Consider the following 243793-nt stretch of genomic DNA (forward strand, 5'->3'; position numbering starts at 1 on the left):
TTCGCCATAATCGCGATATCTAACTCTCTCTTGAATACATCCAGTGAATTGGCCTCCACTGCCCTCTGTGGCAGAGAATTCCACAGATTCACAACTCTCTGGGTGAAAAGATATGCAGAGATATGCAGATATGGACCATCTGCAGGCAGGGGAAGATTAGTTTAGCCTGCAAACATGTTCGGTCCAGCCATTGAGGGCCGAACGACCCGCTCCTGTGTTCCTATACTATGTTTACTATGTTCCTATGTTCTTCTGAAAAGATGCCCCATGCTATATAATTTTGTTATCCTAAACCTGACCATTAATCCTAACACCTTAATCCCAATTGTGAAAACGTGACATCATTCATCATGGACCAGAGGAAGACCTGTGTAAAATCAAGACAGGTAGATGCACAGTGTCTCTTGCCCAGAGTAGGTGAATCGAGGAACAGAGGACATAGACAATAGACAATAGAGAATGGAGAGGCGGCGTTTCGGATCGCGACCCAACAGACAATAGACAATAGGTGCAGGAGGAGGCCATTCGGCCCTTCGAGCCAGCACTGCCATTCAATGTGATCATGGCTGATCATTCTCAATCAGTACCCCGTTCCTGCCTTCTCCCCATACCCCCTGACTCCGCTATCCTTAAGAGCTCTATCTAACTCTCTCTTGAATGCATTCAGAGAATTGGCCTCCACGGCCTTCTGAGGCAGAGAATTCCACAGATTCACAACTCTCTGACATAGGTTTAGGGTGAAAGGGAAAAGATTTAACAGGAATCTGAGGGGCAACATGTTCACACAAAGAGTGGTGGGTGTATGGAACAAGCTGCCAGAGGAGGTAGTTGAGGCTGGGTCTATCCCAACGTTTAAGAAACAGTTGGACAGGTACACGGATTGGACAGGTTTGGAGGGATATGGACCAAGCGCAGGCAAGTGGGACTAGGGTAGCTGGGACATTGTTGGCCGGTGTGGGCAGGTTGGGCTGAAGGGCCTGTTTCCACACTGCATCACTCTATGACTCTATGACTCTATGACAAGAAATGGGAGCACGAACAAGCCTTTGAGGATGTCAAAGGTTATGGGGAGAAGGCAGGAGAATGGGGCTGAGAGGGGAAAATAGATCAGCCGTGATGGAATGGCGGAGTAGACTTGATGGGCTGATAGGGTTGCCAACTATCTCACTCCTAAATAAGGGACAAGGTGACGTAACCGCCCCGCGCCCCACATAACCTCACCCAGCCAGCGGCCACGTGCTCCCGCTCCACCAATGGCGGGTGGCCGGGCCAGGAGGCGGGTTGCTATGCAACCTACGTTAGGCAGCGCCCGGGCCTCCGGGCCTACAGTGTCCGGGCCTACACTGTCCAGACTTACATTGTCCGGGCCTGTACTGTCCGGGCCTACAGTGTCCGGGCCTACATTGTCCGGGCCTGTACTGTCCGGGCCTACAGTGTCCGGGCCTACAGTGTCCGGGCCTACAGTGTCCGGGCCTACAGTGTCCGGGCCTACAGTGTCCGGGCCTACAGTGTCCGGGCCTACAGTGTCCGGGCCTACTGTGTCCGGGCCTACAGCGCCCCCTGGCCTAATACGGGCAAGGGCGGTCTCGTACGGGACAAACCAATTTAGCCTAAAACATGGGATGTCCCGGCTAATATGGGACAGTTGGCAACCCTATGGGCTGAATGGCCTAATTCTGCTCCTATGTTTTATGGTCTTATCTCAACCGTTCTACCTGATGTTTTTCACAGCACACACAAGAGTAAACGCCAGTAACTATGAACTGTTAGCCCTGAAGAAGGGTCTCGATCTGATACGCCACTTTTCTCCAGAGATTCTGCCGACCCACTGAGTTACTCCAGCTTTGTGTGTCTGCAACACCATTACCTCTGTTCAGCAACCCTAAACAAATTCAAACCCTGGCCAGCAACAGCTAATCTAAGATGGATACAAAGTGCTGGAGTAACTCAGTGGGACAGGTAGCATCTCTGAAGAATAAACGATGGCTGGCTCTTCTTCAGACTGAAGAAGTATTGAATATGGCAGTTGGGAGGTCATGTTGCAGTTGTACAAGACGTTGGTAAGACCGCATTTAGAGTGTCATGTTCAGTTCTGGGCACCATGTTACAGAAAAGATATTCTCAAGCTTGAAAGGGTTCAGAGAAGATTTACGAGAGTGTTGCCAGGACTAGAGGGTGTGAGCTACAGGGAGAGGTTGAACAGGCTGGGTCTCTATTCCATGGAGCGCAGGAGGATGAGGGGAGATCTTATAGAGGTGTACAAAATCATGAGAGGAATAGATCGGGTAGATGCACTGAGTCTTTTACCCAGAGTAGGGGAATCGAGGACCAGAGGACATGGGTTCAGGGTGAAGGGGAAAAGATTTAATAGGAATCTGATGGGTAACTTTTTCACACAGAGGGGGGTGGGTGTATGGAACAAGCTGCCAGAGGAGGTAGTTGAGGCTGGGACTATCCCAACATTTAAGAAACAGTTGGACAGGTACATGGATAGAACAGGTTTGGAGGGATATGGACCAAGTGCAGGCAGGTGGGACTAGGGTAGCTGGGACATTGTTGGCTGGTGTGGGCGAGTTGGGCCGAAGGGCCTGTTTCCACACTGTATCACTCTATGACTATGAAATTAGAGGGGAGGGGACTGGAGGTGGGAAAAGGCCAGAAACAAAACAGGGCCTGCAACAGATGACACAAGGAAGGGTGGAGCCCACAATGGTCCATTGTTGGCTGGGGGAAGAGATGATTAAAAAAGGGATACGAGGATGTGAACAGTGGAACTGGTAGGACGGTCAGGGTATGGGGGGGGAGGGGGGAGGAGGAGGAATTGCTGGGGTTACTTGAGATTAGAGAAATCAACGTTCATATCGCTGGGTTTGTTCCTGGTACATTGTCCACAGGCGATGATCACAGAGCAGATTGCTTGCGGTCTCACACATAGAAAATAGGTGCAGGAGGAAGCCACTCGGCCCTTCGAGCCAGCACCGCCATTCATTGTGATCATGGCTGATCATCCACAATCAGTAACCCGTGCCTGCCTTCTCCCCATACCCCCTGATCCCACTAGCCCCTAGAACTCTATCTAACTCTCTCTTAAATCCATCCAGTGAATTGGCCTCCACTGCCCTCTGTGGCAGAGAATGCCACAAATTCACAACTCTCTGGGTGAAAAAGTTTTTTTTCTCACCTCAGTTTTAAATGGCCTCCCCTTTATTCTTAGACTGCGGCCCCTGGTTCTGGACTCCCCCAACATAATGGAAGACGTCCAGTAATACTGGATCAGGAAGAAAAAATAGACACAGAGTGCTGGAGTAACTCAGCGGGTCAGGCAGCATCTCTGGAGAACGTGGATAGGTGATGTTTCACAGAGTGCTGGAGTAACTCAGAGGGTCAGGCACTATCTCTCTCTGGAGGACAAGGAGAGGTGACGTTTCACAGAGTGCTGGAGTAACTCAGCGGGTCAGGCAGCATCTCTCTCTGGAGGACAAGGACGGGTTATGGTCAACAGAGTGCTGGAGTAACTCAGCGGGTCAGGCACTATCTCTCTCTGGAGGACAAGGAGAGGTGACGTTTCACAGAGTGCTGGAGTAACTCAGTAGGTCGGGCAGCATCTGTGGAGAACATGGATAGGTGACGTTTCACAAAGTGCTGGAGTAACTCAGCGGGTCAGGCACTATCTCTCTCTGGAGGACAAGGACGGGTTATGGTCAACAGAGTGCTGGAGTAACTCAGTGGGACAGGCAGCATCTCTCTGGAGAACATGAACAGGTGATGGATTGGAGGACAGGAGTTTTGTGGACGGAGACTTATTTGAAATAGAAAGTGTGTAAGCGGATGTATGTTCGCGATCCCCAGTGACCTGGTGGGGCCACCCTGGTGGGGCAAGGTTAGAGCCCACGCCGCTACTCACCGGGGTTGGCGGGTCAGGTCTCCTGTGGTCCCTGCATCTCCAACCGCCGTGGAACCTGTTCAAAAAACAACCCAAGCCTCAGAACCATCGACGCTCAGGCGTCCACACTCTGACCCGGACTGCAACCGGTGTGGAGATAGATGCACACGTCCACACTCTGACCCGGACTGCAACCGGTGTGGAGATAGATGCACACGTTCACACTCTGACCCGGACTGCAACCGGTGTGGAGATAGATGCACACGTTCACACTCTGACCCGGACTGCAACCGGTGTGGAGATAGATGCACACAACGGGTGTGTAAATAGATGCACACATTCATATTGTAACCCGGACTACAACGGGTGTGCATACACATTCACACTCTGACCCGCTCTGTAACGTGTGTAGATAGATGCACACATCCACACCCTGACCCGGACTGTCACGGGTGTGGAGATAGATGTACACGTTCACACTCTGACCCGGACTGTCACGGGTGTATATACACACGTCCACACTCTGACCCGCAGTGTAACGGGTGTGGAGATAGATGCACACGTTCACACTCTGACCCGGACTACAACGGACTACAACGGGTGTAGATGCACAGGTCCACACTCTGACCCGGACTGTAACGGGTGTAGATACACTCATTCACACTCTGACCATCCCAGGGATTAACCTCACGAACCTACACCGCACTGCCTCAATAGCAAGGATGTCCTTCCTCAAATTCATATTCTGACCCGGACTGTAACGGGTGTAGATGCACACATTCATAGAAACATAGAAAAAAACTGCTGGAGTAACTCAGCGGGTCAGGCAGCATCTGTGGAGAACATGGATAGGTGATGCTTGAGGTCGGGACCATTCTTCAGACCTGCTATGGGATCTCCCGGTTGCTAACCGTTTTAACTCCCCTTCACATTCCCACACTGACCTTTCTGTCCTGGGTGATGTGATATTGCAAGGACTATTTTGTTATATCACAAGGACTATTTTGTTTGCCCGCGTAGCAACATGTATATATGGGAATGTCCACCAGCAGATGGGCGACCACCAGCAGATGAGTGTCCACCAGCAGATGGGTGACCACCAGCAGATGGGCGACCACCAGCAGATGAGTGGCCACCAGAGTCGAGGGAGGAGGTATAGGGACAGGTGTTGCATCTCCTGCGGTTGCAGGGGAAGGTACCTGGGGAGGGGGTGGTTTGGGTGGGAAGGGGTGAGTTAACCAGGGAGTTGCGGGGGGAGCGATCTCTCGCGGAAGGCGGAAAGGGATCACCCATTCCTTCTCTCCAGAGATGCTGCCTGTCCCACTGAGTTACTCCAGCTTTTTGTGCCTATCTTCGGTTTAAACCAGCACCTGCAGTTCCTTCTTACACACCCTGCCTGGGGCATCTGTTGACAGGTCTGATTTGTCTAAATGGCCTACCCCTTATTCTTAAACTGTGGCCCCTGGTTCTGGACTCCCCCAACATTGGGAACATGTTCCCTGCCTCTAACGTGTCCAACCCCTTAATAATCTTATACGTTTCGATAAGATCCCATCTCATCCTTCTAAATTCCGTTGTATACAAGCCTAGTTGCGAGGACAGTCAGACTCGCGTCCAGTGACCACCGATGGTGACGTTCATTGAGGTCCAAGGTTTTGGTGAATGTCCTGCTGCCCTGTAATTAGTGATAATCATTGCAGGTTCCACATTATCCAGTCATGCTCCCTTGGAATGAGTCAGACAGTTAGAGGCACTCAGCAGATCAGGCAGCATCTCGGGAGAGAAGGAATGGGCGACGTTTTGGGTCGAGACCCTCCTTCAGTCTGAAGAAGGGTCTCGACCCGAAACGTCGCCCATTCCTTCTCTCCTGAGATGCTGCCTGACCTGCTGAGTTACTCCAGCATTTTGTGAATAAATACCTTCGATTTGTACCAGCATCTGCAGTTATTTTCTCATAGACATGTGGAGGCTGCTGCTTCACAAGAATGAGAGCTGATCAGAGAGTCCTGCGGCCCTTCGGCCCAACTGGTCCATGCTGACCAAGGTGCATAACAGCATCTCATAGTTCGCTTGGGCAGCTTACAACCCCAGTGGTATGAATATTGATTTCTCTCACTTCAATTAACCCTGGCATTCCCTCTCTCTCCATCCCACCCAAGTCCCACCAGCTTCTCGTTCTCACGCAACAAACAGCTAACAATGCCTGTTTCCTGTATCATCGTAACTTTTTTGCACGTCTTCCATTCATTTGTTCCATATCTCTCCACATCATCGTCTATACCTCTCGTTTCCCTTTCCCCTGACTTTCAGTGTGGAGAAGGGTCTCGGCCCGAAACATCACCCATTCCTTCTCTCCAGGGATGCTGCCTGTCCTGCTGAGTTACTCCAGCTACCTGTGCCTCATCTAAGCTAGTCCCATTTGATGTGAGTTCATACCAAAGGACACAGAGTGCTGGAACAACTCAGCAGGTCAGGCAGCCTCTCTGGAGAACGTGGATAGGTGACGTTTCAGGTCGGGGCGCTTCCAATAACTGACGTTCATACCGTTGGGTTTTAATGCATCAAAACGGAATATGAGGAGCGATGAGACCTGGGTGTCCTTGTACACCAGTCACTGAAAGTAAGCGTGCAGGTACAGCAGACAGTGAAGAAAGCTAATGGCATTTGGCCTTCATAACGAGAGGATTTGAGTATCGGAGTAAAGAGGTCCTTCTGCAGTTGTACAGGGCCCTGGTGAGACCGCACCTGGAGTACTGTGTGCAGTTTTGGTCTCCTAATTTGAGGAAGGACGTCCTTGCTATTGAGGCAGTGCAGCGTAGGTTCACCAGGTTAATCCCCGTGAGGACTGCCATGTGAGGAAAGATTGGAAAGACTGGGCTTGTACTCACTGGAGTTTAGAAGGATGAGAGGGGATCTTATAGAAACGTATAAAATTATAAAAGGACTGGACAAGCTAGATGCAGGAAATATATTCCCAATGTTGGGGGAGTCCAGAACCTGGGGCCACAGTCTAAGAATAAAGGGGAGGCCATTTAGAAAAACTGAGGTGAGAAAAACCTTTTTTCAACCAGAGAGTTGTGAATTTGTGGAATTCTCTGCCACAGAGGGCAGTGGAGGCTGATTCACTGGATGAATTTAAAAGAGAGTTGGATAGAGCTCATGGGGCTAGCGGAATCAAGGGATATGGGGAGAAGGCAGGCACGGGTTACTGATTGTGGATGATCAGCCATGATCACAATGAAGGGACTGGCTCGAAGGGCCTCTTCCTGCATCTATTTTCTATGTTTCTAAACTGCTTTGGTTACATTAGGGACTGTGGGGTATTATTTTGTACTAATATTGTTTTATTTAATTTATTGGAGTGTTTTTGTTTGCTTATTATGTTATCTATAGTGTACAGTATTTGAAGACCTATTATGCTGGGAGTTGGAATTTCATTGTTCCATTTTGGTACCTATGACAATTAAACTCTTTTGACTCTTGATCATGGCTAGCAACCGAGAGATCCATCAGACTCACTCCACAGAGTGTTATCACGTTTGGACACAACTCCGCAATATTTACCTTACTTACTCATTCACACAATAAGGACATTGTTGGAACTGTGAGTATTAATCACCCATCCTTTATTAGAAACATAGAAAACAGGTGCAGGAGGAGGCCATTCGGCCCTTCGAGCCAGCACCGCCATTCATTGTGATCATGGCTGATCACCCACAATCAGTAACCCGTGCCTGCCTTCTCCCCATATCCCTTGATTCCGCTAGTCCCTAGAGCTCTATCTAACTCTCTCTTAAATTCATCCAGTGTATTGGCCTCCACTGCCCTCTGTGGCAGAGAATCCCACAACTTCACAACTCACTGGTGAAAAAGTTTCTTCTCGCCTCAGTTTTAAATGGCCTCCCCTTTATTCTTAGACTATGGCCCCTGGTTCTGGCATATGCCTTTTCTCTTGTCTTGAGAAGGCCGAGCATATTGAATTGGTCAAGGCATGTTCCCTAACCACATCAGTGCAATAGATGGACTTTTTTTCCCCAACAAATTACACTCACTTTTGTTGAGATTACTTTTTTTGGAAAAATTATAGATTTTTATTTAATTACTCGAATTTCGAATTTTCTTGATGCCACGGTAAGATTTTACCTCGCGTCTCTGAATAAATGGTGTGGAACACTGGCTCCCAATCCTGTAATCTCACTGTCGGTCTGCTCCTGGGCCTGGCCAAGATGGCAGTTTGCGGGTCCAGGCAGCGGGTAGTCGACGGCTGCCTAACCCTCTTCCGGGCCTACGTCCACGCTCACGTGGTCCTGGAGAGGGAACACGCGGTGTCCATGCGGACTCTGGAGGCCTTCCGTGAACCGCTGGTCACCGTGGGAGGTCGATTGATAAAGTTGGCGGAATGTTAACTGGGTATCTGTTTTTGTTTGTAAACTGCCAATTTTGGCGCCTTTGTGTTGATCGCGTTAATACGCTATATGATTGTTTTTGTTTTGGAATAAAGTATTTGTATACTTTACAAAGTCCCCAGCAGACTGGTTGAGAAGCTGCTGGAACTGGGGCTTAGCACCCCTCTGTGAGCCTGGGTCCTGGACTTTCTCACTGCCAGGCCCCAAGTGGTCAGGATGGGGGAACACACATCTAGCTCCCTCACCCTGAACATAGGATCCCCCCAGGGTTGCGTCCTTAGCCCCCTACTGTACTCCCTGTACACACATGACTGTGTGGCCAGGTTCAGCTCAAACTCCATCATCAAGTTTGCTGATGACACTGTGGTGGTGGGCCGGATCTCCAACAACGATGAGAAGGCCTACCGGGAGGAGGTGGCTGATCTGGCACTCTGGTGTCAGGACAATAGTCTCCTCTTGAATGTCACAAAAACTAAGGAGCTGATTGTGGACTTCAGAAGGGCTAAACATCCAGGGACGTACACGCCACTGGAGATAAATGGGTCTACTGTGGATAGGGTGAGTAGTTTTAAATACTTGGGAGTCCGCATCACAGAGGATCTGACATGGACAACACACATTGCTGGACTGGTGGGTAAGGCAAAGCAGCGCCTTTACCATCTTAGACAGCTGAGGAAATTCAGAGTGTCTCTGAGGATCCTTCATTGCTTCTACTCTGGGGCTGTAGAGAGCATCCTGTCCGGCAACATTACAGTTGGTTTGGGAACAGCTCTGCCCAGGACAGGATGGCCCTGCAGAGAGTAGTGCGTTTGGCAGAACGCACCATGGGAACTACACTCGTCCCCCTGCAGGACCTATACATCAGGAGGTGCAGATCCAGAGCAAGCAAGATCATGAGGGACCCCTACCACCCCAGTAACGGACTGTTCCAGATGCTACGATCAGGCAAACGCCTCCGCTGTCACACTGTGATAACAGAGAGGATGAGACGGAGTTTCTTCCCACAGGCCATCAGGACTGTTAACTTTTATAACTCCGGGGACTAAATTTTGTCTTCTCTATATTAACTTTAATTTATATGCTGTAACTGTAATTCTTTTTTGTGCACAATCCGCAGGCATTGCCACTTTCATTTCACTGCACATCGAGTATGTGTATGTGACAAGTAAACTTGAGTTGACTTGACTTGACTTGACTTGTAAAAGAAAAACGTAGTCGCGTGGTTTATCACAAAGTTGCCTCATGGCTCCTTCTGGGGTTAGTAATGAGTGAAGTTAAACACAGTGAAACGGTCATTCATTTTCCTAAAATGCTGGTTTCAATGTAAAATTGGGTGTAACTGCACTGAGCTCCACAAATGATGTATAGATTGTGAAATGCATGATTCATATGGAACAAGGTGTGGGGCACTATCTCAGGTAAAACGTGCAGTGCTTCAAGCACGTCTTGGACAGGAACCTGTGCAAAGCAACCGCTCCAAATCAGTAACTCTACTCCCCGCATTAAATCATCACACCGTCCTACAACCCTGCCCCACCCACATCAATGACATCCCCGATACATTTTCAAAAGCCTCACTTTGGGAACACTGATCATCGCGGAAACAGGCCCTTCGGCCCACCGGGTCCGCGCCGACCAGCGATCCCCGCACATTAACACTATCCTACACACACCAGGGACAATTTTTACATTTACCAAGGCAATTAACCTACAAACCTGCACGTCTTTGGAGTGTGGGAGGAAACCGAAGATCTCGGAGAAAACCCACGCAGGTCACGGGGAGAACGTGCAAACTCCGTACAGACAGCACCCGTAGTCGGGATGGAACCCGGGTCTCCGGCGCTGCATTCACTGTAAGGCAGCAACTCTACCGCTGCGCCACCGTGCCGCCCTACATTTGTGTCATCTTTGGTATAAACCAGCATCTGAAGTTCCTTTTTAATTACACATTATCTCTAAGCGCCTTCTACTTTCTACTGGTAACAGCACCAGTGTGTCTAAACCCTCTCTAGGGGTGGTGGTGGAGGTGGAGGCAGACATGATAGTGGTATTTGAGAGGCACATGCATATGAAAAACTAGAGCAATATGGAGCAGGCACAGACGTTGTGGCTAATGTTGCCAACTGCCCCGTATTAGCCGGGTCATCCCGTATATTGGGCTAAATTGGTTTGTCCCGTATAGGATCGCCATTGTCCCATATTAGGCCCGGGTGGCACTGTAGGCCCGGGTGGCACTGTAGGCCCGGACAGTGTAGGCCCGGACACTGTAGGCCCGGACACTGTAGGCCCGGACATGGTAGACCCGGACACTGTAGGCCCGGACAGTGTAGACCCGGACAGTGTAGGCCTGGACACTGTAGGCCCAGACACTGTAGGCCCGGACACTGTAGGCCCAGACATGGTAGACCCGGACAGTGTAGGCCCGGACAGTGTAAGCCCAGACACTGTAGGCCCGGGGGCCACAGTAGGTCTGGACAGTGTAGACCCGGAGGCCTGGGCGCTACCTAACGGAGGTTGCCTAGCAACCCGCCTCCCGGCCCGGGCGGCCGCCATTGGTGGAGTGGGAGCACGTGGCCGCTGGCTGGGTGAGGTAATGGGCGCGGGGCGGTGACGTCACCTTTTGGTCCCTTATTTCGGAGTGAGGAAGTTGGCAACCCCTAGATAGGGTAGACAGTCCGAACATTATTCCCAGGGTGGAAATGTCAAAGACATTGAGGGCATGGCTTTAGTGTCAGAGGGGGGATGTTTAAAAGTGATACCTGAGGCATATCGTTCACACACAGAGTGGAAACAGATGCAATAACAGTGTTGAAGAGGCTTTAAGTGGGCGGCACATTGGCACTGCTGGTTGTGCTGCTGCCTCACAGTGCCAGAGCCCTGGGTATGATCCTGACCTCTTTTTGATATAAAAGTTTTATTCCAAAGAAAAACATACAAACATACTAAGCAAAATGTGATCAAACAAAAGCCGCCTATATCGGCAGTTTACAAATTAAACAATGATCACATTAAAATCCCGCCATCTCTGTCGACAATACATTCAACCCCCCGCGGCGACCAGCGTTCCCGGAAGGCCACCAGAGTCCCCGTGGACACCGCATGTGCGTGTTCCCTCTCCAGGGACACGCGGGCACGGACGTAAGCCCGGAACAGGGGTAGGCAGCCGACCTCTGTGAGGCCGTCGACTGCCCGCTGCCTGGACCGGCGGATGGCCATCTTGGCCAGGCCCAGGAGCAGACCGACAGGGAGACAGACCCCCTCCTCCCTCCTGACCCTCCCCCCTCTGTACCGGGTGGTGCCCAAACATTAAAAGCGTAGGGCTAAAATGGAGTCAGAACTTGAGGAGCAGCCCCTTCAGATACTGGAACAGGGGCTGTAACCTCACGCACTCTGTATACAAATGGTACACGGTCTCCTCCTCACCGCAGAAGTGACAGGCGGCAGACGAGACCGTGAACCGGCTCAAGGACCTGTTACAGGCTATAGCCTTATGCAACACTCTCCACCCCAGGTCCCTGATGTAAAGCGGGAGGACCCCCTTATAGAGAGACCTCCACTGGGGACCGCTCCCGCCGTCAGGTGGTAACACGGACCGCCAGGGCGTGTCCCGACGGAAGACAAGAGCGAGGAAGTGGAGAGTGTGCAGGAGCAGTCTGTACAAGACGCGCCTCTCCGCATCACGGAACGGCACGCTGGGCATCTGGGAAAGGCGGCTCATATTGCGTGGGGCCGGCTCTCGGGAAGGGACCCGGGCCGTGGGCCCAATGAGCAATTCCGACGGAGCGGGGGTAAGCCCGGTCGGAATCGCTCCACGCACACGCCTCTCCTCGACACCCACCGTGACAGGGTGAGGACCTGCCCCCCTCACAACCACAGCACCCCCCTCCCCCTGAGGAGCAGCGCCCTGGCTGAAGGTGACCAAATTCCTGGCTCTTAGGAGATCACGGTAAAAACCAGGCAACTCCCGCCTAGCGCGCTGACTCATGCCCGCTACTGGGAGCCGTGATCCCTCCTGGAGGCAGCGCCCCCGGCAGAAAAAGTACGTGGCCAGCGAGCATCTGGGAGGGCACTCGGAGTACACGTACCTCTGCAGGGTCCTGAGTCAGAGGGCCGCCACCTGAGTGCGGACGCAGACCAGCACCTGACCGCCCTCCTCCAACGGGAGACTCAGAACCCCAGCAGAGACCCAGTGGTTCCTCTCTCCCCAGAAGAAGTTAACTAACCTCCTCTGTATCATGGCGATGAAACGAGAGGACGGGACCAGAGTGGCCAGCCGGTACCACAGCAGAGAGGCCACCAGCTGGTTTATGACCAAAGCCCTACCCCGATATGATAACACACCAAGGAGGCCTGACCAGCGCCCCACACGGGCGACCACCTTCGCCTCCAACTCCTGCCAATTCGCCTGCCAAGCCCCCTCAGTGGGACTCAGGTAGATCCCCAGATAGAGGAGGTGCGTGGTGCTCCACGCAAAAACTGCCATCTCCTCCGTCAGGGAGTCCACCTGCCACTGACCCACCAAGAGCCCAGCACACTACCCCCAGTTGATCCTGGCGGAGGATGCGGCTGAGAACACCTGCTGGCACTCACGCATCCTCCGCAGGTCAACCGGGTCGGTGAACATTAGTAACACATCGTCGGCGTAGGCCGAGAGAACCACCTCCACCCCCGGCCCCGGCAAATCCAAACCTGCCAGCCGCCTCCGTAGGAGGCACAGGAATGGCTCCACACAGAGGGAATAAAGCTGGCCGGACATAGGGCATCCCTGACGAACCCCCCTCCCAAAGTGAATGGGAGCCAACAAAGAGCCATTGACCTTGACCAGGCACTCTGCAACAGCATATAGGAGCCGGACCCGGGCCACAAAATGGGGTCCGAATCCAAACGCCCGCAGAGTCCCGAGAAGGTAGTCGTGTCCCACCCGGTCAAACGCTTTCTCCTGGTCTAGGAAAAGAAAGGCAACGGACTGACCAGCCCTCTGGCACAGATGGATCAGGTCCCGGACCAGATGGATATTGTCCTGGATGGACCGGCCCGGGACTGTGTAGGACTGGTCAGGGTGGATCACATGGGACAACACGGGCCCCAGGCGATTGGCCAATGCCCGTGCAAAGACTTTGTAACCCGTACTGAGAAGAGAGACAGGGCGCCAGTTCTTCAAGAGGACGACGACTGCCCTGCGCCATGAGAAGGGCATCTCCCCGGTCGCCAGGCTCTCCCCCAACACCTTCACATAGTCGCCCCCCAGGACATCCCAGAAGGCACGAAGAAACTCCACCGTCAGCCCATCCAGCCCCGGAGACTTGCCCCTACTGAGCTGGTGCAGGGCACCAGTCAACTCCTCCAGAGTTAGGGGATCATCGAGGCGCTCAGCCACCTCTTTGCACACTACGGGTAAGCCCTCCCACAGCACCCCTTGTGCCTCCTCACTAGATGTTCCCTCGGAGAACAGAGTGTCATAGAACGACCAAACTGAGGCACCGATCCTCTCCGGATCCGTGACGGAGGAGCCATCGTCCGCAAGCAACTCGACAAACTGCCTGCGGGCACCTCGGCACTTCTCCAGGGAGAAGAAAAAGGGGGAGGCGCGGTCCAGATCGTGCAACATCTGGACTCGCGACCTCACATACGCGCCCCGGGACCTCCTCAGCTGCAAGTCCCTCAGTGCCCCTTTCTTCTCCTGGTACTCCTCCCACTCACACGAGTCCCCCTCCGTCTGACCCAGGCGAGACTCCGAGTCGAGCAACTCTCTCTCAAGCCGTCCGATCTCGGAGTCCCGCCCCTTGGTCGACCCCCTCGTGTAGTCCTGGCAAAACAGACGGACGTAAGCCTTCCCTACATCCCACCACTGCCTTAGGGAAGGGAAACGCCCCTGCCTTTCCCTCCACTCCGCCCAGAACTACTTGAATGAGTCCCGGAACCGGCGCTCCTCCAGCAGCCGGTTGTTGAAGTGCCAGTACGCGGACCCTGCCCGTGTGCGCGTCGGGATAAAGTCCACTCGCACCAGGCAGTGGTCCGAGCACGGCTCCATCCGCATGGAGGCTGCCGAGACACAGGACACATAAGCCTTAGACATATATACACGGTCAATACAGGAACCACCCCCCTTAAACCGGTATGAGAAGGCGCCGGAGTTGGGATGGAAATTCCTCCAAGCATCTACTAGCTCAAAAGAATCCACCAACTCCCTTAATGTCTTGACCGCTGCCGGATCGCGCTGAATGCCAGAGCGATCTCTCGCCTCAAGGGTACAATTAAAATCACCCCCCAGGAAAACACACTCCCCCCGATCGATGGTGTTCAACAGCGCGGTCACTTCTTGTGTTAACCGCGTCTGCATAGCACCGCTCTTGGGGGCGTACACATTAATAAAATGTAACGGCACGCCATCCAGGCGCACGGCCAGATACAACAACCGGCCTGGTACAATGTCCTGCACCTTGCCAATCTCCGGCTGGAAAGATGGGGCCAACAGGAAGGCCACTCCACTCGAAATGGAGGTGAGATGGCTCATGTAGACCCCCCCCTTCCCACTCCAGGAGCCAGGTGGGCTCGTCACTAGCCACAGTGTGTGTTTCCTGCAGGAAGCTCACCGCGTACCTCCCGTCCCTCAGCACCGAGAGATGGTGAAACCTACGGAGAGACCCCCTGGCCCCATTAATATTCAGGCTGGCTATAGTGAGCTTCATTTTGAAAGCGCACAAGAACTTTTACCAGCCCCCCGTGACGGAGTGGAGCCTCCCCGAGCCCTCTGCCCTTTCTTTAGGGACTTAAAAAGCTCTTGGAGCTGGCGCCGCTCATTTTTCGATACACCTGCCTCGTTCTCCTCCTCCTGAAGGATGGCATAAATGGACTGCAAGGGTACCGTCAGGTCTGACCAGCGGTCGACAGCCAGATCTGCCTTATTCCTCTTCCCTCTGCTGTCCTTCAGAAACTTCCGGAGTTCCCAGATATCAACAAGCCGAGACACGGGGCTGCGGGTGGGACAGTCCATCAACTCACTGTCGCTGGACTCCACGTCCCCCTCCTCCTCCCACTCAATGTCTGAGCCCGTGTCTGGATAGTTCTGACTCCCAGCCGCCTCGCTCACCCCTCCCTGTGAGGTGGGCGGGTCGGCCACATCACCCGGTCCCTCCTCCGTCACCATCCCACCCCCAGGATCAGTGACGGGGGCAGGTACCGGTACCTCTAACTGTGGCAAGCTGCCTGGTAAATGGCCAGGCTCCTGCACACCCCCACCGCCCTCTGTAACCGGATTGGGGGCAGTGATGTTGAAGGAAGTCTCTGGGGCGGGCAGTGAGAGGGTACGTCTGGAGTCCGACCGAAGGTCCCGATCCGAAACGACCATGTCCTCCTTCGCACCCAGGGCACCCGGCCCAGCACCGTCACCCAGAGAGTCCCCGTCCCCCACCATCAGGGGAACCACCTCGCTCTGGCCCTCAGGGGGCGATGTTCCCGGAGTCTCCCCTGCTCCCTCAGCCGATGGGGCAGCACACCCCTCAATAGGACTCGTACCCTCAATGGGGAGCATGGGCTGGGGACCCACCCCCACACTCAAGTCCCCCCCATCAATCTTCCCCTGGTCACCCTCTAAGCCAGCGGACGCAATCCCTGGGGGAACAGCCCCCTGGGGTAGTGTGTCACCACTCTCAGGTGGTCCCTGCACTACAGAGGCATCCTCCTGCCCAGAGGAAGCGTGTACTGGGTACTCTGCCTCAACAGGGGAGAAACACCTCCCTTCAGGTCGCCCCTGACCTTCAGGGCCGTTCTCCGTGTCAGAGGACCCGTGCCTCCTCCTCTTATAACCACTAGCGTGCGGTGGTACAGTCAGCTCCATTGCTGAAGCCTGTTCCTCCACCCCACCATCTACCTGCTCAACCTCTCCAGCCTTCAGACCCTCAGGCTCAGAGGCGAGCTCGATAATATCTACTGCCGGGGGACCCTCATTAAGGTGACCTTCTGCCTGGCGTCCCGCTTGAACGTTCTTCTTCTTGTTTTTAGCTTTCTTACTCTTCTGTCTCTCCCAGTGCCCCTCATCCACCCCCCACCCTGCACCGGCATCCTCCACCACAGGTACGGGACATGGGGGTGGTGGGGGAATGGAGGTTGGGGGCAAGGGAACAAAGTCATCACGGGCCACCGTGGTAGAACCAGCAGCCCCAGATGGGCCAGCACTGCCTTCCTGGGCCACCTTGGTAGAGCTGGCAGCCCGGTGCTTGGGACAATTCCTGCGGAAATGCCCCACCTCTTTGCATGCATGGCAGCGTGCTTGGCCCGTGTTCCAAAACACGCGATAGCAGAATCCTTCCCATTCGACCTCAAAACTCCCCTCCATATCAATCCCCTGTGCCAGCTGTATGTACACGCGGCGATTGAACGTTAATACATGCTGCATCTCGGGATCATCCAACCTATGCAACAGTTTGGTGGGCCCAGACCGCACCTCCCCCAGCTTAGTTACATGTGGGAGCAGGAGCGGGTCCGGAACATAAGGGGGAACGTTGGACAGCATGACCGGCAGCACGGGCCGTCCCCATGGGTCCACCGCCATGTAAATCCCAGCCACCGTGATCCCTCTTTCCAGTGCGGTAGCCACCGACTGCTCAGTCTTTAGGATGACAACAGCCTTCCCACTGCCCACCGCGCCTGCGATTATGGCCTTCTTGCCAACAGTCTCCCCCAGCGCGGTTAGCACAGCCTTGAAGGTAATGTTGCCCTGCAAGGTCACTTTCACCCCATGTATACGCCCCAACGACTCATGGCCCTTAGTCACGGAGACTGCCGACTGTACGGCAGCTGCATAATTCTTAGGGGCCGCCATCTTTAGGGCGTGAAAACAAAACAAAACGTCTCAGTATTTTATGTCAAAGCAGTCTTTCTGCTATTGCTGCACCTCCACGCATTTGCAGCAGTTTAAAGTCTTGTGAAGGCTTTCCTGGCAAAGCAACAGAAGCAGTCTCCTCCTGATAAGATAGGGAAAAGTCCGTGCCAATCCTCCCGTCGTAGAAAATGGAGCTTCCGGAGGCTTCTTCCCCGGGTCTCGGTCGCCCTCCCGGCTTCAACGAAAATCCAATGCACTGTTGCCGTACTTACCCGGCACACCTGGACCGGGCAAAGTCGGTGTGGGAGGGAGCTTTCCGATGCTACAGACCACAAACACCGCTCCAGACTCAGCTCCCACCAGCTCAAGTGCAACTTGGCCTTCCGCCAGCCACTGCCGCTCCTACGATTTTCAGAAACACGAACAAATCCTCCCTAATTAGAGGACTCTTTCAACAAAGAGAGTCTCTGCTTTCCGACAGAACTCCAAAAAGCAAATTCTGACTGCTTTCGTTTGTCCTCGCCAAACCAATCCTTCGAAAATAATCAAATCCTCACAGCCAGCGCCAGACACCCACGTCCGATCCTGACCTCGGGTGCTGTCTGTGTGGAGTTTGCATGTTGTTCCCTGTGCACACGTGGGTTTCCTCCGGGTTCTCCGGTTTCCTCCCTCATCCCAAAGACGTGTGGGTTTGTAGGTTAATTGGATCTGTAAATTGTCCCCTAGTGTGCAGTGAAATAACTAGTATGAATGGCTTCTCTACATCGGCGAGACCAAACGCAGGCTCGGCGATCGTTTCGCTCAATACCTCCGCTCAGTCCGTCTCAACCAACCTGATCTCCCGGTGGCTCAGCACTTCAACTCCCCCTCCCACTCCCAGTCTGACCTTTCTGTCCTGGGCCTCCTCCATTGTCAGAGTGAGGCCCAGCACACATTGGAGGAACAGCACCTCATATTTCGCTTGGGTAGTTTACACCCCAGCGGTATGAACATTGACTTCTCTAACTTCAGATAGTCCCTGCTTTCCCTCTCTATCCCCTCCCCCTTCCCAGTTCTCCCACTAGTCTTCCTGTCTCCGACTACATCCTATTTTTGTCCCGCCCCCCTCCCCTGACATCAGTCTGAAGAAGGGTCTCGACCCGAAACGTCACCCATCCCTTCTCTCCCGAGATGCTGCCTGACCCGCTGAGTTACTCCAGCATTTTGTGTCTACCCTATCAATGGCTTTAGTGGACTCGGTGGGTCGAAGGGCATGTTTCTAGCTAAATAAAAGATAGGCGCATGGATATGCAAGGAATGGAGGGATATGAATCATGCTCAGGTAGAAACTTGGCATCATGTTTGGCACAGACATAGAGGGAAGAAGGTGTTGGAAAGAACTGCAGATGCTGGTTTAAACCGAAGGCAGATGCACAATGCTGGAGTAACTCAGCAGGTCAGGCAGCATCTCGGGAGAGAAGGAATGGGTGACGTTTCGGGTCGAGACCCTCCTTCAGCCTGATGATGTTTCGGGTCGAGACCCTTCTTCAGTCTGCCTGATGCTGCCTGCCCCGCTGAGTTACTCCAGCATTTAGTGTCTACCTTAGAGGGGACAAGGGCTTGTCGCTGTGCTGTATTTTTTCTGTGCTCCATGTAATTGCAGGCAGGTTCTCTGGACGAGCACAACCAATAATTGGTGGTTTGCCCACGTTGATCACATGCATGAATTAAACAGAAAGATCTTTACCTGTGGTTGACGATCCCATCGCGTGGAGCACAGGAGTGACTCTTACATTATTCATGGAGGGCAGAGTGGGGGTTTGGAGGCAGTGTGCCAATGATAAAAGCACTATCCTTTGACTGATGTGCTTCCTTTGTTTGGTTCAGGCGGCATTGACTGTCTGCATTGTCCCTGTGGGCATTTGGCCTGCATCCAACCAAGGGTCACGTCAGTGTCACGGTTCCACACCACACACCGATCAGCCAAAACATTATGCCCACCTGCCTAATATGCTGTTGGTCCTCCGTGTGCAGCCCCATACGCAGCAGGGTGCGATGCACTGTGTATTGTGACACATTCCTCCCGTGACCACCATTAACATTTTCTGTGACTTGTGCCACAGTCGACCTTCTGTCGGTTCGGACCAGATGGGATAGTCTTCGTTGCCCTCGCGCATCGATGAGCCTTGGGCGCCCAACACCCTGTCTGTCGCCGGTTTGTGGTTTGTCCCTCCTCGGACCACTGTCGGTAGGTACTCACCACTGCTGACCGGGAGCACCCCACAAGCCTTGCCGTTTCAGAGATGCTCTGACCCAGTCGTCTGGCCATAACAATTTGGCCCTTGTCAAAGTCGCTCAGGTCTTTACTCCTGCCCATTTCTCCTGCATCCAACACATCAACTTCAAGAACTGACTGTTCACTTGCTGCCTAATATATCCCACCCCTTAACAGGTGCCATTGTAACAAGATAACCAATGTTATTCACTTCGCCTGTCAGTGCTCATAATGTTTTCGCTGATTGGTGTATATGCTGTATATGTGTGTGTGTGTGTATCTATATAAACATAGCACAAAAAGTAAGGAAATTTGTGTTTGGTAGATTATTTCTTTGTTGTAACAATGCTTCTTGGCAATAAATCTTATACCGTTGGAAAGCCTGTTTATTTCCCTTTTAAATGGTGCCACATTTGTAAGGAACATGCATTTGTGGGATGAGCAGCAGAGCTGAGTATATGGGTTGTGCCCATGAAAATTTTGCCAAATCTCTGCCAATGCCAAACAGCTTATTCTGCTGTTGCTATTGACTCTTGTTTTGAGCTTCTGGTACCCCCAGGTGCTGACAAGAATGGGATGCCATCCCACAACAGTGTGTGACCAGGCTGGTGACCAGCATGAGGAGGAGGTGCCAGGCTGTTATGGCTGTATGGTTCTTCCACACGCTACTGTGGCTCCTGTTTATTAAATGAATAAATTGTTAAATTGCCAATATGTCTTGCTTCTTCAGATTTCAATCATCCAATCCACCAAACAACACCGAACAAGAGTCAATGGCAGAATAAGCTGTTTGGCATTGGCAGAGAAGATTTGGCAAATTTTTCATGGGCGCAACCCATATACTCAGCTCTGCTGCTCATCCCACAAATGCATGTTCCTTACAAATGTGGCACCATTTAAAAGGGAAATAAACAGGCTTTCCAACGGTATAAGATTTATTGCCAAGAAGCATTGTTACAACAATGAAATAATCTACCAAACACAAATTTCCTTACTTTTTGTGCTATGTTTATATATATATATATATATATGTAGATATGTGTATATGTATATAAATATATATGTGTGTACTTGTGGGTAAGTGCTTATACACACTGAACCTTTTTTTCTTTCTTGTTTATCATGTTGTGTACAGTGTACTATGTTTACATGGAAACATAGAAAATAAGTGCAGGAGCAGGCCATTTGGCCCTTCGAGCCAGCACCGCCATTCATTGTGATCATGGCTGATCATCCACAATCAGTAACCTGTGCCTGCCTTCTCCCCATATCCCTTGATTCCACTAGCTCCTAGAGCTCTATCTAACTCTCTTTTAAATTCATCCAGTGAATTGGCCTCCACTGCCCTTTGTGGCAGAGCATTCCACACATTCACATGTTGTGTTGAGCTGCTGCAAGTAAGAATGTCATTGTTCTATCTGGGGCACACGACAATAAAACACTCTTTTTACTCTTGACTCCATTCTTCACATTCACCATTACTCGTGTTTTGGATAGGGAACTACGAACTCCACCTGTGGTGAGAGAAACAGTTAACATTTCAGACCTGAAACTGCAATAAAAGGTCCACAATAGAGTCACAGAGTGACACAGTGTGGAAACAGGCCCTTTGGCCCAGCTCGCCCACACGGGCCAACAATGTCCCAGCTACACTAGTCCCACCTGCCTGCGCTTGGTCCATAACCCTCCAAACCTGTCCTATCCATGTACCTGTCTGACTGTTTCTCAAACATTGGGTTAGTCCCAGCCTCAACTACCTCCTCTGGCAGCTTGTTCCATACACCCACCACCCTCTGTGTGAAAATGTTACCCCTCAGATTCCTATTAAATCTTTTCCCCTTCACCTTGAACCTATGTCCTCTGGTCCTCGATTCCCCTACTCTGGGCAAGAGACTCTGTGCATCTACCCGATCTATTCCTCTCATGACTATTAAACAATAACTATTTCATTCTCCACTGGCTCTGCCTGACCCGTCGTTGAATGTTCCCAACATTTTCTGGTGTTATTTCCCGCATACTGCACATAGTTTTGTTGATTTTCATCGAGGCCCTAGTGTTGCTCCTTCCTCATACGTAGTGGTCACGCTGCTGAGGAATGTCAGGAATTTGCAAGAGGGAGAGCATTTGAAGAGTTATTGAACATTTGCCTTGGGTATGAGGGGGAAGTTGATGAGGCCCGGGCTACCTGCCTTCAACCACATCAGTGTTGTTTAGATATCATTCAATGGGGTGCAAATCAAGTGCATCGCAAAATAAATTGCAGTTAAGAGTCAAGCACGGGCGCAGTTCTGAAGTTACATGTTAACTAGTTCAAAGAACAGACAAGAGACACGTTTCACACAGAGGGTGGTGGGTGTATGGAACAAGCTGCCAGAGGAGGTAGTTGAGGCTGGGACTATCCCATCGTTTAAGAAACAGTTGGACAGTTACATGGGTAGGACAGGTTTGGAGGGATATGGACCAAGCGCAGGCAAGTTGGGACATTGATGGCCGGTGTGGGAGAGTTGGGCCGAAGGGCCTGTTTCCACACTGTATCACTCTATGACTCTATCTATATTTTATCTCTGTACCGCCCACTCCCTTGACATCAGTCGACCCGAAACGTCACCCGTTCCTTCTCTCCGGAGATGCCGCCTGAACAGTGAACAAGATACTCCTTGTAGATCTTGTCACTTACTTGCAGTTGAAGATCCCTTTCCCAAGACCGTAGGTGAGGTGGCTTTGATTTTGATGTCTCTGCCTTGTGTTTGCGGGAGAGGTAGAAACCGTCTCTCAAGCTGTTTGCCACTGGTTAGGTAGGATTTTGAAATGCAACCAAGCCAGACATAGAAAGCAAAATCCACACTGTTGAACACAAAGTGCTGGAGTACCTCAGTGGGTCAGGCAGCATCAGTGAAGGGTTACTCCAGAATTTTGTGTCTACCTTCGATTGTGTGCAGTTTTAGTCTCCAAATTTGAGGAAGGACATTCTTGCTATTGAGGGCGTGCAGCGTAGGTTCACCAGGTTAATTCCCGGGATGGCGGGACTGTCATATGTTGAAAGAATGGAGCGATTGGGCTTGTATACACTGGAGTTTAGAAGGATGAGAGGGAATCTTATTGAAACATATAAGATTATTAAGGGATTGGACACGCGAGAGGCAAGAAACATGTTCCCGATGTTGGGGGAGTCCAGAACCAGGGGCCACAGTTTAAGAATAAGGGGTCGGCCATTTAGATCGGAGATGAGGAAAAACTTTTTCACCCAGAGAGTTGTGAATCTGTCTCAGAAGGCAGTGGAGGCCAATTCTCCGGATGCTTTCAAGAGAGAGTTAGACAGCTCTTAAAGATAGAGGAGTCAGGAGGTATGGGGAGAAGGCAGGATCGGGGTACTGATTGAGAATGATCAGCCATGATCACATTGAATGGCGGTGCTGGCGCGAAGGGCCGAATGGCCTCCTCCTGCACCTATTGTCTATTGTTTATTGATTTAAACCAGCATCTGCAATTTGAGTTACCATACAGCCGTACTAAGTGAGAAGCAACAAGACACACAGCCACATAAAGTAAAATTTAACATGAACATCCACCACAGCGGATTCCACATTCCTCACTGTGATGGAAGGTAATAAAGTTCAATCAACTTCCTCTTTGTTCACCGGCGGTCGGGGCTGTTGAACCGTCCGCAGTCGCCGCTGCCGACGGTCTGATGTCCGAGGCCCTCGCATCGGGATGATGGAAACTCCCCGCGTCGGGGCGGATAGGAACTCTCTCCGCGGCATGGAGCTCCCGAGTCGGCCTCTTCTTACCAGAGACTGCGGGCTTCACGGTGTTAAAGTCCACAGGCCCCGCGGTTGGAGCTCTCCACAGTCGATCCCCAGCAAAGGATCACAGCTCCACGATGTTAAAATCCGCGCCGCGCCCGCAGCATGAAGCGCCGGGCCGGTCTCCGGGAAAGGCCACCAACTCCTCGATGTTAGGCCGCAGTGGGGACAGAGATACGATACGGAGAAAAGTCTTTTATGTGAAACCAAATCGTGCTGGAGGCAAGCTGTGATGAACACCTCTACTTTCCTGAACATGTTCATCGATTATTTTTAGTATTACGTATCGTAATTTGTCAAGTAGCATAATAACTATTGTAAAATGAAAGATATTACTTGTGCATACACATCCTGGAAAGGTTTACTGTTATAATTTTTAAAACCTCTCTTCTTGAGTTATCCTTTCGATCCAATTTCAAGTAACACCCACCTGTCCCTCTCTCCCCAGTCCACCTGCTCAACACCAGTGTACACCCAACTCTCCCACTATCTCCTCACTCCCAGTCTAGTTTAGTTTAGTTTAGTTTAGAGACACAGCGCGGAAACAGGCCCTTCGGCCCACCGGGTCCGCGCCGCCCAGCGATCCCCGCACATTAACACTATCCTACACACACTAGAGACAATTTACATTTATACCAAGCCAATTTATACCAAGCCCTGCTCCTTTCTCTGCCTTTGTGCAGTCATCTCCCATCCCTGAGTCCCACATCCTCCTTTCATTGTCCCTCTTTCCCCTTCCCTTTGTCCCCTCCCACCCCTCTGGTTTTGCATTTTATCCCTCCTCTCTCGTTATCTTTCGCCCTTTGTCTCCCTTTCACCTCTGGCCTTTGTCACTTATTCCACCCATTTGCCTGTCATCCCATCCTCACCAGTACCCATCTGTCACAAACATAAAGTGCTCGAGTAACTCAACAGGTCGGGCAGCATCTCTGGAGATAAAACAGAGGTGACGTTTTGGGTTGAGACCCTTCTTTCTCAACCCGAAACGTCACTTATCCATGTTCTCCACAGATGCTGCCTGACCCGCTGAGTTACTCCAGCACTCTGTGAAACGTCACCTATCCATGTTCTCCACAGATGCTGCCTGTCCCGCTGAGTTACTCCAGCACTCTGTGAAACGTCACCTATCCATGTTCTCCACAGATGCTGCCTGACCCACTGAGTTACTCCAGCACTCTGTGAAATGTCACCTATCCATGTTCTCCACAGATGCTGCCTGTCCCGCTGAGTTACTCCAGCACTCTGTGAAATGTCACCTATCCATGTTCTCCACAGATGCTGCCTGACCCGCTGCAGCCTTTTGTGTTTAGTTTAGTTTAGAGATAGAGCGTGGAAACAGGCCCTTCGGCCCACCAGGTCCGCGCCGACCAACTATCCCCGCATATCAAAACTATCCTACACACACTAAGGACAATTTTTACATTTACCAAGCCGATTAACCTACAGACTTATGCGTCTTTGGAGTGTGGGAGGAAACCGAAGATCTCGGAGAAAACCCACGGGGAGAACGTACAAACTCTGAACAGACAGCACCCGTAGTCGGGATGGAACCCGGGTCTCTGGTGCTGCAAGCGCTGTAAGGCAGCAACTCTACCGCTGCGCCCAGGTGTCTGCAGCTGAAATATTAACGTTGTCTTCCTCTCCTCACAGAGGCTGCCCGACGAGCTGAGTGTTTCCATCGTGATGTATCCGTGCTTTCTCTTCTCCTGTCTGGTCCTGCCACTACACCTCCACCACCATCCCTTGAGAGGTGGTGATACAATGGCGCCTCTGTTCTCTTCTGCCTTCGTCTTTGAGTTTCATTGCGTTGGTTGCTTCCAGTCCTCCCAACCAGAAAAAGCCTGATCGCAAAAAAGTCGGAAGTCGTAATCAACGAACCACTCCACCTCTTCCATCATCTGTGTTCCTGCCCCGACAAAGAGGACCGACATCTTGTGGACCTTCGGCACTTACACCGATCAGCCAAAACATTATGACCACTGACAGGCGAAGTGAATAACATTGGTTATCGTGTTACAATGGCACCTGTCAAGGGGTGGGATATATTAGGCAGCAAGTGAACAGTGAGTTCTTGAAGTTGACGTGTTGGAATGGGCAGGAGTAAAGACCTGAGCGACTTTGACAAGGGCCAAATTGTTATGGCCAGACGACTGGGTCAGAGCATCTCTGAAACGGCAAGGCTTGTGGGGTGCTCCCGGTCAGCAGTGGTGAGTACCTACCGACAGTGGTCCGAGGAGGGACAAACCACAAACCGGTGACAGACAGGGTGTTGGGCGCCCAAGGCTCATCGATGCGCGAGGGCAACGAAGGCTATCCCGTCTGGTCCGAACCGACAGAAGGTCGACTGTGGCATAAGTCACAGAAAATGTTAATGGTGGTCACGGGAGGAATGTGTCACAATACACAGCTGCAAGTACGTGACAAGGTCCACAAGGAGTATCTTGTTCACTGTTGCTTGGTCACTGAGCTACAGTTTAGCAAACAAAACACACACTAATCCACCAATCCATTCACTGCAGAAAGACACGATTGTTTCATTCCGAGGTACCATTCATATGTTGACAGGGAAAGCAGCACAAAAGAATGTAGATAATGTAAACCACGATGAACGGGAGCCAGTGGAATGAGGAAAGACTGGTTCATGTGAAAACATGCAGTCTCTCAACGTTGAAGAGGAAAAAAATAGTCAAGGCAAATGTGGGTCCCTTGAAGACAGAAGCGGAGGAATGTATTATGGGGAACGAGGAAATGGCAGATGAGTTGAACCGGTACTTTGGATCTGTCTTCACTAAGGAAGATACAAACAATCTCCCAGATGTTCTAGTGGCCAGAGATCCTAGGGTGACGGAGGAACTGAAGGAGATTCACATTAGGTAGGAAATGGTGTTGGGTAGACTGATGGGACTGAAGGCTGATAAATCCCCAGGGCCTGATGGTCTGCATCCCAGGGTACTTACGGAGGTTGTTCTAGAAATTGTGGACGCACTGGTGATCATTTTCCAATGTTCTATAGATTCAGGATCAGTTCCTGTGGATTGGAGGGTAGCTAATGTTATCCCACTTTTTAAGAAAGGAGGGAGAGAGAAAACAGGAAATTATAGACCAGTGGGGAAGATGCTGGAGTCAATTATAAAAGACGAAATTGCGGAGCATTTGGATAGCAGTAACAGGATCGTTCCGAGTCAGCATGGGTTTACGAAGGGGAAATCATGCTTGACTAATCTTCTGGAATTTTTTGAGGATGTAACTAGGAAAATTGACAGGGGAGAGCCGGTGGATGTGGTGTACCTTGACTTTCAGAAAGCCTTTGACAGGGTTCCACATAGGAGATTAGTGTGCAAAATTAGAGCACATGGTATTGGGGGTAGGGTACTGACATGGATAGAAAATTGGTTGACAGACAGAAAGCAAAGAGTGGGGATAAATGGGTCCCTTTCAGAATGGCAGGCATTAACTAGTGGGGTACCGCAAGGCTCGGTGCTGGGACCGCAGCTATTTACAATATACATCAATGACTTGGATGAAGGGATTAAAAGTACCATTAGCAAATTTGCAGATGACACAAAGCTGGGTGGTAGTGTGAACTGTGAGGAAGATGCTATGAGGTTGCAAGGTGACTTGGACAGGTTGTGTGAGTGGGCGGATGCATGGCAGATGCAGTTTAATGTGGATAAGTGTGAGGTTATCCACTTTGGTGGTAAGAATAAGAAGGCAGAGTATTATCTGAATGGTGTCAAGTTAGGAAAAGGGGACGTAGAACGAGATCTGGGTGTCCTAGTGCATCAGTCACTGAAAGGAAGCATGCAGGTACAGCAGGCAGTGAAGAAAGCCAATGGAATGTTGGCCTTCATAACAAGGGGTGTTGAGTATAGGAGCAAAGAGGTCCTTCTGCAGTTGTACAGGGCCCTAGTGAGACCGCACCTGGAGTACTGTGTGCAATTTTGGTCTCCAAATTTGAGGAAGGATATTCTTGCTATTGAGGGCGCGCAGCGTAGGTTTACTAGGTTACTTCCCGGAATGGCGGGACTGTCATATGTTGAAAGACTGGAGCAACTAGGCTTGTATACACTGGAATTTAGAAGGATGAGAGGGGATCTTATCGAAACATATAAGATTATTAAGGGGTTGGACACGTTAGAGGCAGGAAACATGTTCCCAATGTTGGGGGAGTCCAGAACAAGGGGCCACAGTTTAAGAATAAGGGGTAGGCCATTTAGAACGGAGATGAGGAAAAACTTTTCCAGTCAGAGTGTGGTGAATCTGTGGAATTCTCTGCCTCAGAAGGCAGTGGAGGCCAATTCTCTGAATTCATTCAAGAGAGAGCTAGATAGAGCTCTTAAGGATAGCGGAGTCAGGGGGTATATGGAGAAGGCAGGAACGGGGTACTGATTGAGAAGGATCAGCCATGATCACATTGAATGGTGGTGCTGGCTTGAAGGGCCGAATGGCCTCCTCCTGCACCTATTGTCTATTGTCTATCTCCAGCAGGGTGGAGATTAGATTTAACACTCATAACAAATGGACCACATGTTTCTTTCAAGTAGTAATTGCCCTGTGTACTCTGGGCAAGATGCTGTGTTAACCTGATTCTGGTTTAGTTACAATGGCCGATTGTCCGATTCACCTCTGCCCCACAGAGAGACACAGAGTGCTGGAGGAACTCAGCGGGTCAGGCAGCATCTCTAGAGAAAAAAGGATGGGTGATGTTTCGGGTCGGGACTCTTCTTCAGACTGATGCTGCCTGACCTGCTGAATTAAATCCCACACTTTGTGTCTATCTTCGGTATATACCAGCATCTGCAGTTTCTATCTACACATTTCTTCACCTCTACCCATTTGTGGACATTGGACTTTGCAGTGCATTGTTAACATGTCAGTTCTATATGGGGTTGCCAACTGTCCCGTATTAGCCAGGACATCCCATTATTTTGGGCTAAATTGTTTTGTTCCGTAAAGGACCGCCCTTGTCCCATATTAGGCCTGGACGGCGCTGTAGGCCCGGACACTGTAGGCCCGGACACTGTAGGCCCGGACACTGTAGGCCCTGACACTGTAGGCCCGGACACTGTAGGCCCGGACACTGTAGGCCGGGACACTGTAGGCTCAGACAGTGTAGGCCCGGACAGTGTAGGCCCGGGGGCCGCTGCGATCCCTGACAGTGTAGGTCCGGGCGCCGCCTAACGGAGGTTGCGTAGCAACCCGCCTCATGGCCTGGTCGGCCGCCATTGGTGTAGCGGGAGCACGTGGCCGCTGGCTGAGTGAGGTCACATGGGGCGCGGGGCGTCACCTTGTCCCGTATTTGGGAGTGAGAAAGTTGGCACCCCTAGTTCTATCGACAAAAGTGGAAAGGACGATTCGCAGACATTGGTTTACAAAAAAAAGGACACAGAGTGCTGGAGTAACTCAGCGGGTCAGGCAGCATCTCTGGAGAACATGGATAGGTGATGTTTCACAGAGTGCTGGAGTAATTCAGCGGGTCAGGCAGCATCTGTGGAGGACATGGATAGGTGACGTTTCCCTTCTCCGACACTGAACTTGAGTTGACATTGCACTTGAGTTTGACTTGACTGCATTTATGTTCGGTCTATCTGGTCTGTTTGGAAAACATACAAAACAAAGCTTTTCACTGTGCCTTTTGGTACATGTGACAACAATAAACCGAACCGAGCCTAATTTTGTTGAATGCACTGTCAAACAGAGCTTCTCTCTTTCCCTCCCCCGCTTCCCTTCTCATGCTGATGTTTTCATTGCCAACTCCGATCGTGTGTCCTCTTGCTACCATCCACCACATCACAGCGTAAGGAATGCGAGGAGGTGAGGCCACGTAGCTCGCGGCAGCCCTGCAATTCGATAGCATCGTCCTCGAGCACATCTCTAACATAGAACCAGTGTGAAAAAGCCGCAGAATGGTGCAGTAACTCAGCGGGTCAGGCGGTATTTCTAGTGTGAGCTAGTGTGAGCGGGTGGTCGATGGTCGGCCTGGACTCAGTGGGCCAAAGGGGCTGTTTCGAAGCTGTATCTTTCAATCAATCAATCAGGACCTACACTGTCCGGGCCTACAGTGTCGGGGCCTACAGTGTCCGGGCCTACAGTGTCCGGGCCTACAGTGTCCGGGCCTACAGTGTCCGGGCCTACAGTGTCCGGGCCTACAGTGTCCGGGCCTACAGTGTCCGGGCCTACAGTGTCCGGGCCTAAAGTGTCCGGGCCTACACTGTCCGGGCCTACACTGTCCGGGCCTACACTGTCCGGGCCTCCAGTGTCCGGGCCTCCAGTGTCTGGGCCTCCAGTGTCCGGGCCTCCAGTGTCCGGGCCTATACTGTCCGGGCCTACAGTGTCCGGGCCTATTCTGTCCGGGCCTATAGTGCCTGGGCCTATAGCGTCTGGGCCTACAGCGCCCCCTGGGCCTAATACGAGACAAGGGCGGTCCCGTACGGGACAAACCAATTTAGACCAAAATACAGGATGTCCCGGCTAATACAGGACAGTTGGCAACCCCATGACTGTGTGTGGAGTTTGCACATTCTCCCTGTATTTTCTCCGGCTGCTCCATTTTCCTTCCACATTCCAAGGACATGCATCTTTGTAGGTTGATTGGCTTCTGTAAATTGCCCCTAATTGTGTAGGATGCGAAAGTGGGATAATGTAGAAGTAGCGCGCAGGTGATTGGCGCGGAGTCGGTGGGCCGAAGGGCCTGTTTCCACGCTGTATCTCTAAACCACGTGGAGTTTTTCAAGATGCTCCGATTTCTCCCCATACCCCAAAGATGTACGTAGGTTAATTGGCTACTGTAAATTGCTCCTGGTGGACAGGGGAAAGGCAGAACCTAGAGGGAAATTATGAGAACGTGGATGCAATATAATAGGATCAGTGTCAATGAGTGCTTAATGGTCAGCATGGATTCACTATTTCCAAGCTGTATCTGTCTATGACACCCAACTAGGGTTGCCAACTGTCCCGTATTAGCCGGGACATCCTGTATTTTGGGCTAAATTGGTTTGTCCCGTACGGGACCACCCTTGTGCTGTGTTAGGACCGGATGGCACTGTAGGCCTGGACACTGTAGGCCCGGACACTGTAGGCCCGGACGCTGTAGGCCCGGACACTGTAGGCCCGGACAGTGTAGGCTGGGGTCCCGCTGTAGTCCCAGACAGTGTAGGCCCGGGCGCCGCCTAACGGAGGTTGCGTAGCAACCCGCCTCCCGGCCCGGGCGGCCACCATTGGTGGAGCGGGAGCACGTGGCCGCTGGCTGGGTGGGGTCACGTGGGGCGCGGGGCGCGGGGCGGTGACGTCAGCTTATCCCTTATTTGGGAGTGAGGAAGTTGGCAACCCCTACACCCAACAGCACCCCGTAGTCAGGATCGATCCCGGGTCTCTGGCACTCTACGGCAGCAACTCTACCGCTGGGCCACTGTGCCGCCCAAAGTTGATAATGCGGGGAAAATTAAAAGGATTCATGTGGCAGATGCGCAAAGTGTAGTTGACGATTGGCATGGATTCAGTGGGCTGAAGGACCTGTTTCTGTGTGGTGTTATTCTAATGATACATGCAAATGAACAATGAATTTGTTTTTCTAGTGTGAGTATCGGTTGAGCGTTTTGAGCTCATAAAATATATTGCTGGAGGGATTGTGTGGGATCAGCAGCATTCCAGTTCTTCCAGCAGCCAGTGTTTTACAACATAGGACTATTCAGCACTGAAACGAGACACATCGACCCACAATGTCTGTGCCGAACATGATGCCAAGATAAACTAATCTCCCCAGCCCGCGCGCGATCCTCAGAAGGCAGTGGAGGCCAAGTCTCTGAATGCATTCAAGAGAGAGCTAGATAGAGCTCTTAAGGATAGCAGAGTCAGGGGGTATGGGGGGAAGGCAGGAACGGGGTACTGATTGAGAATGATCAGCCATGATCACATTGAATGGTGGTGCTGGCTCGAAGGGCCGAATGGCCTCCTCCTGCACCTATTGTCTATTGTCCCTCCATTCCCTGCATATCCAGGAGTCCATCCAAAAGCTTCAAATGCTACTTTCATATACGCCTCCATCATCACCCCTGGCAGAGTGTTCCAAGCACCCACCAGTCTTTGTGTAAAACACTTGCCGCTCACATCTCGATTAAACTTTCCCTTCTGTTCTTAAAGCTGTTCACATAACAGGTTTAGGGGGGAAATGTTTTGAACTGTCCACCACGTCTCTCTCCCTGGCATCCGTCCATGTGCGGGAGATGATGGTGGGGCTTGGCGTTGTCCTGCGTGGAGAGGGGGGTTTTTCATCGGTGGTTACATTTCCTTGTGTGAGTGACTGGGCCTATCCGTGACTGGCAGACCCTTCCACAGGTGAGGTGGTCTCTGGTCGTTGTTCTGGGCAGTCCGCGGCTGCCGTCGTTGACCGTATTGCGGCGTTGGCACCTGTGCTCCAGGGGTGGTGAACCACGTGCTGTCGTGATGTTTCGTGCCCGCTTGGAGGCCCTTCCCCCACCTGCCGCGGCTTCCCAGTTGTCGGTGTGGATACTGAAGCTTGTCACATCCCTTTCAATCGTGCCCTTGTCGCGGAGCTTTGGTCCTCTCGGTCTCCGAACATTGGTAACCTCCCCATAATGCACGTCTTTGCTGATGTGCCCATTGTCCATCCCGTGTATATGTCCAAGCCTGCCTACGCCTCTCATAATTTTATATACTTCTATCAGGTCTACCTACCTCAACCTCTTAAGCTCCAGAGAAAACAACCCAAGTCTGTCCAACCTCGCCTTAATGCTGCTTGTGCCTCTCAGATTCCAGCATCTGCACTGTCCTGCTTCTCAAGTTTTGCCATGGCTTTTGGAGATTATTTAGTCATTTGACTGAAAACCCAAGGCAGATTTAAATATAATTTGTGTATGAAAATAAAGGATAGGTTCTGGAGGAATGCTAAGCTGTGTTATCATGCACAATTAGGTATCACAAAATGCTGGAGTAACTCAGCGGGTCAGGCAGCATCTCGGGAGAGAAGGAATGGGTGACGTCTCGGGTCGAGACCCTTCTTCATACCCGAAGATTCAGACCAGAGACTTCTTCAGTCTTGACCCGAAACGTCACCCATTCCTTCTCTCCTGAGATGCTGCCTGACCTGCTGAGTTACTCCAGCATTTTGTGATACCTTCGATTTATACCAGCATCTGCAGTTATTTTCCTACATGCACAATTAGGTAATGCAACCCTACCGATCCAAACAATATGCCATCGCTGTTCTAAGCATGGGGTGATGGTGGAAGGTTGCTTCTCGGACTGGAGGCCTGTGACTAGTGGTGGGCCTCAGGGTTCGGTGCTGGGCCCGTTACTGTTTGTCATCTACATCAATGATTTGGATGAGAACAGACAGGGCAAGATTTACAAGTTTACTGATGATACAAAAGTGGGTGGTTTTGCAGATACCGAAGATGGTTGTGAAACATTGCAGCAGGATCTGGATCGATTGGCCAGGTGGGCTGAGGAATGGTTGATGGAATTTAATACAGAGAAGTGTGAGGTGTTGCATTTTGGGACATCTAACATGGGCAGGACCTACACAGTTAATGGTAGGGCTCTGGGGAGTGTTGTAGAGCAGAGGGGTCTAGGAGTGCAGGTGCATGATTCCTTGAAGGTGGCTTTGCAGTAGCTAGGGTGATCAAAAAGGCTTTTGGCACATTGGCTTTCATCAGTCAGTATTGAGTATAGAAGTTTGGAGGTCATTTGCAGTTGTATAAGACATTGGTGAGGCCACATTTTGAGTCTAGTGTTCAGTTCTGGGCACCATGTTTTAGGCCCAAGGTGGTCGTGTCGTCAGCAAACTTTAGGATGCTGTTTGAGCTGTGCTTAGCAGTACAGTCGTGCGTGCACAGGGAGTGCAGGAGAGGACTGAGCACACAGCCCTGTGGTGTGCCTGTGTTGAGGATCAGTGAGGAAGAGGTGTGGCTGCCAATTCTCACCACCTGAGGCCTGCCCATCAGGAAATCGAATATCCATCCGCAGGTGGAGTCTCTGTATTATCTCTGTATGCTTCACTATTACCTTCTCCGAACTGTTCTGTTCTACATTTTCATTGATGTCTCATTTTCACACCTTACCCTTCCTTATCTCACCTGACTCTCAGTCTGAAGAAGGGTCTCGGCCCGAAACATCGCCCATTTCTTCTCTCCAGAGATGCTGCCTGAGTTATTCCTGCATTTTGTATGTTTCTTCGGGGTCTGAAGAATGTTCCCGACCCGAAACATTGCCCATCCATTTCCCTCCACAGATACTGCCTGACCTGCTGAGTTCCTCCAGCACTTTGTGTTTTGCTTAGACTCAGTTGATAGTCAGACTGACCATCACAACCAACTCGTGATTTACTGCCAGTCCACATTACACAAACATAGACAATAGACAATAGATAATAGGTGCAGGAGGAGGCCATTCAGCCCTTCGAGCCAGCACCACCATTCAATTTGATCATGGCTGATCATTCTCAATCAGTACCCCGTTCCTGCCTTCTCCCCATACCCCCTGACTCCGCTATCCTTAAGAGCTCTATCAAGCTCTCTCTCTTGAATGCATTCAGAGAATTGGCCTCCACTGCCTTCTGAGGCAGAGAATTCCACAGATTTACATCTCTGACTGAAAAAGTTTTTCCTCATCTCCGTTCTAGCATTCAAGACGTACAGGTATGTAGGTTAATTGACTGGGTAAATGTAAAAAATTGTCCCTAGTGGGTGTAGGATAGTGTTAATGTGCGGGGATCGCTGGGCGGCACGGACTTGGAGGGCCGAAAAGGCCTGTTTCCGGCTGTATATATATGATATGATAAGAGAGAGCTAGTTAGAGCTCTTAAGGATAGCGGACTCAGTGGGTATGGGGAGAAGGCAGGAACGGGGTACTGATTGAGAATGATCAGCCATGATCACATTGAATGGCGGTGCTGGCTCGAGGGGCCGAATGGCCTCCTCCTGCACCTATTGTCTATTGTCCATTGTCTATAAATGGCCTACCCCTTATTCTTAAACTGTGGCCCCTGGTTCTGGACTCCCCCAACATTGGGAACATGTTTCCTGCCTCTAACATGTCCAACCCCTTAATAATCTTATATGTTTCAATAAGATCCCCTCTCATCCTTCTAAATTCCAGTGTATACAAGCCTAGTCGCTCCAGTCCTTCAACATATGACAGTCCCGCCATTCCGGGAATTAACCTAGTAAACCTACGCTGCACGCCCTCAATAGGAAGAATATCCTTCCTCAAATTTGGAGCCTAAAACTGCACTCAGTACTCCAGGTGCGGTCTGACATAGAGTATCATGGAACACAGGAACTGTGGATGTTGGAAACGTGAGCAAAACCCAAAGTGCTGGTGGAACTCAGCATCTGTGAAGGAAATGGACAGACGATCTTTCGAGTTGAGGCTCTTCTTCAGACTGACATTAGAAGGCCGGAAAAGAATTGTGGGGCAGGACAAAGCCTGGCAGGTGATAGATGGGTACAGGTGAGGGGTGTATCCACCTCCAACTTCTGAGAAGTCATTGCTCGTTACTCGAAATGGATCAATGAAATATGTTGCATCCTGTTGTATATCACCGAGTACTGTGAAGAATTGAGATACATTCGCTCGTGTTAGGATATCTCATAGTATTCCTCAGTTACTCACCCATGAATTCTGCATGGGCACAGGAAACAGCACCGATGCATTGTTACCCCTCACATTGATGACTGCATCGGTGCTACCTCCTGCACCCATGCAGAACTCATGGACTTCATCAACTTCACCACCAATTTCCACCCTGCACTCAGATTCACTTGGACCATCTCCGACACCTCCCTCCCCTTCCTTGATCTCACCGTCTCCATCACAGGAGATAAACTATTGACTGATGTCTGTTACAAACCCACTGACTCCCACAACTATCTCGACTACATTTCTTCCCAACCATGCTTCCTGTAAAGACTCTATCCCCTACTCCCAATTCCTCCATCTACACAGCATCTGCGCCCAAGATTAGATGTTCCATACCAGAACATCCGAGATGTCCTCATTCTTTAGGGAACAGGGGTTCCCCTCTCCCATCATAGAGGAGGCCCCCACTCATGTCTCCTCGGTACCCCCCAGCTCCGCCCTTGCTCCCCCTCCCCCTAGTCACAACAGAGACAGAGTCCCCCTAGTCCTCACCTTCCACCCCATCAGCCGGCACATACAACACATAATCCTCCGACATTTCTGACACCTCCAACGGGATCCCACCACGAGCCACATCTTCCCATCTCCACCCCTTTCCGCCTTCCGCAGAGACCGTTCCCTCCACAACTCTCTGGTCCAGTCACCCCTTCCCACCCAAACCATCCCCTCCCCAGGTACCTTCCCCTGCAACCGCAGGAGATGCAACACCTGTCCCTATACCTCCTCCTCGAATCTGTCCAGGGACCCCAATAGTCCTTTCAGGTGAGGCAGAGGTTCACATGCACCTCCTCCAACCTCATCTACAGTATCCGTTGTTCAAGATGCGGACTCTTGTACATCGGCGAGACCAAACGTAGACTGGGCGATCGTTTCACGGAACACCTTCGCTCAGCCCGCCTGGACCAACCTGATCTCCCAGTTGCTGGACACTTTAATTCTCCTTCCCATTCCCACACTGACCTTTCTGTCCTCGGTCTCCTCCATTGTCAGAGTGAAGCCAAATGCAGATTGGAGGAACAGCATCTCATATTTCACTTGGGCAGTTTACAGCACAGTGGTATATATTATGATTATGATTGGTATACATTATGGGGGAGGAGAGAAGAATTTTTTTGCCTTCCATCACAGTGAGGGGGTGTCTGGAGGAGTCACTGCGATGGATGTTTGTGTTAAAATTGTGTGTCTTGTGTCTTTTACTCTGTACTGTTGTGGCTCCGTGGCAAATGATTTTCGTTCAATTAATTTTGAATGACAAAATTATTCATTCATTCATTCATTCATTCTGTAGCTTCAAGTAACCCCTGCAGTCCCTCTCTCTCCATCCGTCCCCCACCCAAGTCGTACCAGCCTTAACGTTGTCTTGTTGAGTCTCATTGGCTGTACTCATTCTCACCAACACTCAACTAACAATGGCCTTTAATTCATCATCGTTACTATTTTGCATATCTTTCATTAATTTGTTCTATATCTCTCTACATCGCCGTCTATATCTCTCATTTCCCTTTCCCCTGACTCTCAGTCTGAAGAAGGGTCTCGACCTGAAACGTCACCTATTTCTTCTCTCCAGAGATGCTGTCTGACCTGCTGAGTTATTCCAGCTTGTTGTGACTATCTGGGCAACAGAGACACCCATGGCAGACTCCTATTTATTAACTACACCAATGAGCCAAAACATTATGACCACTGACAGGCAAAGTGAATAACATTGATTATCTTGTTACAATGGCACCTGTCAAGGGGTGGGATATATTAGGCAGCAAGTGAACAGTCAGTTCTTGAAGTTGATGTGTTGGATGCAGGAGAAATGGGCAGGAGTAAAGACCTGAGCGACTTTGACAAGGGCCAAATTGTTATGGCCAGACGCCTGGGTCAGAGCATCTCTTTACTCCTATACTCAAATCCTCTCATTATGAGGGCCAACATGCCATTGGCTTTCTTCACTGCCTGCCATAACTGCATGCTTACTTTCCTCCCACATTCCAAAGTGGTGCAGGTTTTGCATCTTAATTGGCCTCTGTAAAATGCCTCTATTGTGTGGGATGCAAATGTGGGATAACATAGACTAGTGCACAGGTGGTTGGCGTGGGCTCGGTGGGCTGATGGACTTTTTTCCACACAATATCTCTAAACTCTATAGGGCCTATATACTCAGACTGTGCGGCCAAGTCTGTTCTAACTCTACGTCGACAAGTTTCCACTTGCAACGTTTGAGTTTAATGTTTGTCAATGCAAATACCGGAACTCTTTAGTTACTCGGAGATTTTCTTTAGTTTTTAGTTTTAGAGATACAGCGCGGAAACAGGCCCTTTTGGCCCACCAGGTCCGCGCCGACCAGCGATCCCCGCACATTAACACTATCCTACACACACTAGGGACAATTTACATTTATACCAAGCCAATTAACCTACAAACCTGTAAGACTTTGGAGTGTGGGATTAAACCGAAGATCTCGGAGAAAACCCACGCAGGTCACGGGGAGAACGTACAAACTCCGTACAGACAGCACCCGCAGTGGGGATGGAACCCGGGTCTCCGGCGCTGCATTAGCTGTAAGGCGGCAACTCTATCGCTGTGCCACCGTGCCATGCCGTTCTTTGGTCTCTCTGGTCCCTCCAGTCTTTGACATTTACACCCTGGAAAAAGGGTTCTGCCTACCCTATCTGTGCCTCTCATACACTTCCAGCCTGAAGAAGGGTCTCGACCCGAAACGTCACCCATTCCTTCTCTCCCGAGATGCTGCCTGACCTGCTGAGTTACTCCAGCATTTTGTGAAATAAATACCTTCGATTTGTACCAGCATCTGCAGTTATTTTCTTACACAAACGTGTGTCATCGGCAGGAGCAGGATTGAGGATTGAACTCGCTGCCCTGAAATCTAAGTGATGTGAAAGAATGTAGCTTTAGGCATAGATTAATACTGCAAGTTATTGTTGAATTAATTTATCCGACTCTTCATCTGCCTGGTTGCTTCGTACATTTGGGGCAGGTTGATACTTAGGGTAGATTGAGTTAGCACTTGGCTTGATATGAATATGAGTATTATAACATGCTATAACCTTGAAGGCATTTTTCAACATTTTTGCATTCCTTCTCAGAATCATATCTAAGTATCATTTTCAAGAACTTATATTGAAAACGTCTTTCCATTCCAACTTCAAGCAGTGGCTCAACTGATCGAACCACTGCCTCACAGCACAAAGACCTGGGTTTGATCCTGACCTGTGTGGGCTTTGCATGTTCTCCCTGCGACCATGTGGGTTTCCTCCAGGTGCTCCGGTTTTCTCCCTCATCCCACAGGCTCGCGGGTTTGCAGGTTAATTGGCCTCTGCACAGTGCCCCCAGTGCGTATGGTTAATCCCTGGGATGGAGGGACTGCCATATGAGGAAAGATTGGAAAGACTGGGCTTGTATTCACTGGAGTGCCCGCTCCCATGCTGTGGTATTCCATGACTGTGACTCCTTGGTTTCACTTGGGTGTTCTGACCTCCTCCCGCATCCCAAAGATGTATGGGTTGGTAGGTTAACTATCCTAATTTGAGGAAGGACATCCTTGCTATTGAGACTGTGCAATGAGGTTAATCCCCGGGATGGCAGCAGGACTGTCATATGGGGAAAGATTGGAAAGACTGGGCTTGTATTCACTGGAGTTTAGAAGGATCAGAGGGGTAAGAATAAAGGGGAGGCCATTTAAAACTGAGGTGAGAAAAAACTTTTTCACCCAGAGAGTTGTGAATTTGTGGAATTCTCTGCCACAGAGGGCAGTGGAGGCCAATTCACTGGATGAATTTAAAAGAGAGTTAGATAGACCTCTAGGGGCTAATGGAATCAAGGGATATGGGGAGAAGGCAGGCACGGGTTACTGATTGTGGATGATCAGCCATGGTCACAATGAATGGCGATACTGGCTCGAAGGCCAAATGGCCTCCTCCTGCACCTATTTTCTATGTTTCTATGTTTCTAACTGTTATGCTACAATCAGGAGAAACTATATTCTGCACTCTGTATCTTTCTCTTCACTCTACCTTCTGTACTTTTGTTGGCTTGGTTGTATTCATGTACAGCAGTGTCTGATTTAATTGGCCAGCATGCAAACAAAAGCCATTCACTGTACCTCATTACAAGTGACAATAATGAATCTAAACTAAGATGTGTGGGGTCAGGGAGAGGGAGGGGAGGACCATACCCTGCACTGTTTACATGTCTGCAGGAAAAAAAGCCATATGGGTTTAAGTAGGACAAGCATTTCTGGCAAATAAATTAAAACCTTTCTCACACCAGCTGAAAACTCCCACTTTTATTAAAGCAGACATCGTTTAGTTTAGAGATACAGCGCGGAAACAGGCCCTTTCGGCCCACCAGGTCCGCGCCGACCAGCGATCCCCGCACACTAACACTATCCTACACCCACTGGGGACAATTTTTACATTTACCAAGCCGATTAACCTACAAACCTGTACGTCTTTGGAGTGTGGGAGGAAACCGAAGATCTCGGAGAAAACCCACGCAGGTCACGGGGAGAGCGTACAAACTCCGTACAGGCAGCACCCGTAGTCGGGATGGAACCCGGGTCTCCGGCGCTGCATTCGCTGTAAGGCAGCAACTCTACCGCTGCGCCACCGTGACCGCACTAATATATCCCCTGCCCCGATTACTGTCCACGTGAAGCAGACATATTTTCTCCTTTATTTACCACTCTTCTGCTTCCTGGGGTATTGTAGCCAAGCATGTGACGTATATGTCTCACGTATTCACATATGTACAGTGCATTTGGAAAGAATGGACTAAGTGGACAGTTCACGCGTTCTGAGGTGAAGCAGAGAGTCAGAGTTATGCAGCACAGAAACAAGCCCTTCAGCCCAACTCATCTATGATGTCCCCCACTGCCTTCTAGTCCCAATTGCCCGGGTATTATCCATTTCCTTCTGAACTTTTCCAATCCATATACCTCTCCAAATACCTTTCAAACATTCGACCCGAAACTTCACCCACCCTTTCACTCCCGAGATGCTGCCTAACCCGCTGAGTTACTCCAGCACTTGTGGCCATCTTTGCCTTTTGAACGTTGTCATTGCAGTTCGACAGCTTCCACCAGCAGCTCATTCCATAATCCCACCACCGTCTGCACATGCTGGAAATATTAAGCGAAAACAGAAAAGTACTCAGCAAATCAGGCAGTAGCTGAGTGCAACAGCATTTGCTCGAGCCCTAAAGCAGAATCAGAAGCTAGAATGTCGAAACAAGGAACTGGGCAGCATGGTAGCACAGCAGTAGAGTTGCTGCCTTACAGCGCTAGAGACCCGGGTTCAATCCTGACTACTGGGTGCCAACTATCTCACTCCCAAATAAGGGACATGATGACGTCCCCATGTGACCTCACCTCACCCAGCTCCCGTGGGAATGAAACAATGAAATTCTTACTTGCTGTAGCTTTCGTTTGGTTTAGTTTAGTTTAATTTAGTTGAGTTTATTGTCACGTATGTCGAGGTACAGTGAAAAGCATTTTTGTTGCATGCTAACCAGTCAGCGGAAAGACATGATTACAATCGATCTGTCCACAGTGTACCGGTAAGTGATAAAGTGAATAACGTTTAGAGCAAGATTAAGTCCAATAAAGTCCAATTAAAGATAGTCTGAGGGTCGCCGATGAGGTAGATGGAAGCTCAGGACCACTCTCGAGTTGTTGATAGGACGGTTCATTTGCCTGATAACAGCTGGGAAGAAACTTTCTCTGAATGTGGAGGTTTGCATTTCCACACCACAGTATCGCCTGCCTGAGAGAAGAGGGAAGTGACCGGGGGTGTGACTGGTCCTTGATTATGCTGCACGCCTTGCCGAGGCAGCGTGAGGAGTAAATGGAGTAAATGGAAGGGAGGTTGGTTTGTGCGATGGTCTGGGCTGCTGGCCTTGCCGAGGCAGCGTGAGGTGTAGATGGAGTCAATGGAAGGGAGGTTGGTTTGTGTGATGGTCTGGGCTCTATCCACAATCCTCTGCAATTTCTTGCGGTCTTGGGTGGAGCTGTTCCCAAACACTGCTGTGATGCATCCCGATAAAATGCTTTCTACAGCACCTCTGTAGAAGTTGGCACCATATAGGCACATTAATGCAGCAAATAAATATACATTACTCAATAATATAATTATTTATCAGTCATCATCATCGGTGGTCACTGGAAGCGAGTGTGACTGTCCTCTCCATAGGGTCAGACGTCTGTGTGTGACTTTGTGTAACGTGGGGAGACTGGTGCACAGACAGCCACCACATGGTCCTTGACAGATCTGGGTCAGGATCCAGTGGCGTGGAGTCCAAGACGACCGGGGACCCTTTTCTGCTGCAGCCTTCATCCATCCGCCTTCCCAGCCGTTGTGACGCTCCACTAAAGTCAGCCATCATCCTCCGCCTGCTCCACCGTTGAGGTCTTGGTTGGATTGCCCTTTGTCAGGGACCTCCCCCTCGACCTTACCGCCATGGGTGACCCTACCAGGAGCGTAGCTCCAGACGGCATCGCTCTCAGGATCTCAGGACCACACAAGCTTCTCCACCACCACAAGGTGACAACCCACGGAGAAGTATTTATCAGTAATACCAGGTAACTTGAGTATTATAGTGCAAACTGAAGTACGTTATAAACACAAAGTAATGTCCAAGGTAGAATGTTGCTGATGTACAGTTGTGGTGAGGGTTGTGCAGCGTGGTTCAAGAGCTTGATGGTTGATGGATAAAAGGAGTTTTTGAACCTGGAGGTCATTGTTCTCAGGCTCCTCGGTACCTTCTTCTCAATGATACCAGCAAGATATGAGCAGTGTTGCAAAGTGCTAACTTTTTAGGTGCCGGAGCAGCTGCTGGAGGAGCCGGAGCGGCCCGCTGTTAAATTCCCCGCTGTTTACTTTGGCGTTTTATATTTACAGAGGTGCCGGAGTGGCGCTATGGTGAGCTCCAACAGCATTGCACCCCTAGATATGAACGTGACCCGAGCTGATCACCTGTTCACGCCAGTACTATATTATTCCACTTTCGCATCCACTCCACACATGGAAACATAGAAACATAGACAATAGGTGCAGGAGGCGGCCATTTTGGCCCTTCGAGCCTGTACGCACCGCCATTCATTGTGATCATGGCTGATCATCCACAATCAGTAACCCGTGCCTGCCTTCTCCCCATATCCCTTGATTCCACTAGCCCCTAGAGCTCCATCTAACTCTCAGTGTTAAATGGCCTCCCCTTTATTCTTAGACTGTGGCCCCTGGTTCTGAACTCCCCCAACATTGGGAACATTTTTCCTGCATCTAGCTTGTCCAGTCCTTTTATAATTTTATACGTTTCTGTAAGATCCCCTCTCATCCTTCTAAATTGCAGTGAATACAAGCCTAGTCTTTCCAATCTTTCCTCATATGACAGTCCCTGAGAAAAAAATTCTTTGTCCACATGAGATATGTTGAAGAATCGGTATTGTACCCTAGCTTATGTAAGGTCAATTCAGAAGCATAATAAGGGAAGAAGCTAAAGAAGTTCCTGAAACTGGTGTTGTGCTCTTTCAAACTTCTGTATCTTGAATCAAAAGTGTTTAATTGTCATACGCTCTGTGAGTGGAACAATAAAAGTGTTTCTGCGCTGTACAGGCATGTTAATGCAACGACACGTATATGATAATCAATGATACAATAAATTACCAGTAAATACTGGGTAATCAGACCATATTATCTCCTTCAGGGCAGGCTATACCACCTGTAGGGTTGCCAACTGTCCCGTATTAGCCGGGACATCCTGTATTTTGGGCTAAATTGGTTTGTCCCGTATTAGGCCCAGGGGGCGCTGAAGGCCTGGACGCTGTAGGACCAGACACTGTAGGTCCGGACGCTGTAGGCCCGGACACTGTAGGCCCTGACACTGTAGGCCCAGACACTGTAGGCCCGGACACTGTAGGCCCGGACAGTGTAGGCCCGGACATTGTAGGCCCGGACACTGTAGGTCCGGACAGTGTAGGTCCGGAGGCCCGGGCGCCACCTAACGGAGGTTGCGTAGCAACCCGCCTCCCGGCCCGGGCGGCCGCCATTGGCGAAGCGGGAGCTGGCTGGGTGTGGTCAGGTGGGGCGCGGGGCGGTGACGTCACCTTGTTCCGTATTTGGGAGTGAGATAGTTGGCAACCCTAACCACCAGCCACATTCCCCACCACGTCAGTTCCAAGAATGTGAGATGTTGTGGCACTCCATAAAGCCTTTATTTTGCCTTATGATACAATAATCCTTTAACAATATCAATGCACTGCCCAAAACTAGAAAGCGTTTGTGCAATGCGACCAAATTTTAGGCCAAATTTGCTTTCTGATTGCTGTAAAACCATACTCAATTGACAGCACGGCATCATTTGACAGTATTGTTTTGAGGTAGTGCAGTAGTCTTCAGAACCACTTGCCAAGTTGTAATACCTGCATGATATTGGGTGTGGTATTTAACCTATGGCTAAAATACAACAGAAATACAAACGCACAAACGTCTTTTGTTCTCAACATTTGTTTGCTAAAGTACTCGGAGATGACGGTGTTGAATCAGGTATTTAAAATATTCTGTGAACAGATGGGAAATGGATAGCAGCATGAAATGCTGGTGGTACTCCCCTAATTGCAACTTTTAGTTTAGAGATACAGAGCGGAAACAGGCCCTTTGGCCCACCGGGTCCGCGCCGCCCAGCGATCCCCGCACACTAACACTATCCTACACCCACTAGGGACAATTTTCACGTTTACCAAGCCAATTAACCTACAAACCTGCACGTCTTTGGAGTGTGGGAGGAGACCGGAGATCTCGGAGAAACCCCACGCAGGTCACGGGGAGAACGTACAAACTCCGTACAGACGGCGCCCGTAGTTGGGATGGAGCTCGGGTCTCCGGCGCTGCATTCGCTGTAAGGCAGCAACTCTACCGCTGCGCCACCGTGCTGCCCTGAAGGAGGTGGCCCCATAGCAGAAGCGTCCACGTCACGGGGCTGGAAACTGGAAGTGTCCTGAGCTCATTCTGCTCGTGAAGGCTCCCACTGATTGTCGCCGGAAGTTGGCGCCCTTACTGCGGCACGGTGGCGCAGTGGTAGAGTTGCCGCCTTACAGCGAATGCAGCACCGGAGACCCGGGTTCTATCCCAACTACGGGCGCTGTCTGTACGGAGTTTGTACGTTCTCCCCGTGACCTGCGTGGGTTTTCTCCCAGATCTTCGGTTTTCTCCCACACTCCAAAGACGTGCAGGTTTGTAGGTTAATTGGCTTGGTGAATGTAAAAATTGGCCCTAGTGGGTGTAGGATAGTGTTAGTGTGCGGGGATCGCTGGTCGGCGCGGACCCGGTGGGCCGAAGGGGCCTGTTTCCACGCTGTATCTCTAAAACTAAAACTAAAACTAAAAACTTTTCAGGACAGACGATGACAGTGATGTAACATTTGAAACATGGTTGATGGACACGAAAGAAGAAGAACTCAAGGAGGTTGAGAGGAGACCTGAGAGGCGTACGTAAAATCATGAGAGGTGTAGATAGGGTAGTCAGTCAGATTGGAAATGCCAGGTTGGAAATGTCAAATACTAGAGCGCATAGCTTCAAGGTCAGATGGAGGAGGTTTAAAGTGTGGAGCAAGGCTTTTTTTACACAGAGAATGATGGGTGCCAGATGTAATAGCCATGCTTAAAAGGCATTTAGGTAGGCAAAACACAAAGTGCTGGAGGAACTCTGCATGTCAGGCAGCACCTGTGGAGGGAATGGAGAGTGTGCAGGAAGGAACTACAGACGCTGGTTTACACTGAAGATAGGCACAAAATGCTGGCGTAACTCAGCGGGACAGGCAGCATCTCTGGGTAGAAGGGATGGGTGACGTTTTGGGTCGAGACCCTTCTTCAGACTGAGCGTCAGGGGAGAAGGAGTTACCGAGATAAAGAAGTGTAAGAGATCAAAAGAGATGCAGATCAAGGAAAATGTGCAAGAGGCCAATGTTGGTTCGGTGAAGGTGACAACAAAGCAAACAGAGATGGAATGTGATCAGAGGGACAGTCAGACTGGACAAAGAACTGGAAAGAGGAAGGGAAGAGGGAAAGCAAGGGTTACTTGAAGTTAGAGAAGTCAATGTTCATACCGCTGGGGTGTGAGCTGCCCAAGTGAAATATGAGGTGCTGTTCCTCCAATTTGCGCTGGGCCTCACTCTGACAATGGAGGAGGCCCAGGCCGAAAAGGTAAGTGTGGGAATGGGAGGGAGAGTTAAAGTGTTGAGCAACCGGGAGATCAGGTAGGTTTAGGTGAAATTGAGTGGAGGTGTTCAGTGAAACGATCGCCGAGCCTGCGCTTGGTCTAGCCGATATATAGGTGTCCACTCCTGGAACAGCGGATACAGTAGATGAGGTTGGAGGAGGTGCAAGTGAACCTCTGCCTCACCTGAAAGGACTGTCGGGGTCCCTGGACAGAGTCGAGGGAGGAGGTGCAGGGACAGGTGTTGCATCTCCTGCGGTTGTGGGGGAAGGTACCTGGGGAGGGGGTGGTTTGGGTGGGAAGGGACGAGTTGACCAGGGATAGAGCTCTTAAGGATAGCGGAGTCAGGGGGTATGGGGAGAAGGCAGGAACGGGGTACTGATTGAGAATGATCAGCCATGATCACATTGAATGGCGGTGCTGGCTCGAAGGGCCGAATGGCCTCCTCTTGCACCTATTGTCTATTGTCTATTGAGTCGCGGAGGGAACGGTCTCTGCAGAACGTGGAAAGGGGTGGGGGTTGGGAAGATGTGGCTCGTGGTGGGAGGTGGTGAAAATGTCGGAGGATTATGTGCTGCGTGCGACAGCTGATGGGGTGGAAGGTGAGGACTAGGGGGACTCTGTCCCTGTTGTGATTAGGGGGAGGGGGAGCAAGGGTGGAGCTGTGGGGTACCAACGAGGCCCTAGCGAGGCCCTCATCTATGATGGAAGAGGGGATGCCCCGTACCCTAAAGAATGAGGACATAAGTAATAGTAGAATTAGGCTATTTGGCCCCTTCGATCATGGCTGACCTATCTCTCCCTCCTAACCCCATTCTCCTGCCTTCTCCCCCTAATCTCTGACAACCATGCTAATCAAGAATCTATCTATCTCTGCCTTATATATATCCACTGACTTTGTCTCCACAGCCTTCTGCTCAAAGAATTCCACAGATTCACCACCCTCTCAGATGTCCTGGGATGGAACACCTCATCTTGGGCGCAGATGCGGCGTAAACTGAGTTATTGGGAGTTGGGAATAGAGTCTTTGCAGTAGGCGGGGTGGGAAGAAGTGTCGTCTAGATATCTGTGAGAGTCCGTGGGTTCATAATAGATGTGTAGGAAAAAAAATATGCAGATGCCGGTTTAAATCGAAAGTAGACACAAAATGCTGGAGTAACTCAGCGGGTCAGGCAGCATCTCGTGAGAGAAGGAATGGGTGACGTTTTGGGTCGAGACCCTTCTTCAGACTGTCTTTGTCCGGCCCCCTCCCCTGAGATCAGTCTGCAGAAGGGCCTCGCCCCGAAACGTCACCCATTCCTTCTCTCCTGAGATGCTGCCTGACCCGCTGAGTTACTCCAGCATTTTGTGTCTACCTTCGGTTTATAATAGATGACAGTCAATAGTCTATCTCCTGTGATGGAGACGGCGAGATCAAGAAACGCAGGATGGAAATCAGTACTGCAGTTATTGAAGTCAGTGAGTTCTGCATGGGTGCAGGTGGTAGCACCAATGCAGTCATCAATGTAGCCGAGGTAGAATTTGTGGATAGGGGCAGTGTACACCTGGAACAGGGATTGTTCGATGTTCCCATACAAAGAGGCAGGCATAGCTGGGCCTCGTGGATCTGGAGGAAGTGGGAGCAGTCGAAGGAGAAGATGTTGAGGGTGAGGACCAGCTCCGCGAGGCGGAGGAGAGTGTTAGTGGAGGGAAATTGGCTGGTTCTGCGGCCTAGGAAGAAAGGGAGGGCGTCATGCCTTCCTGGTGGGGGCTGGAGGTGTAGAGTGACTGAATGTCCTTAGTAGACACAAGGGAGTGGAGGCCTGGAAAATAGAAGTCATTGAAGAGACGAAGGGCGTGTGAGGTGTCTTGGACATAGGTAAGGAGATTTTCTTAAGATTTAGAGATACAGCGCGGAAACAGGCCCTTCGGCCCACCGGGTCCGTGCCGCCCAGCGATCCCCGCACATTAACACTATCCTACACACACTAGGGACAATTTTTACATTTACCCAGTCAATTAACCTACATACCTGTACATCTTTGGAGGGATTGGACCAGGGGGAATAGGATGGAGTCGAGGTATGTAGAAACTTAAACAGGCAATATTTCAGGTCGGGGACCTTCCTCAGACTACATAGGCAGTGAGAGGAGGGATATGGACCGTGCGCTGACAGGTTTTAGCTTTAAGTGGGCATGTTTAGTTTTGTTTATTGTCATGTGTACCGAGGTACAGTGAAAAGCTTTTTGCAGCGTGCTATCCCAATAGACAATAGACAATAGGTGCAGGAGGAGGCCATTCGGCCCTTCGAGCCAGCACCGCCATTCAATGTGATCATGGCTGATCATTCTCAATCAGTACCCCGTTCCTGCCTTCTCCCCATACCCCCTGACTCCGCTATCCTTAAGAGCTCTATCTACCTCTCTCTTGAATGCATTCAGAGAATTGGTCTCCACTGCCTTCTGAGGCAGAGGATTCCACAGATTTACAACTCTCTGACTGAAAATGTTTTTCCTCATCTCAGTTCTAAATGGCCTACCCCTTATTCTTAAACTGTGGCCCCTTGTTCTGGACTCCCCCAACATTGGGAACATGTTTCCTGCCTCTAACGTGTCCAACCCCTTAATAATCTTATACGTTTCGATAAGATCCCCTCTCATCCTTCTAAATTCCAGTGTATACAAGCCTAGTCGCTCCAGTCTTTCAACATATGACAGTCCCGCCATTCCGGGAATTAACCTAGTAAACCTACGCTGCACGCCCTCAATAGCAAGAATATCCTTCCTCAAATTTGGAGACCAAAACTCCAGGTGTGGTCCCGACAGGCTCCGCGGCTGTTGACTGGGAACGCGGAAGGCCAGAGGCCTTTGTCGAGGCCCCGTGGTCTCGATGCCTCCCGGATCGCCGCATAGAAGCCCGGGTGGGTGGAAGCCCAGGTCGGACGAAGCGGCCGATGGGGTCCGCGGGTGGCTGGGGCCCGGGTCGGCATCAGGGAGGCGTGAAGTGGGTGAGGCCTCGGCGGTGGTAGCGGTGAAGCCTCGCGATGATGGGGTGTCGGTGGCGGTGAAGCCTCGTGGCAGTGGCGATGCTGCGTGGGTCGACCTGCGGTCGCCGGTCGATGAGAGCGTGGAGGATCAACGTGAGGGGGAGGGGAAGAACAATGGCGGACCCGGCTTGGGGGAATAAAGTATTCCTATTCCTATTCCTGTCCAGTCAGCAAAAAGAGTACACATGATTACAAGGTATCACAACATGCTGGAGTAACTCAGCGGGTCAGGCAGCATCCAGGAGAGAGGGAATGGGTGACGTTTCGGGTCGAGACCCTTCTTCAGACTGATCGATTTGTACCAGCATCTGCAGTTATTATTCTACAATATATGATTACAATGAACAGGTACAGGATAAAGGGAATAACACTTAGTGCAAGATAAAGTCCAGTAAAGTCCTATTAAAGATAGTCTGAGGGTCTGTCATGAGGTCGATGGTAACTTAGGACTAGGGTTGCTAACTGTCCCATTAGCCGGGACATCCCGTATTTTGAGCTAAATTAGTTTGTTGACCGCCCTTGTCCCGTATTAGGCCCGGACGGCGCTGTAGACCCGGACACTGTAGGCCCGGACACTGTAGGCCCGGACAGTGTAGGCCCGGACACTGTAGCCCAGGGCCGCTGTAGTCCCGGACAGTGTAGCCTGGGGGCCGCTATAGTCCCAGACAGTGTAGGCCCGGACAGTGTAGGCCCGGACACTGTAGGCCCGGACACTGTAGCCTGGGGGCCGCTGTAGTCCCGGACAGTGTAGCCTGGGGGCCGCTATAGTCCCAGACAGTGTAGGCCCGGACAGTGTAGGCCCGGACACTGTAGGCCCGGACACTGTAGCCTGGGGGCCGCTGTAGTCCCGGACAGTGTAGGCCCGGACACTGTAGGCTTGGACACTGTAGCCCGAGGGCCGCTGTAGACCCGGACAGTGTAGGCCCGGGCGCTGCCTAATGGAGGTTGCGTAGCATCAACCCGTCCCCCGGCCTGCGCGGCCGCCATTGGTGGAGCGGGAGCACGTGGTCAGTGGCTGGACATGGGGCGCGGGGGGTAACCTCACCCTTTGTCCCTTATTTGGGAGTGAGGAAGTTGGCAACCCTACTCAGGACCACTCTCTAGTTGGAGGTAGGATGGTTCGGCACAGACATCTTGCGCTGAAGGACCTGTTCAGTGTTGTCCTGTTCTGCGTTTGCTGTATAGCAGCAAATTCAACACATCTGTGTCACCCTGTAAACTAGCTTTCAGCTAAGATGTGGTGTAAGCAGAAAACAGTACTTTCCACAGTCTGCCTGCACAATTTAAGGCTATGGAAAAACCACATCAATATTAAATCAGAAGCAAATTACTGCGTACTGGAAATATGAAATAAAAATAGAAAACAGAAAAGGCAGTATCTGCGAAGAGTTAATATTACATGTTAATGGCGTGTTATTCGATTCCCAATTGAAGAGTTAGCTGTTTCTCACCACAGATTCTGTTTTTATAATAAAGCTGGCTCATTGACCTTTTTAATTCTTTCTATAAACACGTGAATACTGTTTGCTTACCAACCTAAGCAAGTGTATGTTTTCCCAAATCCATTTTTTTGGTGGAAGAACAGTCGGGAAATCTTCCACTGAATCACTGTTATTTTCCCCTCATTTGGGTTAGAAACGTAAATAAGTTTGCAGCTGCATTGAATTATAGCTTGATTAAATTCAGCTGCACATTTCTTATCTATATACTAAAACTCTCGTTTGTTATCTTGTTTGTGACTGAACTTCAGCCAAAACGGTACACGATAGCGCAACAATTCTAGGCCCACCTTACTCACCATTGTCACTTTAGTGATAATGCAAGTAGTTTTATTGAAATCGGTGTTATATTTTTTAAGTTATTCACATTTTAAAGTTTAAAAGGAGGTGAGGGGGGAGGGAGGAAGGTGGGAGATGGGAGAGGGGGGGTTGAGGAGAGAGGGGAGCGGGGGAGGACAGGGTGCTGTGCACCAATGCAGGAGAGGTTTGGGTCTACTTTGTCTAGTGTACAATAAAACTTGTCAGTAAGCAACTCTACGCTGACTGCAAACATTGTATTGTTTTATTTCAAATTAAAATGAATGGTCTTATTTTTATTTATTCATCTTTAGGGATTTGAGCGTCACAAGCACGATGTTAATTGTCCATTCCTAAATGCTCTGATAAGGTAGTGGTGAACTGTATTTGTCAATCACTGCAGACCACAGGAGAAATAGCTTCCATAATGGTGTTAAACTAAGGACATTCAGGGCTTTGAATCAGCAACCATGAAGGAATCGTATAGGAAAGAACTGCAGATGCTGGTTTAAATCGAAGGTAGACACAAAATGCTGGAGTAACTCAATGGGTCAGGCAGCATCTCTGGAGAGGAGGAATGGGTGATGTTTTGGGTCGAGACCCTTCTTTAGACTGATGTCAGGGGAGGGGCGAGAAGACTAGTGGGAGAACTGGGAAGGAGGAGGGGATAGAGAGGGAAAGCAAGGGCAATCTGAAGTTAGAGAAGTCAATGTTCATACCGCTGGGGTGTAAACTACCCAAGTGAAATATGAGGGGATGTTCCCCCAATTTGCGCTGGGCCTCACTCTGACAATGGAGGAGGCCCAGGACAGAAAGGTCAGATTGGGAATGGGAGGGGGAGTTGAAGTGCTGAGCCACTGGGAGATCAAGTAGGTTAAGACGGACTGAGCGGAGGTGTTCAGCGAAATGATTGCCGAGCCTGCGCTTGGTCTAGCCGATGTAGAGAGATTGACACTTGGAACAGCGGAATCAGTAGATGAGGTTGGAGGAGGTGCAGGTGAACCTCTGCCTCACCTGGAAAGACAGTTTGGGTCCTTGGATGGAGTCGAGAGGGGGGAGGTAAAGGGACAGGTGTTGCATCTCCTGCGGTTGCTGGGGAAAGTACCTGGGGAGGGGGTGGTTTGGGTGGGAAGGGATGAGTTGACCAGGGAGTTTCGGAGGGAACGGTCTCTGTGGAAAGCAGAAAGGGGATGGAGATGGGAAGATGTGGCCAGTAGTGGGATCCCGTTGGAGGTGGCGGAAATGTTGGAGGATTATATGTTGTATGAAGGAATGGTGATAGGGTTCCTAGTCAGGATGGTGTACGACTTGCAAAGGAACTTGTAGATGGAGTTGGAGATATAAGGAACTGCAGATGCTGGTTTACAAAGAAAAAAGAAGACACAAATGCTGGAGTAATTCAGCGTTTCTGGAGAACCTGATGTTCTCAAGCATCTCTTGAGAAAAAGGAGCGGTGACGTTTCAGGTCGGGCCCCTTCTTCAGGCTAAAGCGTCATCTATGCTTTTTCTATGCAAAGATGCTGAGTTACTCCAGCACTTTATGTCTATCTTCTTATATTCAATGGCTTGGCTGATGGTGCCAAACATGCCATACTCCTGTGTCGTAAGTGTATGAGAACAGTTTGGGTGGGGGCTGGTTCTGGAGAGCAGGTCCTCATAATACAGCTGGGAGACAAGCTAAAACAGCTTTACAACAGCTTTACAACAGCACTTGTTCTGTAGTTTTCCAGGCCTTGGCGATTCGAGTAGCTGGAGACATGCTGGAGTCTTGGGCAAAACCAAGTGCTGGAGGAACTTAGGAGGTAAGGCAACATCTTGGGAGGGAATGGGCAGGTGACGTTTTGGGTCCGGACCCCTCTTCAGATTTAGAGATACAGCGCGGAAACAGGCCCTTCGGTCCACCGAGTCTGCGCCGCCCAGCGATCCCCGCACATTAACACTATCTTACACACACTAGGGACATTCTTTACATTTACCCAGTCAATTAACCTACATACCTGTATGTCTTTGGAGTGTGGGAGGAAACCGAAGATCTCGGAGAAAACCCACGCAGGTCACGGGGAGAACGTACAAACTCCGTACAGACGGCGCCCGTAGTCAGGATCGAACCTGAGTCTCCGGCGCTGCATTCGCTGTAAGGCAGCAACTCTACTGCTGCGCCACCGTGCCGCCCAAACCTTCAGAATGATTGGAGCAACTCAGTGGATCAGGCAGCATCTCAGGAGAACACAGATAGGTGAAGTTTCAAGTTGAGACCCTTCTTCAGACTATCCCGACCCGAAATGTCACCTATTGATGTTCTCCTGAGATGCTGCCTGACCCGCTGAGTTACTCCAGCACTGTCTTCTTTTGTAAACCAGCATCTGCAGTTCTTGTTTCTACATTGCTTGTCCAATATCTCCTCTTAAGGAAAATGTTTTGTAAAAATGTAAGCCTTTCCTTTTCTTAAGTGCTGTTTGAGAATGATTGAATTTACACGGCATGGCTAGATTTCATGTTATCACTACTTGTTTGGAGAAATTGATTGCTTTGTTTCAGTTCTGCAAGGACCAACCCCATCAAATCAAAAACTATGCGTGTTTCTGTGAGAAAATTGCTGAAAGACTTCTTCATCCCATTCAGTGGTTTTGGCAACTCTCCATAACATTCCAATTGCTGGAATACAAAAATAATCTTGGCTTTAAAGGGTGCGCCCTGCGATTGGAACATCATGTAGGTTTTCTCTGCAGCTTTTTCATTGGTCTTCCTTGTAGGGTTGCCAACTATCTCACTCCTAAATACGGGACAAGGTGATGTCACCGCCCCGCGCCCCACGTGACCTCACCCAGCCAGCCGCCAGGTGCTCCCGCTCCACCAATGGCGGCCGCCCGGGCCGGGAGGCGGTTTGCTACGCAACCTCCGTTGGGCGGCGCCCGGTCCTCCGGGCCTACACTGTCCGGAGTTAAAATGTCGGAAATCTTGAGTGTCGGGACCTAAACTGCCGGGACCTACAGCGTCCGGGCCTACAGTGCCCCCGGGCCTAATGCGGGACAAGGGCGGTCCCGTACGGGACAAACCAATTTAGCCCAAACTACGGGATGTCCCGACTAATACGGGACTGTTGTCAACCCTACTTCCTTGCCTCTTCCACCATTTTGTGAATCCTTCACACTTTTCATACAGTCTCCGTGATCTCACAAAGTCACAAGGGATACAGAGTTCTGCAATTATTTTTAGCAAGAGCACTGTGTATCGTCTTTTGGGTAACAGTTGATGGGTGCGATTGCTCGTTTGATGATAAAATAATCACAAGTAGAAGTGTAACTTTATAAATCCATGACCACATACATGACTGAGTTACATTAAGTGTTTTTACATGTGTTAACAGAGTGGAGATCCTCTTGTCCTGGCCAAGTTTCATTTGGTGAATCTAACATCACCAGCAAGAAGAACAGGTTAGCTAATATCTGCCCCAGGCAAGGATTTTTTCTACAGTATTTGCAAACGTTTGCCACGTTGTCAATGGAAGGCAGACATAGCAACTGTGGCTGAACTGAAAAGATTATGTAGGTGGGTCAGAACATTTTTGGTTATCAGTGATGGGGTAAAACTCACTACTGACTCGTGGAAGACCTTAGCCATTGATAGAAAGTGTTATTGTGCTGAGCACAGCAGTGAGTTTGCGTAGGAAAAAAACTGCAGATGCTGGTTAAAATCGAAGGTAGACGCAAAATGCTGGAGTAACTCAGCGGGTCAGGCAGCATCTCAGGAGAGAAGGAACGGGTGACGTTTCGGGTCGAAGAAGTTCGAATTTCAGTCTGAAGAAGGGTCTCGACCCAAAACATCACCCATTCCTTCTCTTCCGAGATGCTGCCTGACCCGCTGAGTTACTCCAGCATTTTGTATCTACAGCAGTGAGTTCACAGGTGTATTTTAAGAGTTTGGTTATCACACCTGTATTGAAAGAAATATTAAATAAATTGCCAATGCCAACTATGAAGCCAGAATGTATTGTTAAAGCAAAACACAACATTCTGTAGACATTGAGCAGATCGGGCAGCATCTGTGCAGGAATTGGTCATCAGTCCATTCCACCCTGTGTTCTGTCACCCGAAAACTCGTCAGTCAATTCCCTTCACAGATGCTGCCCATCTTACGTGCCACAGCACGTTCCTCCATCACTTTTTGTTTTACAATAGACAATAGGTGCAGGAGGAGGCCATTTGGCCCTTCGAGCCAGTACTGCCATTCAATGTGATCATGGCTGATCATTCTCAATCAGTACCCCGTTCCTGCCTTCTCCCCATACCCCCTGACTTCGCTATCCTTAAAAGCTCTATCTAGCTCTCTCTTGAATGCATTCAGAGAATTGGCCTCCACTGCCTTCTGAGGCAGAGAATTCCACAGATTCACAACTCTCTGACTGAAAAAGTTTTTCCTCATCTCCGTTCTAAATGCCCTACCCCTTATTCTTAAACCGTGGCCCCTTGTTCTGGACTCCCCCAACATTGGGAACATGTTTCCATATAACCATATTGTAGGGACATACGGATTGGCCAGGGGGTCTCGAACCCTCGGATTGGCTAGCGGGTCACGAGGTGCGGCAGCGCGGGGAATTCGTCAGTCTGGCGCCAAACTCTAGAGATTAGGTAGTTAGTTAGTGTGTGTCCTGAACTAAAGTGTGTTGCGGTTTGTCACGGGTTTTGAACTGCACAATAAACTCCGTTGGCAACATCACCCGGTTTGGACTCACTACAATATAACCATATAACAATTACAGCACGGAAACAGGCCCGTTCGGCCCTACCAGTCCATGCCGACCACTTTCTCTGACCAGGTCTCATCTACCTGCTCTCAGACCATAACCCTCCAATCCCCTCCCATCCATATACCTATCCAATTTACTTTTAAATAATAAAATCGAGCCTGCCGGAAGCTCATTCCATACAGCCACCACCCTCTGAGTAAAGAAGTTACCCCTCATGTTACCCCTAAACTTTTGTTCCTTAATTCTGAAGTTATGTCCCCTTGTTTGAATCTTCCCCACTCTCAAAGGGAAAAGCTTACCCACGTCAACTCTGTCCGTCCCTCTTAAAATTTTAAAAACCCCTATCAAGTCTCCCCTTAACCTTCTATGCTCCAAAGAATAAAGACCCAACCTGTTCAACCTCTCTCTGTAGCTTAAGTGCTGAAACCCAGGCAACATTCTAGTAAATCTCCTCTGTACCCTCTCTATTTTGTTGACATCCTTCCTATAATTTGGCGACCAGAACTGCACACCATACTCCAGATTCGGCCTCACCAATGCCCTGTACAATTTCAACATTACGCCCCAACTTCTATATTTGATGCTCTGATTTATAAAGGCAAGCATACCAAACGCCTTCTTCACCACCCTATCCACATGAGATTCCACCTTCAGGGAACAATGCACAGTTATTCCCAGATCCCTCTGTTCCACTGCATTCCTCAATTCCCTACCATTTACCCTGTACGTCCTATTTTGATTTGTCCTACCAAAATGCAGCACCTCACACTTATCAGCATTAAACTCCATCTGCCATCTTTCAGCCCACCCTTCCCAAAGGCCCAAGTCTCTCTGTAGACTTTGAAAATCTACTTCATTATTAACTACACCACCTATCTTAGTATCATCTGCATACTTACTAATCCAATTTGCCACACCATCATCCAGATCATTAATGTAAATGACAAACAACAGTGGACCCAACACAGATCCTTGGGGTACTCCACTAGACACTGGCCTCCAACCTGACATACAGTTGTCAACCATTACCCTCTGGTATCTCCCATTCAGCCATTGTTGAATCCATCTTGCAACCTCACTATTAATACCCAACGATTTAACCTTCCTCTAACGTGTCCAACCCCTTAATAATCTTATGCGTTTCGATAAGATCTCCTCTCATCCTTCTAAATTCCAGTGTATACAAGCCTAGTCGCTCCAGTCTTTCAACATATGACAGTCCTGCCATTCCGAGAATTAACCTAGTAAACCTAGGTTTTGCTCAAGATTCCAGTATCTGCAGTTTATTTGTGTCTTCCCAAAAACTCTAAAAATCAAATTCCCCTAAAGCAAAGAAATCGTGGGAAATTAGCTCTACTGTGTGACCCGAAATCAATGCGATGGGTTAACTGAACCACACAATGTCATCACATCCTCCTATCCCCGCTCCTTTCACCTTCCGCAGAGACCACTCCCTCCACAACTCCTTGGTTCACTCGTCGCTTTACACCCAAACTACCCATCCCTGCAACCGCAAGAGATGTAACGCCTGCACCCTGTACCTCCTCCCTCACCTCCTTCCAGAGACACCAGCAGTCTCTCCAGGTGAGACAGAGATTCACGAGCACTTCCTCTAACCTCATCTACTGCATCCTCTTTAAAAGAGTAAGATGTTAATCACAATCCTTCACTGTTCCCTAAGGTCCCATGGAAACTGTGGCGCTCCTGATGTGGACCAGGCATACACCCGGCGACTGTTTTTGCCGAATATTTGCACTGGGTCCTCCAAGGCCTATGGGATCTTCTGGTTACTAACCATTTCAACGCCTCTTCCCATTCCCACACTGACCTTTCTGTCCTGGGCTTCCTCCATTGTTAGAGTGAGGCCACACACAAACTGGAGGAACAACACCTCAAATTCCGCTTGGGTAGCCTACAGGCCAATGGTATAAACATTGAATTCTCCAATTTTAGGTAACTGCAAAATCCTACCCCTCTCCCTCCCCCCCCCCCCCCCTCGTGACCCACCTGGACTTACACCTACTTCTCCCCACCCCTTCCACCTACATTCCTTCCTGTAGCGTCATAATTCGCAACCCTTCAATCTTTTTGATCACCTTCTGTCTGGCCTTTGCCCACCATCTATCAACCCCTCCACCCCCCTCTTTATCAATCTATCACCTGACAGGCTTTGTTCCCCGTTAGGGGTTGCCAACTTTCTCACTCCCAAATACGGGACAAGGTGACGCCACCGCCCCGCGCTCCACCCGACCTCAACCAGCCAGCGGCCACGTGCTCCCGTTCCACCAATGGCGGCCGCCCGGGCCGGGAGGCAGGTTGCTACGCAACCTCCATTAGGCGAACACACTTGGCCCCGCTCCCCAAACACACTCCGTTAGCCTATACTGTCCGGGCCTACAATGTCCGGCCCACACTATCCGGGCCTACAGTGTCCGGGCCTACAGTGTCCGGGCCTACAGTGTCTGGGCCTACACTGTCCGGGCCTACACTGTCCGGGCCTACAGTGCCCGGGCCTACAGTGCCGGGCCTACAGTGCCGGGCCTACACTGTCCGGGCCTACTGTGTCCGGGCCTACACTGTCCGGGCCTACTGTGTCCGGGGCCTACAGTGTCTAGGCCTACACCCCCCCCCCCACCCGGGCCTATTAAGGGACGGGACAAACAAACTTAGCCCAAAATACGGGATGTCCTGGCTAATATGGGACAGTTGGCAACCCTACTCCCCATCCCCAACAATCAGTCTGTAAAAGGGTTCTGACTCGGAACATCACCTATCCATGTTCTCCAGGGATGCTGCCTGACCTGCTGAGTTACTCCAGCACTTTGTGTCTTTCACAGAATGTAACGGTGTAGATGGTTATTGGACAATGGTGCCCATAACAGCCTCTTTAAAAGAGTAAGATGTTAATCACACTCCTTCACTCTGTTCCCTGCGGTTCCATGAAAATTGTGGTGAAATTTTCCAGTTTTCTTTTCAAAGTTATCTGCTTCTTTTCAATTTCAATCCCAATTGGAAAGGTGTAGGAAAGAACTGGTTTACACCAAACATTCTACAAGACAAAACACCTTTCTAATTGGATCTAGACACAAAAAGCTGGAGTAACTCAGCAGGTCAGCCAGCACCACTGGAGAAAAGGAATAATAGGTGACGTTTTGGGTCTGGGCCTGAAACGTCACCTATTCCTTTTTTCCAGAGAGGCTGCCTGACCCGCTGAGTTACTCCAGCATTTTGTGTCTATCTCCAATTAGAAAGGTGTTTTGTCTTGTAGAATGTTTTCAGCTTGACAAATGGACTCTGATCATAAAAAAGCCAAAGGTTGGTATGCATGATCAGATAAGATATTTTCATGTAATTAATATGGGCTGATCATATATTTGCACCCAGAACCTAATACAAAACTGACGGCACCACCCAGCTCCTGAGGCAATAGATGTAATTTGGCGTAAATACCTAATGCTTGCTCAAGATGAGGTGAGCCTGAGCGATTTGTTTTCTAACAAAGCAGTAAGGAGAAAATACTTGTGTAGGAAAACAACTGCAGATGCTGGTTTAAATCGAAGGTAGACACAAAATGCAGGAGTAACTCAGCGGGTCAGGCAGCATGTCGGGAGAGAAGGAATGGGTGACGTTTCGGGTCGAGACCCTTCAGTCTGAAAAAGGGTCTCGACCCGAAACGTCGCCTATTCCTTCTCTCCCGAGATGCTGTCTGACCCGCTGAGTTACTCCAGCACTTTGTGTCTACCAAGGTGAAAATACTGATAATCAGCTTTTTATTTAATTAAGGAAAAGGTGTGTAATATCGCGTAATGCAATGAGTGTTTGGTTGGTTTAGGCAGGGCCTGTCAACCACATTTGGTGTGCATATTTGAAGTTTGAGTCATGCCGCAACTAACAATGCAGCTTGAGTTCGAAGGCTCGTTTGTAAGTGGGTTTACCTTTACTCATCATGCCTCACATTCTTTCCCGTACCTTTCCCATCTTGTCTCTGCCCACAATCTGTTCAGCTATTCTCTTCTTCAGATACAACTTCAGATACAGGGGCGGCACTGAGGCACAGCGGTCGAGTTGCTGCCTTGCAGCGCCACAGTTTGATCCTGACCACAGTCTCTGCGCTGTCTGTACGGAGTTTATACATTCTCCCTGTGACCGCGTGGGTTTCCTCCCACACTCCAAAGACAGATGCAGGTTAGTAGGTTAATTGGCTTCTGCAAATTGTCCCTAGTGTGTCGGATAGAACGAGTGTACAAGTGATCGTTGGAGGGCCGAAGAGCCTGTTTCCACATTGTGCCTCTGAACTAAACTAAATTGTGTCTCTGAATTAAACTAAAGAGATAGTCCCTCTGTCCCTCTTCCCCTCCCCCTTCCCAGATCTCCCCCTATCTTCCTGTCTCCACCTATATCCTTCCTTTGTCCCGCCCCCCCCTGACATCAGTCTGAAGAAGGGTCTCGACCCGAAGCGTCACCCATTCCTTCTCTCCTGAGATGCTGCCTGACCTGCTGAGTTACTCCAGCATTTTGTGAATAAATACCTTCGATTTGTACCAGCATCTACAGTTATTTTCTTAAACTAAAGCCAGAAACGTTCAAACCGTTGACATCATTCTACCATTTTATTATCCGTGATAATGTTACACCTTATCTATTTTTCTTGATTCTTCATACAAAGAACAGACCAACACAGAAATAGGCCTTTCGGCCCACAATGTCCGTGTCGAACATAACGCCAAGTTAAATTAACCCTCTTTACCTGTACGTAATCCATATCCCTCCATTCCTTGCATATCCATGGGCCTATCTAAAAGCATCACAATTGTTTTTGCCTCCACCACCACCCATGGCAGCACAATCTAGGCACCCACCACCCTCTGAATATAACATTTGCCCTGAGCATCTCCTTGAAACTTTGCCCTTGTCACCATACAGCTATGCCTTCCAGTCTTTTACATTTTTTCCTGGAATAAAGGTTCTGACTATCTATGCTATCTGGGCCTCTCATAATCTATATACTACAACTCTCGTTTGTTTGTTTGTTTGTTTGTTCCTGAACTACAGCCAAAACAGTACTCGATAGCGCGACAATTTTAGGCCCACCTTACTCACCGTCGTCCCTTTGATGCTAATGGAAGACGTTTAATTGAAATCAGTGTTATATTTTTTAAGTTATTCGCATTTTAAAGTTTAAATCTATCTCCTAGGGAGAGAGGGGGAGGGGGTGGAGGGAAGGAGGGGGAGGATAAGGGGAATGGAGTGGGGGGGAGGGGAAGGGGAAAGGGGGAGGGAGGGAGGATAAGGGGGGAGGGAGTGGGGGGAGGGGAAGGGGGGAAGGGGAAGTGGGGAGGGGGAGGAGGGAGGGAGGGGGAGGGGGAGGGAGGGGGGAGAGGGGTGGAGGGGAGGAGGGGGAGGTAGGAGATAGTGCTGCACCAATGCCCAATGGGTCCACTTAGTCTAGTTTTATATACTTCTATAGTTCCCCTCCACTCGATAGTGCTCCAGAGAAAACAATCCAAGTCTGTCCAACCTCTCCTTGTAGCTGTTGCCTGCTAATCCTGTTTATTCTACCTTAATAAACTTGTCGAAAATAAACAGTTATTAATTTCAATTCTGAAGTTCTCATTTGACTCCTGGCCTCGGCAATTTTGGAGAGCACAGTTCCATATTTTGTGCAAAGAATTACTTGCTAACACATCCACCTTGGATGATCTTGCAAGAATTTTAGAGGCATTCCAACATGCTCTGTGTTCACTCTTCAGAGGAATTCGTCTCTAACCACCTTATTAAATCCTTTAATTATCATATTATCCCAATTAAATCACCCTTTAATTTTCCATGGTCATGAGAACAGAGACCTATTCTACACAATCGGTCATCATTGACGGACTCTTTCAACCCGGGTATCATTTTAGTGAAGCTGTGCTCCACCCTTTGCAAGGGTAATGTATCTGAGATGTCGTGCCTAGAGCTGAACCTGGTGCTCTACACGGGGCTTTATACAGAACTTGTTCATTGTAACTATTTCCTCCTTTTGTGTGGCTATATGCCATCTAATAAGATCAGTGTAGCCTACTCAATCAGTTAAAATAAAGTCCATTGTGGGATTCACCTTTCATTGATTAGCGTTGCTTTTTGCATATCTTCCATTCATTTGTCCCATATCTGTCATTTCCCGTTCCCCTGACTCTCAGTCTACATGACCACCCTTTGCTACCTCAGCATTTGAAATCACGCAGACGTTTCCTCTCTTCCGTCCATCCCCTGGATTGCAGTGCATCGTCCAGAAGGCTCAAACTCTGGGAAGAGAGACTGGAGAAATCTCCGGAAGACACTCACATGGCAATCGATCCCTCTGAGAAACCGAACATGCTGAAGTGGGGATACACTGAAGATGCGGCAGACTGTGAGTGTGGACGGGGCCTCCAGACTATGGAACATCTCCTGAGCTGTGACATGCTGTAAAGGATCTTGCAGAGGCCAACCACGTGGCACTAGAATTTGCTCGCGATTGGCAAACAAAATATGCGTCCGAATTAAATAAAAATATCATTTTCCAGCAGCGAACCGCATGCTGATTAAGGCGGTACAAAAATCGTGGCGCTACGGTTCACCGTTTTGCCGGAATTGCCGTATTCAGCCGACATCAGTGGAATATATATATATAGATACAACATCTGAGTTTTAATAGTCTATATACTATATATATATACATATATCACTTCTACATTTTTCCATGGTCCAACCGTCTTTCTTACTCTTTATATATCTGAAGAAACTCTTGCTATCCTCGTTTATATTATTGGCTAGCTTACCTTCGTGTTTCACCTTTTCTCCCTGTATTGCCTTGTTAGTTACCTTCTGTTGTTCTTTAAAAGCTTCCCAATCCTCTAGCTTCCCACTAGTCTTTGCGATGTTGTATGCCTTCTCTTTTAGCTTTATACTGTCCTTGACTTCCCTCAACAGCCACGGTCACCTCATTCGCCCACTAGAATCTTTCTTCCTCTTTGGAATGAAAAGATCCCGCGTCTTCCGAATTATTCCCCAAAATTCCTGTCATTGCTGTTCCACTGTCATTCCACTGTCCCTTTCCAGTCACCTTTGGCCAGCGTCTCCCTCGTGCCTCTTTAGTCTCCTTTGCTCAGCTGCAAAACCGACACATCCAATTTCATCTTCTCCCTCTCAAATTGCAGATTGAATCTTATCATATTGTGGTCGCTACCCACCAGTGGTTCCTATACCTTGAGATCTCTTATCAAATCCGGTTCATAACGCAACACTATATCCAGAATTGCCTTTTCCCCGGTAGGGGGCATTACAAGCAGCTCCAAGAAACCATCTCGGAGGCACTTTGCAAATTCCCTTTCTTGGGGTCCAGTACCAACCTGATTTTCCTAGTCTACCTGCATGTTGAAATCTCCCATGACCATCAGAGCATTGCCTTTCTTATATGCCAATTGTATCTCCTGATGCAACTTGTACCGTATATCCTGGCGACTGTTTGGGGGCATGTAAATAACTCTCGTTACGGTCATTTTATCCTTGCAGCTTCTCAGTTCCACCCACAATGACTCTACATCTTCTGATCCTATGTCAGCCCTTGCTAAGGACCGTGTTTCATTCCTTACCAGCAGAGCTACCCCACCCCCTCTGCCCACCTGTCTATCTTTCTGATAGGACATGCATGTAACCTTAAATATTCAGCTGCCAGCTTCGATCTTCTTACAGCCATGTCTCTGTAATGTCCACAATGTCGTACCAACCAGTTTCTAACTGTACTACAAGCTCATCCACTTTGTTCCTTATACTAAGTGCATTCAAATATAACACCTTTAATTCGCTGTTCACCACCCCTCTTCTCACACCGGTCCTGATTTTACCCGACCTTACTCTCTTATCCCTTCTTAAACTTTCTGTCCTCTTACCTCTGGAGATTTCTGTAACCTTTCCTGCACTCTCTTTCCCTTTAACTCCCCTTAAACACCCACTTTCTTGATCCCACCCCTCCCCACTATTTAGTTTCAAGCTCCATCTACTGCCCTGGTTTTACGGTTTGCGAGGAGTCTGGTCCCAGTCAGGTTCAAGTGGAGCCCGTCCCGTCGGAACAGCTCCCTCCTTCCACAATACTGGTGCCAATGTCCCACAAATTCAAACCCAGTTCTTCCACGCCAGTCCTTGAGCCACGCGCTCAAACATTGGGCAGAATAGTTCCAAAAGCTTGATAGCTTTTTCCACCAGATTTAGGAACAGCTTTTTTCCCGCTGTTGTCAGAATACTGAACCACGATGTAAGCTTTTGATTTCAGAACATAGACATGTACAGCAGAAAAACAGCCCCTTCAGCCACACAAAATCCAGGCCAAACATAGTGCCAAGACCCCCTCTCATTTATGTGTAGGAAACAAACTGCAGATAGATGCTCGTTAAGAAGGGTCTCAACACGAAACGTCACCCATTCCTTCTCCCCGAGATGCTACATGACCCGCTGAGTTACTCCAGCATTGTGTATCCACCTCTTATCTACCTGTGTGTAACACATATCCCTGCATATCCATATGCCCATCCAAAGGTCTCTTAAATGCCACCATCATATCTGCCTGAACCACCACCCCTGGCACCCCGCTCCAGGTACTCACCACCCTCAGTAAAAGAGTTGTCCCGCAACTCTCCTATAAACTCTGTGCCTCTCAACTTACAGCAATGCCATCTAGTATTTGACTTTTCCCATCCTGGGAATAAGGTTCTGACCGTCTACCCTATCTAAGGTTTAGACAAAATGCTGGAGTAACTCAGTGGGTCAGGCAGCATCTCAGGAGAGAAGGAATGGGTGACATAGAAAATAGGTGCAGGAGGAGGCCATTCGGCCCTACGAGCCAGCACCGCCATTCATTGTGATCATGGCTGATCATCCACAATCAGTAACCCGCGCCCAACTTCTCCCCATATCCCTTGATTCCACTAGCCCCTAGAGCTCTATCTAAGCTCCATCTGACGTTTCAGGTTGAGACCCTTCTTCAGACTGAGTTACTCCAGTATTTTGTGAATACCTTCGATTTGAACCAGCATCTGCAGTTATTTTCCTACATAGTCTACCCTGTCTATGCCACTCATAATTTAATATACTTCTATCAGGTCTCCTCTCTACTTCTGGCATTCCAGAGAAAACAAGCCAAATATGTCCAACTTCTCCCTGTAGCTGGCAACATTCTGGTAAACTTCCTCTGCATCCTTTCCAAAGCCTCAACATCCTTCCTGGACTGGGGAGACCAGAAATGCATGCAATATTCCACATGTGGGCGAACCAAAGCCCTATAAAAGCTGCATCATGACATCTTGACTTTTATGCTCTATGCAGAGATTTATTAGCATGTTGCTAGGACTCGATGGCCTGAGCTACAGGGAGACATTAAGCAGGCTTGGACTGTATTCCTAGGGTGCAGGAGTAATCTTGTAGAGGTGAATAAGACCATGAGAGGAAATAAATAGGGTAAATGCAGGTTTTCTTTGCCCAGAGTGGGGGAATCAAGAACCAGAGGACATTGGTGTGTGGTGAAGGGGGAAAGATTTAATAGGAACCTGAGGGGCAACTTTTTTTACACAAAGACATATGGTAGATATATGGAACAAGCTGCCAGAGAAGGCCGTTGAGGTAAACAAAGAAACATAGAAAATAGGTGCAGGAGGAGGCCATTTGGCCCTTCGAGCCAGCACCGCCAATCATTGTGATCATGGCTAATCATCCACAATCAGTTCCTTGGGAAAAAGGTAGTCACAATGTTTATGAAGCATTTGGACAGGTACCTGGTTAGGAGGAATATGGGCCAAACTCAGGCACATGGGACCGGCATGGGTCAATTGGGCTGCAGGGCGTGTTACCCTGCTGTATGGCTTTAAGAAGGGCATGTCTCCACGCTGTATTACTGACTGTGTGACGTACACCACATCTGGGGCCACAAGGAACTGCAGATGGTGGGATCTTGAGTGAAACACAAAGTGCTGGAGGAAAGTCAGCATGTCAGGCAGCATCTGTGGAAGGAAATGAAGACATTTCTTCAGATGTGGGGCAGTGGCTCTGCAGATGGTGTTGTCCAACTGCCCTGAACATTGCTTGCCCGTTGTAGGAAGAAACTGCAGATGCTGGTTTAAACCAGAGAAGATAGACAAAATGCTGGGGTAACTGTCCAGTTATGGTTGCCTCGCTGAGTTACTCAAGGGCCCGTGTGTGACCAAAAATATGAAAAATTGTGGAATACATCTCTTCTAATTCTGAAAGCATTACAGGTTTGTTTTGTACTGTATATATGACTTATATATGTCAAAGTTATCAAGTGAACATTTTTATATGTTATACTGACAATGTTTGTTTAGGGTAAGAGGTCAAATAGGAATGGTCACGTGTGTGACCTCACACGGACACACACGTGACCAGTCATATTTGACCTCTGACACTAAACATTGTCTTTTCTGCTTTCGACTGCACAACCGCCAACAGCTGGGCTATCTCGTGCAGGTTTCACTCGCGTGGGTACTGGTTGCAAAAGGGTTATTTAGATTTTTATCTGGGCAAGTTTGGTGAGATGATCCATGTCCAAGCTATCGAGCTGTGACTTGAAGAGTGACAAGGTGGGTGCACATCTGGTGGTGTCTGGAAGGATGTTCCACTCTGGGATAGTGACTGTTTGCTCTATATTTTTGTTTGCTCTAATTCTAGCATAAATGAAGTGACCCGAGGTCTGTCTTGTAAATTTCTGGATATTGGATTGAATGAAGCGAGATATGTTACTGGGGATGATGCCACGAGTCTCTTGTAGACTGTACATAAGCGGGCTTTGGTGCGTCTTGACTCCAGCGACTCCCAGCCAAGGCGATTTAACATATTGGAGACGCTTGACTGTCACAAACAAACCGTGCTGCACGTCTCTGAACCTTGTCTGGTGAGGGTCCCATACTGTCTGGCAATATTCCAACAGTGGGCGGACAAGTGTTTTGTACGCTACCTCCTTTGTTGGTTTGTCACAACCGAATAAATTTCTCTGGAGAAGGCCCAAAGTTCTGTTTGCCTGTGAGCATAACATATGAAAATTTTTACTTGATAAAGTTCGACATATACACTGATGAGCCAAGACATGATGTCATCATGGGCACTCTGACTGGTCTGCGACTACGCAGCCCCATACGCAGCAGGGTGCGATGCACTGTGTATTGTGACACATTCCTCCCGTGACCACCATTAACATTTTCTGTGACTTGTGCCACAGTCGACCTTCCGTCGGTTCGGACCAGACGGGATAGCCTTCGTTGCCCACGTGCATCGATGAGCCTTGGGCGCCCAACACCCTGTCTGTCGCCGGTTTGTGGTTTGTCCCTCCTCGGACCACTGTCGGTAGGTACTCACCACTGCTGACCGGGAGCACCCCACAAGCTTTGGCGTTTCAGAGATGCTCTGACCCAGTCGTCTGGCCATAACAATTTGGCCCTTGTCAAAGTCGCTCAAGTCTTTACTCCTGCCCATTTCTCCTGCATCCAACACATCAACGTCAAGAACTGACTGTTCACTTGCTGCCTAATATATCCCACCCCTTGACAGGTGCCATTGTAACAAGATAATCAATGTTATTCACTTCACCTGTCAGTGGTCATAATGTTTTGGCTGATCGCTGTAGACAGTACAAAACAATATACCTGCAATGCTTTTAGAATTAGAAGAGGTGTATTGCACAATTTTTCATATTTTTGGTCACACACGCGAGTAAGAATGGCCCAAAAGCAATTTGTGACTGAACATTGCCAGTTCAGGGTTCAGCATGAAGAGATTCAACTTTTATCATTGTTCAACTTCTCTCAAGGAGAAATTATACTTCACTCTTGTTAGACATCATCTGGACTACGCAGTTGCAGCCTGGGATCCATACACAAATAGAAACATTTCTTCCATCGAACGTGTCCAACGACAGGCAGCTCGATTTGTACAAATACCTATGAGAGAGAAGCGAGTGTTACCAAACCTCTAAATTCATTGGGGTGGAACCCTCTCCAAGACAGATGTAAAGCCCACCGTTTGACCTGTTTTTACAAAATGTTAAATGGTGAGCTCGACATAGATTACCAAATCTACACCAAACCCAAACCTATCAGGAGAAGACGAGGGCACTCGATTCAATTCGAGATAGCAGCTACCATGACAGATATGTGTAGCAATTCATTCTTCCCTCGCACAATTAAAGCATGGAATAGTCTTCACCAGACGCAACTACATTTAAGGTAGCTCTTCTTCTCCAAGGTAGCTCTTCTTCTTGCTTAAGACCATACTCCGCCACCTCCAGTTTAAATTCCATTTGGAATATTTTGGAGGACCAAGTACCAAGAAACCAATAACCAAGAACTAAGAATCGAACCAAACAGCAAGAACCAAGCACCAAGAAATCAAGCACCAAGCACCAAGAAATCAGGCACCAAGAACCAAGAAACCAAGCACCAAGAAATCAAGCACCAAGCACCAAGAAACCAAGCACCAAGAAACCAAGCACGAAGCACCAAGAAACCAAGAACCAAGAAACCAATAACCAAGAAACTAAGCACCAAGAAACCAAGCACCAAGCACAAGAACCAAGCACCAAGAACCAAGCACCAAGAAACCAAGCACCAAGAACTGAGCACCAAGAAACCAAGTACCAAGAAACCAAGCACCAAGAACTGAGCACCAAGAAACCAAGCACCAAGAAACCAAGCACCAAGAATTGAGCACCAAGAAACCAAGCACCAAGCATCAAGAAACCAAGCACCAAGAAACCAAGCACCAAGAAACCAAGCACCAAGAATCACGAAACAAGCACCAAGCACCAAGTACCAAGCACCAAGAACCAAGCACCAAGAACCAAGCACCAAGAAACCAAGCACCAAGAACCAAGCACCAAGCACCAAGAAACCAAGCACCAAGAAACCAAGTACCAAGCACCAAGAACCAAGCACCAAGAAACCAAGCACCAAGAACCAAGCACCAAGCACCAAGAAACCAAGCACCAAGAAACCAAGCACCGAGCACCAAGAAACCAAGCAACCAAGAACCAAGCACCAAGCACCAGGAACCAAGCACCAAGATCCAAGCACCAAGCACCAAGAAACCAAGAAACCAAGCTCCAAGAACCAAGCACCAAGAACCAAGCACCAAGAAACCAAGCACCAAGAACCAAGCAACCAAGCACCAAGCACCAAGAACCAAGCACCAAGAAACCAAGAAACCAAGCACCAAGAAACCAAGCACCAAGAACCAAGCAACCAAGCACCAAGAAACCAAGCACCAAGAAACCAAACACCAAGAAACCAAGCACCAAGAAACCAAGTACCAAGAAACCAAGCACCAAGAAACCAAGCACCAAGAAACCAAGCACCAAGAATAAAGCACCAAGAACCAAGAATAAAGCACCAAGAACTAAGAATAAAGCACCAAGAACCAAGCACCAAGAAGTATAAGAAGATAACTGCAGATGCTGGTACAAATCAAAGGTTTTTATTCACAAAATGCTGGAGTAACTCAGCAGGTCAGGCAGCATCTCGGGAGAGAAGGAATGGGTGACGTTTCGGGTCGAGACCCTTCTTCAGACTGATGTCAGGGGGGCGGGACAAAGGAAGGATATAGGTGGAGACAGGAAGATAGAGGGAGATCTGGGAAGGAGGAGGGGACCAAGCACCAAGAACCAAGCACCAACCAAGCACCAAGCACCGAGAACCAACCAAGAACCAAGAACCAAGTACCAAACACCGAGCACCAAGAAACCAAGCACCAAGAAACCAAGCGCCAAGAAACCAAGCACCAAACACCAAGAAACCAAGCACCAAGAAACCAAGCACCAAGAAACCAAGCGCCAAGAAACCAAGCACCAAGAAACCAAGCACCAAACACCAAGAAACCAAGCACCAAGAAACCAAGCACCAAGAAACCAAGCACCAAGAAACCAAGCACCAAGAAACCAAGCACCAAGAAACCAAGCACCAAGAAACCAAGCACCAAGAAACCAAGCACCAAGAAACCAAGCACCGAGCACCAAGAAACCAAGTGCCAAGAAACCAAGTGCCAAGAAACCAAGCACCAAACACCAAGAAACCAAGCACCAAGAAACCAAGCACCAAGAAACCAAGCACCAAGAAACCAAGCACCAAGAAACCAAGCACCAAGAAACCAAGAAACCAAGCACCAAGAAACCAAGCACCAAGAAACCAAGCACCGAGAAACCAAGCACCAAGAAACCAAGCACCAAGAAACCAAGAAACCAAGCACCAAGAAACCAAGAAACCAAGCACCAAGAAACCAAGCACCAAGAAACCAAGCACCAAGAAACCAAGCACCAAGAAACCAAGAAACCAAGCACCAAGAAACCAAGCACCAAGAAACCAAGCACCAAGAAACCAAGAAACCAAGCACCAAGAAACCAAGCACCGAGAAACCAAGCACCAAGAAACCAAGCACCAAGAAACCAAGAAACCAAGCACCAAGAAACCAAGCACCGAGAAACCAAGCACCGAGAAACCAAGCACCGAGAAACCAAGCACCGAGAAACCAAGCACCGAGAAACCAAGCACCGAGAAACCAAGCACCGAGAAACCAAGCACCGAGAAACCAAGCACCGAGAAACCAAGCACCGAGAAACCAAGCACCGAGAAACCAAGCACCGAGAAACCAAGCACCAAGAAACCAAGCACCAAGAAACCAAGAAACCAAGCACCAAGAAACCAAGAAACCAAGCACCAAGAAACCAAGCACCAAGAAACCAAGCACCAAGAAACCAAGCACCAAGAAACCAAGCACCAAGCACCAAGCACCAAGCACCAAGAAACCAAGCACCAAGAAACCAAGCACCAAGCACCAAGCACCAAGCACCAAGAAACCAAGAAACCAAGCACCAAGAAACCAAGCACCAAGAAACCAAGCACCAAGAAACCAAGAAACCAAGCACCGAGAAACCAAGCACCGAGAAACCAAGCACCGAGAAACCAAGCACCGAGAAACCAAGCACCGAGAAACCAAGCACCGAGAAACCAAGCACCGAGAAACCAAGCACCGAGAAACCAAGCACCGAGAAACCAAGCACCGAGAAACCAAGCACCGAGAAACCAAGCACCGAGAAACCAAGAAACCAAGCACCAAGAAACCAAGAAACCAAGCACCAAGAAACCAAGCACCAAGAAACCAAGCACCAAGAAACCAAGCACCAAGAAACCAAGCACCAAGAAACCAAGCACCAAGCACCAAGAAACCAAGCACCAAGCACCAAGAAACCAAGCACCAAGCACCAAGCACCAAGCACCAAGAAACCAAGCACCAAGCACCAAGAAACCAAGCACCAAGCACCAAGCACCAAGCACCAAGAAACCAAGCACCAAGCACCAAGCACCAAGAAACCAAGCACCAAGCACCAAGCACCAAGAAACCAAGCACCAAGCACCAAGAAACCAAGCACCAAGCACCAAGCACCAAGAAACCAAGCACCAAGCACCAAGAAACCAAGCACCAAGCACCAAGAAACCAAGCACCAAGCACCAAGAAACCAAGCACCAAGCACCAAGCACCAAGAAACCAAGCACCAAGCACCAAGCACCAAGAAACCAAGCACCAAGCACCAAGAAACCAAGAAACCAAGAAACCAAGCACCAAGAAACCAAGCACCAAGAAACCAAGCACCAAGAACTGAAAAAAAGATCAAAGATACAAGAAACGGGTCGCCACAAACATTAACCACGCCCGCAGTCATCGCTGCACGAAACCTCATGAATAACCTCAAAGATAACAAGTCAGGGTTGTTAAGGCGGCATCTCGAAGGGTGAAGGGCAAGAGGCTCACCGTGGATGGAAGGCCTATCCTCCCCCTCCTTTCCCAAGATGGCGACTCGGCCCGCGGTTGCCATGGGGACGAGGCAAGATGGCGGCTCGTCTTGCCCGTCCTCCGCTGCGCGATCGGCCCCGCGGTTGCCACGGGGACGGTTACCCGGAGCAACAACCGTGGCGCCGCACTCTCCGTTCCGCGATTGGCCCCGCGGTTGCCACGGGGACCGTTGCCCCGGGCAACAGCCATCAACGAAGTCAGCTGGAGGCGCGGTGCTCCCGTCCTCCGCTCCGCGATTGGCCAGCGGTTGCCACGGGGACCGTTGCCCCCGGCGATCGCCGTCAACGAGGCAAGATGGCGGCGTGGCGCCCCACCTTCCGCTCCGCGATTGGCCCGCTGTTGCCTCGGGGACCGTTGCCCCCGGCGACCGCTGTCCAAACAGACAAGATGGCGGCGCTGAGCTCCCCTCGGCCTCGGGCTGGCTGACTGAGAGCCAGGCTGACAGGGAGGGACTCCAGCCCCCCTAACAGACCCCACAGGGCAGACATCTCTCACTCAGGTGAGTGGCCACTCTGTACTCAGTGTACCACTGGGCTGCCACACACAAAATGCTGGGGTAACTCAGCGGGGACGGGCAGCATCTCCGCAGGCAGAGAAGGTGGGACTGGTGTAGCCGGGGCATGTTGGGCAGAAGGGCCTGTTTCCATGATCGGTGACTCGACGGTAGAGAGGGTACAGAAAGGTATTTGGGTAACGTAATCAAAGGATATGTGGAGAAGGCAGGAACGGGGTACTGATTGAGAATGATCAGCCATGATCACATTGAATGGCGGTGCTGGCTCGAAGGGCCGAATGGACTACTCCTGCACCTATTGTCTATGTTTCTAAGACACAGAGTGCTGGAGTAGCTCAGCGTGTCAGGCAACATATCACGAGAACATGGATAGGAGATGTTTTCAGGTAGGATCCTTCTTCAGACTGATTGCGGGGGGGGGGGGGGGGGGGGGGGGAGGGACGCTGGATAAGATAGGCCAAGACAGAGCCTTGCTGGTAATAAGCTGACATAGGTGAGTGTTATATGATAGGTTGGACAACGTCCAGAGATGAAAAGACAGAAGGTGTGAGACAAAAGGATTGATGAGTTGCGAATGGTGAAGATAGAAGAAGGAATATTTGTGGTAAGGGATGCAGAAGGGGTGAAATAGGTGTGAGTCCAGATGGGGCATGGGGGGGGGGGGGGAGAATGGGGGGGGGAATACATAGGGGGGGGGGAAGAAGTGGGGATGGGGGGTTTTGTCTTTACCTAAAATTGGAGAATTTAATGTTCGTACCATTGGAGAATTTAATGTTCGTAGCAAATTAAATTTCCCCGGTGTGGACAAATAAAGGAATATATTATTAATATATTATTGGGTCGTACGCAACTCAAATGAAATATGAGGTGTTGTTCCTCTAGTTTGCACGTGGTCTTATTCTGGCAGCAGAGGAGGCCCAGGACCAAAAGGTTAATTGGGAATGGGAAAGGCAGTTAAAATGGTTAGCAAACCTGGAGATCCTGCAGGAAAGATTCACAGGGATGTTTCCTGTACTGGGGACATTGAGTTGGAAGGAGAAGTTGGATAGACTGGAGCAAAGGGGCTGAGGGGTGGCCATGAAGTTTAATGAAAATATAAGGGCCTTCGATAGGTGAGATAGTCACAGTCTTAGGTTTAGGATGCGGGGGAATTGATTTAAAAGGAATCTGAGGTGCAAGTTTCTTTTTCCATTGAGAAGATAATAGCTCTATGGAATGAACTGCCAGAGGAAGTGGTAGAGATGGGTAGACTTACAACGTTTAAAAGACAATATTTAAAAGACCAAAGCTCCGCTACAAGGACACAATTGAAAGGGATGTGACAAGCTTCAGTATCCACACTGACAACTGGGAAGCCGCTGCTGTGGACCGCGGCAGGTGGGGGAAGGGCCTCCAGGCGGGCACAAAACATCACAACAGCACGTGGTTCACCACCCCTGGAGCACGGGGGGCGTCAACGCCGCAATACGGTCAAAGACGGCAGCCGCGGACTCCCCAGAACAACGACCAGAGACCACCTCACCTGTGGAAGGATCTGCCAGTCACGGATAGGCCCCATCACTCACACAAGGAAATGTAACCACAGTTGAAAAATCTCCCTCTCCACGCAGGATAACGCCAAGCCCCACCATCATCTCCCGCACATGGACGGATGCCAGGGAGGAAGGAGGGCAACTATATTGCCCAAGAAGACTAACAGTTTCTACCCTAAGGCCATCACCACACTGAACTCTGCACTGAAAGCACACTCCCCATAGACAATATTTATACTGTACAATACCTACCTTTGTGCAATACCGATATATTCATTTATAATATTTATTTTTTATAATATTACTAGACCAAGTGGACCGGTTGAGCCCAAACCTCTCCTGCATTGGTGCAGCACCCTCTCTAAATAAATAAATATATATATAATATATATATTTTATATATATTATATAAAATTTTGGGAGGTATGGACCAAATGCTTGCAAATGGGATTGATTTAGATAGGCATCTTGGTTGGGCATGTACAAGTTGGGCAGAAGGGCCTTGCTTCCATTGTGTACAACTATGAATCTAGTTAAATACCTCTTCTGTTTGAACAGGGTCCTGAGATAATCTTTGTGAAATGAACAAAGAAGAGGTAGTGGAGAAGACCAAATCCCCTTCTTCGGGAAGAAGCAGTGCCTTAACATCGACCAGCAAGAGTAAAAAGCTAGCTGCAAAAATATCACAGGTAAAAAGCCCACATGCAGCCAATGAAGTTGATGCCATAACAAAAGCTTTATTCTGGGTGGCACAGTTGGGCAACTGGTATAGCGGCTACTTTGGCAACCTGTCTGTGTGGAGTTTGCATGTTCTCTGTGCGACCTCTCCGTGAACTTGTCCAACTTGGCTGTGCAACGAGGTTAATCCCCGGGATGGCGGGACTGTCATATGAGGAAAGATTGGAAAGACTGGGCTTGTATTCACTGGAGTTTAGAAATGATGAGAGGGGATCTTATAGAGACATATAAAATTTTAAAAGGACTGGACAAGCTTGATGCAGGAAAAATGTTGCCAATGTTGGGGGAGTCCAGAACCAGGGGTCGCAGTCTAAGAATAAAGGGGAGGCCATTTAAAACTGAGGTGAGAAGAAACATTTTCACCCGGAGAGTTGTGAATTTGTGGAATTCTCGGCCACAGAAGGCAGTGGAGGCCAATGGATGAATTTAAAAGTGAGTTAGATAGAGCTCTAGGGGCTAGTGGAATCAAGGGATATGGGGAGAAGGCAGGCACGGGTTACTGGTTGTGGATGATCAGCCATGATCACAATGAATGGCGGTGCTGGCTCGAAGGGCCAAATGGCCTCCTCCTGCAACTATTTTCTATGTTTCTATGTTTGATCCACTGTGAATCATCCCTGGTGTGTCGGTGAGTGGTAGAATATGGGAGGAGGTGTGGGGGTGGGGGGGGGGGGGGGGGGGGGAAGGAAGAGAGTGTGTGGGGAATAAAACAGGGTTGGCATAACATCAGTGCGAATGGGTGCTTCATGGGCCAAAAACGACTCCCCTTCTGAACTAACGGTTTAGCCTGTGTTTCAGTAACATTTTTCAGAACCTGAAGTACTTCCCACAACAATTTCTAGTCACTGTTTGGAAGCGTTTCATCTTTGTGAAGAAGGGTCTCGACCCGAAACATCACCCACTCCATTACTTAATGATCAAAGACATTTCTTTTCCTGCCAGTTAGTCTACTTTGTTTTCTGTCAGGATGTCTGCGTTCAATACAAAGATGACCCCGACTGGATTAGCTCTTCTGAGCCATTTATGTACAGACACCGACCAACATCAGAAAGAACACAGGTAAAGGACATCAACTCAGTCCAGTCAACCAAGCTCTTTATCATTTGTTAAGCGTGTAAAATTTGGCTGGGTCATCTACCATAAAGATTAAGCGCTGAAAGTAAACATTCAGATACAGCAGGCAGTGAAGAAAGCTAATGGCATGTTGGCCTTCATAACGAGAGGATTTGAGTATAGGAGTAAGGAGGTCCTACTGCAGTTGTACAAGGCCCTGGTGAGAACACATCTGGAGTATCGTGTGCAGTTTTGGTCTCCTAATTTGAGGAAGGACATCCTTGCTATTGAGGCAGTGCAGCGTAGGTTCACGAGGTTAATCCCCGGGATGGCGGGACTGTCATATGAGGAAAGATTGGTAAGACTGGGTTTGTATTCAATGGAATTTAGAAGGATGAGAGGGGATCTTATTGAAATGGATAAAATTATAAAAAGACTGGACAAGCTAGATGCAGGAAAAATGTTCCCAATTTTGGGGGAGTTCAGAACCAGGGGCTACAGTCTAAGAATAAAAGGGAGGCCATTTAAAACTGAGGTGAGAAAAAACGTTTTTGCCCAGAGAATTGTGAATTTGTGGAATTCTCTGCCGCAGAAGGCAGTGGAGGCCAATTCACTGGATGAATTTAAAAGAAAGTTAGATAGAGCTCTAGGGGCTAGCGGAATCAAGGGATATGGGGAGAAGGCAGGCACGGGTTACTGATTGTGGATGATCAGCCATGATCAGCTTGAAGTGCCTAATGGCCTCCTCCTGCACCTATTTTCTATGTTTCTATGTTTCTAAGGGTAATATTTGCTCAGACAGTTGTTTCACCTCAGGAACCAGACCAGCAGCAACTCATTATTTTCCTATTCCCATTTGTGCACAGCTACTCACGATAGCTCAGCCATTCTGAGCATCAGAAATAGTCAATGTCACACCATTTTGCCAACTCTCACCAACTTCTGCAAGAACACCATAGAGAGCATTTTATCGGGATGCATCACAGCTTGGTTTGGGACAGCTCCATCCAAGACCGCTAGAAATTGTAGCGAATTGTGGATGCAGCCCAGACCATCACACAAACCAACCTCCCTTTCAGTGACACCTCACGCTGCCTCGGCAACGCCAGCAACATAATCATGGATGAGTCGCACCCTGGCCACTCCCTCTTCTCCCCTCTCCCATCAGGCAAAAGGTACAGAAGTGTGAAAACGCACACCTCCAGATTCAGAGACCGTTTCTTCCCGGCTGTTATCAGGCAACTGAACCATCCTACCTCAACCAGAGCAGTCCTGAACTACTATCTCCCTTATTTGTGACCCTCGGACTATCTTTGTTCGAACTTTACTGGCTTTATCTTGCATGAAACGTTATTAGCTTATCATGTATCTGTACACTGTGAATAGCTCGATTGTAATCATGTGTTGTCTTTCCGCTGACTCGATAGCACGCAACAAAAGCTTTTCACTGTACCTCGGTACACGTGACAATAAACTAAACTGAACTGAACTGAACTTTATTTTATGGTTAGTCATTTGAGCTATTGATTGATCAAAATTTGTGGATGTCCCAATAATTGGCTCTGGTATCATTTTCCTTATTGTCCTGAGTTTAGTTTAGAGATACAGCGCGGAAACAGGCCCTTCGGCACCGACCAGCGATCCCCGCACACTAACACTATCCTACACCCACTAGGGACAATTTTTACATTTACCAAGCCAATAAACCTACAAATCCGTACGTCTTTGGAGTGTGGGAGGAAACCGAAGATCTCGGAGAAAACCCATGCAGGTCACGGGGAGAACGTACAAACTCTGTACATAGTCGGGATGGAACCCGGGTCTCTGGCGCTGCATTCGCTGTAAGGCAGCAACTCTACCGCTGCGCCACCGTGACCCCCCACTTACTCCTTCATTGTTCATGGTTAATCTGGAATACATCAGATAAAAGATTGCATGAATTGGATTCAAGAAGGAAATCTAATTGTCAAAAAAAAGAAATTAGATTAAGGCCGCACAGTGGCGCAGTGGTAAAGTTGCTGCCTTACAGACATGCAGGTTTTTTTAGGTTAATTGGCTTTGATAACATTGTAAATTGTTCGTCGTGTGTGTGGGATAGCGCTAGTGTGCGGGGATCGCTGGTCAGCACGGACTTGGTGGGCCGAAGGGCCTGTGTCCACGCTGTATCTCTGATGTCTAAAGATATATGCATGAAAAATAAATAATTTCGAGGCTGTGGGGTCTGCCAATGTACATCATTAAACTTATTATTACCTTTTAGGATATATCTCACTTATTGGCAGAGATTTTCAAGGAAGTATATACCGGAGATGTGATTGGAGAGGATGTAATGAATAATCTTGTCAAATCACAAGGTGGAGACAATGAATACCATGAGAAATTTGTGCAACAGCTCCAAGAGGTATGGACTCCTTTTCTACTCTTTCCTATCGTTGATTTGTAGAGTCAACAGATGTCAAAGACATAGATTGGACCAAAGGCGGACACAAAATGCTGGAGTAACTCAGCGGGTCAGGCGGCATCTCGGGAGAGAAGGAATGGGTGACGTTTCGGGTCGAGACCCTTCGTCAGACTGATTGTCCTAAAGGTTAATTAATGCCCGTCAGCTTCTCCTCCCTTTTGCCTCTCCTAAGAGTGAGGGTATGAGACTTGTTAGTCATGTTTTCCTCTGCGCCAGCCAATGTGTGACATTTGTATCGTAGGATTTGTCCAAATGGCCCTCCCTTGAACATGAAACCATGAGTTTCAGTAAGAGAAACAGCCTTTGTTCCAACCAAAAACATCCTTGCTTGTGTCCATCCACGACATGCACCTGCCACGTTTTGTCCTGCCTCTCCTCGCTCCCAGCTTTCTTCCCCGCCCCCCCCCCCCTCCCTCCCTCCCACAATCAGTCTGAAGGAGGGTCCCGACTTAAACTTCACCTGTTATTTGAGATGCTGCCCGACCCACGGAGTTACTCCAACACTTTGTGTCCTTTCAAGTAACGATCGACAATGCACCTGGACTATTGATTCATAGAGTTATGGAGCACAGGAACAGGCCCTGTAGCCAACCCGTCCATGTCAACCAAGCCAAGATGCCTTGCTAAAATAATCCCATTTGCCTGGCTCATATCCCTCTAAAACCTTCCCAACCACATATCTGTCCAAATATCTTTTATACCTTGTAATTATACTCGCCCCTACCACCTCTTCAGGCAGCTGGTTCCATATAAAATCATTGTCTGTGTAAAACCTGCACCTCAGCTTCCCTTTAAATCATTCCCCTCTCACCTTAAACCTATGCCTTCTAGTAATAGGCTACTTTATCCCGAGAAAAAAAGCTCATCATCCAATCCATGCCCCTCATGATTTTATAAAGTTTTATGAGGTCACCCCCCCCCAATCTTCTTCACTCCAGTATAAACCGTCCCAGCCTTATCAATCTCATTCCTATCTGCTTCATTTTGTTCGAGTGATCCATCGAGATTTAGGCAATCTGTGTGAAGAAAGGTCCCAACCCGAAACATTATCTTTCCATTCCCTCTACAGGCTTAGTTTGGTTTAGTTTAGTTTAGTTTAGAGATACAGCACAGAAAAAGGCCCTTTCGGCCCACTGGGTCCGCGCCGACCAGCGATCCCCGCACATTAACACTATCCTACACCCACTCGGGACAAATTTTACATTTACCAAGCCAATTAACCTACAAACTTGCACGTCTTTGGAGTGTGGGAGGAAACCGAAGATCTCGGGGAAAATCCACGCAGGTCACGGGGAGAACGTACAAATTCCATACAGACAGCACCCGTAGTCGGGATGGAACCCGGGTCTCTGGCGCTGCATTTGCTGCAAGGCAGCAACTCTACCGCTGCACCACCGTGACACCCAGGTACTGCCTGACCCGTTGAGTTCCTCCAATACTTTGTACTATGCTCAAAATTCTAGCACCTGCCGTTCCTTGTGTCTCTGAAAGATTGTCTTTGCAAGTTGAAAGTTAGAAATTATGTTCTTCCTTTTATTTTTTTGAAGCCTTCCTTTTGGTCTCCGTTGCACATCTGTTGAAACTGTAAGGGATTCAATTCCATGTTGCACCTTGAACTCAATGGATATTAAGCCGGTAGATTGCCTGCAGTAACAAGGAACTGCAGATAGACACAAAGTGCTTGAGTAACTCGGCGGGTCAGGTAGCATCTCTGGAGAAAAGGAATAGGTGATGTTTCAGATTGAGACCCCTCTTCAGATTCTGAAAAAGGGTCTTGACCTGAAATGTCATCTATTCCTTTTCTCCAGAGATACTGCCTGACCCACTGAGTTGCTCCAGCATTTTGTGTTTATCTTTGGTGTAAACCAGCATTTGCAATTCCTTCCTACACAATGAGCAGCTGATGATTTCAAATTCCATAATGTTAGCTGGGAAATTTAAATTTTGTTGATTAAACAAATGGAAGCAGATACGAAAGTGGCGTTTTAGTCGGGTTACCAACTTCCTCACTCCTAAATAAGGGAGAAAGGGTGACGTCACCACCCAACGCCCCACGTGACCTCACCCAGCCAGCGGCCATGTGCTCCCGCTCCAACCCTGGGCCGGGAGGCGGGTTGCTATGCAACCTCCATTAGGCGGCGCCCGGGCCTACACTGTCCGGGACTACAGCGGCTCCCAGGCTACAGTGCCCGGGCGTACAGCGTCCGGGCCTACAGTGTCCGGGCCTACAGTGTCCGGGCCTACAGTGTCCGGGCCTACAGTGTCCGGGCCTACAGTGTCCGGGCCTACAGTATCCGGGCCTACAGTGTCCGGGCCTACAGTGACCCGGCCTACAGTGACCCGGCCTACAGCGTCCGTGCCTACAGCGTCTGTGACTACAGCGCCTTCTGGACGACCTAATACGGGATAAGGGCAGTCCTGTATGGGATAAACCAATTTAACCTAATATAAGGGATGTCCCGGCGAATAAGGGACAGTTGGCAACCATAATCCCTACTTAAAACATTACCTGTCCATTCCCTCCACAGGTGCTGCCCGACCCACTAAACTCCTCCAGCACTTGGTGCTTTGCTCAAGATTACAGCATCTGCAGTATCTTGTGTTTCTGTCAGGGGTTAGCTCAATTTGGCATCAGGTTCGGCCCAGACATCATGGGTCGAAGGGCCTGCTCCTGCGCTGTACTGTTCTATGTTTAATTACACTAGACGCCATAACGGTGACTACAAAACCACTGGATTATCATTAAAATACAATTGTTTCACTATTGTCCTTCAGGGAAAGAAATCTGCAACTTTTATCTGATCTGGCCTTCAGAGCCACAGAAATGTGGTTGACTCATAATTTCCCACGAAACCACACAGTTCAAAAGCATTTAATCAGGTGCAATCCCTTGCCAGTGATATCTTTATCCAGTAGGGTTGCCAACTGTCCCGTATTAGCTGGGATATCCCGTATTTTGGGCTAAATTTGTTTGTTCTGTACGGGACCACCCTTGTCCCGTATTAGGCCCGGGGGGCACTGTAGGTCCGGATAGTGTAGGCCCGGACACTGTAGGTCCGGGGCTGCTGTAGGCCCGGACAGTGTAGGGTAACGGAGTGTGTTCGGGGAGCGGGGCCGAGTGTGTTCGCCTAATGGAGGTTATGTAGCAACCCGCCTCCTGGCCCGGGCGGCCGTCATTGGTGGAGCGGGAGCACGTGGCCGCTGACTGGGTGAAGTCACGTGGGGCAGTGACATCACCTTTTGTCCCTTATTTGGGAGGTCGAAAGTTGGCAACCCTAGTGTCCTGTGAAAGTAAACTAAAGGTTACCCACGTTAACTGAGTATTGATTCTGGTGGTCATTGAGGTGTTCAAAATCATGAGAGGAACAGATCGGGTAGACGCACAGACTCTCTTGCCCCAGAGTAGGGGAACCAGAGGACATAGGTTTAAGGTGAGGGGGGAAAGAAGGGAACCAGAGGGGTAACTTTTTCACATGAAGGGTGATGGGTGTATGGAATGAGCTGCAGGAGGAAGTCGTTGAAGCAGGTACTATCGCAACGTTAAGAAACAATTAGACAGATTAAAAAAACATTTTCACCCAGAGAGTTGTGAATCTGTGGAATTCTCTGCCACAGAGGGTAGTGGAGGCCAATTCACTGGATGAATTTAAAAGAGAGTTCGATAGAGCTCCAGGAGCTAGTGGAATCAAGGGACATGGGGAGAAGGCAGGCACGGGTTACTGATTGTGGATGATCAGCCATGATTGCAATGCATGGCGGTGCTGGCTCGAAGGGTCAAATGGCCTCCTCCTGCACCTATTTTCTATGTTTCTATGACAGGTTTAGAGGGATGTGGGCCAAGCACAGACAGGTGGGACTAGTGTAGCTGATGTGTGTAGGAAAGGAAACTGCAGATGCTGGTCTAAATCGAAGGCAGACACAAAATGCTGGAGTAACTCAGTGGGTCAGGCAGCATCTCTGGAGAGAAGGAATGGGTGACGTTCCGGGCCGAGACCCTTCTGACCCAAAAGTCACCCATTCCTTCTCTCTAGAGATGCTGCCTGACCCGCTGAGTTACTCCAGCATTTTGTAGCTGGGGTATGTTGATTGGTGTGGGCAAGTTGGGCTGAAGGGCCTGTTTCCGCACTGTATCACTATGACTCTATGACTAGATTCATGAAGAGTATGACAGGCGAGTCGCGGAGGCGGACACAATTGAAAAGCACATCATCCAGGCCCGAGCACGCGCTGCAGCAGCAGAGGAGAAGGCTCTGAATAAATCAAGGGAGACGAGCGGAGGTGGCCTTGACACCCTGGGACTGCCATCAGGTAACGCCTCTCTGGTCGCACAATGTCAACAGTGAGTGGAAATAAATAGCACGCAGTACAACAGGGGCGGCACAGTGGAGCAGCTGGTAGAGCCGCTGCCCTCACACCGCCAGGGATCCGGGTTCCATCCTCACCTCAGGTGCTGTCTATGTGGAGTTTGCACGTTCTCCCTGTGACTCTGTGTGGGTATTCTCCGGGTGCTCCGGTTTCCTCCCATGACCCAAAGACGCAGGTTGTAGGAACAAGGAACTGCAGATGCTGGTTTTCAAAAAAAGGACACAAAGTATTGGAGTAACCCAGCGGGATCAGGCAACATCTCTGGAGAAGGTGGATAGATGGCGTTTCGGGTCAGGACTCTTCCTCAGGCCGATCCGCAGCCTCTAGCGAAACTGAGAACCGTGATAGTGGTGAAGCAACAGATATCTATGGGCATGGAATTGATTAATTGATTGATTGAATGATTGATTGGTTGATTGAATGGCTGATTGATCGATCGATTGATTGACCGATTGACCGATTGATTGATTGATTGATTGATTGATTGATTGGTTGGTTGGTTGGTTGATTGATTGATTGATTGCTTGATTGATTGCTTGATTGATTGATTGATTGATTGATTGATTGATTGATTGATTGATTGATTGATTGATTGATTGATCGATTGGTTGATTGGATGGTTGATTGATTGATGATTGGATGATTGATTGATTGATTGATTAGTCAGTTGATTGATTGATTGATCGATTGATTGATTAATCACGGAAACAGGCCCTTCAGCACACTGCATCGGTTACCTGTTCACACGGGTTCTATGTTATCACACTTTCACATCCACTCAATTAGTATGGATCCATGTTAATTTGCGTGCAAATTCTACTACTACTAATTCCTATCCTGCACTCAAATTCACTTGGACCATCTCCAACATCTCCCTACCGTTTCTTGATCTCACTGTCTCCATCACATGAGACAATCAACTGATATCTTTTATAAACCCACTGACTCCCATAGCTATCTAGACTACACTTCTACCCACCCTGCCTCCTGCACAGACTCTATCCCCTACTCCCAATTCCTCCGTCTACGCCGCATCTGCACCCAAGATGAGGTGTTCCATGCCAGGTCATTGGAGATGTCCTCATTCTTTAGGGTCAGGGGTTCCCCTCTTCCATTATAGATGAGGGCCTCACTAGGGTCTCCTCAATATCCCGCAGCTCCGCTCTTGTTCCCCCTCCCCCATTCGTAATAGAGACAGAGTCCCCCTAGCCCTCACCTTCCACCCCATCAGCCGTCGCATACAACACATAATCCTTTGATATTTTTGCCACCTCCAACGGGATCCCACCACTAGCCACATCTTCCCATCTCCACCCTTTTCTGCTTTCCACAGAGATCGTTCCCTCTGCAACTCCCTGGTCAACTCATACCTTTCCACCCAAACCACCCCTTCCCCAGGTATTTTCCCCTGCAACCGCAGGAGATGCAACACCTACCCCTATACCTCCCCTCTCCACTATGACCAAGGACCCTGACAGTCTTTTCAGGTGAGGCAGAGGTTCACTTGCACCTCCTCCAACCTCATCTACTGTATCCACTATTCCAGGTGTGGGCTCCTGTATATTGGCGAGACCAAGCGCAGGCTCGATGATCGTTTTGCTGAACACCTCTGCTCAGTCTGCCTAAACCTACCTGATCTCCCGGTTGCTAAACATTTTAACACCCCCTCCCATTCCCACACTCTCCTTTCTGTCCTGGGCCTCCTCCATTGTCAGAGTGAGGCCCAGCACAAATTGGAGGTACAGCACCTCATATTTTGCTTGGGTAGTTTACACCCCAGCGGTATGAACATTGACTTCTCTAACTTCAAGTAACCCTTGCTTTCCCTCTCTCTCCATCCCCTCCCCCTTCCCAGTTCTCCCACCAGTCTTACTGTCTCCGACTACATTTTATCTCTGTTTGCTTTATTGTTACCTTCTCTAAACTAACAATGATCTATTCTACATTTTCCTTGATCTCCATGCCCTCTGTCCTGCTTTCACACCTGACATTTCCTCATCTATACACTTCCTTCGAACTTCACTGTACCTTAATTGGTACATGTGACAATAAACTGACCATGAAACCTTCCTTATCTTTGTACCTCCCACTGCTCTGTCATCAGTCTGAAGAAGGGTCTCGGCCTTCTCTCCAGAGATGCTGCCTATCCCGCTAAATTTACAAAGGCCACTTAACATACAAACCTGCACATCTCCAGGATGTGGGAGGAAACCGGAGCAGCCGGAGTCACAGGGAGAAAGTACAAACTCCGTGCAGACAGCACAGCGGGTCAGGATCGAGCCCGCCTCTCTGGTGCTGTAAGACAGCAGCCACCAGCTGTGTTACTAATGTATTGTATTATAATCAGTGGGAAGTGGGCGGTACGGCATTCGTGTCAACCATGATGCCAACTTAAAGTGCACATGTGCCTGCACATGAACCATATTCATCCATTCCCTGCCTGTTCAGGGATCAGTCTAAATGCCTCTTAAACATTGTTGTCATATCTGTTTCTTCCACCTTCCCCGGCAGTTAGTTCCGGGCACCCACCACTCTCTGTATCTATCTATATACTAAATCTCTCGTTTGTTTGTTTGTTTGTTCCTGAACTACAGCCAAAACGGTACACGATAGCACGACAAGTTTAGGCCCACCTCACTCACCATCTGATTGGTGCCAATGGAAGAAGTTTCATTGAAATCGGTGTTATATTTTTAAAGTTATTCACATTTTTCAAAGTTTAAATCCATCTCCTAGGGAGGGAGGGGGGAAGGGAGGGAGGGAGGGGGAGGGGGGGGGAGGGGGGGGGAGAGGGGAGGAGAGGGTGCTGCGCCAATGCAGGAGAGGTTTGGGCCCAACGGGTCCACTTGGTCTACACTCATCTTGTATATATATATATATATGTATATATATATATATATATATATATATATATATATATATATATATCATATCATATCATATCATATACACACAGCCGGAAACAGGCCTTTTCGGCCCTCCAAGTCCGTGCCGCCCAGTGATCCCCACACATTAACACTATCCTACACCCACTAGGGACAATTTTTTTACATTTACCCAGCCAATTAACCTACATACCTGTACGTCTTTGGAGTGTGGGAGGAAACCGAAGATCTCGGAGTAAACCCACGCAGGTCACGGGGAGAACGTACAAACTCCTTACAGTGCAGCACCCGTAGTCAGGATCGAACCTGAGTCTCCGGCGCTGCATTCGCTGTAAAGCAGCAACTCTACCGCTGCGCTACCGTGTCGCCCTATATATATATGTTCACGAAATACAAAACGGTACACAATTTTAGGCCCACCTTACTCATCATTCACCTGCGGTGTGCAGTATCAAGTTTTGTTCAAATTGTTGTGCTATCGTGTGCCGTTTTGGCTGTATTTCGGACACATATAACAAAAAATAAACATCACCATTTTGATCTAATACTTCCGTGTTCAACGTTGTCATTAAACGCGTGCTTCATTGCACGATGACTCCTGAGGTAAATGCTGAGATTTTCTTCAAGTTAACGTTTGACCGCCCAATAATATTAAAACTGTGTGTCTTTTTTTCCATCAACCGCTGCCACAATGGGAACCCAACGGGTCCGGGGGTCGTCTAGCAGAAAATAAAATTCCCTTGTAAACCTCCTTTAAACTTTCCCCCTCGCACCTTAAAGTTATGCCCCTCTAATATTTGAGATTTCCACGCTGGGATAAAGGCTCTGACTGTCTCGCTCTATCCTATCCACGCCTCTCATAATTTTATATATCTCCATCAGGTCACACATCCCTCAGCCTCTGAAGCTTCAGAGAAAACAATCCAAGTTTGTTCACCCGACCTTTTAATTCCCAAAAATCTATGTAATAAAACTCTCGTTTGTTGGTTTGTTTGTTCCTGAACTACACGATCGCGTGACAATTTTAGACCCACCTTACTCGCCGTCATCCCTTTGGTGCAAATGGAAGAAGTTTCATTGAAATCGGTGTTATATTTTTAAAGTTATTCACATTTTAAAGTTTAAATCTCTCTCCTACGTAGGGGGGAGGGAGAGAGGGGGGTGGAGGGAGGATAAGAGGGGTTGAGGGGGATGGAGTGGGGGGAGGGGAAAGGGGAGGGGAAGGGGTAGGGGGGTGGAAGGAGGGGGAGGGGGAGAGGGAGGGAGGGGGAGGAGGGAGGGAGGGGGAGGAGGGAGGGAGGGGGAGGAGGGAGGGAGAGGGAGGGAGAGGGAGGGGAGGGGGAAGGGAGGGGAGGGGGAAAGGAGGGGAGGAGGAGGGGAGGAGAGGAAGGAGGGGGAGGGAGGGGGAGAGGGAGGGAGGGGAGGGGGGAGGGGGGGAGGGGGGGAGGGGAGGGGGGGAGAGGGGAGGGGGAGGGGGGAGGAGAGGTTGCTGCACCAATGCAGGAGAGGTTTGGGCCCAACGGGTCCACTTGGTCTAGTTAATAATAAAAATCAACTAATATGCTACCTGCCAGTGTTTTAACAGAATGCACTGCTTTATAATTGAGTCTTGTTTTACTGAGCTGTGTTCTCATTGAGAAGTGGTTACATTGGCATGTTATCAAAGTCAACAACTGAATTGCTGCTGGCAGGAGTCCAGCTGGTTATTGATCTTCAATTGCAAGGGAAACCACAACTGTTTGATATGGATCACAGAAGCTTAAATCTTTCGACTGTCAATAAAAAAGACGGCATGGAGTATACTACAACCAACAGTAAATTTTGGTTGGCACGGTGGCGCAGCGGTAGAGTTGCTGCCTTACTACACCAGAGACCTGGGTTCCATCCTGACTGCATGGTGCTGGCTGCATGGAGTTCGTATGAGCCCCCTGTGTCCCGCGTGGGTTTTCTCCAGGAGCTCCAGTTTCCTCCCACTCTCCAAAGATGTCCAGTGTTGCAGGCTAATTGGCTTGGTATAATTGTAAAATTGTCCCAAGTGTGTGCAGGTTTAGTTTAGTTTAGTTTAGTTTAGAGACACAGTGCAGAAACATAACCTACACACCTGCACGCCTTTGGAGTGTGGGGGGAAACCGACGATCTCGGAGAAAACCCACGCAGGTCACGGGGAGAACGTACAAACTCCGTACAGACAGCACCCGTAGTCGGGATTGAACCCTGGGTCTTTGATGCGCCACCGTGCTGTGGTAGAGTTTGTGTTAACGTGTTAATGTTGGTCGGCGCATACTCGGTGGGCTGAAGGGATGTTTCCGCGCTGTATCTCTAAACTAAACTAAATAGAGACCAGTTGCTTCATGGTTTAGATAGTTACAGTGTGGATACAGTAGTGGTCCTTCAGCCCACCGAGTCCATGGTGACCCATTTACACTACTTCTCTGTCATCCATTCACTAAATATTAGGGGCAATTTACAGAGGTCAATTAACCTACAAACCGGCACGTTTTGGGGATGTGGGTGGAAACCGGAGAAAACTCACGCAATCGCCTGTTTGGTTTGTTGTGACTTCCTGTGGACAAGGAACTTCTGAATGCCATTTTCTTTTTGCTGCTAACTTGCACAAGTGACGGGAGATGTTATGAGAGAAAACTCACAAATTCCTCTCTGACCCCACACTGCACAATATCACGGTAAATTAGCAGAACAGCTAGAATATGTCCTTTGTGTTCAATTAAGTTTGTTACTGTGATTAATTTCTAGTTTGGCAAGCAAGAGGAAAGAGTCAGAGGGTGCCAATTACTGCTGAAATTATACAAAGTGCCAGAGAAACCCAGCGGGTCAGGCAGCATCTCTGGAGAAGATGGATAGGTGATGTTTCAATTTTCTTCAGACTGAACGGGTGATGTTTTGGGTCGAGACTCTTCTTCAGAAGACCATTCCTTCTCTCCAGAGATGCTGCCTGACCCGCTGAGTTACTCCAGCACTCTGTGAAACGTCTCCTATCCATGTTCTCCAGAGATGCTGCCTGACCCGCTGAGTTACTCCAGCACTCTGTGAAACGTCACCTATCCATGTTCTCCAGAGATGCTGCCTGAGTTGAGTATAGGAGCAAAGAGGTCCTTCTACAGTTGTACCGGGCCCTGGTGAGACCGCACCTGGAGTACTGTGTGCAGTTTTGGTCTCCAAATTCGGAGGAAGGATATTCTTGCTATTGAGGGCATGCAGCGTAGGTTCACTAGGTTAATTCCCGGAATGGCGGGACTGTCGTATGTTGAAAGGCTGGAGCAATTAGGCTTGTATACACTGGAATTTAGAAGGATGAGGGGGGATCTTATTGAAACATATAAGATAATTAGGGGATTGGACACATTAGAGGCAGGAAACATGTTCCCAATGTTGGGGGAGTCCAGAACAAGGGGCCACAGTTTAAGAATAAGGGGTAGGCCATTTAGAACGGAGATGAGGAAGAACTTTTTCAGTCAGAGAGTGGTGAAGGTGTGGAATTCTCTGCCTCAGAAGGCAGTGGAGGCCAGTTCGTTGGATGCTTTCAAGAGAGAGCTGGATAGAGCTCTTAAGGATAGCGGAGTGAGGGGGTATGGGGAGAAGGCAGGAACGGGGTACTGATTGAGAGTGATCAGCTATGATCGCATTGAATGGCGGTGCTGGCTCGAAGGGCTGAGTGGCCTACTCCTGCACCTATTGTCTATTGTCTATTGTCTATTGACCCGCTGAGTTACTCCAGCACTTTATATCCTTTTGTGCATCTGCAGTTCCTTGTTACTGTTGACTGCTTTAGACCAGGCATGATATATATTGATAATCTTTCTTATCTTTCTGCTTCCTTGCAGTGAAATCCGTATTCATGTGTTGTATAGACAATGAGCTACTTAAGAAGCACAATTTAATCGTCCCTGAGGATTATCTGACAGAGAAGCCTCCAATCACAAAAGCATCGGAACCTGCAGGTAAAGTCCAAGAACAAAGTAGTTTGTTCTGCTCAAAGTAGTTTCAAAGATGCCTCCCAATATCATGTGTATCAAGAAGGGTTGTCAACTTCCTCAGTCCCAAATACGGGACAAGGTGACGCCACCTAGTGTCACCTCCCGCTCCACCGGGTGGCTGCCATTGGTGGAGAGGGAGCACGTGGCCGCTGGCTGGGTGAGGTCACGTGGGGCGCGGGGTGATGACGTCACCCTTTGTCCCTTATTTGGGAGTGAGGAAGTTGGCAACCCTACTAATACGGGACAAGGGCGGTCCCGTGCGGGACAAACTAATTTAGCCCAAAATACGGGATGTCCCGGCTAATACAGGACAGTTGGCGACACTACTGTCAAGGTTCGATGAAAAGCTTTGTATTGCATGCTGTCCAATCAAATGCATATCAAGCCAAACTTAAGTGTCATAGGTAGAGCAAAGAGAAAGATAAAAAATTGCAGAATATTCTCAGCATCATTGTGCAGCTCCAGAGACAAAATCCAATGTCCGCAATGAGGTAGAGGTGAATTGGACAATGGTGTAGCTGATGGACTCTACCACCCTGTCCCACCTCACAGATTCCTTATGTTTGGGTGTGGTTTGTCTTAGTTTTAGCCACAGCCCTGGATAATATGTGTCTTCTTACAACAGACAATAGACAATAGACAATAGGAGGAGGGCATTCGGCCCTTCGAGCCAGCACCGCCATTCACCGTGATCATGGCTGATCACCCACAATCAGTACCCCATTCCTGCCCTCTCCCCATACCCCCTGATTCCGCTATCATTAAGAGCTCTATCTAATACCCTCTTGAAAGCATCCAGAGAATTGGCCTCCACTGCCTTTTGGGGCAGAGTTCCACAGCTTCACAACTCTCTGGGTGAAAAAGTTCATCCTCATCTCCGTTCTAAATGGCTTACCCCTTATTCTTAAACTGTGGCCCCTTGTTCTGGACTCCCCCAACATCGGGAACATGTTTCCTGCCTCTAACGTGTCCAACCCCTTAATAATCTTATATGTTTCAATAAGATCCCCTCTCATCCTTCTAAATTCCAGTGTGTAGAAGCCTAGCCGCTCCAGTCTTTCAACATACGACAGTCCCGCCATTCTGGGAATTAACCTGGTGAACCTACGCTGCACGCCCTCAATAGCAAGAATATCCTTCGTAGCAGGACGCCAAAAAAACGGCGACTGGACCCCCCCCCACCTACGACAATGTCTACGACAAGCTACAACAACCTACCACCTAGTCGACATCAAGCTACGGCAAGCTACCGACAACCGGCGACCCAATCGTCGCGAGTAGGACGTCCACCTACGACCGCACCTACGACCACACAGGCGACAACCTACGACAACCGAAGTCAGCCTACGTCCACCCGCGACAAGCTACCACAAGCTACGACCCTGAAGACTGAAGACAACTGAAGACAATTCACGTTTCACCCACTTTCCCTATAAAAGGGGATGTATGGTAGGGTTTCCAATCATTCTGCACCATGACTATTTGAAAGTGATGCCATGAGAAACTACTCTGAAACTTCATACATCAATTTTCCGTAAAAATTTCATGAATTTCCTTTATTGATATTGAAACATACAAAAAAAATTTAAAGGTTGATAAGAACGTACAACAGTGCATACAAAATTATTGTAATAAACTTCAATACATTTTAATAAACTTCAAACTCCAAACTTTAAAATTCAAACTTTAAGCAGAATACAAGTGCAAAAACATACAAAACCGAACATCATTTATGGACACATTACACTGATGGGTGATCGGATCAAGCCCACACTTGGAATTCACCGAAGTCAGCGCCGGCGACAACCTATGTCACCTGGCGACAACCTATGACAGCGCCCACGTCAGGAGACGTCAAGCTACTACGCTCATCGGCGTCAATCCCACTGTCGCCGAAAATGTTCAACATCCTGAAAATCCAGCGGCGGCCAGAAAGACGCTGCGACTCTTTGGAGACGACTCACGACCATACAGGCAACACCCCGGCAACCGTGTGGTGACAGCCTAGTCGCCTGTAGTCACCTAAACAATCGCCTACGTGGGACAGGGGCTTTGAGACAAACCACACCCAAACATAAGGAATCTGTGAGGTGGGACAGGGTGGTAGAGTCCATCAGCTACACCATTGTCCAATTCACCCCTACCTCATTGCGGACTTTGGAATTTGTCTCTCAGCAATGATGCTGAGAACTTTATTCTGCACGTTTTATCTTTCTCTTTGCTCTACCCATGGTATTTCAGTTTGGCTTGATATGCATTTGAGTGGATAGCATGCAAAATAAAGCTTTTCATTGCACCTCGATACACATGACAATGATAAACCTACAGTAAACTTAGGGTCTCAACCCGAAACGTCACCCATTTCTTCTCTCCCGAGATGCTGCCTGACCCGCTGAGTTACTCCAACATTTTGTGTCTACCTTTGATTTATACCAGCATCTGCAGTTTTTTACCAACAGTAGCCTATATGCCAAGTGGAGGAATGAGTTGGCATTGGTATTGGAGTATTATTGTCATGTGTACCGAAATACAGTGAGAATCTTTGCGTGCTCTCTAGTCAAATCATACCACACATAAGTACAATCAAACCATTTACAAGTAGCACAAAGTAAAACATACCAGAGTGTAGAATCTAGTATGACAGCATTATCGTCTTACAGTTGCAGGAAATGTCTGGAATAAGGTAGGGTTGGGAAATGTTATACCGTAGTAAATGGGGGAACTGACCAGTAGTGTGATAACAGCAGGGGAGAAGCTGTTCTTGAATCTGAGGATAGGCACGAAATGTTGGAGTAACTAGATGCAGGAAAAATGTTCCCAATGTTGGGAGAGTCCACAACCAGGGGCCACAGTCTAAGAATAAAGGGGAGGCCATTTAAAACTGAGGTGAGAAAAAAGAAATTCACCCAGAGAGTTGTGAATTTGTGGAATTCTCTGCCACAGAGGGCAGTGGAGGCCAATTTACTGGATGAATTTGAAAGAGAGTTAGAAAGAGCTCCAGGGGCTAGTGGAATCAAGGGATATGGGGAGTAGGCAGGCACAGGTTACTGATTGTGGATGATCAACCATGATCACAATGAATGGTGGTGCTGGCTCAAAGGGCCCAATGGGCTCCTCTATGTAATTCAGCGGGTCAGGCAGCATCTCTGGAATGAAGGAATGGGCGACACTTCGGGTCGAGCTCTTCAGACTGAGAGTCAGGGGACGGGGAGATACAGAGATAAGGAAGTGTAAAGTGTGAGAACGAGACATCAAAGGGGGTGAAAATCAAGGGAAATGTAGAATAGATCATTGTTAGCTAGGAGGAGGTAACAACAAAGCAAGCAGAGATAAGATGTAATCGGGCCAATCTGACTGGTAGGAGAACTGGAGGGGTGGAGAGAGAGGGAAAGCAAGGGTTACCTGAAGTTAGAGAAGTCAATGTTCATACCGCTGGGGTGTAAACTACCCAAGCGAAATATGAGGTGCTGTTTCACCAATTTGCGCTGGGCCTCACTCTGACAATGGAGGAGGCCCAGGACAGAAAGGTCAGATTGGGAATGGGAGGGGTTGAAGTGCTGAGCCACCGGGAGATCAGGTTGGTTAAGGCGGACTGAGCGGAGGTGTTCAGCGAAACGATCATCGAGCCTGCGCTTGGTCTCGCCGATATATAAGAGTCCACACCTGGAACAGCAGATACAATAGATGAGGTTGGAGGAGGTGCAAATTAACCTCTGCCTCACCTGGAAAGACTGTCAGGGGTTCCTTGAACGGAGTTGGGGGAGGAGGTACAGGGACAGGTGTAAGGGAAAGTACCTGGGGAGGGGGTGGTTTGGGTGGGAAGGGATGAGTTGACCAGGGAGTTGAGGAGGGAATGGTCTCTGCGAAAAACGTAAAGGGGTGGAGATGGGAAGATGTGGCTAGTGGTGGGATCCTGTTGGAGGGGGCGAAAATGTCAGAGGATTTTCTGCTGTATGCGACGGCTGATGGGGTGGTAGGTGAGGACGGGGGGACTCTGACACGACTGGGGGGAGGGGGAGCAAGAGCGGAGCTGCGGGATATCGAGGAGACCCTCGTGAGGGACTCATCTGTGATGGAAGAGGGGAATCTGATGATACATGGAATCTGAGGTACATGGTTTCAAGTTTTTATGTGCTCTGTCTGAGGCTTTTATGTGCTCTGTCTGTCCTCCATTAGGGGGAGGAAGGAAAGGGGATGACTGAAGTGAAAACCTTCCTTGATTATGTTGGCTGCTTTCGTGAGGCAACGCCTTGCAAGTGGGGTGGAAGGGAAGGGAAGGGAAGGGAGGCTGGGTTTTTTTGACGGGCTGGGCTACATCCACAATTCGCAGCAATTTCTTAGATGTGTCCCCTAGTTCCTTTAAGACTTCCTTAATTGCACCAAAATTATGCAGATAGCAGATCCTAATGTAACTCCGTTACTTAAGAAAAAGGGGGAGAGAAATCAGGGATTGAAGGATTAGCGTGATACAGTAACAGGATAAATACTGGAATTGATTATTTACAACATGAGATGGTAATGGAGTGTTTGGTTAATGTATCGAATGTGGGATAGTGCAGCACAGGAACAGGTCTGAAGATGGGTCTCGATCCAAACATCACCTATCCGTGATAGTTTTGGATTTAGTTTTAGAGATATAGTGTGGGAACAAGCCCTTTGGCCTGCCGTGTCCACGCCGACCATCAGCACCCGTACTAGGGTTGCCAACTTTCTCACTCCCAAAAAGGGGACAAGTTGTGACGTCATCGCCCCGCACCCCACGTGACCTCACCCAGCCAGCGGCCACGTGCTCCCGCTCCACCAATGGCGGCCGCCCGGGCCGGGAGGCGGGTTGCTACGCAACCTCTGACAGGCGACCTCCGGGCCTATAGTGTCCGGGGCTACATTGTCCGGGCCTACAGTGGCCCCCGGGCCTACAGTGTCCGGGCCTACAATGTTCGGGCCTACAGCAGCCCCCGGGCCTACAGTGCCTGGGCCTGCAGTGTCCGGGCCTACAGTGTTCGGGCATACAGCAGCCCCCGGGCCTACAGTGGCCTCTGGGCCTACAGTGTCCGGACCTACAGTGTCTGGGCCTACAGTGTCTGGGCCTACAGTATCCAGGCCTACAGTGTCCCGGCCCACAGCGCCCCCTGGGCCTAATACGGGACAAGGGCGATCCCGTACGGGACAAACCAATTTAGCCCAATATATGGGATGTCCCGGCTAATACGGGACAGTTGGCAACCCTAACCCATACACAACTCCTACCCAACACACTTGGACAATTTACAGAGGCCTTTTAAGCTACAAACCTGCACGTCTTCGGAATGTAGGAGGAAACCGGTGCACCCGGAGACAACCCACGAGGTCTCAGGGAGAATAACAATGCAAACTCCGTACAGTCAGCACCATAGTCATGTTGAAATCCTGGGCCCTGCTTCTGTAAGGCAGCAACTCTACCGCTGCGCCACTGTGCCGCCCAAACAGTTCTCCAGAACATCCATGTCTTGCTTGACCTGCTGAGTTACTCCAGCACTTTGTGTCTTTTTGTGTGTATTAACCAGCAAATGCGGTTCCTTGTTTCTACACAGAACAGGTCCTATGGCCCACAATGTTTGTGCCGACCATGATGCCAATTAAAACTGCATATCAGCCTGCGTTCCCCGCATTCCCCACATTCCCCACATTGCCCACATTCCCTGCATGTTCACGTGACTGTCTAAATGCCTCTTAAATGTTGCTGGGTGCTTTGACCACCTCCCCTGGAAACGCGTACCAGGCACCTCTGTGCAAAAACAACTTGCCTCAGAGATCTCCTTTAAACTTTCCCCCCTCTCACCTTAAGGCTAGTATTTGACACCCTGAGGAAGACATTTTCTGACTTTCCATGTCTGGTAATTTTATATACTTGTGTCAGGTTACCCCTTAGCCTCTGACCCACCAAAGTACAAGTAAGTATATGAGGTGATCGCCGGTCGGCGCGGACCCGGTGGGCCAAGGGGCCTGTTTCCGTGCTGTATCTCTAAAGTCTAAACTCAGCTGCTGCCTTGCCTTCTTCATGATTGTACCTATGTGGCAAGCCCAGGCGATCCCCAGGAATTTGAAGGTGATATCTCTCCTCACCACTGAGGTATGAGGCATCTGATGAGTCTTCCACTTGGTATGATGGTGGCATGAGGACACGATCACGATTCACCCACGGGCGCCTGATCGAAACTTGTGTTCCGTTTTTGTATCACGATCACAATCGACAATAGACAATAGGTGCAGGAGGAGGCCATTCGGCCCTTCGAGCCAGCACCGCCATTCAATGTGATCATGGCTGATCATTCTCAATCAGTAGCCCGTTCCTGCCTTCTCCCCATACCCCCGGACTCCGCTATCCTTAAGAGCTCTATCTAGCTCTCTCTTGAATGCATTCAGAAAATTGGCCTCCACTACCTTCTGAGGCAGAGAATTCCACAGATTTACAACTCTCTGACTGAAAACATTTTTCCTCATCTCCGTTCTAAATGGCCTACCCCTTATTCTTAAACTGTGGCCCCTTGTTCTGGACTCCCCCAACATTGGGAACATGTTTCCTGCCTCTAACGTGTCCAACCCCTTAATAATCTTATATGTTTCGATAAGATCTCCTCTTATCCTTCTAAATTCCAAATTCCAGTTCTTTCCAAGTTAAAGGAATGTATCCAATGTCACATGTACTTAGTTAGGTACAGTGAAATTCTTTGGATTGCGTTTGGATATACAGCGCGGATATAGTTTGGAGATACAGCGCGGAAACAGGCCCTTCGGCCCACCGGGTCTGCACCGCCCAGCGATCCCCGCACATTAACACTAGGGACAATTTTTACATTTATACCAAGCCAATTAACCTACAAACTTGCATGTCTTTGGAATGTGGGAGGAAACCGAAGATGTCGGAGAAAACGCACGCAGGTCACGGGGAGAACGTACAAACTCCGTACAGACAGCACCCACGGTCGGGATGGAACCCGGGTCTCCGGCACTTGCTGTAGCTTGATGTCGACTAGGTGGTAGGTTGTTGTAGCTTGTCGTAGACATTGTCGTCGGGGGGGGTCCAGTCGCCGGTTTTTCGGCGACCTGCTACGACTATGACAGTCACCGGCAGGAGCCTAAAAAAAAGCCTAAGTGGGACAGGCCCTTAAGTTGGACTTGTTGTCAAGCTGGAAACGACACAGAGAAGATGTACAAGGATGTTGCCAGGACTATAGGGTGTGAGCTATAGGGAGAGGTTGAGTAGGCTGGGACTCTATTCCTTGGAGCACAGGAGGATGAGGGGAGATCTTATGTTTAGTTTAGTTTAGTTTAGAAATACAGCGTGGAAACAGGCCCTTTCGGCCCACCAGGTCCGCGCCGACCAGCAATCCCCACACATTCAAACTATCCTACACCCACTAGGGACAATTTTTTAAAAACATTTTCCAAGCCAATTAACCTACAAACCTGTATGTCTTTGGAGTGTGGGAGGAAACCGAAGATCTCAGAGAAAACCCACGCAGGTCACGGGGAGAACGTACAAACTCCGCACAGACAGCACCCGGGATGGAACCCGGGTCTCCGGCGCTGCATTCGCTGTAAGTCAGCAACTCTACCGCTGCGCCACCGTTAATAAATAAGAACAATTCTGGAGGTGCACAGCAGGTCAGGCAGCATCAAGGGAGAGAGAAACGGATTTTTATTGTTAGTTAAACTTTCATCAGAACTAGACAGTTTTAATAAGAGTATCATGCTTCTTAGAAAAGAAACAAGGAACTGTAGATGAGAGTTTACCAAAAAAGACACAAAGTGCTGGAGTAACTCAGCAGGTCAGGCAGCATCTCTGGAGAACATTGATAGGTGATATTCAAGGTCTTTAGACTTGAAACTTTACTTTAGAGACACAGCATGGAAACAACTCTACCACTGCGCCACTCTGCCGCCCATAGAATCAGTCTGAAGAAAGGTCCTGACCCGAAACGTCATCTATCCATGGATCTCAAAGAATGCTGCCTGACCCACTGAGTTGCTCCAGCACCTTGCCTTTCTCTATCATGCCTCTTAGGAATTCCTCCCATTCTTCCATCTCCCTCCACATCTGAAACAAACCCGTGTTCCCTTGTCCTCACTTTCCAGCCCACCAGCCTCCACATTCAATGGATCAAAGAGCCATAGAATTATAAAGCACAAAAAACGCCTCTTCGGCCCAACTAATCCATGCTGACCACATTGCTTACATGAGCTAGTCCCATTTGCCTGTCTTTGGCTCGGATCACCATAAATCGTTTCTATCCACCAGTCCAAATATTTTTAAATCACTGTAATTGTGCCGACTTCTACCACTTCTTCTGGTAGCTCTTTCCACATTAGGGTCACCAACTGTCCCATATTGGCCGGGACATCCCGTATTTTGGGCTAAATGGATTTGTACCGTATGGGACAGCCCTTGTCCCGTATTAGGCCCGGGCGGCACTGTAGGCCCGGACGCTGTAGGCCCGGACACTGTAGGCCCGGACACTGTAGGCCCGGACACTGTAGGCACGGACACTGTAGGCCCGGACACTGTAGGCCCGGACACTACAGGCCTGGACACTGTAGGCCCGGACACTGTAGGTCCAGACACTGTAGGCCCGGACACTGTAGACCCGGACACTGTAGGTCCCGACACTCTAGGTATTCAACATTTTAGCTCCTGGAGGCCTGGGCGCCGCCTAATGGAGGTTACTTAGCAACCCGCCTCCCCGCCTGGGCGGCCGCCATTGGTGGAGCGGGAGCAGGTGGCCGCTGGCTGGGTGAGGTCACGTGGGGCGCGGGGCGGTGACGTCACCTTGTCCCGTATTTGGGAGTGAGATAGCTGGCACCACTATTCCACATACATTCCTTCTCCTATTTGGACAAATTTGGGGGATAGTGTACAGTAGTTCTCTCTCCGTCAATCACACTCTCTGCAAAAGTAGACCAAAACTAGTATCACAAGCAAAAATGCTGAAAGCGTATTAGTTATGGTACATTGAAAGGAAAAGGATTAAAATAATCATTTTATCATTTCCAGTCTGAAACATCACCTATCCATGTTCTGAGGAGTTACATAGAAACATAGAAAATAGGTGTGGGAGGAGGCCATTTGGCCCTTTGAGCCATTCAATGTGATCATGGCCGATCATCCACAATCAGTACCCTGTTCCTGCCTTCTCCCCATATCCCTAGATTCAGCTAGCCCTAAGAGCTCTATCTCACTCGCTTTTGAAAGCATCCAATGAATCGGCCTCCACTGCCTTCTGAGGCAGAGAATTCCACAGATTCACAACTCTTTGGGTTGCTGCCTGACCTGCTGAGTTACTCCAGCATTTTGTGTCTTTCTTTGGTGTAAACCAGGATATGCAGTTCCTTCCTTCCACAACAGAGAGCAATTCATTTTTTTTACCTTTTATAGTTTGAAAGTTGCTCTGCTTTGAAGCTCCTGTGTTTTCTAAACAACGCACTTCCAGGGCTGTTGGCTTTCAAACACTAATTGGTGTGTAGGGTGACACGGTGGTGCAGCGGTAGAGTTGGTGCCTTATAGTGCCAAAGACGCTGGGCGCTGTCTGGGTGGAGTATGTATGTTCTCCCTGTGACCCGCGTGCGTTTTGTCTGGGTGCTTCGGTTTCCTCCCACACTCCAAAGACGTGCAGGTTTGCACATTAATTGGCTTCAGCAAAAAAAAATTGTAAATTGCCCCTCGTGTGTAGGAAAGTGTGAATGTACGAGGTGATCGCTGGTCAGTGCGGACTCGGTGAGCCGAGGTGCCTGTTTGAAACATCCTCATAAATCTTTGTGCGAGTGTGCGGGGATCGCTGGTCGGCGCGAGCTCGGTGGGCCAAAGGACCTGTTTCCCCGCTGTATCTCGAAAGTAAAGTATAGTCTAAAGTCTAAAAACGTTGAACGTCGTTTCTAAAGTGTAACGTTATCCAGGTGCAACATCATAACGTACAGTATTGTCTTCATAATCTGCACCATTTTCCATTTCTTCAGCAAAACCGATGACCCATTGTCCCGAACCCACCATGAGCTATAAACAACGCATTTCGCGCAACCCAGTGGATGATGGTTATTCTGACGAGAGTCCATCCAAAGGTCATTTGACAGAAGACCGATCATCTTTCATTTCACAGTCAACTTCTGGTGACTTAACAAGTTTGAAAAAATCCAGCCCTCAGGTGCGTCTATCAGCCGAGTAGATTTTAGATTTAGATTTAGAGATACAGCGCGGAAACAGGCCCTTCGGCCCACCGAGTCCGCGCCGCCCAGCGATCCCCGCACATTAACACTATCCTACACACACTGGGGAAAATGTTTACATTTACCCAGTCAATTAACCTACATACCTGCACCTCTTTGGAGTGCATGGATGATGACAATAGACAATAGACAATAGGTGCAGGAGTAGGCCATTCGGCCCTTCCAGCCAGCACCACCATTCAATGTGATCATGGCTGATCATCCACAATCAGTACCCCGTTCCTGCCTTCAGGACAACGGTTGAACCATTGAAGCTTTGAGGCATTGAACTACGATCCTCCCCCTGGAATCAACGGATGATTTTGAATATAAACAGGATCACAGATGGCTCATTTGACTCAATGTCAATAAGCTGGAATGAGTGCAGAGAAGACCTATGAGGATATTACCAGAACCTGAGGATCTGACCTACAGGGAAAGATTGGGCATGCTGGGGTTATTTTTTTTCCATGGAGTACAGGAGGATGAGGGGTGATCTTATAGAGATGTATAAAATCATGAGGGGAATTAGTAGGGTGAATGCCCAGAGTCTTACTCCAGCGTTTTGTATCTATAGAACAGTGCAGCACAGGAAGAGGCCATTCCACCCACAATGTCTGTGCTGAATTTGATGCCAAAGTAAACTAATGTCCTCTTTCTGCAAATCATCCATATCCCTCCATTCCCCCCATGTGCGAATCTAAAAGCCTCATATGCCATTATCAAATCTGCCTCCACCACCACTTCGGTCAGCATGTTCTGTGCACTCATCACTCCCTGTATAAAGACTTCATGTTCATAAGTCATATGAGCATGAACAACGAGTCTACTCTGCCATTCATTCACAAAATGCTGGAGTAACTCAGCAGGTCAGGCAGCATCTCGGGAGAGAAAGAATTGGTGACGTTTCGCCTGAAGAAGGGTCTCGACCCGAAACGTCACCCATTCCTTCTCTCCCGAGATGCTGCCTGACCTGCTGAGTTACTCCAGCATTTTGTGAATAAATACCTTCGATTTGTACCAGCATCTGCAATTATTTTCTTATACTACTCTGCCATTCAATCATGGCTGATCTATCTTTCCCTCTCAACCCCATTCTCCTGCCTTCTCCCTCTAAATCTTGACACCCTTACTCATCAAGAACTTTCTAAATAGATACATAGACAATAGGTGCCTTCTGAGGCAGAGAATTCCACAGATTCACAACTCTCTGTGTGAAAAAGTTTTCCCTCATCTCCGTTCTAAATGGCCTCCCCCTTATTCTTAGACTGTCAACCCTGGTTCCCCCAACATTGGGAACATGTTTCCTGCATCTAGCGTGTCCAATCCCTTAAAAATGTTATATGTAAATTTTATATTTCTCAATCATGGCTTTAAAAATATCCAATGTCTTGACCTCCACTGCCATTTGTAGCAATGGATTCCGTAGATTAACTACCCTCTGACCAAAGAAATTCCTCCTCATCTCCATTCTAAAGGTACATCCTTTTATCCTGAGGATGTGTCCTCTGGTTCCCGTCAGTCTCCACTTTAAAAATGCCCAATGACTTGTCCTTCACTGGCATCTGTGGCAATGAGTTCCACTTGCCCCAACCATCTCCTTTAAACTTTGCCCCCCACACATTATTATCCCCTCTCACTTTAAAGGCATAATCTGTACAAAGTGAGATGATACAGTAGCAATAATGTCAGTTTCTAAATCTTCAGTTTCAGTTTTGTTTCAGTTTAGTTTATTGTCACGTGTACCAAGGTACAGTGAAAAGCTTTTGTTGCGTGCTAACCAGTCAGCGGAAACACAAAACATGCATTTACGGTGTATAGATACATGATAAGGGAATAACGTAAAGCCAGCAAAGTCCGATCAAGGATAGTCCGAGGGTCAACAATGAGGTAGATAGTCGTTCAGCACTGCTCTGTAGCTGTGGTAGGATGGTTCAGTTGCCTGATAACAGCTGAGAAGAAACTAGGGTTTCCAACTGTCCCGTATTAGCCGGGACATCCTGTATATTGGGCTAAATTGTTTGCCCCGTACGGGACCACCCTTGTCCCGTATTAGGCCCGGGGGGCGCTGTAGGCCCGGACAGTGTAGGCCCGGACAGTGTAGGCCCGGACAGTGTAGGCCCGGACAGTGTAGGCCCGGACACTGTAGGCCCGGACAGTGTAGGCCCGGACAGTGTAGGCCCGGACGGTGTAGGTCCGGACACAGTAGGCCCGGACACTGTAGGCCTGGGGGCCTCTGTAGGTTCGGTCAGTGTAGGCACGGACACTGTCGGCCCAGACAGTGTAGGTCTGGAGGCCCGGACGCCGCCTAACGCAGGTTGCGTAGCAACCCGCCTCCCGGCCCGGGCGGCTGCCATTGGTGGATGGGGAGCACGTGGCCGCTGGCTGGGTGAGGTCACGTGGGGCGCGGGGCAGTGACATCATCTTGTCCCTTATTTGGGAGTGAGGAAGTTGGCAACCCTAGAAGAAACTGTCCCTGAATCTGGAGGTGTGCGTTTTCACACTTCTATACCTTTTGCCCAAGAGTGAGTGGCCAGGGTGAGACTGGTCCTTGATTACGCTGCTGGCCGGAGATCCCACACAGGTCAGCGGGAGAATTGACAAACTCCGTACAGACAGCAAGCGTAGACAGGCTCAAACCCGGGGCTCTAGAATGGTCGTCATTCTACCACAACTACAGAGCAGTCCTGAAGGAGTCAATGGAAGGCAGGTTGGTTCGTGTGATGGTCTGGGCTGCGTCCACAATTCGCTGCAATTGCCTGCGGCCTTGGATGGAGCTGTTCCCCAACCAAGCTGTGATGCATCCCGGTTACTCTGGCACATCTGGGGAAGGTGATGGGAGTTGTTGGGGAATCTTCACCCACGTGTGTGTGTGTGTGTATTCCTTTTTTCTTTGCAGAAAGAAAGGAGCAAGAGGCCTCTCTGGAAGGATGAGCTGTCGGTGGCCAAACGCATCCAGGCTCGGGAAGACATGGCAAGGTTCGAGAGGTGCCACAACTTCCTGAAGAACCCACGCTTTCTGCCTCCTCAACAGGGAGGCAAATCACTCATCATCCCCAAGAAGAAAGTGCAGAAGATGGTTGGCAATAGAAAGATCTTTGTTGAGGAAAGGTACTGAGCCCATCATTCATCACTGGATGTTCACATCCAGGGGTAATAGCAGGAATGTTTATGCACACTGGTCTGAAGAAGGGCCTCGACCCGAAACGTCGCCCATTCCTTCTCTCCACAGATGCTGCCTGACCCGCTGAGTTACTCCAGCTTTTTGTGTCCATCTTCTTGCACTTTATACACTTTGGGTGGCATGGTGGCACAGCGGGAGAGCTGCTTCCTTAGAGCGCCTGCTTCCCTCAGGACTGCTCTGTCGTTGTGGTAGAATGACGACCATTCTAGAGACCCGGGTTGGATGCTGACTACGCGTGCTGTCTGTACGCAGTTTGTGAATTCTCCCGCTGACTTGTGTGGGCTCTCTGGTTCCCTCCCACACTCCAAAGACGTCCAGGTTTGTAGGCTAATTGACTTGATATAATTGTGAATTGTCCCGAGTGTGTGTGTAGGATAGAGTAAGTGTGCAGGGGAATCGCTGGTTGGCGTGTACTCAGTGGGCTGAAGGGCCTGTTTCCGCGCTGTATCCCTAAACTAAAGTAAACTAAATGAACTGAACTAAACGATAGTAAACAACTTGGGTTTAACCACATTTAGAATACAATGTGCAGTTCAGATAGGGTTGCCAACTTCCTCACTCCAAAATAAGGGACAGGGTGATGTTACCGCCCCGCGCCCCACGTGACCTCACCCAGCCAGCGGCCACGTGCTCCCGCTCCACCAATGGCGGCCGCCCGGGCTGGGACGCGGGTTGCTACGCGACCTCCGTTAGGCGGCGCCCGGGCCTCCGGACCTACCCTGTCCGGTCCTACACTGTCTGGGACTACAACGACCCCCGGGCTACAGTGTCCGGGCCTACAGTGTTTGGGCTTACAGTGTCGAGGCATACAGTGTCCGGGTCTACAGTGTCCGGGTCTACAGTGTCGAGGCCTACAGTGTCCGAGCCTACAGTGTCCGGACCTATAGTGTCCGGGCCTACAGTGTCCGGGCCTACAGTGCCATCCGGGCCTAAAAGACGGGATGTCCCAGCTAATATGGAACAGTTGGCAACACTTCGGATCGCAATCTTAAGATGAAAAAAAATCACTGCAAAGAGGGAGAAGAGATTTTATCAAGATGGCACAGAAAGATTAGGTTGGGGCTTCCTTCTGGAAAAAGTTATGTTAGGGTTTAAGTTATATGTATGTTGAAAGGCTGGAGCGATTGGGCTTGTATACACTGGAATTTAGAAGGATGAGGGGGGATCTTATTGAAACATATAAGATAATTAGGGGATTGGACACATTAGAGGCAGATAACATGTTCCCAATGTTGGGGGAGTCCAGAACAAGGGGCCACAGTTTGAGAATAAGGGGTAGGCCATTTAGAACGGAGATGAGGAAGAACTTTTTCAGTCAGAGGGTGGTGAAGGTGTGGAATTCTCTGCCTCAGAAGGCAGTGGAGGCCAGTTCGTTGGATGCTTTCAAGAGAGAGCTGGATAGAGCTCTTAAGGATAGCGGAGTAAGGGGGTATGGGGAGAAGGCAGGAACGGGGTACTGATTGAGAGTGATCAGCCATGATCGCATTGAATGGCGGTGCTGGCTCGAAGGGCTGAATGGCCTACTCCTGCACCTATTGTCTATTGTCTATTGTCTATTGTCTATAAAGTTAGAGGGAGATAGAGCATCCAAACAGACCCTTCAGCCCATCAAGTCCACACTGACCGTGAAGCACCCATTTTACACTCATCCTTACATGAATCCCATTTTTATTCCTGTGGATCCACGTCCTGCAGAAGTGCTGCCTGACCCCCTGAGTTACTCCAGCACTTTGTGCTTTCTTTGTCAAGCAGCATCTGCGGTTCCTTGTGTCACCTGTGTATCAGGTGAGTTGAGTTTTGGAGTGAATGCAGCTCCACAGATCCACCTGGTGGGCAGTAAATGACATTACACTTGGCTGAAGAATGGTCTGAAGAAGGATTCCGACCCAAAACCTCACCTATCCATGTTCACCATAGATGCTAACTCACTGAGTGGGAAAAAAACTGCAGGTGCTGGTTAAAATCGAAGGCAGACTCGAAGTGCTGGAATAACTCAGCAGGTCAGGCAGGATCTTGGGAGAGAAGGAATGGGTGACGTTTCTGAAGAAGGGTCTCAACCCGAAACGTCACCCATTCCTTCTCTCCCGAGATGCTGCCTGACCCGCTAACTCACTGAGTTACTCCAGCACTTTGTGTCTTTGTTTTATTACTTGGCACACTAGGTAATTATTCACCTTAGAGTGCAACGGTATGAACATTGACTTCTCCAACTTTAGATAGTTTCTCTGTCTCTCTCTTTCCCCCTTCCCAGTTCTCCCACTGTCTTCCTGTCTCCACCTATATCCTTTCTTTAAACGTGACAATAACTCGGCACACTTGACAATAACCTAAACTGAACTGAACTGAAGTTGAGAATGACTGCTGTGTGATTTTGCTCCTTTTTGTTGTACAGTGACCCTGGTGAACCCATTCCTGTTTTTCTGGCAAATCCACCGATTATCCTCTTCACGGACTACAAAGTCGGTCAGGTGTACGAGGTGAGATCGGGTGTCGGCAGTAAATTCAGGAATGAGCAAATTGACTTAAATTTGAAAAGATATCATCAGAGATTAGTGGGCAAAATTAGAGCACATGGTATTGGGGGGAGGGTATTGACAGGGATAGAAAATAGGTTGGCAGGCAGGAAGCAAAGAGTAGGAGTAAACGGGTCCCTGTCGGAATGGCAGGCAGTGGCGAGTGGAGTGCCGCAAGACTCGGTGTTGGGGCCGCAACTGTCTACAATATATATTAATGATTTGGATGATGGAATTAAAAGTAACACTAGCAAATTTGCAGATGACACAAAGCTGGGTGGCAGTGTGAACTGCAAAGAGGATGTTGGGAAGTTGCAGGGTGACTTGGACAGGTTGAGTGAGTGGGCAGATGCATGGCAGATGCAGTATAATGTAGACAAAAACAAGGAGGCAGATTATTATCTCAATGGTGTCAGGTTAGGTAAGGGGGAAGTGCAGCAGTCACTGAAAGTTGGCGTGCAGGTACAGCAGGCAGTGAAGAAAGCTAATGGCATGTTGGCCTTCATAACAAGAGGATTTCAGTATAGGAGTAAAGAGGTTCTGCAGTTGTATTGGGCCCTGATAAGACCACATCTGGAGTATTGTGTACAGTTTTGGTCTCCTAATTTGAGGAAGGACATCCTTGTAATTGAGGCAGTGCATTGTAGGTTCATGAGATTGATCCCTGGGATGGCGGGACTGTCATATGAGGAAAGAATGAAAAGTCTAGGCTTGTATTCACTGGAGTTTAGAAGGATGAGAGGGGATCTTATAGAGACATCTAAAATTATTAAAGGACTGGACAAGCTAGATGCAGGAAAAATGTTCCCAATGTTGGGCGAGTCCAGAACCAGGGGCCACAGTCTTAGAATAAAGGGGAGGCCATTTAAAACTGAGGTGAGAAGCAACTTTTGCACCCAGAGAGTTGTGAATTTGTGGAATTCTCTGCCACAGAGGGCAGTGGAGGCCAATTCACTGGATGGATTTAAGAGAGTTAGATAGAGCTCTGGGGGCTAGTGGAATCAAGGGATATGGGGAGAAGGCAGGCACGGGTTATTAATTGTGGATGATCAGCCATGATCACAATGAATGGCGGTGCTGGCTCGAAGGGCCAAATGGCCTCCTCCTGCACCTGTTTTCTATGTTTCTATGTTTCTATGTATTACGTTCAGTGCAACTAGACCAATGCAAATTTGATGCTGCGTATAAATCCCTTTGATTTTCAAACCATTTTATCACGCGTGTTATCTTTCCCCAGACCAACATTGAGCTGCGGAACATGACATCCAGCAGCCGTCACCTCCGTATCATCCCACCGAGCACCACTTTCTTTTCTGTTGGACTGGGTAAGCAGACCCTTGCTTCTCCGACTGTTATCTATAGAAACAAGATTCAAGATTCAATTTAATTGTCACATGTGCAGTGAACCTTGAGTTACCCCACAGCTGTACTAAGTAAAAAGCAACAAGACACACAGCCACATAAAGTAACATCTAAAGGCCCTGTCCCACTGAGGTGATTTTAAGGCGACTGCCAGTGACTAGGCTGTCACCGAACGTTGGCCGGGGTGTGGCGGGCATGATCGTGAGGAGTCTTCAATGAATCCTAGCGGATCTCGGCGCGTCACGGAAACATTTTCCAGACAGAAATTTCTCGGCGACAGCTGGCTTGTTGCCAGGTATCGTTGCTTATTGCGGGCGTTGTCTGTTGCATGCTGTCCCCAGGTTTGCTAGGTTGTCGCAGATGCATTTAGAAGCACGTAATATTAAATTAAGAAAAGGCATTTGAAGATACCAGAAGATGGTTTTGTTTAACCAATTTATTTACCGTCAGGACATTTGACAGGTAGATTGGAGGTGACAGTTTGACGGTCAGGTAAGCGTGGGAATTTTGCGATGTTTCCGAAGACGGTGTAATCTCTTCGCCAGGTGCTAGTTTCACAAAAACAGTAACTTGTATCGACCTGACTCGGCATTGTCATGGTCATTGTCGTAGGGGAAATTTTGCCGATCTGCTACAACTTTGACAGTCGCCGGCAGTCGCCTTAAAAATCACGTAACCGGGACAGGCCCTTAACATAAACATCCACCACAGCGGATTCCACATTACTCACTGTGATGGAAGGTAATAAAGTTCGATCATCTTCCTCACGGACTGACTTCAGAACATCCTCGAGAGGGAAGGTGAACAGCCAGAGGTAGTTGGGCACGTGGGCACGAACGACGTCGGGAGGAAGAGGAAGGAGGTTCTGCATCGCGAGTCTAAGGAGTTAGGAAGATGACTGAAAAGCAGGACTTTAAGGGTGGTTGTCTCTGGACTGCTTCCTATACCTCGTGCTGGTGAGGGCAGGAACAGGGAGATAGGGGATATGAAGGTATGGCTGAGGGGCTGGTGCAGGGAGCAGAGATTTAGATTTATAGACCACTGGGATCTCTTCTGGGGTAGGGGTAAACTGTACAAAAGGGACGGGTTACACCTTAACTGTAGGGGGACCAACATTCTGGCAGGCAGGTTTGCTAGTGCTACATGTGTGGGTTTAAACTAAATAGTGGGGGGGGAGGGGTTGACAAATTGGGAATATGAAGATGGAGTTAAAGGGGCAGTGAATACAGGAAAGGTTCCAAAAGACTCCCGAATTAATGGGAAGGAAAGTTCTAGATGAGATAAGAGAGTACGGTCAGGGCCAATAGTGTGAGAGGGGAGGTGAATACTAAAGTTAAAGTGTTGTATTTGAAGATTCAAGATTCAAGATTCAAGATAGCTTTATTGTCATCCAAATTGGACGAAATTCAGTCACCCACAGTCCAACAACAAAAGCATCAAAATAGGCATTAAAATTACACAACCCCCAAAACACACAAAAGAAACATCCATCAAGAAAACATCCATCACAGTGAGTCTCCTCCTCCAGTCCTCTCCTCACTGTGATGGAAGGCCACAATGTCTTTTCCCTTCTCCTGCTGTCCTCTCCCGCGGTCAGGTTGTTGTGGTTGCAGGCCGCGCCGGATGCGCGAAGTATAAAAAATAAAGTGGATGAGCTTGAGGCTCAGTTAGACATTGGCAAGTATGATGTTGTGGGGATTACAGAGACATGGCTACAAGAGGACCAGGGCTGGGAAGAGAATATTCAGGGGTACACGACTTATGAAAAAGACAGACAGGTGGGCAGAGGGGATGGGGTGGCTCTGTTGGTAAGGAATGATATTCAGTCCCTTGCAAGGGGTGACATTGAATCAGGAGATGTAGAGTCAGTATGGATAGAACTGAGGAATTGTAAGGGTAAAAAGACCGTAATGGGAGTTATCTACAGGCCCCCAAACAGTAGCCTGGATATAGGGTGCAAGTTGAATCAAGAGTAAAAATTGCCATGTCGCAAAGGTAATGCTACAGTGGTTATGGGAGATTTCAACATGCAGGTAGACTGGGAAAATCAGCTTGATAATGGACCCCAGGAAAGGGAGTTTGTGGAGTGTCTCCGAGATGGATTCTTAGAACAGCTTGTACTGGAGCCTACTAGGGAGAAGGCAATTCTGGATTTAGTGTTGTGTAATGAACCGGATTTGATAAGGGAACTCAAAGTAAAAGAGCCATTAGGAGGTAGTGATCATAATATGATCAGTGTAGGAAAATAACTGCAGATGCTGGTACAAATCGAAGGTATTTATTCACAAAATGCTGGAGTAACTCAGCAGGTCAGGCAGCATCTCAGGAGAGAAGGAATGGGTGACGTTTCGGGTCGAGACCCTTCTTCAGACTGATGTCAGGGGGGCGGGGCAAAGGAAGGATATAGATGGAGACAGGAAGATAGAGGGAGAACTGGGAAGGGGGAGGGGAAGAGAGGGACAGAGGAACTATCTAAAGTTGGAGAAGTTGATGTTCATACCGCGAGTCGGGAGCCTCGATCGCCTCGGCAGAAGTCGAACTATCTGTCCGTGGGAGAAGCACGGGGAAGAGAGAAGACATTTTCTTGTCTTCCATCACAGTGAAGGGGTGTCTGGAGGAATCACTGCGATGGATGTTTGTGTTAAAATTGTGTGTCTTGTGTCTTTTACTCTGTACTGTTGTGGCTCCTTGGCAAATGATTTTCGTTCAATTCATTTTGAATGACAATAAAGGCAATTCAATTCAATACTGACACTTCCGATTTTCCCTTCTCTCTCTCAAATTGTAGATGAAAACTGATCATATTATCTTCTGATCGTCCCATCCCCTCCCCTTTCTGCGTCCGCAGAGACCATTCCCTCCGTAACTCCCTGGTCCACTCGTCCCTTCCTACCCAAACCACCCCATCCCCGGACACTTTCCCCTGCAACCGCACGAGATGCAACACCTGTCCTTTTACCTCCCTCCTCAACTCCATCCAAGGACCCAAACAGTATTTCCAGGTGAGGCAGAGGTTCAACTGCACCTCCTCCAACCTCATCTATTGCATCCGCTGCTCTAGATATCAACTTCTTTACATCAGCGAAACCAAATGCAGGATCATTTCGCTCAACACCTTCGCTCAATCCGCCTTAACCAACCTGATCTCCCGGTGGCTGAGCACTTCAACTCCCCCTCCCACTCCCAGTCTGACCTTTCTGTCATGGGCCTCCTCCAGTGCCATAGTGAGGCCCACCGGAAATTGGAGGAACAGCACATCATATTTCGCTTGGGCAGCTTGCAGCCCAGCGATATGAACATTGACTTTTCCAACTTTAGATAGTTCCTCTGACCCTCTCTCCCCCTCCCCTTCCCAGTTCTCCCTCTATCTTCCTGTCTCCACCTATATCCTTCCTTTGTCCCGCCCTCCCTGACGTCTGTCTGAAGAAGGGTCTCGACCCGAAACGTCACCCATTCCTTCTCTCCAAGATGCTGCCTGACCCGCTGAGTTACTCCAGCATTTTGTGATACCTTAAACCTTAGTTCTTGATTCCCGTAGACTGGGAACTCTGTGCATTCACCCTATCTAGTTTAGAGTTTAGAGAGATACAGCGAGGAAACAGGCCCTTTCGGCCCACTGCACGTTAACACTATCCTACACCGACCAGCAATCTCCGCACATTAACACTGTCCTACACACACTAGGCACAATTTTACATTTATACCAAGCCAATTAACCTACAAACCTGCACGTCTTTGGAGTGTGGGAGGAAACCGACGATCTCGGAGAAAACCCACACAGGTCACGGGGAGAACGTACAAACTCCGTACAGACAGCGCCCGTAGTCGGGATGGAACCCGGGTCTCCGGCGCTGCATTCGCTGTAAGGCAGCAACTCTACCGCTGCACCACCTCTGTCGTGTGGTTCTTGATTCCCCTAGACTGATTCGCCCTATCTATTCCCCTCCTGATTTTATACACCTCTATCAGACCACCCCTCCACTCCAAGGAATAAAGTCCTGTGCTGCCCACCCTCCCCTGTAACTCAGGCAGTCCTCGGAAACCTTCCCTGCGGTTTTTCCAGTTTATCGGACGATAAGGTTTGGGCAGTTCCCCTCGGTTTATACAGAGAGCTCCACCTAACCAACCTGCACTTGGTTTGGGCAGGGCATGAACAGAGCCTCCATTCATTTCACAGCAGCATAACATCTGTGGGAGTTTAAGGTGTTAGCTAACTTGCATACCTTTTGAATTACCTTTGTTTGCTTAGATATTTTCAAATGTAATCTGGTGTTTTCTTTTTTAAATTTCTCTTAAATTTTGGAGCTCGATTAAAATTTGTTGTAAACACCTCTGTATCATATCATATATATATATATATATCATATATCATCATATCATATCATATCATATATATATACAGCGCGGAAACAGGCCTTTTCGGCCCACCAAGTCCGCGCCGCCCAGCGATCCCCGCACACTAACACTATTAACACTATCCTACACACACTAGGGACAATTTTATTTTTTTTAAACATTTACCCAGCCAATTAACCTACATACCTGTACGTCTTTGGAGTTTAACGTCAGCTTTAACCGTCTGCTAAACCAGGGTCTGTGGCCTAGCCAGCTGCCCCGAGTTTTGAAACATATTTCACGACCATAATGACTTTTCTGTCCTGGGACCTCCTCCATTGCCTGAGTGAGGCCGCACCCAAACTGGAGGAACAGCTCTTCATGTTCTGGCTTGGCTAGGTTACAACCCAGCGGTGTGGACATTTTCCAGTGTCCCTGCCCCCTTCCCCCCACTCCAGTAATTACACCTGAGTGAAGAAGTTTAATAATTACAGAGTTTATTTATTTATTTAGAGATACAACGCGGAAACAGGCCCTTCGGCCCACCGGGTCCGCGCCGACCAGCGATCCACGCACATTAAATTATCCCACACACACTAGGGACAATTTTTACATTTACCCAGTCAATTAACCTACATACCTGCACGTCTTTGGAGTGTGTGAGGAAGCCGAAGATCTCGGAGAAAACCCACACAGGTCACGGGGAGAACGTACAAACTCCGTACAGACAGCGCCCGTAGTCGGGATGGAACCCGGGTCTCCGGCGCTGCATTCACTGTAAGGCAGCATCTCTACCGCTGCGCCACCGTGCCGCCCTAATTAAGGGCCTGTTCCACGTAGGCGATTTTTCATGCGACTACAGATGATTAGGCTGTCGCCACATGCTCGCCTGTACGGTCGTGAGTCGTCTCCAAAGAGTCGTAGCATCTTTCTGGTCGCCGCTGGATTTTGAGATGTTTAAAACTTTTCAGCGACTGTTGGTTTGAAGCCAATGAGCGTAGCTTGACGTCTCCTGACGTGGGTGCTGTCGTAGGTTGTCGCCAGGTGACGTAGGTTGTCGCCGGTGCTGACGTAGGTGAATTCCATTGGCGACTACCTCCGTCAACCTACGTCAACCGGAGGCCAAAATGACGTGTATTGTCTTCACTTGTCTTCAGTTGTCACTGACAGGGTCGTAGCTTGTCGCGGGTGGACGTAGTTTGACTTCAGTTGTCGCCTGTGTCGCCTGTAGGTTGTCGTAGGTGCGGTCGTAGGTGGACGTCCTAGGTCGCGACAATTGGGTTGCTGGTTGCCATGGCTTGATGTCGACTAGGTGGTAGGTTGTTGTAGCTTGTCGTAGGCATTGTCATGGGGGGGTCCAGTCGCCGGTTTTTCGGCGACTTGCTACGACTATGACAGTCGCCTAAAAAATCGCCTAAGTGGGACAGGCTCTGTTGGAGGACTTGTTGTCAAGCTGAAAACGGTACAGAGAAGATTTACAAGGATGTTGCCAGGATTAGAGGGTGAGAGCTATAGGGAGAGGTTAGTTTAGTTTAGAGATAGAGCGCGGAAACAGGCCTTTTCGACCCACCAGGTTTGCGCGCATTCACACTATCCTACACACACGAGGGACAATTTTCTAAAACATTTATCAAGCCGATTAACATACAAACCTGTACGTCTTTGGAGTGTGGGAGGAAACCGAAGATATCGGTGAAAACCCACGCAGGTCACGGGGAGAACGTACAGACAGCACCCGTAGTCGGGATGGAACCCGGGTCTCCGGCGCTGCATTCGCTGTAAGGCAGCAACTCTACTGCTGCGCCACCATTAGAGGTGTATAAAATCATGAGGGGAATAGATCGGGTCGATGCACAGAGTCTCTTGCCCAGAGTAGATGAATCGAGGACCAGAGGACATAGGTTTAATGTGAAGGGGAAAAGATTTAATAGAAGTCTGAGAGGTAACTTTTTCACACAGAGGGTGGTGGGTGTGTGGAACAAGCTGCCAGAGGAGGCAGTTGAGGCTGGGACTATCCCAACATTTAAGAAACAGTTGGACAGGTACATGGATAGGACAGGTTTGGAGGGTTATGGACCAAACGTGGGCAGGTGGGACAAGTGTGGCCGGGACATGTTGGCAAGTTGGACCGAAAGACCTGTTTCCATGCTGCAACACTCTATGACTATATGACTTCACTGTCTTCGTACAGCAATTGCAACAATGCTGATAATTTTGTCAACACAACAGCAAATTTGCAAATTTGCAGATGATACAAAGCTGGGTGGTAGTGTGAACTGTGAGGAAGATGCTTTGAGGTTGCAGGGTGACTTGGACAGGTTGTGTGAGTGGGCGGATGCATGGCAGATGCCGTTTAATGTGGATAAGTGTGAGGTTATCCACTTTGGTGGTAAGAATAGGAAGGCAGATTATTATCTGAATGGTGTCAAGTTAGGAAAAGGGGACGTACAACGAGATCTGGGTGTCCTAGTGCATCAGTCACTGAAAGGAAGCATGCAGGTACAGCAGGCAGTGAAGAAAGCCAATGGAATGTTGGCCTTCATAACAAGAGGAGTTGAGTATAGGAGCAAAGAGGCCCTTCTGCAGTTGTACAGGGCCCTAGTGAGACTGCACCTGGAATACTGTGTGCAGTTTTGGTCTCCAAATTTGAGGAGGGATATTCTTGCTATTGTGGGTGTTACTAGGTTAATTCCCGGAATGGCGGGACTGTCATATGTTGAAAGACTGGAGCGACTAGGCTTGTATACACTGGAATTTAGGATGAGAGGAGATCTTATCGAAACATATAAGATTATTAAGGGGTTGGACACGTTAGAGGCAGGAAACATGTTCCCAATGTTGGGGGAGTCCAGAACAAGGGGCCACAGTTTAAGAATAAGGGGTAGGCCATTTAGAACTGAGATGAGGAAAAACCTTTTCAGTCAGAGAGTTGTGAATCTGTGGAATTCTCTGCCTCAGAAAGCAGTGGAGGTCAATTCTCTGAATGCATTCAAGAGAGAGCTAGATAGAGCTCTTAAGGATAGCGGAGTCAGGGGGTATGGGGAGAAGGCAGGAACGGGGTACTGATTGAGAATGATCAGCCATGATCACATTGAATGGTGGTGGTTGCTTGAAGGGCCGAATGGCCTCCTCCTGCACCTACTGTCTATTGTCTATTGTCTATAAAATCTGGACCCAGAACACAGAAAAGTACAGCACAAGAACAGGCCTTTTGGCCCAGAATGTCTATGCTAAACTAATTGCCTCGGCTGCACATGATCCAGAGCCCTCCATTCCCTGCATGTCCATGTTCTTATCTAAAATCACCACTATTGTACCTGCCTTCTGCACCACCCCTAGCAGTACGTTCCATACACTCACCACTGTCTGTGCAAAAAACTTTCAACCTTGCCCCTCTCACCTTAGAGCTGTGCCCTCTAGTCTTTGATATTTCCATTTAGATTGTACTGGGTTTCTGACGCTATTGAGGGCGTGCAGCATAGGTTTACTCGGTTAATTCCCGGAATGGCGGGACTGTCATATGATGAAAGACTGGAGCGACTAGGCTTGTATACACTGGAATTTAGAAGGATGAGAGGAGATCTTATTGAAACGTATACGATTATTAAGGGATTGGACACGTTATTAGAGGCAGGAAACATGTTCCCAATGTTGGGGCTGTCCAGAACCAGGGGCCACAGTTTAAGAATAAGGGGTAGGCCATTTAGAACGGAGATGAGGAAAAACCTTTTCAGTCAGAGAGTTGTGAATCTGTGGAATTCTCTGCCTCAGAAGGCAGTGGAGGCCAATTCTCTGAATGCATTCAAGAGAGAGAGCTAGATAGAGCTCTTAAGGATAGCGGAGTCAGGGGGTATGGGGAGAAGGCAGGAACAGGGTACTGATTGAGAATGATCAGCCATGATCACATTGAACGGCGGTGCTGCCTCGAAGGGCTGAATGGCCTCCTCCTGCACCTATTGTCTATTGTCTATTAATATAAGAAAATAACTGCAGATGCTGGTACAAATCGATTTATTCACAAAATGCTGGAGTAACTCAGCAGGTCAGGCAGCATCTCGGGAGAGAAGGAATGGGTGATGTTTCGGGTCGAGACCCTTCTTCAGACTGATGTCAGGGGGGGCGGGACAAAGGAAGGATATAGGTGGAGACAGGAAGACAGAGGGAGATCTGGGAAGGAGGAGGGGAAGAGAGGGACAGAGGAACTATCTAAAGTTGGAGAAGTCGATGTTCATACCACTGGGCTGCAAGCTGTCCAGGCGAAATATGAGGTGCTGTTCCTCCAATTTCCGGTGGGCCTCACTATGGCACTGGATGAGGCTCATGACAGAAAGGTCAGACTGGGAATGGGAGGGGGAGTTGAAGTGCTCAGCCACCGGGAAATCAGTTTGGTCAATGCGGACCGAGCGCAGGTGTTGAGCGAAGCGATCCAGTCACTATTCTCTTCCACTGGATTACTGCCTCCGATGCTGATTTGCTAGATTGTTATGAGCATCTAGGGGTTATTTTGCAGAATTAGCTAAATGATTCACTTGATGAATTGGTCAGATTTGCAATATGTTTGCATGTTAACATGAAAGCAATAATGATCCTCTCTCAATTTATTCACAAAATGCTGGAGTAACTCAGCAGGTCAGGCAGCATCTCGGGAGAGAAGGAATGGGTGACGTTTCGGGTCGAGACCCTTCTTCAGACTGATGTCGGGGGTGGGACAAAGGAAGGATATAGGTGGAGACAGGAAGATAGAGGGAGATCTGGGAAGGAGGAGGGGAAGGGAGGGACAGAGGAGCTATCTGAAGTTGGAGAAGTCGACGTTCATACCACCGGGCTGCAAACTGCCCAGGCGAAATATGAGGTGCTGCTCCTCCAATTTCCGGCGGGCCTCACTATGGCACTGGAGGAGGCCCATGACAGAGAGGTCAGACTGGGAATGGGAGGGGGAGTTAAAGTGCTGGGCCACCGGGAGATCAGTTGCGTTAATGCGGACCGAGCGCAGGTGTTCAGCGAAGCGATCGCCGAGCCTGCGCTTGGTTTCGCCGATATAAATAAGTTGACATCTAGAGCAGCGGATGCAATAGATGAGGTTGGAGGAGGTGCAGGTGAACCTCTGTCTCACCTGGAAAGACTGTTTGGGTCCTTTGATGGAGTTGCTACTGTCCCACTGTCTTCCTGTCTCCACCTATATCCTTCCTTTGTCCCACCCCCCTGACATCAGTCTGAAGAAGGGTCTCGACCCGAAACGTCACCCATTCCTTCTCTCCCGAGATGCTGCCTGACCTGCTGAGTTACTCCAGCATTTTGTGAATAAGTCTATTGTCTATTGATAGATGGAGGACATATCCTGCACATAACACCACAATATTTAGGTTATTTATTATAGCATCGCATTCTTGATTGATTGAGACTAAAGAAGTAATTTTATGTTCCCGAGACATTGACAAAGTATAACAGTGAAACATGACAGCAAATAAGTCTGAGTCAGAGAAGAACCATTCTCTGTGTAGCATGCATTAAATTCCATCAGCCATTCCTTCGACTAGTTCCCCAGTCCATCGAGATCAGGAGTTCCCAACCTTTTTCATCCCGTTTGCCCCTTTGCAACTTTTTGAAAGTAAATTTACCCCCACCCTGTTTTGTTCAGTAATTTGAGTTTACACTTCTACCACAGCAAAGCAACTGACAAAGGGGAAATTTTAAAATACTGTTTTTAACATTGTTATTTTAAGTTCAAACTAGACCGAGTGGACCCGTTAGGCCCAAACCTCTTCTGCATTGGTGCAGCACCCTCTCCTCCCCCCCTTTCCCCATCCCCTCCCCCCCTCCCCCCTTACCCCCTCCCCCCTTACCCCCTCCCCTTCCCCCCACTACCCACTCCATCCCCCTCAATCTCCCCTTATCCCCACTACCCCCTCCTCCCCCTCCCTCCCTAGGAGAGAGATTTAAACTTTAAAATGTGAATAACTTTAAAAATCTAACACCGATTTCAATGAAACTTCTTCCATTAGCACCAAAGAGACGACGGTGAGTAAGGTGGGCCTGAAATTGTCACGCTGTCGTGTACCGTTTTGGCTGTAGTTCAGGAACAAACAAACAAACAAACGAGAGTTTTAGTATATAGATAACAATAATAATAGCACATAACAATGTTATTTCACTTATTTATGAACAACTAATGATGAACAGATACCAGAACCAAACACAGTCATTCAATAGTGTAGGAAAATAACTGCAGATGCTGGTACAAATCGAAGGTATCACAAAATGCTGGAGTAACTCAGCAGGTCAGGCAGCATCTCAGGAGAGAAGGAATGGGTGACGTTTCAGGTCGAGACCCTTCTTCAGATTGATGTCAGGGGTGGGGGACAAAGGAAGGATATAGGTGGAGACAGGAAGATAGAGGGAGAAACGTCACCCATTCCTTCTCTCCCGAGATGCTGCTTGACCCGCTGAGTTACTCCAGCATTTTGTGATACAGTCAGTCAATATGTACAAATCCAGAATCAACAACTGTACCCCCTGGGTAGGCGAAATCTACCCCCTGGCGGTAAATGTACCCCAGTTTGGGAACCTTCGATCTATATCTTGTTTAATCAAAGATAAGCATGAGACCATAAGACATAGGAGCAGAATTAGACCATTCAGCCCATTGAGTCTACTCCACCATTAGATCACGGCTGATCTATGTTTCCCGCTCAATCCCATTTTCCTGTCTTATCCTGTAACCTTTGACACCCTTACTACGTGTCAATTTCCGCCTTGAAAATAGCCAATGGCATCCACAGCCGTCTGTGGCATTGAATTATATAGTTTCATTACCGTCTGACGAAAGAAATTCTTCATCTCCATTCGACAAATTAAACACATCAAGCTCGTAAACACTATAACCTCCAAATAGGCTCTGAACTTTGTAGACTACTGGACATTATTTTTGACTTTGTACTACTATTGTCCATTTATTTGTCTTGTTTTTTTCATATACTTTATTTTGTTGTTTATTATGGGTTTTGCAGTGTTTTACAGTGTTGACATATCTGTTGTGCTACTGCAAATAAGAATGTCACTTCCGTTTCTGGACATATGGTGGGACTGCCATATGAGGAAAGATTGGAAAGACTGGGCTTGTATTCACTGGAGTTTAAGAAGGATGAGAGAGGATCTTATAGAGACATATAAAATTATAAAAGGACTGGACAAGCTAGGTACAGGAAAAATGTTCCCAATGTTGGGGAAGTCCAGAACCAGGGGCCGCAGTCCAAGGGAAAAAGGGGAGGCCATTTAAAACTGAGGTGAGAAGGAACTTTTTCACCCAGGGAGTTCTGAATTTGTGGAATTCTCTGCCGTAGAAGGCAGTGGAGACCAATTCACTGGATGAGTTAGATAGAGCTCCAGGGGCTAGCGGAATCAAGGGATATGGGGAGAAGGCAGGCACGGGTTACTGATTGTGGATGATCAGCCATGATCACAATGAATGGTAGTGCTGGCTCGAAGGGCCAAATGGCCTCCTCCTGCACCTATTTTCTATGTTTCTATAAAACAGTCTTGACTTAACTCTTCTAAAGGTACGTCCTTTTATTCTAAGGCTGTGCCCTCCGATTCCAGACTTTCCCACCAGTGGAAACATCCTTTGCATCTCCACTCTCTCTTGGCCTTTCTACACTGGTGTCTGTGAATTCTTAGCTTGAGACCATTTGCTTACCAGTTTGATAATTTAACAGAAGGTAGACACAAAATGCTGGAGTAACTCAGCGGGTCAGGCAGCATCTCAGGAGAGAAGGAATGGGTGACGTTTCGGGTCGAGACCCTTCTTCAGACTGATGTCAGGGGAGGGGGCGGGATAAAGATAGGATGTAGTCAGAGACAGGAAGACTAGTGGGAGAACTGGGAAGTGGGAGGGGATAGAGAGGGAAAGCAGGGACTATCTGAAGTTAGAGAGGTCAATGTTGATACCGCTGGGGTGTAAACTACCCAAGCGAAATATGAGGTGCTGTTCCTCCAATTAGCGCTGGGCCTCACTCTGGCAATGGAGGTGGCCCAGGACAGAAAGGTCAGTGTGGGAGGGGAGTTGAACTGCTGAGCCACCGGGAGATCAGGTTGGTTTAGACGGACTTAGCGGAGGTGTTCAGCGAAACGATCGCCAAGCCTGCGCTTGGTCTCACCGATGTAGAGAAGTTGACACCTGGAACAGCGGATACAGTAGATGAGGTTGGAGGAGGTGCAGGTGAACCTCTGCCTCACCTGGAAAAAATGTAACAGTTTTGCTAACTCTGTTTCATCAAACAGGTAAATTTCCAGGAGAAGGTGGGATGGTCGCACCGGGAATGAGCTGCCAATACACAATTCGGTTTGCTCCCGATTCTCCAGCCGAATTTGAGGACTTTCTAATAGTGGAGACACAAACACCCTATCCACTTGTGATCCCCATCGAAGCCAGAAGACCTCCTCCTATACTAACATGTAAGCAAGTCACTTCTTCTGAAGGGACGGGTGGCAAATATACACCGATCAGCCAAAACATTATGACCACTGACAGGCGAAGTGAATAACATTGGTTATCTTGTTACAATGGCACCTGTCAAGGGGTGGGATATATTAGGCAGCAAGTGAACAGTCAATTCTTGAAGTTGATGTGTTGGATGCAGGAGAAATGGGCAGGAGTAAAGACCTGAGCGACTTTGACAAGGGCCAAATTGTTATGGCCAGACGACTGGGTCAGAGCATCTCTGAAATGGCAAGGCTTGTGGGGTGCTCCCGGTCAGCCATGGTGAGTACCTACCGACAGTGGTCCGAGGAGGGACAGACCACAAACCGGCGACAGACAGGGTGTTGGGCGCCCAAGGCTCATCGATGCGCGAGGGCAACGAAGGCTATCCCGTCTGGTCCGAACCGACAGAAGGTCGACTGTGGCACAAGTCACAGAAAATGTTAATGGTGGTCACGGGAGGAATGTGTCATAATACACAGTGCATCGCACCCTGCTGCGTATGGGGCTGCACACGGAGGACCAACAGCATATTAGGCAGGTGGTCATAATGTTTTGGCTCATCAGGTCATAATGTTTTGCCTGATCGGTTTGTGGGGATTTCACCAACAACAAACACATTTTGGGGGACCAGGAGGTTGTGGATAGAGTCTTAGAGTCTTAGAGCGTGGAAACAGGCCCTTCGGCCCAACTCGCCCACATCGACCAACATGTCCCACCTACACTAGTCCCACCTGCCCACTTTTGGCCCACATCCCTCTAAACCTGTCCTATCCATATACCTGCCTAATAGTTTCATAAACGTTGTGATAGTCCCAGCCTCAACTACCTCCTCTGGCAGCTTGTTCCATACACCCACCACCCTTTGTGTGAAAAAGTAGCCCCTCAGATTCCTATTAAATCTTTCACCCCTCACCTTCAACCTATGTCCTCTGGTTCTCAATTCCCCTACTCTGAGCAAGAGACTCTGTGCATCTAGCCAATTTATTCCTCATGATTTTATACACCTCTATAAGATCTCCCCTCATCCTCCTGCGCTCCATGGAAGGATGAGAGATCTTATCGAAACGTATAAGATTATTAAGGGGTTGGACACGTTAGAGGCAGGAAACATGTTCCCAATGTTGGGGGAGTCCAGAACAAGGGGCCACAGTTTAAGAATAAGGGGTAGGCCATTTAGAATGGAGATGAGGAAAAACTTTTTCAATCAGAGAGTTGTGAATCTGTGGAATTCTCTGCCTCAGAAGGCAGTGGAGGCCAATTCTCTGAATGCATTCAAGAGAGAGCTGGATAGAGCTCTTAAGGATAGCGGAGTCAGGGGTATGGGGAGAAGGGAGGAACGGGGTACTGATTGAGAATGATCAGCCATGATCGCATTGATCGAAGGGCCAAATGGCCTCCTCCTGCACCTATTCATATCATATCATATCATCATATATATACAGCCGGAAACAGGCCTTTTCGGCCCACCAAGTCCGTGCCGCCCAGCGATCCCCGTATTGTCTATTGTCTATTGAAAAGAAACCCAGCCTACTCAATGTCTCCCTATAGCTCACACCCTCCAGTCCTGGAACATCCTTGTAAATCTTCTCTTTACCCTTTCCAACTTGACAACACGCTGGATTCTGGAGTAAAACACAAATTGCTGGAGGAACATGGCAGGTCAGGCAGCATCTGTGGAGGGAATGGACTGGCGACGTTTCGGGTCGGACCTTTCTTCATCAGATTGTTTGGAGTAGGGGGAGAAAGCTGGAAAAGGGCGGTGGGGGCTGGACAAAGCCTGGCAAGTAACACTGCAGATGGGTACAGGTGAGGGGGGATATGGATGGCAAATTGGTGGAGTAAGTGACAAAGGCAAGGGGGAAAAGGAGACTAAAGAGTGTCAGATGAGGAGGGGAGAGGAAGAGTGAACTGAGGGTCGAGGGGGGCGGGGAATGAATGAATGAATGAATGAATGAATGAATGAATGAATGAATGAATGAATGAATGAATGAATGAATGAATACGTTTATTGGCCTAGAATGTGCATATAGAAGGAATGTGCCTTGGTGCTCCGCTCACAAATGACCACACAAACACACAGTTAACAATTAAGAATAAAGCATAACCACATCAAAACAATAAGGATACGACATTACGGTCTGAACATGTGGGTGAAAATAAACCAGAGCAAAAAAGGAAGGGAAGCATTGAAGCACGTAATGCCCTTTGAGATTCTGTTATGGAGCCAGAGCTTGATACAGCATGGAAATAGGCCCTTCGACCCCCTAACCCTAACCCTCATGCCCCATCCAAGCTAGTCCCATTTGTTCCTGTTTGGCCCGCATCCATCTCAACCATTTCTATCCATTAACTGGGCTAAGTGTCTTGTCATCATCGGTGGTGACTGGAAGCGAGTATGACTGTCCTCTCCATAGGGTCGGACGCCTGTGCGTGACTTTGTGTAACGTGGGGAGACTGGTGCACAGACAGCCACCACACGGTCCTTGACAGATCTGGGTCAGGATCCAGTGGCGTGGAGTCCAAGACGACCGGGGACCCTTTTCTGCTGCAGCCTTCATCCATCCGCCTTCCCAGCCGTTGTGACGCTCCACTAAAGCCAGCCATCATCCTCCCTCCGCCTGTTCCACCGTTGAGGTCTTGGTTGGATTGCTCTTTGTCAGGGACCTCCTCCTCGACCTTACCGCCATGGGTGACCCTACCAGGAGCGTAGCTCCAGACGGCATCGCTCTCAGGATCTCAGGATCTCAGGACCACACAAGCTTCACCACCACAAGGTGACAATCCACGGAGAAGTCAGTGTCTTGTATAGTAACTGCCTCAGCAGATCGTTCCATGTACCCACCACCTTCTGAGTGAAACAGAAAATGCAGACTAAATTTCTGTTATTTCCCTTTCATGCCCAGTACCTGCTACGTTAGACTGTGGATTCTGCTTGATGGGAGGAGTGAAGTTTACAGAGTTCCTGTGCAGAAACGAAGGGTACAATGCTGGCTGCTTCTGCATCATGCCCAAGAGAATGTGGCCAACAACCAACTTCAGGGTGAGAACTCTCTACTATCAGAGTGAACAGAGCTGGGAGCGCACAGGTTAAGAGCAGAAAGGTTGGGAAATTCCTGCTTTGTAAGTTCATTGGCCTCTGCAAAATAATTGGATTAGAAAGTAGGATAACACAGAAGCAGTTGGCATAGACTTGGGGCGGCACGGTGGCCTAGTGGTAGAGCTACTGCCTTACAAAGCCAGAGACCCGGGTTCCATCCCGACTACGGGCGCTGTCTGGACGGAGTTTGCACGTTCTCCCCGTGACCTGCGTGGGTTTTCTCCGAGATCCTTCGGTTTCCTCCCACACTCCAAAGACTTACAGGTTTGTAGGTTAATTGGCATGGTGTAAATGTAAAATTGTCCCTAGTGGGTGTAGGGTGGTGTTAATGTGCGGGGATCGCTGGTCGGCGCGGACCCGGTGGGCCGAAGGGCCTGTTTCCGCACTGTATCTCTAAACTAAATTAAACTAAACTAAACTAAACTAAACTACGTGTAGGGAAGAAAACTGAAGACTAAACTAAACTAAACTTGGTGGACTGAAAGCCCCTTTAAACTAAATTAAACTAATCAGTGCTGTACCTATACATTAACTTTCATTGATTGAAATTATTGATACACATTGATCGATGAACTGTTTGAAACTTTTGTCAGCGCCAGAAAAGTGTATGATTTTCCCAGATTGTATGCAAAAACAAGGAATTTCACTGTACCCAGGTAGATATGACAATAAAGAATCATTGAAAAGATCCTTTTAAAACACTTGTGTCTATCAATCGTTCACCATCTACAAATACTTTGCTCTTCTATTTCTTTCCACTGGATTGGATCACCTCACACTTTTCCACAATGTATTCCATCTAACATGTTGTTGCCCATTCACTTAGCCTGCCTATGTGTCCCAAAGCCCACCTGTATCTCTCAGTTCACACGGCCACACAGCTTTGTGTCAGCTGACCATCAAGCACTTAATTAGGCTTCAGGGTGGCGCAGCGGTTGAGTTGTTGCCTCACAGCGGCAGAGACCCAGGTTCGATCCTGACCTCGGTATGGAGATTGCACATTCTCCCTGTGACCGGATGGGCTTTTCCCGGGTGCTCCAGTTTCCTCTCACACTCCAAAGACATGTGGGTTTGTAGGTTGATTGGCTTTGGTAAAATTGTAAACTGTCCCTGGTGTGTAGGATAGCGATAGTCTACGGGATGATCGCTGGTCTACGCGGACTCGGTGGGCAAGGGTCTGCTTCTGCACTGTACCTCTAAAGAAAAGCAGTGCCAGGGACCCGGACGTCACAGCGCCAGGTAGCCGGGTCCGATCCTGACCTCGGATGCTGTCTGTGTGGAGTTTGCACGTTCTCCCTGTGATCGATCGCACTCAGGGCCTGACCTGTCTTTGCCTCTTTCACTCCACAGAGCGTGGCGGTGGCTGGGTTTCTGAACGTAACTCCGTTTGCCATCAGGCCGGCCGTGTTTGAGCTGCAGCCGGGCCAGGCATTGATCATGGAGGTGAGTGAGTGAACTACCTCCCACATTCAATGAGGCTCGATGTGGTGAAGCTGATCAGCTGCTGCCATTTGGGTAGAGTTGCTGCCTGACAGCGAATGCAGCGCCGGAGACCCGGGTTCCATCCCCACTACGGGTGCTGTCTGTATGGAGTTTGCATGTTCTCCCCGTGACCTGCGTGGGTTTTCTCCCAGATCTTCGGTTTTCTCCCACACTCCAAAGAGGTGCAGGTTTGTAGGTTAATTGGCTTGGTATAAATGTAAAATTGTGCCTAGTGTGTGTAGGACAGTGTTAATGTGCGGAGATCGCTGGTCGGTGCGGACCCGGTGGGCCGAAGGGCCTGTTTCTGCGCTGCATCTCTAAACTAAACTAAACAGTGACCCGGTTGAATGCTGACTGTTTTAAAAAAAAAAAAAGAATTTTATATAAAAGTTTTATTCCAAAGAAAAACATACAAACATACTAAGCAAAATGTGATCAAACAAAAGCCGCCTGTATCGGCAGTTTACAAAATAAACAATGATCACATTAAAATCCCGCCATCTCTGTCAACAATACATTCAACCCGCCGCGGCGACCAGCGTTCCCGGAAGGCCTCCAGAGTCCCCATGGACACCGCGTGTTCCCTCTCCAGGGACACGCGCGCACGGACGTAAGCCCGGAACAGGGGTAGGCAGCCGACCTCTGTGAGGCCGTCGACTGCCCGCTGCCTGGACCCGCGGATTGCCATCTTGGCCAGGCCCAGGAGCAGACCGACAGGGAGACCCCCTCCTCCCTCCTGACCCTCCCCCCTCTGTACCGGGTGGTGCCCAAACATTAAAAGCGTAGGGCTAAAATGGAGCCAGAACTTGAGGAGCAGTCCCTTCAGATACTGGAACAGGTGCTGCAACCTCACGCACTCTGTAGCTAAATGGTACACGGTCTCCTCCTCGCTGAATGCTGACTGTGGGTGCTGTCTGTACGGAGTTTGCCCGTTCTCCGGTGGGTTTCTCTTGGTGTTCTGGTTTCCTCCCACACTCCAAAGGTGAAAATTGTAAATTGTCCCGGGTATGTAGGATCATGCTAGTGTATGAAGATTGCAGGTCAACACGGGCTCGGTGGGCCAAAGGGCCTGTTTCCATGCTAAACTAAGGTATATTATATGTTTAAGCCGGGAGGTGTTTGGTTCAAATATGAGAGGGTTTGGGTGGGAGCAAGGTAATGGCACTGAAGGGAGAGCTGCAATATGTCTAGCTGCATATTACCAGAATGATGCCTGGATTAGGGGGGATTCGCCACAGGGAGAGGTTGAACAGACTTTGATTGTTTTCCCTGGAACCACAGTTAAATTATGAGAGGTATAGACAGGGTAGACAGTCATTGGAGGAACAGCACCTCAGATTTCGCTTAGGCAGTTTACACACCAGCACAATGAATATTGACTTCTCTGACTTCAAGTAACCCTTGCTTTCCCCTCTCTCCATCACTCCCCCTTCCCGGTTCTCCAACCAGTCTGACTGTCCCTGATTACATTTTATCTCTGTTTACATCTTCCTTGATCCATATCCCCTTTGATGTCTCGTTCTCACACCTTAAACCTCTTTACCTCTGTGTCTCCCTCTCCCCTGACTTTCAGTCTGGAGAAGGGTCTCGAACCGAAACGTCACCCATTCCTTTTCTCCAGAGATGCTGCCTGTCCCGCCAGAATTTGGTGTCTTATCTTTGGTGTAAACCAGCATCTGCAGTTCCTTCCCATAGACAGCCAGAACCTTTTTTTCCCAGGGTGAAACAATCAAATACTGTACCAGAGCTCTATCTAACTCTCTTTTAAATCCATCCAGTGAATTGGCCTCCACTGCCTTCTGTGGCAGAGAATTCCACAGATTCACAACTCTCTGGGTGAAAAGGGTTTTCTCTGTTAGTGCCATTTAAAAGACTTTTAGTTAGATAATATAAGAAAATAACTGCAGATGCTGGTACAAATCGATTTATTCACAAAATGCTGGAGTAACTCAGCAGGTCAGGCAGCATCTCGGGAGAGAAGGAATGGATATATGGATATTCATGGAATGGAGGGATATGGGTTATGTGCACGTGGATATGTTATAATCTTATCATGTTCAACATGAACACTATGGGCCTATGGGCGTGTTATTGTGCTGTACTGTTAGTTTAGTTTAGTTTTTCAGATACAGCGTGAAAACAGGCCTTTCGGGCCACTGGGTCCGCGCCGACCAGCGATCCCCGCACATTAACACTATCCTACACCCACTAGGGACAATTTGTACATTTACCTAGCCAATTAATCTACAAACCTGCACGTCTTTGGAGCGTGGGAGGAAACCGAAGATATCGGAGAAAACCCACGCAGGTCACGGGGAGAACGTGTAAACTCCGTACAGACAGCACCCGTAGTCGGGATGAAACCCGGGTCTCCGGCGCTGCATTCGCTGTAAGGCAGCAACTCTACCGCTGCGCCACCGTGTGCTGTTCTATGTTCTATGTTCTAAATGTTGTCATTGTACCTGCCTCAACTACTTCCTCCGGCAGCTCATTCCATATAACAGCACACTCAGTGTGAATAAAGTTGTTCCTCAGGATTCTATTCAATCTTCCCCCCCCTCCCCCTCACCTTCAACCTGTGACCTCTGGTTCATGATTCCCCTACTCTGGGTAAAAGGTTCCGTGCATTCACCATTGTCTGTACCGTTCATGGATTTATACACCTCTACCGGATCACACCTCAACCTCCTGCGCTCCAAGGAATAAGGTTCCAGCCTGCTCAACTTCTCCCTACAGCTCAGGCCCTTAAGCCCCGGCAACATTATCCTAAATCTTCTCTGCGCTCTTTCCAGTTTAACAACATCTTCCCTATAGCAGGCTGTAACATATCACCCCAACTTCAAAACCCTGATCGAAGAAGATAGTTTCGATTGAATACAGTCTGAAGAAGGGCCTCGACCCGAAACGTCACCCATTCCTTCTCTCCTGAGATGCAGCCTGACCCGCTGAGTTACTCCAGCATTTTGTGTCTGCCATTAATTTTCTGGACCATTGTTGAAAAGATGGATGTTTTAATTTCCGTGGAATGTTGGAAAACGATGATTTATCTACATTTCCCACTTGTAGGTTGTTTTCCTTCCACCTACTCCAGAAACCTTCTCTCAAACTGTTACAATGGTTTGTGACAACTGCCACGTGAAAGACTTTGTACTAACAGGTAACAAAATTAAGACCTATTTTTCCAAGGTAGGTGTACTGGCATTTAATCTTAATTTTGGTGTACTGGCATTTAAATCTTAATAGGGTCATTTAGCACCTCCTTTAACTTAATACTTGCAAGATCTGTGAAATACTTGGCTAAGATTACATTAAGTTTGTTGCGAGAATTAGTTAAAATGTGTGCAGTTTTTGGAAGGAGTAAGTTGCTTCCTGCTACCAGCTTCTCAATCATGGATGACAAGAAAAACTCATTTAGTTCAGTTTAGTTTAGAGATGCAGTGGGGAAACAGGCCCTTCGGCCCACCGGGTCCGCGCCGACTAACGATCCCCGCACATTAACACTATCCTACACACACTAAGGACAATTTTTTCATTTACCGAGCCAATTAACCTACAAACCTGTACGTCGTTGGAGTGAGGGAGGATACCGAAGATCTCGGTATCCACGCAGGTCACAGGGAGAACGTACAGACTTCGTACAGACAGCACCCGTAGTCGGGATGGAACCCGGGTCTCCGGCGCTGCATTCGCTGTAAGGCAGCAACTCTACCGCTGTGCCACCACGCCGCACAATGTTGGTAATAGTGCTAGCATCCTGAGAAGAAATAGAAATAAACTCTTTGCAATCTATAGAAAAGTAGACTAGGCGATATATGTGAGTCAGGAAGTCATGTTGCAGCTTTACAAAACTTTGGTCAGGCCTCATGTGGAGTATTGTGTGCAGTTGTGGTCGCCCCATTACAGGGAGGATGTGGGGGCTTTGGAGAGGGGGTAGAGGAGGTTCACCAGAACGATGCCTGGATCAGAGGGTGTCACATACAGGGAGAGGTTGGACAGACTTGGATTGTTTTCTCTGGAGCGTCGGTGGCTGAGGGGAGACATGATAGACGTACATGAGAGGCATAGATGGGGTAGACAGTCAGAGCCTTTTTCCCAGGCTCACTGCACTGACTGTTATCATTACCGTATGCGGAGTGTCCGACACTGGAGGGCATAGCTGCAAGGTGAAAGGAGGAAGGTTCAATGGAGATATGGGGGGCATTTTTGTACACAGGAATAGTGTGGCCTGGGAACACAGTGCCAGGCAGATTCAGATGGAAGTGTAGGGAATAGAGGGATATGGATCATGTACTGACAGGTGAGATCAGTTTATTACAAACACTGTGTGCTGAAGGGTCTGTTTCTGTGATGTTTTATGTACTGTATATGCCCCATGTGGAGGAGCAGGTGAGATTCTATGATGTATGGATGAATTAGATTAGGGTCGATGGAAGAATGGAATGAGCTAAAGATAGACACAAAAAGCTGGAGTAACTCTGGAGAAAAGATGCTGTCTGACCCGCTGAGTTATTCCAGCTTTTCCCAGTCTATCTTTGGGTTAAATCAATGGGATGGGCTAAATGTGGTCAACTAAAGGTTGTATTAGATTCCACTACAGGTTGTGTTAGGTTGGACATATGCAATAATTTATTGAAGAATCAATTAAATTATGAAGAGTCAGTGGCAGAATGGTGTGGGTCGTTTATGGTTCACAAATGGATGTGTTGGATTGGGCATGGTTTATAGCAGAATGGGTTAAGTTATAGATGATTATTCAAAAGAGTTGCTTACTTTTCTTTGTGCAAAAAGTATTCAATGCTTAGATCTTCACAATCACAATCACAATAATACTTTAGTCCTCTTTGGATCGTTACCTTGTTGTGGTGAAGAGGCGTGCGTGCCCCCATGATTCTGAGAGGGATGCCGTGGGAAGCACTAGCTTCTGGTGGGGCCACCCATGGCGGTAAGGGTCGAGGATGAGGGTCCAGATTAAGAATGATCCAACGTACAAGACATCAACGTCGGACCAGGCGGACAAAGTTATCTTGAAGTCACCGGCCGTGAAGGCGGATGAAGGCTGCAACAGATCCATCAGCTCCAATCGTCTTGGTTCCCTTGCCATTGGAAGTAGTGGATTGATTTGTGAAGGACCGTGTGCTTCTTGGAGTGCAACATCAAGTACATGTTAAACAAACACATGCACAGGCGTCTTCGTTCTGACATCGGAACGTAGACCATCATCCTCGACCTCGAGGGATCGCCACGACGAATACTTTACCAGCCAAGTATGTTTTGCAACATACGAGGAACTTCATTTGCCATACAGTCATAACAATAAAAAGCAACAGGGCACACAAAGTACATTTTAACATGAACATCCACCACAGTGACTCCTCCACATTCCTCACTGTGATGGAAAGTGAACAAAAGATCAATCTCTCCCTTCTTTGTCCTCCAGCGGTCGAGGGTATCGAGCCTTCCATTGACGGGACGATCTTGGCTCCCGTAGCCGGCGGTCAAGCCTTCCTCGTCGTACCGCTGGGGTGTAAGCTGCTGTCACAGATACTAGGCTGGGTTGTGCTGGGTTGTATAGAAGAAATTCCATGGAGATTGCTAACTATATCGTTGAGGGCCCTTGGGAAGATTAAAGAAGCAAGAAAAAACTAAAGGAGGTAATCAGGTAGGGGGTGCCAACTTTCTCACTCCCAAATAAGAGACAAAAGGTGACGTCACCGCCCCGCGCCCCATGTGACCTCACCCAGCCAGCGGCCACGTGCTCCCTCTCCGCCAATGGCTGCTGCCCGGGCTTCTGTAAAGTGTCTACGATAGAACTACTGTGCAGGTGATCGCTGGTCGGCATGAACACAGTGGGCTGAAGGGCCTGTTTCCACGCTACATCTCTAAACGAAACTTGCTAAACTAAATTATTTGCCAATGACATTTTATGGCCCCTTTTATCTCTCCTGAGCCCTTGGTTGCATTCCTTCTTGCTTTTATATTTCTCAAAGGCCCTTGAAACGGGTGCCAACGCAACGGGTGGAATTGATTGTAGACTTTAGGAGAGCTCCCCCTCCCCTCTCCCCACTCACCATCAACAACACCACAGTCACATCTGTGGAGTCATTTAAGTTCCTTGGAACCCATCATCTCCAGGGACCTTAAATGGGGGGCCACCATCGACTCCACAGTCAAAGAGGCCCAACAGAGGATGTACTTCCTGCGGCAACTGAGGAAACACAATCTGCCACAGGCAATGATGGTCCAATTCTATACTGCTATCATTGAGTCCGTCCTCACCTTATCCATCATGGTCTGGTTTGGCTCAGCCACCAAGCACGACATCCGGAGGCTGCAACGGATCGTTCGATCAGCTGAGAAGGTTGTTGGCTGCAACCTTCCCCCCATTGACGAACTGTACACTGCAAGGGCCAGGAAGCGAGTGGGCAAGATCATCTCTGACCCCTCTCACCCTGGCCACAAACTCTTTGAAGCACTTCCCACTTATCCACTTTGGTAGCAAAAACAAGGAGGCAGATTGTTATCTCAATGGTGTCAGATTAGGAAAAAGGGAAGTGCAATGAGACCTGGGTGTCCTTGTACACCAGTCACTGAAAGTAAACATGCAGGACAGCAGGCAGTGAAGAAAGCTAATGGCATGTTGGCCTTCATAACGAGAGGATTTCAGTATAGGAGTAACGAGGCCCTTCTGCAGTTGTATAGGGCCCTGATACGACCACATCTGGAGTATCGGGTGCAGTTTTGGTCTCCTAATTTGAGGAAGGACATCCTTGCTATAGGTTCACGAGGCTAATCCCCGAGATGGCGGGACTGTCATATGAGGAAAGATTGGAAAGACTAGGCTTGTATTCACTGGAGTTTAGAAGGATGAGAGGGGATCTTATAGAAACATATAAAATTATAAAAGTACTGGACAAGCTAGATGCAGGAAAAAAATTCCCAATGTTGGGGGAGACCAGAACCAGGGGCCACAGTCTAAGAATAAATGGGAGGCCATTTAAAACTGAGATGAGAAAAAAACTTTTTCACCCAGAGAGTTGTGAATTTGTGGAATTCTCTGCCACAGAAGGCAGTGGAGGCCAATTCACTGGATGAATTTAAAAGAGAGTTAGATAGAGCTCTAGGGGCTAGTGGAATCAAGGGATATGGGGAGAAGGCAGGCACGGGTTACTGATTGTAGATGATCAGCCATGATCACAATGAATGGCGGTGCTGGCTCGAAGGGCCAAATGGCCTCCTCCTGCACCTATTTTCTATGTTTCTATTATGGACAACCCGTACATACGGGCTAGCATGTGGGAGATGGGCGGAATGGTTGGGGGTGGATTTATGGACAACCAATCCATAAGGCCTGGATGGAGTGGATGTGGAGAGGATGTTTCCACCAGTGGGAGAGACGAGGACCAGTGGCAATAACCTCAGAATAAAAGGACGTACCTTTAGGAAGGAGACGAGGAGGATTTTTTTCAGTCAAAGAGTGAAAATCATTGCCATGGATGGCAGTGGAGGCCAAGTCAATGAATATTTTTAAGGTGGAGATTGACATGTTCTTGATTTTGTACGGGTGTCAGGGGTTATGGGGAGAAGGCAGGAGAATGGGGTTGTGAGGGAATTATGGATTAGCCACGATTGAATGGGGGAATGGACTTGAAGAGCCGAATGGCCTAATTCTGCTCCCTGAACATATGAGCTTATGATTTGCGGGCTGGTGGCGGGGCTGAGGGCATCTTCTGCCGGGTGGGTGGGTGGGTGGCATTTCTAGCTGTCTTCACTGCTTCATTTCCTTTGCCACCACAGGGTCTGGCCAGCAGGTTGCTTTGCATTTCGTGTCGGTCAGCGGTGGAGAGAGTGCGGCCGACCTAGGCGAGTGCAGGGACGTGACAGCAGAGCACTTTGTCCGCTTTGAGTCAACAAACCCCCACGTGTACTCCCAAAAGGTGCTCACCCTCCGCAACGCTACGTGAGTAAAACGGTTCTCCTCAATACCACGTGGGCAGTTAACGCCCACTGCTCCGTGTACCTCTGGGGACTTTGTGGCTGAGGCGACAAGGGAGGAATTGAGGCACAAGAGGCTGTAGATGCTGGGGACAATAGAACACAAAATATACTAGTGGGTCAGGTATAGGGTTGCCAACTGTCCCGTATTAGCCGGTACATCCCGTATATTGGGCTAAATTGGTTGTTCCCGTACGGGACCGCCCTTGTCCCGTATTAGGCCCGGGGGGCGCTGTAGGCCCGGACAGCATAGGCCCTGATGCTGTAAGTCCGGACAGTGTAGGCCTGGACACTGTATGCCTGGACACTGTAGGCCCAGACAATGTAGGTCCGGACACTGTGGGCCCGGGGGCGCTGTAGGCCCGGACACTGTAGGCCCGGACACTGTAGGACCGGACACTAGGCCCGGACAGTGTAGGCCCAGACGTTGTAGGCCCGGACAGTGTAGGTCCGGACATTGTAGGCCCGGAGGACCGGGCGCCACCTAACAGAGGTTGCATAGCAACCCGCCTCCAGGCCCGCCAATGGTGGAGCGGGAGCACGTGGCCGCTGGCTGGGTGAGGTCACGTGGGGCGCGGGGCGGTGACGTCACCTTTTGTCCCTTATTTGGGAGAGAGATAGTTGGCACCCCCTAGATGACTATGTCTCCGTGAATAGCCTCCTGTACTGTAAAAAACGGCCCACTGATCTACTCGAACCTTAGAGAGAAGCTTGACAATATTGGCGCCTGAAAACAGATATCGTTTGAATGGATAGGAGTACTTTGAAGTTTGCTTATCTTGCTCGGTATGGGTGGGTTTCCAAAGATCATTGCCCCAGGATTGGTTAATAATCGGGTGATCTGGTATTACTAAATCATCTGACAGCAATAATAGGAGTTCTTGAGAAACAAGGAAGAGCAGTTGCTGGAATCTTGAGCAAAACATAAATGGTGGCGGGGTAGTAGAGTAGCTGACTTACAGTGCCAGAGACCCGGGTTCCATCCTGACTACGGGCGCTGTCAGTATGGAGTTTGTACGTTCTCCCCATGACCTGCGTGGGTTTTCTCCGGGAGCTCCGGTTTTCTCCCACACTCCAAAGAAGTACAGGTTTGTAGGTTAATTGGATTGGTAAAATTGTAAATTGTCCCCAGTGTGTGTAGGATAATGCTGGTGTACGGAGATCGCTGGTCGGTGTGGACTCAGTGGGCCGAATGATCTGTCTCCGACATGTATCTCTGACACTAAAAGTAAAAACGAAATAAAGTTTCGTTTAGAGGTACAGCGCGGAAACAGGCCCTTTCGGCCCACCGGGTCCGCGCCGACCAGCGATCCCCGCACATTAACACTATCCTACACACACCAGGGACAATTTATACATTTACCAAGCCAATTAACCTACAAACCTCCACGTCTTTGGAGTGTGGGAGGAAACCGAAGATCTCGGAGAAAACCCACGTAGGTCACGGGGAGAACGTACAAACTCCGTACAGACAGCACCCGTAGTCGGGATGGAACCCGGGTCTCCGGCATTGCATTCGCTGTAAGGCAGCAACTCTACCGCTGTGCCACCGTGACCGCCCTTTTTGTAAACTAGTTGTGCCTGCTTACATGAAGAGTTTGTAGACACAATAACTTATCCTTTACTTGCAGGCACATAGATCTTCCCTTTTGTTGGCAAGCACTTAAGCCTAATCTGGTGTGCGCTATTCCTGGAGAGTCCATTGAACGCACGAACCTGGACTTCGATCAAGACTTGAAAACGGCGTTCCACGTCTGCCCAGAGGACGGTGTGATGGAACCGCACCAGGATCAGGAGTTCATTCTCACTTATTTCCCGCAAGAGGTGAGAAGCGTTTGCATTTAATTCCAACATTTCCAAAAATTCGCCATGTGGACATTTCCGATAGTGGTAACTGCCTTAGAACACTGAACATGGTAAAAAAAACAGACACAAAGAGCTGGAATAACTCAGCAGGTCAGGTAGCATTCCTAAAGTACATAGATAGAGGTGACGTTTCACAGAGTCATAGTCATACATAGATGCAGTGTGGAAATAGACAATAGACAATAGGCGCAGGAGTAGGCCATTCGGCCCTTCGAGCCAGCACCGCCATTCGATGTGATCATGGCTGATCATTCTCAATCAGTACCCCGTTCCTGCCATCTCCCCATACCCCCTGACTCCGCTATCCTTAAGAGCTCTATCTAGCTCTCTCTTGAATGCATTCAGAGAATTGGCTTCTACTGCCTTCTGAGGCAGAGAATTCCACAGATTCACAACTCTCTGACTGAAAAAGTTTTTCCTCATCTCCGTTCTAAATGGCCTACCCTTACTATGGCCCCTGGTTCTGGACTCCCCCAACATTGGGAACATGTTTCCTGCCTCTAACGTGTCCAACCCCTTAATAATCTTATACGTTTCGATAAGATCCCCTCTTCTCATCATTCTAAATTCCAGTGTATACAAGCCTAGCCGCTCCAGTCTTTCAACATAAGACAGTCCCGCCATTCCGGGAATTAACCTAGTAAACCTAAGCTGCACGCCCTCAATAGCAAACAGGCCCTTTGGCCCAACTCGCCCACACCGGCCAACAATGTCCCAGCTACCCTCGTCCCACTTGCCTGCGCTTGGTCCATAACCCTCCAAACCTGTCCGATCCATGTGCCTGTCCAGCTGTTTCTTGAACGATGGGATAGTCCCAGCCGCAACTACCTCGGGCCGGGTCGGGACCCTTCTTCAGTCTGATTGCAGAAGGGGATGGGGGTGGGGGGAAGAAAGCTAGAAGACGGGCAGGACAAAGTGTGACAGGTGAACACAGCCCCTTCATCCCACAAAGCCCCCTCACCTGTTGCTCATACCTGCCAAGCTTTGTCCTGCCCCCCTCCCCCTCTCTCCCAGCTTTCGTCCCACCCTCCACAATCAGTCTGAGGAAGTGTCCTGAATTGAAATGTCACTTGTCCATTTTCTCCAGGGATACTGCCTGACCTGCTGAGTTACTCCAGCATGTTGTGTTTTTTTTTTAAACCAGCATCCACAGTTCCTTGTTTCTAAATAGAAAACTACAGCACAGGAACAGGTCCTCCGACCCAACTCGGTCTGTGCCAAACATGATGCCAAGATGAATGAATCTCCTCTGTCTGTACATGACCCATATCCCTCCAAACCCTTCATATCCATGTGCCTGTCCAAAAGCCTATTAAACACCACTCCAGTACATTCCAGGCATCCATTTGACTGCCTGGCCAACATAGAACATTTTCTCTTGAGTTTCGCAGGCCTGACAGAAGTATATAACGTCATGAGAGGCAGAAATAGGGTAGACAGTCAGAACCTTTTTCCCAGGGTAGTAATGTCAAGGATTAGAGGGTGGAACGGTGCGGTCACGGTGGTGCAGCGGTAGAGTTGCTGCCTCACAGCGCCGGAGACCCGGGTTCCATCCCGACTACGGGCGCTGTCTGTACGGAGTTTGTACGTTCTCCCCGTGACCTGCGTGGGTTTCCTCCGAGATCTTCGGTTTCCTCCCACACTACAAAGACTTGCAGGTTTGTAGGTTAATTGGCCGGGCAAATGTAAAAATTGTCCCTAGTGGATAGTGTTAATGTGCGGGGATCGCTGGTCGGCGCAGACCCGGTGGGCCGAAGGGCCTGTTTCCGCGCTGTATCTCAAAACAAAGAACTTTAAGGCAAGAGGGAGAAAGTTTAAAAGGAGATGTTCGGGGCAAAGGTTTTTAACACAGAGAGGTGTGTGGGCCTGTGAGGGGTGGTGGTGGAGGCAGCTACATTAGTGGCATTTTGAGGCTTTTGAATAAACACATGGATATGCAGGGAATGGAGAGATATGCATCATGTGCAGGCAGAAGAGATTAGTTCGACGTGACATCAGGTTTGGCACAGGTATTATGGGCCTAAGGGCCTGTTCCTGTGTTGTACTGCCTTATGCACAGTCCAAGAACAGGCCCTTCAGCCCATCATGTCTGTGCCGACCATGAGTCCAATATATGTTACACACCTGCCTGCAGGCAATCTATATCCCTCCATTCCCTGCTTGTTTATGTGTCAGTCCAAATGCTTCTTAAATGTTGAAATGCACCTGCTTCCACTACCTCCCCTGGCAGCGCATTCTAGGCACCCACCATCCTCCCTGTAGATAAATCTTGCCTCAAAATTTGCGGCATTAAAGCGGTGGAGTTACTGCCTTGCAGCGCCAGAGACACTGACTATGGTTAGGGTTGCCAACTTCCTCACTCCCAAATAAGGGACAAAAGGTGACGTCACCGCCCCACGTGACCTCGCCCAGCCAGCGGCCACCTGCTCCCGCTCCACCAATGGCGGCCGCCGGGGCTGGGAGGCGGGTTGCTACGCAACCACCGTTAGGTGGCGCCCGGGCCTCTGGGCCTACACTGACCGGACCTACAGTATCCGGGCCTACACTGTCCGGACCTACACTGTCCAGGCCTACAGTATCCGGGCCTACAGCGCCCTCCGGCCCTAATACGGGACAAACCAATTTACCCCAAAATACGGGACAGTTGGCAACCCTAACTATGGTTCAATCTTGACTATGGGTGTTGGCCTGTAAGGAGTTTGTACGTTCTCCCTGTGACCTGGGTGGGTTTTCTCCGGAATCTCTGGTTTCCTGCCACACTCCAAAGACGTACAGGATTGTAGGCAAATTGTAAATTGCCCCTCGTGTGTGTGTGTGTGTGTACGATAGTGTGTGTGCACGGAATCGCTGCTCGACACGGACTCGTGGCCGAGGGGCCTGGTTCAGCAATGTATCTCGAAACTAAACCAATCGAAACTAAATCTCCTTTGAACCTTTCCTCTCTCAAGTTAAAGCTATGCCCTCTAGTTTTGAGAAGAGCTTCGAAAGCAGCCAGATTGAACTGTCCCAAGGCGTGGTTTTGAAAGAAACCTCCTTAGTTTAGGTATTTTATTCAACCTTTATGTTGACTGATATAATTTCCTTTCACAGCTGAAGGAATACCACAGTGTGCTTTACCTCATCCTGCGCAATATTCCTGAACCTTCAAATGCCAACGAATGCAACGGTGGCAGTAGGTAAGTTATTCCCAAGGTACCATCCCAGCACACCTGTTGTTCCCACCATACTCATTCCTTATCTGTGCACTGTGGACAGTTGTTTCTATTCATGTTTAGTCTCTTCATTGACTGGATAGCATGTAAACAAAAGCTTGTCACGTGTGACAATAATAACAGACAACAGACAATAGACAATAGGTGCAGGAGGAGGCCACTCGGCCCTGCGAGCCAGCACCGCCATTCAATGTGATCATGGCTGATCATCCACAATCAGTACCCCGTTCCTGCCTTCTCCCCATATCCCCTGACTCCGCTATCTTTAAGAGCTCTATCTAACTCTCTCTTGAACGTGTCCAGAGAATTGGCCTCCTCTGCCTTCTGTGGCAGAGAATTCCACAGATTCACAACTCTCTGGGTGAAAAGGTTTTTCCTCATCTCTGATCGAAATGGCCGACCCCCTTATTCTTAAACTGTGGCCCCTGGGTCTGGACGTCCACCAACATTGGGAACATGTTTCCTGTCTCTAGCGTGTCCAACCCCTTAATAATCTTATATGTTTCAATAAGATCCCCACTCATCCTTCTAAACTCCAGTGTATACAACCCGGTCGCTCCATTCTTTCAACATATGACAGTCCTGCCATAATATTGATTAATAATAAACTAAACACTGGAAACAGACTGCCTGGCGAGATAAGTCGCCACCTATTGCAGGTACTTTCCACCGATCAGCCAAAACATTATGACCTGATGAGTCAAAACATTATGACCACCTGCCTAATATGCTGTTGGTCCTCCGTGTGCAGCCCCATACGCAGCAGGGTGCGATGCACTGTGTATTGTGACACATTCCTCCCGTGACCACCATTAACATTTTCTGTGACTTGTGCCACAGTCGACCTTCTGTCGGTTCGGACCAGACGGGATAGCCTTCGTTGCCCTCGCGCATCGATGAGCCTTGGGCGCCCAACACCCTGTCTGTCGCCGGTTTGTGGTTTGACCCTCCTCGGACCACTGTCGGTAGGTACTCACCACTGCTGACCGGGAGCACCCCACAAGCCTTGCCGTTTCAGAGATGATCTGACCCAGTCGTCTGGCCATAACAATTTGGCCCTTGTCAAAGTCGCTCAGGTCTTTACTCCTGCCCATTTCTCCTGCATCAAACACATCAACTTCAAGAACTGACTGTTCACTTGCTGCCTAATATATCCCACCCCTTGACAGGCGCCATTGTAACACGATAATCAATGTTATTCACTTCGCATGTCAGTGGTCGTAATGTTTTGGCTGATATATAGCACAGTGTATAGTGTGCAGGTACTATCCTAACTTTCAAAAGACAATTAGACAGATACATGAATAACAAAGGCTTAGAGGGATATGGGTTAAATGGCGGCAAATGCCACTAGCTTAGACGGGCATCTTGGTTGGCAGGGACAGGTTTGGTATATTTCCATGCTGTATGACTCTATGACTACGTAAAAGTCTCACGGAAAATACCTTTAATCCAAACCTTTAGTTTCGTTTAGTTTAGTTTAGAGATACAACGCAGAAACAGGGCCTTTCGGCCCACTGGGTCCGCGCTGCCCAGCGATCCCCGCACATTAACACTATCCTACACCTACTAGGGACAATTTTCACATTTACCAAGCCAATTAACCTACAAACCTGCACGTCTTTGGAGTGTGGGAGGAAACCGAAGATTTCGGAGAAAACCCACGCAGGTCACGGGGAGAACGTACAAACTCCATACAGACAGCGCCCGTAGTCGGGATGGAACCCGGGTCTCCAGCGCTGCATTCACTGTGAGGCAGCAACTCTACCGCTGTGCCACCGTGACCGCTCACAAATTTCTTTTCAAATTTCAGGAAAAATAGCATGGAGAGATCCATAAAAGCAGTTGCAGCATCTGTGGGTAACATCATAGCGCTGGAGATGGAGGTGAAAGGGTCCACTGAACCGTTTCAGGTGCTGCTGAAACCTTACGCCTTTCTCATCCCGGGCGACAACTACATGAACACCACTTTGAAAAGGTATTTTCAGGTATGGAACTGAATTTAATCCATTGACAATGCCAATCCAAGTGCTAGAGCTAATATCCCGTGGGATGTAACTAGGGTTGCCAACTTTCTCATTCCCAAATAAGGGACAAAAGGTGACGCCCCACGTGACCTCACCCAGCCAGTGGCCACGTGCTCCCTCTCCACCAATGGCGGCCGCCCGGGCCGGGAAGCGGGTTGCTACGCAACCTTCGTTAGGCGGAGACCTACACTGTTCGGACCTGCAGCGGTGCCCGGGCCTACACTGTCCGGCCTATAGTGTCTGGGCCTACAATGTCCTGGCCTAAGCGCCACCCGGGCATACAGCGCCCCCGGGCCTAATACGGGACAAGGGTGGTCTCGTACGGGACAAACTAATTTAGCCCAATATACGGGATGTCCCAGCTAATATGGGACAGCTGGCAACCCTAGATGTAACTGAAGAATAATTGAACAAAACTTGCATCAAACCTTAGCAAAACCACGTTTTGAAGACGTGTGGATTTGTAAGTTAATAGGCCTCCACAAATTGCCCTTGGTGTGTAGGGAGCAGATGTGAAAGTGCGATAATGTAAAACTAGTGTGAACGGGTGATCAATGGGGTCAGTGTGGACTCGGCGGGCCAAAGGGCCTGTTTCCATTTAGTATTTTTCAGTCAAATGTCCAAAGATTCTTGAAAGTAACACATGTAGAAAGGTGGTGAAGGTAGAATATAAGAATTAGGAGGCTACTTTGCAAATTTACAAAACACTGATAGGACCGCACTTGTGTGCAGTTCTGGTCACCACTAGAGAAGGATGTGATCGCTTCTGGACTAGAGTGCAGATAGACATGCGCTGCCTCGCACCTGTTTAGCACCAACGTATGTTTGTGGAGAACCTGGTGCTGAAATGACTTGGATGAAGGGATTAAATGTAACGTTAGCAAATTTGCAGATGATACAAAGCTGGGTGGCAGTGTGAACTGTGAGGAGGATGCTATGAGGATGCAGGGTGACTTGGACAGGTTGTGTGAGTGGGCGGATGCACGGCAGATGCAGTTTAATGTGGATAAGTGTGAGGTTATCCACTTTGGTGGTAAGAACAGGAAGGCAGATTATTATCTGAATGGTGTCAAGTTAGGAAAAGGGGACGTACAACGAGATCTGGGTGTCCTAGTGCACCAGTCACTGAAAGGAAGCATGCAGGTACAGCAGGCAGTGAAGAAAGCCAATGGAATGTTCGCCTTCAGAACAAGAGGAGTTGAGTATAGGAGCAAAGAGGTCCTTCTGCAGTTGTACAGGGCCCTAGTGAGACCGCACCTGGAGTACTGTGTGCAGTTTTTGTCTCCAAATTTGAGGAAGGACATTCTTACTATAGAGGGTGTGCAGCGTAGGTTTACGAGGTTAATTCCCGGGATGGCGGGACTATCGTATGTTGAAAGAATGGAGCGACTGGGCTTGTATACACTGGAATTTAGAAGGATGAGAGGGGATCTTATTGAAACATATAGGATTATTAAGGGATTGGACACGCTAGAGGCAGGAAACATGTTCCCAATGTTGGTGGAGTGCAGAACCAAGGGCCACAGTTTAAGAATAAAGGGTAGGCCATTTAGAACGGAGATGAGGAAAAACCTTTTCACTCAGAGAGTTGTGAATCTGTGGAATTCTCTGCCTCAGAAGGCATTGGAGGCCAATTCTCTGGATGCTTTCATGAGAGAATTAGATAGAGCTCTTAAGGATAGCGGAGTCAGGGGGTATGGGGAGAAGGCAGGAACGGGGTACTGATTGTGGATGATCAGCCACGAACACAGTGAATGGCGGTGCTGGCTCAAAGGGCAGAATGGCCTCCTCCTGCACCTATTGTCTATTGAAATATTTGTAGATGACCTGATTCTGTCTCAGGGTTTAGTAAGAGGCGAAGCAGCAATAGACTTTCAAAGATCTATTGAACGTCATCCCTCGAGCCAAACTTTTGTAAGGCAGCACGGTGACTCAGCGGTAGAGTTGCTGCCTTACAGCGCCAGAGACCCGGGTTCCATCCCGACTACGGGCGCTGTCTGTACAGAGTTTGTACATTCTCCCCGTGACCTGCGTGGGTTTTTTCCGGGAGCTTCGGTTTCCTCCCACACTCCAAAGACGTACAGGTTTGTAGGTTAATTGAATTGATAAAATTGGAAATTGTCCCTAGTGTGTGCAGGATAGTGTTCGTGTGCAGGGATTGCTGGTCGGCGCGGTCTCGGAGGGCCGATGGGGCTCTTTCAGCTCTGTATCTCTAAAAGGAAAAAAAGGGGTAACAAAAACAAGAGGGCATAAGTGTCAGTTGGGATAAAGGAGTTTTAAAGGGGATTCGAGGGGAAGCTTATTACAGAGAGAGTGTTTGATATCTGGAACTCACTGCCAGAAGAGGTGATGGAGTCAGACACAATCGCAATGTGTAAGAGACATTTAGATGGCCAAGGCATAGAATGATACAGACCTAATGTGGGCACAAGGAATTAGTAGATGGGCAATGAAGTAGGCATGGACATGGAGGCCTGAAAGGCCCATTTGGAGTCATACAGCATGGAAACAGGCCCACACAGACCAACATGTCCCATCTACACTCGTCCCACCTTCCTGCATTTGGCTCATCTATATACTAAAACTCTCATTTGTTTGTTTCTGAACTACAGCCAAAAATGGTACATGATAGCGTGACAATTCTAGGCCCACCTTACTCACTGTTGTCCCTTTGGTGCTAATGGATGGTTTCATTGAATTCCGTGTTATATTTTTATTCCCATTTTTAAGTTTAAATCTATCTCCTAGGGAAGGGGGGGTGGTAGGGAAGGAGGGGGTGGAGGGAGGGAGGGGGGTTATAAGGGGGGTTGAGGGGGAAGGAATGGGGGAGGGAAGGGGGAGGGGGGAAGGGGGGGGACAGGGGAGGGGGAGGGGGGAGGAGAGGGTGCTGCACCAATGCAGGTTTAGGCCCAACGGGTCCACCTGGTCTAGTATCCCTCTAAACCTGCCCTATTCATGTACCTGTCTAACTGTTTCTTAAACATTGCGATAGTCCCAGCCTCAACTACCGTCTCTGGCAACTCGTTCCGTACACCAACCACCCTTCATGTGCTAAAGTTACCCCTCGAATCCCTATTCAAACTTCCCCCCTGCAATGTAAACCTATGTCCTCTGGTCCTCGATTCCCCTACTCTGGCCAAGAGACTCCGTGCATCTACCCGATCTATATCTCTATGACCTCCAGATTTCTGGATTGTACAACACTATGACTGAGTCTGGAGCACAGGATGTGGACAATTAAAGTCAACCACCCCATATTTTTAACCAGATAGTAGGTAAAAGCCTTGAATGAATGAATGAATGAATGAATGAATGAATGAATGAATGAATGAATGAATGAATGAATGGAGGAATGAATGAATGAATGGATGAATGAATGGAGGAATGAATGAATGAATGAATGAATGAATGGAGGAATGAATGAATGAATGAATGAATGGAGGAATGAATGAATGAATGAATGAAGGAATGAATGAATGAACGATACGTTATAGAATAATACCTTGTTACAACCTAGCATACAACCTAGCTAGGACAGATGCTCCCCGGCTTACGACGCTTCGACTTGTGATAGTTCGACTTTGCGATGGTGCAAACGGCAGCGACCCAGCCACGAGATCGCGCGTATTACAACACACTTTCGCTTACAATACTTTTGGTTTCCGTTGGGTTTCTCTGAACTGAACCCCATCAGAAGCTGAGGAGCGCCGGTACACGTGTTTGTGCCGACAAAGTTACAAAAGTACCGACCAGTCACATCTACTGCCTGCCTCCTCCCCAACCCCCCGCGCCCTCCCCCCGCCCAGTTCGTTCTCGGTGCCCCTCCACTGTGTTCCCCTTTGTCCCTTTGACAAGTACCAATTGTGTCAGTATGAAACTCATAAAGCTCAGAAACGCATTCAGCTACCCTGTGTGCTGTGTTATTCCCAGATTTGGAACAACAGCAGTTCGTCCATCTATTTCGAGTGGGAGAGCCTGCATGATTCTCACATCTTGGAGGTGCTACCTCCTTGCGGCACAATAGGTAATGTCATATCTCACCTTACCTATGTCAAAGACGAACCGTGCAAATGGGCGGTCACGGTGGCGCAGCGGTGGAGTCGCTGCCTTACAGCAAATGCAGCGCCGGAGACCCGGGTTCCATCCCGATTACGGGCGCTGTCTGTACGGAGTTTGTACGTTCTCCCCGTGACCTGCGTGGGTTTTCTCCGAGATCTTCAATTTCCTCCCACACTCCAAAGACGTACAGGTTTGTAGGTTAATTGGCTTGGTAAATGTAAAAATCGTCCCTAGTGGGTGTAGGATAGTGTTAATGTGCGGGGATCGCTGGTCGGCGCGGACCCGGTGGGCTGAAGGGCCTGTTTCCGCGCTGTATCTCTAAACTAAACTAAAATGTTTGCCCAAACATTGGGAGAAATGTGGTTCTTGTTTTCGAATATGATTATGCATTCTTAAAAGATGAAAAAAGGGGGTAGTCTAAAAAGGTAGGCTGATCCAGGAGATTAAAATGCACAAGATTGATAGTGACTTGGTCATTTGGATTCTGACCTGGCTTACAGATAGATGACAAAAGTGCAGGGCGACTTCTTTTGACACAGAGGGTGGTGGGTGCCAGGAACACGCTGCTATGGTTGGCGTTGAGGCAGAGAGATGATGGTTGTGTTTAAGAGGCTTTTAGATAGGCACATGGGTAAGCAGGGAATGGAGGGATATGGATTATGCAGACAGAGGTAGTTAAGATACGGTCTTGTCCTCATGTTCGGCACAGACATTGTGGGCCGAAGGGCCTGTTCTTGTCTCGGAAGGAACTGCAGATGCTGGTTTATACCGAAGGTGGACACAAAGTGCTGGAGTAACTCAGCGGGACATGCAGCATCTCTGGAGAGAAGGAATGGGTGATGTTTCACAAAGTGCTGGAGTAACTCAGCGGGTCAGGCAGCATCTCTGGGTGACATTTCACAAAGTGCTGGAGTAACTCAGCGGGTCAGGCAGCATCTCTGGGTGACATTTCACAAAGTGCTGGAGTAACTCAGCGGGACAGGCAGCATCGCTGGAGAGAAGGAATGGGTGTTGTTTTGGGTCGAGACCCTTCTTCAGAGTCGGGGGGGATAGGGAAATGAGAGACGTAGACGGTGATGTAGAGACATATTGAACAAATGAATGAAAGATATGCAAAAAAGTAACGATGATAACGGAAACAGGCCACTGTTAGCTGTTTGCCAGGTGAGAACGAGAAGCTGGTGCGTCTTGGGTGGGGGAGGGATGAAGAGAGAGGGAATGCAGGGGTTACTTGAAGTTCGAGAAATCATAACTAATACCACTGGGCTGTAAGCTGCCCAAGTGAAATATGAGATGCTGTTCCTCCAATTTGCATTTAGCCTCACTCTGACAATGGAGGAGGCCTAGGACAGAAAGGTCAGTGTGGGAATGGGATGGGGAATTAAAGCGTTTGGCACCAGCTTCTCATTCTCACCTAGCAAACAGCCAACAATGGCCTGCTTCCTTTATCATCGTTACTTTTTTGCCTATCGTTCATTCATTTGTTCTACATCACCGTCTATATCTCTCGTTTCCCTTTCCCCCAACTCTCAGTCTGAAGAAGGGTCTCGACCCGAAACGTCGCCCATTCCTTCTCTCCAGAGATGCTGCCTGACCCACTGAGTTACTCCAGCACTTTGTGTCTGCCTTTGGCCTGTTCTTGTGCTGTGCAGTTCCATGTTCTATGTCTTTGCAAGTTCATTGTTTGTGAATCTTGTCGGTTGTTCATTTGTCTTTAACTGTCTATTGAACTAATTCTGACTGGAGTCTTCTGCATCTTTTGAAGAGGGCGATGATTACTGTGAACTGGAACTGTTGCTTACCGGGGGCAAGCCCGAGAAAATGGCCCAGCGTCTGCAGTGTCACGTCAGGCATCATGTGGAGCCAGTCATCCTTTACGTGGAGGCAACCTTCCTGGTTAGTATTCTGCCAGGTTACAACGTACAAGTATGAGCTTCCCATATTATCTCGCTGGCCAAATCCCCCATCTTTCCCAGGACCATTTGTGAAAGGTTTTGACACCTTACATTATTTATTCTGACCCGGTCAGTCCTTCTCCTCCCTGCGTATGTTGTTTATTGATACAGAAGCTTGAAAGCGCGCACCACCGGACACAGGAACAGCTTCTTCCCCTCTGTTAGCAGGCTTCTGAACGGTCCTTCCGTAAGCTAGGGTGCTGTCCGATTAGGGTTACCAACTTTCTAACTCCCAAATAAGGGACAAAAGGTGACTTCACCGCCCCGCGCCCCATGTGACCTCACCCAGCCAGCGGTCACGAGCTCCCGCTCCACCAATAGCAGCCGCCCGGGCCGGGAGGCGGGTTGCTACTCAACCTCCGTTAGGCGAACACACTCGGCCCCACTCCCCGAACACACTCCGTTAGCCTACACTGTTCGGGCCTATGCTGTCCGGGCCTACAGCGGCCCCCGGGCCTACAGTGTTCGGGCCTACGGTGTCCGGGCCTACAGTATCCGGGCCTACAGTGTCCGGGCCTACAGTGTCCGGGCCTACAGTGTCCGGGCCTACAGCGCCCCCTGGGCTAATACGGGACAAGGGTACGGGACAAACAAATTTAGCCCAATATACGGGATGTCCCGGCTAATATGGAACAGTTGGTAACCCATGTCCGATTCACCAACATTTCCCAGCGACTGCATGCATTTTCTCCGGGTGCTCCGGTTTTCTCCCACATCCCAAAGTCATGCGGGTTTGTAGATAACAGAGCTTTATTTGTCGTTCGGTACCGAAGTACCGAACGAAACTACATAGCAGTCATAGAAAAAAAAAAAACACAAGACACATAACCCCAACACAAACGTCCATCACAGTGACTCCAAACACCCCCTCACTGTGATGGAGGCAACAAAACTTCCACTCTCTTCCCCACGCCCACGGACAGACAGCTCGTCCCCGACCGACCCGCACAGTCCCCGCACCGGGCGCTGAAACGTCCCGCGGCCGAACCGGGCGATGAAAGGCCCGCGACCAAGCCTTGCGCAGCTAAGTCCCGTGGTGGAGCCGCACCGGGCGATGTCAAGTCCGCAGTCGAGCCGCACCAGCGATGAAAAGCCCCGCAGTCGAGCTGCACCGGGCGATGTTAAGCCCCGCAGCCGAGCTGCACCGGGCACTGTTAAGTCCAGCGGCCAAGCCGCACCGGGATGTAAAGTCCAGCGGCCAAGCCGCACCGGGATGTAAAGTCCAGCGGCCAAGCCGCACTGGGATGTAAAGTCCAGCGGCCGAGCCGCACCAGGATGTAAAGTCCAGCGGCCGAGCCGCAGGGGGCGATGTTAGGCCCCGCAGCCGAGCCGCACCCCGCGCCGTGAGGAAGAGAAAAGTTCCCCCCCCCCCCCCCCCCACCTCACCACACCCACCCCCACCCACCCACACCACCACCCCCTCCCACCCATACACAACCAAAAAAATATATATAAAAACCATCCCAACACCGACACACAACAAAAAAAAGACGGACAGACTGCTAGTCAGCCGCTGCCGTTAGGCGCCGCCACTGCATTGGCCTTTGTAAATTGCCCGTCATGTGTAGGAAGTGAGAAAACATCAAACTAATGTGAACGGGTGATTGAAGGTCAGCATGGATTCGGTGGGCCGATAAGCCTGTTTCCATGCTGTATCTTTCCATCAACGTCTCTTTGCCCACAAGTTGCCTATAGCTCTTGAGAAATTACAACAGTGATCACTTAAAAAAAAACATGTGACTAACATTTCTGGAAATTTGAGGTTGTGGGGGATGAATTATGAATGCAAAACATTGTACAGGCCCCTGGTGAGACCACACCTGGAGTATTGTGTGCATTTTTGGTCTCCTAATTTGAGGAAGGATATCCTTGCTATTGAGGGAGGGCAGCGTAGGTTCACGAGGTTAATCCCTGGGATGGCGGAACTGTCATATGAGGAAAGAATGGAGAGACTGGGATTGTACACACTGGAATTTAGAAGGATGAGAGGGGATCTTATAGAAACATATAACATTATTCAGGGATTGGACACGCTAGAGGCAGGAAACATGTTCCCGATGTTGGGGGAGTCCCGAACCAGGGGCCACAGTTTAAGTATAAGGGGGAGGCCATTTAGAACAGAGATGAGGAAAAACATTTTCACCCAGAGAGTTGTGAATCTGTGGAATTCTCTGCCTCAGAAGGCAGTGGAGGCCAATTCTCTGGATGCTTTTGAGAGAGAGTTAGTTAGAGCTCTTAAAGATAGCGGAATCAAGGGATATGGGGAGAAGGCAGGATCGGGGTACTGATTGTGGATGATCAGCCATGACCACAGTGAATGGCGGTGCATACAGGCTCGAAGGGCCGAATGGCTTCCTCCTGCACCTATTGTCTATTCTCTATATCGTCTATTAAAATGAAGTGCCGTTATTGGTGGTGTTCATCAGTCTGTTCATGCCTGCTGCCATCCACCTTCTAAGCACGTTAGACCACAAGGGAGGTTCTGGGTGAAATATCAGAGATCTGCAGACATGCCCAGACCCATATCCAAAAACCTGCCATTAGGATTAAAGTATTTAGCCATCTGGGGGAAACTCAATGCACTGTGGGCAACTCAATGAGTTTAGATTTGTTTTTAGATTTAGAGATACAGCGCGGAAACAGGCCCTTCGGCCCACCGTGTCCGCGCCGCCCAGCGATCCCCGCACATTAACACTATCCTACACCCACTAGGGACAATTTTTACATTTACCCAGTCAATTAACCTACATACCTGTATGTCTTTGGAGTGTGGGAGGAAACCGAAGATCTCGGTGAAAACCCACGCAGGTCACGGGGAGAACGTACAAACTCCGTACAGGCAGCACCCGTAGTTGGGATGGAACCCGGGTCTCCGGCGCTGCATTCGCTGTAAGGTGGCAACTCTACTGCTGCGCCATCGTATATAGTTGGTGCTATATACTGTATAATACCGCCTTAACTCCCACTTATTTATCACCATTACATGGATTCCTGGTACCTCAAGAGAAAACAAATTCAAACAGGTTGAAATCCTTCTGATGTCCGTGTCTCCTTCGCCTCCAGCCCTGAATGTGTTATGAGCCTCCCCAACATGCCATTGTACATTACCCAACCAGATTTACTCTTAGAAAGTTTGAATAATTACAAGGTTCTATCTGATGGATGAAAACTTTCAAAAGGAACTTGCAATCCAGCTTTTTTCCCCCACTCTCCTTGCTACAATCAGTCTGAAGAAGGGTTCCGACCCGAAACATCACCTATCCATGCTCTCCAGAAATGCTGCCGAACCCTCCAAGTTACTCCAGCACTTTGTGTCTATCTTTGGTATGAACCAGCATCTGCAATTCCTTTTTATTATGTTTGTTTCTATATCAAAATAGATGAATTTTCCATCTTAAAACCTAACTCAATGTGCAATCTCTGATCATTTTTCATTGAGTCGTATAGTCATCCAGCGTGGAAGCAGTCTCTTCGGCCCACTACGTCCATTCCGACCATTTACACTACTCCTACACAAACTAATTTTATTCTCCCCACATTCTCGCCAACATCCTCTATCTCTCCCCCCCCCCATATTCTACCATTCATCTATATATTCGGGATGATTAATAATGGCCAATCAGCCCACCAACCTACACAATTTTCTTTCTCAACTTTCTCACAACCCTGTTGCAAATGTTGTTGTTGCTTTTTCAGGGTCCGCGGGTTTGCATAGACCTCCCGTCTCTGGATTTCTGCCTGGTGAAGCTCGGAACCAGAGCTGCTTGCAGCCTGCATCTCAAGAACAAATGCCAGCTGGCTGCTTCGTGGTTTTTGCAAGAAAGTGCTGCATGCCTGATGGAGAGAGAGGAAGAGGTAGGGACAGTTCTGGGACCCAAGAGGTTTGTTATCGGAGATTTGCTTTCCTTCCTCACTTTGTTTAGTTTAGTTTTACGTTTGTTTAGAGTTCCGGCGGGGAAACAGGTCCTTCGGTCCAGCAAGTCCACGCCGACCAGCGATCCCCGCACGCTAACTCTATCCCACGCACTAGGGACAATTTACAATTTCACCAAAGCCAGTTAACCTACAAACCTATACGCATTTGGAATGTGGGAGGAAACCAGTGCACCTGGAGAAAACCCACGTGGTTATGGGGAGAACGTGCAAACTCCACACAGACAGCACCCGTAGTCGGGATGGAACCCAGCCCCCTGGCGCAGTAAAGTAGCAACTCTACCGCTGCGTCACTGTGTCGCCCATAAATTCACGAAAATTATAAAACAAAACTACAGTGTAATTAATCTCAAAACTAGCAATGCAGCCAAACACAAATGTAAGAACTTTGTTGCTGTTAGTCCCCTCTCTTCCATTTAAGAAGATGGTGGTGGAGGGTTTTCAAGTTGAAATCTATCTCCTAGGGAGGGAAGGGGAGGGAGGGAGGGGGGAGGAGGGAGGAGTGAGGAGGGAGGATAAGGTGGGTTGAGGGGGATGGAGTGGGGGGGTGGAGGGGAAGGGGGAGGAGAAGGGGGAGGGGGGGAGAGGGAGGTGGGGAGGGGAAGTGGAGGGAGAGGGAGGGGGGAAAGGGGACGGGGGAGGAGAGGTTGCTGCACCAATGCAGGAGAGGTTTGGGCCCAACAGGTCCACTTGGTCTAGTTTCCTCTAACTACACATCACTATCTAATTGCAGGTGTCACAATTTACCTTTGAACCACCCAGTGGCGATCTGCCACCACTGTCTGAATACACTGTGAACGTACTGTTCACACCCACCAAGTGTCAAAGCCTGAAGACTGTTCTCGAACTGAATGTAGAAAATGGAAATGCAAGGTAAACGAGGCAAACACAACATTCTTATCCCACTCATCCATCCGGACGCAACATCCTGGTCCCTTGCAAAGGTTCACGCTCCGCATGTTCTCTGCGGTGCAGTCATATTGCATTTTCAGGTCTCCTATCGGGATCAGAGACCTCTGGTGTACCTGTGCAGCTCTGTTCTCTTTAGGCCCCATATTCTTTACCGCCTTCTTTGTCTTCTGTTGTTGTGTTAGCAACTCTCACTGGGGTTGCTAACTATCTCGCTCCCAAATAAGGGACAAGGTGACATCACCGCCCGTGCCCCATGTGACCCCACCCAGCCAGCGGCCACGTGCTCCCACTCCACTAATGGCGGCCTCCGTTAGGCGGCACCTGGGACTCCGGGCCTACGCTGACCGGACCTACAGCGGCTTCCGGACCTACACTGTCCGGATCTACAGCATCCGGGCCTACAGCGCCCCCCGGCCCTAATATGGGACAAGGGCGTTTCCCTTTGGGGACAAACCAATTTAGCCCAAAATATGGGATGTCCCAGCTAATACGGGACAGTTGGCAACCCTAGCTGTCACCCACGTGAAATCCTCCACGGATGGTTGAGGTGACTTCACTGGGAATATGAATCAGACAGTTCAGAAGGACAGCATCAGCCCACACTGCCTCTGGAACCAGCTCTCAGACAGACCTATCCATGATTCCCACTTCCCCACTCTTTCTCCACGGCCCACAACTTCTCCTTTTCAAGCACTTAGACAATAGACAATAGACAATAGACAATAGACAATAGGTGCAGGAGTAGGCCATTTGGCCCTTCGAGCCAGCACCGCCATTCAATGTGATCATGTCTGATCATTCTCAATTAGTACCCCGTTCCTGCTTTCTCCCCATACCCCCTGACTCCGCTATCCCTAAGAGCTCTATCTAGCTCTCTCTTGAATGTATTCAGAGAATTGGCCTCCACTGCCCTCTGAGGCAGAGAATTCCACAGATTCACAACTCTCTGATTAAAAAAGTTTTTCCTCATCTCTGTTCTAAATGGCCTACCCCTTATTCTTAAACTGTGGCCCCTGGTTCTGGACTCCCCCAACATTGGGAACATGTTTCCTGCCTCTAACATGTCCAACCCCTTAATAATCTTATACGTTTTGATAAGATCCCCTCTCATCCTTCTAAATTCCAGTGTATACAAACCTAGTCGCTCCAGTCTTTCAATATATGACAGTCCCGCCATTCCGGGAATTAACCTAGTAAACCTACGCTGCACGCCCTCAATAGCAAGAATATCTTTCCTCAAATTTGGAGACCAAAACTGCACACAGTACTCCAGGTGCAGTCTCACTAGGGTCCTGTACAACTGCAGAAGGACCTCTTTGCTCCTATACTCAACTCCTCTTGTTATGAAGGCCAACACACGGGCGGCACGGTAGCGCAGCGGTAGAGTTGCTGCTTTACAGCGAATGCAGCGCCGGAGACTCAGGTTCGATCCTGACTACGGGTGCTGCACTGTAAGGAGTTTGTACGTTCTCCCCGTGACCTGCGTGGGTTTACTCCGAGATCTTCGGTTTCCTCCCACACTCCAAAGACGTACAGGTATGTAGGTTAATTGGCTGGGTAAAATGTAAAAAAAAATTGTCCCTAGTGGGTGTAGGATAGTGTTAATGTACGGGGATCACTGGGCGGCACGGACTTGGAGGGCCGAAAAGGCCTGTTTCCGGCTGTATATATATGATATGATATGATGATATTCCATTGGCTTTCTTCACTGCCTGCTGTACCTGCATGCTTCCTTTCAGTGACTGATGCACTAAGACACCCAGATCACATTGTACGTCCCCTTTTCCTAACTTGACACCATTCAAATAATAATCTGCCTTCCTATTCTTACCACCAAAGTGGATAACCTCACACTTATCCACATTAAACTGCATCTGCCATGCATCCGCCCACTCACACAACCTGTCCAAGTCACCCTGCAACCTCATAGCATCTTCCTCACAGTTCACACTGCCACCTAGCTTTGTATCATCGGCAAATTTGCTAATGGTACTTTTAATCCCTTCATCCAAGTCATTGATGTATATTGTAAATAGCTGCGGTCCCAACACCGAGCCTTGCGGTACCCCACTAGTCACTGCCTGCCATTCTGAAAGGGACCCATTTATCCCCACTCTTTGCTTTCTGTCTGTCAACCAACTTTCTATCCATGTCAGTACCCTACCTCCAATACCATGTGCTCTAATTTTGCCCACCAATCTCCTATGTGGGATCTTGTCGAAGGCTTTCTGAAAGTCGAGGTACACCACATCCACCGGCTCTCCCCTGTCAATTTTCCTAGTTACATCCTCAAAAAATTCCAGTAGATTAGTCAAGAACGATTTCCCCTTCGTAAATCCATGCTGACTTGGAACGATCCTGTTACTGCGATCCAAATGCTCCGCAATTTCGTCTTTTATAATTGACTCCAGCATCTTCCCCACCACTGATGTCAGACTAACTGGTCTATAATTTCCCGTTTTCTCTCTCCCTCCTTTCTTGAAAAGTGGGATAACATTAGCTACCCTCCAATCCACAGGAACTGACCCGGAATCTATAGAACATTGGAAAATAATCACTAATGCGTCCACAATGTCTAGAGCCATCTCCTTAAGCACCCTGGGATGCAGACTATCAGGCCCTGGGGATTTATCAGCCTTGAGTCCCATTAGTCTACCCAAAACTTTTTCCTGCCTAATGTGGATTTCCTCCAGTTCCTCCGTCACCCTAGGATCTCTGGCCACTAGAACATCTGGGAGATTGTTTGTATCCTCCTCAGTGAAGACAGATCCGAAGTACCGGTTCAACTCGTCTGCCATTTCCTTGTTCTCCATAATAAATTCCCTTGCTTCTGTCTTCAAGGGACCCACATTTGCCTTGACTATTTTTTTCCTCTTCACATACCTAAAAAAGCTTTTACTATCCTCCTTTATATTATTGGCTAGTTTACCCTCGTACCTCATCTTTTCTCCCCGTATTGCCTTTTTAGTTATCTTCTGTTGCTCTTTAAAAGAGTCCCAATCCTCTGGCTTCCCACTCTTCTTTGCTATGTTATACTTCTTCCCTTTTATTTTTATGCTGTCCTTGACTTCCCTTGTCAGCCACGGGTGCCTCTTACTCCCCTTAGAATCTTTCCTCCTCTTTGGGATAAATTGATCCTGCAACTTCTGCATTATTCCCAGGAATACCTGCTATTGCTGTTCCACAGCTGTTCCCTGCTATGGCCTCCTTCCAGTCAATTTTGGCCAACTCCTGCCTCATGCCTCTGTAATCCCCTTTGCTATACTGTAATACTGACACCTCCGATTTTCCCTTCTCCCTCTCAATTTGTAGAGTAAAACTTATCATATTGTGGTCACTGCGTCCTAATGGCTCATTTACCTCGAGTCCCCTTATCAGGTCAGGTTCATTACATAACACTAAATCCAGAATTGCCTTCTCCCTGGTAGGCTCCAGTACAAGCTGTTCTAAGAATCCATCTCGGAGGCACTCCACAAACTCTCTTTCCTGGGGTCCATTACCAACCAGATTTTCCCAGTCTACCTGCATGTTAAATCTCCCATGACCACCGTAGCATTACATTTGTGACATGCCAATTTTAGCTCCTGATTCAACTTGCACCCTATGTCGAGGCTACTGTTTGGGGGCCTGTAGATGACTCCCATTAGGATCTTTTTACAATTCCTTATCTCTATCCATACTGATTCTACATCTCCTGATTCTATGTCACTCCTTGCAAGGGAGTGAATATCATTCCTTACCAACAGAGCTACCCCGCTCCCTCTCCCCACCTGCCTGTTTTTTCTGTACGTTGTGTACCCCTGAATATTCAGCTCCCAGCCCTGGTCCTCTTGTAGCCATGTCTCAGTGATTCACACTGATTTGTCCCATTCTCTTCAGAAGGCCACCATTAAATCTTCAGGTGGTGAATTCCGGGTCGTACAACGCCTCACATTAATCTACTCTTCCCCCTCTTGGAATCCCATGTAGTTGTGCTGTATTGCATAGTTCCCAAATGCTAATCAGTTATAACACAAATTATGAATTACGAAATATTGTCTTACACGGGCTCAATTCATCTTAACGCGATTTCAATTGGGAAGCGGGACAAATTGGTTATAATGCGATTCCAATCTGGAACTAGAGAACTACTTAAAAGGTACTTTGAAAACTAACAAGCAGAGAAAATGTTGTATTGGGGAAAACATAGAAAAAAAAACTGTTTCCATGTAACTACCCCACAGTAATCAGACACCATTATCTCTTAAGAACACAGCTAGGTTCTCCACATCATATGCTATTAAATAATGTAACAGACAGTTTAGTTTGGTTTAGTTTAGAGATACAACGCGGAAACAGGCCCTTTCGGCCCACCGGGTCCGCGCCGACCAGCGATCCCCGCACATTAGCACTATCCTACACCCACTAGGGACAATTTTTACATTTACCAAGCCAATTAACCCTCAAACCTGCACGTCTTTGGAGTGTGGGAGGAAAACTGAAGATCTCGGTGAAAACCCACGCAGGTCACGGGAAGAATGTACAAACTCCGTACAGACAGCACCCGTAGTCAGGATGGAACCCGGGTCTCCGGCGCTGCATTCGCTGTAAGGCGGCAACTCTACCGCTGCGCCACCGTGCTTTTAGTATTTTTAGCTGGTGGTACCAAATATAAACTTACAACTATTACATTTTAAAAATTTCTACAAATCCTTCAGTCGACCCTTTTGTACACCCCCTCAATTATAAATCTCTTAAACCTGCTCCGCCACAGTCCAAGTCACGTCAAGTCTATTTGTCACATACACATACACGATGTGCAGTGAAATGAAAGTGGCAACGCCTGCGGATTGTGCACAAAAAGAATTACAGTTACAGCATATAAATTAAAGTTAATACAGAAAAGAAAAATGTAGTCCCTGGAGTTATAAAAGTTAACAGTCCTGATGGCCTGTGGGAAGAAACTCCGTCTCATCCTCTCCGTTTTCACAGCTCCCTTTTCACAGTGCAGTTGTCAGTGGGGAGATTGTCCAGTGAGTTGTTTGCTCTCTCTAGTCACGTCGCAGTGCAGGCTGAGGTCCAGGAGGTGAGGGTCTGCCTGCTGAGTTGCACAGTGGTGTTCAAAGATATCTACATCGGCATCCCAGCCCAGGAGAAGGCATGGCTGTTCAACCAGACGCTGCTGCCTGCAACATGCGCCTGGGGGCAGGTAAGTTTGAAGAACTCATGTAGGCCGAATATTACAGTCAACATCTCATTCCTAAACCTGAGTAGAAACCAACCTATCATACCCGCTGGTAGACACAACATGCTGGAGTAACTCAGCGGGTCAGGCAGCATCTTGGGAGAGAAGGAATGGGTGACGTTTCATGTCGAGGCTCTTCTTTAGACTGATGAAGGGTCTCGACCCGAAATGTCACCCATTCCTTCTCTCCAGAGATGCTGCCTGACCCGCTGAGTTACTCCAGCACTCTGTGAAACGTCACCTATCCACGTTCTCCAGAGATGCTGCCTCACTCGCTGAGTTACTCCAGCACTCTGTGAAACGTCACCTATCCATGTTCTCCAGAGATGCTGCCTGACCCGCTGAGTTACTCCAGCACTCTGTGAAACGTCACCTATCCATGTTCTCCAGAGATGCTGCCTGACCCGCTGAGTTACTCCAGCACTCTGTGAAACGTCACCTATCCATGTTCTCCAGAGATGCTGCCTGACCCGCTGAGTTACTCCAGCACTCTGTGAAACGTCACCTATCCATGTTCTCCAGAGATGCTGCCTGACCCGCTGAGTTACTCCAGCATGTTGTGTCTACCATCGATTTAAACCAGCATCTGCAGTTCTTTTCTACCTATCATACCTGCCTGATTCTAACTGCCTCATTCATCTCTAACCACATTTTGCAAACAGCTAACTCCTCTTGCTTGTCAAGTCCCAACTTAAATTAAATTCTACGTCAAGTTAAAACAATGATCCACATGAGGCAGCTCTGTCACCCTCTGTGCTTCAGGTTTCTCTATGGTAACTTTGCCAGTTATATAATATTTCATAGGTAGACACAAAATGCTGGAGTAACTCAGCGGGTCGGGCAGCATCTCTGGAGAGAAGGAATGGGTGACCTTTCGGGTCGAAACTCTTCAACAGTCTGAAGAAGGGTCTCGACCCGAAACGTCACCCATTCCTTCTCTCCAGAGATGCTGCCTGCCCCGCTGAGTTACTCCAGCATTTTGTGTCTACCTTCAATTTAAACCAGCATCTGCAGTTTTTATCCTTCATTACACATGTAGCCCAATCACCTCATTGAGAGAAGGGATTGCAGATGCAAAGCCCTTGAGTAACTCAGTGAGTCAGGCAGCAGCTCCGGACGACATGGACAGGTGACGTTTCAGGTTGGGGACTCTCCCACAGACGTAACACAAGGAGCTGCAGGTGCTGCAATCTTGCACAAAACACTAAGTGCTGGATTGACTCAGCAGGTCAGCCAGCATCTCTGGAGGGCATAGATAGATAATGTTTCGGGGACCGGAGCCTTCTTCAAACCGATGTACTCCAGAGTCGCTGCCTGACCTGTTGAGTTACTGCAGCACTTTATCTCCTGTGCTTCATTGAGAATTGGTTGCAAAAGCCCCTTCCCTGCCATACAGTCCGTCAGTCTGAAGAAGGGCCCCAAACCTAAACGTCACCTATCTTTTTTTCTCCGGAGATGTTGCCTGACCCACTGAGTTACTCCAGCACGTTAAGCTAGTGCAGAACCTGTAGCATATGTTATTAAGCAGCTTTAAATGACAAAAATACACGTAAAATATTAAAACATAAATTATTTACTTGCATTTAAAAACAAATAGTTTATCTAAATAAGCATGTGAACTTCAGGAAATAAAAAGGTAAGCGTCGTGTTTTCAGGCGCCGAGCTCATGTAACACACAGAATATATTAAAATAAACTTTATTTGTACAAGAACTAATAATACAACAACCTAGAAGAAATAAAGTAGTAACAACACCTAAGCAAGCAAGAAGAACGAATCGATAATCACAAATAAGTGAACACTGAATTTAGGTATAAAAACATACAAGACCATACGATTTATTGAACATCATAAAAAAATACGATAATTAAAATTTTAGATCATTTTGCACCGGCCACAACAGTATGATATGGCAAGTGGCAAGGCAAGACCATACACCGATCAGCCAAAACATTATGACCACCTGCCTAATATGCTGTTGGTCCCCCGTGTGCAGCCCCATACGCAGCAGGGTGCGATGCACTGTGTATTGTGACACATTCCTCCCGTGACCACCATTAACATTTTCTGTGACTTGTGCCACAGTCGACCTTCTGTCGGTTCGGACCAGACGGGATAGCCTTCGTTGCCCTCGCGCATCGATGAGCCTTGGGCGCCCAACACCCTGTCTGTCGCCGGTTTGTGGTTTGTCCCTCCTCGGACCACTGTCGGTAGGTACTCACCACTGCTGACCGGGAGCACCCCACAAGCCTTGCCGTTTCAGAGATGCTCTGACCCAGTCGTCTGGCCATAACAATTTGGCCCTTGTCAAAGTCGCTCAGGTCTTTACTCCTGCCCATTTCTCCTGCATCCAACACATCAACTTCAAGAACTGACTGTTCACTTGCTGCCTAATATATCCCACCCCTTGACAGGTGCCATTGTAACAAGATAAACAATGTTATTCACTTCGCCTGTCAGTGGTCATAATGTTTTGGCTGATCGGTGTACATCTTAGGTTTGTTTATGAAAGGGTTCAGATGATTTACCCGGATGTCTCCAGGATTCAAGGGACTGAGCTATAGGGAGAGGCTGAGCAGGCTCGGCCTTAATTCCTTGGAGTGCAGGAGGATGAGGGGTGATCTTATAGAGATGTACAAAATCACGAGGGGAATGGATCGGGTAAACGCACAGTCTTTTGTCCAGAGTAAGGAATCGAGCACCAGATGATATCAGTTCAAGGTGAGAGGGGCAAAGAGTTAATGGGAAACTGAGGGGTAACTTTTTCACACAAAGGGTGGTGGATGTATGGAACGAGCTGCCGGTGTAAGTGGATGAGGCAGGGACTATCGCAACGCTTAAGAAACATTTAGACAGGTACATGGATGGAACAGGTTTAGAGGGATATGGGCCTCTACATATAAAATTATAAAAGGATTGGACAAGCTAGATGCAGGAAAAATGTTCCCAATGTTGGGGGAGTCCAGAACCAGGGGCCACAGTCTAAGAATAAAGGGGAGGCCATTTAAAACTGAGGTGAGAAAAAACTTTTTCACCCAGAGTTGTGAATTTGTGGAATTCTCTGCCACAGAGGGCAGTGGAGGCCAATTCACTGGATGAATTTAAAAGAGTTAGATAGAGCTCTAGGGGCTGACGGAAACAAGGAATATGGGGAAAAGGCAGGCACGGGTTACTGATTGTGGATGATCAGCCATGATCACAATGAATGGCGGTGCTGGCTTGAAGGGTCAAATGGCCTCCTCCTGCACCTATTTTCTATGTTTGTATGGGCCAAACGCAGGCAGGTTGGACTAGTGTAGATGGGGCATGTTGGTCGGTGTGTGCAAGTTGGACTGAAGAGCCTGTTTGTACATTCTATGACTCTATAGTATCATTATACTGTATGTGAGAGTAGCTGTGGTAAGGATCCCCATGTGATTATGTGCTTCTCTCTTTGTCAATAAGGTGCATCAAAGCCATGCACATCAATGTCGAGTCAAAATCACTCCAGCAAGCTTCACCTTGGGACCAAATGAAAAGGCGGGGATGTGCATCGAATTGACAGTTTTCAGCGCAGTGAGTGTTTCCTTCAACGTTTGCTGTCAACTTAAATCGTTTTATTACATGAATCATAAGGACTGAATATAATTGTTTATCACAAGCGGAGATCGTTCAGCCCATCGGGCCTGAGCTGGTTTTCCAATTGTTCGCACTCCCCCTAAGCCTTTCTCCAACGATGCACAGATTTTCCTCATTATAAGTTCATCAGATAAAGGAGAAGAATTAGCCCATTCAGCCCATCAAGTTCGGTAGGGCAGTCACGGTGGCGCAGCGGTAGAGTCGCTGCCTTACAGCGAATGCAGCGCCGGAGACCCGGGTTCCATCCCGACTACGGGTGCTGTCTGTATGGAGTTTGTACGTTCTTCCCGTGACCTGCATGGGTTTTCTCCGAGATCTTCAGTTTCCTCCCACACTCCAAAATCGTACAGGTTTGTAGATTAATTGGCTTGGTAAATGTAAAAATTGTCCCTAGTGGGTGTAGGATAGTGTTAATGTGCGGGGATCGCTGGTCGGCGCGGACCCAGTGGGCCGAAAGGGCCTGTTTCTGTGCTGTATCTCTAAACTAAACTAAAAAAGTCTACTCTGCCATTCAATCATGGCTGATCTATATTTCTCTCTCAACCCCATTCTCCTGCCTCCCAATAATACCTAATACCCACACTAATTAAGAATTTGTCAATCTCCGCCTTATAAATATCCATTCATTATTAAACGAAGATTTAGCAATCATTTCGCTAGATGCTGAAAAAGCATTTGATCAAGTAGAATGGCCCTATCTTTTCTCAGTGATGGAAAATTTTCAATTAGGTGAAAATTTTTGTTCATGGGTGAAACTTTTATATACATCCCCAACAGCTAGAATATTAACTAATCAAATGCTGTCATCCAAATTTCATTTATTTAGGGGTTGTAGACAAGGATGCCCACTATCTCTGCTTCTATTTGCCCTCGTTATAGAACCACTTGCTGAGAGTATTAGATCAAATCCAGACATTCACGGTTATAACACTAAACATACAACCAATAAAATTTCTTTATACGCGGATGATGTATTAATAATATACATTACAAATCCTGAAATTAGCATTCCGAATTTATTAAATCTCATAACTCAATTTGGTTCATTTTCAGGTTATAGAATTAACTGGTGCAAAAGTGAAATTATGCCAATAATGGAGCACAATCCGGCCATACTTCAACAATTTCCTTTTAAAATTGCCTATGAAAAGTTTAAATATCTTGGAATTTACGTGACTAGGAAATATACTTCTTTATTTAAATTAAATTTTCCTCCTTTACTTACTAAATTACACAGAAATATCCAATTTTGGAAAACACTTCCTATATCATTAGTTGGTCGTAGTAATGCTATAAAGATGATCTTTCTTCCACAGCTACTATACTTATTTCAAGCAATTCCGATCTATCTTCCAAAAAAGTTTTTTTTTTAAATCGATTCAATTATTACTAATTTTATTTGGGACTACAAGACTCATAGAATAAATAAAAGACATCTATGTAAGTCTAAAACTAATGGAGGAATTGCCTTACCTAACTTCTTATTTTATTATTGGGCTGTTATTATTAAAAATATAACCTTCTGGTTGGATGACACTGATCAACAACCGGATTGGTTAAAGATGGAGAAAGAGGATTGTTTACCATTTGATATTGGTGCGATCCTCTTAGCTCCAATAAATTTAAATAAAAAAACATATGGAGGTAATCCCATTATACACAGTGTTATCCGTACCTGGAAACAATTAAAACGTACTTTAAAATTGAGTAAATTATCCTCTTTCCTCCCTATAACCCTATAAACCGTCTGTCTTAGATAGAGGATTTGCCCAATGGAAAAGTTATGGAATTAAAACGGTGGGAGATCTTTATCATGAGGGAACTTTTCTTTCTTTTCAGGATGTATTAATAATATACATTACAAATCCTGAAATTAGCATTCCGAATTTATTAAATCTCATAACTCAATTTGGTTCATTTTCAGGTTATAGAATTAACTGGTGCAAAAGTGAAATTATGCCAATAATGGAGCACAATCCGGCCATACTTCAACAATTTCCTTTTAAAATTGCCTATGAAAAGTTTAAATATCTTGGAATTTACGTGACTAGGAAATATACTTCTTTATTTAAATTAAATTTTCCTCCTTTACTTACTAAATTACACAGAAATATCCAATTTTGGAAAACACTTCCTATATCATTAGTTGGTCGTAGTAATGCTATAAAGATGATCTTTCTTCCACAGCTACTATACTTATTTCAAGCAATTCCGATCTATCTTCCAAAAAAGTTTTTTTTTTAAATCGATTCAATTATTACTAATTTTATTTGGGACTACAAGACTCATAGAATAAATAAAAGACATCTATGTAAGTCTAAAACTAATGGAGGAATTGCCTTACCTAACTTCTTATTTTATTATTGGGCTGTTATTATTAAAAATATAACCTTCTGGTTGGATGACACTGATCAACAACCGGATTGGTTAAAGATGGAGAAAGAGGATTGTTTACCATTTGATATTGGTGCGATCCTCTTAGCTCCAATAAATTTAAATAAAAAAACATATGGAGGTAATCCCATTATACACAGTGTTATCCGTACCTGGAAACAATTAAAACGTACTTTAAAATTGAGTAAATTATCCTCTTTCCTCCCTATAACCCTATAAACCGTCTGTCTTAGATAGAGGATTTGCCCAATGGAAAAGTTATGGAATTAAAACGGTGGGAGATCTTTATCATGAGGGAACTTTTCTTTCTTTTCAGGATTTACAACAGCAGTACGGATTACATGCTAATAATTATTTTAGATATTTACAACTTAGAGATTATGTAAAACTACACATGCAAGAATATAAATCTAGAGGTCCAGAAACTCTTGATGTATGCCTGAATCGACATTATAATTCAAATAAATTAATATCCTTTATTTATAATACTTTCCTAGATACTGACATTCCGTCATCAGAATCATATAGACGAGCATGGGAGGACGAATTGAACCAACTCATAATGCAAGATATATGGGATGAAAGTTTACAACATATACACCAATGTTCATTAAATACTAGACATTCCTTAATACAATTTAAAATAATACATAGACTACATTATTCGAAGACTAAATTAAATAGGATTTTTCCTAGTATCTCTCCAATTTGTGATAAATGTCAATTTCAAGAAGCTAATTTAACTCATATTTTTGTAACTTGCATAAAAACGCAAAATTTCTGGTTGGATATTTTTTAAATAGTTTCTAAAGTTATCGATAAGCAATTGGATATGGATCCAAAATTAATAATATTAGGATTATCAGAACATATTACAAACTTTACAACAAGTCAGGTACATTTTCTTGATTACAGTTTAATAACTGCGAAAAAATTAATACTTAAATTTTGGAAAAAACCAATAACCCCCACAATTAAAATGTGGATTACGGAAATGACAGAGACCTTGCATTTAGAAAAAATAAGATTTGCCTTAATTGACAAACCTGATTTTTTTTTTTTAAATATGGTCTCCATTTATTGAATTTTTAGCAAAGTAAATGGGTTTGACACAGGACTAAAATAAAAAATTTAAATTAAAAGTTGAAACTTGAGTTTAGGGTTGGATGTACAACTGTGGTTATTGTCTCCCGGATCTACCCCCTTTAATTTCTATAGTTATAACTTTTTTTTAAATTCTCTCTTCCCAATAGTTTATAGTTTTTTTTTCTTTCTTCTTTATTTTTATTTTCTTTCTTTAAAAATTTAAAAATTGAAGCTATGTAAGAACTTTGTAACAAATTTGTCTTTTATTTCTATCTGTACATATGCTTTTCAAAAAATAAAAAATAAAATAAAAAATAAAAAATAAAAAATAAATATCCATTCATTTGGCCTGCATAGCAGTCTATGCCAATGAATTCCACAGATTCACCACCCTCTGACTAAAGATAATCCTCCGCATCTCCTTTCGAGAGTACATTACGTCCTTTTATTCTGAGGCTGTGGCCTCTGGTCCTGGACTATCCCACTAGTGGAAACATCCTCTCCACATCCACTCTATCCAGGCCTTTCACTGTTCGTTAAGTTTAAATGAGGTCCCACCTCATCCTTCCAAACTTCAGCAAGTGCAGGCCCAGAGCCAACAAAGGCTGATTAAACGTTAACCCACTCATTCCTGGGATCATTCGTGTAAACCTCCTCTAGACCCACTCCGACACCAGCACATCCTTCCTCAGATATGGTGCCAAAAGCTCCATACTTCACAATACTCCAAATGCGGTCTGACCAGTGCCTTATAAAGCCTCAGCATTACATCCCTGTATCACCGTTACACTTCCCCATTCCCTTTGGAAAGTTATCATTCATTTTATTTTAGTCACTCACGCTTTCATTTCTTTTCGTAAACTGTTTATAGAACCCTTTACAAGTTCTTGGTTGTCCTGGTTTCAGGTTCTTTGAGTTCACAACAACTTCACAGAGTTGAACCATGCAGGGATCCTTCCCAAGGTTGAGAGGAGGAAAAGATCGAGTCTGGGTCAAAATGTGGTCGAAGAATAGGAGGGTAGGAGAAATCACAGAAGGGGAGCATGAGAGAGAGCGAGAGAGCATGTTGCTAAACTCTCGTCGAAGAGAGGAGGAAAAGATCGAGTCTGGGTCAAAATAGAACATCCTTCCCAAGGTTGTTCTTCTGAACGATTTTAGATTTAGATTTAGATTTTTTTTAGATTTTGAGATACAGCATGGAAACAGGCCCTTCGGCCCACCGGGTCCACGCCGCCCAGCGATCCCCGCACATTAACACTACCCGACACACACTAGGGACAATTTTTCACATTTGCCCAGCCAATTAACCTACAAACTTGCACGTCTTTGGAGTGTGGGAGGAAACCGAAGATCTGGGAGAAAACCCACGCAGGTCACGGGGAGAACGTACAAACTCCGTACAGACAGCACCTGTAGTCGGGATGGAACCCGGGTCTCCGGCGCTGCATTCGCTGTAAGGCGGCAACTCTACCGCTGCGCCACCGTGCACCCGATGTGGTGCATCTTGCTGTATCTGGTTACATGACCTGTCCTGGAACCTCTGTCTGTTGTTTGCGACACCGTACATTTATAGGAACATAGAAAATATAGAAACATAGAAAATAGGTGCAGGAGGAGGCCATTTGGCCCTTCGAGCCGGCACCGCCATTCATTGTGATCATGGCTGATCATCCACAATCAGTAACCCGTGCCTACCTTCTCCCCATATCCTTTGATTCCACTAGCCCCCAGAGCTCCATATAACTATCTTTGAAATTCATCCAGTGAATTGGCCTCCACTGCCCTCTGTGGCAGAGAATTCCACAAATTCACAACTCTCTGGGTGAAAAAGTTTTTTCTCACCCCAGTTTTAAATGGCCTCCCCTTTATTCTTAGACTGTGGCCCCTGGTTCTGGACTCCCCCAACATTGGGAACATTTTTCCTGCCTCTAACGTGTCCAACCCCTTAATGATCTTATACGTTTCGATAAGACCCCCTCTCATCCTTCTAAATTCCAGTGAATCCAAGCCTAGTCTTTCCAATCTTTCCTCATGTGACAGTCCCGCCATCCCGGGGATTAACCTTGTGAACCAATGCTGCACTGCCTCAATAGCAAGGACGTCCTTCCTGAAATTAGGAGACCAAAAGTGCACACAATACTCCAGATGTGGTCTCACCAGGAAATGTACATTTGACGTATACATCTTGTATGTAAGGATGACTGGGGGCGGCACAGTGGCGCAGCGGTAGAGTTTGTTGCCTCACAACGCCCGGCACCCAGCTTCGATCCTGACTACGGGTGCTGTCTGTACGGAGCTTGTACGTTCTCCCTGTGACCATGCTGGTTTTCACCTGGTTCTCCAGTTCCCTCCCACACTCCAAAGACATACAGGTTTGTAAGTTAATTGGCTTTTGCGAGTTGTAAATTGTCCCCAGTGTGTCGTATAACGGCAATGTACGGGCGGGATTGCCGGTCGGTGCCAGCTCGGAGGGCCGAAGGGCCTGTTTCCGCGCTGTATCTCTCAAGTCTAAATTTATAAATTTACTGCTGGATTTTTGGGTGGAGTGTCAGCTTAAAGCTATTTGCCTTTGTTTTTGACCATTGTGATACTGCCTGTCAGGAGGATCTGAACGGCGCTATGGTGTCGTGCACAGTGGAGGACATGAAGGAACCACTGCTGCTGGAATTGTCCGCAAAACCAAAGGGCTTGAACGTCACATACAGCACCCCTGATCAGGACTATGAGAAGTAAGTATGGATGAAGATACAAGGACCCGAAACCTCACCCGTCCCTTCTCTCCCGAGATGCTGCCTGTCCCGCTGAGTTACCCCAGCATTTTGTGTCGACCTTGGACATACAAGGAACTGGGCAGGACAGTTGCCCAGCGGTAGAGTTGCTGCCTTACAGCGCCAGAAACCCGGGTTCCATCCCGACTATGGGTGCCGACTGTACGGAGTTTGCACGTTCTTCCTGTGGTTTCCTCCGGGTGGTCCGGTTTCCCCCCACATTGCAAAGACCCACAGGGTTGTAGGTTAATTGGCGTTGGTACATTGTAACTTGTCCCCAGTGTGTAGCATAACACTGGTGTATGGGGATTGTGGGTCGGAACAGGCACAGTGGGCCGAAGAGCCTGTTTACGCCCAGCATCTCTATAGTCCAACAAAATGTAAACTGCAGATGCTGGTTTACAGATGGTAAACAATATTTGTCGGTCTTTAACGAGCTAGGATAGGCCAGTGGGCTGAATGGCCTGGGTCACTGCTGTGCAACGTGATTCGGTGGGCTAACATACAAGCAGACTTTTGAATTTACTCCACCGCTTCCTCTCACCTCTTTCTACCAGCTACTGTTCCTCTACTCCATGCGTCTGAAGAAGGGCCCCAACCCGAAATGTCCTCTGTCACTTTCCCTCCACAGACTGATAGAGTGGAGGGGGTGGTGGGGGAGAAACCTGGAAGAGAGTGGTGGGGGTGGGGTAAAGTCCAGCAAGTGAGAGGCGGATACAGGTGAGAGGGCTGGTTGGCAAATGGGCGGAAATAGTGACAAGGGCTTGAAGTAGGGTTGCCAACTGTCCCGTATTAGCCGGGACATCCCGTATTTTGGGCTAAATTGGTTTGTCCCGTACGGGACGGCCCTTCTCCGTATTAGGCCCAGGGAGCGCTGTAGGCCCGGACAGTTAGGCCCGGACACTATAGGCCCATTCACTGTAGGCCCGGACACTGTAGGCCCGGACACTGTAGGCCCGGACAGTGTAGGCCCGGGGGCCGCTGTAGGGCTGGATAGTGTAGGCCCGGGCGGCTGCCAATGGTGGAGCGGGAGCACGTGGCCGCTGGCTGGGTGAAGTCACATGGGGCGCAGGGCGTCACCCTTTGTCCCTTATTTAGGAGTGAGAAAATATATATATATATACAATTTTTACATTCACCAAGCCAATTAACCTACAAACCTGCACGTCTTTGGAGTGTGGGAGGAAACCGAAGTTCTCGTAGAAAACCCACGCAGGTCACGGGGAGAACGTGCAAACTCCGTACAGACAGCACCCGTAGTCAGGATGGAACCAGGGTCGACGGCGCTGCATTCGCTGTAAGGCAGCAACTCTACCGCTGCGCCACCGTGACCGCCCTGACCGAAAGGTCAGAATGGGACGGGGAGTTAAAATGGTTAGCCAATGTCTTTCCAGCAATTAACTGGATGTTGAACTTTATTGACTGGAGGATGTGGAAAGATCTTGGAGCGTTGCCAATCATGTGGGCTGCTGCCCATTGTTTGCATGTTTGGTAAACAGCAGTTATGCCAGCAGGCGGCACAGTGGTGCAGCGGTAGAGTTGCTGCCTCACAGCACCAGAGACCCATGACTTCTCGTAACATTTCTTGTCAATGTACCCATCCATGCCAGAGACCCAGGTTTGATCCTGACTACGGGTGCTGTGTGTACAGAGTTTGCAGGTTCTCCCTTCAACCGCGTGGGTTTTCTCTGGGTGCTCAGTTTCCTCCCACACTCCAAAGACATGCAGGTTTGAAGGTTAGTTGGCTTCTGTCAATCGTCCCTAGTGTGTCGGACGTGAAACTGGAATAGCATAGAATTAGTGTACGATGAGTCAGTACGGACCCGGTGGGCCGAAGGGCCTGTTTCCAGGCTGTATCTATTAAAAAAAAAGTGTCCTTGCACGTATACTTTTACACAGTGTGATTTTAACTCTGGGTCAGCAGAAGGATCCCTACCCAAGAGGTCACCTATTCACGTTCTCCAGAGATGCTGCCTGACCCATTCAGTCACGGTGGCGCAGCGGTAGAGTTGCTATCTTACAGGGAATGCAGCGCCGGAGTCCTGGGTTCCATCCCGACTACACGGGTGCTGTCTGTGCGGAGTTTGTACATTCTCCCCATAGGTTTTCTCCGAGATCTTCGGTTTCCTCCCACAATCCAAAGACGTGCAGGTTTGTAGGTTAATTGGCTTGGTAAATGTAAAAATTGTCCCTCATGGGTGTAGGATGGTGTTAATGTGCGGGGATCGCTGGTCGGCGCGGACCCGATTGGCCGAAAAGGCCTGTTTCCGCGCTGTATCTCTAAACCAAACTAAACTAAAAGTTACTCCTGTGCTTTGTGTCTTTTTATGGTGAAGTGAACTCCGTCCTTCTTTGTGCTGTGACTCGCTGGTGCTGGACTTCAATGAGATGGTGGCGCAAGGCACAGCGAGGAGAACGCTGCTCATCACCAACAACTCAGCCATCACCGGCCACTTCAACCTGGAAATGGAATACTTCAGCAGCTGCCCTCCCCTGCCCCCGGCGGTCAGCATGCTGCCTCTTGGCCACTCACCCAGCCGGTACGTCGCACAGTCCAGGCTCTCAGGAGTGGACTCCCTACATCGGCAAGACCAAGCGCGCACTGGGCCACCGTTTCACCGTTTCAGTCCGCCTTGGCCTACGCGATCTCCCGGTCGCCAAACACTTTAACTCCCCATCCCATTCCCTCACTGACCTTTCTGTCCTGGGCCTCCTCCATTGTCAGAGGGAGGCCCAGCGCAAATTGTAGGAACCGCACCTGATATTTCACTTGGGCAGCTTACACCCCAGCTGTATATAATTTATATTGATTTCTCCAACTTCAAGTAACCCTTGTATCCCCTCACTCGCAATCGCTCCACCACCTGAGTCGCTGTACTAGTTTCACTGTCGTCCTGCTGAGTTTTTCTGTCTGTATAACACATTATACAGACAGAAAACCTACCCTACAGCCAACAATGGACCCTTGTGGGCTCCACCTTTTCTTGACCTTTGTTGCTTTTTGCATAGCTTCCATTCATTTGTTCCACAGTATGTACCATCTATATCTCTTGTCTCTCTTTCCCCTGACTCTCAGTCTGAAGAAGGGTCTCGACCCAAAACGGCACCTATTTCTTTTCTCCAGAGACACTGTTGGATGGCGCGCAAAAACAAAGCTTTCTCCTGTAACAAAAATAACGTGACAATGATATACCTAACCCTAAAATGCACATGGGAACAAAATGCTCCCATATTTGCAAGATTCTCAATTGCGTGTTCTGTTTACTGAGGAAGAATAACTCAATCCTGTGCTAATATTAAAGCTCAAGACCACCTCTCCTGAAGAGAACAGTGAATCTGACCGAAGGCCCAAGCAAGTCACAGGACCAACTGCAGCGTGGTAAGAATATAAGGCACTAGATTCGTGTTCATTGCTTTGTTTTATGTGGCGGGTGGGGGGGGGGGGGGGGGGAGTTTTGTGAAACCTTTTTTCAATCTCTGACCTCGACGGAGATGTGACTTTTCTTCCTATCGTATCTCCGTCTCCACTGCGGCCTAACATTGAGGAGTTGGCGGCCTTTCCCGGAGACCGGCCCGGCGCTTCATGCCGCGGGCGTGGCGTGGACTTTAACATCGTGGAGCTTGCGATCCTTTGCCGGGGATCGACTGTGGAGAGCTCCAACCGCGGGGCCTGTGGACTTTAACACCGTGAAGCCCGCGGTCTCTGGTGAGAAGAGGCCGACTCGGGAGCTCCATGCCGCGGAGAGAGTCCCAATCCGTCACGACGCGGGGAGTTTCCATCATCCCGATGCGAGGGCCTCAGACAGTCGGCAGCGGCGACTGCGGACAGTTCAACAGCCCCGAGGAAGATGATTGAACTTTATTACCTTCCATCACAGTGAGGAATGTGGAATCCGCTGTGGTGGATGTTCATGTTAAATTTTACTTTATGTGGCTGTGTGTCTTGTTGCTTCTCACTTAGTACGGCTGTATGGTAACTCAAATCTCACTGAACCTTAATTGGTACATGTGACAATAAAATGATCTTGATCTTGATCTTAAAATCTAGATAGAACGTAGAACAGCTTGGGAACAGGCCCTTTGGCCCACAATGACACTGCCAAATATGGTGGCAAGTTAAACTAATCTCCTCAGCCTCCATTCCCCGCACACCCATGTGCCACTGGAACACGTCTTCACTGCAAGTATGACAGTTAAGTTGTATTGGTAGTTTAGAGAAGAGTGATGAGTACCACTGCTGCCTACGCAGACTCCTTCACATCAGGTGGCAGAACAAAATTCCCGGCACAGAGGTCTTGGAACGTGCCGGAATCCCCAGTGTCCACACCCTCCTACAGAAAGCCCAAGCCAGATGGGCAGGCCATGTCGTCAGAATGCCCGAGAGTCGACTGCCAAAACAGCTTCTGTATGGAGAACTGTGTTAGGGCAAGCGCTCAGTAGGAGGACAGAAGAAACGGTTTAAGGACTGCCTCAAAGTGTCCCTCAAAGACTTGGACATCATCTTGCTCTGGACCGTCCAACCTGGCGTAGTAAGCTCACCACAGGAGCCCGTGCAGCAAAGAACAGACGCACTGCAGAGGCCCAGAGGAAACGCACCGCGCGCAAGGCCCGGGCTACCTCCACTTCCACTGCAGCACCCATCCACTTGTGTCCTACGTGTGGGCCTGCCTTCCGGGCCCGGATTGGCCTCACCAGTCACTTCCGGACCCACAGTCACCAGTCCTCCAACTGAAAGTGAAGTCATGGTCATCTTGCAACCCAAAGGACCAACAACAACATTGGTAGTTTCCAAGTGTCCTTCTATCAGAGATTAGTGTCGTGCTCTGGGGCATCGACAGTCATGTCATTTTTAAGATCCATGTAAGCAGGTCTCCTATGAGTCCTTAAAGCACACACTTCAACAAAACAAATCTACCCAGACCTTTATAGCCACCAGGCCAGTTCATGTGCTCAAATCTTTCAAACTTCCTCAAATCTTTCCAACTTCCCTCTCCCGTCAGGCAAGAGGTACAGAAGTGTGAAAACGCACAGCTCCAGATTCAGGGGCAGTTTCTTCCCAGCTGTTATCAGGCAACTGAACCATCCTATCGCCAACTAGCGGTCCTGAGCTACTATCTACCTCACTGGAGACCCTCAGACTATCTTTGATCGGACTTTGCTTGCCTGGATAGAGTGGGTGTGGAGAGGATGTTTCCACTAGTGGGAGAGTCTAGGACCAGAGGGCACAGCCTCAGAATTAAAGGACGTTCCTTTAGGAAGGAGATGAGAAGGGATTTCTTTAGTCAGAGGGTGGTGAATCTGTGGAATCTATTGCCGCAGGAGGCTGTGGAGGCCGTCAGTGGATATGTTTAAGACAGAGATAAATAGATTCTTGATTAGTACGGGTGTCAGGGGTTATGGGGAGAAGGCAGGAGAATGGGGCTGGGAGGGAGAGATAGACCAGCCATGATTGAATGGCCTAATTCTGCTCCTAACTCTTATGAACTTTTGAACTTTATCTAGCACTAAACGTTATTCATGTTATTCATAATAATAATATATTCCTTTATTCGTCCCACACCGGGGAAATTTACAGTGTTACAGCAGCAGAGTGGATAGCAAGATCTATCATGTATCTATACACTTTAGATGACTCAATTGTAATCATTTATTGTCTTTCCGCTGACTGGTTAGCACGCAACAAAAGCTTTTGACTATACGTGACAATAAACTAAACTCAAATTAGAGTCATAAATTCATAGAGTCATACAGTGTGGAAACAGGCGTGAAAAAGTTTTTCCTCATCTCCGTTCTAAACGGCCTACCCCTTATTCTTAAACTGCGGCCCCTTGTTCTGGACTCCACCAGCATTGGGAACATGTTTCCTGCCTCTAACGTGTCCAACCCCTTAATAATCTTATATGTTTCGATAAGATCCCCTCTCATCCTTCTAAATTCCAGTGTATACAAGCCTAGTCGCTCCAATCTTTCAACATACGACAGTCCCGCCATTCCGGGAATTAACCTGGTAAACCTACGCTGCACGCCCTCAATAGCAAGAATATCCAGCTTGACGACATCACAACATTCACACCATTCTAACTCAGACCTGTATTAGAATGGACAAAACTAATGCAATAAGAGATGAATACAGATATTAAATCACCCCCCCCTCACCTTACACCTGTCCTCTTGTTCTTGATTCCCCTACTCTGGGTTAAAGGTTGCATTTACCCTTTCTTTTGCCCCCGTGATCTTATATTCCTCTACAAGATCACCCTAGCCTTCCTGCCCTCCAAGGAATAGAGTCCCAGCCTGCTCAACCTCTCCCTGTAGCTCAGGCCCTCGAGTCCTGGCAACATCCTCGTAAATCTTCTCTGCGCCCTTTCCAGCCCTTTCCAGCTTGACGACATCACAACATTCACACCGTTCCAACTCAAACCTGTGTTAGAATGGACAAAACTGATGCGATAAGAGATGAATACAGATCGTTTGTTATAATGCTCATGTCCACAAGTGGATCTAACACAACTGATGAATCGGGGGAACACAAATTGCATTGTGCGTGACAGTATAAATTTTGATCAAGAATCATTGCGTGATAGTTCTTCTAATTAATCAATCAATGTATAACCGTGTTACCAGCATCTGCAGTTATATTCCTATAACTTTGTGCCCCATCCATGTTCTCCAGAGATGCTGCCTGACCCGCTGAGTTACTCCAGCACTCTGTGAAACGTCACCTATCCATGTTCTCCAGAGATGCTGCCTGACCCGCTGAGTTACTCCAGCACTCTGTGAAACGTCACCTTTCCATGTTCTCCAGAGATGCTGCCTGACCCGCTGAGTTACTCCAGCACTCTGTGTCTATCAATGTATAACCCCTCCATGTAATAGTGGTATTTATTCACAAAATGCTGGAGTAACTCAGCAGGTCTGGCAGCATCTCAGGAGAGAAGGAATGGGTGACGTTTCGAGTCAAGACCCTTCTTCAGACTGATACTGTAATGGTGGTACTTACACAATACTTCCAGCGCTAAATCACGGCTGTGCAAACATTTGCAACGTTTGCCGCTCTCACTGCATTTTAGGGCGGTCACGGTGGTGCAGCGGTAGAGTTGCCGCCTTACAGCGAATGCAGCGCCGGAGACCCGGGTTCCATCCGGACTACGGGTGCTGTCTGTACGGAGTTTGTACGTTCTCCCCGTGACCTGCGTGGGTTTTCTCCGAGATCTTCGGTTTCCTCCCACACTCCAAAAACGTGCAGGTTTGTAGGTTAATTGGCTTGGTAAATGTAAAAAATTGTCCCTGGTGTGTGTAGGATAGTGTTAGTGTGCGGGGATCGCTGGTCGGCGCGGACCCGGTGGGCCGAGAGGGCCTGTTTTCGCGCTGTATCTCTAAACTAAACTGAACTAAACAGTGGAGTGAAACCTCTTTCTCTTGCTGACAGAATTTGCAGATGCACTGCTCTGCCACAAGAAAGGCGCAGCGTTTGTGGCTTATCCCGTGACCGGAACCCTGGAGCCCTACCAGCAGCGGGAGATCGAAATCACTGCCTACGCCAACATGTGGGGCGACTACCGCGATAACCTCATCTGCAGAGTTTGTATTTTCCTTCTTTACCCCTCCGTACTCACTGTACCCCCCCCCCCCCCCCACTGCCCCAACCGGGCCCCGTCATTCCTTCTTATAGACAATAGACAATAGGTGCAGGAGGAGACCATTCGGCCCTTCGAGCCAGCTGATCATTCTCAATCAGTACCCCGTTCCTGCCTTCTCCCCATACCCCCTGACTCCGCTATCCTTAAGAGCTCTATCTAGCTCTCTCTTGAATGCATTCAGAGAATTGGCCTCCACTGCCTTCTGAGGCAGAGAATTCCACAGATTCACAACTCCCTGACTGAAAAGGTTTTTCCTCATCTCCGTTCTAAATGGCTTACCCCTTATTCTTAAAATGTGGCCCCTGGTTCTGGACTCCCCCAACATTGGGAACATGTTTCCTGTCTCTAACGTGTCCAATCCCTTAATCCCCGCTCCCGTCTGACAGAAGGTACAGAATCTTGAAAGAGCACAGAAAGATCTTGAAAGACTGGGCTTGTATACCAATACCTAACTTGGGAGCAGCTTCTTCCCCTGTGTTGTGGATGTAGCCAGTGCACCACACAGTCCATCACATGTACATCCTACCATTGACTTCATCTGCAATTCATGCTGCCTCGGAAAAACAGCCAAAGTAATCAAAGACGTCATACACTGGTCAATTCCTCCTTCTCCCCGCTCGCATCCAGACAAAGATACAGACGGTTAAAAGTGCACACCACACAAGGACTGCTTCTCCCCCTCTGTTATCAGGCTTCTGAACGGTCTTTCCATAAGGTAGGGTACTGTCTGATTCACCTCTACCCCATTGTGGACATTGGACTTTGTCTATGGAACTGCACACCACACAGGAGTAAAAAGGTCCTTCTGCAGTTGTACAGGGCCCTGGTGAGACCACATCTGGAGTACTGTGTGCAGTTGTACAGGGCCCTGGTGAGACCACATCTGGAGTATTGTGTGCAGGTTTGGTCTCCTAAATTGAGGAAGGATGTCCTTACTATTGAGGCAGTGCAGCGTAGGTTCACCAGGTTAATCCCCGGGATGGCGGGACTGTCATAAGATTGGAAAGACTGGCCTTGTATTCACTGGAGTTTAGAAGGATGAGAGGGGATCTTATAGAGACATATAAAATTATAAAAGGACTGGACAAGCTAGATGCAGGAAAAATGTTCCCAATGTTGGGGGAGTCCAGAACCAGGGGCCACAGTCTAATAATAAAGGGGAGGCCATTTAAAACTGAGGTGAGAAGAAACTTTTTCACCCAGAGAGTTGTGAATTTGTGGAATTCTCTGCCACAGAAGGCAGTGGAGGCCAATTCACTGGATGAATTTAAAAGAGAGTTAGATAGAGCTTTAGGGACTAGTAGAATCAAGGGATATGGGGAGAAGGCAGGCACGGGGTACTGATTGTGGATGATCAGCCACGATCACAATGAATGGCGGTGCTGGCTCGAAGGGCCAAATGGCCTCCTCCTGCACCCATTTTCTATGTTTTCTATGTTAACTGGTGCGCTACAATGCTGAGAACTATATTCTGCACTGTATGCCTCCCCCTTTGCTCTACCTATTGTACTTGAGTTTTGCTTGATTGTATTTATGCCTACTGTTATCTGATCCATAGATAGACCATGCCGACCAAGTGCCCATCTAAGCTGGTCTGATTTGCCTGCATTTGACCCACTTCCCTCTCCACCCCTTGTAGATACAAGGAACGGCAGATGCTGGCCTCCCAAGGAAAGATCTCAGGAGAACATGAAGGAGTGATGTTTCAGGTTGGCATTTTTCTTCAGTCTGAAGAAGGGTGCCGAACCAAAGCATCACCTATCCATCTTCTCCAGAGATGATGCCTGACCCGCTGAGTTACTCTAGCATTTTTGTATCTTCTCTTGTAACATTTCCTATCAATGTACCCATCCATGTACAGCACCAGAGACCCAGGTTTAATCCTGACTCCGGGTGCTGTCTGTGCGGAGTTTGCACGTTCTCCCCGTGACCACGTGGGTTTTCTCCAGGCGCTCCGGTTTCCTCCCACACTCCAATGATGTGCGGGCTTATAGGTTTGAAAGTTGTAGGTTTGCAGGCGTCTGTAAATCATGGTAAATTGTCCCTCGTGTGCAGCTCGTGTCTGGGGAGATTGCTAGTCGGCGTGGACTCGGTGGGCCGAAGGGCCTGTTTCTTCGCTGAATCTCCAGAGTCTAAAGTCTAAAGTCAGACACTGAGATAAGTCTAGCATTAGCATTCAAAGCCAAAACTGAACTGAACTGCTCAGTGCAGGCAGCTTCAGGCAGTGTGAAAGAATCCACATTAAGTGTATGAATATCAGTGGTTTAGGCTGCGGATTGGTGCACCTATTTAAATCCTTTAGACTGTGGAAATGCTCGGAAGTTTGACATGTTCCCAACTGCTCTCACTAACTTCTACAGATGCGCCCTAGAAAGCATTTTATCGGCATGCATCACAGCATGGGTTAGGAACAGCTCCATCCAAGACCGCAAAAAATCACAGAGAGTTGTGGACGCAGCCCAGACCATCACACAAACCAACCTCCCTTCCATTGGCTCCATCTACACCTCACGCTGCCTCGGCAAGGCCAGCAGCCCAGACCATCACACAAACCAACCTCCCTTCCATTGGCTCCATCTACACCTCACGCTGCCTCGGCAAGGCCAGCAGCAGAATCAAGGACCAGTCTCACCCCCGGTCACTCCCTCTTCTCCCCTCTCCCATCGGGCAAGAGGAACAGAAGTGTGAAAACACCAGATTCAGGGACAGCTGAACCATCCTATCAACAACTAGAGAGCTGTCCTGAACTACTATCTACCTCACTGGACATCTTCACATTATCTTTAATCGGACTTCACTGGACCTTATCCTGCACTAATTCCCTTTATCATGTATCTGTACACTGTAAATGGCTTGATTGCCATTTACAAAAGCTTTTCACTGAACGTCGGTACACAAGACAAGAAACTAAACTAGACTGAACCATGTTGTGTTTTTCTGTTCATGATGACTGTTAAAATTGTTTTGTCAGGTTGCAGGTCTCGAGCCCACCTATATCCCCATCCAGCTGTCCGTTCAAGGTGTTCCACTCTACTTCAAGATCTTAGGTCCACAGAAGGACAACCAGAAGCAAGGCCCCATGATCAGGTACGAATCTTCTTTAATATATCAAGAGAGTCAAGAGAGTCACGGTGGTGCAGCGGTAGAGTTGCCGCCTTACAGCGAATGCAGCGCAGGAGACCCGGGTTCCATCCCGACTACGGGCGCTGTCTGTACGGAGTTTGTACGTTCTCCCCGTGACCTGCGTGGGTTTTCTCCGAGATCTTCCGTTTCCTTCCACACTCCAAAGTCGTACAAGTTTGTAGTGTTAATTGGATTGTAAACAAATTGTCCCTAGTGGGTGTAGGATAGTGTTAATGTGCGGGGATCGCTGGTCGGCGCGGACCCGGTGGGCCGAAGGGCCTGTTTCCGTGCTATATCTCTAAACTAAACTAGAGGACAGCTTGATTGTAATCATATATAGTCTTTTCACTGACTGGTTAGCACGCAACAAAAAAGATTTTCACTGTACCTCAGTACACGTGACAATGAACTAAACCAAACTACAAAAAACTAAACCACAACTAAATGACAGATGCACCAGGACAATGAAATTCTTACTTGCTACAACTTAGTTAGTTAGTTTAGTTTATTGTCACGTACCGAATTACAGTGATAAGCTTTTTTTTGTTGCGTGCTAACCAGTCAGCGGAAAGACTACAAATGATTACAATCAAGCTGTCCACAATGTACAGATAACGGATAAAGAGGATAATGATTAGTGTTTTACAGGCACATTAAGGCAACAACTCAACAAATAAATATACACTCATCAATAATATGATAATTATTGGTAATTCGAGATAAAATGGACCACGATCGTACAAGCTATACTTATATATAAGATAGTACACATTATAACGTTACACAAAATACACCGATCAGCCAAAACATTATGACCACTGACAGGTGAAGTGAATAACATTAATCATCTTGTTACAATGGCACCTGTCAAGGGGTGGGATATATTAGGCAGCAAGTGAACAGTCAGTTCTTGAAGTTGATGTGTTGGATGCAGGAGAAATGAGCAGGAGTAAAGACCTGAGCGACTTTGACAAGGGCCAAATTGTTATGGCCAGACGACTGGGTCAGAGCATCTCTGAAACGGCAAGGCTTGTGGGGTGCTCCCGGTCAGCAGTGGTGAGTACCGACCGACAGTGGTCCGAGGAGGGACAAACCACAAACCGGCGACAGACAGGGTGTTGGGCGCCCAAGGCTCATCGATGCGCGAGGGCAACGAAGGCTATCCCGTCTGGTCCAAACCGACAGAAGGTCGACTGTGGCACAAGTCACAGAAAATGTTAATGGTGGTCACGGGAGGAATGTGTCACAATACACAGTGCATCGCACCCTGCTGCGTATGGGGCTGCACACGGAGGATCAACAGCACATTAGGCAGGTGGGCATAATGCTTTGGCTCATCTGGTCGTAATGTTTTGGATGATTGGTGTACATAGTAGATTGTTCTGCGGTACGGTGGTAGTTAGTTTGTGAGGTTTTCAAGAGCCTGATGGTTGTTGATAAGAAGCTGTTCTTGAACCTGGAGGTCAGGGGTCTCAGGGTCCTGCACCTTCTTCCTGATGGTCGCAGTGAGATGAGAGGGTTGCCATGGTGGTGTGGCTCTTCCACGATATTAGTTGACCTTTGAGGCAGTGCTTCCTGCAGATTGATTCGATGTTGGGGAAGTCAGAACCTCTGATGGACTGGCCAGTGTTCACCACTTTCTGCAGCCTCTTTCCTTCTTGGGTTATTGAACCAGGCCACGGTGCAACTAGTCAGTGTGCTGTTCTCTCATGCACCTGTAGATTGTTGAAGGAGTGGTCTATGTTTATTTGCTTTCACGTTTTTGGCCTGTTATTTGAGGGAAAATATCAGAGAGGCAAATGACAATGCTTCACTCATGTGGCAGTGATGGTGCAGGAATGTAGACACAGCCACAGACACAGGCTGGCAGAGAGACAGAGGCAGAGCTACCTGATAATATACAATAGACAATAGGTGCAGGAGGAGGCCATTCGCCCCTTTGAGCCAGCACCACCATTCAATGTGAGCATGGCTGATGTCGGGTTGCCAACTGTCCCGTATCAGCCGGGACATCCTGAATTTTGGGTGAAATTGGCTTGTCCCGTATTGGGCTGTAGGCCCGAACGCTGTAGGCCCTTGTAGGACAGTGCAGGTCCGGACAGTGTAGGAGGAAAAAAACTGCAGATGCTGGTTAAAATCTGTGCCTACCTTCTGGACAGTGTAGGTGTGGACAGTGTAGGCCCGGAGTCCCAGGCACCGCCTAACGGAGGTTGCCTGTCAACCTGCCTCCCGGCCCGGGTGGCCGCCATTGGTGGAGCGGGAGCATGTGGCCGCTGGCTGGGTGAGGTCACGTGGGGCGCGGGGCGGTGACGTCACCTTGTCCTGTATTTGGGAGTGAGATAGTTGGCAACCATAGCCTGATGCAAGGACACATTCCTTCAACATGCACACTGGCTTTCTTGACCATTCTTGACTCAAATAATCTAGGGAGACTGTGGGAGAGTCTAGGACCGGAGGTCTCAGCCTCGGAATAAAAGGACGTATCTTTAGGAAGGAGATAAGGAGGAATTTCTTTGGTCAGAGGGTGGTGAATCTGTGCAATTCATTGCCGCTGAAGGCTGTGGAGGCCAATGGATATTTTTAAGGCAGAGATAAATAGACTCTTGATTAGTACGGGTGTCAGGGGTTACGGGGAGAAGGCAGGAGAATGGGGTTGAGAGGGAAAGATAGATCAGTCATGATTGAAAGGCAGAGGAGACTTGATGGGCCGAATGGCCTAATTCTGCTCCGAGAACATATGAACCTGTGACATTTTGTGACGACAGCAACAAAAACGTAAAATGCTGGAAATACGCAGCAGGTCAGGCTGCATCTGAGGGAGGAGAACCAGATGCAATGCAACCTAGGAATGCAAAGGTCTTGATGCATCATATTGTCCTCTAGGTTTGGAACCCACATTTCCGGAGGAGACACGGTGTCCCGTTCCTTACGAATGATCAACCCAGGTCCCTGTGGTAAGTCTCATCGCTGTTGACCTCCCGGTCATTCAAATGTTCTCTCTCGTCATCACTGATGTGTGTATTCTATGAGACTTTGTTGTCACATGTTTCGAGGTACAGTGAAATTCTTTGTTTTTGCATACAATAAACAAAGTACGCAAAGAGTCGCCATTAGGGGTTGCCAACTTCCTCACTCCCAAATACGGGACAAGGTGACGTCACCACCCCGCGCCCCACGTGACCTCACCCAGCCAGCGGCCTCGTGCTCCCGCTCCACCAACGGCGGCCGCCCGGGCCGGGAAGTGGGTTGCTATGCAACCTTTGTTAGGCGGCGCCCCGGGCCCCCGGACCTAGACTGTCCGGAACTAAAATGTCGGAAACGTAGAGTGTCGAGACTAAATTGTTGGGACTTACAGTGTCGGGGCCTACAGTGTCGGGGCCTACAGTGTCGGGGCCTACAGTGTCGGGGCCTATAGTGTCGGGGCCTCCAGTGTCGGGGCCTCCAGTGTCGGGGCCTCCAGTGTCGGGGCCTACAGTGTCGGGGCCTACAGTGTCGGGGCCTACAGTGTCGGGGCCTACAGTGTCGGGGCCTACAGTGTCGGAGACTACAGTGTCCGGGCCTACAGTGTTCGGGCCTACAGTGTCGGGGCCTACAGTGTCGGGTGCTCTCTGTACGGAGTTTGTACGTTCTCACCTGCGTGGGTTTTCTCCAAGATCTTCGGTTTCCTCCCACACTCCAAAGGCGTAGGTTAATTGGCTTGGTAAATGTGAAAATTGTCCCTGGCGGGTGTAGGATAGTGTTAATGTGCGGGAATCGCTGGTCGGCACGGACCCGGTGGGCTGAAGGGCCTGTTTCCGCGCTGTATCTCTAAACTAAACTAAACTAAACTTGTCAATTTCAGTGGCCTCCTGCAGTGTAGCGAGCAATGACGAAACAGTGATTTAATGATACTTTATTGTCACGTGTACCGAGGTACAGTGAAATGCTTTGTTGTTCAATACAACCTGGTAAAATCATACAGCAGACCTCACCGAGGCAATACACAAGAATCGCCACATTCTGGGGCCGACAATGTTACAAACGTTCATCAAACAGTCCTACCTGCTACCTGCCACCGCACGCGGCAACAGGTCCCCCCGCACCCTGCTGGGTCCCTTATCGTTCTCGGCGGCCCCTGCTGGGTCCCTTATCGTTCTCGGCAGCCTCTGTCATGTGTTCTTAAACAGACAAAGGTGTCTGGTTACAGAAACATAGAAACATGGAAAATAGGTGCAGGAGGAGGCCACTTGGCCCTTCGAGCCAGCACCGCCATTCAATGTGATCATGGCTGATCATTCTCAATCAGTACCCCGTTCCTGCCTTCTCCCCATATCCCTTGATTCCGTTAGTCCTAAGAGCTAAATCTAACTCTCTCTTGAAAACATCCAGTGAATTGGCCTCCACTGCCTTCTGTGGCAGAGAATTCCACAGATTCAGAACTCACTAGGTGAAAAGGTTTTTCCTCATCTCAGTCCTAAATGGCCTACCCCTTATTCTTAGACTGTGACCCCTGGTTCTGGACTCCCCCAACATCGGGAACATGTTTCTTGCATCTACCCTGTCCAATCCTCTAAGAGTTTTATATGTTTCTATAAGATCCCCTCTCATCCTTCTACATTCCAGCGAATACAAGCCCAATCGACCCATTCTTTCATCATACGTTAGTCCTGCCATCCCGGGAATTAACCTGGTGAACCTACTCTGCATTCCCTCAATAGCAAGAATATCCTTCCTCAAATTAGGAGACCAAAACTGCACACAATACTCCAGGTGCAGTCTCACCAGGGCCCTGTACAACTGCAGGAGGACCTCCTTGCTCCCAAACTCAAATCCTCTCGCAATTTCCTCACTGCCTGCTGTACCTGCACGCCTACTTTCAGTGACTGATGTACAAGCACACCCAAATCTCATTGCACCTCCCATTCTCCTAATGTGACACCATTCAGATAATAATCTGCCTTCCTGTTCTTGCCACCAAAGTGGATAACCTCACACTTATCCACATACTGCATCTATTAGCCCACTCACCCAACCTATCCAAGTCACCCTGCATCCTCATAGCATCCTCCTCGCAGTTCACACTGCCACCCTAGCTTTGTGTCATCCGCAAACTTAGAAATGTTACATTTAATTCCCTTGTCTAAATCGTTAATATATATTGTAAATAACTGAGGTCCCAGCACCAAGCCTTGCGGCACCCCACTATTCACTGCCTGCCATTCTGAAAAGGACCTATTAATTCCTACTCTTTAGACAATAGACAATATGTGCAGGAGTAGGCCATTCGGCCCTTCGTGCCAGCACTGTCATTTACCGTGATCATGGCTGATCATTCACAATCAGTACCCCGTTCCTGCCTTCTCCCCATACCCCCTGACTCCGCTATCCTTAAGAGCTTTGTCTGACTCTCTCTTGAAAGCATCCAGAGAATTGGCCTCCACTCCCTTCTGAGGCAGAGAGTTCCACAGCTTCACAACTCTCTGACTGAAAAAGTTTTTCCTCATCTCTGTTCTAAATGGCCTACCCCTTATTCTTAAACTGTGGCCCCTGGTTCTGGACTCCCCAACATCGGGAACATTTTTCCTGCAGCTAGCTTGTCCAGTCCTTTTTATAATGTTATTTGTTTCTATAAGATCCTCTCTCATCCTTCTAAATTCCAGTGAATACAAGCCCAATCGACCCATTTTTTCATCATATGTCAGTCCCACCATCCCGGGAATTAACCTGGTGAACCTAAGCTGCACTCCCTCAATAACAATAATGTCCTTCCTCAAATTAGGAGAGCAAAATTGCACACAATACTCCAGGTGTGGTCTCACCAGGGCCCTGTGCAACTGCAGGAGGACCTCCTTGCTCCCAAACTCAAATCCTCTCGCAATTTCTTCACTGGCGAAAAAATCTTCACTGCCTGCTGTACCTGCACACTTACTTTCAGTGACTGATGTACAAGCACACCTAAATCTTGTTACACCTCCCCTTCTCCTAATGTGACACCATTCAGATAATAATCTGCCTTCCTGTTCTTGCCACCAAAGTGGATAACCTCACACTTATCCACATTAAACTGCATCTGCCATGCATCTGCCCACTCACACAACCTGTCCAAGTCACCCTGTATCCTCACACATCCTCCTCACACTTTACACTGCCACCCAGCCTTGTGTCATCTGCAAATTTCCTAATGTTACTTTTAATCCTTTCATCTAAGTCATTAATGTATATTGTAAATAGCTGCATTCCCAGCACTGAGCCTTGTGGTACCCCACTAGTCACTGCCTGCCATTCTGAAAGGGGCCCATTTGCTTCCTGTCTGCCAACCAATTCTCTATCCATGTCAATACTCTACTCCATGTGCTCTAATTTTGCGCACTAATCTCTTGTGTGGGACCTTGTCAAAGGCTTTTTGAAAGTCCATATACACTACATCCACTGGCTCTCCCTTATCCATTCTACTTGTTACATCCTCAAAAAATTCCAGAAGATTAGTCAAGCATGATTTCCCCTTCATAAATCCATGCTGTCACTGCTTTCCAAATGCGCTGCTATTACATCTTTAATAATCGATTCAAGCATCTTCCCCACGACCGATGTAAGGCTAACTGGTCTTTCACTCCCTGTTTTCTCCCTCTCTCCTTTCTTAAAAAGTGGGGTTACATTGGCTACCCTCCAGCCCACAGGAACCGATCCAGAGTTGAGAGAACATTGGAACAATGCATCCACGATTTCTAGGGCCACCTCCTTGAGTACTCTTTGATGCAGACCACCAGGCCCTGAGGATTTATCTGCCTTCAGTCTCAACAGTTTACCTAACACCCTTTTCTGACTAATGTGGATTCCCTTCAGTCCCTCCCTCCCACTAGATCCTTGGCCCCCTAGTATTTCTGGGAGATTGGTTCTGTCTTCGCTAAGGAAGTCACAAACAAAGTACTCGTTTAACTGTTCTACCATTTCCTTGTATCCCATTATAAATTCACCTGTCTCTGTCTGTAAGGGACCTACATTCATCTTCACTACCTAACGAAACGTTTGCAGTCAGTTTTGATATTCCCCGCAAGCTTTCTTTCATGCTCTTTTTTCCCCTCTTAATTAACCCTCCACTGTTGAGTTCTCAATCTCTCCCAGTCCTCTGGTTTGCCGCTTCTTCTGGCCACTTTATGTGCCTGTTCCTTGGCTTGAACACTATCCTTGACTTCCCTCGTCAACCACGGTTAAGCCACCTTCCCAGTTTTATTTTTTTGCTGGACAGAGATGAACAATTTCTGGAGACATTTCTGTGGAGACAGTCTGCCTTCTATCGCTGGAATCTGTTTAGAAGAGGTGTGTAAAACTGAGGGTAGACTGTACTGGCATCTACTTTATTCGTTAAGAAACAACACGTGCGGTTTCAACAAATTGATTAACCTACCGCTCTTTGATTAAAAAGGCATGCTTAATGTATTGATACCCCCACAGATATCAGACTGGACTGGGAGACGTACAATCTAGAGTCAGACGACATGCAGCTGGTGGACCTGTTGGTGTTTTACGGGCAGGAGTTTCCAGTGAAGGATGAGAGTGGCAACGACACCATCAACTCCAGTGCCCCGCCCAGCGAGAGCGATCACACGGGGAACTGGGACTCCATCTCCAACAGTGGAGAGAGCAGCTCTCTGAGCCCCCATGCAGAATGTGTAAGATTCAGAGTGTGGGGTGTGTGCGTCTGGACTGGGTTTCACACACCACTGGATGGGTGGATGTTGCATAGAAACATAGAAAATAGGTGCAGGAGGAGGCCATTCGGCCCTTCGAGCCAGCACCGCCATTCATTGTGATCATGGCTGATCATCCACAATCAGTAACCCGTGCCTGCCTTCTCCCCATATCCCTTGATTCCACTAGCCCCTAGAGCTCTATCTAACTCTCTTTTAAATTCATCCAGTGAATTGGCCTCCCCTGAGGCAGAGAATTCCACAAATTCACAACTCTCTGGGTGAATATGTTTTTTCTCATCTCAGTTTTAAATGGCCTCCCCTTTACTCTTAGACTGTGGCCCCTGGTTCTGGACTCCCCCAACATCAGGAATATCTTTCCTGTATCTAGCTTGTCTAGTCCTTTTATAATTGTATGTTTCTATAAGATTCCCTCTCATCCTAAACTCCAGTGAATACAAGCCCAGTCTTTCTTCAGATGACAGTCCCGCCATCCCGGGGATTAACCTCGTGAACCTACACTGCACTGCCTCAATAGCAACGATGTCCTTCCTCAAATTGGAATAGATAGGGTGAACACACACAACCATTTTCTTTAGGCTAGGGGAATCAAGAACAGGAGGTCTCGGGTGAAAGGAGAAAGAATTAATAGGAACCGGAGCCAAAACGTTTTCATACAGAGGGTGTATGGAACAATCTGCCAGAGAAGGTTGTTGAGGCAGATAGAGGGGTGCCAACTATCTCGCTCCCAAATAAGGGACAAGGTGACGTCACCCAGCCAGCGGCCACGTGCTCCCGCTCCACCAACGGCTGCCGCCCGGGCTAGGAGGCGGGTTGTCACGCAACCTCCGTTAGGCAGCGCCCGGGCCTCCGGACCTACACTGTCCAGAAGGTAGACACAGATGTTAACCAGCACCTGCAGTTTTATTCCTACTACACTGTCCAGGCCTACAGCATCCGGGCCTACAGTGCCTAATATGGGACAAGGGCGGTCCCGTACGGGGCAAGTCAATTTAGCCCAAAATACGGGATGTCCTGGCTAACACGGGACAGTTGGCAACCCTAGGCAGGTACTATAACAACGTTTAAAACACACTTGGACAGGTGCATGATTTAGAGGAATATGGGTCCAACGCAGGCAAATAGGACTAGCTTTGATGAGGCGTCAGTTGGAATGCGTGAGTTGAGCCAAGCTGCCTGTTTCCATGCTGTATTAGTATGACTTTTAGGAAGAAGCATTGGCTTCCTTTGAAAAAAAAAACCATTTTTGCCTCAACTTTAGGTCTTGGAAGAGGAGCAGGAGCTGGAGGAGGAAGAAAATACAATGTTGACGAGTGACCCAGTTACTGTGGTGTTACAGGCTCATGAGGGCACTCAGGCTGATTATCCATATTGCGTGACTCCTCGGCAGATGGTGAGTGCCTATTGAAGCAATATCTTGGCTGGTAAGGGTGGCACGGTGGCGCAGCAGTAGAGTTGCTGCCTTACAGCGAATGCAGCGCTGGAGACTCAGGTCCGATCCTGACTACGGGTGCCGTCTGTACGGAGTTTGTACGTTCTCCCCGTGACCTGCGTGGGTTTTCTCCCAGATCTTCGGTTTCCTCCCACGCTCCAAAGACGTACATGTATGTAGGTTAATTGACTAGGTAAAAATGTAAAAATTGTCCCTAGTGTGTGTAGGATAGTGTTAATGTGCAGGAATCGCTGGGCGGCGCGGACACAGTGGGCTGAAGGGCCTGTTTCCACGCTGTATCTCTAAAACTAAATCTAAATCAAAGGAGCGTGTTGAAGATAACAGTGTAATGTATGAAGGAGAGTTCAACCACAGTCTTATCGGTAGACACAAAGTGCTGGAGTAACCCAGCGGGTCTGGCAGCATCTCTGGAGAACATGAATAGCTGATGTTTCGAGTTGGAACCCTTCTTCAGACCCCATTCTGAAGAAGTGTTCTGACCCGAAACGTCACCCGTCCTTTTTGGATGAGAGGGGATCTTACAGAAAGGTATAAAATTATAAAAGGACTGGACAAGCTAAATGCAGGAAATTTTTTCCCAATGTTGGGGGAGTCCAGAACCAGGGGCCACAGTCTAAGAATAAAGGGGAGGCTATTTAAGACTGAGGTGAGAAGAAACTTTTTCACCCTGAGTTGTGAATTTGTGGAATTAATTTTCTGCCACAGAAGGCAGTGGAGGCCAATTAATTGGATGAATTTAACAGAGAGTTAGATAGAGCTCAGAGGCTAGTGGAATCAAGGAATATGGGGAGAAGGCAGGCACGGGTTACTGATTGTGGATGATCAGCCATGATCACAATGAATGGCGGTGCTGGCTTGAAGGGCCAAAAGGCCTCCTCCTGCACCTATTGTCTATGTTTCTATGTTTTTTCTCCAGAGGTGCTGCCAGACCCGCTGAGTTAAGTTGAGGTTGGTTTAGTTTAGAGATACAGCGCGGAAACAGGCCCTTTCGGCTAACCGGATCCATGTCGACCAGCGATCCCCGCACACTAACACTATCCTACACCCACTAGGGACAATTTACACTTATACCAAGCCAATTAACCTACAAACCTGTACGTCTTTGGAGTGTGGGAGGAAACCGAAGGTCTTGGAGAAAACCCACGCAGATCACGGGGAGAACGTACAAACTCCGTACAGACAGCGCCCGTAGTCGGGATGGAACCCGGGTCTCCGGCGCTGCATTCGCTGTAAGGTGGCAACTCTACCACTGCCCAAATTAAAAGTAAGAATAAGGGACTTTGAGAGAAGGAATGGATACCGTTAATCCAGATTAGTTGTGGAGACACAAGAGATTGCAGATGCCGGAATCTGACGCAACAAACAATTTCTGAAGAAGGGTCTCGACCCGAAACGTCAGCCATTCCATCTCTCCAGAGATGCTGCCAGTCCCGCTGAGTTACTCCAGCATTTTGTGTCTTTGTTCACAACTAAACATTTTGCTGGAGGGATGTCATGGGTCATGGATGGATAGGAGTGGTAGGGTTTTGGGTCAAAACGCTTTGATCCAATCTGTTGACCATTCCTTTCCACCCACAGATGTTTTGAAACGTTTGGGTTCCTCTCAACGGATTGTTTGTTGTTGTAGAAAGGAATTGGTTCTTAGATGATTCTGCCATATTCCAAACACAGGCGTTCAGTCCAGCCAACAGACGTATTGGAGCAGGGCTGGAGCGTAACACATTACTAATGTCTCTAATCCCCATTGGAGAACATTAGAACATTTTTTACTCAAGCAGGGAGATAAAAATAATAATGATCATAATAATAACTTTATTTATATTGCACTTGTCATGCAATTGAATGCAGCCCAAAGTGCTTTCCACAAAAACAAACACATGTCTAAACAAAATTACAATTTAACACAGTAAGGACATAGGCAGTTAACAGCATACAAAGCACAGATTTATATAGAAAAATAGGTGCAGGAGGAGGCCATTTGGCCCTTCGAGCAAGCACCGCCATTCATTGTGATCATGGCTAATCATCCACAATCAGTAACCCGTGCCTGCCTTCTCCCCATATCCCTTGATTCCACTAGCCCCTAGAGCTCTATCTAACTCTCTTTTAAATTCATCCAGTGAATTGGCCTCCACTGCCCTCTGTGGCAGAGAATTCCACAAATTCACAACTCTCTGGGTGAAAAAGGTTTCTTCTCACCTCAGTTTTAAATGGCCTCCCCTTTATTCTTAGACTGTGTGGCCCCTGGTTCTGGACTCCCCCAACATTGGGAATTTTTTTCCTGCATCTTGATTGTCCAGTCCATTTATAATTTTATATGTCTGTATAAGATCCCCTCTCATCCTTCTAAACTCCAGTGAATACAAGCCCAGTCTTTCCAATCTTTCCTCATATGACAGTCCCGCCATCCCGGGGATTAACCTTTTGAACCTACGCTACACTGCCTCAATAGCAAGGATGTCCGTCCTCAAATTAGGAGACCAAAACTGCACACAATACTCCAGATGTGGTCTCACCAGGGCCCTGTACAACTGCAGAAGGACCTCTTTGCTCCTATACTCAAATCCTCTCATTATGAAGGCCAACGTGCCATTAGCTTTTTTCACTGCCTGCTGTACCTGCACACCTGCTTTCAGTGACTGGTGCACAAGGACACCAAAGTCTCGTTGCACTTCCCCTTTACCTAATCTGCACTTCCCCTTTACCTAATCATATTTTATAAAAATATAAAATGTAAAATTTAAAGAGGACAAAGGAAGTAAAATCAGTTAAAAGCTTGATTAAAAAGATGTTTTTAGCTGCCGTTTAAAAATGTCAACTGATGTCAGCCTCTCATAGCCCTGGGTTGGGTATTCCACAGCTTGGGGCCTAGTTGAAAAAGGCTGCTTCACCAATTTTCATATTGGTATGGCATTGAGTGGCTAACAGGCCGGCATCAGAAGACCTGGGCGCTCGAATTGGGGCATAGGGAAGGAGGGACTCTGTAAGATAAGCTGCTCCAAAGCCATTTAAATAATTACAATCCAATTAGACTTTAGACTTTGGAGATACAGCGCAGAAACAGGTCCTTCAACCCACCAAGTCCGACTAGCGATCACCTGCACTATCTTACACAGTAGGGACAATTTACAATTTTACCAGTCAATTAGCCTACAAACAACCTGCATATCTTTGGAGTGTGGGAGGAAACCGGAGCACCCGGAGAAAGCTCACAAGGTCACAGGGAGAAGGTACAAACTTTTTACAGACAGCATCTGTAGTCAGGATGGAACCTGGGCCCCTGGCACTGTAAGGCTGCACCACCATGCAACCCTAAAATTAGTTTACTTTCAATGTGGCAGATAGGGTTGCCAACTATCTCACTCCCAAATACGGGACAAGGTGACGTCACCGCCCCACGTGACCTCACCCAGCCAGCGACCACGTGCTCCCGCTCTCACCAGTGGCGGCCGCCCGGGCCGGGAGGCGGGTTGCTACGCAACCCCCGCTAGGCGAACACACTCGGCCCCGCTCCCCGAACACACTCCGTCAGCCTGCACAGTCCCGGCCGACAGCGGCCCTTGGGCCTGCAATGATGGGCCTACAGTGCCCCGGGCCTAAAACGGGACAAGGGCGTGTAGGCCCTTGTAGGTGTGTATGGGACAAACCACTTTAGCCCAAAATATAGGGATGTCCCGGCTAACACGGGACACTTGGAAACCCTATAGACCAGTGAACATTTTACTGTACATTCACTGCATATTCACTGTACATTTACTGTACATTCACATTCACTGTACATTTACTGCACATTCACATTAAGTACCAAGAGTGTGGGAATAGTAGATGACTTTGAAATGAAATAAAGAGCCAACATATACCCATCAGATTCAAAGTTGTGGAGTGTTAACTTGGCCATAAAGGCCCATTGTCCTGGCCACGGCACTGGTTGGGAGTCGCAGGGGTCGGGCTGGCCAGGCCATGTTGTCGGTGTTCTCCACCGCCGCTCCGTGCCACTGCAGGCCGCGTCCGATCCACGCTCCAAGGCGTACAGGTTTGTAGGTTCATTGGCTTCTGTAAATTGTACATTGTCCCTGGAGTGTAGGATAGTGCTTGTGTATGGGGCAATCAATCGTCAGCATGGACTCGGTGGCCTGTTTCCATGCTGTTTCCATGCTCTCAAATCTAATCTTGAAGTGATCATACCACATCTAGTTTCTGGGAAGGTGGCTGTCATTAAAATAATTCTCAAACCTTTTTGAAAAATGCAGACATTTAATATAAAAGCAGAACCCAGATTAAAACATTGATGGGCTGGATGTTGGTATGATTGAGTATGTTGGTATGATACGAGGATGTTGCCAGGACTAGAGGGTCTGAGCTGTAGGGAGAGGTTGAGCAGGCTGGGTCTCTATTCCATGGAGCGCAGGAGGATGAGGGGAGATCTTATAGAGGTGTACAAAATCATGAGAGGAATAGATCGGGTAGATGCACAGAATCTCTTGCCCAGAGTAGGGGAATCGAGGATCAGAGGACATAGGTTCAAGGCGAAGGGGAAAAGATTTAATAGGAATCCGAGGGGTAACTTTTTCACACAGAGGGTGGTGGGTGTATGGAACAAGCTGCCAGAGGAGGTAGTTGAGGCTGGGACTATCCCATCGTTTAAGAAACAGATGGACAGGTACATGGTAAGGGCAGGTTTGGGGGGTTATGGACCAAGTGCAGGCAATTGGGACTAGAGTAGCTGGGACATTGTTGGCCGGTGTGGGCGAGTTGGGCCGAAGGGCCTGTTTCCACACTGTATCACTCTGTGACTCTATGACTATGAAGGGCCTGTTTCCACACTGTATCACTCTATGACTCTATGACTAAGAAGGGCCTGTTTCCACACTGTATCACTCTGTGACTCTATGAAGGGCCTGTTTCCACACTGTATCACTCTGTGACTCTATGAAGGGCCTGTTTGCACACTGTATCACTCTGTGACTCTATGACTCTGTTTACTGCTAACATCCATAGACTTTGCGAAGTAGACTCGAATGGCTTAATTCTGCTCCTGTGTCTTATGAACTCTCACGAACGTTGACAATTTGTTTTGGTCCCCAGGTCGTCCCTGGTGGTGGATGTAGCACCGTTAATGTCTCCTTCACCCCACTCGCTCTGAATGGAGAAGCAAGAAACGTGGAGTGCGAGGGCTTTGCCTTGGGGTTTCTAAGTCTGGACAATAAGGTGACGTACCATCTTTATTAAAATGTCTTTACACTCTGGACTTTGTAAATACAGCGTGGAAACAGGCCTTTCACTCCACTGAGTCGGTGCCGACCAACGAGCACCCCGTAACCCAACGCGATCTATTCTCTGTACGTGACAATGAATTAAACTCAAACTATCATACACACACTAGGTATTTATTCAGAACATGCTGGAGTAACTCAGCAGGTCAGGCAGCATCTCAGGAGAGAAGGAATGGGTGACGTTTCGGGTCGAGACCCTTGGGGACTCAACCCGAAACATCACCCATTCCTTCTCTCCTGAGATGCTGCCTGACCTGCTGAGTTACTCCAGCATTTTGTGAATAAATACCTTCGATTTGTACCAGCATCTGCAGTTATTTTCTTATACACACTCTCGGGATAATTTACAATTTTACCAAAGACAATTAACCTACAAACCTGCACGTCTTTGGAGTGTGGGAAGCACTCGGAGAAAACCCACGCGGTCACGGGGACAATGTACAAACTCCGTACAGACAGCACCCATAGTCAGGATAGAACCCGGGTCTCTGGCGCTGTAAGGCAGCAACTCTACCGCTGCGCCACTGTGCCGACCCAAATGGTTTTTACACTGAGGGTGGAGAGTGCCTGGAACACATTGCTGAAGGTGGTGATTGAGCCCGAAATTATAGTGGCGTTTAGGTTGCCAACTGTCCCGTATTAGCCGGGACATCCCGTATTTTGGGCTAAATTGGATTGTCCCGTAAGGGACCGCCCTTGTCCCGTATTAGGCCCGGGGGGCGCTGTAGGCCTGGACGCTGTTGGCCCGGTCGCTGTAGGCCCAGACACTGTTGGTGTTGGCCCGGACACTGTTGGCCCGGACACTGTAGTCCCGGACACTGTAGGCCCGGACACTGTAGGCCCGGACGCTGTGGGCCCGGACACTGTGGGCCCGGACGCTGTGGGCCCGGACGCTGTGGGCCCTGACGCTGTGGGCCCTGACGCTGTGGGCCCGGACGCTGTGGGCCCGGACGCTGTGGGCCCGGACGCTGTGGGCCCGGACGCTGTGGGCCCGGACGCTGTGGGCCCTGACGCTGTGGGCCCGGACGCTGTGGGCCCGGACGCTGTGGGCCCGGACGCTGTGGGCCCGGACGCTGTGGGCCCGGACGCTGTGGGCCCGGACGCTGTGGGCCCTGACGCTGTGGGCCCTGACGCTGTGGGCCCGGACACTGTGGGCCCTGACGCTGTGGGCCCGGACACTGTAGTCCCGGACACTGTAGTCCCGGACGCTGTAGTCCCGGACGCTGTAGTCCCGGACGCTGTGGGCCCGGACGCTGTGGGCCCGGACGCTGTGGGCCCTGACGCTGTGGGCCCGGACGCTGTGGGCCCGGACGCTGTGGGCCCGGACGCTGTGGGCCCGGACGCTGTGGGCCCGGACGCTGTGGGCCCGGACACTGTGGGCCCGGACACTGTGGGCCCGGACACTGTAGTCCCGGACACTGTAGGCCCGGAGCGCATAGGCCCAGACAGCGTAGGCCCGGAGGCCCGGACGCCGCCTAACGGAAGTTGCATAGCAACCCACATCCCGCCCCGCGCGGCCGCCATTGGTGGAGCAGAAGCACGTGGCTGCTGGCTGGGTGAGGACAAGTGGGGGGGTGGGGCGGGGCGGTGACGTCACCTTGTCCCTTATTTGGGAGTGAGGTAGTTGGCAACCCTAGGGGCATTTAATAGGCTGGGATCGTCACATGGATATGGAGGGAATGGAGGGATATGGATTATGTGCAGGCAAATAAGACTTGGCCTTGACATCATGGTCGGCACAGACATTGTAAGCTGAAAGGCTTGTTCCTTTAGAGATACATCATGGAAACAAGACCTTCGCCGACCCAGTCCATGCTGACCATCCTCCCATTCTCACTAGATCCATGTTATCCCATTTTCTCATCCACTGCCTACACACCAGGGGCAATTTACAGAGGGCCAATTAACCTACAAACACGCACGTCATTAATTTCTTTAGTCAGAGGGTGGTGAATTTGTGGAATTCTTTGCCACAGAAGGCTGTGGGGGACAAGTCAGTGGATATATTTAAGGTAGAGGTACACCGATCAACCAAAACATTATGACCACTGACAGGCAAAGTGAATAACATTGATTATCTTGTTACAATGGCACCTGTCAAGGGGTGGGATATATTAGGCAGCAAGTGAACAGTCAGTTCTTGAAGTTGATGTGTTGGATGCAGGAGAAATGGGCAGGAGTAAAGGCCTGAGCGACTTTGACAAGGGCCAAATTGTTATGGCCAGACGACTGGGTCAGAGCATCTCTGAAACGGCAAGGCTTGTGGGGTGCTCCCGGTCAGCAGTGGTGAGTACCTACCGACAGTGGTCTGAGGAGGGACAAACCACAAACCGGCGACAGACAGGGTGTTGGGCGCCCAAGGCTCATCGATGCGCGAGGGCAACGAAGGCCATCCCGTCTGGTCCGAACCGACAGAAGGTCGACTGTGGCACAAGTCACAGAAAATATTAATGGTGGTCACTGGAGGAATGTGTCACAATACACAGTGCATTGCACCCTGCTGCGTATGGGGCTGCACACGGAGGACCAACAGCATATTAGGCAGATGGGCATAATGGTTTGGCTCATCAGGTCATAATGTTTTGGCTGATCGGTGCAGATAGGTTCTTGTTTAGTACGGGTGTCAGTGGTTATGGGGAGAAGGCAGGAATGGGGTTAGGAGGGAGAGATAGATCATCTTTGATTGAATGGCGGAGTAGACTTGAAGGTAGGCCCAATTCTACTCCCATCACTTATGATCTCATGATGATCTTTGGGATATGGGAGGAAACCAGAAACCCACGTGGTCACAGGAGGAACATGCAAACTCCACACAGCCAACACCCAAGGTCAGGATTGAACCCGGGTCTCTGGTGCTGGAAGGCAGCAACTCTAATGCTGCATCACCGTGCTGCCCTAAGATAGACACAAAATGGTGGAGTAACTCAGCGGCTCAGGCAGCATCTCTGGAGAGAAGGAATGGGTGACGTTTCGGGTCGACACCCTTCTTCAGACTGATGTCTGTTCACTTTTAAACTGTTGGCCCACAGAAATACAGCAGGGGCTTACACAATGCATAGGCAGGGGTATTAATCCAAATCTGCTGTGGTTCCTCTCCCAGACCAGGTTAGGTTGAAATTGGAGTCTGCAAATCCCTAATTACACACAAACTAGTCATCAATTCGAGGTGCGCAGTGGAAGCCTGGGCAGTATTAAAACTGGTCTGTAAAATCCTGAAGTGTTCTTTGGAGAGAGACCATTTGAGTTGCTTGAGGGAAAGCCAATAGTTTAATGATTCACTGATCTTTATTGTCACAAGTACCTATGTACAGTTTGGCATGCAGTCTAGCAAACATTTTACTGTACAGAAGCACATTCACATTAAGTACCAAGAGTGTAGGAATAGTAAATTACATTGAAACAGTACACAAGGAGAGATCCCCCTCCCCTCCCCCCATTCACCATCAAGAACACCACAGTCACATCTGTGGAGTCATTTAAGTTCCTTGGAACCATCATCTCCAGGGACCTTAAATGGGGGGCCACCATCGACTCCACAGTCAAAAAGATCCAACAGAGGATGTACTTCCTGCGGCAACTGAGGAAACACAATCTGCCACAGGCAATGATGGTCCAATTCTATACTGCTATCATTGAGTCCGTCCTCACCTTCTCCATCATGGTCTGGTTTGGCTCAGCCACCAAGCACGACATCCGGAGGCTGCAACGGATCGTTCACACAGCTGAGAAGGTTGTTGGCTGCAACCTTTCCCCCATTGACGAACTGTACACTGCAAGGACCAGGAAGCGAGCGGGCAAGATCATCTCTGACCCCTCTCACCCTGGCCACAAACTCTTTGAAGCACTTCCCTCTGGAAGGCGACTCCGGACTGTCAAAGCAGCCACAGCCAGATATAAAAACAGCTTTTGTCCACGAGCAGTAACTAAAAGTCTGCATCCTCTTTATGCTTTATTCTTAATTGTTTACTGTATGTTCATGTTGTTACTTGCAAGCGGAGCACCAAGGCACATTATGTCTACATACTTGGCCAACAAACTTATTCATTCATTCATTCATTCATTCATTCATTCACTCATTCAAAAAGTCACCATGTTTCTGGCGCCAACTTATACCCATCAAGTTCAAAGTTGATTAAAAAAAATAGTCATAACCTGGCTGTTATCCTGGTGACGGCCCTGGCTGGGAGTTGCACGGGTAGGGGCCGGCCAGGCGATGGTGTCGGTGTTCTCCACCGCTGCTCCATCACTCCGTGCCGCTGCACGCCACGTCCGATCCACGCGCTTGGCCACTCGGAGCGGTGCCCGAACCACTTGAGCCCCAGGCTGCTGCAGGGCCTCCAGCGGCACCCGATCTAATGGAGCCATAACAGAGCACTCAGAGGAAACCCATGTGGTCACAGGGGGGACATGCAAACTCCACACAGCCAACACCCGAGGTCAGGATTGAGCTCTGGTCTCTGACGCTTCAAGGCAACAGCCCGACCGGCTGTTCCTGGGCTGTACTGTTTTCAAGATTAACAGTCAACTGAATTTCTGCTCTGCCTATACAAGAGTCCTTATGCTTAACAGGAAAGTACCATTTCTTGTCCACTTGAAGTGGTCCACCAAAAACGAACTCTAGCAAGGTCGGCACTTGTATAATTCCACTGCAGTGGAATTCCTGGGCCACATCAGTGGAAAGAACAGAGTACAACTCCAAGGTCATGGTTGGAAAGCATCCATAGAAACTTAGAAAATGCGTGCAGGAGGAGGCCATTTGGCCCTTCGAGCCAGCACCGCCATTCACTGTGATCATGGCTGATCAACCACAATCAGTAACCCGTGCCTGCCTTCTCCCCATATCCCTTGATTCCGCTAGCCCCTAGAGCTCTATCTAAACTCTTTTAAATTCATCCAGTGAATTGGCCTTCACTGCCTTCTGTGGGAGAGAATTCCACAAATTGAAAGTTGGCGTTCATAACGAGAGGATTTCAGTATAGGAGTAAGGAGGTTCTTCTGCAGTTGTACAGGGCCCTGGTAAGACCACGTCTGAAGTATTGTGTAGAGTTTTGGTCTCCTAATTTGAGGAAGGACATCCTTGTAATTGAGGCAGTACAGCGTAGGTTCACGAGATTGATCCCTGGGATGGCGGGACTGTCATACGAGGAAAGATTGAAGAGACTGGGCTTGTATTCACTGGAGTTTAGAAGGATGAGAGGGGATCTTATAGAGACATATAAAATTATAAAAGGACTGGACAAGCAAGATGCAGGAAAAATGTTCCGAATGTTGGGGGAATCCAGAACCAGGGGCCACAGTCTTAGAATAAAGGGGAGGCCATTTAAAACTGAGGTGAGAAGAAACTTTTTCACCCAGAGAGTTGTGAATTTGTGGAATTCTCTGCCACAGAGGGCAGTGGAGGCCAAATCACTGGATGGATTTAAGAGAGAGTTAGATAGAGCTCTAGGGGCTAGTGGAATCGAGGGATATGGGGAGAAGGCAGGCACGGGTTATTGATTGTGGATGATCAGCCATGATCACAATGAATGGCGGTGCTGGCTCGAAGGGCTGAATGGCCTCCTCTTCACCTATTTCCTATGTTTCTATGTTTCTAAATTCACAACTCTCTGGGTGAAAAACTTTTTTTCTCATCTCAGTTTTAAATGGCCTCCCCTTTATTCTTAGATTGTGGCCCCTGGTTGTGGACTCCCACAACACTGGGAACATTTTTCCTGCATCTAGCTTGTCCAGTCCTTTTATAATTTTATACGTCTCTATAAGATCCCCTCTCATCCTTCTAAATTCCAGTGAATACAAGCCCAGTCTTTCCAATCTTTCCTCATACGACAGTCCCACCATCCCAGGGATTAACCTCGTGAACCTAAGCTGCACTGCCTCAATAGCAAGGATGTCCTTCCTCAAATTAGGAGACCAAAACTGCACACAATACTCCTGATGTGGTCTCACCAGGGCCCTGTACAACTGCAGAAGGACCTTTTTACCCCTATACTGAAATCCTCTCGTTATGAAGGCCAACATACCATTAGCTTTCTTCACCGCATGTTTACTTTCAGTGACTGGTGTACAAGGACACCCAGGTCTCGTTGCATCTCCCTTTTTCCTAATCTGACACCAGTGAGATAATAATCTGCCTCCTTGTTCTTGCCGCCAAAGTGGATAACCTTACATTTATCTACATTATACTGCATCTGCCATGTACCTGCCCACTCACTCAACCTGTCCAAGTCACCCTGCAACCTCCTAACATCCTCTTTGCAGTTCACGTTGCCACCCGGCTTTGTGTCATCTGCACATCTTCCTCAATATCCATGAGGAGGAAAGTACCCAATGAATGTTCTGTGGAAAAGTGGTGTACCGAATTTGGCGCAGGATGGACTGAGATCATGTGCTTCAGGAGGGCAAACTATGTGGTGTTGAGGAGCATAGGGACCTTGGAATGCTTGCCGGCAGAAGTTCGCATCATGTAGTTAAGCAGGCATATTAGCTGGGGTGCTGACTGCCAGAACACAGAGAAATCAATGCTAGCACTGATTACGCCACCACTTGAGTACTGCTTTCAGCACTTTTGAGTTTAGTTTAGTTTAGAAACACAGCGCAGTAATAGGCCCTTCAGCCCACTAAATTCACGTCGACCAGCGATCCCCGCATACTATCGCTATCCTACACACACACGGGACAATTTACAATTACACCAAGCCAATTAGCCTATAAACCCGCAGATCTTTAGAGTGTGGGAAGATCTCGGAGAAAGCCCACGCAGGTCATGGGGAGAACATACAAACTCCGTACAGACAGCACCCGTAGTGGTGATGGAACCCGGGTCTCCGGCGCATTGAGTCAGCAGCTCTACCGCTGCACCACCTTCTGGCCTCACGTGCATCCCTAATTTTCATTGCCACAGTATCCACATAATGTTACAATCTAGAAATCCCTTCCTGGACTATTCTTCCTTTCCCCTAAAACACAGTTGAAATTCTGCTTCTTTGACAAAATTGCTTCCTAATATCTCCTCGTGATTTTGATGTCACATAGTACATACTCCTGTAAAGCAACTTGGGATGTTTTGCTCTCTGCATAATGCTCCCCATTAGGGTTGTCAACTTTCTCACTCCCAAATAAGGGACAAAAGGTGATGTCACCGCCCCGCGCCCCACGTGACCTCACCCAGCCAGCGGCCATGTGCTCCCGCTCCACCAATGGCGGCCGCCCGGGCTGGAAGGTGGGCTGCTACGTAACCTCCGTTTGACGAACACACTCGGCCCCGCTCCCTGAGCACACTCTGTTAGCCTGCACTGTCCGGGCCTACAGCGGCGTCCGGGCCTACACTGTCCGGACCTACAGCGGCCTCCGGGCCTACAGCGGCCTCCGGGCCTACACTGTCCGGGCCTACAGCGGCCCCCGGGCCTACAGTGTCCGGGCCTACAGCGGCCTCCGGGCCTACAGTGTCCGGGCCTAAAGCGCCCCCTAGGCCTAATAAGGGACAAGGGCGGTCCTGTATAGGACAAACCAACTTAGCCCAATATACGGGATGTCCCGGCTAATACGGGACAGTTGGCATAAAACTTCATGCTGTTTTCACAGGTTGCGATTGGGGAACCTGGGAAGGTTAGCAGAGACCAAGGATACAAGACAGAGCCTCTACGTCTAGACTTTTCTGCAGTCGTACAAGTTGCCCTGTGAGTACTACATTCTGGCTTTTCCCAGCTTCTTTTGTTATCTCTTTGTTAACTTTTAGTTTGGTTTAGTTTGAGATACAGCACGGACACAAGCCTGTTCGGCCCACCGTGTCCGCGCCCTCCAGCAATCAGCAGTACACTAGGTCTATCCTGCACACCAGGGACGCCAATTAACCTACAAACCTGCACATCTTTGGAGTGTGGGAGGAACGTACAAACTCCGTACAGACAGCACCCGTAGTCAGGATGGAACCCGGGTCTCTGGCGCTGTGAGGCAGCAACTCATCCGTTGCACCACCTATGATCTATAAAACAATTTCAGACAAAAATCTGAGGTATATTTCTTCTGTGTCGTCCTGAGATCAAAAAATTCGAACCAGGCTAAGAATCTTCTCAGTCTGAGTGGTGCCTTTGGCCAAAAAAATACTTCAGGAGTGGAGGTCTTTCCCCACTTTAGAGACTGCTCTTTTCCAATGAAATCCATGTCGAACGTTCAGTAACTACCTTCCTCACGGTGATGAGCCACATTCACAACCAGTGTTGGAGTTAGGGCGGGGCGGGGCGATGGCGCAGAGGTAGAGTTGCTGCCTTACAGCATCAGAGACCCGGGTTCCATTCTGACCACAGGTGCTGTCTGCACGGAGTTTGTACGTTCTCCCCGTGACCTGCGTGGGTTTTCTCCGAGATCTTCGGTTTCCTCCCACACTCCAAAGACGTGCAGGTTTGTAGGTTAATTGGCTTGGTAAATGTAAAAATTTAACCTAGTGGGTGTAGGATAGTGTTAATTTGCGGGGATCGCTGGTCGGTGCGGACCCGATGGGCCGAAAGAGCCTGTTTTCGCGCTGTATCTCTAAAACTAAAACTAAAACACAGTGTTGCAGGGGTAGAGTTGATACCTCACAGCGCCAGACACCCACGTCCGATCCTGACCTCGGGTGCTGTCTGTGTGTGGTGTATGTACAGCCTCCCTGTGACCGCGTGGGTTTTCTCCGGGTGCTTCGGTTTCCTCCCACACTCCAAAGACGTGCAGGTTTATAGGTTAATTGGCTCGGGTAAATTCTAAAATTGTGCCTAGCTTGTGTGGATAAGTGTATTGGATCACTGGTCAGCGCTGACTCGATGGGCCGAAGGGCCCGTTTCCACGCTGTATCTCTGAACAGAGCTAAAAAGAGTTTGCCAAGGTCCTTTTTGTTGGAGAACAAACATCATAGACGGCATCGACAAAAGAGTACCCATAACACCTGAGACAGATTAAATAAGAGGATCATTGAAAGCAAGAAATACTATTTGAAACACAGGGATAAGAGCTTTATAAAACTTTGGTTAGGCCGTATTTGCAGTGTTGTGTTCAATTCCTTGTCACCCTATTACAGGACTCACAGGAACTGCAAATGCTGAAATCATGAGCAGAAGACAAAGTGCTGGAGGAACTCAGCGGGTCAGGCAGCGTCTGAGGAGGAAATGGGCAGGCAGTGTTTCGGGTCGGGACTCTACCCATCTGTCAATCAACCCTCCCCCCCTCACCCGTGTCTAGGGTTGCCAACTATCTCATTCCCAAATACGGGACAAGGTGATGTCACTGCCCCGCGCCCCACGTGACCTCACCCAGCCATTGGCCACGTGCTCCTGTTTCACCAATGGCAGCCGCCCAGGCTGGGAGGCGGGTTGCTATGCAACCTCCATTAGGCGGCGCTAATGTCCAGGCCTACAGTGTCCGGGCCTACAGTACACTGTCCAGGGCTACAGTGTCCGGCCCTACAGTGCCGTCCGGGCCTAATATGGGACAAAGATGGTCCTGTATGGGACAAACCAATTTAGCCCAAAATACTGGATGTCCCGGCTAATACAGGACAGTTGGCAACCCTACATGTATCCACTTTCCCAGCTTTCTTCCCCTCGAATGCCTATCCATTCCCTCCACTGATGCTGCCTGACCTGCTGATCTGTTACTGTAAAGAACAAAGAACTCCAAACAGTACAGCAGCTTTGTGATATACAGGAGATAATGAGGACTGAGAGGTGGGAGACAGGAACCTCCTGAAATGTGAGGAAAAACGTTGCATGGAAAAACATAGAAACATAGAAAATAGGTGCAGGAGGAGGCCATTTGGCCCTTCGAGCTAGCACTGCCATTCATTGTGATCATGGCTGATCATCCACAATCAGTAACCCGTGCCTGCCTTCTCCCCATATCCCTTGATTCCACTAGCCCCTAGAGCTCTATCTAACTCACTTTTAAATTCATCCAGTGAATCGGCCTCCACTGCCCTCTGTGGCACAGAATTCCACAAATTCACAACTCTCTCGGTAAAAATGTTTTTCTCACCTCAGTTTTAAATGGCCTCCCCTTTATTCTTAGACTGTGGCCCCTGGTTCTGGACTCCCCCAACATTGGGAACATTTTTCCTGCATCTAGCTTGACCAGTCCTTTTATAATTTTATACGTCTCTATAAGATGCCCTCTCATCCTTCTAAACTCCAGTGAATACAAGCCCAGTCTTTCCAATCTTTCCTCACATGACAGTCCCGCCATCCCGGGGATTAACCTTATGAACGCCAAAGTGGATAACCTCACACCTATCTACATTATACTGCATCTGCCACGCACCTGCCCACTCACTCAACCTGTCCAAGTCACCCTGCAACCTCCCAGCAGGCACTTCACAGTTCACACTCCCACCCAACTTTGTGTCATCTGTAAACTTGCTAGTGTTACTTTTAATTCCATCATCCTAAACATTAATATACATTGTAAACAGTTGCGGCCCCAGCACCGAGCCTTGCGGCACTCCACTCGCCACTGCCTGCCATTCTGAAAAGAATGGATTGGTGTAGAAAACAAGAGGACAATGATCACTTCAAGGTTTGACTTTAGACTTTAGAGATCCAGCGTGGAAACAGGGCCTTTGTCCAACCAAGTCCATGCCAACCAGCACCCACCCTGTCCACCAGCACTATCCAACACACAAGGGACAGTTTACAACTTTACCTAACACAATTTACCTATAAACCTGTCTGGGAGGAAACCAGACCGCCTCAAACCCACAGGGAGAACATACAAACTCCGTACAGACAACGCCCATAGTCAGGATGGAACCTGAGTCTCTGACACTGTAAGGCAGCAGCTCTACCGCTGCTAGACACAGAATGCTGGAGTAACTCAGCGGGTCAGGCAGCATCTCTGGGGCGAAGGAATGGGTGACGTTTCAGGTCGAGACCCTTCCTCAGGTGAAGAAGGGCCTCGACCCGAAACGTCACCCATTCCTTCGCTCGAGAGATGCTGCCTGACCCGCTGAGTTACTCCAGCATTTTGTGCCTACCTTCGATTTAAACCAGCATCTTTCCTGCACATCTTGCAACTCTACCGCTGCGCCACCGTGCCGCCCCCTGTAGTGTTCATGAACGTTTCCTGTCCAGGTTGACAGTGGAGATGGACGATGACGATGATGATGACCAGCTCGTGTTTTACGCCATTGCAAGTGACTTGATCCCAGACGGCCTGAATGGGAAGGTGAGTAAATGTCCAACAAACACTACGATTTTGGGCAAACCTGGAAACAACGAACCACAGATCCCGGTTAATACACAAAAGGACACAAAGTGCTGGAGCAACTGGGTCAGGCAGTATCTCTGGAGAACATGGATAGGTGACCTTTTGGGTGGAGCTTAGGTCAAGAGAATTTGGGTTAAGCTTCCTCTCATATATTGTATGTATTCTCCCCTCACATCTCTTAAGAGGCAATCATTCATTATTGGCGTCCTATTCATGGTTTAATCATCGATTTAATATACACCAATCAGCCAAAACATGATGACCTGATGAGCCAAAACATTGTGCCCACCTGCCTAATATGCTGTTGGTCCTCCGTGTGCAGCCCCATACGCAGCAGGGTGCGATGCACTGTGTATTGTGACACATTCCTCCCGTGACCACCATTAACATTTTCTGTGACTTGTGCCACAGTCGACCTTCTGTCGGTTCGGACCAGACGGGATAGCCTTCGTTGCCCTCGCGCATCGATGAGCCTTGGGCGCACAACACCCTGTCTGTCGCCGGTTTGTGGTTTGTCCCTCCTCGGACCACTGTCAGTAGGTACTCACCACTGCTGACCGGGAGCACCCCACAAGCCTTGCCGTTTCAGAGATGCTCTGACCCAGTCGTCTGGCCATAACAATTTGGCCCTTGTCAAAGTCGCTCAGGTCTTTACTCCTGCGCATTTCTCCTGCATCCAACACATCAACTTCAAGAACTGACTGTTCACTTGCTGCCTAATATATCCCACCCCTTGACAGGTGCCATTGTAACAAGATAATCAATGTTATTCACTTTGCCTGTCAGTGGTCATAATGTTTTGGCTGAAGAAGGGTCTTGACTCAAAACAATAGACAATAGACAATAGGTGCAGGAGGAGGCCATTCGGCCCTTCGAGCCAGCACCAGCATTCAATGTGATCATGGCTGATCATTCTCAATGTACCCCATTCCTGCCTTCTCCCCATACCCCCTGCCTCCGCTATCCTTAAGAGTTCTATCTAGCTCTCTCTTGAATGCATTCAGAGAATTGGCCTCCACTGCCTTCTGAGGCAGAGAATTCCACAGATTCACAACTCTCTGACTGAAAAGGTTTTTCCTCATCTCAGTTCTAAATGGCCTACCCCTTATTCTTAAACTGTGGCCCCTTGTTCTAGACTCCCCCAACATCGGGAACATGTTTCCTGCCTCTAACGTGTCCAACCCCTTAATAATCTTGTACGTTTCGATAAGATCTCCTCTCATCCTTCTAAATTCCAGTGTATACAAGCCTAGTCGCTCCAGTCTTTCAACATATGATAGTCCCACCATTCCGGGAATTAACCTAGTAAACCTACGCTGCACGCCCTCAATAGCATGAATATCCTTCCTCAAATTTGGAGACCAAAACTGCACACAGTACTCCAGGTGCGGTCTCACTAGGGCCCTGTACAACTGCAGAAGGACCTCTTTGCTCCTATACTCAACTCCTCTTGTTATGAAGGCCAACATTCCATTGGCTTTCTTCGCTGCCTGCTGTACCTGCATGCTTCCTTTCAGTGACTGATGCACTAGGACACCCAGATCTCGTCACCCATGACAAAAACGTCACCCACTCCTTTAGCCTGACCCGCTGAGTTACTCCAGCATTTTGTGATACCTTCGATTTGTACCAGCATCTGCAGTTATTTTCCCTCACAATGGTGCTGCTGGTGGAGCCATTGCCTTACAGCACCAGAGACCCGAGTCTGGACATAGCCTCGTGTGCTGTCTGTGTGTGGGGTTGGTACGTTCTCCTTGTGACCACGTGGGTTTGCACTGGGTGTTCTGGTTTGCTATGACTATGGTTCGTTCTCTCTGAGAAAGTAATTGTTTAAATCCCCCGTCTCTACCCAGAGACAGAGAGAAACCCTGAAGACGCGAGGCCTGAAACTGAGCAACGACACGGAGACCCCGCTGTGCTTCCACTTCTTGTTGCAATCTCCCTTCTGTGTCTTGGACGTGGACCCCAAAAACACCCTGAAATCTTCAAACAGCGACCGGGAGGAGAACGTAAAGTTCCTCTTGTTACTCCCGCAACAGCACATGCATGTAAGTACCTGGTCTTCAATACATTCAGTGGGCATTGGGTACAAATTTCTCAGTCTGAAGAAGGGTCTCGACTAGAAATGTCACCTATGCCTAATTTTGTTATGGTGCATCTGTGGAGGTTTGTGAGACTTGGTGGAGACTTGCCAAATTTCCTCGGTCTTCTCACGAAGTAGAGGTGCTGGTGAGCCTGTGGCATCAATGTGGTTGATTCATGACAGATCAATGGTCATAATAACATCAAGGAACTCTCAACCATTTCCACTTCAGTATCTTTGATGCTGTTTGGGGCGCGTACTCCACCGTGATTCCTCCTCCAGAGATGCTGCCCTGACCCGCTGAGTAACTCCAGCACTTTGTGTTTATTTTTTAAACCAGCATCTGCAGTTACTTGTGTCTCCATGTTACAGTGTGGAGTTCAGCCTAACGAGAAGATAGACACAAAATGCTGGGGTAACTCAGCAGGTCAGGCAGCATCTCTGGAGAATAGGAATAGACAATAGGTGCAGGAGGAGGCCATTCGGCCCTTCGAGCCAACACTGCCATTCACTGTGATCATGGCTGATCATCAACGATCAGTACCCCGTTCCTGCCTTCTCCCCATATCCCTTAACTCCACTATCTTTAAGAGCTCTATCTAACTCTCTTGAAAGCATCCAGAGAATTGGCCTCCACTGCCATCTGAGGCAGAGAATTTCACAGATTCAAAACTCTCTGGGTGAAAACGTTTTTCCTCATCTCAGTTCTAAATGGCCTACCCCTTATTCTTAAACTGTGACTCCTGGTTCTGGACTCCCCCAACATTGGGAACATGTTTCATGTCTCTAACGTGTCCAACCCCCTAATAATCTTATATGTTTCAATAAGGTCCCGTCTCATCCTTCTAAATTCCAGTGTATACAAGCCCAGTCGCTCCATTCTTTCAACATATGACATTCCCGCCATCCTTTCATTTTACCCGTGTTTGATTCATGCACTTTTTGAATAACGTGCTTGTTTAATTAATACCAAAGTCTAATTTATGCTCTTATTATTTTAAATAACCCGCTTGTTCATTTATGCACTTGCTATTTTGGGAATAACGCGTTGAGATTGGTCATGTATATGTTTAATTACGCACTGCTCTTCAAGAACATAACCTCCTTGCAAAATATGAGGTGCTTGTATGGGGCGTGTTTGTTTTATTTATTGAACTTTTTGTTGTTGTTTATTATATTATTGTGAATAATATCTGCTGACTCTTGACTGACTACAAACCTGCAAGTAAGAATTTCATTGTTCCGGTTTGGGATATTTAACAATAAAAGTTTGCGGATGACACAAAGCTGGGTGGCAGTGAACTGCAAAGAGGATGTTAGGAGGTTGCAGGGTGACTTGGACAGGTTGAGTAAGTGGGCAGATGCATGGCAGATGAAGTATAATGTAGATAAATGTGAGGTTATCCACTTTGGTGGCAAAAACAAGTAGGCAGATTATTATCTCAATGGTGTCAGATTAGGTAAAGGGGAAGTGCAGCGAGACCTAGGTGTCCTCGTACACCAGTCACTGAAAGTTGGCGTGCAGGTACAGCAGGTAATGAAGGAAGCTAATGGCATGTTGGCCTTCATAACAAGAGGATTTCAGTATAGGAGTAACGGGGCCGTTCTGCAGTTGTACAGGGCCCAGATGAGACCACATCTGGAGTATCGGGTGCAGTTTTGGTCTCCTAATTTGAGGAAGGACATCCTTGCTATCGGCATGTTGGCCTTCATAATGAGAGGATTTGAGTATAGGAGTAAAGTCAATAGTCAATAGTCAATTTATTTGTCACATACACATAAATGTGCAGTGAAATGAAAAATTACCCGCAGTTCAACAATAAAACCAATAAAATAAGCAATAAAAATATGCAATAACACATACAATCATAAACCAACATCAAACAAAAGAAACATCCATCACAGTGAGTCACCTCCTCACTGTGATGGAAGGCCAGAATGTCTTTTCTCTTCCCCTGCCGTCTTCTCCCGCGGTCAGGCTGTTGGAGTTGCCACATCGGGGCAGTCGGGGCTCCCGACATTGAAGCGCCGCGCCGGACAGTGAAAGGTCCACGGCGGGCCGACCCAAGCCCTGCGATTCGGGGGGTCCTTCTGCAGTTGTACAGGGCCCTGGTGAGACCACATCTGGAGTATTGTGTGCAGTTTTGATCCCCTAGTTTGAGGAAGGACGTCCTTGCTATTGAGGCAGTGCAGCGTAGGTTCACCAGGTTAATCCCCGGGATGGTGGGACTGTCATATGAGGAAAGATTGGAATGACTGGGCTTGCATTCACTGGAGTTTAGAAGGATGAGAGGGGATCTTATAGAGACGTATAAAATTATAAAAAGGACTGGACAAGCTACTGCAGAAAAAATATTCCCAATGTCGGGAGAGTCCAGAACCGGGGGCTACAGTTTAAGAATAAAGGGGAGGCCATTTAAAACTGAGATGAGAAAAAAAAATTCACCCAGAGAGTTGTGAATTTGTGGAATTCTCTGCCACAGAGGGCAGTGGAGTCAATTCACTGGATGAATTTAAAAGAGAATTAGATAGAGCTCTAGGGGCTAGTGGGATCAAGGGATATGGGGAGAAGGCAGGCACGGGTTACTGATTGTGGATGATCAGCCACGATCACAATGAATGGCGGTGCTGGCTCGAAGGGCCGAATGGCCTCCTCCTGCACCTATTGTCCATAATTCTATAAATTCTATAAAAGTCTCTTGAGGTTTGGCTCCTGGTTTCCAGGTCACTGTGGCATTCTGCGCTTCATGGGAGCTGCTGAGTTTGCAGGGGAATGTGTGCATGAAGGAGGAACATGAACTGGTGCTGAAGCAGGACCTGGTGATTGAGTACAACAACAAGAGTGCACAGGTAAGATTCCTCTCCACATCCAGCATGCTGTTCTAGGTTTAGGTTTATAATTGCCATGTTTTTAGTTTTAGTTTTAGTTTTTAGTTTTAGAGATACAGCGCGGAAACAGGCCCTTCGGCCCACCGGGTCTGCGCCGACCAGCGTTCCCCGCACATTAACACCATCCTACACCCACTAGGGAACATTTTTACATTTACCAAGCCAATCAACCTACAAACCTGCACGTCTTTGGAGTGTGGGAGGAAACCAAAGATCTCGGAGAAAACCCACGCAGGTCACGGGGAGAACGTGCAAATGTAAAAATTGTCCCTTGTGAGTGTAGGATGGTGTTAATGCGTGGGGATCGCTGGTCTGCACGGACCCGGTGGGCTGAAGAGCCTGTTTCTGCACTGTGTATCTAAACTAAACTTATATAGCAATTTTCATGCAATTGAATGCAGCCCAAAGTGCTTTCCACAAAAAGAAACACATGTCTAATCAAAGATACAATTTAAAACAGTAAGGACATGGGCCATACAAAGCACAGATTTATATAAAAACTAGACCAAGTGGACCCGTTGGGCCCAAACCTCTCCTGCATTGGTGCAGCAACCTCTCCTCCCCTTCCCTACTCCCCCTTTCCCTCCCCCCCCACTCCATCCCCCTCTACCCCCTTTATCCTCCCTCCTCCCCTCTCCCTCCCTCCTCCCTCCCTCCTTCCCCCCTCCCTCCATAGGAGATAGATTTAAATTTTCAATGAAACTTCTTCCATTAGCACCAAAGGGACAACGGTGAGTAAGGTGGACCTGAAATTGTCGCACTATCGTGTACCGTTTTGGCTGTAGTTCAGGAACAAACAAACAAACAAACACACGAGAGTTTTAGAAAAAGATATAAAATGTAAAATTGGGAGTGCAAAAGAACAAAGGAAGTAAAATCAGTTAAAAGCTTGAGTAAAAAGATATGTTTTTAACTGCCGTTTAAAAATGTCAACTGAGTGGGCGTGTCTCACTCACTGGGACGGGTGTTCCACAGCTTGGGGGCGTCATTGAAAAAAAGCTGCTTCACCAGTTATCTTACTGCTGTGGCGTTGAGTGGCTAACAGGCCGGCATCAGAAGATCTGTGCGCTCGAGTAGGGGCATAGGGAAGGAGGGACTCTGTAAGATATGTTGAAGTGGTGAAGTGGGTGCTTTGAATGCAGGTCTGAAGTTTAGTTTCGTTTTGTATTGTCACGTCAAGTCAAATCAATTTTATTTGTATAGCACATTTAAAAACAACCCACGTTGACCAAAGTGCTGTACATCTGATTACGTGTACAGGTGCAGTGAAAAGCTTTTTGTTGTGTGCTAATCCGTCAGCAAAAATGACAACGTTTGATTATGATCAAGCTGTCCACTGTACACAGATACAGGGTAAAGGGAATAATGCTTCATGCGAGATAAAGTCCAGTAAAGTGTGACTAAAGATAGTCTGAAGGATAGCGGAGTCAGGGGGTATGGGGAGAAGGCAGGAACGGGGTACTGATTGAGAATGATCAGCCATGATCACATTGAATGGCGGTGCTGGCTCGAAGGGCCAAATGGCCTCCTCCTGCACCTATTGTCTATAGGTCTCAATGAGGTAGATGGGAGGTCAGACCCATTCTCTAGTTGGTTATAGGACAGTTCAGTTGCCTGATAACAGCTGAGTATACAAAGACAAAGACCCATCATTTATTTATTTGCCTCTGTACTCCACAATTTGTGATTTGTAATAGAAAAAAGAAATCACATGTGGTTAAAGTGCACATTGTCAGATTTTAATAAAGGCCATTTTTATACATTTTGGTTTCACCATGTAGAAATTACAGCAGTGTTTATACATAGTCCCCCCATTTCAGGGCACCATAATGTTTGGAACACAGCAATGTCATGTAAATGAAAGTAGTCATGTTTAGTATTTTGTTGTATATCCTTTGCTTGTAATAACTGCTTGATGTCCACGATTCATGGACATCACCAGTTGCTGGGCGTCTTCTGTGGTGATGCTCTGCCAGGACTGTATTGCAGCCATCTTCAGCTTATGCTTGTTTTGGGGGCTAGTCCCCTTCAGTTTTCTCTTCAGCATATAAAAGGCAGGCTCAATTGGGTTCAGATCGGGTGATTGACTTGGCCAAGAATTGACCATTTTTTAGCTTTGAAAAACTCCTTTGTTGCTTTAGCAGTACGTTTGGGATCATTGTTGCTGTAGAATGAACTGCCGGCCAATGAGTTTTGAGGCATTTGTTTGAACTTGAGCAGATAGGATGTGTCTATACACTTCAGAATTCATTATGCTACTACCATCAGCAGTTGCATCATCAATGAAGATAAGTGAGCCAGTACCTTCAGCAGCCATACATGCCCAGGACATAACACCCCCACCATCGTGTTTCACAGATGAGGTGGTATGCTTTGGATCTTGGGCAGTTCCTTCTCTCCTCCATACTTTGCTCTTGCCATCACTCTGATATAAGTTAATCCTCGTCTCATCTGTGCACAAGACCTTTTTCCAGAACTGTGGTTGCTCTTTTAAGTACTTCTTGGCAAACTGTAACCTGGCCATCCTATTTTTGCAGCTAACCAGTGGTTTGCATCTTGCAGTGTAGCCTCTGTATTTCTGTTCATGAAGTCTCCTGCGGACAGTGGTCATTGACAAATCCACACCTGACCCCTGAAGAGTGTTTCTGATCTGTCGGACAGGTGTTTGGAGATTTTTCTTTATTATAGAGAGAATTCTTCTGTCATCAGCTGTGGAGGTCTTCCTTGGCCTGCCAGTCCCTTTGTGATTAGTAAGCTCACCAGTGCTCTCTTTCTTCTTAATGATGTTCCAAACAGTTGATTTTGGTAAGCCTAAGGTTTGGCTGATGTCTCTAACAGTTTTATTCTTGTTTCTCAGTCTCATAATGGCTTCTTTGACTTTCATTGGCACAACCTTGGTCCTCATGTTGATAAACAGCAATAAAAGTTTCCAAAGGTGATGGAAAGACTGAAGGAAAGACTAGGTGCTGAGAGCTCTCTTATACCTGCATTAAGGAGGCACACCTGAGCAATTACAAACACCTGTGAAGCCATGTGTCCCAAACATTATGGTGCCCTGAAATGGGGGGACTATGTCTAAACACAGCTGTAATTTCTACAAGGTGAAACCAAAATGTATAAAAATGGCCTTTAATAAAATCTGACAATGTGCACTTTAACCACATGTGATTTTTTTTCTATTACAAATCTCAAACTGTGGAGGACAGACACAAATAAATAAATGATGGGTCTTTGTCCCAAACATTATGGAGGGCACTGTATGTTTTCAAACTTCTGTACCACTTGCCTGAAGGGAGAGGTGAGAAGAGTGAATGGCCAGATTGAGACTGGTCCTTGATTAGGATTGGACAAGGGGGTAACAAGATCATTACATAGTGAAGGGAGACTATAGTTTTAATCCATTTTACAGCATGTGCTCATGTAAACACAGTCGAATGATTTATCAACTGCATGCATGAGAAGAATAGTTCATTGACTTTGATTCAGTTTATTTGGCCATGATGCTATCAGATGCCCATGGACATTTGTTTTCAAATCTCGAGCTGAAATCTCCTGATTGAGGACAACTGTAACATGGACACCAATGTTTCTACCGAGTTGATGAATCAAGATGGTGTGTGAGGGGTTTGATGGGCCAGGAGCAGGCAGAACCAATGGGCAGTGGATTTGTGTGAGGGGTTTGATGGGCCAGGAGCAGGCAGAACCAATGGGCAGTGGATTTGTGTGAGGGGTTTGATGGGCCAGGAGCAGGCAGAACCAATGGGCAGTGGATTTGTGTGAGGGGTTTGATGGGCCAGGAGCAGGCAGAACCAATGGGCAGTGGATTTGTGTGAGGGGTTTGATGGGCCAGGAGCAGGCAGAACCAATGGGCAGTGGATTTGTGGATTTGGGAAGCAATCCTGCTTGTGAATTTGAAAAGGAGATAGAAATGGGCAGTGCAGGGCCGGGGAACTGTGAGGTTGGGGGACATGGGGGTACTGTATGTCATAAGGAATAGGAGTAGAATGAGGCCATTTGGCCCATCAAGTCTACTACGCCATTCAATCATAGCTGATCTATCTCCCCCTCCTAACCCCATTCTCCTGCCTTCTCCCCACAACCCCTGACCCCTCTACTAATCAAGAATCGATCTATCTCTGCCTTAAAAATATCCACTGACTTGGTCTCCACAGCCTTCTGTGGCAACGGATTCCACAGATTCACCACCCTCTGACTAAATAAATTTCTACTAATCTCCTTCCTAAAAGAACGTCCTTTAATTCTGAGGCTGTGACCTCTAGTCCTAGACTCTCCCTCTAGTGGAAACATCCTCTCCACATCCACTCTATCCAAGCCTTTCACTATTCTGTATGTTTCAATGAGGTCCCCCCCTCATTTTTCTAAACTCCAGCGAGTACAGGCCCAGTGCCGACAAACGCTCATCATAGGTTAACCCACTCATTCCTGGGATCGTTCTTGTAAACCTCCTCTGGACCCTCTCCGGAGCCAGCACATCCTTCCTCAGATATGGGGCCCAACATTGCTCACAATATTCTAAATGCAGCCTTACCAGCGCCTTATAGAGCCGCAGCATTACATCCCTGCTTTTGTACACAAGCCCTCTTGAAATAAATGCTAGCATTGAGTTTCCTTTCTTTACTACTGATTCGACTTGCAGATTAACTTTTTGGGAATCCTTCCAAGTCCCTTTGCACCTCCGATTTCTGGATTCTCTCCCCATTTAAAAAATAGTCTCCGCCTTTATTCCTGCTACCAAAATGTATGACTCCACACTTTGCTCCACTATATTCCATCTGCCACTTCTCTGCCACTCTCCCAACCTGTCCAAGTCTTTCTGCAGAGTCCCTGCTTTCTCTACACTACCTGCCCCTCCACCTATTAGTGTATCACCTGCAAACTTGGCCACAAAGCCTTCAATCCTCTCGTCCAAATCATTAATATACAACGTGAAGAGTAGCAGCCCCAGCACCGAGCCCTGCAGAGCTCCGCCAGTGACTGGCAGCTGTGGGCTCTCATCTACCTTGGCAGCCTCACGTGTGGCACCTTCTCAAAGGCTTTCTGAAAATCTAAGTAAACAACATCTACTGACTTTCCTTTGTCTGCACCGCTATTTACTTCTTCAAAGAATTCTAGCCAATTTGTCAAGCAAGGCCTCTCCTTCACAAGGCCTCTCCTTCACAAGGCCTCTCCTTCACAAGGCCTCTCCTTCACAAGGCCTCTCCTTCACAAGGCCATGCTGACTTTGGCCCATTTTATTGTGAACTTCAAAGTACCCTGATAACAGCTGGGAAGAAACTGTCCCTGAATTTAAATGTAGAAAGCTCTGGAATAACTCAGTGGGTCAGGCTGCATCTCCGAAGAACATGGATAGGTGACGTTTGGGGTAGGGACCCTGCAGGAGGGTCCCAACCTGAAACATCACCTGCCCATGTTCTAGAGAGATGCTGTCTGACCTGCGCTGAGTTACTCCGACACCTTGTGTCCTCTTGGTCAGTCTCACCTGCTGACCTGTTTTCCAACGATGCTGGGGAAGAGACACAAAGTCTATTATGTGGTTGTAATGTAATCATGTTCCACCAGGTGGCACTGTCAGCGATGGCAGCCTCGCCTACAGTCCATCTGTCCTTTTTTTGTTATTTTTAGTGTGTTTTAAAAGCCCGTGTTAATGTTCTCTGGTTTGTTTTATGTGGGGGGGTGGGGGAGGGGGTTGGGTGAAACTTTTTTTTCAATCTCTTACCTTGTGGAGATGCGAAGGATCGTATCTGTGGCCTAACATCATGGAGCTGGCGGTCTTGCCCGGGACTGACTTTGAGCCCCACCGCGGGCCGTGGACTTACCATCGGAGCCTGCGATCCCTTGCCTGGGATCCATGCTCCAACCGCGGCCTGCGGACTTTAACATCAAGGAGCTGGCAGTCTCGGGTAGAGACCGAAGTCGGGAGCTGCAAGCTGCACGAGGTTCGATAGTCCCGACCCGGGTAGATCGCCGGTCGTGGGGAGCTGAGATCCCCCTCCCCCACCGATGCAGGAGCTTGATCGCCCCGACGAGGAAGCCTGCCGCCAGCTACGGGAGTCACGATCGTCCTGTCAACGGAAGGTTCGAGGCGCTGGAGGACAAAGAAGGGAAGAGAGTGAACCTTTTTCACCTTCCATCACAGTGAGGAATGTGGAGGAGTCACTGTGGTGGATGTTCATGTTAAAATGTGTTTGTGTGATCTGTTGCTTTTTATTGTTATGACTGTATGGCAAATGAAGTTCCTCGTATGTTGCAAAACATACTTGGCTAATAAAGTATGATTGTGATTGATTGTGATTGTGAAAAGAACAAGCTATGTGGGTGATTGATGTGACCTGGCTTCCTCTTGCAGCTCATTCCCCTCCATGCCCATTTCTTTCTGCCATGCTTCGAGGTCTCCACTGAAGATGTCGATTTTGGAACCTGTTTGATTGGACAGACCCGGAAGAAGGAAATCTTCCTGCTGAACAGGTCAAAGTCAAAGAGTTATTGGACCGCAACATTGGGTGAGGCAGCAACGTCAGTTGTTCATTTAGTGTAGAGACACAAGGTGGCAAAAGGCCATTCGACCAACCGAGTCCGTGCCGACCAGCGATTACCCTGTACACTAGCATTATCCTACACACTAGGGACAATTTACGGAAGACAATTAATTTATAAACCTGCATAAACTCTCTGGAGTTGGCATATCTTTGGGATGTGGGAGGGAAACCGGAGGAAACCCACGTGGTCACACTCCATACAGATAGCATCCATGGTCAGGATCCAGGGTCTTTGCAACTCTACTGCTGTACCACTGTGCAACCCTAAAGTGCTGAACAAGGTGGCAAAGTTGGCCATTATATACCTTGCACTGCCTCAGATTTTATTTTTGCATTGTGCATACATACAATGAAGCTGCCACTGATATCCCTTAGTCTGATAGCAGATGTAAAATCAGTTTAGTTTATTATCACATGATCCAAGGTACAGTGAGAAGCTTTTGTTAAATCTTAACTTAAATCTTTTGATTCACTACACATGCCAGCTTTGTAGTCATTCAAGTGGATCTGAGAGTCGTAGCCAAATATGTGAGAGGGAAGTCACACTGATCCCCATAGCCCAATATAGACACAAGGAGCTGCAGATCCTGGTTTACAAAAAAAGACACAAAGTGCTGGAGTAACTCTGGGTCAGGCAGTATCTCTGGAGAACATGGAGAGGTGACGTTTCAGGTCGTGACCCTTCTTCAGACGCACGGATAAGCAATGTTTCAAAACGAAGGTAGACACAAAATGCTGGAGTATCTCAGCGGGACAGGCAGCATCTCTGGAGAGAAGGAATGGGTGACGTCTCGGGTCGAGATGCTGCATGACCTACTGAGTTTTTCTAGCACTTGGTGTCATTTTTCCCCTCAGTAGCCCCTACAGAACCCGCCCAGGTTACAACAGGTTCCCTTTTATGAGAACCATTCGTTAAAACACAGTTAAAACACAGTTCGCAAGTTAGAAATGTAATCTCAACCTGAAACGTCTCATATCTCTCTCCTTCAGAGATGCTGCGTGACCTGCTGAGTTACACCATAACTTTGTGTCTTCAAGTGTCTATTAAATGCTGTCATAGTAACTATCTCAACTACCTGGTCTGGAACCTGTCCTTACACCTCACTTGACTCCATCAGGGACCCCAGTATCCTTTCAGGTGAGACCAGGGTTCACAGGAACCTCCTGAACCTTATCTACTCCATCCAGTGCATCGGTGAGACAAAGTGCAGACTCAATGACCATTTTGCTGAAAATGTGGAGATCTGTCTTTTTCCTTTGTTTCAGCCACTATATTCTGCATAAGCTTTGCAGCATTGTGTGCTAGGCACATGCTAGAGGCTCTCTCACTTTCTTTCCCACACCTGCTTGAGGCTACGTAATCACATAAATGCTGAGCTTGCTAAAGCTAGTAGTAATCAGTAGCCCTAGACCGCAGAATGTTCCAGCTCGTCTTCAGGAGACAAAAACACAAATGTATAAAGAACATAAACAATAAACACCACACCAACTAAAAACCTTGAACAATAGCATGTTAGGACCTTATATGGCTGAGAGTTGGAACAAAGTCAGTTTTCCCATATAAGGTCCTAACCTACAAACACGTCTTAAGGACTGTACAGGCTAGATGCAGGAAAAATGTTCCCAATGTTGGGGGAGTCCAGAACCAGGGACCACAGTCTAAGAATAAAGGGGAGGCCATTTAAAACTGAGATGAGAAAAAACATTTTCACCCAGAGAGTTGTGAATTTGTGGAATTCTCTGCCACAGAGGGCAGTGGAGACCAATTCACTGGATGATTTCAAAAGAGAGTTAGATAGAGCTCTAGGGGCTAGTGGAATCAAGGGATATGGGGAGAAGGCAGGCACGGGTTACTGATTGTGGATGATCAGCCATGATCACAATGAATGGCGGTGCTGGCTCGAAGGGCCGAATGGCCTCCTCCTGCACCTATTTTCCATGTTTTCTAAACGCGTCCCTCACCCTCCTCTCACTCTTCCCATCCCCCTCCCCATCCTTCACTAACATTCAGTTCCATAGTTTGCACTGACGTATCCCTCTTGGGCACACACCGTCCCTGGACAACGATCGATCGGCCTCTCAGGGACTAGAGGTAAAAGAGCCATTAGGTGGCAGTGATCACAACATGATAAGTTTTACTCTGCAAATGGAAAGGCAGAAGGGAAAATCGGAAGTGTCGGTATTACAGTATAGCAAAGGGGATTACAGAGGCATGAGGCGGGAGCTGGCCAAAATTGATTGGAAGGAGGCCCTAGCAGGGAAGACGGTAGAACAGCAATGGCAGGTATTCCTGGGAATAATGCAGAGGTTGCAGGATCAATTTATTCCAAAGAGGTGGAAAGACTCTAAGGGGAGTAAGAGACACCTGTGGCTGACGAGGGAAGTCAGGGACAGCATAAAAATTAAGGAGAGGAAGTATAACATAGCAAAGAAGAGTGGGAAGACAGAGGATTGGGACTCTTTTAAAGAGCAACAAAAGTTAACTAAAAAGGCAATACGGGGAGAAAAGATGAGGTACGAGGGTAAACTAGCCAATAATATAAAGGAGGATAGCAAAAGTTTTTTTAGGTACGTGAAGAGGAAAAAAATAGTCAAGGCAAATGTGGGTCCCTTGAAGACAGAAGCAGGGGAATTTATTATGGGGAACAAAGAAATGGCAGACGAGTTAAACCGTTACTTTGGATCTGTCTTCACTGAGGAAGATACACACAATCTCCCAAATGTTCTAGGGGCCGGAGAACCTAGGGTGATGGAGGAACTGAAGGAAATCCACATTAGGCAGGAAATGGTTTTGGGTAGACTGATGGGACTGAAGGCTGATAAATCCCCAGGGCCTGATGGTCTGCATCCCAGAGTACTTAAGGAGGTGGCTCTAGAAATAGTGGAAGCATTGGAGATCATTTTTCAATGTTCTATAGATTCAGGATCAGTTCCTGTGGATTGGAGGATAGCAAATGTTATCCCACTTTTTAAGAAAGGAGGGAGAGAGAAAACGGGTAATTATAGACCAGTTAGTCTGACATCAGTGGTGGGGAAGATGCTGGAGTCAATTATAAAAGACGAAATTGCTGAGCATTTGGATAGCAGTAACGGGATCATTCCGAGTCAGCATGGATTTACGAAGGGGAAATCATGCTTGACAAATCTACTGGAATTTTTTGAGGATGTAACTAGGAAAATTGACAAGGGAGAGTCAGTGGATGTGGTGTACCTCGACTTTCAGAAAGCCTTCGACAAGGTCCCACATAGGAGATTAGTGGGCAAAATTAGGGCACATGGTATTGGGGGTATGGTACTGACATGGATAGAAAATTGGTTGACAGACAGAAAGCAAAGAGTGGGGATAAATGGGTCCCTTTCGGAATGGCAGGCAGTGACCAGTGGGGTACCGCAAGGTTCGGTGCTGGGACCCCAGCTATTTACGATATACATTAATGACTTAGACGAAGGGATTAAAAGTACCATTAGCAAATTTGCAGATGATACTAAGTTGGGGGGTAGTGTGAATTGTGAGGAAGATGCAATAAGGCTGCAGGGTGACTTGGACAGGTTGTGTGAGTGGGCGGATACATGGCAGATGCAGTTTAATGTAGGTAAGTGTGAGGTTATTCACTTTGGAAGTAAGAATAGAAAGGCAGATTATTATCTGAATGGTGTCAAGTTAGGAGGAGGGGGAGTTCAACGAGATCTGGGTGTCCTAGTGCATCAGTCAATGAAAGGAAGCGTGCAGGTTCAGCAGGCAGTGAAGAAAGCCAATGGAATGTTGGCCTTCGTAACAAGAGGAGTTGAGTATAGGAGCAAAGAGGTCCTTCTACAGTTGTACCGGGCCCTGGTGAGACCGCACCTGGAGTACTGTGTGCAGTTTTGGTCTCCAAATTTGAGGAAGGATATTCTTGCTATGGAGGGCGTGCAGCGTAGGTTCACTAGGTTAATTCCCGGAATGGCGGGACTGTCGTATGTTGAAAGGCTAGAGCGATTGGGCTTGTATACACTGGAATTTAGAAGGATGAGGGGGGATCTTATTGAAACATATAAGATAATTAGGGGATTGGACACATTAGAGGCAGATAACATGTTCCCAATGTTGGGGGAGTCCAGAACAAGGGGCCACAGTTTGAGAATAAGGGGTAGGCCATTTAGAACGGAGATGAGGAAGAACTTTTTCAGTCAGAGGGTGGTGAAGGTGTGGAATTCTCTGCCTCAGAAGGCAGTGGAGGCCAGTTCGTTGGATGCTTTCAAGAGAGAGCTGGATAGAGCTCTTAAGGATAGCGGAGTGAGGGGGTATGGGGAGAAGGCAGGAACGGGGTACTGATTGAGAGTGATCAGCCATGATCGCATTGAATGGCGGTGCTGGCTCGAAGGGCTGAATGGCCTACTCCTGCACCTATTGTCTATTGTCTATTGTCTATAACCTCCTTGCCTGAGGTCGTCTGTTGCCCGCCCCGATTTGTCCTGGTTTTATTTCTTGCTTCTAGTTCCCTCCTAACCCCTCCCCACCCCCCACAATCAATCCAAAGGATCCCTATCCATTTTCGTGAGATGCTGCCTGACCCGCTGAGCTACCCGTGCATTTTGTGTCTATCTGGCAGTTTTTTCCATCACCCTCTGAGTGAAAAGGTTGTCCCTCAGGTTCCTATTAAATCTTTCCCTTCTCTCTTTCATCCTATGTCCTCTGGTTCTTGATTCCTCTGCCTCGATTAAAAGACTCTGCGCATTCACCCTATTTATTCCCCTCACGATTTTATACACCTCTCTTATCAGCTCAGTCTCTTGTGGATAGGGTTGGCAACTGTCCCGTATTAGCCGGGACATCCTGTATTTTGGGCTAAATTGGTTTGTGCCATACGGGACCGCCCTTGAACCGTATTAGGCCCGGGGGGCGCTGTAGGCCCGGGTTCCACCTAATGGAGGTTGCATAGCAACCCGTCTCCCAGTCTGGGCGGTCGCCTTTGGTGCAGCGGGAGCACGTGGCCGCCGGCTGGGTGAGGTCACGTGGGGCGCGGGGTGGTGACGTCACCTTGTCCCTTATTTGGGAGTGGGGAAGTTGGCACCCCCAGTTGTGGAAGACAAAGTGCGAGTGTAACTCAGCGGGTCAGGCAGCATCTGTGGAAGACATTGATGGGTGATGTTTCGGGTCGGGATCAATGCTCGGCTCGAGAACCTGCTGAGTGTTTCCAGCATCTGCGCTGGCTTTTTGTTTTTGTTTTAACTCCTGCCCTCTCTCCAAAGTTCCCAGTAAAAGACACGTGGACCAGAGCGTGTTTGCAGTTTGCCCCACGTGTGGTGTGCTGGAGGCACACATCATACAGTTAGCCTCCAGCCGGACTACGTTGCTGATCAGCTTTACTGCCAGGTGACTGGGGTTTGCTGCTGGGTCCCTGTTAATCTGCATTGGAGCTGCATTGCTGCCAGTACCACTTTTGGTCTCAATACAAAACACTTGCAAACAATTTGCGTCCAAAATTCGAGGCTATAGATTTAAGGCGAGTGTGGAAATATTTAGTTTTAGTGCAGAAACAGGAATTAGGAAGAAGAATTAGGCCTTTCGGCCCACCAAATCTACCCTGCCAATCAATCATGGCTTTCCGACACCGATCACCCAAAACATTATGACCCGATGAGCCAAAACATTGTGCCCACCTGCCTAATATGCTGTTGGTCCTCCGTGTGCAGCCCCATACGCAGCAGGGTGCGATGCACTGTGTATTGTGACACATTCCTCCCGTGACAACCATTAACATTTTCTGTGACTTGTGCCACAGTCGACCTTCTGTCGGTTTGGACCAGACGGGATAGCCTTCGTTGCCCTCGTGCATCGATGAGCCTTGGGCGCCCAACACCCTGTCTGTTGCCGGTTTGTGGTTTGTCCCTCCTCGGACCACTGTCGGTAGGTACTCACCACTGCTGACCGGGAGCACCCCACAAGCCTTGCCGTTTCAGAGATGCTCTGACCCAGTCGTCTGGCCATAACAATTTGGCCCTTGTCAAAGTCGCTCAGGTCTTTACTCCTGCCCATTTCTCCTGCATCCAACACATCAACTTCAAGAACTGACTGTTCACTTGCTGCCTAATATATCCCACCCTTTGACAGGTGCCATTGTAACAAGATAATCAATGTTATTCACTTCGTCGGTGGTCATAATGTTATTTCCCTCTCAACCTCATTCTCCTGCCTTCTCCCCATAACCCGATGCACTTTGGCCCGAGTCTGCACAGACCAACGATCACTAGTTCCAAAATACGGACAATTTACAGAAGCCAATTAACACACAAACTTGTACGTCTTTGGAATGGGAGAGGAAACCAGAGCACCCGGAGGAAACCCAGCAGGTCACGGGGAGAATGTACAAACTCCGTACAGACAGCTCCCGTAGTCGGGATCAAACCCGGGTCTCTGGCATTGTAAGGCAGCAACACTACCTCTGTGCCACCCCATTTAAAAGGAACCCGAGGGACAACTGTATCACACATAGGGTGATGGGTATATGGGACAAGATGCCAGAGGAAACTGTGGCGGGTGGGCATAATTCTCATATTTAAAAGATAGAAATATGGAGGATATAAAAGATTGAGTGGGATACGGACCCCAGGGAAATGGGGCTAGCTTAGATAGATATCTTGAACAATATGGATGAGTTTTGACAAAGGTGTAGCTCTGACCTTTTACACATGTCTCTATGGGGATGGAGGTCCAGTTCCACAACAGATTCATTAAACTGAGTCTCGGCTTAAAGGGTTAAATTATGAGAGATTACCAAAACACCCAGTAAATTTATTTGATGGATTAGGAGTGGTTTAAATGTTTTTAAAAAAGTGCTGGAGTAACTCAGCGGGTCAGACAGCGGCTCTGGAGAGCATGAATAGATGATATTTCGGGTCAGCACTTCTTCCGACTAATGATGGCATAAAATGGACATCTATTATTGTAATTGGAGGGGTTGGTGCACAACAGGCAGGTGAGTTAGGAAAACTGGGAAGGAGAAGGGATTGAAGAATAGGGCGAGGGGAGGTTTAGGTTTATTATTGTCACGTGTACTGATAGTGAAAAGCTTTGCGGTTTGCATGTTTTCCAGACTGATCAGATACCAGATAACAATACAATGAAGTCTAATACAATAGGTAGAGCAAAGGGGAAGATAGAGTGCAGAATATACACCGATGAGCCAAAACATTATGACCTCTGACAGGTGAAGTGAATAACATTGGTTATCTTGTTACAATGGCACCTGTCAAGGGGTGGGATATATCAGGCAGCAAGTGAACAGTCAGTTCTTGAAGTTGATGTGTTGGATGCAGGAGAAATGGGCAGGAGTAAAGACCTGAGCGACTTTGACAAGGGCCAAATTGTTATGGCCAGACGACTGGGTCAGAGCATCTCTGAAACGGCAAGGCTTGTGGGGTGCTCCCGGTCAGCAGTGGTGAGTACCTACCGACAGTGGTCCGAGGAGGGACAAACCACAAACCGGCGACAGACAGGGTGTTGGGCGCCAAGGCTCATCGATGCGCGAGGGCAACGAAGGCTATCCCGTCTGGTCCGAACCGACAGAAGGTCGACTGTGGCACAAGTCACAGAAAATGTTAATGGTGGTCACGGGAGGAATGTGTCACAATACACAGTGCATCGCACCCTGCTGCGTATGGGGCTGCACACGGAGGACCAACAGCATATTAGACAGGTGGTCATAATGTTTTGTCTCATCAGTGTAGTTCTCAGCATTGTCCCGGGAGCTGATGCGCTACAATGCCCAATGGCTACAGAAGTGCAGCACGGTGGCGCAGCGGTAGAGTTGCTGCCTTACAGCGAATGCAGCGCCGGAGACTCAGGTTCGATCCTGACTAAGGGCGCCGTCTGTATGGAGTTTGTACGTTCTCCCCGTGACCTGCATGGGTTTCCTCCGAGATGTTCGGTTTCCTCCCACACTCCAAAGACGTACAGGTATGTAGGTTAATTGACTGGGTAAATGTAAAAATTGTCCCTAGTGTGTGTAGGATAGTGTTAATGTGCGGGGATCGCTGGGCGGCGCGGACTCAGTGGGCTGAAGGGCCTGTTTCCGCACTGTATCTCTAAATCTAAAAGGTGGATGTAAATGTGAACAGCACCAGACTCAGGACAGCATCTTCTGGAAGTACCGCTCAAAAGCCTAAGAGGGGGAAGAAACTGTTCCCCAGTCTGGTGGTGCATTCATTCACGCTACTGAGCAGAACAGGGTGTGGGGCTCACGGTTTATAAACCAGTAGATTTTGCTGCTTCTAACTGCTGCTTCCCCAAGGGCAGCCACTCCTCACGAAGCGGAAATAACTTAATTTCTCCCCCTCTCTGTGGCAGAGACAGTAACGCGTACAACGCCAGCATCATCATCCAAGGAATGCTGGGAGAGAGACCCATAACGCTGTCGGTGCAGGGAAGGGGATCGGTGGATGAACGGTTCGAAGCCACGTGCACTCCCTGAGGTCAGCATGCACCACGATGCTCAGTGAATGGCCCCTCACCAACCACAACACTGCTTCAAACCATTTGTAAATGTATTATTCACCAACATTTCATTTGTTCACATTAACAGCACCTTAATTTATATCATAGGAGGCACAAAAGACTGAAGGTCCAACAAAAAAACAAACTGCTGGGAGTTCCCACAGCATGTGTGGGAAATGGAGAACCTACTCAAAACATTTCCCTCCAGACAGATGCTGCCTGACTTGCTCAGCTCTTCTGGCAGTTTGTTGTTTTGCTTCATATTGCGGGACATGTTTTAATTTGCCTTACCTGCAAGACACCTTCATCAGGAAACTCTGAGGCCGTTTATATAAGAGCTTTCAAGATCGTCAAGTTTGACTCGAGAAGCAAGTTTTTAAATATAATGCAAAAACGTGCAGAAAAATGCATAGCCATTATTTCAACTGAAATCTATATTTGAAATGTTTTTTGCTGTGCTTATATATTACATCATAATGTAAAATAAGAACTTTAACATTTAACAAGTGTTCTTGTCTTGTCGTTGACTTAAATATCACTTTGAACTCTTCGAGTTTTACAGGCAGAGTTTATCAAGTCTTTTGAAGTTGACAAATATCAAGTGAAGTTGAAGGTAGACACAAAATGCTGGAGTAACTCAGCAGGTCAGGCAGCATCTCTGGAAAGAAGGAATGGGTAATGTTTCGGGTCGGGACCCTTCTTGAGTCTATTCTCATATGGACAAGCACAGTGAGATACAGGTGCAATGGAATTCTTGCAGCATCACATGGACTAGACAGTCACAAATAATTACACATAAAGCACACACAATTTTGAAGACGACAAGACATAAATGGAAAAAACAAGCCCATGCAGGCACGTAGTCAATTGGTTTCTATAAATTGCTCCTCGAGTGTAGGATGTCAGACTGCATTTGTGGGAAAAGAAAACACTAACAGCAGATAACATGATGGCACAGCTGTAGAGTTGCTGCCTCACAGCGCCAGAGGCCTAGGTTACAGACTATGGGTGCTGTCTGTACAGTTCGCACGTTCTCCCTGTGACATGCGTTGGTTCCCTCTGGGTGCTCCTGATTCCTCCCACACTCCAATGACATACAGGTTTGTAGGCTAATTGGCTTGGCATAATTGTAAATTGTCCCTCGTGTGTGCAGGATAGTGTTAGACGATGTCAGCCGGCCAGTTTCACACGCTGTATTGCCAAACTAAACTAAGTTCAGATGAAGATCATTTGTTAGACAGTCTGTAAAGACGCAGATCATGATTCAGTAAAACAAGAACGTTTCTTCAAAGTACAGCAACTATTTTTATTAAGACTGAAATAGTTTATATGATTCATATTTACAGATGAATAAGCCAGTTGTTAATTTACAAAATATCCAAGGATGGCGGGACTGTAATGTGAGGAAAGATTGGAAAGACTGGGCTTGTATTCACTGGAGTTTAGAAGGATGAGAGGGGATCTTATAGAGACGTATAAAATTATAAAAGGACTGGACAAGCTAGATGCAAGAAAAATGTTCCCAATGTTGGGGGAGTCCAGAACCAGGGGCCACAGTCTAAGAATAAAGGGGAGGCCATTTAAAACTGAGGTGAGAAAAAAACTTTTTCGCCCAGAGTTGTGAATTTGTGGAATCAAGGGATATGGGGAGTACAGTTTACTGATTGTGGATGATCAGCCATGATCACAATGAATGGCGGTGCTGGCTCGAAGGGCCAAATGGCCAGTTAGTAGTTCATTCCAACTATGCACAGCAGATCTAATTAAGTGGTTCAGTAATTAGACAAGCAGGATAATGGAGATTGGTCCATCATTGAACTTTGATCTCAGCGCCTACATCTCCCAGAGCCCAGCTTCACCGTAACCAGGAGCCTATTCTCCCCAGATACAGCTACATTCTTCCAGTTGTCTCCCCAACCAGTGACTGGGAAGAGCAGGCCAGAGCAAAATCACATTCAGGTCCAGTATGGAGCCACCTTGGTATTCCAACTGGCCAACCTGTGGAAGAAGAAAAATACATTCACTAAAACATCTTGAAGCCTCCCCAATAAAGTGCTCAGGTGCAAGTTGTCACAGAAGAACCCTTCAGCTCAACCTGTGTCTAAATATCTCCATAACCTAACAAGCAATGCTTGTGCAGTTGAAGCAAGTAGATCACACACTGGAACTGCTCCCCCCCTCCCCAATCGCTCTGCACTTGCACCCCCTTCTTCCCTCCCACCAACATTCCTTCCTCGAGTTTCACAATTCTTAAATCCTTTGTCTTGTCATCTCTGGCCTTTGTCCAACTATCTGCCTGTCACCGCCACCTATTACCTGCCAGGATTTATTCTGCCTCTCTTCTTGCAAACTAACATCCTTGTATCTACATCACACACACACACATCTACAAAACTCGGATCAGTGGAGGGAAATGGCTAGATGACTTTTCAGGTCTGGATCTTTCTTCAGACTAATGGAGTAATGGGAGAAAGTTGAGAGAGACAAGAGGTTATCTATCCGCTTGGCTCTCAGCCTGGAGGAGGGCCTCGAGATGAAATGTCATCGGTCCATTTCCCTCCACAGATGCTGCCCGCTGAATTCCTTCAATACTATTTCATCCTCGAGTGGGGGAGAGGAAAACACAGGCGGTTCTAGAGTAAGAATTGTGCTTTTAAAATGGAAGAATTCTAGAACCGAAGGCCGAGGATTATCCAAGCTTGAGATTTACGCAGCCACAACACAAAACACCCTGCATTCAACTAGATACTGTTCCAATTACACACCTGTAGTGTCCCAGCTCGATGTCCAAGTTAACCATTTCCAGAGTCGCCAGTGAAGAGGCACAGCTTAAACCCGATGACTGCAACAGAAAGTCTGGTTTTAAGATTCAAACCAACTCAAGTACAAGGCTCAAACACAACAGTAGCAATATGTGTGGGTTTTCTATAACCTAGTTCTGTATATTAAAGAAAGAGGTCTCAAACAAACCCCATTAATCTAGCAGGTATTTAGGAAGGGTCAAGGTCATAGACTGACCAGCCCTGCTGACATTTAAACACTGCATCATGGCAATAATATCACTGCTAAATCATTGCTCAAGCAACAAGATCAAATTATGTGAGTAGATTCCAGTGCAGAGGCACAAGCAGCAACCAAAGCTGGTCATGCAAGAGACTGCAGATGCTGAAATCCAGTAAAGCAGGGCTGGACTAACTGAGTCAGACAGCATCTGTGGATGGAATGGATAGGTGACACTTTAGGCCAGGAACCTTCTTCAGACTGAAGAGCCCTAACCCATAACACTGGCCGAAGAAAGGGCCCAACTAAAAACCTATTCATCCCCTCCACAGATGCTGCCTAACCTGCTGTTTTATTCTGATCACATGCATAAGCAGATAACACATTTTTCAAGACAGTAAAAAGACTACACAGAGATAGTACAAAACAAATAAAAATGGCCCATAGTATTGCATAGTGCCCTATTATCACAAGCCCAATAAAGCAGCGAGATAATAGAACCAGCTCTGGATCAAATGTGGTCACAATCAAAACATCTCCAATCAATATTTTAAAATGTGACAGGTGCAGGTAGGCACCTCGGTATCCACTATTCCTGCACTTGTAGCTATGCACGACATGCGTTTGTGCAGTTCTTTATCGAATTGCATGCAAAGAATTTCACTGCATCTAGGTAAATGTAACAATAAGGCACCATCACATCAGAGCTGGCTAGCAGTCTAAACACCAGGAAAACTAGCAAAGACACAAAGTGCTGGAGTAACTCAGCGGCTCAGTCACCTCTCAGGACCCACATTTCCACGTTCTCCAGAGATGTTGCCCAAGCCGCTGAGTTACTCCAGCACTTTGTGTCTTTGCTTGTTTTCCAACACTGTCTTTTTTGTCAACCAACATCTGCAGTTCCTGGTTTTCACAAGGATCAATTTATCCCAAAGAGGAGGAAGGAATCTAAGGGGAGTAAGAGGCACCCGTGGCTGACAAGGGAAGTCAAGGACAGCATAAAAATAAAAAGGAAGAAGTATAACTTAGCAAAGAAGAGTGGGAAGCCAGAGGATTGGGATTCTTTTAAAGAGCAACAGAAGATAAACAAATAGGCAATACGTGGAGAAAAGATGAGATACGAGGGTAAACTAGCCAATAATATAAAGGAGAATAGTAAAAGCTTTTTTAGGTATGTGAAGAGGAAAAAAATAGTCAAGGCAAATGTGGGTCCCTTGAAGACAGAAGCAGGGGAATTTATTATGGGGAACAAGGAAATGGCAGACGAGTTGAACCGGTACTTTGGATCTATCTTCACTAAGGAGGATACAAACAATCTCCCAGATGTTCTAGTGGCCAGAGATCCTAGGGTGACGGAGGAACTGGAGGTAATCCACATTAGGCAGGAAAAAGTTTTGGGTAGACTGATGGGACTCAAGGCTGATAAATCCCCAGGGCCTGATGGTCTGCATCCCAGGGTGCTTAAGGAGATGGCTCTAGACATTGTGGACGCATTAGTGATTATTTTCCAATGTTCTATAGATTCCAGGTCAGTTCCTGTGGATTGGAGGGTAGCTAATGTTATCCCACTTTTCAAGAAAGGAGGGAGAGAAAACGGGAAATTATAGACCAGTTAGTCTGACATCAGTGGTGGGGAAGATGCTGGAGTCAATTATAAAAGACGAAATTGCGGAGCATTTGGATAGCAGTAACAGGATCGTTCCGAGTCAGCATGGGTTTACGAAGGGGAAATCTTGCTTGACTAATCTACTGGAATTTTTTGAGGATGTAACTAGGAAAATTGACAGGGGAGAGCCGGTGGATGTGGTGTACCTCGACTTTCAGAAAGCCTTCGACAAGGTCCCACATAGGAGATTGGTGGGCAAAATTAGAGCACATGGTATTGGAGGTAGGGTACTGACATGGATAGAAAGTTGGTTGACAGACAGAAAGCAAAGAGTGGGGATAAATGGGTCCCTTTCAGAATGGCAGGCAGTGACTAGTGGGGTACCGCAAGGCTCGGTGTTGGGACCGCAGCTATTTACAATATACATCAATGACTTGGATGAAGGGATTAAAAGTACCATTAGCAAATTTGCAGATGATACAAAGCTGGGTGGCAGTGTGAACTGTGAGGAAGATGCTATGAGGTTGCAGGGTGACTTGGACAGGTTGTGTGAGTGGGCAGATGCTTGGCAGATGCAGTTTAATGTGGATAAGTGTGAGGTTATCCACTTTGGTGGTAAGAATAGGAAGGCAGATTATTATCTGAATGGTGTCAAGTTAGGAAAAAGGGACGTACAACGTGATCTGGGTGTCCTAGTGCATCAGTCACTGAAAGGAAGCATGCAGGAACAGCAGGCAGTGAAGAAAGCCAATGGAATGTTGGCTTTCATAACAAGAGGAGTTGAGTATAGGAGCAAAGAGGTCCTTCTGCAGTTGTACAGGGCCCTAGTGAGACCGCACCCGGAGTACTGTGTGCAGTTTTGGTCTCCAAATTTGAGGAAGGATATACTTGCTATTGAGGGCGTGCAGCGTAGGTTTACTAGGTTAATTCCCGGAATGGCGGGACTGTCGTATGTTGAAAGACTGGAGCGACTAGGCTTGTATACACTGGAATTTAGAAGGATGAGAGGGGGTCTTATCGAAACGTATAAGATCATTAAGGGGTTGGACACGTTAGAGGCAGGAAACATGTTCCCAATGTTGGGGGAGTCCAGAACCAGGGGCCACAGTTTAAGAATAAGGGGTAGGCCATTTAGAACAGAAATGAGGAAAAACTTTTTCAGTCAGAGTTGTGAATCTGTGGAATTCTCTGCCTCAGAGGGCAGTGGAGGCCAATTCTCTTGAATACATTCAACAGAGAGCTAGATAGAGCTCTTAAGGATAGCGGAGTCAGGGGGTATGGGGAGAAGGCAGGAACGGGGTACTGATTGAGAATGATCAGCCATGATCACATTGAATGGCGGTGCTGGCTCTTAGGGCCGAATGGCCTACTCCTGCACCTATTGTCTATAAAACTAACAAGTTGATTCATCAGGATATGCGTAGGAAAGAACTGCAGATTCTGGTTTAAATTGAAGGTAGACACAAAATGTTGGGAGTAACTCAGTGGGTCAGGCAACATCTCTGGAGAGAAGGAAAGAATGACGATCGGGTCAAGACCCTTCAGATATGCAAACAGTACCTACCATTCTCGCAGAATCAAGACATCAACTTGTCCTCCAGGGACCCGGTGAGTTGTTATTCCTAACAGCTGTAGACGAGCAGGCAGTGACCCCATTGTGGGAGCTGGAAGGGCAAAGGGCAAGGTTACATATCCAGCAGGTGGGGAGGGGGGAAGACTAGTGGGGAGCAGAGCCCCCCTGGAGCGGGCTGTGCGGGGCTTCCTAACCTGCATCTACAGCGAGCAGAAGGAGGTCTCAAAACGCCCCGTTGGTTCATGTTGCAGATGGCGCGGGAGGAAGCGAGGCCATGACCAGACCTGCCCCGCTGACACTGGGCCACTGCAGTGGCCAGAGAGACCACAAGAAACCCCTCTCCCTCTCCCTCGCCATTCCCATTCACCCCAATGCAACAAGGAGACATTGTTACATTGTGCAGTGCAATGAATCTTCCCCAGCTGGGTGGTGCAACCAATCCGTGGACCCTGGCCACTGGCTTCCAACGTGGCCAACACCACTCGCCCAATCAGCGCCCCCCCCCCAACGTGGCCAACACCACTCGCCCAATCAATGCACCCCCCCCCCCAAAGTGGCCAACACCACTCGCCCAATCAGTGCCCCCCCCCCCCAACGTGGACAACACCACTCCCTCAATCGCTCTGCACTTGCACCCCATTCTTCCCTACCACCTACATTCCTTCTAGTTTCACAATTCTTCAATCCTTTGTCTTGTCATCTCTAGCCTTTATCCAACTATCTGCCTGTCACCTGTCACTACCACCTGTTACCTGCCAGGCTTTATTCTGCCTCTCTTCTTGCAAACTAACATCCTTGTATCTACATCACACACACATCTACAAAACCATCATCTGCAGTTCCGGGTGTTTCTAGAGTAAGAATTGTGCTTTTACCTGTAGTGTCCCAGCTCGATGTCCAAGTTAACCATTTCCAGAGTCGCCAGTGAAGAGGCACAGCTTAAACCCGATGACTCTGCCACAGAAAGAGTCTGGTTTTAAGATTCAAACCAACTCAAGTACAAGGCTCAAACACAACAGTAGCAATATGTGTGGGTTTTCTATAACCTAGTTCTGTATATTAAAGAAAGAGGTCTCAAACAAACCCCATTAATCTAGCAGGTATTTAGGAAGGGTCAAGGTCATAGACTGACCAGCCCTGCTGACATTTAAACACTGCATCATGGCAATAATATCACTGCTAAATCATTGCTCAAGCAACAAGATCAAATTATGTGAGTAGATTCCAGTGCAGAGGCACAAGCAGCAACCAAAGCTGGTCATGCAAGAGACTGCAGATGCTGAAATCCAGTAAAGCAGGACTGGACTAACTGAGTCAGACAGCATCTGTGGATGGAATGGATAGGTGACACTTTAGGCCAGGAACCTTCTTCAGACTGAAGAGCCCTAACCCATAACACTGGCCGAAGAAAGGGCCCAACTAAAAACCTATTCATCCCCTCCACAGATGCTGCCTAACCTGCTGTTTTATTCTGATCACATGCATAAGCAGATAACACATTTTTCAAGACAGTAAAAAGACTACACAGAGATAGTACAAAACAAATAAAAATGGCCCATAGTATTGCATAGTGCCCTATTATCACAAGCCCAATAAAGCAGCGAGATAATAGAACCAGCTCTGGATCAAATGTGGTCACAATCAAAACATCTCCAATCAATATTTTAAAATGTGACAGGTGCAGGTAGGCACCTCAGTATCCACTATTCCTGCACTTGTAGCTATGCACGACATGCGTTTGTGCAGTACTTTATCGAATTGCATGCAAAGAATTTCACTGCATCTAGGTAAATGTAACAATAAGGCACCATCACATCAGAGCTGGCTAGCAGTCTAAACACCAGGAAAACTAGCAAAGACACAAAGTGCTGGAGTAACTCAGCGGCTCAGGCACCTCAGGACCCACATTTCCACGTTCTCCAGAGATATTGCCTGAGCCACTGAGTTACTCCAACACTGTCTCTTTTTTGTCAACCAACATCTGCAGTTCCTGGTTTTCACAAGAAAACTAACAAACTGATTCCTCAGGATATGCGTAGGAAAGAACTGCAGATACCGGTTTAAATTGAAGGTAGACACAAAATGTTGGGAGTAACTCAGTGGGTCAGGCAACATCTCTGGAGAGAAGGAGTGACGTTCGGGTCAAGACCCTTCTTCAGATATGCAATCTTAGGATATGCAATAGGTTGTACCTACCATTCTAGCAGAATCAAGACATCAACTTGTCCTCCAGGGGCCCGGTGCAGTGATCCTAACAGCTGTAGACAAGCAGGCAGTCACCCCATTGTGGGAGCTGGAAGGGCAAGGTCACATACCCAGCAAGTGGGGCGGGGGAGGGAGGGAGACTAGTGGGGAGCAGAGGCCCCCTGGAGCGGGCTGTGCGGGGCTTCCTAACCTGCATCTACAGCGAGCAGAAGGAGGTCTCAAAACGCCGTTGGTTCATGTTACAGATGGCGCGGGAGGAAGCGAGGCCATGACCAGACCTGCCCCGCTGACACTGGGCCACTGCAGTGGCCGGAGAGACCACAAGAAACCCCTCTCCCTCCCCCCCGGCCATTCCCATTCACCCCAATGCGACAAGGAGACATTGCTACATTGTAGAGTGCAATGAATCTTCCCCAGCTGGGCGGTGCAACCAATCCGTGGACCCTGTCCACTGGCTTCCAACGTGGCCAACACCACTCGCCCAATCAGCGCCCCCCCCCAACGTGGCCAACACCACTCGCCCAATCAATGCACCCCCCCCAAAGTGGCCAACACCACTCGCCCAATCAATGCACCCCCCCAAAGTGGCCAACACCACTCGCCCAATCAGTGCACGCCCCCCCCCCCCCAACGTGGCCAACACCACTCGCCCAATCAGTGCGCCCCCCCCCAACGTGGCCAACACCACTCCGTCAATCAGCGCCCCCCCATGGCCAACACCACTCGCCCAATCAGTGCCCCCCTCCCCAACGTGGCCAACACCACTCCCTCAATCGTTCTGCACTTGCACCCCCTTCTTCCCTACCACCTACATTCCTTCCTCTAGTTTTACAATTCTTCAATCCTTTATCTTGTCATCTCTAGCCGTTGTCCAACTATCTGCCTGTCACCTGTCACTACCACCTATTACCTGCCAGTCTTTATTCTGCCTCTCTTCTTGCAAACTAACATCCTTGTATTTACATCACACACACATCTACAAAACCATCATCTGCAGTTCCTGGTTTCCACAAGAAAACTAACAAATTGATTTTTTTAGGATATGCAAACATTTGTACCTACCATTCTAGCAGAATCAAGACATCAACTTGTCCTCCAGTGGCCCGGTGCAGTGATCCTAACAGCTGTAGACAAGCAGGCAGTCACCCCATTGTGGGAGCTGGAAGGGCAAAGGGCAAGGTCACATACCCAGCAAGTGAGGCGGGGGAGGGAGGGAGACTAGTGGGGAGCAGAGCCCCCCTGGAGCGGGCTGTGCGGGGCTTCCTAACCTGCATCTACAGCGAGCAGAAGGAGGTCTCAAAACGCCCCGTTGGTTCATGTTGCAGATGGCGCGGGAGGAAGCGAGGTCATGACCAGACCTGCCCCGCTGACACTGGGCCACTGCAGTGGCCGGAGAGACCACAAGAAACCCCTCTCCCCCCACCCCCCCCGGCCATTCCCCCCAATGCGACAAGGAAACATTGCTACATTGAGGAAAACACAGGCGGTTCTAGAGTAAGAATTGTGCTTTTAAAATGGAAGAATTCTAGAACCGAAAGCCGAGGATTATCCAAGCTTGAGATTTACGCAGCCACAACACAAAACACCCTGCATTCAACTAGATACTGTTCCAAATACACACCTGTAGTGTCCCAGCTCAATGCCCAAGTTAACCATTTCCAGGGTCGCCAGTGAAGAGGCACAGCTGAAACCCGATGACTCTGCAACAGAAAGCTGTTTTAAGATTCAAACCAACTCAAGTACAAGGCTCAAACACAACAGTAGCAGTATGTGTGGGTTTTCTATAACCTAGTTCTGTATATTAAAGAAAGATGTCTCAAACAAACCCCATTAATCTAGCAGGTATTTAGGAAGGGTCAAGGTCATAGACTGACCAGCCCTGCTGACATTTAAACACTGCATCATGGCAATAATATCACTGCTAAATCATTGCTCAAGCAACAAGATCAAATTATGTGAGTAGATTCCGGTGCAGAGGCACAAGCAGCAACCAAAGCTGGTCATGCAAGAGACTGCAGATGCTGAAATCCAGTAAAGCAGGGCTGGACTAACTGAGTCAGACAGCATCTGTGGATGGAATGGATAGGTGACACTTTAGGCCAGGAACCTTCTTCAGACTGAAGAGCCCTAACCCATAACACTGGCCGAAGAAAGGGCCCAACTAAAAACCTATTCATCCCCTCCACAGATGCTGCCTAACCTGCTGTTTTATTCTGATCACATGCATAAGCAGATAACACATTTTTCAAGACAGTAAAAAGACTACACAGAGATAGTACAAAACAAATAAAAATGGCCCATAGTATTGCACATAGTGTCCTATTATCACAAGCCCAATAAAGCAGCGAGATAATAGAACCAGCTCTGGATCAAATGTGGTCACAATCAAAACATTTCCAATCAATTTTTAAAATATTGACAGATGCAGGTAATAATAATAATAATAATGCATTACATTTATATAGCGCTTTTCAAACACTCAAAGACGCTTTACAGGGATCTCCAGAACATAGAGAAGTGAATAAATAGATAAATAAGTAAACGAACAGAGAAAGGAGACAGAAGGTGAGGTGACCTTCAGTGGTTGAAGGCAGTGCTGAAGAGGTGAGACTTCAGTGATGTTTTGAAAGGTAGGCACTGGAAACGTGGCAGCTCTGCGCACTACCTCAGTATCCGCAATTCCTGCACTCGTAGCTATGTACAACATGCCTTTGTACAGTACTTTATTGAATTGCATGGAAAGAATTTCACAGAGCTGCCACATTTCCAGTTTGCTGATGATACAAAAGTGGGTGGTTTTGCAGATAGTGAAGATGGTTGTGAAAGATTGCAACAGGATCTGGATCGATTGGCCAGGTGGGCAGAGGAATGGTTGATGGAATTTAATACAGAGAAGTGCGAGGTGTTGCATTTTGGGACGTCGAACAAGGGCAGGACTTACACAGTAAATGGTAGGCATCAGGGAAGTGTTGTAGAGCAGAGGGATCTAGGAGTGCAGGTGCATGGTTCCTTGAAGGTCGAGTCGCAGGTAGATAAGGTGGTCAAAAAGGCTTTTGGCACTTTGGCCTACAGAGCAATGAGTATAGAACTTGGAAGGTGATGTTACAGTTGTATAAGACGTTGGTTAGACCGCATTTAAAATATTGTGTTCAGTTCTGGGCAACATGTTATAGGAAAGATATTGTCAAGCTTGAAAGGGTTCAGAGGATGAAGGTGATCTTATAGATCGTACAAAATCATGAGAAGAATAGATCTCTTGCCCAGAGTAGTGGAATCGAGGACCAGAGATCCTCAAGGTGAAGGGGAAAAGATTTAATAGGAATCAGAGGGATAACTTTTTCACACAAAGGGTGGTGGGTGTATGGAACAAGCTGCCAGAGGAGGTAGGTGAGGCTGGGACTATCCCATCATTTAAGAAATAGTTAGACAGGTACATGGATAGGACAGGTTTGGAGGGATATGGACCAAGCGCAGGCAAGTGGGACTCGTGAAACGGGAACATTGTTGGCCAGTTTATTTATACTTTATTTATCACTCTATGACTCTAATAAAGTACCATCACAACAAAGCTGGCTAGCAGTCTAAACACCAGGAAAACAAGCAAAGACACAAAGTGCTGGAGTAACTCAGCAGCTCAGGCACCTCAGGACCCACCTTTCCACGTTCTCCAGAGATGTTGCCTGAGCCACTGATTTACTCCAACACTGTCTCTTTTTCGTAAACCATCATCTGCAGTTCCTGGTTTCCACAAGAAAACTAACAAATTGATTCTTTAGGATATGCAAACAGTTGTACCTACCATTTGAGCAGAATCAAGACATCAACTTGACTTCCAGGGACCCGGTGCAGTGATCCTAACAGCTGTAGACAAGCAGGCAGTGGCCCCATTGTGGGAGCTGGAAGGGCAAAGGGCAAGGTCACATACCCAGCAAGTGGGGCGGGGGAGGGAGGGAGACTAGTGGGGAGCAGAGGCCCCCTGGAGCGGGCTGTGCGGGGCTTCCTAACCTGCATCTACAGCGAGCAGAAGGAGGTCTCAAAACGCCCCGTTGGTTCATGTTGCAGATGGCGCGGGAGGAAGCGAGGCCATGACCAGACCTGCCCCGCTGACACTGGGCCACTGCAGTGGCCAGAGAGACCACAAGAAACCCCTCTCCCCCGGCCATTCTCATTCACCCCAATGCGTGAAGGAGACAATACTACATTGTGTAGTGCAATGAATCTTCCCACGCTGGGCGGTGCAACCAATCCGTGGACCCTGTCCACTGGCTTCCAACGTGGCCAACGCCACTCACCCAATCAGCTCCCCCCCCAACGTGGCCAACACCACTCGCCCAATCAGTGCGCCCCCCGACATGGCCAACACCACTCGCCCAATCAGTGCGCCCCCCGACATGGCCAACACCACTCGCCCAATCAGTGCCCCCCTCCCCCAACATGGCCAACACCACTCGCCCAATCAGTGTGCCCCTCCCACATGGCCAACAGCACACGCCCAATCAGTGGCCCCCTCCAACGTGGCCAACACCACTCGTCCAATCAGTGCCCCCCCAACGTGGCCAACACCACTCGCCCAATCAGTGTGCCCCCCCACATGGCCAACACCACTCGTCCAATCAGTGCCCCCCCAACGTGGCCAACACCACTCGCCCAATCAGTGTGCCCCCCCCACATGACCGACACCACTCGCCCAATCAGTGTGCCCCCCCCAACATGGCCAACACCACTCGCCCAATCAGCGGCCCCCTCCCCAACATGGCCAACACCACTCGCCCAATCAGCAGCCCCCTCCCCAACATGGCCTACACCACTCGCCCAATCAGTGCGCCCCCCCCAACGTGGCCAACGCCACTCGCCCAATCAGTGCCCCCCCAACGTGGCCAACGCCACTCGCCCAATCAGTACGCCCCCCCAACGTGGCCAACACCACTCGCCCAATCAGTGCGCCACATGGCCTCCGGCTCGCCATCGCAGCCAATCAACGGCCTCTCGCCCAGGTTGGCCCTACCAATCAGCGCGCCCCTGGGCCCGGATACCCCACGTGTCTGCATGGCTCAGCCAATCAGCGCCTTTCCCATGCTCCCCCATGTGGTGCAGCTCGGCCCTGATCAACCGGTGGAGCGATGATCACCGGCCCCGACCCCCGCACCGCCCCGACAAACAACGGCCCTCACCACGCCGGCTGCCACACCGCCATCACCGGGACCCGGCGAGAGCTGTTGGCGGAACCGCCACCACCCGCTCGTTCGCAGCCGCCTCTGCATCAAAATGGCTGCCGCGGCCGCCAGCGCCGCCTCTTATAGACATGGGGGGGGGGGGGGGGGGGCAGGTCGGTCACGAGGCGCCTGCCGACCAACGGCCAGCCGCCGGCGGGATGACGTCAGCGGGGAGCGCGGAACAAACGGAAGCGCGCTGCGCAGGCGCGAGCCCGAGTAGAGGAACAGGCGGTGAAGGGGGAGAGGGAGGGATAAGAGAGAGAGAGAGAGAGAAAGAGAAAGAGAGAAAAAGAGAAGGGAGGGGGAGGGAGAAAGAAGAGAGGGGGAGAGAGAAAGAAGAGAGGGGGAGAGAAGGAGAGGGAGAAAGAGGAGAGAAAGAGAGGGAGAGAGGAAGGGAGAGGGGGAGAGAGAGAGGGGAGGGAGGGGGGGGGAAGAGAGAGAAAGAAAAAGAGGGAGAGAGAGAAAGAAAAAGAGGGGTGAGAGAGAGTCAGAGGGAAGGGGTGGCGCCTGCGGGGGGAGAGAGAAAGAGAGAGAGGGGGAGGGAGAAAAAGAAAAAGGGGAAGAGAGGGAGAGAGAGAGAGAGGGAGAGGGAGAGAGAAGGCTGAGGCAAGGGGGAGGGGCAGCGGGCCGGGCAGCGCCTGTGGGGAGAGAGGCTGAGGAAGGGGCAGCGGGCCGGACTCGGGTTGCCAACTGTCCCGTATTAGCCGGGACACCCCGTGTATTGGGTGAAGTTGGTTTGTCCCGTATTTGGTGTGGCCCTTGTCCCGTATTTGACTGCTCCGATTGTGCAGAGGGCACGCTTGCAGACAGACAGACAGATCCTGTCATCCAGTCACAGCCCCCCCCCCTGATGTGCGTCAGTTGCACGCTGTATTTGGCCAATTTCTGCCAAAACAAAAAGTTTCAGTGACTTACTTCAGTGGTGTTCGATCGGTTTGGCTTGTGCTAATATGGACAAGCCTGCAAAAAAGAAAAGGCTGTGCAGCTACAACGAGCAATGGGAAGCAAAAAAGACGTGGGTTCAGCCCGTCGGCGGTGACTCGACGAAGGCCTTCTGTACCTTGTGCCGTCGGGAATTCTCAATCGGCCATGGGGGTGAGAGCGACCTAACTCAGCACGCTTCCACAGCAGTGCACAAGAAGGCCACGCTCGCTGAAGGTGCAAGCAAAGTCGCTAAATTGGTGCGCAAATCTACTGCGGAAAATGACAAAATCGCTGCAAGTGAAGCCTCGTACGTGTACCATACCGTTAAACACGGGCTCAGCTACAACAGCACCGAGTGTCTTGCTAAGCTCAACTGTGCTTTGTTTAGTGACTCCAATGTTATGAAGAAGATGCACTTGGGAAGAACGAAAGCCAAGATGATTACAATGAATGTTTTAGGACCAAACACTGTGCGGGATATCATGGATAACCTGTTGCCGACTGAAGAAGGTGAGCCCGCGTATTTTTCAGTTGCCAGTGCCACCGATGCCCCAAACAAGGGAGATAGAAAAATGCTTCCAGTGTGCGTGAGATATTTCTCTGTGTCTGATGGGGTGCAGTGCAAGTTACTTGACTTTTATGAAGACAGTGATGAAACTGCAGATGGCATACACCGAGCTCTGATGAGCTGTCTGGAAAAGTATAAGCTGGATATTAGACAGGTCACAGCCTATGCAGCAGGTAATGCCAACGTGAACACTGGAAAACACCACTCAGTTTACCACTTATTGAGTAGTGCCAACAATCGCATTCTGAAAGCTAATTGCCCAGCTCACATAGTCCATAACGCCTGCAAGCATGCCTCTGATCAGCTGTCGGTGGATATTGAGACAATTGTTCTGAAGGTCTACAGCCACTTCTCAATATCTGCTTCCCGGAGAGAGGAACTGCGTTCATTTTTTGCTTTTGTTGATGTTGAGTGGCGTGAAATTCTGCGCCATTTTTGCACACGGTGGCTCTCTCTTCACCCAGCCGTCGGTCGTCTCCTGCAAAGCTGGCCAGTCCTCACCTCACACTTCAGGTCCCTTGAGACCTGTCCTGTGGCACTGAAGAGGATTTTCGAGGACGAAGAAAAAACTGGAGCCACTGAAATTTATCTGAGCTTTTTCTACAACGTGGGGTGTGTTTTTTATCTACTCGTAAAAAAGCTGGAGGAAACGAAGCTCTGCATCACAGATGTTTACGAGGAAGTCGGAAAGTTCAAAATGAAGATGCTTCAGCGGAGGCAGGACAGCTTTTTCGGGTACCAGACCAAGCAGCTGATGGACAAACAAGTGCCAGCACAAAGGTCCACGCAGCAACAGGACTTTGAGAAGTTCTATGACTCTGTCATTACAGACATTGACAAGTGGTTTGATTTCTCACCAGAAAATGTTATGATGAAACTGAAACCGATCGGCCTCTATGAGGAGCTGTCCTTCACTGACCTGGACCAGGTAGTGGCTGCCCTCAAAATGACAGAGACAGTCAATATGGACCAACTCTACGAAGAGTTCTGTGCCAGCCGGGAGGAAATCCAGAAAGCCAGACAGGATACCACAAAATCCACCAGTGAGAAGTGGGTGGCGGTTTTCCAGAAGATGGGGAAAGCCAACTTGATCAACATGTTCAGGATTGTCTCGTTTGTCCTCAGTGTGCCAGGCTCAAATGCCTTTGTAGAGAGGGTCTTCTCTCTGATGGCCATTAAATGGTCAGACTCCAGAAACAGATGCAGCACAGAGCTGATCAAAAATGAACTTCAAATATCTGTGAACTGCGACTTGTCATGTAAGGACTTCTCTCTGGCTGTGCAAAAAGACAAAAGACTGCTTGAATCGGTCAAGAGCAGCAAGAAATATCCATGGAAAAAGTAGCCTTGGTGAGTCCCCGTCCCCCCTTTTTGTTCTTTTGTAGTGATTATATGTCTTCAACTTCACCACCAATTTCCATCCTGCACTCAAATTCACTTGGACCATCTCCGACACCTCCCTCCCCTTCCTTGATCTCACCGTCTCCATCACAGGAGATAGACTATTGACTGATGTCTATTACCCACTGACTCACACAACTATCTCGACTACACTTCTTCCCACCCTGCTTCCTGCAAAGACTCTTTCCCCTACTCCCAATTCCTCCGTCTACGCCGCATCTGTGCCCAAGATGAGGTGTTCCATCCCAGGACATCCGAGATGTCCCCATTCTTTAGGGAACGGGGTTCCCCTCTCCCATCATAGAGGAGGCCCCCACTCGTGTCTCCTCGGTACCCCCCAGCTCCGCCCTTGCTCCCCCTCCCCCTAGTCGCAACAGAGACAGAATCTCCCTAGTCCTCACCTTCCACCCCATCAGCCGGCACATACAGCACATAATCCTCCGACATTTTCGCCACCTCCAACGGGATCCCACCACGAGCCACATCTTCCCATCTCCACCCCTTTCCACCTTCCGCAGAGACCGTTCCCTCCACAACTCCCTAGTTAACTCATCCCTTCCCACCCAAACCACTCCCTCCCCAGGTAGCTTCCCCCACAACCGCAGAAGATGCCACACGTGCCCCTATACCTCCACCCTGGACAAAGTCCAGGGACCCCAGCAGTCCTTTCAGGTTCGACAGAGGTTCGCTTGCACCTCCTCCGTGTTCAAGGTGTGGACTCGTACATCGGCAACACCAAACGCAGACTGGGCGATCATTCCGCTGAACACCTTCCGCCTGGACCAACCTGATCTCCCTGTTGTTGAACACTTTAATTCTCCTTCCCATTCCTACACAGACCTTTCTGTCCTCGGTCTCCTCCATTTTCAGAGTGAGGCTAAACGCAAATTGGAGGAACAGCATCTCATATTTTGCTTGGGCAGCTTACAGCCCAGTGGTATGAATATTGATTTCTCTCACTTCAGGTAGCCCCGGCATTCCCTCTCTCTATCCCTCCCCCACCCAAGTCGCACTAGCTTCTCATTTTCACCCTACAAACAGATAACAATGGCTTGTTTCCTTTATCATCATTACTTTTTTGCATAGGAAAATAACTGCAGATGCTGATACAAATGGAAGGTATCACAAAATGCTGGAGTAACTCAGCAGCATCTTGGAGAGAAGGAATGGGTGACGTTTCGGGTCGAGACCCTTCTTCAGACTGATGTCGGGGGACGGGACAAAGAAAGGATATAGGTGGAGACAGGAAGACAGTGGGAGAACTGGGAAGGGGGAGAGGAAGAGAGGGACAGAGGAACTATTTAAAGTTAGAGAAGTCAATGTTCATACCGCTGGGGTGTAAGCTGCCCAAGCGAAATATGAGGTGCTGTTCCTCCAATTTCCAGTGGGCCTCACTATGACACTGAAGGAGGCCCAGGACAGAAACGTCAGAGTGGGAGGGGGAGTTGAAGTGCTCAGCCACCGGGGAGATCAGGTTGGTTAAGGCGGACTGAGCAAAGGTGTTGAGCGAAACAATCGTCGAGCCTGCGTTTGGTCTCGCCGATGTAGAGAAGTTGACACCTGGAACAGCGGATACAATAGATGAGGTTGGTGGAGGTGCAGGTGAACTCTGTCTCACCTGGAAAGACTGTTTGGGTCCTTGGATGGAGTCGAGGGGGGAAGTAAAGGGACAGGTGTTGCATCTCCTGCGGTTGCAGGGGAAAGTCCCTGCGGAGGAGGTGGTTTTGGGTAGGAAGGGACTTTTTTGCATATCTTTCATTCATTGTTCTTTATCTCTCCACATCACCGTCTATATCTCTCGTTTCCCTTATCCCTAACCAGTCTGATGAAGGGTCTCCATCCGAAATGTCACCCATTCCTTCTCTCCAGAGATGCTGCCTGTTCCACTGAGTTACTAGCTTTTTGTGTCTATCTTAAGACTTTGTTGGACTTTACCTTGCACTATATGTTATTCCCTTTATCCTGTATCTGCAGCATGGTTTGGAAACAGCTCCATCCGAGACCGCAAGTTATTGCAGAGAGTTGTGGACGCAGCCCAGACCAATCTTTCCATTGGCTCCATCTACACCACCTGCATAATCAAGGACCTGGTTACTCCCTGTATCCCCTCTCCCATCAGGCAAGAGGTACAAAAGTGTGAAATCACACAGTTTCAGATTCAGGGACAGTTTATTTTCTCCAGCTGTTGTCTAGAGAGAGCCATCAACCGCCAGAGAGCAGTCCTGAACTACTATCTACTTCATTGGAGACCCTCACACTATCTTTAATTGGATGTTACTAACTATATCTTGCACTAAATGTTTTTTCCTTTAACATGTATCTGTACACTGTGGACGGCTCGATTGTAATCATGTATCGTCTTTCCGCTAACTGGTTAGCACGCAACATAAAAGCTTTTCACTGTACCTCGGTACACGTGACAATAAACCATACAAATCTTAGGAGATGGGAAGATGTGGCCAGTAGTGGGATCCTGTTAGAGGTGGCGGAAATGTTGGAGGATTTGGACAAAAGGGTGTCAGTTGAAGAGGTAAGTCTGTGACAGGATGGACTCAGACAAAACAAATTATAAATAAACTTCACAGCCAAATTTCTGAAGAACAGAAAATACAAGATACAGGTTGGCACACGGTGGCGTAGCAGTGGAGTTGCTGACGTACAGGCACCAGAGACCAGGGTTCAATCCTGACCTTGGGCGAGTTTGCATGTTCTACCTGTGAATGCGGCACGGTGGTGCAGCGGTAGAGTTGCCGCCTTACAGCGAATGCAGCGCTGGAGACCAGGGTTCCATCCCAACTACGGGCGCTGTCTGTACACAGTTTGTACGTTCCCCCCGTGACCTGCGTGGGTTTTCTCCAAGATCTTCGGTTTCCTCCCACACTCCAAAGACGTGCAGGTTTGTAGGTTAATTGGCTTGGTAAAAATGTAAAATTACCCCTCGTGGGTGTTGGATAGTGTTCATTTTGGCGTGGACCCGGTGGGCCGAAAGGGCCTATTACCGCTCTGTATCACTAAACTAAACGCATCCGTTACTTCTGAGTGCTCCGGTTTCCTCCCACATACCAAAAATGTTCGGGTTTGTAGGTTAATTGGCTTCTGTAAATTGTCCCTAGAGTGTAGGATAGAACCAGTGTACCGACAGATTGTTGGCGGCCCAGACTTGGTGGGCCAAAGGGTCTGTTTCCATGCTGTATCTCTAAACTAAATCAAGAGCAAATTTATCAAATGCAAGATAGACACAATGTTTGTAGGTTAATTGACTTCTGTAAATTGCCCCTAGTGTGCAGGAGGTGAAACTGGGATAACTTTGAACTAGTATAGTTTAAAGATACGGCACGGAAACAGGCCCTTCGGCCCAACCGGTCCGCGCCGACAAGTGATCCCCGCATATTAACGCTATCCTACACCCACGAGGGACCATTTTTACATTTACCAAGCCAATTAACCTGTACGTCTTTGGAGTGTGGGAGGAAACCGAAGATCTCAGAGAAACCCCTCGGGGAGAACGTACAAACTCTGTACAGACAGCACCCATAGTCGGGATGGAACCCATGTCTCTGGCGCTGCATTCGCTGTAAGGCAGCAACTCTACCGCTGTGCCACCGTGACCGCCCGTTGTTAGTGTTGGTGGACGTGGTGGGCTGAAAGGCCTGTTACTTTGCTGTATCTCTAAACTAATCTACTGTACAAACAAACAACAATGTGCATTGGTAGTGGAAGAGATGGACTGCGTTGCGGTGTTCTGTTATCAAGCTAGCATGAGTCTTTTCCAGTATTGTATGTTCTTGTTTCACGATATATTAACATTTACCAGTCCCAGAGGAAATGTCTAACTCACTGGGTGAATTAGTTCATCTCATTTTGCTGGACATTGCAGTCCACAAAATTGTGAATTTACTACACTCAGTTCTCTCATTTAGGGGTAATGCAATTAGCAGCATCTTCCTCAGTGGAATTGAATAGATGTGATTAAACGCGAAAATGAATATGAGGTTATCAAAGCCATAATTCATGTTAAATGAATTCTGTATCCCTCAGGATTCCAAACGACATAAAACAAGGTGGAAATACTCAGCAGCCCAGTCGTAACTATGAAGAGAGAAGCAGAGCTAATGTTTCAGTTGGTAGACACAAAATGCTGGAGTAACTCAGCGGGTCAGGCAGCATCTCTGGAGAACATGGATCAGTGACGTTTCAGATCGGGCCCCTTCCTCAGACCAGAAATGTTACCCATCCATGTTCTCCACAAGATGCTGCTTGACCCGCTGAGTTACTCCAGCACTTTGTGTCTTTGCATGTGCAGTTCCTTGTTTCTACTACAGCGTTTCTCAACCGGGGTTCCCCAGAGTGCCAGCACTCTGCGAGAGGTCGCTAGGGGTTCCGAGAGAAATCGTGATAAGTAGGCTAATCATATGTAAATGCATTTTTGGGTCATTTTTGTGTTTAATTTCATACTTGTAATTTTATTATACACGTACACATATTCTTGGAAAATTCTTGGGTATTATAATAAAGTCTTCAACCTGTTATATCATTTAAAAGCATAATAATCATAGGGAATATATTTAGCAATGTCTATACAGCGCCAGGGTGAAAGGGCCTTTGGTGGTCAGTGGACAGGAGCTGTACGTGATGAATTTGTGAATCACTCGAGTACAGTCGCATGCATGGTCTCCATCAGTCCTGTCTGCGCTACCTGGCATGCAGGTACAGTCCCTCATTCGCCCACCTTATTTAGTCTTTTTTGCCCATCATTTAGAGATGTTATGAGTTTAAAAAACCTAACTACGTTTATGTATGTTTTTGTTAGTTTCTGAAAAGTTTGTGTTCAAGCAGTTTGATTTCAGGTTTTTTTTTGGCATTGTCAATAAACTTGAGAAAAACGCACGTTATTTTTTGCTTCAACCAGTTATCAGGAATATATATTATGTTTGCCTTATGAACTATACGTTTATGAAAGTGAAAGAAAGAGATTAATAAAGATATATAATAATTTTTATGCAGGGGTTCCCTGAGACATGAAAATTATTTCCAGGGTTCCGCAAGGTAAAAAGGTTGAGAAACGCTGATCTAATTAATCAGGGCAGCAGAGTAGCGCAGTGGTAGAGTTGCTACCTCACAGCGCCAGAGATCTGGGTTCGATCCTGACCACGGGTGCTGTTGGTACAGACTTTGTACGTTCCTCCCGTGACCGTGTGGGTTTTCTCCAGGTACTCCGGTTTCCTCCTACACTCCAAAGACGTGCAGGTTTTTTAGGTTAATTGGCTTGGGTAAAATAATAAATTGTCCCCAGTGTGGAGGATGCTGCTAGTAAACAGGGTGATCGTTGATTGGTGTGGAGGCGGTGGGCTGAAGGGCCTGTTTCCGCGCCGTATCTCTAAAGTCTAAAGGTGAATAGCCTTTCAACACAGAAAAGGTGGAGACAAATTAATGTTCAAAGTGCAGAGAGCAACAGGGATGGTCCGTGATAAGGAGACTAGGGGAGTGTGAGTGGCTTGAAGTAGAAGCTCAGCCCTGGGGTGGTAAAGTCATGTGAGCAACACGACGCTGATCTGGAGGAGGGCCGCAAAGCAGGAGATGAAAAGAATCTGGAATCATTGAGAGACGATCTCTCCTGCTCTCCACAGAACACTTTGGTTTGCCCTGCCTCCATAATAGCAATCATGAGGCTAAGAGAAAAAGTAATAAGTTAATACTTTAAATCAAAGGGTGGCCCAGCGGTAGGGTTCCTGCCTTACAGCGCCAGAGACCCGGGTTCAATCCTCACTACGGGTGCTGTCTGTACGGATTTTGTTGTACATCCTCCCACACTCCAAAGACATGTGGGTTTGTAGGTTAAATGCCTTCTGTAAATTGGCCCTAGTGTGTCGGATAGAACTAATGCATCGGTGATCGCTGGTCGCTGTGCACTCGGTCGGCCAAAACACCTGTTCCACGCTATATCTCTAAACTGTTCATACGTTCATCAGCAGCAGAACTAGCTCATTTGGCCCATCAAGCCTACTCCGCCATTCTATAAGACGCTAGTCTATGTTTCCCTCTCAATCCCATTCTGTCTTCTCCCCATTACCCCTGATACCCTAAAGAATCAAGAATCTGTTAATCTCCACTTTAAAAACTCCTAATGATGGTCTCCACAGCCTTCTGTGGCAAAGAATTCCGCAGATTCACCACCCTCTGACTAAAGAGATTTCTCCTTGTCTCCTTCCTAAAGGAACATCCTTTAATTCTGAGGCTAGAATCTCTAGTCCTAGACTCTCCCACTGGGGAATTTGCAGAGTGCCACCGAGATGGTTTATGAGAGTAGTTTGTAGTGGAGCCTACCAGGGAAAAGGCAATTCTGGATTTAGTGTTGAGCAATGAAACAGATTTGATTAGGGAACTCAAGGTAAAAGAAAGTGTAGGAAGGAACAGCAGATGTCGGTTTAAACCGAAGATAGGCACAAAAAGCTGGAGTAACTCAGCGGGACAGGCAGCATCTCTGGAGAGAAGGAATGGGTGACGTTTTGGGTCGAGGGTCTCCAAAGTTACTCCAGCTTTTTGTGTCTATCTTCAAGGTAAAGGAACCACCAGGAGGTAGCGACCACATTATGATCTGATTTAACCTACAATTTGAGAGGAAGAAGGTGAAATCAGATGTGTCGGTATTTCAGCTGAGCAAAGGAGACTGGAAAGGGGTCCTAGGAGAAATGATGGTGGATCAGCAATGGCAAGAATTTCTGGAAATAATTTGGAGGATGCAGAGAGGAAGAAAGATTCTAGGGGGAGAAAGAGGCGACTGTGGATGTCAAGAAAAGTCAAGGATAGTATAAAACTAAAAGAGAATGCATATAACATTGCAAAGATTAGTGGGAAGCCAGAGGATTGGGAAGCTTTTAAAGAACAACAGAAGGTAACTAAAAAGCCAATATGGGGAGAAAAGATGAAATACAAAGGTTAGCTAGTTAATAATATAAAAGAGTTTCTTCAGTTATATAAAGAGTAAGAAAGATGCAAGAATAAATGTTGGATCGCTGGAAAATGATGCAGGAGAAGTGAAAATGGGGAATAAAGACATGGCAGAGGAGTTGAATATCTTTTTTGCAACAGTCTAAACAGTGGAAGACACCAGGGGCTGGAAGTTATTGGAGTGGCTATTACTAGA

The 243793-nt window shown here is 48.4% G+C and overlaps 2 protein-coding genes and 1 long non-coding RNA gene across 11 annotated transcripts; 2 read left to right on the forward strand and 1 right to left on the reverse strand.

The window, feature by feature from the left end:
* Positions 1-70843: 70843 nt before the first annotated feature.
* dlec1 (DLEC1 cilia and flagella associated protein) lies at positions 70844-220624 on the forward strand. 8 transcript variants are annotated; one of them, XM_078429930.1, is made up of 40 exons: positions 70844-70973; positions 73079-73209; positions 74225-74317; positions 76572-76712; positions 80924-81080; positions 87865-87981; positions 98008-98192; positions 101153-101364; positions 103830-103914; positions 105188-105275; positions 117925-118098; positions 121030-121166; positions 122574-122666; positions 125772-125862; positions 130500-130662; positions 132329-132521; positions 135654-135739; positions 137589-137763; positions 141733-141826; positions 143627-143757; positions 147513-147671; positions 148483-148622; positions 153696-153849; positions 157330-157440; positions 163585-163712; positions 166088-166291; positions 167054-167130; positions 171181-171332; positions 174363-174478; positions 177398-177468; positions 181946-182163; positions 183464-183595; positions 188741-188863; positions 196510-196604; positions 200022-200115; positions 202011-202205; positions 204965-205090; positions 211497-211650; positions 216916-217039; positions 220013-220624. In XM_078429930.1, exons 2-40 carry the CDS (start codon positions 73102-73104, stop codon positions 220134-220136), a joined length of 5220 nt encoding a protein of 1739 aa, XP_078286056.1. In that variant the 5' UTR covers positions 70844-70973; positions 73079-73101; the 3' UTR covers positions 220137-220624. The 8 variants fall into 8 exon arrangements, with proteins under 8 accessions (XP_078286056.1, XP_078286073.1, XP_078286065.1 ...); XM_078429947.1 differs by having other exon boundaries at positions 220019-220624; XM_078429939.1 differs by having other exon boundaries at positions 163588-163712.
* Positions 220625-221461: 837 nt separating this feature from the next.
* On the reverse strand, positions 221462-233804 carry LOC144610940 (uncharacterized). 2 transcript variants are annotated; one of them, XR_013549458.1, is made up of 9 exons: positions 233715-233804; positions 232343-232439; positions 230165-230243; positions 229606-229702; positions 228535-228596; positions 227214-227292; positions 226330-226429; positions 222925-223001; positions 221462-222157 (listed from the first exon to the last, which is right to left on the reverse strand). It is a non-coding gene; the product is annotated as an uncharacterized LOC144610940 (long non-coding RNA). The 2 variants fall into 2 exon arrangements; XR_013549459.1 differs by lacking the exon at positions 228535-228596.
* A 605-nt stretch (positions 233805-234409) lies between these two features.
* LOC144608476 (uncharacterized) lies at positions 234410-241742 on the forward strand. The gene is made up of 2 exons (XM_078426280.1): positions 234410-236598; positions 238624-241742. Exon 1 carries the CDS (start codon positions 234707-234709, stop codon positions 236591-236593), a length of 1887 nt encoding a protein of 628 aa, XP_078282406.1. The 5' UTR covers positions 234410-234706; the 3' UTR covers positions 236594-236598; positions 238624-241742.
* Positions 241743-243793: the final 2051 nt, after the last annotated feature.

The sequence above is a fragment of the Rhinoraja longicauda genome, chromosome 2, assembly GCF_053455715.1.
Source record: "Rhinoraja longicauda isolate Sanriku21f chromosome 2, sRhiLon1.1, whole genome shotgun sequence".
Classification (NCBI taxonomy): domain Eukaryota; kingdom Metazoa; phylum Chordata; class Chondrichthyes; order Rajiformes; family Arhynchobatidae; genus Rhinoraja; species Rhinoraja longicauda.

Excerpts from the sequence above, each read along its gene's own strand:
- dlec1 (XM_078429930.1), top strand. The coding sequence starts at position 73,102 with ATGAACAAAGAAGAGGTAGTGGAGAAGACCAAATCCCCTTCTTCGGGA. Across the intron at positions 101,365-103,829 it reads AAGATCTTTGTTGAGGAAAG|TGACCCTGGTGAACCCATTC; the intron begins GTACTGAGCCCA and ends TTTGTTGTACAG. Across the intron at positions 166,292-167,053 it reads CTTGGCCACTCACCCAGCCG|CTCAAGACCACCTCTCCTGA; the intron begins GTACGTCGCACA and ends CTAATATTAAAG.
- LOC144608476 (XM_078426280.1), top strand. The coding sequence starts at position 234,707 with ATGGACAAGCCTGCAAAAAAGAAAAGGCTGTGCAGCTACAACGAGCAA.